The following is a 288,358-nucleotide window of genomic DNA, read 5'->3' on the forward strand; positions in this document are numbered from 1 at the left end:
TGTTTAGGTAATAATTGAATGAAGGATATTGATCATGGGTGTTTAGATTTGGTATAGCACCACAGTGCCTTCTGTCAATAGGTGCACAAAGCCTGAAAACTTAATTAAGTTAATGATGAGCAAACAGGATGGTGATAATTTTTGGTTAACTAACGATTCTCCACAATAAATAAACAAATAAATAAATTGCCCAATTGAAGTAAGCTGTGACAACATTTCAATTTCATTCATTTAAAGTTGCACATATTTTTTTTTTTCCACATTTAAAAAGGTTCACTTCAACAGAAATCAATTGTAATTTTGAAACATATTGTACATCTAAAATCACGACTACTTACTTGAGATGAAGACTCCAGTCATATCAGTAACTTTATAAAAGCTATTTTATTCCACATGGAGAGGGTCCCCTCACGGAAACTGTAATGTTAGGATCACATGATCTGCCAAATACTACTCGCTTAATCTCAGTAACCACCCTGTTATTGGACACTTTCACTTAGGGATTTAATTAGTCATGGCTGTCTGTGAATAGTGAATTTCTACTATGACATCAGTAACTGAAAACTACTGTGTTTCAATTATGCTGCATCTCCGCAATTAGGCAGTTGAGCTAATGTGTAATTTTATCATACACAAGCTTGTAATTGCAAATGTTAAAATGTATCACCTAACAAGCTATGCACTATAGCTACAGTATTTATATGTCATAAGATAGCATTGTGAGAGGAACAGGGTGAAAAGTATGTATTTATGAACTGGTAATGTGCCATTTTACTCGTGATTTGTGTGGAAGCGAATAAAAGTAATAGTTGTTGTAGCGCAAATACTCATTACATCAGGAGGAACAGAATTTTTTTTATTTATAATTTTTTTTGCAGAAATGTAGGTATAAGAACATGATTCTAAATGGCCAGGTTTGGGACGTAAGGAGACCTATCTTGGTCATGTGCCAGAGGATATAGGATATTCAAAAGCTTTGGATTAATTTATTGATGTTTTTCTACACTGATGCTTTGTTTTACAGAAAATATGCTATATTTTACCATCCCAACATGATGCTAAATTTATGTTTCCCAGCTCAAAGTGGTTAGAAATTAAAGTAAGAGGAAAAAAGCTAAATTTGTGTATGTTTACACAAACATCCAATTGAGCAGTCCTCCGAGCTGAACTGTCACACCGTTTCCAGCAGGAATTTAACGAGTAAATGTTGGTAGTAGATTTAATTAGCCACCATGGGGATGTTTCATTGTTTGTGGTGGAAAATTCAAACCATTGTCAGCTTGACACTGATGAATACTAAATTCTGCACACATTGCACAGGTTTTACCCTCAAGACTAGAGCTGCTGCCTGTCAATATGCGCTAATATTAATAAGTGGCCATTATAAAGGGGTTTAAACATTTGGTAAATTTGGTTCTAAAGGTGAAGTAATTTCTGTACCACTATAGAATCAACAAAAAGGAAATGCAAAAAAATAACCATTTTCAAACAGGCTTCCAGAACACCTTCTCTGGCGTTGGTTGGACAAACAGATAGTCCCACCTCAAACTCACACCACTGATTAAGACAGTATTGTTGTTTAGGGGCTAGTTGGGATGTTCATACAATGTTTTAATAGCACCACAGAGCCACAATGTTTACACTTTTGGGGAAAAATCAGCCTACAGATGGCTTACTTATAGTTGTCTATGCATATTAAGCTGGGATAGGAGAATGTATTTTAACACAACCATAACCCAAAAAGTTACATACTTCATTTGTAAGTACCAACATCAACTTGATCCTAAAGTCCTATTTACACTTCTGCTTCGAACCTATGATGTAGGCTCCGCGTATTGGCCAACATTGTGGTTTGCATTTATAGTTCTGCGTTGGTGTGTTTGCGTCATTTGGTTAGTACGCAGCCAACATGCTAGAGCATCTGGGTCGTAACCACAATATACTTTGAGGGGGACTAGTCCCCCCATTAATCAGATTGTAAAACAGTTATAGGATGGGCAAGGAGGCGGCGAGAACCGGCTTGTCAACATAAATAATAATTTAATAAGAAACTTAAAGCACAACATAAACAAACACACATGCGGACATGCCCGTAATTCTCTCATACTCGAACAATCGTCACCGGCCGCCTTTATCCCTTGCGCACCTCATCAGGCCGATTGGGACCGGGCGCGCGATATCCCTTGGGATATCTCTTCTGTTCATTACAAATGATAAAATTCTGAATGTTTGATGTTGCTTAAGGTAAAATTATTATGTTTAAATTGTGAACATGATCATGAAATGCGTCTAATCCAATCAGGGTTCGCCATATTCAATGCTCGCGCTGAAACGGAAAGAAGAGGGAGTGCGAGTTTGCTCGAGTTTTCATTGAATGAAAAGACATTCATTATCAAACATTCAGAATTTAATAATTTGTAATGAACAGAAGAGATATCTCAAGGAATACACATGTTGGGAACATACATCCCTATATTTCTGTAAGGTAAGCTGACTATGATCAAGGCCGTAACCACCTTAGCCACTGAGGGGGACACATGGACCCCCCATGGTTAATTGTTATATTATTATATTTGGTATCCATCAATCCTGAATATGTGGTTACATCCTTGATTATGATACTCTACCAGACAATGTAGCCTTGATTTAGTAGATTTAGAGGATAGTTAGAAAAACTTGCTCACTGGTCCCCGGACACGCTGTCGTCCTGCCCTCAACCGCTTCTCCACCCTCTGGGGGACAAAAGCTCGCTCCTCCCCTTCTTGGCGGATGGCAGCAGTTCCTCCGGCTCTTGGCGGCCGGCAGCGACCCCCTCCGTCCTCAGGCAGACAACTGTGGCTGCTCCTCTGGCGGACAGCAGCAGCGAGGACTCCACGATAGCGATCCATCCATCCATCCTCCCAGATTTAGGCACCACTCTAACAGTTAAAGGATGGGCAAGGAGGAGGCGGGAACCAGCTGAACATAAAGTCAACATAAACAAACAAACACACACACATGCAGAGTGGCCACGTGCTTTCTCTGTCGCTCGCTCTCTCTCGAACTGGCATCTCCGGCTCCCCTTTATCTTGCTCTCCCACTGATCATCTGATTCAGCGCCAGCCTTGCACCCTCACAGCCCTGCCACGCCCTCCTCCTCATCTCAGGCAGTAAATCATTTTGTTTATTTTCTTTTTGCTAGCCTGCTGACACAATCGTGTAATTTTACAGATACGTCATTGATGAAAAGAAATTCTAATTATATTAATCTTTTATTTAAGACAGCACAAAAAAGAAAGTAAATATGACTGAAACAGGCAAATTGCTAGCAATGCAGACACAGTGTTTGTCTTGTGCTGTGTGAACTTTAAAAATACATGTATCTTTTAAAACAAAAAAATTATAAAATGTTGGGCCTTTATCGCATTTCAAGCCATTAATCAGAAAATTATTGTATACAGCACCTTTACTATATTAAAGGACCAAAGAGGATTTGTGACCTCAACACCCATGACCCCCTATCCCCAAAATGGTTTGATCCCCCTAATGTTCAAGACATGGTTACAGCCTTGTAGAGCAATGAGAGAAAATGTCTTCAGTTCTGAAGGCAATGTAATTTGTGGATTTGAAAGTAGGCTATTTATTGAATTACTGTAGCATTAAAATGAGTTAATCAAAGTATGTTGTATTAAGGGAGGACAAATATTTATTATACATGTCGAAAAATAAATCAGTCATATTCTTTATCCTTACTTAATAATAAATTAATATTTTGGCTTCCTTTGGCACTCAGTGCTGAATAAATAAATACATATATAAATAAATAAAAAATTTAGAAATCACTTGACCAACATACAATGGGTGTCATTTTAAAGTTTATATGCTGGACCTTACAATGTATTTTTTAATCAACTCTTAACAGGTGCTTTTGATAGCTGAGAAATTAGAATGGTTCCTTTTTCATAACTTATGAAATACAATTATCTTACTGAACACAATGTCAAACATACGGTCTAAACATTATACAAAGTTCTTCAAGCAGAATACAACAAATATTGTGTCACTAACATACCAAATATATTTAAGCAATAAGACATGAGAGGCCATGCTATCTTGTGAATATAGTCACGGCTGAAGGGCGTTGTTAGGGCTGCAACCTGTAACATTCACCTTGTCTCGTTTTGCCCTTACCTCTTCTTTGCCCATTTTGTCCCTTTTGGTCTTCCGTAAGTTTTACTTTCATCCCTTATTTAACTCCACAGTCCCCTGGTTAGCGTTCATGTTCTCTGTTATTAGTTTCACCTGCACCCGCCCCCTCTGCTCTCGCGCTCGCTCACAATCATCAGAGTATTAGTTTCACCGCACTCGTTCTAATCACTAGATTATTATTCTCACCTGCACTGTTCGTTTTCCCCTATATATACGCTGCCCTTTCGCTTCACTCTTGTTGGTTATTGTTTAGTTTTACCCCTTCGCTTTGCCAGCTCTAGTGTACCCTAGCTTCCCCTGTCTTTTCCTCTCGCTTGTCTCGTCTCGTTTGATATACTCTGATTCCCCGGCTTCGACCCAACGCTCCCCTCGACTACTCTTCTGTGGATTTGCCCCTTTGATATACTCCGATTCCCCGGCTTCGACCTTGCGCTCCCCTTGACTACTCTTCACTGGATTTGCCCTTTTTGTACTGTTGCCTGCTCTGTTTAATAAAGCAGTTTTACTCCGACATTGTGACTGTCTCGTCTTGTGTGTGCATTACAGAATAACCAACCCTATACAGAACAGTCACAATGGATCCCCCAGTGGATTTTCGCAGCTCACTAGAGCGGATTTTCATGGCACGTTCTGCACGAGGATCTACGGTTGGGAGACATGACCAAGCGCTCACGGCCCAGGGGCAGCAGGTACGTACTATTTCCGATTCATTTCACCCTGTTCTACCTGTGTCTGTCCCTGATCCCATTGATGCTCTCAACGCATCCGCGAGCGCCGTAAGCTTTCCACCCCCGGAGAGGTTTGATGGCTCTTCGGACGCTTGCCAAGGGTTTTTTATGCAGGGCAGCGGTTGTAGAACTATAAACCTTGCCCGTAACATTATGGACCCAGCGGCCCAACTCTTGGTTTTGCATCAGGTGAGTCAACCCTTGCAGGCTTATGTGGTAGATTTTGTGCCCTGGCTAACCAGGTGAACTTTGATGAGGTAGCTCTGAAAGACATTTTTCAATGTGGACTGAATGAGCCAACCTCGTCGTTCATGCCTGGTGGTCGCTGCTCCCTCGACCTGGCTCAATTTATTGACCTCGCCCTACTGTTCGCTGGTTCCTCATTTACTGTGGGGGAGGCAGACACTGAACCAGAGTTCCACGCCACGGCCCCAGTCTCGAAGCCTGGCACGGCCGCAGTCTCGAAGCCTGGCACGGCCGCAGTCTCGAAGCCTGGCACGGCCGCAGTCTCGAAGCCTGGCACGGCCGCAGTCTCGAAGCCTGGCACGGCCGCAGTCTCGAAGCCTGCCATGGCCCCAGTCTCGAAGCCTGGCACGGCCGCAGTCTCGAAGCCTGCCACGGCCCCAGTCTCGAAGCAGGCCACGGCCAGCGAGCCGGCGCCCATGCCTACCAAGGCCAGCGAGCCAGCGCCCACGCCTGCCACGGTCAGCGAGCCAGCGCCTGTAACCTTGACCGTCCCCATGGCCATGCTCCCTGTTGGCCGAAGGAGACAGAGAAGGAAGTGGGCACCTTCTCCCCAGTCCACAGAGGTTCCCTCAGAGTCTTCCACGGCTCTGCCGAGCTCTGTTCCGCCCTCAGGGTCTTCCACGGCTCTGCCGGCCTCTGCTCCGCCCTCAGAGTCTTCCACGGCTCTGCCAGCCTCTGCTCCGCCCTCAGAGTCTTCCACGGCTCTGTTGGGCTCTGCTCCGCCCTCAGAGTCTTCCACGGCTCTGCCAGCCTCTGCTCGGCCCTCAGAGACTTCCATGGCTTTGCCAGCCTCTGCTTGCCCCTCAGAGTCCTCCAGGGCTCCGCCTCTCGAGCCTCCCAGGGCCCCGCCTCTCGAGCCTCCCAGGGCCCCTCCTCTCGAGCCTCCCAGGGCTCTACCCCTCAAGCCTCCCAGGGCCCCGCCTCTCGAGCCTCCCAGGGCTCTACCCCTCGAGCCTCCCAGGGCCCCGCCTCTCGAGCCTCCCTTGGCTCCTCCTCTTGAGCCTCCCAGGGCTCTGCCTCTCAAGTCTCTCGAGCCTCCCAGGGCTCCGTTTCTCGAGCCTCCCAGGGCCCCGCCTCTCAAGCCTCTCGAGCCTCTCAGGGCTCGGCCTCTCGAGCCTCCTAGGGCTCCTCCTCCTCTCGAGCCTCCCAGGGCTCCGCCTCTCAAGCCTCTCGAGCCTCTCAGGGCTCCGTCTCTCGAGTCTTTCAGGGCTCCTCCCCCTCTCAAGCCTCTCAGGGCTTCGTCTCTCGAGTCTTTCGGGGCTCCTCCTCCGCTCAAGCCTCTCAGGGCTTCGTCTCTCGAGTCTTCCAGGGCTGCTCCTCCTCTCGAGCCTCTCAGGGCTCCCCCTCCAGAGCCTCCTACGGCTCCCCCTCCAGAGCCTCCTATGGCTCCACCTCCCGAGCCTCCTACGGCTCTGCTCCCAGAGACTCCAGAGCTTTCTAGGGCTCCGCCTCTCGAGCCTCCTACGGCCCCGCCTCTCGGGCCTCCTACGGCTCCGCCTCCAGAGCCTCCTATGGCTCTGCTCCCAGTGACTCCAGAGCCTTCCAGGCCTCCGCCTCTAGAGCCTCCCACGGCGCCACCGTCATTGGCTCCAGCTCCTGAGCCTTCCAGGCCCCCGCCTCTCGAGCCTCCTACGGCCCCGCCTCTCGGGCCTCCTACGGCTCCACCTCCAGAGCCTCCTTCGGCTCTGCTCCCAGTGACTCCAGAGCCTTCCAGGCCTCCGCCTCTAGAGCCTCCCACGGCGCCACCGTCATTGGCTCCAGCTCCTGAGCCTTCCAGGTCCCCGCCTCTAGAGCCTCCTACGGTGCCGCCTCCATCGGCTCCGCCGCCAGAGCCTTCCAGGTCTCCACCTATAGAGCCTCCTGCGGCACCACCTCCCTCTGCCCTGTCTCTTGGGCCCCCTATGGCACCGCCTCCTGAGCCCCCCGAGCCTTCCTCGACGCCGCCTCCTCAGTCTCTCTGTGCCCCGCCTGCCGAGTCTCCCACGGCTCTGCCTTCCAGGACTCCGTCTCCCAAGTCCTCCACTGCCCCGCCTTTCACGGCTCCGCCCCCGGAAACCCTTCCTCACTTGGTTCTGCCAGCTCCCCCAGTAACCATTCCTCTTCCCGGACTTCCTGACCCTTTTCCTGTCCTGTGGCCTTTTTCCTGGCCTCCTGACCCTCTTCCTGTCCTGTGGCCTCTTCCCTGGCCTCCTGACCCTGTCCGGTGGCCTCCTGACCCTGTCCTGGCCCTGTTGCCTCATCCCTGGCCTCCTGACCCTATTCCTGTCCCGTGGCCACCTCCCAGGTCTCCTAGTCTAGTCCCTGTCCTGTGGTCACCTTCCAGGCCCCCGGACCCAGTCCCTGTCCTACAGTCGCCTTCCAGGCCCCCTGACCCAGTCTCTGCCCTATGGCTGCCCCCAGATCTCCCGGCCACCCGCCTTTCCGATATGTTCCCCCAGACCTTGCCTTCATTTCCCTTTGTGCCCTCGTGGACCTTCTTATTGCCCCTTGTTGCCCTGGACTGCCCTCATTTTGTTTTGGGGTTTTTGTGGGTTTTCTGTTCTGGGGTTGTGTTCGTTGGGATTGTCTGGTATCCGATCCCTTGAGGGGGGGCTATGTAATATTCACCTTGTCTCGTTTTGCCCTTTCCTCTTCTTTGCCCATTTTGTCCCTTTTGGTCTTCCGTAAGTTTTACTTTCGTCCCTTATTTAACTCCACAGTCCCCTGGTTAGCGTTCATATTCTCTGTTATTAGTTTCACCTGCACCCGTCCCCTCTAGCTCTCGCGCTCGCTCACAATCATCAGAGTATTAGTTTCACCCGCATTCGTTCTAATCACTAGATTATTAGTCTCACCTGCACTGTTCGTTTTCCCCTATATATACGCTGCCCTTTCGCTTCACTCTTGTTGGTTATTGTTTAGTTTACCCCTTCGCTTTGCCAGCTCTAGTGTTCCCCTAGCTTTCCCTGTCTTTTCCTCTCGCTTGTCTCGTCTCGTTTGATATACTCTGATTCCCCGGCTTCGACCCAACGCTCCCCTCGACTACTCTTCTGTGGATTTGCCCCTTTGATATACTCCGATTCCCCGGCTTCGACCTCGCGCTCCCCTTGACTACTCTTCACTGGATTTGCCCTTTTTGTACTGTTGCCTGCTCTGTTTAATAAAGCAGTTTTACTCCGACATTGTGACTGTCTCGTCTTGTGTGTGCGTTAAACAATCCCTTCATCTGTGACTATATTCACAATATGGCTCAACCTCCATTGCTTTATTGCTTTTATAAAACGGTTACCACATAATAAAAATATTAAGGACACAAATTTTCATAGAAAATGTATATTTTGTAAGAAAAATCATTAATGCCATCCTTTTGCTACAAAATTTAGTCTCTGGCAGTAAACAGCAAATGGAATGTTGCTAGGCAACAATAATAACTGACAGCTATGGGTGCAGCGGAGTGATGCAAATAAAAGCTCCACGAAGAGGACAGAGCTGTGCTTTATCATGAACAAAGCACGGTTGTTGACCAATCAGCATCCAGGACCAGATTTATCAGCTTTATAAATATACATTAAAAGCCCTGGGAAAGACGCAAAAAAAGTTTAAGTTCTAAACATGTATTTTTGTCGTGTTTCTGCTTATAACTTGAAACATAAACAGATATACTGTAAAACATCAGACTCTCCCGAAAAATTCCATGACATTGATCACTGATTATTTGATACAGTGCATAGATCTTAAAATTATCCTGGAGAAATTGCACCGCTACCTCCGATTTCTTTTTTTATCATGCTGGGGGACGGTCTCTGGTTACAAATCAGACAAATCACAGCTGTTGTGGTCTGCGTTAATGTGACGCATTGTTACATTTTTGGAGAGGTGCACATCAGTATAGGCTACACATAGTCTATGGCGTAGGTTCGATGCAGAAGTATAGCTAAATCAGCCTTATGTCCCAGTAATTTGCAGTATGGTCTTACTTCTATTACTCAGATTTGCAGCATCTTTACCAACCCGGTTTTCTTTGCACCTAAGAATTAGTCATCTTGGTGAAATCTGATTAGTTACACTGACAATACGGTGATGTGGAAATTACTTTCATGTGCATATAATTAAAGAATAATCGATATGATGGATGCGATGAAGACTGGAGCTATTTATTGTGGCTGAGCAGAGGCCACGCGGGGCGTCTTTGCCTGGCATCTCCCTCATAATGAGCATTTAATTTGTCTAAAAGACAAAAACATCGGTGTGGGGTCAGAGAGGCCGAGCTGTGGCTCTACGTTCTCTCTCTCTCTATTTCTCTCTCTCGCTGTGTCTGCAGGCCCGCCCCAAGCTTGTTCCAGCCTGTGACTTAATTACCTGAAAATAAATTGGCTCATGAGTATATGTGAGCTGCACTTCAAGACGAGACCTCCTCGCACTCCATGTCTTAATGCTCTCATTATCTTAAGGGATTTGAATTCTAGACAGAACCGTGGAGGGAAGAGAGAGAGATTGAACCTCTGCTTCCTGGTGGCTTCTGAGCAGCTTCAAAGATTTTACGGTCAAATAATTAACTGACCTTAGATTCACATGTTGAAGGTCTTTGTTAATAATGGTGAGCCACTTTATGAGACTGTATGAGAAAGAAAATGTAAAAAAAAATTCTGTTGCCAAGAGTGAGAGATGGGCTTCAAAGAAGTGTTAATATAAATAAATTACTTAAAAGAGTATTTTACTGGCCTAGGGGCCAAGCAAGATGAACACAATAACTCCAACAGATGAATATGTAGCTAAGTTACGTTAAAGTTATTTAAAGCTCTGATAGAAACTGTTTAGAACTGAAAGCATAATTACCCAAAAGGAATTTTTCAAACCAAAAAAAATCTGCAATAATCATGGGAGTATTCTTGAAAGTGCAAACATTTACATGTCCATGTTTTAGATGAATGTGTAGCAGAACCTGGAAGATAAAGTTACTACTGGAAAAAAAAAAAACCTTCCTGCCTTAAGGCCGGTTAATACTTATGCGTCGAAAGTATTAGCATAGTGGCCTATATGCGGTGGTTTGCATTTATAATTCTGTGTTGGTGAGAAAATGCCTTAATTTCTGAAATTATTATACAGTATATTTCATAAATAAACAAATGCAATGTAATTTGTGGATTCAAAAGTATTTATTAAGTTACTATAGCATTAAAAACTAGAACATCACAGTTTGTGAACATGATTTAGGCACATATTATTAACTATACATGTCTGCCATGCAGAGAGAAATGAAATCCGGAATATAATGTATGCTTGCTCTTGAGTCGCTTAAATTAATATTTTGGCATACTTTCGATGCTCCGTGCTGAAAAAACGAATCTTTAAATGAATTAATATCTACTCACTTGACCAACACAAAATGGGTGTCGTTTTAAAGCTCAGAAATTGGATATTACAATTCAGGCAATATAACCTACTTTTTTTAGGTCCTTTTTATAATTTGAGAACAATTAAATACAAAAAATGTGTTCTGTTTTATAACTTGAAATCTTGAGAAGTTTGATAATTTACTGTTAACCATTCTGTCAAACATAGCTTTACGTTCCATGAGCACTGATGGTGTGACAGCATCAGCACTGTTTGTATCACTCCGCTTGTGTTCATGCCGTTCTAAATTAACGTGTAAGTGTAGTGCATATGTGTTAGGAGTTACTGTCTTTATTTTTGAAATGACATATGTTAGCCAACAGGTGGTGGCAAAAGATAATTTTTATGTGTAATATGAGCCAGTTGGTGACGTAAAATGAAGTTAGTCATTGTTTTCATAGAACAGCACTCTTATTTGTGTGATATTACTTATATATATATATATATATATACATCATATACCAATCATGCCAGGTGGAAAGATAAACACTTTGAAACCACTGGAAAGATGTCTGATAATAATGCTGCATGCCAGTACGTCGGCATACAGTCGCCGAACCTAGGGCAAACTATCGGAAACATCATGCCAACTTCACATGTGATGATGTTGCTATACAGTATATACACTACCGGTCAAAAGTTTTGAAACACTTGTTCTTTATTAAATTTTCTTTTTTTTTCACATTTTAGAATAATAGTAATTTCATCAAAACTATGGAATAACATAAACGGAACTATGGGAATTATGTTGTGACTAAACAAAATCCAAAATAAATCAAAACTGTGTTATACTTTAGCATTGATAACAAGTAGTCACCCTTTGCCTAGAATTTGCAGACATGTACCCTTGACATTTCCTCAACCAACTTCTTGAGGTATCACCCTGGGATGCTTTTTAAACAGCGTTGAAGGAGTTCCCTTCTATGTTGGGCACTTATTGGCTGCTTTTCTTTATCATTTGGGCCAAGTCATCAATGTCACTTAAAAAACAAATAAAAAGCATTAAAGATAAAATTTAAGCATTAAGATCATGAGAAACATTTCTATGGGCTGAAATATGTGCCACCAGAAACTGAATTTGAACCATTTATATTTGAATTTGAATGGCTAAACTTGAATAATTGCATTGAAAAACTGAATTTGAATCACATAATTTGAAATTGTATTGTTTAATTAAAATTGAATTTATTCAAAAACTGAATCTTAATTGTATCATTTGAAATTGAATTTATTCGTTTGGAACTGAAGTCCAATAAAATTTGATCCTCACTGAAAATTAAACTCTCTATATATCTTCACATTCACTTCTCACAATTCAGATTCAGTTCTCAAATTCAATTTCAAGTTACTGAGACAGACATCCGGGTAGTTGGAGGATGAAGGAAGAGCAATCGAGCGCAGATCGATAGATAGCGTTCATTGGCGCACAGGACTCCTCTTGGGCCAATCAGCACCAATGTTTTGGAGCACAGTACGTTACCCGCCATGAAACTATGGAATTACGATTGTGTCAGTAATAAAGTGTGTAACTTTATAAAACTGAACGTAACTTTATAAAACTGAACGTAACTTTTTCAGAAACTATCAAAAATATTCCATTACAAAAGAAGAAAAACACAATTAAAATGAAAAAAATGAACTCAGTCGCACAAATTTAACAGGCTCTTCAAATATGCTTCATTTTTTGTTAATGTTTTTCAAAGATTCGTTTTCGCAAATCGTGGATTCTGAATACATTGCCACAGATTTCGCTTATGCTTCGCAGTTTTTCGTTTGCTATTTTGAGACAAACCTCTCGTGGGGGTGGGCTTAACAGTGATCTACTCTGATTGGATAGTGAGCTTTTGATGGACAGGTGCTCTCTGACCCGGATGGACAGACGTCACTCAGTGGCGCGCATATTGGAAAGCTCTCGTGGTGATTTGTAGTTATGCAATACGTCGTGCTTTGTTGTATTACTTACTAACAATATGTTAATAATATTTGACCTATAATGATATAATTTAATATTATATGAGACCTTCGATCGTCTAATAATCGTCTTCGATCAGTCTGTAAAGATGAGCTCTCAGGAGAGACACGGAGCGGCATCATCTTCCTCCTCCTCTTGTCCTTCAAGGCAGCTTGAAGTAAGTTCGTGTTACTGAAGTAACCAATAACATCGATAAAAGTTTTATTCATGTAACGTTACAGTGTGCAACAGCTCTGGCTTTATTTTGCAAATTTATTGTTGTATTGTAAATGCATGCTAAATAAAATGTTGCTGTTTTGTCATTGTCATGACTGCAAAACTGAAACCTGGCCATATCTTGGTCCACTGTTTGACTCTGCCCCGACTGCTGAATTCTTTGTCAGAATTGGTTGCAAAGTGGACCAGACTTTATGTTGATAGTGAAAAGTCTGGCACGACTAATTCAAGTCCATGCATACTGTGCTGATGACGAAATTTGTGTCACAATTGTGTGATACTTACAAGCATAATCTATGAATATACTGTATATCTGTCAGCTTCTTTTCTATCAGGATCTATTACATGAGAGAATCCCTTAAGGATTGTTGAACCTTTATTGTTTCATTGTAGGAAGTTATAATCAAGCACTAAACTAACTCAATTCTTAAAAAGTGTTCTGGGACATGCAATAAATATGAAGTACATAACAGTACACAACATTTAATGTTAGGCAGGTGGCCTCCAGTTTTGCCGCTCAACCCCAGAGGGTTTTTTTTTCTGTATTCATTTGTCAGTTCTTGCAGCAACACCAATACAAAATGTATCCTTGCAGTCTGGCAGCTAAATTAACTTGTGTTCCCACGGTGGTAATCAATAGCATGTGTCCCATAGACATAATAGTGATTAATTTTCTGTGAACTGTTCTAAACTTCACAGAGATTGTATTCGGAATTTTATGTAATAGCCCTCGGTAAATGTTGTTTACTGCCACCCTAACAAAATCTAATGGAGAAGGGAGAAACATCCCATTGTTAACCTTGAGAGCAGACCAGATTATAAAATATATGTGCAGGGTTATCCAATCTGTTGTTCTGTTGTTTTTACGATGATTTGTGTATGGAGCCATGTTGTGCCTTGCTTTCTAATTGTGAAATTATTGCTCAGGAAGATTGTCAGTTTTCCCAGATACTTAAATTGGTATTCAGCAAAAGAGCCTAAACTGTGTGACAGGAATATCTTGGAAATCTTGCAAGCCTGCATGTAGCATGATTTCCTTGACATATATCTCTAGCATCTGGAGTCAAAAGCTGTTGATAAATTTGACACAGCTGATGTGGAGACATATAATACTGTATGCCAAAGGCACTCAAACCCATTTTGCAGATATCAGTCTGTCCAGATCTTGTGCTTTTCTACAAAAGTAGCATACCTGTGTCACTACAGTTCCATAAGTATTATGGTGTAGTTAATTCTATTGTACTCTGTTCTACTTGCTTTGAGAAAACAGGAAGTTTGGGTGGGACAAATCAAGATCAGGAGATCAGAAGTTACAGAAATACTTATACCAGCCCATCTGGCTCCAACAATCATCCATGTGATTATATAATTAGCCAATCGTGTGGCAATAGTGCATAAAATCATGCAGATACAGGTCAGGAGCTTGATTTAATATTCAAATAATTCATCAATGTGATCTCAGTTAATTGGACCATGGCATGATTGTTGGTGCCAGATGGGCTAGTTTGAGTATTTCTGTATCTGCTCATCTCCTGGGATTTTCACACACAACAGTCTCTAAGTTTACTCAGAATAGTGCCAAAAACAAAAAATGCGCAGATGTGTACTGATGAATATAGAAATGCTTACATGTAACTGGACATTTCTTTTTTTTATTATATCAAAAATCTAAAAGGTGTGCATTATTTCTGACACCTACATGCACACTTTGGATTTGGTTGTATGACTGTAAAGGTGCGTACACACTGCCAGCGACATCGCGCGCGACAGCGACTCAATACCATTCATTTTCAATGCGAGCACAGCGACTTCCGGCGACACGAGCTGTCGCGACCGTTGGCGCTAGATGTGGGCGTGTCCAGCGACGCGACAAAGTTGAGAAAAGTTCAACTTTGGAGCGACTAACGGAAGCGACAGCCAATAGGAGAGACGACGGGAGAGCTCACGTGATCCTTCTCTCTCTCTCTCTCTCTCTCTCTCTCCTGCAGTAACGGAAAGATGGATGAAAGGCTAATTCTTGCTGTTAGAAATTTTCCAGTGCTCTATGATATGTCTCTTCCCACGTACAAGGACTTTTTAAAGAAAAATACTGCGTGGAAAGGTGTATCTGAGATCGCGGGGATTTTATGGACCCAGACAGACCGACATTTGCATTTTCGCCACAGATAAACAGCCACTCTGGCAAACAGCACGACTTGTTTCTCATTCATCTTTGATATAAAGCATTTTATGTACTGATCCCATTTATATTTAGTCTTTTCCCTCCAAAATGTTTGTTTTTAGTGGCAAGAAAAGAGATTCGCTGTCAACAGCAATGGAATGACATCCGTGAATGTCATTTATAAACGTTACTAGGCAACCAGTAGTGGGAACACCCACTAGCGACTTCACCGCCAGCCACTGGCGACCTGCAGCGATAAAGTCGCTGGCAGTGTGTGACTAGCTTTAGTCATTTGCTTCAAATGTTACTTCAGTTGTATACTCTATGTTAGGGAAATGTTTATAAATGTTTTGGATATGTATGTTCCAATGTTGCTTTATCTTTAGAGATGGTCCCTAAATCAAGAACACCCAACGTCAAGCCAATTTTATTGCATTATTTATTGATGTGGGGAGGTTTGGTCACTTGTTTCTGATTTCACAGCAGTATCATGGAAAATGAAACTACATGTAGATGTGCCAACAATGCCAATGTGGGATCAGTATATAACGGCACATTCAGCAACATGGAAAAGCAGATCAGGCTAGGTTCTGAACTCGCGACTACATTGGTACAGCTAGTAAAAACATGCATCAAACATCCACACCAACCATGCCTTTTTTTTTTTTTTTTTTAGATATGCAGCAAATAACATACAAATAAGTTTTAAATAATGCATAAACTAAAACTCTGCTAACTAAATTCAGCTGACAAAATACATGTGTTAATGGACTATGATAATGGCCTACTCGGAAAACACATGGTTTCCGAGAGCTGGAAAAATTACTCAAAACAGCCACAAGCAGCGTATTTATCAACCACAAATAATATAATATTGCGCAGCAGCCGTCGGAGTTGCATTGGAGTGAAATCACCTCCCATCTTCGAGTGATTGGCTAGAGGAGGAGCTGTCGATCAAGAACTAGTGGACCAATGGGGTTTCAAAAGGCCCTTTAGATGAAATTCTACTCACAAGTTTTGGAAAATCAAGTGCAGAACTTGGAAACAAAAGCAAAGAAAAATACAGCGTAAACATACAAAAAAATGAAAATATGAGCAAAATTGTCAGAGAGCACAAAAAACAGTAATATAACCAAGGCTATTTTAAATGTGTTTGTATATTTTTGATTCATGCTTGTTATTTTTTTTTTATCTGTGCTTTTCATTTAATTTTGTGCTTATTATTTAGTTTTTTAATCTGAGCTTCTTATGTTTTTATTCATGCTTATTATTTTTGAATCCATAACCGCAATACATTTGGCAGGATTTTGATCCCATAAGGATGAGCTACAACAGCAGAAGCACGTTGGACCCGAGTGATCGTAATAAAGTGCTCAGTGAGTATATATGACCTTAAAGCTAATAGACATGCACTAAAAGACTAAAAAAAAATTACAATTATTTAATGGGGTCTTTAAGACACACTGAATAACATATGTTGCAGTCAAACTTTTGGTGAAGTGTTACTGAACACATGAATTTGGATTATTGATGTAGGTTAATTAAAAGCCCAAAGTCTTATGCTGCACAGCGGCAGATTTACAGCTTTATTAGAATAATCTGAACATGAATCAGCCTTCTTCGTAAATAGACCTCCAAGCAGTTTTTCAAAGAAAACCCACTAACGGCCCAAAATGGCAAGCATTTGGCTGACAAATTTGTGCAGTTTTAGTCAAGAAAAAAGGCTCTTCTGTCCCAAACCTCCAATAACCACATTCAAACCCGTTCTTTGACTGGTACATCAGAGAAGCTTGCCTAACACTTAAAAGCTTAGGATAAGTGAAATGCCTGAGGCAGCAACATTTTTATTGCAGGCACTCCCTACAGATACAATACCCAGAGTGGTTGGCCAACTACAGTTGTTTAAAAATTACTAAATTATTTTCTTTATCCTCACGTTTTTTTTTTTCTACTCTGGTATAATGGGTATAAAAGGTAGATCTCCAATAAATATTTAAACGACCCTGATGAGAGCAATGTCAATCCATGATCGCATTCTTTCAAGAACTCATAATGTTCCTCCGTTCCTTCCACCATGATCCTTGGAGACCCTTAGAGGTTGCTGGTAAAAAGTGGCTCAGTGAAGTTTCAAGGTGAGGCCATTGTCAAAGCATCAGGTCTCTTATTAGTTTCTGAGCTAGGACACCTTATTTAGGTATTCTGTAGGGAACAAGCTTCTCCAGGAATTTTAATTAGTGTGACTTTAACAAAAGAGTGCAGATTCTGCCATCTGCCTACCATAACAAGAATTCCTTACTAATTAAAACACCTTAGCTGGCTATTAAAATATATTACGTAATGAGAATTAAGTATTTCACATCTGCAAATCTCATTGTGTCTTATTTTTGTATACACTACACCTTAAGGAAACAAAACAGATTAAGCACAAAAAGCAAAAACATTGACAACCCAGTCATATAGATTATGTATAAGTTGTGTATAAGAGACAAAGCTTTAACAATGAAGCGGCTAGTGAGAGAGCAGAGTGGGTAGGCAGCAGAATACCTGAGACAATACTGTAAGTAGATAGATGTTTTCTGACTTAGACGGTGGTAATGGGCCAACACAATCTACTATTAGATGTCAAAATGGAGGTTAAATGATCCAAATAGTATATAGCGGTACTTGTTTAAGAGTCTGGTTTGGTTTACCTGTGAGCTGACAGGTTTGACATGTTTGTATACAGTACCTAACATTTTTCTTCATTCAAGGCCAATAAAAATTGTGCAACAATTAATTGTAGGTTTTATTAACCAAAAAATGACCAGATACATATCCATGTGCAGTCTGTAGAACTATATCTCGCAAAGATGTAAGCACAACCATCTGAACACAAGCCTCACCTAAAGGTACTTTGTTACCGGGAAGTCACTTCCTTAACAGTACCTGACCCTCCACAAACTAGCCACTTGCTGCACTCTCTACCACCTCAGGGGAAAAAAATGGCAGAAAACATTTCCTTCAGAGTGAGATCTTCCTGTTGAGACATGAAAAAATCATGGAGAGAAATTGAAGGAAGGACAGAAAAACCAAGTATAAACTTTTTCTGTACATGACAATCAGCCATCGATTTAAATTTCTGAGGAGATTCAGAGCCATTTTTACAACAGCACAACAGGGTAACAGCACAAGTCATATATACATCAGGAAATTGCTTAAAAACATCATTTTTTTCTGTTGGAGAGAGAGAAGCTGTTACAATTGGAGGTGGTAGCACATCTCTCCAAACCCACCCTCCAGCTTAGTTGTTAGCCAATATAACAGCAATACCCTCCACTGGCAGTGAGGGTCGTACACCAATGACAACGACGTATGACAAACTGACCAAATCAGAAGTACAACAGGTTCAAACAAATATCAGAAAAATGTGTAATGTTTGTAATCACTGATGACGCAGCAAGAGCAGATTTTGGTTCAGACTTGGAATAGTTCAATTTTTCAGACCTGGACAGTATTTTTTCCAGTGACCTTTATTAAAACAATAGGCACATTGGTCACTTTGTCAACAGAACTCTTAGGCTTTTTCTCATCCTTCACCTTGCAGGCAAAAAAGAACAAGATTCTGCATGCTCTACAGAACTGTTAGTGTGACTCCAGTGATTTTTCCTAACCTCACCTCTCTGAGTCAAGACATACTCATTGGCAAGGACGGCTGCCTCTGTATTCGGAACCTTACGCTCGTTATAAAAACAGCTACATTGTCAGGTAAGGTGTTTTTAAATTGTTCCAGCAGGCAACAATTCATAAAGAACATCAAAATCATCTACCTATGAAGCAGAACACCAACAATAAAATGTAATCCTAAGATCTCTTTCAAACTCAGTAAAAGATGGCTGCATACCTTTTCATAAACTTTGAAATAGTTGTCTATAATCTTCAGTGACTAATTCAATCCTACATCCTTTCCCTTTCTATATATCTGGCTTTCCTTACCACTAAGAGTTGAGTAAGATGTTGAGCTTTCCCCAAAAACACACACAGCAAAAGTATTGTTCGTTCACTATCTTCCCACCCCATAAGGTCAGCTAGACATTCAAACAAAGTGAAAAAATGTCTAAATCCTCATTAAATTTGGCATGAGGTTAAGAGCACCTTTGGAGGTGGACTAATTGTTGGTGACTGTAAACTGCCAGTATCATATGCCACTTTACCTTCTCTAATCAGCGCAATCCTTTGAGCTTCCATATCCATTATATGAAACTCAGTTTCCTGATTTATCTTGCTCTTCTCCACTTCAAAGAGCATTAGCTCCCTCTGCTGTTCAAAAGTGAATAAAAAAGCACTTGGAGCGGAAGCAATTTTTTTCTTTTTGACCCCGAGCTCCAGAAGTACTCTGGAAGGGTCTGGCTGGGTTAGATGCAAAAACACCCAAAACAGTAAGAGCTGATTTAACAATAAGTCCCACACCCTCTTTGAAACGCCAATATACCAATTTCGAATTTTTCGAATGCTTCTTCCAATAACTGTTCTTTAGACAGCTTACTCAAGCCCTCCTCAGTGGGATGCTCAAAAAACTCATCTAACACAGTAGTAATCTTTAAATACCAAAAAAACTCTACAACACAGAAAAAGACACTAATATGAGACGACAAACGTGTCAGTTTTGACCATGCAACAAATTCAATGCATGATGGAGCCCAGGGATGGATTACCAACTGGGCCAGGGGCCCTTGACTGCCCTGTGCTTTAAGGTTGCGCGAATCAGTTTGGCAACCCAAACTCAACAACAAACTCAATACACTATCGGCAAAGGCAAAACACATTAAACACAATCCCAAATACCCTTACCAATTTAATAAATTGTAAGATAAGAGTGGAAAAATGCTTGTTTTTTGTTTTTTTGTCTCACTCTAACATTATACAATATCACATTCAAACACAGGTACACATCTATGACTCCCCCAATGCAATGAATATACGCTTATACACTGACCTGTCAAATTGTTCTACAAGTGGCTGAGCAGCAAAAAATGCAACAGGTGATTGTAATTACAAGTGCATCTGACACACACGAGTACCAAGTTCAAGTGAACCAATACAAATGAAACAGACACGTTAAATGACTATCACGTGAAACAAATGGACGCAAAGGCTATATTAATTCGTGAACAATCAAAAATATATATTCTTTTCTTTCTTGTTGCAACAAGAAAGGGAGACTAAACCAATAAATACATTTTGGTTAAGAATCTTTTACAAGATTCTAGAGGTTTTTAGACAGGAAAACATGAAATACAAAAAAGTATCCAAACAGCAATTTCAAATTAGGCCTGTTAGGATATGGTGTATCTTCTCCTCTATCCTTTTGATCATCGGTGGTGCCCATGATTGAACGAATGAGGAACACTTAAATAGACCACATCCTATTAGGATCAGGTGTTTCCCATCTTCTCTGACACCTGTGGAGATTGACAGCGCATAGAACAATACAGAAAGGGAAAGAAATACAAAACCACACAGACAGGACTGTAACAAGGGCACAATACCCGTTACTCTCTTTAGATTATAGGTATGGGGAAGCTAAAAACTTGTAATCTTCTTCTCCAGGTGAAAGCAGGTGGAGAATCAATGTACAATCACCCTGAAAATGACAGGCTACTGCCGCCCATCAATGACATGAAGTTGAAGGAGATTGGTTTGGTTCCTACCACAGATCTCTAATGAGCTTTACACTTGTCTTCTATGGGAAGGACCCATCGCAAATATTAATTTATTTTTAAGAGGGATCAGGGGGCTTGCTCAGTCTCAAAACTGTTAAATATGAAAAGGTAATTTGTTAATAATGAATTTGTCACAGAGCTCAAGATAGTTTTATGTGGGCTGTCACGATAAGAAAAGTAGGGTGTGTAACAGTATAGCAATTACAATGAGGCTCAATGACACAGGTATAACTCTTAACAGAGTGGAGCAGATTAAACCGTTACATATTAGGATGTCTTTGCAAGAAAGAGGCTCACGCCTGCATTGAATGTAAAAACTCAATGTGCGATAGATTCAATGGTAGGAGACATTAAATATCCTGAGAGTACAAATTAGAGCATAAAGCCTACAGAAAGCTCCCAATGGACTCTCTGAAGTGGTTCTTATCTTCATAGTACCTACTGTTCCTCTGTTCAACTGGAGCCATCTGTTCTGACAACAAAGCCAAACATTTAAACATCTAAACCTTTTGAGTACACATTGTGATAACCCATCACTTCAATGACTCAACGAGAAATACGTATGTAAAATGCAGTTTGACTTTGTTTAAGCAGACTGACCGCACTGTGAATTTGGCAAAAGTGGGTTGTAAGTTCTTCAGCTGAAATCAATCTGTTTTTACTGAAATTCAAACCACTGACCTTAGTGGCTGAAGCTGAAAGTACTGTTGAATGTATGTGCTGGAAACGTTGTTGAATGTTGTTGAAAGTATGGGAATGTGTGAGCTCCAGTTTCCATGTGAAATTGCATGAAGATGTTGCATGTTGCAAGTTTCACACCTTCCATTAACCATTAGTTTACCAATCTGTTCTCTCATCCTTCAAGAAAAGTCACAAATGGCGACCAGCTTCACCTGTTCTCCTTCTTACATCTGTATCTGGTATAGCACTTTCAAATGGCAACCACTATCAATATGTATTCAAATGAGGTCAGAATACATATTGGCTTATTTCAGCCAAGGCCTCTAATGTAATGTCAGGAAGATGGAGAGAACAATGCAGCCTCAATAGGAGGTTGGGAATTTTAAGAGGGTGGCTTACAATATGAAATATATCCCTGAGGATCTCACAGCTCAGAGGAGGAAAATTACAGCTATAAGCCCCAACCTGTTTTGGATCTCAATGATCCAGAGAGAGGGAAAGCAACCTGTTTGGCTGTAATTGTGAGTTGTATGGACTTTGCACTATGGCTCAGTTGCACTTAATGAACTCTGAAGCATATTTTTGTGTACGTGTATGTTGAACAATGAGCTACAATGAAATTGTTTTCTGCTGTAGCATGACTACAGATGTATCTATGCTTGGCTCAGTTGCACTTAATGAACTGTGTGCATGTTGGTGTGTATATGTGTGTATATATACAACCAGATTAGTGAGGGTGCAAAGATATGTACAGCCAGTGTTAAGTAGTCCAGATCATTCTCGGAAGGGAGGCGGCCTCACTCCTGGGGACATGCGAACCTTGCCGTTGATGCCATAGCTGCTCTGCTATTATTAACTCCCAACATGCATCTGGGCAAATATTCATGGAGATCAATGTCATCACAAAGACATAGCAGGCGAGAGAACATGCCAGGAATGATTCATCCTTAGCTTGGGAAATGGTGCCAATGTTTAGGCCCTGTTAGCTCATGCTAGCTTAGACACAGCCTGAGAAGACCATGGACAACAGCTCGAGAGAATTTTCAATAGCCTCTATCTAGATAGTCATCTGCTCTTAGGCCTGATGTCCAGTCTTGTTAATTATCACGCAATGCTTACAGTTCTACACCACACTCATTTTGAGACCTTTAAATATATTATTATTTCAAGCATAATAAGCTATTTTTGCATAATATCATCTGTAAATATAGCAGCAAAACAAAAATCTAGATTTTTTTTGCCTGCCCAAGGCAGCTAAGGTGCTCTGTGTGGTTGCCAAGGAATTGATATGAGGTTGCTAAGGTACCCTGAGGGTTTTTTAACATACTGCTGTGTGGTTGCTAGGGTGCCACGAGTAGTTGCTAGGGCATTGCTGGGTTGTTGCTATGTTTTTCTAGGTGGTTTCTTACCGACCAAGGCCAAAACAACCAACCCTTAAGTCTCCATGATATTCTGGACCCTAAAAATGACTTGGGTTCTTCATTCACTGTAAATCTTTGGGATTTTTCACCCATTATATCATCAAGCAGGTGACAATCATAAGTCCAATCACTTATAAAAGTAATAGAACACCTCTCCTCAACAAACCACACCATTTTTATCATTCACTTCCGTAGCGCAAACGGTGCAAGCAAGTTACGCTCCTTAGTTATGATATTTAAATGTAAAATATAACTATGAGACAGGTGAATTTTGCAATTTAAGTAATTCAGTGTATTATGTTTTATTAAAATCATTCAATGTAAGCTGCTTGCAAGTATGCTGACACCATTTTTGGAAAACTTCCCAAAAAAACTATTTACTATGCACCAATTGCGGCTTAATTTAAAATTCAAATGTATTTATTTTCCCCATTTGCTAGGGCTCTGAGATAGAGCCAAAATAAACTGTGGGTGCTAGCTGAAACACTTTGCACCAAACAGATTTCAGATCATTATTTGTTAATTTTTTTATCTTTTGAATGGGTTTTGAAGGGAGTTTAAATCAAAAACCTGTTATATTTAATTCCTGGAAGAAAAAAGTGCCCTGAGCTTTGTCCATCAATAAAGCTTCTACTGCATACAAAGTTTGATGCTTCATATACTGTCCTCTATTTAGAGTAGTGGTTCTCAACTAGTTTTGCTTCAGGAACATCAAGTTGCAAGCCAACAAAGTACCAAAAATAGCTTATTATTCATAAGTGAACAAAAATGTCAATGAACTCAAACATGGAAATGTATAAAAATTACTATGCACTGTATAGACCCAACAATATGCCATGTTATTAACAATAAGTCACTGCACAAAGCAACTGTGGTTGGCACAAACCATGTTTTTACTGTTGCATATAAAGTCAATAAACAACTTTTATTTTGCTATCATATCTATAGACGAATATATATAATTGCATTTTATTATTTGCATTTAACATAGATTTTCCACCAGTTGAAAACCATTGCTTTGGAGAGCAGATCAGAGAGCAGAGAAGCTCCTTTTATGTGGACAGTGTGGGAACGTGCTTGTTTTTGCAGATGACACATTCCAAATCCCTTCATATTCTTGAACCACTGTGAGCTTTGCATATGAATCAGATCCATGCTGTTAGTGAACATTTATATCTGACACAGTGTAATAGGTGCCTTTTCTCTTAATCATCTATTCGTCTGTTTCTGCATTATGCTGTCCTTTGTATTGTCTAGGGTTCAGCGTTTACATGTGGCTCGCTTGAAAAAAGTGTGAAAATTGTACTGCAAATTGAACCATCAAACATCACGGAAAAGAAGAAAATACGATGAAAGAAAAGTCTATGCCTGATAACCCCTTTGAAAACACTGTCAATCGCATTAGGAAGAAACGTTTTATTTAAGAATCCATTGGCTTTATGCGGTTACAATTCACTCTCCAAAGGTTGAGCTCAGGTTCAGGGGATGTATCTAGTGAGGCTTTCCATGCCCTATTGATTCATAAGAAAGAGGAAGTGGACTCATCAAAGCATCGAGAATCCTTTTGAAGGTTTGTTGATCAGTTTCTGCTTAACCTCTACTACACCGGACAGCACTCAAAAAAAGATAAAAGGAGATCTTGATCATTTCTGTCTTCATTGAAAGAAGGTGAACCGGAGAGGTTGTACAGCTCTTCTTTAGGGAATTTATATACTAACAAATAAACTTATAAGTTAAATAAATAAAATAAGCTCTCAAAACTAACACATGACATCCAACACTAAACCACATGCAAATAATAAAGATTGGATAATATTTGCATGCTAAGCTTCCATTGTTTCCATTTCATTTTTATAAAATTAAGGGACATTAAAGGGGTCTTGAGAGGAGGAATACATATTCCTTGATCTTTTGACATATAAGTGGTCATTTTACTATAAAAACATATTGTAAGTTTCAGAACTGAAAACTTCCTCCTTTATAGAATTATTTTATTTTATTTTTTTAAACAAGCTACAATAAGATTCGTAGGAGATTCATCTACACCAAAGTGGACTTACACAGGACACCTTCATGTGCCTATTTGGATTTAAATAATTTTCTACATAAACATTCACTAGATTAACTGCTTTGCTCATGCATCTCGCACCACTTTTAAAGGATTTTTTTTAGTTAAGTTATACTGTAACTCTAAAAAGTTTAAACCTATTCTGTTTCATCTTACATCTTGTTTGCTGTCTTGCTGTTGTGCTGTTTTGAAGGTGTCCTGGACAGTTTTGCACCCATTTGTGCTATTTATAATTGTTGCACTTTTTTAAACATGCACTAGATGGACATCTTTGATCGTATTGATGCATTTCCGCACAACTCCGGCGATGTGCACTGCATTTTAAGAGCTGTACAAGTGCAACTTTTAAAAAAGCATCTCATTCTGCTGTGCCACTGACTGGGAGAAACACATGCCATTCTGTATGTCAACATACACGGAGGATTCATGATGTCTGTCTGGTGAAGACCAATGTCTCAGCGTGAATTGCTTGTAAACCAGTCACAATATAATTCAAGCTTTGCAAAGGAACTGTTATTGAAAGATGGGGCAGTTAAAATTTGATCATTGGACCGCAAAACCGTAGGTAACCATCTCCATTCACAAATTGTCGATTGTCATGACTTTGATTTATTAATAGTTTAACCCATAAATATAGTTTCATAATGTTGTGTGGAGTTTGTTCATTTACTTCGGATTGAGTTTCAAATACTCAAATCACAACAGTGGGCGTTTACATTGAAGTCTTAAAGGGGCAGACAGGTTCAAACCGAGTGTTTCAGACAGAGGGCCAGAGACAGGGTGGAAAAATTTTATATATATTATATATAGACTATATTATGATTGTTTAGGTGCAAATTTACTAACATGATCAGTAAACCCAGGGAAGAAAATCATTTATATATATATATATATATATATATAAAAAAGAGTCATGTGTCATGACCCCAATAAAAAAAACTCACCCTCGCACCAAAAACTCCAAGCATGTGAGCAATTGTGCATATTTGCAAACTTCATTGTTCAAGTAATTTACAAAAACTAATGACGTCAAACTTGGTGCAATGCGTTTTGACAGGCAGTATTTGAATGTACGCGAGAGTGGAAATGGTGATTTTTAGTGAATAAACACTGGTATGGACTACTTTTATGGTACTTGTATGGTCCTTTTTGTCTTTTTTGGTTCTCTGCAGCACCAGTAAATCAGTAAATACTAAATAGTTGTAATATGAACTATAAGTATTACACCCTAATGTAGTGGTCTTGATTATACATATACTAATAGCATGCTCTTGATTGAGATATTTATTTAAATGTAACTGGAATAATCCCATCCGAGGATTAATATTTGATGGATTTATTTTGTCAAGGCTTTATTTAGTCTTTGCCAGTACATAAAAATGAAAATAACTAGACATTTTATGCCACAAAAGAGGTTTACACTGAGTTTCAATGCAGCCTCTGACTAAAAAGGCAATTGAATATTTCAGGAAGCTAAATATGTAAGACGATAGACTGTTCATCATTTTGTCTATGCTGGGGTGTTTCTGGGATATGAAGATGTATCTATGACCCGTAATGCTCAAACAAACGGATGTTAAATATAGAATTGTAAATGACTGCATGGAGAAAAACAGCTTTTTAAATAATTCATTGATATATTTCAAGCTCCTCATTCCAACAGACAGAATGAATCCCGTTTCCTTACAGATTTAGGGGTGGGTGAGACAAAAGATGATGGTTACATGCTAATGCCTGTGCCATTTTTGGGTTTTACTGCATAATGGAAATAAGGTCTTTGATATTTGACAAAAAATTTTTACTTCATTAAAAGTTTTTGTAAAAAAAAAAAAAAGAAGTATGTTAATAAGAATGCTTTTTTTGTTAAAATACATTCTCCAATTCCAGCTAAATATGCAGAACCAACTATAGAGCAAGGAAGCCATTCAGTGTCTTTTTGAGCATCCAGACCAACCAAAAACAGAAACACTGGCTCAACAACTGAAACACAGAGTTTGGGGCGGGACTCTCTGTTTGTACAACCAATTGCAGATAGGGGTTAGTGAAAATTTATATTTTAGTGTGTCATTCTAATGCAATCTTAATTTTGTAGAAACGTCTTAACCCATCTTACAGCCTGTATAATAACACATATCCATAAAAAACATGAATTCATTGTCAACAAGGTGTCAGTTATGTTTCAAAGTTTTGATTTAGCAGCCTAAGAACAGTTCGCTCCCTCACTTTTTAAAGCAAGCTGAATATGAATTAGATATGTAGGGCTTTTTTGGAGGTAATTCAGGTCAGCTCCGTGGGCGAGTGTCTCCAGGCAGCTGTAGGTACAGTCTGTTCGGCACAAAGATCTTAATACCATGCTGCTCTGCTTCCCTAACCACTGCATCTCAGTTCCACACCAGAGTGCACCACAGGTATGTCCACTTTATGTACGAATTTCCACCTTTAGTGAAAAAGGAAGAATGAGGTGAACATCTGCCCTGTCCATGTCCAACTTTGGTAATGAATCCAGACTCCCTATGGCTGCCTGAGCAGATCTTAATAGGCAACCGGGGGGCTGCATACAGAGGTCGAGCGGAGCGAGGTGGGAATTACGCAGGATCACACCCTCTGGAGACAGACTTGCCCCCTTCTGATTCAGCATTCACTACCTGCGTAGTTCTGACTCAATTATAGACATCTACACAGGCTGAACACCTGCTGGTCTGTCGTTTAACTAGCTACATCCCGATCAGATGATCATGAGGAGTTATCTGTTTGTGGACAGGTTAATGTTCTCCACTACTCAATTTATGGAATAAAAGGCACTGTATCAATCAGCAACACATGGGTTTATAGGGATACGTCACCCTGAAATGAAAATGATCTCATCATTTACTCACCCTCATGTTGTTCCAAAACCAATGAATGACTTGAAAGAAATTACTTTTTTTTCTTCGATGGAACACAAAAAGAGACATTAGAGGCAGTATGACAGCCTCAGTCACCATTCATTTTTATTGTACGGAAAAAAGATGCAATGAAAGTGAATGGTGACTGAAACTAAAACGAGCAACACATTTGAATGACAGCACAAATTGTCTTCCTATCAGTAAAGCCTATATTTGTCTGTATTTTCCAGTCTGATCTCATGAAATGTATTTGAAAATGGCAGCATTTTTGCAACAAAACTAAATGACTGCAGTTTCCCTATAAAACATCCAACAGGGGGTGCCAAATGCAAGTGAAATTATCAGACTAGGTTTTTAAAGTGAATATTAGATGCATGTGTTAATGAAAAAAAACATACCTCCATAACCTAAATTTGTTTCCTAAACCTAACCAAAAGTGTCCTAAAAGAAAAATGAGAGATGAACAAAACTGACATCCTTACCCTTAACCAATGGCTAAAATAAACCAATAGTGTTATAAAAAGCAATTTGACACGAAAAGCACATTTACTGAAGCAACCACATCATTTCATGCTGCGTCTATGGCACATATGCTTCACTTTCATTTTGAGCGTCCTTGGCTGGGTTCGAGGTACTGTCTCATGTTTTAATAAGTGTGCAAATGTAGGTGGGTCTTTAATACAAGTGTTAAAATTATTAAAATTATTGCTTTCAAATGATGTGTTAAAGTGTTTTGATATAACAACATAGCAGTGTGTGAGTAATAGAGCAAAAAATACATGTTTATAAATACATTAACAGCCATAATACTCGTGATTTGTGAGAAAGTAAATAAAGAAGTTGTAGCAGTGCCTCTAGTGTTAAGTTCACCAGGAAACTGCAGCAAAACATAGAAACGGGCACGTAAAACTCAGTTTGCAAAAATATAGTAATGTTCATTCTATGAGACTAGGTTGGTATTTCCAAGTTATGACGTGTACATTAGCCTGAGAGAGCACATGCACTTCTTTGGGGAAGCCATATGTTACTCATAATTTAAAGTACTACTTCATTTACTTGAAAAGTTGTTGGTTACACTACAAGCTACACAACTATCGATATACTGTACAATATATGATATAAGCAAAGGGTTCACCAAATATTGATTAATTTCAAACAATTTTTTGTGGACATTTGAAAATATGCAACTTAAAATACTTTAACCCAAGCTGAATTTAAGAAGCTAGAGCTCAGAACATATATATCACTGACCCTGCCAAGTTAAAATGTCTTTATATAAGTAAAAGTAACATATCTACTTGCCAACACTGATGAAAAAGCATGCTTGCCCACATTTGGACGCACACTAAAAATAAACCACTATGTATAGGAGACACCCTTGTAAAGCAGCAGGTCTACTCCATGGATGACATCATAACTCTGACATCGGATCCTCTTATGACAATAGAACCGCTGTAGCACCACTACACATTGAAAATAATTACTAGTGCACTGTACTATTCACAATGTGTATTGCTTGTATGTTAAATTTCCAGCCTTTACCATGTATCATTTTAAGTTAATAAGCAGGATGTAGTAGAGCAATTTTGAGCTCTCTGTCATCTCACAGGATGTGTCTAGTCTGACTCATCCAATGAATCAGCGCTAGTTGCTACGTTTCTACACTGCAGGGGCTGTTTCATTAGAGCTGGCCATCATACCAGTCTCACGTTCTCCCCCCAAAGTATCTCAGTAGTCACCATATGGACCACATGAAACCCAGAGCCATGCAGTAAACAGTAGCATACTAACTACTTTGTACACCACATGCCGAATGCCCTTCCAAAATAGCTGAATGCCCCCCCCCACCAACCCCCACAAAATGGTAACGTAATAAAAGTAAACAAGCTAATGGAAACGAGAGGTGATTAAAAACAATCCCTATGAGAGATTACAAGTTAATTACACACATACACCACCTCAGGCTAAGAAAATATGTCCCCTTCACCTTCATCTGTACCAGGGAATGTAACCGTTCTGTGCTGGTTAATGCAAAACATCAGCTGATATCTTTATATGAGCAGATGCAGGTGGTGCAGGCAGGATTGATATGTCAGACAGAGAGCAGGGAGAGGTGTCTAATCAGTTTTGTGGCAGGCCCTGATCAATAAACAGCAGCGCTTGTTTGCGATGAGGAATGAGCCCAAGTATAATAGAGACAGTACGGAAGGATTCGTTTTCTGTCAAAAACAATGCAAAACATTGCACAAGCTGAGTGTAGGGGAAACATTTAAAAGTCTTTTTAAAGGACTAATTCACCAAAAATTCTAAGTCTGTCATTATTTTCTTACCTTCATGTCATTCCAAGCCTGTATGACTTTCTTTCTTATGTGAAACGCAAAATTAAAAGTTTAATGAACATTTTGTTGCATCCTTTTTTATACAATGGCAGCTGAAAGGGACACAATGGACATCAAGATTTTACTGAAAATATACTTAAATCTCAGGTTTCATAAACAGATTTCAAATTTCAAATGATAAATGGGGAAATCAATGATAACAATAGCCACAATCACACATGAAATCTGGTAAACCTGGATCCAAAACCAAACTTACACAGAAACACACGCCCCTGTTTAAGGAGACGTATGACATCTGCAAACAAACACGGACGTATGGGAGCTGCCATTGTTATTGCTACTCAGTTCTGAGTCATCCAACATCCAAGACTGTGGTCCACTTAAAATTTGTATGCCCTTCCCTCTCTAACTTCCCTCCATCTCATGGACCCTGACGCCATTGCTTACTTTGCACGAGCGCCCACTACTGGTGGAACCCGTGCAATGGGTTTAACTGGAACACCCTAAGCCCTTGATAACTTGGAGCACATTGAAGGCTGATGTATTTTGTGGAATTATTTCGTGATTTTTGCACCTCTTGAAGACAGCGTTTTCAGAGATTAATGCAATCACAGATTCAGGAAAAGTTTAGTTGTAATTTCAGAGGCTTCTGTATGATTCTTAAAAAAAAATACAAAAATAATTGGAATTGGAATTAATTGTTAGAAAGGATTAATCAAGTTGTACAAAAATGGTAACATTACAATGAACACATGGGCTATGGCTTTGTAGCAATCCGTCAGTTTAAGGTATTTTACAAGTATTATGCTGTTTAATCTCAGTATAACTTTTCTAAATTTAAGTTAATTTACCTAACATTACTTTCATCATTCAATAGAGTTGTTTGGGGGTGGGGAAGTTTTAGCATGATGTTTGCTGTAATGTCACAATCAAGTTGCATTATGGAGCTGCCCGAAGCGTACATCTTAGTAGGCTCACTCCTTCGGTCAAAATCGAGGGATTTAGTGTCTGTCTACTTTAACTTGCATCGCCCACTTAACGAAGTGCAACAGACAACAGACAGCCTCTTTAAGTGTAAATAAAAATAGTGCAAGTACAGCCCTTTAGTTTGCGAGTAAATCACTTGTATGTGTGACCAAATTTTGCATAATGCCTCTAAAATATGTCTGTTATTAGCCACTGGCTAGTAAATGTTCAGATTTCTCTCGCCAGTGATTGAGATGTGTAGCGGTGAAGACCTTGAGCACAGAGATCCATTTACTGATTAAAAAGCTGGCATTTAAGAAGCTGTATTCAGCCTCATATTTTACTTCGTCAAGTCATTTTTATTTGTATAGTGCCGTTCACAACATACATCGTTTCAAAGCAGCTTTACAGGAAATCATGCAATCACAAAAAAATGAAACCGTAATATCTATAAAATAATTGTGTAGTTTGGCTAAATATGATTGTAAATTGTGAATAGAAAATTAATAATTAAATAATATTTGTATTAAGAACCCCTGTGAGAAGGGGACCTGGGTAGTTCAGCGAGTATTGATGCTGACTACCACCCCTGGAGTCATGAGTTTGAATCCAGGGTCAGAGTGACTCCAGCCAGGTCTCCTAAGCAACCAAATTGGCCTGGTTGCTAGAGTCACATTTATTTATGAACTGTAAGATTAATGACTAATGGCTTTGAAGTCCATCCTGGATTAACTGCAGAAGTTCACATAGATGCAATTGTCCTTTGTTAGTTGGCAGATGAAGGCTTTTGTTGGCAATTAAATGAGTCAAGTCATGTCAAGTCAATTTTATTTGTATAGTGCCTTTCACAACACACATCTTTTCAAAGCAGCTTTACAGAAGATCAGGCATTAACAGATGATAAAACTGTAATGTCTATAATGTTGATGAATCATCATTGTGTAATTACATAAAATACAATTGTTAATTGTGTTTAAAAATAAGTAATTAAATAATAATTGTATTAATAATCCCAGTGAGTAATCTGATGTTGTCTGTGGCAAGGAACACAAAACTCCATAAGATGTTGATTAATGGAGAAAAATAACATTGGGAGAAACCAGACTCACTGTGGAGGCCAGTTCCCCTCTGACTAACATCATGAATATAATGTAAATATTACTTATGTATAGTTAAAGTCATGGTTTAAAATTATTAAAGTAAGTGTTAAGGGTCAGTGTTTAAACAAAAATTTTGTAGGAGCTGTAAGATTAATGACTAATGTCTTTGAAGTCCATCCTGGATTAACTGCAGAAGTTCACATAGATGCAATTGTCCTTGCTAATTGGCTGATGAAGGCTTTTGTTGGCAATTGATAGTCTATGTATTCCATTTAAAGAGTGTAGTCCATCAATAGACAAAGGTGATGCAGACAGAGATCAATGAGGTGCATCACAGTTCAACCTGTTGGACATTTCGTTGAGGTTCGGTGGGGTCCATCCTAAATCCAATGTTCAAGCAGTGGCATATGAAGTATCCGATGTCCACTAAATCCAACTTAATTCTCCAGCCTATTCAAGAGAATGTCATGATCTATTGTGTCGAAGGCAGCACTAAGATCAAAAAACACTAAATGAGAAGAGCAGCCGTGATCAGATGATAACAGCAAGTCATTTGTAACTCTGATAAGTGCAGTCTCTGTATTGTGTTGGGGCCTAAATCCTGACTGTTCATATATACCATTTCTCTGTAGAAATGAACATAGTTGGGAGAACACTACCGTTTCTAGTATTTTCAACATAAATGGTAGATTTAAAATCAGTCTGTAATTAGCCAATTCTCTAGGCTCAAGCTGTGGCTTCTTAATAAGCGGTTTGATAACTGCCATTTTAAAGTTTCTTGGGACATATCCCAATGATAGTGAGGAGTTAATAATAATAATAAGAGGTTCTGAGATAACAGGGAATACCTATTTTAAGAGCTCAGTTGGTATTGGATCTAACAAACATGTTGTGTCTTTTAATTTTTTTCTAAGTTTTGTTAGCTCTTCATGACCTATGACAGTGCTTGAAGTTGCTTGTGAGGAAAATGATGAGACACTGTTTTCTGAGGTGCTGTGACATTTGATTGCATAATTCCAATTTTTATATCTGATTAATTCAATTTTATCATTAAAGAAATTCATGAAGTCATTCCTAGTGTGCTGTGATGGAATATCTGGTTCAGCCAATGCTTTATTCCTAACAAATTTAGCCACAGTACTGAATAAACACTTAGGATTGTTGTGGTTATTTTCTATGAGTTTGCTAAAATATGCTGATCTGTAGCTACAGACACTATCCTTCCCTGCATCACAAAATACCTCTAATTTTGTATTATTCCATTGCACTCCATTTACAGAGCTGCTCTCTTGAGAGCATGAGTGTGATCATTGCACCATGGTGCGGGGCATTTTTCTTTAATTTTCTTTAATTGAAGGGGCGACACTATCAAGGGTGCTAGAGAAGACTATTTATATTTTATGTTATTACATCAAGTTCTTCTAGACTTTTTGGTTTACTGAGTATGGGAGTCAATTCTGGAACATTATTAGTGAAGCTGTCATTAGTGGTCAAAAGAAAAGTTCTACCTGACGATGGTGTGGTGTAGATTGAGAGACATTAGCTGATCGCAGCAAACAAGAGATGAGGTAATGATCTGAGATGTCATCTATTTGCGGTAGAATATCTATAGTATCAACATCAACTCCATATGACAGAATTAAATCTATTGTATGATTATGGTGATGAGTTTGTCTTGTTACATTTTGTCTGACTCCAAGAGATTTGAGAATATCGATAAATGCTAATCCCAATGTGTCAATTTCATTATCTATGTGAATGTTGAAGTCACCAACAGTTTAAGGTCTATCTACATTATCTACTATATCTGATAGAAAATTAGCAAATTCACCAAGGAATACAGAGTATGCCACGGGTGATTTATAAACTGTAGCAAGGGCAAAAGATGACTTATTGGATTTATATCTGATGGTGTCACATTAAGCATTATTAGTTCAAAAGACTTAAACTTATATCCTGTCCTCTTAGTAATAACAAAAACTTCACTGTAAATTGTAGCAACACCTCCTCCTCGACCTTTCAGACAAGGCTCATGTTTATAACAATAACCTAGATTCTTTTAAACTAATATATTAGTCTGGTTTAAGCCAGGTTTCAGTCAAACAGAGTACATCCAAATTGTGATCTGGATGTATGAGTGGTGGTGGCGTAGTGGGCTAAAGTACATAACTGTTAATCAGAAGGTCGCTGGTTCGATCCCCACGGCCACCACCATTGTGTCCTTGAGCAAGGCACTGCTCTGGGGGATTGTCCCTGTAGTAACTGCACTGTAAGTCGCTTTGGATAAAAGCATCTGCCAAATGCATAAATGTAAATGATCAGTAATAATTTCATTACAGAAATTATTAGAAAGAGTAGAAAGAGGTCTAAAAATCAGAGAATAACGACCCGGCACCACCCTCCGCTCTGCCACATTCCTCCCTCATTCTCTCAGGCTGGGGAGCCCCTGGCATGACATACATCCCCCCCCAATTTCCGCTCCGTCTGCCGGCAGGTCATCCCCATCTACCTGGATGAGGGAGGGGACAAGGAGAGGGAAACAAAAAAATGCGGTCCTTACACGGCATAATGGCGATGTACCAAATTAAAACACTAATATTTAAAAAGAGAGGGAAAAAATAAATACATTTACTCACCGGTTCTCTGATATGCCGTAGCTTGGTCCTCGGCCACTCCTCCACCCTCTAGCGGACGACAGCCGTGCCTCCCTAGGAGGATCGGAGACAGTCCTCCGGCCCCTGGCGGACGGAAAACCCCGCCGCGTTCCTGTGGATAGAAGGGGTCTCTCCAGCCCTTGGCAGCGGTCGGTAAACAGTGACAACAGCTTGTATCATTACCAATTTATCATATAAATTAATAGAATGTGAAATTTTAACTTTTTTAGAAATCAAAAATATGATTGAAATTATAAAAAGTCAAATATGAAATAAAATTTACAATCTTGCATACTTTATCGTCGGCATCTTAATAAATACTTTATATATGAAGATGCCCCCTTCTCGATTTCCTTTAATATATTTTTTCTGTTTTCAGTTGCATTATGCCTACATGTCGTCAAAATTATTTTGAGTAAAAACTACATTTCACTAGCCAAATCTTTCACCAACTTATCCGTAGAGGGTTGAAGTAAATTTCTGCGTTGAGGCATTACATTATTTGCCAGTTATGTCTATAGGTATCTGGGCTTCCAGAGCCTTTCAAGTGTCAAAAGCTCCCAGAAAATATGCACACATATGACCTGGCAAACATGAATAACCCATCTAAAATTATACTAAGGTCAGTTTAAGTTATTCCACCACCAAAGCGTGAAAATATAGGTCTGGCTTTGCGGGCTTGTGGACAAGCACACAACAGCACCACTGCAGAAAAACGTCCTAGGGAAAAGTAAATGTAAACGATGAGAGAACTAATGCTTTAAACAAAAAATTTGTGACAAAGAATCCAATTAAACATTGCTTTTCTGTTGATTATTGAACATACAGGAAAAATCTTCATTAGCTGAAGTCTAAACCTTGAACATTAGACTCTGTGCTGCCCATTCCACTGTTTACCAGGATGGAGGTGTCACACAATAGTGACTGCACTTGACTAAACAAAGGGAATCCTTAATGTTTTTTCAACTGTCAAGAACAAGCAAAAGAGAAGCCGTGGGGGAAGAGAGACAAAAGCATCTGTTGTTGGTATGCTTGCATGCTCAAGGTACTAGAGGACTCCACGGCACTCAAATCACCACAACCCAAGTCTGCGTGCACCTGAGTTTGTTGGATTATATTCCATCGATCAAGAGCTTGTACCGAGTACACAGAAAAGATGTTTCCGACACATTTCAGACTTTATAGATATTTTTTAAGTGAATTTAATAAAAGACTGTCCAATAGGAAAACTGTTCTTACATTTTTAATCTTTGATTATTTCTTGATTGTTTTTGGCTTCTTTCTGGTTTCTCCTGAGTAAAGCCACATTCATTTCACATGTGTCTCTTGTAAAGTTGTTAACAATGTCTCACTCTGTGCTCAGATTTGCCAAGATACCAAAGTCTGCTCAAAAGTCAGATATGTCAATATGTCAAGTTAAGTTTTTCTTATTAAAACTTTCCAGGATCAAATTATATGAGCTATGATATAAATATAAATTGTATAGCTCTAGACTCTTAATTAATGCCAACTATTGTCACATTTGTGTCTGTTTTGTTTTTATTTGTCTTAAGAAAAATAATTTAAAAAAAATATATCATCCGATACAAAGTTGATACTTGAATGAAACATTCCAGATAACTCCAGTCTCATGAGCCATGAAAGAACAACCTCTGAGAAATACAATTTCCCTTTGGGTATGCCAGGTAAAAGGGAACAAATTAAGCATTATTCCAACAAAGTCAAGCAGAAGACCAATTAGGGGGTCAGCTAAATGTCATGAAACGTAGGCCTGACTTTGCGGCTTTCTGTCCTGATGTCATTAACATGCCAATCAGCTTGGCCAATTGCTCACGGATATCCAATCAATCAAACTGATTGGTTGTGTCACAAACTGCCTGCAGTCCAGACCTGTTACTGTAACTTAATCGACAAGGTCTTTAGTTAACATTACCGTAATCCTAATGTCTTTGTGTGGTAAAGCAGACCGGCAAAGCAAAGCATGAATTAGGCATATTTTAACAGTCTTAAGAGCCCATTAAGTGTGGGAGAATCTATAATTGTACTGTTTATATATGTGGGAAACTGCATGGACCTGGCAATACAATATTACATGAATACAGTATCTGTGTGTGATATAAGTTATAGTATGTTATTTATTGTGCAATATATTGTGATTCTTCATGTTTAGTGTATTGTGATATGCAATCTTTTATGCACTCATTTCTCATTCACCTTCACTGGTCTTTGGTGCTTTGTGCAACATGAGCTGAAATAAATTTTTTCTCCCCCCAAAAGTTTGTGTTTGTAATGAATGAGGCTGATATCCCTTCAGCCGAACACCAGAGAGAGCCCTCTCCTGAATACTGACACTATATCATTTCTTCTATGGTGACTTCCTGTTTGTACTATATAAATAGCCATGCTACTCCATTGTGACTTTCCAAAGTATTACCAGTTTCACTGCCTTACAAAGCGTTATTCTCATTGCCTGATTATTGCCTACTTGTTATGACCATTGTGCCTGCTTTCTGGATTTCCGATAATGGATTACTATTTTCTTTGATTGCCTGGTTGGACTGATTACCTGTGTATCGACTACTTTGCCTGCTTCAACGATTACGTCTCTGCCTTGTGTCTTGGATTAGTTTGCTGATTATAATAAACTTCTTGCATATGGATTCTACATTCGCCTCCATGTCGAGTCCCATACAGTATTTATAAATATATTTTTTAAATGGTAACTTAAAAATATAGATTATTGGTGTTAAAATATCTTAATACTTAGAAATAAATATATATATTTTTCCCCACCACTAACAAAGACATTGCTTGGGCAGTATATGCCCCACAATAAATGGCCAAGCCAAATATCTGCCATCCCAAAGGGAAGTAAATGTTCTTATATATTTATCCTCTTCTCAGGGAAATCTCTGGATTGCTTTGGCCCAAATAGTAGAGTCAAGAGAATCTTCAAACACTTACCTATGCAACACAAAGAAAGACAACAATACATTTGTAATAATATGCCACACACAAGACCATTTTCAGATTTCTGTGACCCCTACGAATTCGTAATGCATCTATGTAGAAAAAGAGAGAAGTGTTAACAAAGGTTTATCTGAATAAAAATGGCAACATCACAGCATGTCAGCTGTTGTATTGCTATCACCTCTCACTTTAACTATTACAGACTGAGGTATAAATGGAGCCTTACAGATGTCATACATCATCTTAAGAATAAGACATACAACAGCATATATGTTTGTGTTTATTTGTAGCAGTGTGTGAGGTCATTTCCATGATTCCTGTGGGTGAGTTAGTTAAAAGATAACAGCAGTCTAACCAGGCTTCTGAGGGGTTATTTAAAATATATACAGTATATATATATATATATATATATATATATATATATATATATATATATTCAGAACAACAAATATATAAGGGTGTATATATATATATATATATATATATATATATATATATATATATATATATATATATTATATATTTATTTTTACATTTATACAGTGTCTTAAATATATGCTGCTCCTGCATGAGACTATAGTCAAATATATCTGTCTATTCTTTATGCTTACTTAGAAAAACAATTTAAAAACAGCACAGACAGGTGCAAAAACATATTCGTTGTGAATGGCCCCTTAGGTAGCATCCTAACCGAGGCCACATTCATGCTAATTCATTTTAAAACTCGTTTTTAGTTTTGTTAAGGCTATTATTTGTCAATGTAAGCCATTTGCCAAAAGTCTCTGTTTATGATGAAGGAAAATGCAATCCCAGTGTGGACAAGAAACATAGCAAAATCAATGTGTTTTCACTGTAAACAAGGCCTGCAACTGGACCTCAAAAGTAATTTGCATAGCCAGGAACTCCATTTATCATACAAATAGCACTCCTCTTCTGAAGTACACATTTGCTGTTAGCATGTTGCTAAGCTAATAACATGATACTCTAATTAGCATAAAAATAAATAGTGTACAAATTGTACATTTGTAATAAGATATTTTATTATTATAAACTCTTTTATTAAAACTATATTGAACAAAATATAAGTATATTGAAACACCTGTACACCTACTTATTCATGCAATTATCTAATCAGCCAAACGTGTGGCAGCATTGCAATGCATAAAATCATGCAGATGTTGGTCAGGAGCTTCAGTTAATGTTCACATCAGCCATCAGAATGGTGGAAAAATGTGATCTCAGTGATTTCGACCATGGCATGATTGTTGGTGCCATACGGGCTGGTTTGAGTATTTCTGTAACTACTGAGAGAGAAGTCAGTGGATAGTGGCCAGACTGGTTCAAGCTAACAGAAAGGCTACGGTAAATCAGAAAAACCCTCTGTTCAATTTTAGGATGCACAACATGTCGAAACTTGAGGCAGATGGTCTACAACAGCAGAAGACCACGTCTGGCACTTTATTAGGACCATAGTGTTCCAAATAAAGTATTAAATGAGTGTATGTAGCTACACATTTGATACTGCCTAATAATTTCTCCAAAACAAGGCTTAGCATCGGAAAAACGAATATGACATCTAAAATGCAGTCTATGTAAGCATCTCACTAGGTTTTGGAACAGAGCCCCTATATCATGGAAGACTAAATGACTGTTTCATAATCACAGTTGAGATGGTCTAGATTAGAACATGAAGGACATAAACAGACATTGAACAGCTCTCTGTACATCAGAGTGCTCTGAATGTAATGCCAAAGCTGCTAATGAGCTTGTTAGCTTTCATTTAGTTTTACATATTTTGTGTAAGCTGCACTTGCTGGAAGTTTCTCTCTCTGTATTCGCTCACCAAAGCGTAACTCCCATTGATCCAGCACCAAACCCATCATTGCTAAAAGGGGACGTGAAGTGTGCCTATGGCTGTCATCTTCCACACTGGCTGTCTATCTCCCCTGATGGGCCTCATAGACATATCAATATTTTACCAGCCTCTTTCACTGACTCAGCGATCGTGTTTTAATATGTGGTTGATTCTCATCAGACATCAGCAGCTGTGTTGATAGCCGATTTCTCACAATAAAAGATTTGTCTTAGCATAGATATGTGCATGAATTTCAGGAATTAATCTGTTGGGGGGGGTCATAAAAGTAAAATTTTGCATTATGAATGAGTCAGTGGATGCTCACTTTTTAACAGAGGATTACAAATATGGAGCATGTGCACTTGTCCCATGAGCTTATGCATATTCAGAAGAGAATTAACATTTTAGGATTGGTTTTTAGTTTTGTTTTAGGTAGTTACAGTGGCCATTTTGTTCCATTTGTCATGAGAATTGTTTGAAATGTTGTAGCTATACAGTAGCTGTTGAGTAGAGTAGAGAGGTCATGTGAAAACAATTTAGCGTACTATTTGAAACGTTTATTGTAGAATAATGCCAACTGTTTCACTTACTATAAAACATTTATTTTTTATTATAATATATATGGTTTATACTGCAAATTATTCAGGAAATTTTAAGCTAGTATTCTATTCTCAACATTTTCTCATGTCACACACACAGGAACACAAATAGATAGCTGCAGAGACACTGATCCATCCAACCCAGCCAATCAAACCCACTGCCTCCGCATTTCCTACAAAGAAGCTGGCCTCCGGAGGCAAAGTCCTTCTAGATGGGCAGTTTGACATATCAATCAAACGGCAACTGTGGCCTCAATGTGCCTGTGATGTTTCCTCCATAGAGCTCAAGGGAGAGAAAAAACTGCAGTGGTGTCACTTTGCTCAGAATGTTAAAGATTTTTTTCCGCATTATGATGTTTGCCAGCATCCTCCTGGTGAAGCTGCGGGATTCATGTTTGTCTACGGCAGAGCATAAAGATTCTACAATCTGTGAAATGGTATGCCTTCCAGAGGACAACTTCTGATGTATCTGTAAAACCTTTTAGATGAATTTGCAAAATAAGACCAGAGTGTGATAAACATGACAGACTGAGCTCTGTTATCTTACATGTTTGTTAAATTACTTCACTCTTTTGCTGAGCTGTTTACTGACAGTAAAAACATATGTATGTTGCTGAATGCATTCTCAAGTCCTTGAGAGTGGCGTTACTTCAGAATACATACTCTTTTATGACTCTCAACCACCACATGGCATTTCAAACAATAATATTCCTAAATATGATGTCATGATTAGAGGAAAGGTCAGTCGTGTCAAATGCAGGATAATCCACATTCCTAATACACAAATGGTAAATGGTCTGCACTTATATAGTGCCTTTTTAACCTTAACAGTATTCAAAGTGCTTTACACTGTGACACATTCACCCATTCACACACACATTCACACACACCAATGACAGCAGAGCTGCCATGCAAGGCACTAGCCTGCCATTGGGAGCAACTTGGGGTTCAGTGTCTTGCCCAAGGACACTACGGCATGTGGAGTTGTGTGGGCCAGGATTTGAACTGCCAATCATGTGATTAGTGGCCGACCCGCTCTACCAACTGAGCCACAGCTGCCAAACAGCTGTGGTTGCAAATTGGGGTGCATTCCTTTTTTACATAAACCAAGACTTGTTTACAAGGTGTTACAATGAGTTTAGTTTGAGGCTCTTACTGTAGTAATAAGTTATCTAGATATTCATGTTCAGAACTCTGAAAACTTTGTTTTATGTATTTAATTTATTTGGACATACAGAATAAATATCACAAAATATACACACATTTCCATTGATTCTACAAAAACCATCAAGGACATTTTTCTCCATATGCCAGTCAAATGGTTTCTTCCTGTCTAAGTGGGAAGTTCTTGGCCAGGATAAGATGAAAAGTAGGTTTTATGCCAAATGTCAAAAGACTGCAGGGCCCTTTGCTTTACACTCTAGGTGTAGTACACCAACATTTATTACACCAGGATTTATGTAATACACAGCTATGCTAATGCAAATGTTTGGAGCATTACAATGACTGGTGGTCAGTACATTTGAAATACGATAGCTTAAAAAAGGGCATGACTGCGTGGACAGCGGCAGAACATTTATCCTCCAAAATACCCATGGCTTAATTTGTTTCTGAAGTGATTATGACTTCGCTATTGGCTAATTAGGAACTCTCATTAAAATTCCCTGTGATTGCTTGTAACGCATTAAGCCGCACTGATTGAATATGAGATCCTAGATGACAGCTCGCAGCAGTCGCAATGCATCTGAAAGTAACCTTCCCGTCAGCATGCAAATTCCACCATCGCTGTTCCACTGAACAAAGCGTGACTGTGTGAATGTGCTTTTTATGTCTCAACAACAGTGCAGAGAGCAAGAATTGTTGCAGTAATAGATCACTCTGTGGCCAGTATAATTCTGAATGGTTTGTGCATTGTTTGAATTACTATGTGCAGGTTTATGGAAAGAACAGAGCAGTATGATGTTAGGAAACTAATATATACATGGGGTTATAAAGTGTGTAACGTTTGTCAAATTATATTAGCAGTGGTGGCTCAGCGGTTAAGGCTCTGGGTTACTGATCAGAAGGTATATTTTATTAGTGACCATAAAATGTTTTTTCCGAAATCCTAAAACTTTGGGCCTGGGTAGCTCAGCAAGTAAATACACTGACTACCACCCCTGAAATCGTGAGTTTGAATCCAGGGGGTGCTGAATGACTCCAGCCAGGCTTCCAAAACAAATAATTGGCCTGATTGCTAGGGTGGGTTGTATCGAGTGACACAGGATGCTCAGACTAAAGCATTATACAGCCCAATTGTTAATATCCCAGAACGGTCGCAAAATGTTAATCCAGACAATTTATTATAATCTGATGGCGGGTCATTTAGGGCAGAAAAAGACACTGAACCGACAAATGGCCGGGTATTCGCGGGGATGTTTGCAGGTGTTGCGCGGCATGCCGTGAATGTCAGCTGGTGAATTTGCGCTTTTCACAAAAAAAATTTAAAGCAGCTTTACAAAAAATCATGCTTAAACAGAAAACGAAACTGTAATATCTATAAAGTCATCATTGTGTAGTTTGATTAAATATTATTGTAAATTGTGTATAAAAATAAATAATTAAATAATAATTGTATTAATAACCCCAGTGAGCAAGCTGAAGGCGATTGTGGCAAGGTACACAAAACTCCAAAATATGTTGATTAATGGAGAAAAATAACCTTGGGAGAAACCAGAATCACTGTGGGGGCCAGTTACCCTCTGGCTGAACAGTATAAATATAATGCCAATATTTGTTATTTGTGTGCACTGCAAATCATAGTTTAAAATTAGTAAACTAAGTATGTGTTAAGGGCCAGAGTCAGATTCTTCATAAGTCCAATATTACTTGGGAAATAAACCCCTAACTTCAATTTGACTTAATTTTCATACATGCAGCCGACTATCATTTAATGCATTTATGAAAACATTGACTCATTAAGCTTAGGTTACAAATTTGTGAATTTATTCATTTCTGTTATTGCTGCAGTTTTGCCAGCTAACAAAGAGTGCACTTTAAAATGTCAGAGAGCTCCAGGGGAGATGTCCCAAGGCCAGCATTTACAGATTGAGTAAAGCTTTTTGCTTAAGCGCACACTCATGAGGTATAAATCTGAGCATGCAGCACAAATGAATACATATATGCTGTTGCTGGTAAGTAATCAGTTGTAAAAAAAAAAAAAGGTTACATTGTAAGCAGAGCAGAGAGAGAGAGAGAGAGATGTAAGTGCTCACTATAGAGAAAGAGAGGGAGAGAGAGAGACAAGTGCGCAGACGGTTTGTCTGATTCAGCTTGGCTGGAGACCGGGCCAGACTGTCTTGCTTGTATCTCATCTATCACTGACTGTTTCCAGAGTTGCTGTCCTTTCTCACCTTAGAGAAAGAGAATTCAATCTTTCCTTGCCTTCTGTTCATCTCCAAAAAAGCATTTATTTGGATCTCTTGAGGGAACTTTGACCTGCCAGTGATGGGAACTGTCGAAAAGCCAATGACCAAGAGATGCAGAGCCTCCTACATGTATTCTGAGTTCAATTTGTAAGGCAGAGTAAAGCCCAGGAGAGCTGCTCCCAGGGTCCAATGAGAAGCACTAGTGAAGGCGAGAGAGTAATTATGTTTAGTTCCTAATTTGTTATGGGTTGGACAGCAAATACGTGCACTTATACAACTATATCTAATGATTGCTGAATGTGATCTGATTCATTCACAATTTACCTCCTTCAGTCCTCTGTCTGTGAAAAGGGTCATTTATGCTTCCATGTTTATGGACAACATACAAGGGCATCATTTGAATTAAAGGAATATTCCGGGTTCAATTCAGTTCTTTGGAATGCTCTCGGGAAGCTATTTCCAGTCATGAAGTGCAGCTCCTATCTTTTTGAATGGGGGAACACCGAAATCTCAAAAACGGTTGGTCAAGATTAAGATCAAAGAACATATTTCAACTCAGCAGTCAAATCTGACAACACTGGAATCAAAAATTGTGCTTCTTTACCCTTAGATTATGCTAAAAAGGTTGTATATCTAATGTGAATGCATATTCTTGAATTGATTGACAGGTAATTACTGTATCTAAATGGTGATTAGCTCATTTACCTGTAAGGCAAGACCGTTAGATCTTCTATTTTAATAGAAATCTCAATTGACAGCATATGTGGCATAATATTGATTACCACACAAAAAAAAAGAAATTCTTAAAAAAAAAAGCTCAAATTGAGGTTGCAGTAAGGCAATTACAATGGAAGTAAATGAGGCCAATTTCTGGAGGGTTTTAAGGCAAAAGTGTGAAGCTTATAATTGTTCAAAATCTCTAACATAAATTCTTGTTAAAACTCATAAATTATTGAGTTCTTTAAATCTTAAATTTTATGGTTGTTTTAGGGTTTTAGAATTAATGTCATGGCAACAAAGTTGTAAAATTTGATATAACTTACACAAAATAGGTTAGCAGGTGATTTTATCACACTAAAATAATGTTAACGTGGACATTATTTACGTCTTCAGTGAACCAGTGAACATTTTAATGTTTACGGATTGGCCCTGTTCACTTTGATTGTAAGTTCCTCAATGTATCCCACATTTTGTCTTAAATCTTAAAATATATATATATATATTTTTTGTGGTCATCAACATTATGCCACAAATGCTATCGATTGAGCCTAACTTTTATTGAACCCAGAAAATTCCTTTAACGTTTGTGTCATTAAACAGCCAACACTTATGTGAACAGAAGATCTATCTTCAATGAAGTATCTACAAAACAAGTTCAACAAGGTTATTTTTCATAGAGAGGCTGTGTACATTTCCTGTTTTTGTGACACTATGACTAGATATAACTAGTGATGTCCAGTTTGTGAACAAATCGTTCTTTTGAACCGGTTCTATTTAGTGAACAAGTTGAACTAGTTCACCAAATCTGACTGAATCGTTTGAAACAGTTTACGTCTCAAGTCAACACTGATCCATACTTTAACTTAACCTGTCTCTCACATGTGCCTGACACTACAAATCGAAATTAGCTGATAACCAGGAGTAATATGATCCTAGAACTGGTGAAATCTGCTTTTGCCAACTATTCTTTGTTCAAATAGTAAACTAGTTCACAAATTGGACTGAACGCTCAGGTTGCAACAGCTCTCGAGTCAACAGTACAATGAGTTGCTCATAACAGTTTTTGAGTCAACAGTACACTGAACTGAGAATCGCCTCTTTTGGAGGTGTCCGATATACTGAGAACCGATGTGCTGCTGACATTGAGCATGTATGTAATTAAGGGGAGAAATGTATGTTTCAGGTTCATTTTGCTGAACACTGTGTAACAAATAAAAAATACTGGAAATATGTTTTATCAACGTAAGAAGATGATCCAGTCTACAGCTCTCAAGTCAGCTGTACATTGAGTCGATCACAGTAGTTTGCGAGTCACCGGTACACTGATCTGAGGACAGCAGCTCTTGAGTCAACAGTACATTGAGTCGATCACAGCAGTTCTTGAGTCAACAGTACACAGATCTGAGAACAGCAGTTCTCGAGTCAACTGTACACTGATCCGAGGACAGCAGTTCTTGAGTCAATAGTACATTGATCTGAGAACACCAGTTCTCGAGTCAACAGTACACTGGTCCGAGGACAGCAGTTCTCGAGTCACCAGTACACTGATCCAAGGACAGCAGCTCTTGAGTCAACAGAACATTGAGTCATTCGTAGCAGTTCTCGAGTCAACAGTACACTGATCCGAGGACAGCAGCTCTTGAGTCAACAGTACATTGAGTCATTCGCAGCAGTTCTCGAGTCAACAGTACACTGATCCGAGGACAGCAGCTCTTGAATCAACAGTACATTGAGTCATTCGCAGCAGTTCTTGAGTCAGCAGTATACAGATCTGAGAACACCAGTTCTCGTGTCACCAATACACTGATCCGAGGACAGCAGCTCTCGTATCAACAGTACACTGAGTCGATTACAGCAGAAAGAACCTATTCGTGGAAAAGAATCAGACTTCCCATCACTAGTTATTACTTGGGTCAGATATGAATTATGAATATTAAATTCTGACCTTGACTCCGCTTTGAATTTGATGATTACGCAAAGCTTCAAGAGGAAGAAAAGCTTCATGTTTGGTCTTATAAATGTAATACATAGTGATTTTATTTTTGTCTATTTTTTTTTTTTTTTTGAGAATGTGAGTGGAATGCAGTTCCATGTTTAGTATTTCAGGTCTATTGTCTGTGCATACCATACACCACCAATGCTTTCACAGTCTCTTTGTGTTAGTGTTAATATGTATTCTGAACTGTGAAAGACAAACATCTATTCTCTGGAGGACAAAAGACAAAAAATTGCAGAAACTTGCACTTGATACTTTGAATTCCTTATCACACATGTGCTGCGACCACCCCACTTCCAAGACAAAGGCTAAACAGGCTTGGGAACTGAGAGACCTTTGCACATTAATGTTCCACAGGGACAAACTGCAGTTTAAGGAGGTCCGACCCCGAATCCAAACCCAATCTTTGTGGAAGAGTTCACATTTCCTTACTTGAGAGCCTGGAAAATGAAGTGCTTACTTCAACACTGCCCCCAAGTGGTGTTTTAAATACTGATACAAACAAGAAAGCACAAGCCCCCCTATCCTAAATTTATAATTACACATTCTGATCAGATATCACAGGCATAAACATGATGCAAAGACTGCAATGGTCTAATAGCAGAGGAACAGTTTGACTGAAGGTTATAAATCCTCTGACGAATGTTTCAAGCACCGTGAGTCATGATCGCATCACCTCTGTCCTTTCTTGCTCAGGTAAAGTATATCTCTAAAGGTGACAGTACAGAGGAGGTATTAAAGGATCAACTCGAAGTGTTTATCACAGGCAGCATCTGTGTGGTGAGTTAGATAAAGGAAAGGGTTACGACCAAGCAGGCACTATACTACCACTATACTACCTAAGTGGCAAAGGAAGTGACTGGTCTCAGTTTGTTTTAACCCCCACATTAGACTGACTTGTAGTCTTGCTCAGCCAGACCTTTGACTAAACAACAAAAATGAAAATGATTTTATAATTTATTCACACATATTGTGTTCCAAACCGCTACTTTCTTATGAGGAACAGAAAAGGAGATGTTAGGCACCATACTGAGTGTCAGTCACCATTCACTTTCAAAGAACAAAAGGGAACATAAGGCAACAACCATCTTTTGTCAATTACAAAAGATTGTGACAGAGGCAAACATTCTGCCTAACATCTCACTTTGTGTTCCATGGAAGAAAGTAAGTCATACGTGTTGGGAAAACATGTTAATGATGATAGAATTGATATTTTTGGTTAAACTGTCCCTTTATGGGATTATTTTTTAGTTTTTTGCAACCAGAAGAGACCTTCTGACTGACATATAAAGCAATCAACCACAGTTTGTATTGTTTTTAGGTGTAATTTAGGTAAGGGTTTATATAAATTGGATTATACTACAATAATTGGAAATGTGTATATATATATATATATATATATATATATATATATATATATAAAATATAATATAATATAATATAAATAATGATGCAGGAGTCTCTGCGACAGGTTGTACAGAAAACATAGTAGAAATACAAAATAAAAAATACAGTTGAAATTATAAATTTACATAAACTTTAGCCAAATACATTTAAACTCTGTTTTTCACAATTCATGACATTCAATCATAGAAAAGAAGGATCACTTCTTTATTTTAAGAATGTGAAATGTCAGAATAATAGTACAGATTATTATCTATTTCAGCTTTTTTTTCCTTTCATCATATTCCCAGAGGGTCAAAAATTTACATACAATTAGTTAGTATTTGGTAGCATTCCCTTTTGTGTAGCCTTCCACAAGCTTCTCATAATAAGATGCTGGAATTGTGGCCCATTCCTCCAGACAGAACTGGTGTAACTGAGTCAGGTTTTTAGGCCTCCTTGCTCACACATGTTTTTTCAGTTCTGCCCACAAATTTTCTATCGGATTGAGGTCAGGGCTTTGCGATGGCCACTCCAATACCTTGACTTTGTTGTCCTTAGGACATTTTGCCAAAACTTTGGAGGTATGCTTGGGTTCACTGTACATTTGGAAGACCCATTTGAGACCAAGCTTTAACCTCATGGCTGATGTCTTGAGATGTCTCTTCAGTATATCCACATCATTTTCCTTCCTCATGATGCCATCTATTTTATGAAGTGCACCAGTCCCTCCTGCAGCAAAGCACCCCCACAATATGATGCTGCCACCCTCATGCTTCACAGTTGGGATGGTGTTCTTCTGCTTGCAAGCTTCACCCTTTTTCCCTTCAAAAATAACAATGGTATTTGTGGCCAAAAAACTAAATTTTTGTTTCATCAGACCAGAGGAAATTTCTCCAGAAAGTAAGATCTTTGTGCCCATGTGCACTTGCAAACTGTAATCTGGCTTTTTTATGGTGGTTTTGGAGCAGTGGCTTCTTCCTTACTGAGAAGCCTTGCAAATTATGCCAATATAGGACTCGTTTTACTGTGGATATAGATACTTGTCTACCTGTTTCCTCCAGCATCTTCACAAGGTCCTTTGCTGTTTTCTGGGATTGATTTGCACTTTTCGCACCAAACTATGTTAATCTCTGATGGCTGCATGATCCCATGGTGTTTATACTTGTGTACTATTGTTTGTACAGATGAACATGGTACCTACAGGCATTTGGAAATTGCTCCCAAGGATGAACCAGACTTCCACAATTTATTTTCTAATTTGGCTGATTTCTTTTGATTTCCCCATGATGTCAAGCAAAGAGGCACTGAGTTTGATGGTAGGCCTTAAAATACATCCATAGGTACACCTCCAATTCAGCACACTTCCTATCAGAAGCTAATTGTCTAGTTGTCTAAAGGGTTGATAAAATTTTCTGGAATTTTACAAGCTGCTTAAAGGCACAGTTAATTTAGTATATGTGAACTTCATAAACAGACTTTCAATGAACAGACAGTGTGGTCTGTGGGTGTTCCATTGGAGTGCTGTCTGAGGCTGAGTCTATCGGCCTGGGACCATCTGCAGTGAACGTGCTGGATGTTAAATACATCTTCACATTCGTAGACACACATACAAAGATCAATAAGTTGTCTATTCTTTGTGTAAATGCCTTGTGATTCGGTAATGAGAGAGGTCAATGAAAAATGTGAAGGTATTAGTCTATAAGTGACAGCTGGGGAGGCTGACCTGCTATGGCGACATGTGAAGCTCTAATCGGTAGCTACAGCTTTCTTTGTGGTGCAGAGCCAAGCCACAGAGTGGGGCTAAATAATTTAACAGGTGCAATATGTTCAGGCTGGTAAATTCTCTAAAATGGCTGCCTTGTCCCAGAGTCATCAAATGTTGGTGAAAATGTTGAACTATCACTCTTTTATCTGCCACAATGTTCTACAATCATTTTCGATGGTCCGTTACTTTTACAATAATTGCAAAAAAAACCAAAAAGAATCTGTAAAATATACCTGTGTGTATATATATATATATATAACAGTTCCTGAATACTGTAATTCAGTAATTTTTTCTTGTTTTCCAGTAACAATATCCAAATATCCTGAAAACAAGATAAATTTACTTGGGTAGCAAAATCAACTTGTTTTCAAATAATTTATCCTGAATAATTGGATTACTTCACCCAAAAATTTTAATTCTGTCATAATTTGCTCATCCTCGTGTTTTTTTTTTAATGAAGTCATATGACTTTCTGTTCTTCGAGGAACACAAATATGTAATGCACTATATTAATCTCAGCTGCCATTCACTTTCATTGTGAGTGAATACACATGACTTGTATTACACATAGCTAACTGATATTGCCAATATATGCATGCTATATAGCATGGCACCCAGCTGAGCCTGGTTCCTCCCAAGGTATTTTTTTCCTTCATTAACATATTATTGAGTTTTGAGTTCTTTGCTAGTTGCCTTTGGCTTGCTCTATGGGGACCTAAAGACAAATAACTTTTAATGATTTTCAGTTACGTTTTTCAATTAATCTGCTAAATGAGGTCTTTAAGACATTCAGCATAATTTTCTGTAAAGCTGCCTTTAAATGATGTGTAATGTGAAAAGCGTAATGCAAATAAAAAGACTTTACTACATCTTTTTCCATACAATTGAAATGAATGTTGACTGAGGCAATCATGCTGCCTAACATCTCCTTTTGTGTTCCATGAAAAAAAGATTCCTTTAAGTTTTTTCTCTTCATTAATGAGGAGTCAGAAAAATACTTAATTCAAAATATATTATCTGAACCATATTACCTAACACATTTTTGCTTCTTTATTCATTTATATGTTTTTTTTTCCTGGAAAACAAGACAAAACACGCAAGCAGCCTCTCCGGTGAGGCGCAGGATGATGTAAGCCACCTTCATTCTCTCAGTCGGGAAAGCAGAGGGCTGTGAAGTGAAGAACACGGCACATTGGGCAAAAAGGCGAGACAGGATCCCTCAACTGTTAATGGAGCTGGAGGGAGGATGCATGCCTCTGTGCACCGAGGGGCATGGGGAGCCGACGAAGCCGATGGGGGAGTGTCCTGAGGTGAGCCGGGATCAGAAGATGGCCAGAGCTGTTGAACCACTGCGGTGAGTCCCGCAAGCTGCGATGCGGGTAATCTGTTACCGGTGCAATCTCAGCAGGGCTTCTTGCTGTGAGTGGGTGGAGTGTAGAAATCATTTCTCTGCTGGGTCCATGTGCAGTTGGATTATTCTGTCAGGGTGGGTGAGAGAGACAGGACCCAAGAGCAGAGGAAATGGTTCAATAGGATTTATTAACACACATTTCCTTTTCAAAAACAAAGCAAAGCCCAGGCAAGTTTCTCCCAAGACACATGAGACCAAGGAATCATCCTCCAAAGGGACTGGGTGATGATACAGGTGAAGGTGAAGGCGAAGGCACACTTGAAGGTGACCACACCTCTAGAGACAGGCAACCAACAGACACACAAGCAATCTCCAACTAAACAAGAGAGCACGATTATCATTTGACAGCAAACATCAAACATCACGTTGGTCACCTTGAAACAACCCACAACAGAATAACAATGATCCAATCTCGGACATGACTTAATTTAAATAATTTTAATAAATAAGTGGGAAAACAAACAAACTGGTGCCGCTCGCAGCTGAAGGTTGTAATGATCAGCGTTCCCATGGAAACAATCAGGGTTCCCAGGGAAATACTGATTCAGCATGCTAGCACCACCTGAAACACATAAGGGCAAACTGTAAACACGCTTTGACAAAAACAGACAGGGAACGATGATGTCATGGTCCTCGTCAGACAAAACCTATTCTTACAGGTTGGCAGGACCAGGACCATGACATCACAGGAGAGCACATGGCGGTAGCATGCACATAGTGTTCCCAAACAACCGGACCCGGACTCACACATTTACATTTATGAATTTGGCAGATGCTTTTATCCAAAGCGACTTACAGTGCACTTATTACAGGGACAATCCCCCTGGAGCAATCTGGAGTTAAATGGTGGTGGCTGTGGGGCTTGAACCAGCATCCTTCTGATTACCAGATTACCAGTTATGTGCTCAGACCACTACACCACCACCATCACACAAATGGGGTACACAAAACGCAGGTCGAAACTGTTACAGTCCCATCAGGCAGAACCCCAACCTGACAAAGTGACCGGACTGTGACAACTTCTGCGTTCTAAATAATAATATTTTTAACTGCATTTGTGATTAAAATTCTAACAATTATTTTATTATTATTTAAAGGCCCTATAAAGCTCACATTTACAATTGATTACACACCAGTCGAGTTAACAGTACCCTAACCTCCGACACACAGTATGCATGCAACAGATCCACAAATGCAAACAGGAATGTATTTAAAATGTTTGTGTGGCCTGTTGAACTCTGCAGTGCATTAATTTGGGCAGAATTACACAGGTAATTCTCTACAAGCTTCTGTTAGATGAAATGTGTCTATTTTGTGTCACACATAATTCATGAATGTTGTTCATTGACCTTTCAAGTGCCCACCTTGACATTCAAGAAAGCATATAATTTACAGGAGACATGAAATGTAAATTAGTGTAATAATATATTACAGAAGAATTTATATTTGAATAGACTCCATTTTGTCTGAAAGTGACTACCCCCAATCAAATCTCGAACATTTCCATCACTGAATGTTATCCATCTTTTACCATTTTTTAAGATGTTTTATTGTTTTCCAGCTTTTCATCAAAGCTGGGTTTCCATGACAACAAAGTGGAATGTCATGCTGAATTTCACCTTCCCTGTCTCACCTCATATGGTGTTCTCAACACACAGATATGGATGGCACGGCTGTCATACAGATGCCTGATTTTACCCAGTCAGCTGCTGGGAGCTGACCTTGGGAGGGTGGCCCTTCGAGTTTTGGAAGCAGCTGCTTAATTCACATACTGGTGAAGCCCCAAATGGTGGATGCCATAATTGCACTCAGGTGAAACCAATGGAGAAACAGTGAGAGACCCAAAGGTTATCATGCAAATTGAAAGGCCAGTGACAGCTCGCAATATTTGCCCTACATGACAAAAATGTCATGTACTTCTATCAAAAGGGTGACCAGGAGGAAACTGACGAGAGCAGAGTAGCCTCTAGGTGTCACGTCCAAACTGACGAATCTCAAATGAGCACATTAAACGACTAAATTCCTCAAAATTTAAGCTGTTATTCATCAGGGACTCACAATCAAAACTGTAGGCCCATTTCTCAAGAGCAGTCACTGCATTTTGCCAAGAGAAAATCTCATGAACGGTAGATGTTATCTCTTCTTGTCACTCCAAATTGGCAGAGAAGATGACAAATGTCCTATAGATAAAAATACGTTTGGGCTCTATTTTTACCGTGAAGTGTATCGTAAAAACCTGTCAGTCCTCCAGACAAAGGTACTTGGGGCGATTAAGTGACAAAAGCAGGCAGGACTGTCAGTGGTGACGGTTGTATTATTCACCTTGACTAATGCGTTTGAATAGGAAGAGGATAGTAAGTTATATATCAAACCAACCATAATCCAACCGGGCCACTATAATCCATCCTCTCAAAAAGTGATGGACAAGTTCATTTTGGCACTCTAGAGACAGAGTCCCTCCACTGAGTAAATTTGGCCATCGCGCTGGAATACGTGGTCTCATGCATAAGAGGGGAAGAGAAACGCTTTTGACACACCTAACATCAATTGTTAGAGCAGAGGGGGAAAACAAATCTGACGGTTTGGAGACATCACTAGGACAGCGGAAAGAATAAACCACTTCACTTTTGTGCTGCATTGCAAAAAGTAAGTGACTACCTGGAAATAGGGACATTATTTGGGATGTCAAGAGCTGACAAAACAAACTTCAAAGAGGTGAATATATTTTACAGCAGTGGTTCTTAACTGCTATGTTGATAGTACAAAAACAATGGTAAATGCAAAAAATATATATATTGCAACTTCCACATATTTTTGAATAGCAAAAAAAAAAAAAATAGGTCTTAACTTTTAAAAGGGAGAAAACACTCCCCACATTTTGTTGTTGACGTCAAAAGTTGTATGATTAGTCTGACTGATCTCACTGTGATTTCAGCAACAGTAGGTCAAAAGTTGGTCATTGCTGTACGAAATTCTAATCACTTCCCCCAGTGGCCGAAGCTGGAAGTGTTGTTGTACGTATGGGCATGCGCAAGCTCCAGTTTCCAGTGAAATTTCCACAGAGTGGTACCAAACGCAAGTTGTGTTTTTAGCTGTAAATAATGTAATACAGTCAACAGGAATGCATATTTTATTAACTCTCTCTCTCTTTCCTAGCGTTTGTCCCAGGTAGGTGCAGGGTCCTCTTTGTGATAGTCTGAATATATATTTGATTTGGCACAAGTTTTACACTGGATGCCATTCCTGACGCAACCCCCAGTGGCCTGGGGGACTCTCACTCACACATATACGGCACTTTATAGTCTCCAATTCACGTAACCTATTTTATTAACTCAACCCCCTAATTTAAACCTCAACCTTAAACCCTACTATAAGTGGAGTGAATATGTATCTTTAGATCGAAAATGCAACCTCTGAGTAATGCTCAACATTGTTTATGTAAACACGATTACATCATGGTAGAGCCTAGCCAAATTATCTTCCCTCATCCTTTAAAACTGTAATATTAAAAAATGTAATTTAAAAATGTGATGTAAAGTACAGTTTTGTTTACTTTTATAGATTGTATGATTACTTTTTACTTTTGTACAGACAATTTTAATACTGTCTGATTGCCCCTTGATGCCCAATATAAATTTTGTGTCCTGAAGCAAAACCAATTTTCCCTATAATCTTCCCTATAATAAAAGAGTATAATTTTCTTCTAATCCAAAATGATTTAGTGAAAACCTGACATTAGTTAGTGTGTAACACACTTTAGTTAATTTTGGTGGAAGTCTCTGAAGGGAATTAGCAAAACATTGTCAAGGATAAAAATGAATATATTCCATTATAATGGTTTTTGTAAAATGTCTACTTTGTCACTGACCATCAGAACCAATTACATTTAGGAAAGGGGCATGTGATCCCTTTGCATCAATCTATTCAAACTATCTCAAGAATGGTAAATAATATCACACCAACAACAACCTTGACCTGTCATTAAATACGTCATTTTTGTAATCACAGACAAAAAAAATATTTTTACATTTTCTGAAGAAGGGTGTTGTGGTTGCTTAAGTCAAAAGAGCTCATCTCTAAGTCTCTGGTCCCTATATAACTAAGATCCTCCTTCAATATAAGTGAGCTTATTGTTTGCCCATTTTATCATTCACCAGGTGAAAAACAGACAAAAAAGTAGTAGCTCATCTCTAACAAGCCACACAATTTCAACATTTCAAAGCCCTCAGACATAAAAGCCCTAAATCACACATGAAACAGACACTCCATCCATGACTAGAAACCACAAAGGCCGCCGACTTAAGTTCAGCTCAAGATCACTAGTTCGCAGGAATATATTTCTGTCAGTAAAAATAAAACAAGGGGAATGGATGATGTGTTTCGTGGCCCTATGGGTTCCCTGCACGCTGTTAGGATTAATTAGGCTGAATAAACCCTATGGATTATCTTTGCTTCGGGGTACTGGCACCAGGCCTGCCACTCTGACAGGTCATTATTGTTCATCAAGCTGGGACCAACTGTGGAGAGAACCGCAGCAGCGAGGCCTTTGAATCACATCTCGCTCTCTCTAACCACATTTTACAAGACAGTGGTGTTCTGAATGTCCTCTCGCCTGCAACGTAGGGCTCTCCGCAGGATGCCTGATCGCTACACCTCTCCTCAGGTGCCACTTAAAGAAGGAAGCCTGACAAAAGTAAGTGATGTTGGAAATGAAACATTGAAACTTGAATTTAATTTACATTAATGGCCGATTCCCCTGGATGCAGATTAAGCCAAGGCTGGAATTGAATGTGTGCTGTCAGCAGGGTTGGGAGTAACTGAATACATGTAACGGGATTACGTGCTTAAAATACAAAATATAAGTAACTGTATTCCATTACAGTTACAATTTAAATAATTGGTAATAGAATACAGTTACATTCAAAAAGTATTTTGATTACTGAAGAGATTACTTTGCATTTTTTTGTCATTTGTTTCATTTAATATTTAGTCCATTCAGATGGAAAACATTTATACATATAAATGATGTGATCAAAAGTGTATTTGAACAGCAGTGAAATACTTTCTTATGATGTGTTACATTCATACGAGCAGACAGAGAAGTACGTTTGAAGTAAGTGTATATTGTGTATATTGTCAGTTTTATGCTAAGCTAAAATGCTATTTCTAGCCATTTTACATGCACATGCTACCAGCCACGATCATATTTTTTTATCAAGAAAATTCACATTGGAACATAATTATTTTTTTCTAGTAAGACCTTTGATATTAGGGCAAAAAATATATATTCTTGATAATAATTTTTTTGGTTTCCTGCAAAAATATAAAAAAATCCAATATCAATTAGATTCACATTGTTTTAGAAACAACACTGCATAACATTTCAGAGGTTTGTCAGAGAATTTATTTTTAACATGTGTATTTTGTCTTACTGTACTGGAGTTTTTATAGTCAAAACAAGTGAAAAAATATACAGTGCTGAAAAAGTAATCCAAAGTATTTATAATACGTTACTGACCTTGAGTAATCTAATGGTATATGTTACAAATGACATTTTACTGCATGTATTCTGTAATCTGTAGTGGAATACATTTAAAAAGTAACCCTCACAACCCTTGCTGTCAGTGGATAAACTCATCTTGAAATACTCAGGAGACACATTTATTGTAGAGTTTGGCTTTAAGGAATAGTTTACCCAGAAATTAAACAGTTCTTTACTCACCCTCATATTGTTCCAAACCCATTGACTTATCTCTTTAAAAAAAAATAGCTGATGTGTTCCGTATAATGAAAGTGAATGAGGAATGGGGCTGTCAAGCTCCAAAATGACAAAAAAGCAATATAATACCACAACAAAAGTGGACATTTGTGCTATATTACTTTGTGCCATAAGTCTTTTGTTTCATTTTTTAGGTTGACTATTCTTACTTTCAAACTAGGCTTCAAAGATGTCAATATTGTATACCACATCGCAAGAGTGCTTTTCATCAAAGCTGCAAAGCAACCCATCTGTGGAACAGAAAGTGTTACCTATGAGAGATTTCTATCAGTGACAAATCATTAAAAAAACCTTCAACTCTGGTTTGATATCAACTTCTTGTTGATGTATATCATGCAGATAAAATCTGCCACTTCACATGGGTCTGAAGATACAGTGCAAAAAAAGACCAAAGATAATAAATACTCAGATACACAGAAAATCAATAGGACTTGTGTGGGGGTTGATATTAACAATTGACAATGTCATAGAGCTGCTCGCTGTGCTGAACAGAGATGATCAGGATACATGAAGGCAGATGGTATTGATTTGTTCTCCTGTTTAAACAAATCTCTGTAATGCAATTCCGAGGGTAACTGACAACCAAGGGAAAGCTATTATTTCTCAATATTGCAAAACAAATTGTAATTAGAGGATGGGGCCACAGACGTTTGAGAAACGGCGTTTGCACATAACACTCCGAATCGATCAGCGCATTTTCACTTGACCCCCTCATAAACGGCTCAGATTAATACGGTTTAGATTATGAACCATCATTGTGCGGAGTGTTTGATTGGCAGTCTTCGCTGAGAGGGGCTGCAGATCTCCAGAAATGAAAAGAGCTTAACCCAAAGACTGCTTTCAGGGGCTGCTCACCTCTATAACGCACACCTCCACTGCTCATGGCCTGGTTAGCAGAGACTTTAATAATAAAACAGTGGAGAGTGGGATTTATGAACAGGTCATTTTGAGTGCACCGGAAAAGTGCTCTCAATCACACAATACCTAGAGATGATTAACGATGACCTGCTTGATCTCTGAGAAATCCATGATGAAGTCATCTCAAACGACACTCTCATATTCATGGCTAATTTGTGTGCGTGGCCTGCCAATCAATCTGCTAGTAATGTTAATAAACATCTTTTTTTAGTAACTCTAAACTTATGTAATTTCCAAGAAAAAAATGGTTAGCCACTTATCAACACAGTATTTAAATGTTACAGTTAAAGGTGAAATTTAATAAAAACATTGTATATAAAATTTCTCCGATCCCACAATATTTTGCAGTGACAAATTGGATTTTCCTGAAAAATATACACACTCCGCATGTACTTTAAAAATTCTATTAATTTGGACTAAAACAATAATTAATCTTTTTCAAATGTCATGTAAACGCATTAATCCGACTGAAATTGTATCAGTTTGATTTTTTCAAAGTCAGACTAACAGACCTAATGCGACTGTAGCTCTGCTTCATCCATATACACATTACTTGGACTACTTTCGCACTCTGCATTGAGCGCTCGCTCCGCAAGACAGATGACACACAACATGTGTTTAATCAGGCATATTTGAAATATTCGATTGCACATTTTGTCATGTATACTTCTTACTATGCATAAAACCTGCCGTAGCTTGATTTATATTTGCGCATGTTAAAGTACTGACATTGCCACTATAGACAAAAAGCTTTATTTTTATTTTTTTACCAGCCCGATCAGCCCAAAAAAAACGACATTGGCTCAGCCAACTGCATCCATTTAGGGCAGGACTAGCTTTTTGATGGCAGATGGAGGGAGTGTTCAGGACGACTGATTGTTAACAATAAGAACACATTTTTTTGTATTCTGTCTGATGTTGTTTATGGCCCATAAATTACACACTTCATCTTTAAAAAATTGTTGATCCTGATGCAAAATATGAAAAGGTCAAACTCTTAATCTTACCACACAGGATCATCTCTCTCGGCATTGCAGTTTTAATTGTTTTTGATTTAAGGATTCAATCTCAGAACCATTGGCCTGTGCACATAATACATTTGAAATTAACTTTGCCGACAGAGGACATGTGAAGGATTATTTCAATTTAAGCAATTACCGTTTGGCTATTAGTTGACTATATACAGTGCCTCAGAGTTTACTTGCTATATTGATTTCCAAGTTAATGTTCACTTGAGGGAAATCCCAAAATGCCTTGATAATCTGCAGGCAAAATTCTCTTTGACTGAGCTTGTAGCTCCATCTGAACCATGTAACAGCAGTTTTACTGTATTTACAGCTATTTAGACAGTACAAAAGACCCAATACAATAAGTGACTGCAATGTTGTGGATAAATTGTAGATGTTGGCCTGAATACTCATTAGCTAGAACTAGGGACTGGAGCCATTGGTTTTGCGTCAGGGTCCATATTTTACATCGGACATCAATGGGCGACCCAATACAAAGCTAAATGTAACCTAGATTTAATGTGTTGTATTGCCACCGGTCCTGGGTCGTATTTTATTTAATGACCCAGGACTACGATTAGGGCATGTCAAGCAACCTGTCCACATTGGCATAGGACTGATTTGCCTTGCTTCTACTAAATGAAGATGTTTGTTTTGATGCACAGCCTTTGACGTCAACAGCAAAAGATATGAGACGCATTTCTTCTCCCTTCTAAAAGTGGACATGCCTATATATTTTGCTCTTCTAATGAATGATTGTATCATTCATTGCATTTTATTACTTGCATGTATCATTTGTAAACCACTGTACTAGAGGAACCCTTTTTTATTATTAGTCTGACACTGAGGTCAAATGTCAGATGTAATTTCAATCCCATCCTGGGAGATAAATTTAACGTTGTCAATTCAATTAAAATTGTACTCTTTATCTGTTTCAAATTCCCCCTGCTCTTCCAGAGGCTTCCTCTGCCAACGTGAGGTGTAATTGTTTTTAAACAGTTACCTCACATAAGGGTCTTACATACATAGAGACACTCACACAAAGTCATTCGCTTTCATTGGTATGCTAGATGCAATCTCACCAGCATCCTTTTTAGTAAACCACCCACCTGCTTAAGGAGAATGATGAGACATTAGGAGACATGTTCTGTTCAATAATTCATGTTATTAATAATGAAAGCTACAGACATATCAGTGGATGAGAAATATCGTTACAACTCAATAATTTTATGAGGCTGTAAAATATTGCCATCTTCTGCCATATTTGTTTCCTTGACACATTTTCTCTCTGTGTTGAAATTAGTTGGTACGATAAATTGATGAAAGGAAATCTAGTCTAACCAAACCAGACGATTAAACGAAAAAAAAAAAAAAACACTGCATCCTGTGATTATTCCCTGGCTAACTTTAGCTTCATACTTCATCTTTGTCCATGCCAATCAAACGACTCAACACAACGACTTTTGATCTGGTATTTTGAGCGCAATGTCAACAAACTCTAAGCCAACAATGACCAAGTTTTCCCAGTGTGTCACTCAGAAAACAACCCTGTACATCCCCTTTCTGCTACAAATATAGATCCATATGAACAAAAACCCATTTGAGATTCTGCTAACAACAAAAAACACCACAGGATGTCAAACAGCACATAAGATTCACAAGCTGACTAAAATTCAGTTTCGAAGACCAACTTTCAGCTGGGTACGAATCCCAGCACAGTGATGATGGTCTTGTTTGGCATTCAGTGAATGAGGAGAGACATATTAGGCACAAAGAGTCTCTGAGGGAGCCGTTCTTACACATACTGATCACTGTCCACCCCAACGGCCCTGAAAGATCCAAACCTATGATTTACACATCTCTTTTGGATCGTCTGTGCAGCTTTTTACAACCATAAATTCTTTACAGTAACACAAATACGTCCTGCAGGAATAAGGAAGGTTCCTTCAAATAAAATAAGTTGAAGATTCTGCTGAGGTTTCAGACAGCACAAAAAACAAATGAGATGAAGACCAGTTCTAGCCTTCGTTTTGTCAAAGCTAAGCTTAACCTGAGCTACTCTTTAATATGTAGCATTTTGAGGGTACAGCAGAAATGAACAGAATTTATTCTTGTAAATCACAAACACTTTGAGCTAAATTCACATCACACGTAATGTAGGCCAACATCAAGTTATTATTTATAACTTGTTGCAAAGACTGCAGGTCGCTTTAGCTTTTTTCAGTATTTACATATCTAAGCCTTTATGTGATAAGGAGAAAAGAAAAGAAAGTGCATGTACAGTTGCCCCAAAAAGTTTTTGGACATAGACGTTCTCAGGTAAAGCAATGGAGAGGATTTGAATATGTGTCTGTACATTATGTACCAAATATCAAACCAAGAGGAATATAGAGATAAAGAAATATAGCACAAATACAATGTTTAAGTAAAACATTACAATTTGTTTTGGTTAAACATTTTACATTTATGCATTTGGCAGACGCTTTTATCCAAAGCGACTTACAGTGCACTTATTACAGGGACAATCCCCCCGGAGCAACCTGGAGTTAAGTGTCTTGCTCAAGGACACAATTTTGGTGGCTGTGGGGTTAGAACCAATGACCTTCTGATTAACCTGTGACCTTCTGATTAACACCCCTGTGCTTTAGCCACTACGCCACCACCACTCAGTCCATTTTCAATCAATAGACTTTTTTTAAAAAAGTCCTGATCGCTACGTAGTTAGGTCTAGCATCATTTGTTTGCAGATGCCACTTGCTTTGATATAAATGCAATGACATGAATATAATTATAAGCCTGACTTAAATGTCCAAACACTTTATGTGGCCACTACACACTCACTGAGCCCTTTATTAGGAACACCTGTACACCTACTTATTCACACGATAATCTAATCAGTCAATCGTATGGCAGCAGTGCAATGCATAACATCATGCAGATAAGGTTCAGGAGCTTCAGTTAATGTTTATATTAACCATCAGAATAACAACATAGCCTGGTCTAATGAATCTTGATTTCTAATGAGGCACACAGATGGTAGGGTCAGAATTTGGGGCCAACAGCATGAATCCATGGACCCAACCTTCCTTGTGTCAACAGTCCAGGCTGGTGGTGGTGGTGGTGGTCAGTCATTCATTGCATGAGTTCCACAGCCTATTTGAGTACTGTTGCTGACCGTGTGCATCCCTTCATGGCCACAATTTACCCATCTTTTAATGGCTACTTCCAGCATGATAAATGCACCATGTCACAAAGCAAGTAATCTCAAACTGGTTTCATGAACATGACAGTGAGTTCACTGTTCTTCAGAGGCCTTCCCAGAATCAAATAGAACACCTTCGAGATGTGGTAGAACAGGGTATTTGCAGCATGGATGTTCAGCTGATAAATCTGCAGAAATTGCATGATGCAATCATGTCAACATGGACCAGAATCTCCAAGGAATGTTTCCAATATCTTGTGGAATCTGTGCTACGAAGAATTGAGGATGTTTTCAGAGTTTTTGTATTGTATTCATATTAAAGTGCTGAATGAGTGTATACAAACCATGTTCAAAATGGATTTTAGTATAAAGCAGTCATCTAATTCAAATATGCATTCAGCATACAAATATTAAATAAAATTAACTTTAGTGTGATGCTATGATGTCTCAAAATTACTTATGGTAATTCACTGCATTTTCCAAACAGAAGAGACCACTAAAGATTGTTTTTCTACATCTAACAAGGACTAGAGCTCATTGGTGTAGTGTCTCAGGTTAGATTGAAATTGTGACCTTGATGACACTTATCAAAGGCATTAAACATCAATTATTCAAATAAATTACTTCACTTCAGCTCCAAATGTTACTCATTCGGACAACTCCATGAAAGTTTTAAGAGTTGCATGCATGAAATATTTACAATGAAACCTTCACTCATTCCATAATGAATAAGCACACCTAGGCATTGACAAATGTAATTTTAGAGCACAAAGAGAGAATATGTCCTTCACGCGACGCTCAAAAACCGATTGAGTGACATCAAAGAAAGGTATGTCACACAATCATATTTTGTACATTGATATTTACATCTGCACATGATTTTCTGAATTAAGTTCCATAATCTGGTTAAGCAAGATTTTTCATTGGTTGTTTGGACATGTCAAGATATTGTATAAAGGAACAATTGATGTTTTTTACATGAAAGCATGATTCCAGCTAATACAGGCATATGCCAGCTGTCTTATTTAGATTTCTGCAAACATGGATGGATGGATGGTAAAGATAGATAGATGGATATATAGATGGATGGTTCAGGGTGAATAAAGTTTAAATATGTAAAGTTATAAATCATTAATCTTTTCGATCTGGGTTCAAGCAAGACTTGCTGTCTATTTATAGATGCACAGCTGTCACATTTTACCCCTGCTGCCTCTCTAGCGCATTACATCATTGCAATTCACCTTTCCTTTCACAACATACTGATCCCAGCACTAAGTTGACGTGACCCTTTCCGTAGGGAAGGGCCACAGCCATTTTGCACATTTTGAAGACCATAAGAGCGGACAAGAGTCATCATTCATAATGTTTGTTCAGCTCCTGCTGAAACAGTCAGTGTACTTTAGTCTCAGAGATGACAGCTTTTACCTGGGCTCCTAAATTGTGTGGATGGATGCCCCAGCTGCCCCATGTCCTCTCTTGTTGTCATGGTTATTCACAAACACCAGGAACTTGTCAAAAGTCATCATTACCCAGTAACTTCTAGTCCTGGAAAATAAAAATCTATATTTTATCAGTTGCTGTAAAAATCATAAAAAGCCATGTGAACGAAAATAAAAAATTTATTCCTTTGTGATGTGAATCTACATTTATCTTAGTGAGGCAAGACTTGCTGAAAGTGATGGTTCACCCAAATAAAATAATGTTATCATTCACTCACCCTAATGTTGTTCAGTCTTTCTTTCGTGGAACACAAAAGGAGATGTTTGGCAGAATGTTAGCCTTAGTCACGATTGACTTTCATTGCATTAACTTTTTTTTTCTTATCTTTTGTGTTCCCAGGAAAACTAAACTAATAAGGGTTTGAAACTATAAAGATTAAGTAAATTATGATATAATTTTTGGTGAACTACCTTCATGGTTAGTGAAATGACTGGCAGATAGGAATGTTGTTCCAGGACCAACAAAGGATGTTTATCCAGGAACGTGCATTACTTCGCTAAATCACACCATGTGCCTGTAATAGTCCAGATCCAATGACCAAGAACGGGATTTCAAAGGTAGATTTCTAATTCTTAGACAAGTGCATGGGACAACTTATTTAAGGCAAGGGATTGAGCATAGCATGTCACACATCAGAATATTTCAATTAAAGTGCAATAGGACCACATTTATGTATATTTATTTATGCATAACCTCAAGTGCCAATCATCTAAATGCAGATCTCTGAAAAACAAAACATGCCTCTTTTTCATTTGAGGTCTGGAGCCCTTTGATAACCACAAAGCATGGAGGTTCTGCTGTAGGTATAGATACGCATTGATGTCCTTTGGTGTGTCCTGGTAGGCAGTGTTGTGCTTTGGGCTCATGGTAATGAACCGATGCGGCTCCTGCAGGTGAAGATCCACGCAGACGTTGTCATCAATCACATGTGTGTGTCGGGCAAAGGGGAGGAGAAGCACTCGACCTGCGGCTCGTACTTCAATGCCACCCGTGAGGAGTTCCCATCTGTGAGGCAGTCTGCTGATGACTTCAATGATGACAAATGCACCAGCAGCAGTTGAAATATTGAGAATTACCATGACATTTATCAGGTATAATTTCAAAAGTGATGAAAAAGCCCTTGTTGGGAATGCCATTGGACACAGATGGAAACAGATTGTTTTTTTTGTTTTTTCCTCAGGCAAAGCAGTGGAGAGTATTTGAATATTGGCTAAGGCTCATAGAACCCATCAAAATGTTTCCATATGCATGTTACAGTTTAGTTGGTTTTGCCCTGATGATAATGCTTCAGATGGTAGTGGCATGGCATTGAATGAATACCTTATTCATGAACCGTGGTATTTACATGGTACCAAATGTTACGCGTCCAAAAAACATGGTATTGCAATAGTATATGTGCAAAAACATACCATGGTACCATGACCAAAAACAAAACAAAACATGAAAACATAATTAGCACACCTATATTTGTGGTTGGTGTGGCTGGAGAAAAAGCAAGGGAATGTATTTATTTATTTCTATGCCTTGTTGACGGTAATCATTTGGACCTCACATTTGAAAACCAGAATCACTGGGTGACTGAGCAAGACAAGGCATGAAACATAATGATGAAATTATTATTTGAGGAATGTTCCAGGATCAATAAGTTGAGGTCTACATAAAGCATTTGTCTCTTTTTATTTTTTACCATACCACAAAAAAAAATAAAAATAAAAAAAAAATAACTCATCTCTCGTTTTTAAAGACAGAAAGAAAAAAAACAACAGCCCATGTTTAGTAAGGCACTTACAATTGAAGTGAACGGGCCAGTCAACAAAACATTACAATATACACTTTGTTTCTCTTTCAAAAGTAGCCACTTTACATGTAAACAAGACTGCAGTGTAATAAAACCGAGTAATAAAAAGGTTAGTAAATTGTTACTAACTTTGTTGGTGTATAAGTTATAGCCAATATTACAACTCTGCTGTCATGACAACACGTTGCCCTCCCAAGGGTACCAATTGACATTAAAACAGTTGGGTATTTTGATTGACTGTTGTCTTATATCAGCAGAAGAATATTAACTTTTCTAAAAAATAACTACTATTTCATCCAACTTATTAAACATATTATCTGTTATTTTGTACACTAAATAAAAGTATTAGTTTGTATTTTTTTTATATTCTTGTAGCAAAATTGTATTTGCACAAGCAGAGGTAGGCCTATCTTAAAAGCTACCCAGGCTCCTAGTTGATGTGGAGTACTTAGTTAAGTCTTTAAGATTGCTCATGGATAAGAAATGTTCTTCTTTTTTTAGATATCATGATGGATTTTTGTGTTCCTGCCGTGAACCAGGACAAATATAAAAAACATATTTTTTATCTATTGTCAATGCCATACATTGTGCAATTGTCTTTTTCTGCTTTCCCAATAATAATAAAAAAAGTTCAACTTGACTTTATACAGCAAATAATATACTCTGTTATGGAATCATTTATGTAAGTGCTTTAAAAAATATATACCAGTAAAAAAAATTTGGTCTTTAATCTCTCCATATGCTTGCATTGTGTACCATTGTAAAACTCTCTCTCTATACACACACACACACACACACATATATATATATATATATTAAGGGATCATGAATCAAATGTTTCTTGACCTTTTGACATGGTCATTGTAACATAAAATCATACTGCAAGTTTCAGAACTCAAAACTTCATCCTCACTGCAAAAAGAGTGTTGAAACCAAGGTGCCAAAATTACTAATTTTCAATGTCACAATGTGGTATACATTTGCATCTGACCGCCTCCATAACACATCAATGCCTACCTTACTGTATCACTTTTTTGGCCCACCCAGTAGCAGTGAGCAGTAAGATGGTAGCAGTGAGCAGTAAGATGGTCAGGAGAGCAGGTCAGTCAAAAACAGAAAGCCAATCATTACAGTGAGCATGGACTGTCAAGTCTTAAAGGAGAAGCGGCACCAAAACACAGTTTCTGACAGTCGGAATGAGGGTGGAAAATGATCATGTTTCACAAATGAATGACCGTTTTGTGTGTGTGCAAAATGTTTTACTAATATTATAAATTAACCTCAAGGAACACATTAAAATAATCTTTAGGTAAGTTTAACACATTTCATATGAAAATTCCATCAAATTGAATTGAGTTATCTTCAACTAAATTAAATACTAAACATTTTAAGTTTTATTTAATTTGGTTAAAAATAATACAATTCAATTTAATGGGCATTTCTTATAAAATGTAAATGCGTAAATCCTGAAAATAGGCAAAAATGAATAAATAAACATTTTAGTGTTTTAACCAATGAAACTGAGCCTAACCAGGCCCAGAGAACTGAAGTTAGTAGGCCAGGTTCACATGGAGAAAGGGGTCCTGAGTGCAGTTCAGTAAAATGGGAAATACTGTTTAAAACATTACAAATTTAAATTCAGTTCTGAAAATAAATATTAATGTTATTAAATGCATTTATTAAATACTCTGATTATTTTTTGATTATGAAGAAAAGGAACATCTTTCACAGTGACTTCCCAAATTGCGGTTGCTTAATTTTTCTTTTAAGTCTAAGAACCAGTAATCCAGACTTAAGTGCAGTGAACAAAGAACAGCTAATCTTCGAGTCGGGCCAGCACCAGTCACAGACATTTTTGGGGGGTATTCTTTGCCTCTGCTCTCTGCTGTATTGATAGCACCATCTGTTGCTGTTATGCTGGAAGAGGAGTTGGCTGACTGATAGCTCTTTCTAAATTTACTCTCCTTCACATCAAAGGTACATGTTGTGCATGCACAAAAATACTGGTACCATTAAACATCGGGATCCGATGTATTGCTCCATGAGTGCACAGACAACACATATTTACATTACAATATTAAATATAAAAGTCTAAATAAACCAATCACCTTTTTATTTTACTGAAAATCATAATAATGTCCTACATATAAAACAATATTAAAGTCCTAGATGACACAGTCTTCTTCAGCACAGCAGGACTCAACAGTCAGTTTGCAATAAATCTGAGGAAAAGAAATGAGAATATTAATAACAATAACAAGATATGTGTGAAAATAAATCTATTTTATGTTAAAGGACTGTGGTAAAGCAGAAAAATATTGCTTGACATTTTGAAGCAGTTCTGTTCACCATATCATCTATTGGTCATAGATTTCCATATCATCTAACATATCAATTGGTCATAGATTTGTAATGTAAATTTACACACAAAGTTTGGAGTTATAAGATGACCATGTGAAAATAACTATTTTAAGGATATTTTAAAGGATATGAAGTGTTCCTGTAGGCTCATGACTGAGGTAATATGATGCAACATCATCTTAAATAGAAATCAGAGGTACATTTTTACTGGAACAAGAGCAAGGGATTAGATTTCAATACATGATCAGTACAACTCAAACAGCATAAATATACAATACAATAAAAAAGTATGTGAAATACTGGCATAAAATGTATCATTTTATCTACCAGTTTAGTGTTTCTTTCCTCCTTTCTTTGGATCGGCAGAATCCTGTTTAGGTTTTGCAGAATGGGCAAATTGCTGGAGTTTGATTTAAGGCTCAGAAGTGATAAAAATACAGACAACTACCTTACAAACCTACAACATGGACTAAAAAGAGCTTTGATTTGTCTAAAGTAAAGCTTTTACATTTATACAGTTGTGGCCAAAAATATTAGCACCCTTGGAAAATTCAAGCAAAGTTTATCCTTTTGATCTTTCATAAACAAAAATAAAAAAAATCATTAATTGAAGTCAAATTCAGAGGTCCATGTTGGTGGACTCTCCTCTTCTGTTCACCCCACATGTTTTCTATGGGGTTCAGGTCAGGGGACTGGGATGGCCTTGGCAGAACCTTGATTTTGTGGTCAGTGAAATGGGGATTTTTTTGTGAAGCTCAACAATCTTTTGCCGCACATTAGAACTATATTCTTTGGTCTTACCCACTGTGATTGATGATTAAGAGAATGTGGACTGTGTGTTATCTCATATGTATAATCCTGTGAAACAGGAAGTCCTGGCTGAACAATATAATGTTCCTGTCACCCAGGTGCACTAAAAAATTTTTAATTCTGTATGAATGGGAATATACTTCAGATATATTTTACTCAAAATAATTTCTAGGGGTTCCAATAATTGTGGCCAATGTGTTTTGGAGAAAAACATATTTATTTAATAATGAGATATTTCCCCTTTTAATCATTTTACTTCAATTAAAAGTTATATTTTTGTAATTTTTTTAATTGAAAGATCAAAAGGATAAACAATGCAGTTTTTTTTTTAACACCCTTCTTTGCTCATATTTACCAAGGGTGCCAATGTTTTTGGCCACCACTGTATAAATGTAAAAGTCTACCAGCGAGCTAATGCTAAAAACAAGCCAAGGATACCACCACAAGAGGTTTGTCGTTGAGTATGAATTCATTGGTTTCCTTCAAGGCTTTCTCTGCACTTCTCTCACTCGGGAGCCCAATGAAGGCCTGACCTTTCATCCTCCCCTCTCTCATCAAAACAATATCAAACCTGTCAGTACCAAATACATTTAAACATCAGCACATGTTCATGAAGTTCTCTCCTTTATTCAGCACTCCTAAGAAACATTGGAGTGGTGTTTGCTTTTCATTGGCTTTGATTTTGTTTGCCGGAGTTGAGGCCCCAGACAAGGGCCTGAGGCACGAGAAGGTGCTTACATGTTTCTTTCCTCCTCTAAGGAGATGTCGATTTTACACAGGATCTGTAGATACATTTCAGATCCTGTATAAAAGATTGAGTAGGGTTATGTAGTTGGACTAAATTAAGAAATACTCTATTCTAAGCCAGACGGTGAAGCAAATATTACATAATCATATGAAATGCAATTTTTTTCCTCCCCTTTTCTCCCCAATTTGGATTGCCCAATTCCCAATGCGCTCTAAATCCTTGTGGTGCCATAGTGACTCGCCTCAATCCAGGTGGCGGAGGACGGATCTCCGTTGCCTCCACGTCTGAGATCGTCAATCCACACATCTTATCATGTGGCTTGTTAAGCGCATTACAACAGAAACGTAGTGCATTTGGTGGCCCATGCTATTTTCAGCAGCATCCACGCACAACTCACCATGTGCCCCACCGAGAGCAGGAACCACACATTATAGCGACCACGAGGAAGTTACCCCATGTGCCTCCACCCTCCCTAGCAACAGGGCCAATTTGGTTGCTTAGGAGACCTGGCTGGAGTCACTCAGCACGCCCTGGATTTGTGCTGAGTGACTCCAGGGGTGGTAGTCAGCGTCAATACTCGCTGAGCTACCCAGGCCTCCCTAGGCTGTATCAGTTTCAAAATAAACTGACAGCCACCCAAAGGTCACTGTTTTCAAATGTATTTTTCCTTTTCTTTTTAAATTTTGAGTGAATGTTGTGTAAAGTAAGCATTCATTTAAATAATTATTGTGTACATCTTAGCTGATATCATTCAATTGCATTGAAAGACAGATAGACAGTCATAGTTTAATAAGGCAGGTACATTTTCGTCAATTTGCTTTGTAATACAGTTGAAGTCAGAAGTTTACATATACCTTAGCCAAACACATTTAAACTCACAATTTCACACTTCCTGACATTTAATCATAGAAAACATTCCCTGTCTTAGGTCAGTTAGGATCACTATTTTAAGAATGTGAAATGTCAGAATAATAGTAAAAGAATTATTTATTTCAGCTTTTAGTTCTTTCATCACATTCCCAGTGGGTCAGATGCTTGCATACACTTTGTTAGCATTTTGTATCGTTGCCTTTAAATTGTTTAACTTGGGTCAAATATTTTGGGTAGCCATCCACAAGCGTCTCACAACAAGTTGCTGGAAATTTGACCCATTCCTCCTGACAGAACTGGTGTAACTGAATCAGGTTGGTTTTCCTCCATGCTCGCAGATGCTTTTCAGTTCTGCCCACAAATTTTCAATCAGATTGAGGTCAGGGCTTTGTGATGGCCACTTCAATACCTTGACTTTGTTGTCCTTAAGCCATTTTGCCACAACTTTGAAGGTATGCTTGGGATCACTGTTCATTTGGAAGACCCATTTCTGACCGAGCTTTAACTTCCTGGCTGATGTCTTGAGATGTTGCTTCAATATATCCACATAATTTTCCTTCCTCATGATGCCATCTATATTGTGAAGTGCACCAGTCCCTCCTGCAACAAAGCACCTCCACAACATGATGCTGCCACCCCCATGCTTCACGGTTTGGATGGTGTTCACAGCCTTCTTCAGCTTGCAAGCCTCACCCTTTTTCCTCCGAAAATAACGATGGTCATTATGGCCAAACATAATTTTTTTTGTTTCATTAGACTAGAAGTCATTTCTCCAAAAATGAAGATCTTTGTCCCCATGTGCACTTGCAAACTGTAGTATGAATTTTTTATGGTGGTTTTGGAGCAGTGGTTTCTTCCTTGCTGTTGCAGCCTTTCAGGGTATGTTGATATAGGACTCGTTTTACTGTGGATATAGATACTTCTCTACCTGCTTCCTCCAGCATCTTCACAAAGTCCTTGCTGTTGTTCTGGGATTGATTTTCACTTTTTGCACCAAACTACATTCTTCTCTAGACGACAGAATGTGTCTCCTTCCTGAGCGGTATGATGGCTGTGTGGTCCCATGGTGTTTATACTTGTGTACTATAGTTTGTACAGATGAGCGTGGTACCTTCAGCCATTTGGAAATTGCTCCCAAGGATGAACCAGACTTGTGGAGGTCCACAAATCATTTTCTGAGGTCTTGACTGATTTTTTTGATTTTCCCATGATGTCAAAGCATAGAGGCAGTGAGTTAGAAGGAAGGTCTTAAAATACATTTCTTTTTTTTTTATAAGTACACGTTAAAGAAAATGTAAAAACGAAAGAAAAAAAAAGTCTGTTTTGAGAGACTAATCAAGTACTCAAAACTACGACCCGAAAGCAATGACCTAAAATAAATATTGTATGTAATCATAGAAAACATCTGAAAAATGCAAACAGTCGAATGACGACTGCCTTGTATTAAATAGTAATTTCTTTAAAGATCAACAGTATGCTTGCGACTACTCAAAGGCAAACATTAGTAGAGCTACTCTATTAAATCTGATGTGCGATGCACTCCTACAAAGAAGAAAATTGAGTGTTTGCATGCACGATTTGAGAGTCTTTCACCATCTGTGGGAGTCTGCCACTTTGTAGCTCTATTCTAAAGATGAAATCTGAGGGAATGTCCTCATCTTCCTCCTTGTCTTCCTCCTGTCTGGGAAGCTGAGCATGAGAGTAGATTTTTCCAAATCCTTCTGGAGCATCCTGAGTGGAAGCCTCCATCTTTTCCATGTCTAGGAATAAGTCGCAGAAACACAATTAGAACATGATTCAAACTACCATGGTGCTCAATTAAAAAAAGAAAAAAGACTTTAAAACCAACGCTGTAATTATCAGTGCTAAGCAGCGGATTGTTTTAGCAAATGAATGCGGGATTAATTCCATTCCAAACCAAAATTACATAAATTATTATTAAATAGAAAATCCATGTCTGTGAAAAAAAAAAATCTGTCAAGTGTATTAAAGGGATAGTTCACCCAAAATGTAAAATTATGTCATCATTATTTTTACAGTATACAGTCAGGTCCATAAATATTGGGACATCGACACAATTCTAATCTTTTTGGCTCTATACACCACCACAATGGATTTAAAATGAAGCGAACAAGATGTGCTTTAACTGCAGACTTTCAGCTTTAATTTGAGGGTATTTACATCCAAATCAGGTGAACGGTGTAGGAATTACAACAGTTTGTATATGTGCCTCCCACTTTTTAAGGGACCAAAAGTAATGGGACAGATTAACAATCATAAATCAAACTTTCACTTTTTAATACTTGGTTGCAAATCCTTTGCAGTCAATTACAGCCTGAAGTCTGGAACGCATAGACATCACCAGACGCTGGGTTTCATCCCTGGTGATGCTCTGCCAGGCCTCTACTGCAACTGTCTTCAGTTCCCTTCAGTTTTGTCTTCAGCAAGTGAAATGCATGCTCAATCGGATTCAGGTCAGGTGATTGACTTGGCCATTGCATAACATTCCACTTCTTTCCCTTAAAAAACCCTTTGGTTGCTTTCGCAGTATGCTTCGGGTCATTGTCCATCTGTACTGTGAAGCGCCGTCCAATGAGTTCTGAAGCATTTGGCTGAATATGAGCAGATAATATTGCCCGAAACACTTCAGAATTCATCCTGCTGCTTTTGTCAGCAGTCACATCATCAATAAATACAAGAGAACCAGTTCCACTGGCAGCCATACATGCCCACGCCATGACACTACCACCACCATGCTTCACTGATGAGGTGGTATGCTTTGGATCATGAGCAGATCCTTTCCTTCTCCATACTCTTCTCTTCCCATCACTCTGGTACAAGTTGATCTTTGTCTCATCTGTCCATAGGATGTTGTTCCAGAACTGTGAAGGCTTTTTTAGATGTTGTTTGGCAAACTCTAATCTGGCCTTCCTGTTTTTGAGGCTCACCAATGGTTTACATCTTGTGGTGAACCCTCTGTATTCACTCTGGTGAAGTCTTCTCTTGATTGTTGACTTTGACACACGTACACCTACCTCCTGGAGAGTGTTCTTGATCTGGCCAACTGTTGTGAAGGGTGTTTTCTTCACCAGGGAAAGAATTCTTCGGTCATCCACCACAATTGTTTTCCGTGGTCTTCTGGGTCTTTTGGTGTTGCTGAGCTCACCGGTGCGTTCTTCTTTTTAAGAATGTTCCAAACAGTTGATTTGGCCACACCTAATGTTTTTGCTATCTCTCTGATGGGTTTGTTTTGATTTTTCAGCCTAATGATGGCTTGCTTCACTGATAGTGACAGCTCTTTGGATCTCATATTGAGAGTTGACAGCAACAGATTCCAAATACAAATAGCACACTTGAAATGAACTCTGGACCTTTTATCTGCTCCTTGTAAATGGGATAATGAGGGAATAACACACACCTGGCCATGGAACAGCTGAGCAGCCAATTGTCCCATTACTTTTGGTCCCTTAAAAAATGGGAGGCAATTCATACGCCGTTCACCTGATTTGGATGTAAATACCCTCAAATTAAAGCTGAAAGTCTGCAGTTAAAGCACATCTTGTTCGTTTCATTTCAAATCCATTGTGGTGGTGTATAGAGCCAAAAAGATTAGAATTGTGTCGATGTCCCAATATTTATGGACCTGACTGTATTAACGGTGATAAAAAAAAACAAAAACAAAAGACTGGTTTGGTCACTTTTTTCTATAAAATATTTCCATACAGCTTTCAAGCTTCAAAGAAGGATGGAACAGCACCATAAATGTGGTCTATAAAACTCATGTACTATAGTCCAAGCCTTAAGAGATAAGCTTATCAGTGAATAATGACTTAAATTTGAGTCTGTTTCTCATACAAACTATTGTATGGCTTCGAAAGTCTTGGAATATAGCACACAAATAATGTGGACCACTTTTATGATACTTTTATGGTACTTTTCCATCTTTTTCGAAGTTTGAAAGCTGCATTCATAGTAATTTCCTGTAAAAGAGCATGGAAACTAGTCTTCAAATGTTCTCCTTTTGTGTTCTACAGAAGAAAGTAAGTCATATGGGTTTAGAATGACTTGAGGGTGAGTAAATGATGACAGAACATTCATTTTCGAGTAAACCATTCCTTTAATCTCTTATGGTAACGCCAGCATGTTTGAGTGGGGTCCATGGGGTTCCTTTCAGGCTCTTTCATGGCACAGGTGGAGATGTCACCTGGCAGTTGGCAGTAAGCCGTAACCAAACACATCTAAGGAATTATGGGAAGCAGCGAGGCTACACAAATCCTCTGGAAACTTGTCTGACAGATCTAGTGTCGAATGTGTACTAGAGCAGCAAGTCAGTGCTGATAACTTCCCCTTCAAGAAGTGGATTCCTTTGGCATGTCTCGCCTCATCATTTAAACGTATTGTTTATCAGTTGAAAGCAAGGATAATGAAATGAACAACCTGCCTTCAGCTTTTTATTTAGAGAGTTCAGAAAGCTGTTTGTTTTTGAAAGCATTTTCATCTCAGTTTTTTAATGGAAAAACAAACAGATAAGGTAAACAACAGAGTGGGGATCTCAATTTGAGCTCAAAAGTATGACACTTTTTTGGCATTATCAAACCTGTATGCTATTACTTTTTTCAGCAGAATGCAAAGGTAGATTTTTTTTGAAGAATTGTTACACTTTTTATTGCTCTTACTATACCAAGAATTTGCATCCAGAATTAAAAAAAAAATGGTGCATCTCATTCAATTATTACAGATGTGAAAACCAATGCCATTATGGCATCAATGACGCACACCATTTTTCTAAATGAATGCAGATATGAGCTAGACACAAGCTTCAGCGGAGATAGGTCAGTGAATAATGACTTAAATTTCAGTTTGTCCCTCACACAAAGCTATTGTATGGTTTATACTGAATACAGTAATATACAGTACACGAGTCACTTTTATGGTGCTTTTAAGGTGTTTTTGGAGCTTGACAGCCCCTGGTGACTATGCAGTGTCATTGTATGGTAAGTGTTGCACAACGGTTCTAACTGTTGTGTTGCACAGAGAAATAACACTTTAGAAGGGTGATTAAATAACAACATTTTCTGTGAACTATTTCCTCAATAACTGAACACACATCGAATAAGTGTTAGCTCTGTTTTTTTTTTTTGCTTGACAGTCGCACCTCTGATTCCCAAATAAACTTACAGGGTTATCCTGACTCAGGTGAGGGTCTCGGAATCTCACAGCGAGAGCAGCTTGGTTTGCTGACAGCCCGATACATTAAATCTTCTCTCCAGCTGAGTCACTATTCTCAGGGCTAATTGCTGTGTTAAGTGAGCAGGTCCGTTCAGGATGGCTGAGTGAACTCGGGGGCTCGAGTAGCAGGGGGAATTGAAGACACAGTCTTACCTTCAGTCACATCTGTGGATTGTGGCTCCTGATTCTCTCCAAGCCACTCGAGAATAGCGACCACCTCAGCCGATAGATGGAACTCAATCTTTCTCAAATGGCTTGAATACGTCCTCTGGCTGCAGAACTGGGCCTGACACACTGATAGATATAAAGTATTACGTGTTATTAACGTTTAAGTGTTATTATTGTTAACATAAAACTAAAACAAATACATTTTTTGTTAAAAAAAAAAAAAAAAGAATGAAATTGAACAATGGTTTGCTTATTTAAATGATATCAGTTAAAGAATTAGAGGAATAGTTCACCCAAAAATTAAAAACTCAAAAAGCACACAAAAGCAGCATAAAAGTAATCCATATGACTCCAGTGGTATAATATATGTCATTTGAAGAGACGCAATCGCTGTGGGTGAGAAATAGATCATTATTTAAAATATTTTTTTACTATAAATCTCTACCTTTACTTTTTACTTTCAGAATATGAAAGTGAAAATGGAGGTGTGTAGTAAAAAATTTAAAAAATGTATATGTATCTCACCACACTTGTCATATAACTTCTAAAGATATCAATTTAACCAATGCAGTCTTATGGATTACTTTTATGCAGCTTTTGTCATTTTTGGATTTTAAAAGATCTGGTCACCATTTCACGTACATTGTATGCAATTACTGATCTGAAATATACACTTAATCTTAAATTGTGTTCTGCAGAAGAAAAAAGTCATACACATCTGGGATGGGATGAGTGTGAGTAAATCTCCAATAACCCTGAATCGTTTTCAACATCAAGCTAAATACCAAGCTAGACACCTGAATACCACACCTGTATGTGTTTAAAAAAAATTTCTTTTTTAACCATTGGCATAATTAGGGAGATGGTCCTCGAGCTGTTACTCTTCTGAGAAGATTTTCCACTAGAAGTTGGAATATGGCTGTGGGGATTTGCTCCCAATTAGACACAAGAGCATCAGTTATGTCAGGTACTGATGTGGGCTGATGGGAACTGGCATTCCAGTTCATCCCATAAGTGTTCAACGGTGTTCAGGTCTGGGTTTTGTGCAGGCCAGTCAAGTTCTTTCATAGAAGACTTAGTAAACCATTTTTTTATGAACCTCACTTTGTACATTGTTTTGTACACCCCATTATACTAAACCTGTTTGCCCAAGCAGTTTGCATGGCTTTATGCTTGATTTAAGGCGCCTGTTAGTAATGCGTGTAGTTGAAATGGTCAGAATCAATTATCTGAAGACGGTACCCACATTCTTTGGGCCATAAATTGTATCAACAAATCTCTTTGTATATTTTAGACATCAGAACTGTATGTCTGTCTCAGGTAGACAAAGGGTAGTCTTTGAAAGTGTAAGGCGCAGTTTAATTTAATTTAAAGATAAAGAAGCCTCTAGTTGATTGAAAGAGAGCTGAGAGTCTTTACCTGAGGGAGTCTGGGTTGGGAATAAACAGGAGATCCTTTAGTTTAGGTTTCTTTCTCCTTAGAAGTCTTTGCTCTCAGCGGTCTTTTGCATGGCTGGTTAACAAGGCCCATCAGTCTGATCATCCTTTGTGGAAAATAGACAGAAGAAGTGAGAAGCTATTAAACATGTATGGCTTTTGAACGGAAGGAAAAACACTGGAATGAAAAAGACACACAGAATACTTGAATGCTTTACAGCCTTCAGCTGCTGCCATACTGAGACAAACAATCTGTCAATGAGAAAATGTGTCAATACTGGTGGTGCTTCCACAGTTACAAAATACAGTATAACCACTGATATGCTATTTTTAGATTTTGAAAAAGACATTGCATTTACATTTCAGGCATTTAGCAGACACTCTTACCCAAAGTATTTGTTAGTGATGGTCTGTCTGCAATACTAATATAACAGTAATATCATGGGGATGATGTGGAATATTGGGTAAAGATCTAGGCTAGTGACAAAAACATTGTAAGTTTAAACTCGGCAAGGTCTGAAACATAAACTATTCCATTGCATTCTTGACCAAGATACTTAACCCCATGTTACTTCAGGGCAACTGGCTCTGTATTGTAAGTCACTTTGGACGAAAGCATCATCTAAACTTAATTTTTTTGAAAAAAATGTTTAGTGGTGCTTGCCTGTGCAAAAATTACCACCACAATATTGGGATCTGCAGGGTGGTTGCCAGATTGTTGCTATGTTGTTGCTAGGGAGTTGTTAAGTGGTTACTTTCTGGCTATTGATTCATTTCTATGTTATCTTGGTCTCTACATATGGCTCAAGTGATCCCTTCTTCAAAGTGAGTCTATGGAATTTTTTGTCCGGTGTATCATAACCCAAGTGAAAAGCATTTATCCAAAGTGCAACTGCTAGGTAAACCCCTCTTCAACATGACACATGGTTACAAACAGTGCAGAAATTACACAAGTGAAATACTCATTGTTTTTTTTCCTCCCCTTTTCTCCCCATTTTGGAATGCCTAATACCCAATCAAGCTCTAAGTTCTCATGGTGGCAAAGTGACTCGTCACAATCTGGGTGGCGGAGGACAAATCAAAAGTTGCCTCCACGTCTGAGATAGTCAATCTGCACATTTTATGACGTGGCTTGTTGAGCACGTTACCACGGAGACGTAGCACGTGTGGAGGCCCACGCTATTCTCCGCGGCATCCACGCACAACTCACCATGCACCCCATCGAGAGAACCACACATTATAGCTACAACAAGGAGGTTACCCCATGTGACTCTACCCTACCTAGCAACCGGGCCAATTTGGTTAGTTGCTTAGGAGACCTGGCTGGAGTCACTTAGCATGCCTTGGATTTGAATTCGTGACTCTAGGGGTGGTAGTCAGCGTCAATGCTCGCTGAGCTACCCAGGACCCCTTAATACTCATTGTTAAGGACTTAAACAAAACCTACCCCCTAGTATGAACAATAGTAATAGTGATGGTTTCCTTAAAAAGTTATGAAAGGAATATGCCGGGTGCAATACAAGTTAAGCTCAATCGACAGAATTTGTTTCATAATTTTTATAATCACGAAAAATGTATTTATTTACTGTTTCAAAAGTATAGCCACAAGACATAAACAATATGTCAACTGAGCTTATCTTGTCTTGAACCTGGAATATTCTTAAAAAAAAAAATTGTAAATAAAACAGAAGGGTGCAAATCAGCTAACATTCTTTGTCCTCATCATCTCCACTCTCATATTCAGATTCTTCCACACTGCCCATCGCCCCCTCCTCCTGCTCTGGGAGTGGAGGGGGGTTAGTGGGGGCAAGGGCGGCAGAGGGCCTCAGAGCATCTCAACTGAAACGTTGCAGATGATTGTGTTACTCCCTCTCAGTGGACCCAACCCTCCATTGCACAACTTTATAGCTCATCAATATAAGCAGACCACTTATATAGACAGGGCTCGCTAAAAAGCTTTTAATTCACTTTTAAATCAGCCGATGTGATTCACATTACACATTCGTCACAAATTGCAGTGATTCTTTAGACATGCTGATTCTGTTCCGAGTTGCTTGAAGTGAGCCCTGCTGAAATCTCAATGCAATGACATTCAAAAAGTAAACATTTGCAAAACTGTATGATCCCACATACCATTGGGGAAGGAGCCATCACTGGGACAAACAGGCTGAGCAGGTTCATCTTATTCAAGTGACGATCCTGTGGAGGAATGTGGAGAAAAGATTCAGATTACTTGATTGTGTGTGTATGTATATGTGTTGTTCCCATACACCTGCTCCTGCGTATTCCTCAGACACAAACATTAATTGTGACCCTGGCTCCATATGTAACCCAGATTGCTGTGTGGGAATATATTATGATCATTTAAAGCCTCACTGATGGTGTTAGAACTGAGCTTTGAGCAGATTTAATACCATTCAGCAGCACAGACACCACCAGCCTATCTGACAGAAGTCTAATGCCACCAAAAGGCAGACTAGTGAATTACATCCTCCCTATGGCGTTTTTAAAAACAGTGCACTATCCTAGCTTAAGGGAAAATGATAAATACAGCCCTCAATCCCTCCCACATGATCATCATATTAATACCATCATAATAATTCCATCCAAATACTGTGGTTTGATGTTTAGAGTCTGGACTTGATTCAAAAATCACATTAGTGTCATTCTAAGAGCAAAATCTGTTTTTATAACATATTTTTACTTATTTTACCTGAGATGAACTAAACAAAACACTGACTTTAGTATCATGCAAGCAAACAATTAAGAGAAAAAGAGAGAGATACTGATACCTAAGAGTTAAGCATACTGATATGCATGTTTACACATTCTCAATGTGAGCTAATAAATAAAATAATAGAAAAACATAAGAAAAGAATCTTTGAAGCCTCAACTCACTTGAACGTAGAACTTGGGCACACTCAAAAGTGTGTGTGTAATATTTGTCAAAATTCCACTTGAAGGAGGAGGGTATAAATATTTCAGCATCGGATTTGTTTGAAGTTTCAACCTGTGTGAGAAAAAAAAAAAAAAGCAAACATGGAACAGTGCCAGTCATTGGACTCGGAGAGGGGAGACAGGGAGCAAACATTTCCAAAAATGCTACCCCTGACTAAATGCATCAAAAATAATGGCGAAGCATAAACATAAGAGCGAGGTTCACAAATCTGGCAGCATTTCGGAAATGCCCACGCCAGCAAAACACATCAGTGTTCAAGGATGGGAGAGCAGCTACCGTTTAGTAAAAACTAGTTAACTGCACTACAAGTACCAAAAAAAGTAGCCAAATACACCGAAGTTCTTCAGGTGTGCAATATCTTCATAATTACATTTCATTCAAGTTATGTCATTTCTAGCCATTAATGAGAATGAGAAAGATGAGATATTTTTAGGACCATCTCTAAATTTAAACTTTAGTAGCAAAATGGCAACAGTAGTAAGTTTGATTCAATTCTGTGAATCAGTTCAGCCTGTCTGCTTCACATAATTGATCTGTTGGCACCATCATTTGAAAGTTATTTTTAAAATGGTCACTAAAATGAACCAAAAATGTTCAGTGAAGTCTGAGGGTGGTCTTTTTCATATATTCACATATTTTCAAATGTAAAATAGGTTCCATATTTTTGTGTATTAGTTTATATGTTGGTACATATTAATGAAAATTAGTAATTCTTCCTTATTCCTTATGGTGTGGACACCATGCCTTGAACATTTTGAACTAGATTTTGAATCTAATTGGCTACAGTAACTGATCAAAAGATGGTTTACCAGTTTAATCACCCTTTTAAGTCATTTCAGGACAAAAACAGAAATATCAAAATATATACACTTATAATATTGTCAAAAGGCTGAAAAACAGCCCGATCTTAATTTAAGTCTGGCACGGACGCTATAAAATAAAGATTCAACATATTATGCACCGTATGTTGCTTTGACTTCCCTTACATGATGAACGCTTTGAGTGTCAAAACTAATGCAAGTTTAATTTGATTGCACTTTCTGTCACTTAAATGGTCTGTTCTTCATTCGAAGCATCACGCTTCTGAACAACACGCATATCAAGCGGCTGCGGTTTGTGCACGAGCAGCTTCGAGCAGAATTAAATATATAAAAATGTGTCACGGCTCTGCACGTTAAGTGAAGGTGAGGTGCAGGCTCCTCGTGCAAAATTATATCTTAGCCCACGGTCTCTTTATCAAAGGCCACCTGGTGCTACCACATGGCAAGAGCAGACAGGCTGTCCCTGCAGAACAGACACTTAGTGACATGGGCCTATAATTGGACATGAGACGGATGGTGACAGCCACTCTCTCCAACTTCCTCTCTCTCTTACCAGGGCCTGAACTACTGACACAAGGTGCAGGATGCCAACAGAGGGTGTTAGCCTGTCTCAAATCTCCAGTGACATTATAAACACAGTGACACACTAGGAATGTCATTGATCACGCATGTTTAGTAAGTCTATGTGCTTATCGAAAATGCACATCACATCCACCCCAGATTAGCAGCTATGCTGTTGTCCACCAGAGGAATGTTATGTTGCTGTTAATCCTTCTTTTACTTTCCAAATTGGGTACCAGCACAACTAAAACATTAAGACAAAATGTTAAGCGTGTACAATCATATTACACACATTACATAAATGTGGTTAATTTAGTTTTTATCAAAATCAATCCTTGCGGTTAAAATGTATATGAATGTATAAGAAAAAGTGTATATCTTGGGTCTTGTGACTGGTCATCAGTTCTTTACAATTTTCCATAGTAGTCTATAAAATTATACTGTTTAAGATTATAAAAACTGCATTGATAACAAGTCAAGTCAATTTTATTTGTATAGCGCCTTTCACAACACACATCGTTTCAAAGCAGCTTTACAGAATATCAGCATTAACAGATGATAAAACTGTAATGTCTATAAAGTCGATTAATCATCGTTGTACGATTTTTAATAGTGTTTAAAAATAATTAAATGATAATTGTATTAATAACCCCAGTGAGCAAGCTGTAGGCGACTGTGGCAAGGAACACAAAACTCCATAAGATGTTGATTAATGGAGAAAAATAACCTTGGGAGAAACCAGACTCACTGTGGGGGCCAGTTCCCCTCTGGCTAACATTATGAATGTAATGTAAATATTAATTATGTATAGGTAAAATCATGGTTTAAAATTATTAAACTAAGTGTTAAGGGTCAGTGATTAAACATACAGTGTTTGAACTGTAAGATTAATGACCAAAGTCTTTGAAGTCCATCTTCATTAATTGCAGAAGTTCACATACATGCAATTGTCCTTGTTAATTGGCTGATGAAGGCTTTTGTTGGCAATAGTTAGTCTAAGCATTTCATTTCAAGATCGTAGTCCATAAATAGACTGAGGTGATGCAGTTTGGAGTTGGCATCATTTCATCCTCTGAAGTCCGTCATAATAGATTGAAGTGATGTTTGGCTGGCACCGGCTGCATTTAGTCATCATCACTCAGAGACATGCAGCAGTGGAGTCCAACATGAAGCAGGAATGGTGCTGGATCCAGCCGGTTCTGGTGACCTCAGGATAGGAGTCCCGAGGTTGAGACAGGGAAACAAATAAAAAGATGTAAGCGTAGATGCCATTTAATTTATTGCAGAGTTAGAGATCATGCTCAATGTTTCTGGTTTCTGGTTCCGGCGGACCCAATTAAAGCTGCCTAATTGTGGGTTGGAGGATAAATTAGGTGTATGCCTGGCTAAATAGATGAGTCTTTAGTCTAGACTTAAACTGAGAGAGTATGTCTGCATCTCGAACAGTGTTTGGGAGACTATTCCATACTTTAGGAGCCAAATATTAAAAGGATCTTCCTCCTTTAGTGGATTTTGATATTCTAGGAACTATTAATAGGCCAGAATTTTGTGATCGTAATGAACGTGATGGAATATAGTGTGGTAGAAGATCACTTAAGTACTGCAGAGCTAGTCCATTCAAAGCTTTGTACGTAGTTAACAGAATTTTAAAATCAATACGGAATTTAACAGGTAGCCAATGTAACGATGATAAAATGGGGCAAATATGATCATATTTCTTGGTTCTCGTCAGCACTCTGGCTGCTGCATTTTGAACCAATTGAAGTTTATTTATTGATCTTGCTGGACATCCTCCCAGTAATGCATTACAATAATCTAGTCTTGAGGTCATGAACGCATGAATTATTTTTTCGGCATCAGCAACCGAGAGCATATGCCTTAATTTAGCAATATTTCTTAGGTGGAAGAATGCTGTTCTACAAACATTTGTAATTTGATTTTCAAAGGACAGTTTGGTATCAAATAAAACACCTAAGTTCTTCGCTGTTGAAGATGATGTAACAGTACATCTAGAGTCAAATTATATTTTAGTGGCTTATTTTTAGAATTTTTTGGTCCAATAATTAGAACCTCTGTTTTGTCAGAATTGAGTAGAAAGAAATTTCTGGCCATCCAATCTTTTATTTCATTAATACACTCTGCTAGTTTTGAGAACATAATTCTCTAGCCTATTCAAGAGAATGTCGTGATCTATCGTGTTGAATGCAGCACTAAGATCTAAAAGCACTAGAAGAGAAATGCAGATGATAAGAGCAAGTCATTTGTAACTCTGATAAGTGCAGTCTCTGTACTGTGATGAGGCCTAAATCCTGATTGAAATTCTTCATATATACTATTTCTCTGTAGAAATGAACATATTTGGGAGGATACTACCTTTTCTAGTATTTCTGACATAAACGGGAGATTTGAAAATCGGTCTATAATTAGCAAGTTCTCCAGGATTAAGTTGTGGCTTCTTAATTAGCAGTTTGATAATTGCCATTTTAAAGTTTCTTGGGACATGTCCTAAGCATAGCGAGGAGTTAATGATATTAAGAAGAGATTCTGATATTACAGGAGATACCTCTTTTAAGAGCTTAATTGGTATAGGATCTAACAAACAAGTTGTGGATTTTGATGTTTAGATAAGTTTTGTTAGTTCTTCATGACCTATGATAGCGAAGAATTGAAGTTGCACATGAGGGAAATTATTCGACACTGTTTTCTGAGGTGCTATGACAGATGATTGCATAATTCCAATTTTATTTCTGATTATTTCAATTTTATCTGTAAAGAAATTCATGAAGTCATTGTTCTTGAGCTGTGACGTAATATCTGGTTCGGCTTTATTCATAACCAATTTAGCCACAGTACTGAATAAATATCTAGGATTGTTGTGGTTATTTTCTATGAGTTTACTAAAATATGCTGACCTGGCAGCTTTGAGTGCGTGTTTGTAGCTACAGACACTATCCTTCCATGCACCCTGAAATACTTCTAATTTTGTATTTTTCCACATGCGCTCCATTTTCCAAGCTGCTCTCTTGAGAGCATGAGTGTGATCATTGTACCATGGTGCAGGGCTTATTTCTTTAATTTTCTTTAATCGAAGTGGGGCGACAACATCAAGGGTGCTAGAGAAGACTGCATTTAAATTTTTTGTTATTTCATCAAGTTCTTCTGGGCTTTGGGGTTTATTGAATATATGATATAGGTCTGGAAGAGTATTAGTGAAGCTATCTTTAGTGGTCGAAAGAATAGTTCTACCTGAACGATAGCGTGGTGTAGATTGAGTAACATTAGCTGATTGCAGTATGCAAGAGACGAGGTAATGATCCGAGATGTCATCGCTCTGCTGCAGAATTTCTATATTATCAACATCAACTTCATATGAAAGAATTAAATCTAGCGTATGATTATGGTGATGAGTTGGTCCTGTTACATTTTGTCTGACTCCAAGAGAGTTGAGAATATCGATAAATGCTAATCCCAAAGTATCATTTTCATTATCTATGTGAATGTTGAAGTCACCAACAATTAAGGCTCTATCTACAGTAACTACAAGATCTGATAAAAAATTTGCAAATTCACTAAGGAAATCTGAATAAGGCCCGGGTGATCTATACACTGTAGCAAGGGTAAAGGACGACAGAGAATTTTTATTTATATTTGTATTTGACGGTGTCACCTTAAGCATTATTAGTTCAAAAGACTTACATTTATATCCTGTCCTCTGAGTAACACCACAAACTTCACTGTAAATTGTAGCAACACCTCCTCCTCGACCCTTCAGACGAGGCTCATGTTTATAACAATAACCTGGGGGAGTAGATTCATTTAAACTAATATATTCATCCGGTTTAAGCCAGGTTTCAGTCAAACAGAGCGCATCCAATCTATGAGCTGTAATAATTTCATTGACAATTAGTGCTTTGGTAGAAAGAGATCTAATGTTTAGTAGCCCTATTTTTATATGATGTACATTTTTAATTTGTTTGTTTTGTTCAAGTTTGACCTTAATCAAATTTTTTCTAAATGATTTACTGAGGGTATTGTGTTTCGTAGTTCGTGGAACAGACACAGTCTCTATGAGATATCTAGGTGATACAGTCTCTATGTGTTGTAGTTTATGTGACCTGTGTGACATCTCAAGGCAGCTAGCAGACGTTCGGATTAACCAGTTTGTCTGCTTCCTGACCTGGGCCCCATTTAGTCAATTAATATCACTATTAAGTCTATGAGCCAAATTACTAGAGAGGAGAGCGGCACCTTCCCTGGAGGGATGGAGTCCGTCTCTCTTTAGCAGGTCAGGTCTACCCCAAAAACTCTTCCAATTGTCTATAAATCCTATTTTATTCTGCAGACACCACTCAGACATCCAGCCATTCAGTGACACTAATCTACTATAAACCTCGTCACCACGACGAGCAGGGAGGGGACCAGAGCATATTACAGTGTCTGACATCGTTTTTGCAAATTTGCACACCTCTTTAACATTATCTTTAGTGATCTCCGACTGGCGAAGCCGGACATCACTAGTGCCGACATGGATAACAATTTTAGAAAATCTACGTTTAGCATTAGCCAGCACTTGTAAATTTGATTTGATGTCAGATGCTCTGGCCCCCGAAATGCAATTAACAATAGTGGCTGGAGTCTCTATTTCCACGTTCCTTACAATAGAATCACCGATAACAAGGGCTCTTTCAGCATGATTCTCAGTGGGTGTATCACTGAATGGGGAGAATTTATTGGAAACCCTAACAGGAGCGGGAGAGTGGTGTCTCTTTGCTGAACGAGTATGCCGCAGAGACGTCACCCAAATGCCCTGCTGCAGGGGCTCTATAACCGAACCGTGTGTGTTGCTCTCTGCCCGCATCCGAAACAGTATCTAACGGCTTCTCTTTCTCACTGATCTTTACTAGCGTTTGGAACTCATTAACCTTCTCCGTCAGCCTGACTAATTCCTTACATTTATCACAAGTGAATCCCTCACTGCTGACGGAGGAGGCTATTTTAAACATGTGACATGCAATGCATGAACAAATAACATGAGCCGATGCCATGACTTACTGCAAATTGTTCGTTGTTCCTGAGCAGTGAGGGTTTTGAGATTGATTTGAATCCCTCACAAAATTGTTTGTTGTTGGTGGTGGTTGCTCTTGATAAGCGGTGCTTTGAGATCGATGCAATAATCTGTGTACCGCAGAGGAGAAAAAATGGGTGCACACTGAAAAAATGCACGCAGTTTAACCGCGATAAAAATAGAACGCGGATACAGGTGGAATATGCGCGCAGTTGAATCCCGATAAGAGAATAATACGGGAAGACCCGATGCGTGCTTAAAAATGGCAGATGTTTAAGGATTGAAGGCTACAAACACAGACTCTAGCTAGGTGTCAGCAGCAACCGGTAAAATACACGCAGATGAAACGGGAGAAAAAGCGGAAGAATCTGAAACGCGGTAAAATGACAAAGGATATAAATATGAACGATGACTATAACGTTGAATGTATGAGAATAAGCAGTGCTAAGCAGGCCACAAACAAACTCTCGTGCAGCATGCGTGCATGCTGTGCCGTCAGAAACAGGAAGTCCAATAATAACAATTATAGAAGAATTGGGAAAATGTTGTTCCAAAAGGTTTTTGAATCTCAACTAGCCATAAACACTTCAGTCAGGATCACTTCCATCAAATGAAAACTAACATGAATACTTCATCCATTGAATGGATGGTGCGAGGAGAGAAGCGAATAAACTCCCCAGGGGTAACAGAACAGATTCAGCATATTTATATTACATTGTACAATTTTCACCTTTCTCACAGTTTAACGTGGTACAATTGATAATTTCAGCCTGATCAAATGAAATTTATGTGACAATGGCAACATTTTTGCAAACCAAAATTACATTTGTCTGCAGTTTCTCTGTGAAATTTCCAGCGGGGGGCACCAAACGTGAGTGAAATGATTCTAATAAAGCTATAGTTCACCCAAAAATGAAAATTATCTAATTTACTCACCCTCTTGCCAACCCAGATGTGTAAGACTTTCTTCTGCTGAACACGAACCAAGATTTTATAAGAATATCTCAGCTCTGTTAGTTTTTTCAATGCAAGTGAATGGGTGCCAAAAATGTTATGCTACAAAAAGCACATTAAGGAAGCATAAAAGTAATCCATATGACTTCAGTTGTTAAATCCATATCTTCAGAAGTGATATGATGGGTTTGGGTGAGAAACTGATCAATGTTTAAGTCTGTTGCTGACTTATGAGATTTTGGTAACCACTCACATGCATAGTATGGAACAAAACAGCTGAGAAATTCTTCTAAAAATCTTAATTTGTGTTCTGCTGAAGAAAGTCACACACATTGAGGATTGAGAAAATATTAGATGGATGTTTTAATGAGTAAAACTAAAACTTTAGCCTAAACCTAACAAATAGTGTCCTAAAAGATAAATGAGAAGTAAACAAAATAGACATGCTTAACCTTAGCCAATGCCTAAATCTAACTGACATGAAATGCACATTTACTGAAGCAACCACATCATTTTGTGCCACTTCTATGGCACATTCATTTCACTTTCACTCTGAACATCCTTGGCTGGGCTCTAGGCTGGGTCTCAGAGTCCAAAGTCCAACTCTCCATCAGGTGAGCTAGAGTGGAAGCTAATTATGTTGGGATAAGTTTGTAAATGTAGGTGGGTTTGTAATACTAGCATTAAAATGTATTGTTTTTCAAATGATGTGTTAGAGTAATAGTGTTTTGATATCATAACATAGCAGGGTGTGAGTAATAGAGCGAAACATATGTGTTTATAAAAGTCAAACAGCCATAGTACACATGACTAAAACTCACAATTGTTGTGGCTCCTCATGTTCATTTCACCAGGAAACTACAGCAAAACATAGAAAGTGGCACGTAAAACACAAGTTTGCAAAAATGTAGTTATAGTAGCATTAATTAAAGACTGCGACTAAAATGGTTGCAAATGCGACCAAAAATAATTGATTGCGACAATAATTTTAAATCTGGTCGTCATTGGAAACAGTCGGGTTGTGTGTGTTCGTATGCGGTTTCGTCAGATATCATCTTATGAGTTATTGAATGCATCTTTAGAGTGCACACTAGTGTGTCTTGTGCCGCTTTTCACCCGTTCTTTTTCTGACGAGCTCGCAGCACCGCATGCAACAACAAACCCAGCGCGAGAGATTCATGAACAAATGACACTTTTGAACCTGGTCTTTTTCATGAATCGCCCGAAAAGAACAGGGTTTGAACTCAGGAGCTCAGGTTAGCAGTTTGAATCAGATTCACCACTGGGAATGCAGATATTTCAAAATAGGATTCCCATACATAGTTTGGGCTTCTTTATAATTAAAAGTCCCATATTGTGTACCACTTTTTTTCTTCTGGTAATTATTGATTGGGATTAGAGAAGGACAATAAACTGCATCTGGGATTTCATTCAATTTGTACTCTGGTAGTCTCTGTGTATGACCCAACCTAGAATAGATTAGATATACACTTGGTAAAACTCCAATTATAACAAGTTGGTAAATCAAGAACAAGTTGAAAATTGAAGCTAGACTTACATTTAATAGTCAGTCTGGAATTACACAAAGCACAGAATAACAGGACAAATGTTGAGATAACTAAATACATGCTGTCATTCAAGAAGTGCAGCTGGGGATTGAGGAGGGTGTTAAGTGTAGCTTGCATCCATGCAATGGAAAGCCAGCTAAGAGAATAAATGGAGGACTGGAGACTGAATTGTATAGGTAGATGACATGATCAGCTGAGCATCAGCTGTTTGCAAGCTTGACTGACATGACAAGCCTGAACTAACGCTATGCTTGATTTCTGTTCAAGTATAGAAATGGAGTTAGCCAATCAGAGCCTTGTCTAGACAGCGTAGCCAATCACAGCAAAGTCTAGACAGCTCATACTGGAAGAGGGAAGAGGGAAGAGTGGCTACAGCGATAGCCGAAAGTCTATTATTATTGATGTTGCCATATACCTGTCAGACAGGGTTGGGTCTTTAAATACAGTGACAGTATCTTGATCCCTTGCAAGCTCAACCACTAGCGTGTGACCAAGTATTGATAAAGTACTGATGAGTACTGATAAACTATGCTTAGTGCCTAAAGGACAAAAGTAAGAGCATCCAGGTACCAGCAGATGTTAAAGCCTGATCTTAAAGGAATATTCCAGGTTTAAAACAAGTTAAGCTATATTAACAGCATTTGTAGCATGTTGATTAGCACAAAAATAATTTCGACTTGTCCCTCAGCAAAAAATCGAGGTTACAGAATTACAGAAAGTATGGAACTTCCAAATCAGCACAAACACCTGTAGGTGAACAGCATGGTTATTTTAGCTTACCTTAGAGGCTGAGGTCTCACTGCTAAAAGCTGCAATTGCCATATGTTTCTGCAGAGGAAAATACACAGTTCACTGCACAGTTTACCCACAGCAATTTACAACTTTCTTAATAGTAAACCTTACAACTTACTAAAGGGCCCTTCTCTGAAAGGACTCTGATGGAAGAGGCACCAAAATATTTAAGGAGATCCTCTTCCACATCCTGGTTGATTTCTCTGGTTAGATGTCGTATGATGAGGTTTTTTCTTTTCTTAGTTTGAACCTTGGTCTTGTCCAGGTCAGACATGATTCTAAACACAAAGAGAAATTAGGTCAAATGATCAGTAACTCTATCCACTCTTAAGTGATTGAAAGTGAGTCTGGGCCTCTAAGGTGAGTGGAGGGTAAAAAAAAAACACATCTCTTTTCATTCTAGTTCAATGAGCCAAAACAAAGACTTGTTGCTGTAGAAAGTAAAGGAGAGCTAAATACTGAAAGTAATTTTATTTTTATTAATGAGTTGAATGATTATACAAATATACTGTGTGCATTATTTTACCAATGCAACTTTGCATAACTCGTTTATATTTGCCAATACTGAAAATACCAAATATGCAAATGCATGTTGAAAATAAACAAAAGAGACAAAGACAAAAACTTTAAAAACAGATTATGGATTACTAAATCTCACAAAGATATATCAGAGACAAATTTCACCCCCACATCAAAGAACAAAATAAACAAATAATATATTGCATAAATATAATATGAACCTGTTTATGAACATTTATTTATTTGCATTGTAAAAATTATTTTCATAATAAAGCACATATCCCCCTTACATACTATAATACAGTAGTGAAAATCATTGTCCAGACAAAAAGTTAATAAATTCTGCATATACAGAATTGTGTGTGTGTGTGTGTGTGTGTGTATATATATATATATATATATATATATATATCACACAAACACAATTATTTTGTGAAAACTAATACAACACGTCTGTCTGGACTGAATTTAAATTCACACAACCAGCCTGCTCTGTCTTAAAGAGGTCTATTCCAACTATTTTATTTGAATTTAAGTAACGCACTTAATAGTGAACTAGTAAGTGAACCGTGCAAAGATCAGCGAATTAATTGCACACTTAAGTTTGGAAACTACTGATTTTGTACTGAGGCTAACCTGCTTACCCATTAACAACAACATCAACTGCTTACAAACAACAAGTGGACGGAGCAGCGCGAGAACTTAAAATGTAAATAAAACAACAACACGTGAGGAAATATGGCGTGTAAATAACTATAAACGATAATAAAGATAATATATGGCACATATGATAAGGTAAGAAAGATATGAGACACGCATGCCATTCAAACTCTTTTTTTGTGGGCGTATTTAAGAGGGCTTTCGAAAATGTTTTACCTGATTGGTCCGATTTTAGCTTTTCGCTTCAGCAGTTGGTGCAGCATACGTCAATCACAAATGGTCCAAACTAACAACGCCTACAAAATACAAGGTATTTTTTGACCAGCAGATGACGCTGCAGTGCTGGAAACAAAAAATAACGTTCAGTGAAGCCGTGTCCAGTTTTGTTGGCACAAACCATTTTCCCACAAATATGTGTATATATATATATATATATATATATATATATATATATATATATATATATATATATATATATGTATGTATGTATATATATATATATATCATATATATATATATATATATATATATATATATATATATATATATATATATATATATATATATATATATATATATATACATATATATATAAGATGTAGTAGTATAATAATATATTTATATATATATATATATATATATATATATATATATATATATATATATATATATATATATATATATATATATATATATATATATTAGTTGTAGTAGTATATGTATCTGGGGAGCTTTCATTAGCTTTGCAATAAACCAGAATTTATTGTGCCAATGTTGCTCAGAAGTCGTGACTCTCTTGGCCTTTCTCCTTAATACCCAGTCTGTGGAGTTCAGACAAACGTGTGAGTGTGCCTGGCATATGACCAAGCCAAATGTTGGCCTCTCCTTCCTCTTTCTCAGTCATACTAGCCCTTTGTTTCACAAGTCCCAATTTTAATGTGACAGCCCGCAAAAAAGATTTTTGAATGCATTTTCAATAAACTCCATGAACAATTGATGTATTCTATGTTAGCAACATTATGTTTAAACATTCATTTAAGTTTGTTTAGGTGGCCAATTAGTTCCTTGCATAAATGGACTACAAGCAAACATCTTTTGTCACCATTGCCTTTGAACAAAGCATTAATAAATGTTTAAATCTCATGTGGTACATTCCTAGTTGAATTTCAGTCTGTAAGCATGTCATTTCAACCTTATTTTAGGTATGGGTGCATTTTTGTTGAAACCCCATTTTAATACTGGTGACAGCTTTTATGAGCTCTTTTAAATCATGCTTTGAGTACAATCATTGAGGGGTGACCCTAGTTTATGGGCAAACTTTATTTGGAGATCATCCTCACCATTGTCAGGCAGTCTCCAAATTCCAGTGCAAATTAAGTCTTTTCATTGTGGACAGCATGGGCATTCCTTACAGGGGGAAACAATGCCCCCTTTCAGTGTGGCCTGCTCTAAAATTTCACAGGTGAAGGGAGGAGCGGAAGGTATCCCTGACCAAACAGCCAGAGCCTGGAGAGAGCAGGGAAGTGGGCTGCTCTTACCACCATGTCAGCTGGCCCGGCTAGTGACAGAAATGTGTCAAAAAGGAAAGGCCTGTGCCCTATCAGCATTGCCGTGTGAAGCATAAATCAGATTCCATGCTGACTACCCACAGTCAGACTTTACTGACTGTCTAGAAGCCTGACGTTGATTGTTTGGTGACAAATGTTAATACAGTGTAATTTTTTTAATCCAATTTAAAGGGATATTTCACCCAAAAATGAAAATTGTCTTACCATTTACTCACGCTCATGCCATCCCAGACATGTATTACTTTTTTCTTCTGCTGAACACAAACAAATATTTTTGGAAGAATATTTTCAGCTCTGTAGGTCCATACAATACAAGTGAATGGGTACTAAAACTTTGATGCTCCAAAAGCATATAAAGGTAGCAGAAAAGTAATCCATATGACTCCAGTGAGAGGTGTGGGTGAGCAACAGATCAATATTTAAGTCAATTTTTTACTATAAATTCTCCTTCCTGCCCAGTGAATGGCGTTATGCACAGATAATGTGAAAGTAAAAGTAATGGGGAGATTAATTGTAAAGTAGTCTTATGAATTACTTGTAAACTGCCTTTACATTTAAACTATTCACTTTGCATTGTATGGATCAACAGAGCTGAGAAATTCTTCTAAAAATCTTTGTTTGTGTTCTGTCGAAGAAAGAAATTCACACACATTTGGGATGGCAGGAGGGTGAGTAAATTATGAGAGAATTTTCATCTTTGGGTGAACTATTCCTTTAAATTTGTAATGAAACTGACACCGTTCGTGGTTCTGCAAACAAATCATAAATTAATGGTCTAGGGTTCTTTTGATTCAAAATCACCCTGCAGTTTTACCATATTATATTGAATTCAGGTATTTTACAATCAGTCTGGCTTACAATTTGGCTCACAAATTGTCTCCTCAATTCAGGAGGTTCTATTTCAATTCAAAATTGTATTTTTAAATGCTGAAATCTAGAGCAGTGTTTTGAATTCCCAAAATGCATCCAATAATATATAAAATAGACAAATAACAAAACCACACTTGTATTATTATTTGAATGATTGTCGTTGTTGTAAGCTAAATAAGAGATATATGTAAAAACAAAAAAATGTTTTTTCTTTGTTTCAGTAATTATGGTTGACAAAAAGGTTAAAAATCCTACTTAATAATATCAGTACATCTGCAATTGGATGACCTAAGAAATCAGGGAAATGTGTTTTGTTTTGGGCTTCTGTATTTGAACATCCGGGGTTAAGCTTTACAAACTGATGCTCTGCGATGTCCCTTAGGAGTGCAAAGCAAGCCTGCGCTATTTGCCAGTAACAAACATTATTTTGGGTGAGGGAGGGTGAGAGATCAGTGTAACAGGCCTGTCTGCAGTAAAAGTGCTTTCTGGATCAACACAAGTGGAGACACCACATTCCTTGAGCTGTAATTTATATGACAGCTCTAAAACAAGCCTTCTGTCCTTGCTGTAGGCAAAGCATTCTTATTTTCAAATGTTCTAAAACAGTCAGAGCCTTATTTCTAAAGTAAATAAACAAATAATCAATCCCATATTTCTTGTTTTATGCTCTTTTTGGGAATGCTTGATTTTAGCTATTTTAAAAACTTAATTGTATGAATTATCTATTAATGAGAGAATATCATACACCTAATATTTTGTAGGTCCCCCTAGTGCCGCCAAAACAGCGCCATCCCGATATTATATATGGGGATGGAGATATATGTTATGCAGGTTGGCGCTGTTTTGGCAGCACGAGGGGGACCTACACAATATTAGGTAGGTAGTTTTAATGTTGTAGCTGATTGATATATATATATATATATATATATATATATATATATATATATATATATATATATATATATATATATATATTGTGTGTGTGTGTGTGTGTGTGTGTGTGTGTGTGTGTGTGTGTGTGTGTGTGTGTGTGTGTGTGTTGTTACTAAATGAATACCATACTGACTGTAAGTACCATATTATTTACACAGTACTCCAAGACACTTAAAAAAAGCCACTATGGTTCTACAGTAGTACGTCAAAATGTTATAGTTTTTACAATTTTTTGGTACTTTTTGTTAGAGGCCGCTTCTTTTAATTTGTTTATTTTAAGCAGATGATTATAAACTTTTATATCCACAGAAAAAGGACCTCTGAGAAATTTTTGAAAAATAAATAAATAAATAAATAAAGATGATGTTCTGCACTGACAACACTTAAGACACTTGTTGCCTTCAGCAGATGTAAAGCAGAACTTTTTATATTGCTTTTTTTATTTCTGCAATCAAGGTGATTCCACACAAGCCTTGTGTCTTGGACGTCTTTTCTATGTTCCTTAAGATAATGAAACTACTAATAAACTTTAAATCGCTTTTTTTTTTTTTTTTTATCTGATATAACGTTTTGTCACATACTGAGTCGTTGTGTCCAGGTAATGCAATACATCCCATCTATGATGTATTGCATTACCTCGTCTCACCATAATTTCCTTGAAATGTAAAAAATAAATATATAAAAACTTGCTTTGACATATGACATGAGAGAGGTTTTGACAGAGAAGACATTGCATCCTCTTTGTGGAATAACATTTTCATCTTATGTTCATCTTTTCCTCGTTTCTCTTTAAATCACACTGACAGCTGCTTCCCTTTGCTCTTTCTCTCTTCAAAAGTTAAAGGAAGTGAAATCAGAAAAAATCCTCAGAAATGACTTCCAACAATTGTATTCTGGATGGAAGCCATATACTGTCTAAGAACTCCTCAGGTCGTTGGGTATAAGCATGCATCATGAAACCAGGTGAGATCTAAAACCATAACTACATCAGACTCTCTGTCTGTCTGCCTCACCACTCCCACATCACACCCTCTTTCCTCATCTCCACCTAACTTTCTTTCTCCATCGTTCTCTCCAACAGGCCTGCAGCAGCTGCCTTTGTAAAAACTACATGCTCTCAACACATATCTTCTAATTGCTTACACTTTGGGAGTATTTGTTCAGTCTCACCCAAGTCATAATTACAATGGTTGAAACAGTCTGCCAGCAGAGCGGATTAGAGTTATCACTTCTTTAATTAATCCCAGGACACTAGAAAATCAGGTCCATATGAGGGTGATATCATCACAAATTAGATTCCTGAGCAAAATGCCAGATGTGTACCCAGCACAATAGGAACAAGCTTGCTTGGCTCTCTTTTTCCATTGTACTTTATTTTTTTTTTTTCATAAATCCTCTGTTTTTGATATTTATGGCAAAACACACATATGACAATGAGGCTTGTGACAGAAAGTGAGCCAGACAGCATTTTATTATGTTTTGAAAGATGATTGTTATGTAAAAGGACACAAATTATAAGGATACATAATAATCACATAATCTTTGATCCAGATTTTCTTTGGCTGGCAGGTTATACAGAATTATTACAGTGATATAAGATGCTATCTGTTCTCCAGTGATTTTAGAAAATAACTGTGCTCTTGTGTTTTTAGACAGTAAACATTTGCCTGTGATATCAGACTATACCTATGCTCCAGTGATATCAGACAGAAACTGTGCTTCAATAAATTCAGGTAGTATCTGTGCTCCAGTGATTTCAGACAATAAATATATTCTTGATTTCAGAAAGTAACTTTGCTGAGTAATTTCAGTCAGTAACTATGCTCCAGTTATTTCAGTCAGTGTCTGTGCTCTGGTGTTTTTAGACAGTAAACATATGCTGGTGATTTCAGACTATACCTATGCTCCAGTGATTTCAGGCAGTAAAAAAAAATGTGTGATGAGGACGAGGGCTGGCCAGGCCGTGAGGACTCATGCCTGGCCCTGAATCAGGCTAATCAGCCGGGAGGGGGATTAAGACGATCCAGAGGTGCCAGTTCGACAGAGAGAGAGAGACACATGCGGCTGCTGTGTGTGTGCGTGTGTGCTGCGTCTATGTGTTTTATGTTTTTTAAGTTGAGTTTATGTCTTTAAAGATTAAGTTGACTGTTCCACCTCCACCTTGCCCATCCTTTACCCGTTTCACTGTGCTACAGTGATTTCAGTCAGTAACTGTGCTGAGTGATTTCATACAGTACATGTGCTCCAGTGATTTCAGACAGTAACTGTGCTCCAGTGATTTCAGACAGTAACTGTGCTCCAGTGAATTCAGATGGTGTCTGTGCTAGTGATATCCGGTTTGTGAGCAAATCTACCTTTTGAACTGGTTCTTTTTATTGAACTGGATGAACCATTTCACCAAATCAGACTGAATTGTCTGAAACAGTTTGCGGCTCTGTTCCCTGATGGAGGGAACGAGATGTTATGTCCCTCCTGCCACAACACTGAATCAACCGCTGAAATGGTCTTTGGCTCGACTCCTCAGTGAGATACCTGATGTGTGTTTGCAGCGTCACTCCTTTTATACCCGTATGTCCGGGGGAGTGGCATGCAAATTCCACACGGCAATTTCCATTGGCGTTTTCTCAAGATCAGTGATGTCTGGGCTCGGCAGGAGCGACCCCTAGTGTCAACTCATCGACACAACGTCTCGTTCCCTCCATCAGGGAAAGGAGGTTACTTTAGTAACCGAGACGATTTCTGACATCAACTGTGCTGAGTGATTTCAGATAGTACCTAAAGTCCAGTGATTTCAGACAGTAATTGTGTCCCAGTGATTTCAAACTATAACTGTGTTCCAGTGAATTCAAAGAGTAACTAGATAATTGATTTCAGACAGTAACTGTGCTGAGTGATTTCAGACATATCCAGCTATTTCAAACAGTTACTGTGTTCCAGTGATTTCAGACAGTAACTGTGCTCCAGTGATTTCAGATGGTGTCTGTGCTAGTGATATCCGGTTTGTGAGCAAATCGTCCTTTTGAACTGGTTCTTTTTATTGAACTGGATGAACCATTTCACCAAATCAGTCTGAATTGTCTGAAACAGTTTGCGGCTCGAGTCAACACTGATCCACAATTTACTCAATCAAATCTCACTTTCAGACGTTCCTGACAGTCACTCCCACTCAAAATGAGCCCAAATCCCAGAGTATATAATCCTATGATGCTAGTTTTTGCCAACTCTTCTTACACTCATCGCTCCAGTTACTCCAACAGTACACTGAACTGAGAACTGTCTCTTTCGGATGTGTCCGAACAACTGATGAGTCACCAGTACACCAAACTGAGGACAGTATCTCGAGCTGCTGCCTGAAACTGAGCATGCGTAAGCATGGAGTGTGTGGGACGAAATTAAAGCTCCTTATGTACAGAGCAGCATATAAGGATAATAACACATAAAACATTCTGGAAATATGTTGTGTCATAATTGTCATAGTTTTATCGACGATTATCTGGTTTTAAAAATTCACATTAACATCACATTGACAGTCGACAGCTCACGAGCCAGTATAAAATGAACTGAGAAATGTCTCTTTCGGATGTGTCTGAAGAATCGATGAGTCACCAGCACACTGAACTGAAGAAACAGTTCGGACTCTGAGTCTCGGACATGTCCGCTTAGAACCGATGAGCTGCTGATAACGAGCATGCATGAACCAATGACTTGAATGAGGGGGAAAATTTGTATTCAAAATTCAAAATTCAAGTTTCTGTGAAAAGTTGTGTTAATTAAGAAGACTTTTATACTTTATATACTTTAGACACGTAACTTAAACATCCGTGTTTGCACATTGTTGCCCTTTTTGGGTGCTTTAGTTGAAAAACTTTAATCAGGAACTGTATCCAAGATTAATATTATTATTATTTAATTTAATAAAATGTAAATCAGCTATATGTGTATATTTTGTGTATTTTCATCTGTCGGGATAATAGCATTATGTATTAGTGACGTCATTGCGTGATGATGTAAACGAACCGGTTCAATGAAACGAACTGTCCAGTTTGCGGAAAAGAATCGACTTCCCATCTCTAATCTGTGCCACAGTGATTTCAGACAGTAACAGTGCTGAGTGGTTTTAAACAGTAACTAGTGTCTTTAGACAGTAACTTTGCTGAAAGATTTCAGACTATATATGTTCCTGGTGATTTCAGACAGTACCTGTGCTCCAGTGATTTCAGGATACAACTGTGCTCCAGTGATTTCAAAAAGAAGTTGTGGTCCAGTGATTTCAGAAAGCAGCTTTTCTATGGTGATTTCAGACAGTAACTGTGCTCCAATGATTTCAGACAGAAACTGTGCTCCAATGATTTCAGACAGTACCTGTGCTCCAGTGATTTCAGACAGTAACTGTGCTCCAGTGATTTCAGACAGTAACTGTGCTCCAGTGATTTCAAAAAGCACTTGTGCTCCAGTGATTTCAGACAGTAACTGTGCTCCAGTGATTTCAGACAGTAACTGTGCTCCAGTGATTTCAGACAGTAACTGTGCTCCAGTGATTTCAGACAGTACCTGTGCTCCAGTGATTTCAGACAGTAACTGTGCTCCAGTGATTTCAGACAGTAACTGTGCTCCAGTGATTTCAGACAGTACCTGTGCTCCAGTGATTTCAGACAGTAACTGTGCTCCAGTGATTTCAGACAGTAACTGTGCTCCAGTGATTTCAGACAGTAACTGTGCTCCAGTGATTTCAGACAGTAACTGTGCTCCAGTGATTTCAAAAAGCACTTGTGCTCCAGTGATTTCAGACAGTAACTGTGCTCCAGTGATTTCAAAAAGCACTTGTGCTCCAGTGATTTCAGACAGTAACTGTGCTCCAGTGATTTCAAAAAGCACTTGTGCTCCAGTGATTTCAAAAAGCACTTGATTTCCAGTGATTTCAGAGACAGTAATCAGACAATAGTGCTCCAGTGTTTTCAGAAAGTACCTGTGCTCCAGTGTTTTTTGTCAGGAACAGTGCTCCAGTAACAACCCCCCCACACCCTTCTTGGAAAATTATCAATTATCAAAATTCAAACCAGTTTGAATGGCATGCTGGGAAAAAGTAAGGTCTTTCAAAAACCTCTGAAAATTTAACAAGTGAAACCTTGAGAAAAGGACAGTGGAATAATTTTTAATGGATAAATTTAATGACAATTGTATTTTAGTCTTTATATGTTTAATTTTCTTTTCTATTTAATAGACATTTATAAGAATCAGAAAGATGAACCAGCTCAAATTTGCTCTCCAAATCTTTGCTTTAGCCATGTTCTTTACCATAAATTATGGAGACTGTAAGTCCTGATAAGTATAATTCTCTTGATGACAGGATCTTTGAACTTTGTTGCTTTGACAGAGTACAGTATATCACAGAAATGTTTTGAACGATCAGCCAGGCTTAAAACGAACCCATCCAAAAAAAAATTAAAGCTCTTCCCTCATGTGCACATTGCTTGATGTGTTACATTTTCTGACCTCATTGAGACTTTCACATTCTCATGTTTCAATGACCCTTTGTAGAGAATATGAGTTGGGTTTTACCGGGTGTTAAAGGAATGTGAGGCAGGGTGCTTCCCTTTTCAGAAAAATGGGAGATAAACTAATCAAATAGTGTCTTTAGGGCTGAGAGGAGCAAGTATTCTGGCCATGAGAACTTTGCTATTTTTGTTTTGTAATATGATTGTGTGTGCTTACAGACTAAAAAACATTGTACATAATTTAAATGGAAAATGGAATGGCAAATTCAGTTGAAATTCCACAACAAAGAAGGGCCTTATTAGAGTTGCTTGCTATGGCACTTATCAACTATTGCTATATTGCCCAAAAAAAGGGATTTCAACAAAACCCTTTCCCAGAGTATTAAACTCTGGCACATAATATGTCCCGCAACATTTGTGGTTTAGACATGAATGATACCCCAAACCATGTTAAGAAGAGGTGTGCCATTACTTTTCTAAGCATTAAGACTTATATTAAGACTAATCATTCATTAAGACTAAAAACTCTATATTGAATGGGGGGACACAAGCCATATCCAGGGACCAGAAAAACAGAGATTTGGGGTCTGCTCTTTGGAGTTGTAGGCAAGTAAGCAATCACCTAGAAACCACAACACCCTAGCAACTGCATAGCAACAAGTTAAAAATCTCTCAAAAACCTAAGCAACGGCATAGCAATGTTTTGGCAGCCAACCACAACATGCTAGAATCACTCAAATATTCTTTAGAAAAGGAATAAAGTTAGTTGGTTTTTGGATTTCAAGATCTGACAAGGTTAAGCTGTTAACAAGCAAGTAAAACACTTCAATGCCAAACCCTAACCACAGCTGATTGCTATAGTTACGTCATTCCTTGCCCAACTTAGAAGTCCAAAAGACTTCAAGGTGACCACAATGTTCATGCATGCGGAGAACATACTATTTTGGCTCTGGAGTCATGCTAATCAGAGATTTGCTGAGTGGTCTCATACTGTATATTTTCTATCCATCTGTGTTTCCTGCACCTCGCCCAATCCATCGGCCCTACAGGCAGCTCTAACCCAGTCAGCAATTATCTAAGTGATGCTGCGCCCCACCTACAGAGCACCATTGACCACATTGCCATGAACACGTTCACCATAACCACTATAGAGGTCTCCTCCTCGCTTGGCTATGGCCCTCTGTGGCTCTGCCATCAGTGAGCGCTTTGATGTTGCACATATTATTATTTTTTTTTTGGCAGACAACCTTGGAGTCATCAATGTGGACATGTTCCTTTGCAGGAGAGGGTGGTGAGAGATGTAAAAATCGTGACATGGCACATCACAGCTTTTATAAACTAGTTTCAATATATACATTTGTACTGCCCTGACAACTAAGCCATATACAGTACCAATGCAGTTCTCCAGTAATCAAAATCTATTTCTAAAAATATAAGATTATATTCTTTAGTGTGACTACTGCTTAAACATAACGACAGAGCAATTGATATCTCCTAAGGAAACAAGCTACTGTAGATCTTTATAGTAAATATATGTATAGTTTAGAGACATACTTAAAGGTGAAGTATGTATTTTCTATCGCAGCTTAATATCAATAGATTTCACCAAACTGAGGCGCAAAAGTAATGAAGGTTTTCAAACAGGTTTTCTAAACAATCCCCCATTCTCCATTGGACAAAATCAGTTTGAAAATGTATGCACAGTCCCATTTGCAGCTGTATCTTGGAATACATCACAGAGCAAGTGAGCAAGCAATTCTGGAAACTGAGTTTGTTTGCATTGAGTAGAAATGTAGCAATATTCCTGTCTTATTTAGTGTTCTATATGTTTTATTTAGCTGTGGTTAAAACATATAGCCATCATAAAGGTATATACTGCACTAAAGAACACCCCTAAGGGACTTCTTGAAGCATCTGCATCGTGTAAAAGCTTTTCCACTTGAAACTGACAAGCATAGACATGCCGGTGGTTCAAGTCTTTTGAAAGATAAGGGTCTGCCTTCTCACCTTTAAACTAGCATACAGTCATTACAGGTGATGAAAATGTGGTAAAGTTATGTTTTCTGGAGTTACTCCCCCAGCATTTGAAGGTGCTGAAAAGTTGTGATTACATCAATATAGACATATTCTTCCATGAGGGGTGTGTTTGGAAGAGGGATGTGAAAATTATCTTTCCATTTTTGGCCTTTTTTACACTCCAAACCACTCATTACCTCCACAGTGAAATGGAAATGAAAAGGGTCATGTCTGGGGTTTGTCGAGATGCATACTGTATTACATGGCTTAAAATCTCAGTATGAAAAAGTCTTATCGTAATCTCATGAAAGGGCATAACATAAGGAAAAACATAGCCAGGACTTTACAAAATTCTTCTCTGAAGCGCTAAACATTTTATTAAATGTATAAACTTTGATGAACTTACAACACACAATACACATGTTCATATCACTTTGGTTAGAAAACTTTAGATGCGATGTAAATGTGCACGTGGTTCGTACCAGTACAAATCCAGCACATATGGGTGGACACATTTGTTCCTCTAATTACTAGTTTTTTAGGACTCAAAGTTGATCTAACATTTCCCTTTGTCACTAATAACTGACTACAATATCCAACATAAATATGGAGCTACTTACAGAAGTGTGCATTTATAGTCTGCCAGGGATAATGGTTTTGGCTAGGAAACTGGAGCCCTGGTGTATTAGATGTTTTGCTGTACATAGCTACCAAATAAATATATAAATACCTGCACATGAAATATAGATTTGAATTGGAATTATCTTATTATGTGACAAGACAGAGACAGAGACTAATAAAGTTTGAAATCAGTTGCCTTAGACAGTGTTCAATTATACTGGTTAGTGTTCATTACACATTACAAGATATTTGATTGCAGAATGCCACGATTAGCCAATCAATCAATCAATCAATCAATCAATCAATCAATCAATCAATCAATCAATCAATCAACTATTCCAGAGTGTTGTGCAATAAATCACTATATGTAACACTTTAGAATAAGGTTCCATTTGTTAACTTTAATTAATCCATTAAGTATCATGAACGTACAATAAGAGATATACCTGTATTTTTCAGCATTTATTCATCTTTTTTATTGCTAGTTGATCAAAAGACAATTGTTAATTGTTAGCTCATGTTAGTTCATAGTGCATTAAATAATGTTAATAAGTTTGATTTAAAAATGTATTACTCTATGTTAATTAACAAAATACTAACACTTTAGGTAACAATAACATTTAAGGTAACACTTTACAATAAGGTCCCATTTGTTAACATTATTTACAACAAGATAAGTAATGTACTAATAATGAACAATACTTTTACAACATTTATTAATGTTAGTTATATATAAATATTAACATTAGTTAATGCACTATTAACTAAAAATCAACAATTGTATTTTAATGAATGAGTTTTAACAAAGATTAATTTATGCTGTAAAAATATATTGTTCGTTGTTATTTCATGATACCTAATGCATTAACTAATGTTAACAAGTGGAACATTATAGTTAAGTGTAACCTATACTAATTAAATGTTAATAAAATATTATATTATATTAAAATATTAATATTATAGTATATTATAATATCACACAATACACTAGATGAACTATTTATGCTACTCATGATGCTAGAAATTTTTCTGGTCCCAAGATATTGCTAGGGTCCCTCCGTCACTATAATTGATCACTAATTATAGTACATTAAAAACTGAAGCATGCTGAATCCTGCAACTTACAGTGCACCTGCAGTAAAAGTCGACTAATCTCTTTCTCTCTCTCTCTCTCTCTCTCTCTCTCTCTCTCTCTCTCTCTCTCTAAATCAAGGAGCTGGCTGGGGCTGGAAGTGGCCTGCAGAGGGTGGGGCATACTGTAGCTGTGATGTCATAGGCATAGATCAGCCTTATAGAAGAGGAAGAGAGGAGAGAGAGGAGGGGGTGGCAGTGCAGGTCTGAACAGGGCTGGGGCTGGGGCTGGGGCTGGCACAGAGACTTCTGTTAGGGCAACAGCATTTAACTTTGCTTGAACCAACAATCCTAACCATGCTCCCCAAAATAGAGACCACAATATCTGTCTCCTGCTGCTATACTGTCTCTGGTAGCTTTCTAAATCTAACCAGAAAATCATCTAATGTCACCTTGCTATAAATCTCTGTCTCTCGCAAGTGTTTGTAATTAAGGAAGTCTTGCGGCGTGCAATCGTGGAAACGGATATTACGGATAAAAGGATATTCATTTAAGAGGCCATAGTTACAACCACCCAGTAATCTGTGTGTGAGATTTGGTTTCATTTTAGTGACTCTAAGAGAGGAAAGATGTCATTACAGTGCTGCCTTCACTTCCCTCATATATAATTCTGAGCATGTATTATTATCTATATAATGTTTTTTATTTATTTATTTTTTTTAATTTAAGCTGTTGTCTGTAGTTACCACAGATCTGGCCTTTGTTTCACAACCAAGAATGTGTTGAAGACTACCTTTTTTGAAGACTTTCAAATTTACTAGTTCCACTGTGAGACATTTTTGAGAGCCCTCGAAAAAGATTGGTCACTGATAAAATATTTTCTTTAATATAAGGACATTTTTGTAATATATATATATATATATATTATTTTTGTATTTTTTTAACTATATAAAAACATAATAGTGTAATTACGGCTTTAAGTTCTAACTGCTGAAGCTAGTCAGCCAAACCATGACACCTTCATTAGATGCACTAACCAGTAACTGCATCCGCAGGTCGTCTGTGCCTGGGTAAATAACCCCTGGTGTGTTAAAGAGCATTGTTGAATCAGTATGGGGTGCCTGGTGTGTTTGATCAGATGTTTCAATGAGCTGTTTTTTTACTCTCCAGATGCTGCCAAAATCTTCAGTCCAGCTGAGTTGATCAAGAATGGAAATACCATTAGCTGTGACCACAGTTGGAGCGGTCAAATACATTTAGAGTTGTTATGTTATGCATGGAGAGCTTCATACACACTTGTCTAAATGTATGTTTCTCATAAAATTATTATTATTATTTTTTTTAATCTAAATGCTTGGCTAACTTAGCTCAGAAGCTCAAATATACAACACTTCTATTTGTGTTATTTCATAGTTTTGATGACTTTATACTATATTATTCTAAAATGTGGAGAATAGCATTAATATAGAATGAGTGTTTTTAACTTATTGTTAAAGAATGACATTTGACAGTAACAGCTGCAGACAGAGTGACTGACTGAAAGAGAGAGATTAGATCCAAAAATAGCAGAAGAAAACTTTAGATACTGTCTTGCAAATGACATGTTCGCATGTAAGCACACACATCTTTGTCCAAGTTTTATATTTTGCCTTTGAAGAAGGTTTTCACTTAATAAGTGAAATCAGAAATCAGAAATAAGTTATTGATTATATATAATCCTGTAAAAAAATTAATGTGAATAGAAAGAGGACTTCAGGGCCCTTCTATCTATGAGAGTTTTCTGGCTATGAGCTTTATGAGCCAGACTCCCTCATCATATGACTTCTTAATCAATGAGCTGTAATTATATTAAGCAAACAACAGACATCATGCAGCTTTCTGTTCAGATAATAAGACTATTACATTTGACAGCATCAGAGAGCATAAAATAATTGGCTCAAGCATGCCAACTAAACAGCATGCCAGATTCTTGTATAACCATAAAAAAATGACCCTTGGCAAATAAAAAGAAATCAGCCTGAAGATATAACGGCATGAGTGATTATATAGACAGTTTGTTGACTGAACAAGCTCTATCTATCTATCTATCTATCTATCTATCTATCTATCTATCTATCTATCTATCTATCTATCTATCTATCTATCTATCTATCTATCTATCTATCTATCTATCTATCTGTCTGTCTGTCTGTCTGTCTGTCTGTCTGTCTGTCTGTCTGTCTGTCTCTCTGTCTGCCTGTCTGTCAGCTTTTCTTTGCATTTTTTAAATGGCATGTTCAGGGTAGCAATTTTCTTTTTTTAGTGTTTGGTAACGGAGAAGTTTATGTAATAACCCTCAGAGTGCTTTCTTAGTTTTGTTGAAGTACAGTGACCTATCAACATAAACTGTTGATCTTTTACACTTATGTTTCTACTGCTTATAAAGGCATTCCCAGGGAATGTAAATGTGCAAACATTAGCCAGATGGGTGGACAATATGTGGTCCTCCTAAATGTTTACTGAGGAAGTTCTTCAAATCAACAATCAGAGACAGGCAAACTTTTTAAATAAAGTAGTGTGTAAGAATGCTCAAGAGCCTTGTTCCTTGTCTGTTTAAATTTTTAAATAGTTGAAAAGTTATGGCATTTTATTCTAAAATGTGTGAGAACGCAATGGAGAGTGTAAAAGAGAGATGAGGAGAGAAAAGCCTAGTTGACAAGCTGATAAGCTGTGGTCTTAGAGACATTTATAGGGGAGTAAATTATCTGATCTTTCATCAATATGATGTCTCTTTTGACCATTCCAGAGGGTGATGCCAAGGCCCTGGCAACCTGATGCTGGCAGACCTTATCTCTGCCAAGATCATATTTCATCTTACAAAGAGGCCTGAAAAATTGAGCTTTCATGATCTTCTCTGCATTGGTCACTTTTGGGGACTGTGAATGCCCTTTTCTCCTGCAGTGGTACACTACCCATCTGCAGGACTTTCCCTGGGACCTCCTGTCCTATGACACTGGATGCTTTAATGCTCACCTCACCCTTCCTGTGGTCCATCTGGGATCATTTGGCTTGACCTCCAAGGACTGACTCACTGGTTCTTTTTTCAGTTCTCACTCATTATACATCCTTGGTGTTCCTTGATTCAACAAGAATCCAGGAGTCTTGTTGAATCAAGAGATATGTAAAACCTGATCTGGTTCTGCATAACTGAATACCAGCTGCTCTTTGAATATGGTGGGATTCAATACTGTAGCATGTGTACTTAATCAGGTTTAGAGTGTAGCCAATGCATACCTTTTTGTGGCTCTGATCTAAGGGCGTAGCTACGTCCAATTTTAGAGTTTTTCTAAAGGTTACATGAGTTCAAGAGGCAGCAGAAAGCACAGTTAACACACTTTTTTAATTCAGGGTCCTTGTTTAACCTTCTAAGATGAATGAGCTACAAAAATTTGATTCCCTATGAACTATGGAGATGCAAACCAGTTGACAACAAATATAAATGTCATCACAATGAGGCAATTCCCAGTGCATCTCCACCTGCAGTGTGTTCACACAATACAACATGGACCACCCACAAAGGTCAACCCATTAACTTTGGGTAACATATGCAGAACTCCTAACTCAGCAAAAAAGAAACGTCCTTTCACTTTCAAAAGAATTTTATTTTCAGCAGATAACATGTATAAATATTTGTTTGAACATGAAATGATTCAACAACTAAGACATAAACTGAACAAGTTTCACAGACATGTGACTAACAGAAATGGAATAATATGTCCCTGAATAAAGGGGGCTGCAAAATCAAAAGTAACAGTTTGGTGAGGCCACCAGCTGCATTAAGTACTGCAGTGCATCTCCTCCTTATGGACCAGATTTGCCAGTTCTTGCTGTGAGATGTTACCCCACACTTCCACCAAGGCACTTGCTAGTTCCGGGGGGGGAAAGGCCCTATCCCTCACCCTCTGATCCAACAGGTCTCTCAGCCTATTGAGGACAATCTGAGCACTGATGGAGGGATTGTGCGTTCCTGGTGTAACTTGAGAAGTTATTGTTTCTATCCTATGGGATATTCGGATGTACCGATCCTGTGCAGTTGTTGTTACATGTGGTCCGCCACTTTTTTTTGTATAGTTTACTTAAATGACATAAACAGATCTAAATAAAAATCTATCACAATGAAAACATTTATTCATAGTGCTGTGTATCCCCCAGTCTTGAGTCTTGATGATATTTTACAGTATATGTACTGAAGCAATGGACTTTATACCTCCCAAGGTACAGAATGCTTGTCCAGACAAAATGGCATTCCACAGTATGTCTGAATGAACATAGACATTTCTAAACATAGCTCACCCTCAACTTTGCACTTTGTTTAGTGTTAGACTGAAGTTTGACCTCTAAAACCATGAACAATAAACTAAAGCTATTGAATGTAGAGGTGAATCATGGGTTCAGTTGGCTCTTAAAAGGACCACAGATAACATTTGCATCTTTAAAGAAATGGCTCAAACACTTGAGAGGACCATAAAACAGGAAGAACTAGTCCCTGGAAAAGACGGTGCTGGATGGCAGTATATGCTGCTCTAAATTTTTTACATATCTGTATGCATTAATACTGTATGCCCTCACAGATGTGTGAGTTACCCATGCAATGGGCACTGACACACCCATGGCCCATACAAACAATGGCTTTTGGACCTGATGCTGATAACAGCTTGGATGGTCCTTTTCGTCTTTGGCCCGGAGAACATGATGTTTTAGGCTGTGTTTTACAAAATCTATTTGAAATGTGGACTCATCGGACCAAAAAACATGGTTCCACTATTCTACTTAACATCTAAGTTGAGACCATGCTCAAAGAAGTCGGCAGCACTTCTGGATTGTGTTCTGGACTATGCTTTGCATAGTAAAGTCTTAACTTGCATCTGTGGATGCAACGATGATTTGATTTGAAATACATAAAAAAACAATGAAATTCACTGGGTAAAACATTATGTTATGTGTAGTTATAATGTTTTCAATTTAACAAAGTGTGAATAGAATTGACAAATCACTCCTTTTTGTTTTTATTATCATTTTACATACTGTCTCAAAATACTGTCAAAATTGGGGTTATATATTTACTCAAATGAAGTTAACAGAAGTCGGCCCTTTGGGTCAACGTGTATTCAACAGATGTAGGCGCTCTGAAAATCAAAGCAATCTTAGACCAGCATTCATTTTGGTTCCCACCAGGGTAAACCACAGTGAAAATAACTGGCTTACAATCCCAGAATGCACCCAATGACAGTCCGTCGTCTGTCTACAAAGTTTTACCTCAGGTAGTCTTCTCAAATTGAGTATTTTTTATATTGTTTCTCATAAGTTTAGTTTGAGGGAATGTGTTCTGTGGGAGTCTTTTATTAAAGACAGAGCACAGGTTGTATGTTGAGTGACTAAGCTCTCAGCCCGCTCTGGCCCTGACTGAACACAGAAAGAGCTCTTTATAATCTCTCAGGCTCTGTATGTTTAGACCCTGATGGACAGAAGCTAGTGGCTGGTTAGTGTGTATCTGTGAAAAGATCTCCCCTTACAATTCCAGTTAAGGTCAACTGCTCATGCAGGAGGAAAGTAATGTTGGTCAAATCCAAATGACCACTGTTTCAGGATTGTGTAACCATTACTGTCCACGAGAGCCGTGTAAACTGGTTGGTAAGTTGTCATTTAACATACAGTGTGGTCCAATGTCTTAAGGCGTGGTCACATATACATTTCTATGGTGTAATTCCATGAGCAAAGATGGCGTTGAGCAGCGTGTGAAACCAGCAAAAATAGAATTGTGATGCAGCCTCTTTTTAATACTGCACTTTACACTATGTGAGACTTAAGTTAAAAAGCAACTCTCAGCTAAAATGATATCCTTATCCACTGTGAATATTCAGTGTAGCTGTGTATAAAGCACTACCCACACAAAGGTCACTGCCAAACCAAGCAACTTCCCATCGATCAACACAGCAAATTCTCCTGTCAAAGTTCACCAAATTTCTGGTGGGTTCAGGTCATGTCAGAAAGATCGAATTTATGAGTTAAGATCACATGAACACCACCACAAAGTCATAATTTTGAGTGGGAAACTACATTTCCCATCTTTAAATGTGGTCGCATAGAAATGATAAAATAGGTAAATGACATGCCTAATGCATGGCTTTGAGCTTTAGTTTGTTTCATTTGTGCTAAAAATGCTTTCTCCCTATGCTAGTATGTGAAAAGAGAGAAAAAAAAAATATGAACTTGCAAAATGGGTCTGTTTTTTTCGACTAAATTCACTTTAATGCACATTGCATTGTATTTATTATTTCCAGTCTTGTAAATACGAACTTCCCAGGAGGACTTGAACGCACCATTGAACTCCGCTTTGAGTCCATCAGAAGTCCATTGCACGAAATTCACGATCGTGCGGATTCCCATAGAGATGACTGTATTTCACCATGCAAAGGTACGAGTGACTGTGCCTCAAGACCATGTTAAACATATATTTTTTTATTATTATTTAAACCTGAAAATACTTTTTTTTATTTTGAAAATAAGAATTTTGACAAATTTAAAACAAAGAAAAGTTATGGCCTGCCTAATGCATGCTTCATTAAAACAAATGGGCACACATCAAAAACAATGAAATTAAAAAAATCATGTAATTTTTTTCTCTGACGTTGTTATGCTGATAATATCCTTTTTAATGAAAAGTTTTTTTGTTTTTTTAAATCAGAATAGAATGCAAAGCATTTTCAATGGTAGTTTCAGACATATGCAGTTTGGGTGTTGAAATTATGCAACATATTATTTCTAGGTTTGGCTTTTTCTATGTGGTATGGTCTTTCCACAAACTGTTTATTATTCACATCCTAATATTGCTCAGTTTCAGACCTCTATAAAATAGTGAAGAATGTTTTATAATTTAGCTGGCTGGTATACTGTACTTTAAGGTAATAAGATATAGACCTGCTGGTGCACAGCCTTGAATCTGAACCAGTATGATTTTACTGTCATGGAGAGATGCAACAGCCTTACTTATCCAAGTCATGTATCAGATGATGGACAGGAATTGTGCAAATGTGTTAATGAGAACTTATTCTGCATACATCTTGACACATGTTCTTGGCAATGAGGAGTACTTTTTTGTATGTATTTATTAATTTATGGAATTATGATAGCTTTGTGATTATGCACCCTGACCAAATTAGTGCATTGGATAATGAATATACAGTGGAGTCCACACTGTAAGTCTGAGACCACAAGTGAAAATGCCTCTATTTGTATTCTTTTCTAATTTAACAGATTTTTCTCTTTGGAAAGAATAAATAAATGAAACATTAATTATGAATTTCAGAATTTCCTAGTATTTATGTCCCCCTGTTTGCTATAAACTTTAAACTCTGTTTTGACCCCACTGTAACAAGAATGTTAATTTGTTATATCTGAGTCATGTTACTGTCAGAAGAAGTTTTGACATTTGATCTCTGACAGCATCAATCAATAGAGAAAAGTGAATGACAACCACCACCGAGTGTATAAATGCACTTCCTCATAATCAATTAAAGTCTAAAATTTCAGCACAAGTTTTTCATTTATTGTTTAATTAATAAACATTTTAATATATTGTTTCAATCATGGCAAATAATTTTTCATAATATCAGATATTTGTACGCATGATCATATCAATGTCAATAATCTTATCTCAGAATCTTGACAATCTGTGCATGTTTCTGCAGACAGTTCACAGAGATCTCAGGACAGTACCAACCTGTCCTGAGGTGATGACATAATGCTTTTTATTTTATGAATGACCTTACTAATTTGCATTAATCATTTTACTGATTTGGTATCACAGACAAATGTCACAGATAGCCACTCATTCATTGTATCTTCTTTTTATTTAGTCATATTTCTTTTAAGTATTCTTCAATTCAAAATGAAAATTCAGTTTACTCACCCTCATGTTGTTTTACAATTTTCAATAATTTGTTACTGTTTTCATTTGACTCTGCCACCATTAGTCATTATGTGATTAACTGGCAATGCAGCATTCAAACTGAGACTGGATGGATCATATTGGAGAACATAACTGTATGTCAGTCTTCCTGTCAATTAAACTCAGTTTCTCAGTTTCTCCCTAACACAGGAGGTTCCACATGCACTCTTGCAGGACAGAAGTCTGCAAAACATTAGAAAGCGTTCCTGTTGTAATTTCCTTTTCTTTCTTCATTTTTCCCTGTTCATTGACATTCAAAGCCTATACGTTTTGAACTTCACAAGGATTTCACAGTAAACATGGAAATTGACTGAGAATGAACACATTTGACTTACTGCAACGTAAAATGTGATAACCTGCGATTTGTTATTTTAAGAAGATATTTCTACATGATAATCCTACATTAGGGTTAACCTAGCGTATTCAGATAAATTCAGTGTTGTCAAATATTTGTTTTACTTGAATAAAACTTTCGTTAATTTAGATGTTAACATATGTTCATATATTAGGTGTTAGCTAAGTAAATGCTCCAACGTACAGTATGTTATATTATGATTGACAGTAGTTCATGCACTTTAAAATATGAACATACCCTATATGAAACTGAAGTTCTTTGGCATTCCTATGTGAATATACATTAATGATCTGTACAGCATGTTAATGTTTGTAAGTGTTAAATAGTTCACCCAAATATTCTCTCATCATTTACCCACCATCATGCCATCCCGGATGTGTGACTTTCTTTTTTCGCAGAACACAGACGAAGATTTTGAGAATAATATCATAGCTCTGTAGGTCCACACAATGCAAATTAATTGTAACCAGGGGTTTTTCTTGCCAAACTACCTGAAAAAGACTGAACTTGGAAGACATGAGAACGTAAAACGCATCTTTGCGAGTTTTGAGATGTGCTGTTATATGTAGATTCAGTTACCTCTTAACTATTGTCTTTTCTTTTTCTTTTTTTTTGGAGATGGGTGATGATGTCAAACAAGTCCTCAAGAACATTAGAAAGAAAAATATTTTCCCAAAATCTCCACTTTCACTTTTACTTCAAATTCATCTTTAGTTTTTTGGCAATTCACATTCCTTGTCCATATCACCACCTACTGGTCGGGATGGCCAAAGGTGGAGATTTATAGAAAAAAAAGGACTTTAATGTTGCTATCTGTTTCTCACCAACATCTAATATATCTCTTCGGAAAACATGGATTAAACCACTGGAGTCGTATGGATTCCTTTTATTCTGCATTTATGTGGTTTCTGAATATTCAAAGTTCTGATCCCCATTTACTTGCATTTTATGGACCTACATAGCTGAGATATTCAGCCTAAAAATCTTTGTTTGTGTTATGCAGGAAAAAAGAAAGTCATACACATCTCTTGGTCTCTCTCTCTCTCTCTCTCTCTCTCTCTCTCTCTCTCTCTCTCTTTCTCAGTCTACTCCAGGGAGATTTATCCCGGCTTTCATGGGGGGACGCGCAAGAGGGCGATCAAAAGAGGCTTTGGAAAACTGATGGGTGGATCCCTAGCCAGCTTTCAAGACCAGTGATTTGCTAATCGGGGTATGTTACCCTTGTCATTTTCTTGTAATCCAGGGTCTGGGTCCAGCCCTCTTGACGGTGAGGCGATCGAGCGCTCCGCGTCTCATTTTGATTAAAGCCCGAATCCCTTCAGTCCGAACGCTGGGCGCAAGGAAAGGAGGATCGAAGGGGGCCTGGCGAAACCAAATACATCTCACCTATGGCTGTTTAGAGCACATCGGGCACATTTGGGATTGTAAAAGGGACACCATTTAAAGCTAAACAGAGGTTTGTGCACATTTTTGGGTGCCCGACCATGGAGAGGCCAAGGTGGTCCCCAATGTGGAAAACGAAAAGGTGGCTTTTGGATTCCACTATTACCACATTCATCACAGTTTCATACCTCGTCCTGGTTCTGCAGGCTCCAAATGTCAGAGCAGGTAAGGAAAGATAGACTTCCAAACTTTTATATGAAGTTTTAGGGACCGTCAATAAAGAAGAGCATCCACTACGTTGCGCCTCCTGAATTTTGTGCATTTGATTTTTCGCGACAGGTGATCACAGATCGGCACCCCATGCTGGCTGTGTGTGAGCTACTGGTTGGAATATTACTATCATTGTTGTCGCTTAAAATCAAGAACATAATAATTCTTAAAGAAGAAAGTAGTGAGTGGAGTTCATTGAAATGAAAGTCAATAGAGATTCCACCAAAAGATTTCATGAGTGTTTAATACTTTTAATTATGTAAATTTGGAAATGTATGAAATAAAGGACATTTCTTTACTAATATACTCATCTATTTTTATAGAAAGATACTCATTTTATTGCAAAATACTCAGAATGTTGATTACAAAGCCATTGTTTTAGCCTGTAGGCTACAAGTAGTCTATAGGCATTTTTAGATGAGTACATTAGTAAAACTATAGATTTTACTCACAACTCAGTTTGTCCTCTCAACAATTTGCATATGCCAAACTATTCTACAGATAGTATTTTATTTCATTTGTTTATATTTCCTGGTCTTATCCAATTTTGGGAGGGTGGAGAGGAGGAATGTGTCAAGAGAGTGTCATGGAGAAACAGTTTAGGATTTACTCTGGGAAAAAAAGCTCTTTGTTTGAACCTGTGGTCCGTTAGGTGTATGTGGACATGGTTAGCAGGGTGGAATTCCTTAGGGTTTTACATTCATGCCTCACATTTAGGAAAAGAAAATGAAGTATCTGCTTGATATGTGCAATTCCAGGAATAAGATTTTTGTCTTCAAATAAGGCAAACAAATAAGGAGGTTATCTGTAATTCCAGTATTAATTTGTGTTTTGTTCTTATTTTTTGTCTGCATGAAATTGAAGATTAGTTATTACAGCTTACAGTCTTTGATTATTATAAAAATGTGATTTATGTTGATTGAGAGCTGGGAGGTCCAATTTGCAATGGGCGTGACATCACACAAGAACAAGGACCAAAACAAAAGATTTGATTGTGAATACATACAACAGCCAAGTCTTTGAGAAGTTCTGAAGAAAAGCGTCAAAACTTTGGTTACACTAATATGGAGAATGCACATGATGGAATGACATTACTGTTTGAGGCAATTATTGCTTCGGCAAAGTTTCGTCATTACATATCTTTCAATTTCAAACTTTTTAGTCATTAAGTTTTTGTAGAAAAGGTATGCGTTTTACATACTATTACTAGAGACTGTGCATAGCCAATGTATTATAATGAATTGCAATAAATACTGGTAGAAGGCTTCAACCACTGGTAAATAAAGCACCATTTCCCCATTCACCCCAGGTCCCACTGAAGCCCAGAGGGGTCTCTTTCAACATGGTGCTTATTTTTCTCCCTTTGGACTTGCATTTCTTCCTAAAAGTACTTACTAGATTTCCCCTGCATCATGGTGGGAATGTTTCTGTACTAAGTGCTGTGCAGTTATTTGATGACTGTCCTCTCTGCTCATCCCTATTATTTTGGAGGCTTCAAAGGGCCCAGAGTCATCTAGGGGCCCCCAGCCTGGCCTCATGATAGGTCTTACTCACTCTTACAGGAACAAAGGTCCCTGTTGAATTTAATGAAGTATTTATATTGCTGCAGAGTGTGAACTTGAAGTATGAAATGACTTAACAGAGTACAATATTGTTGACTTTATTTTATACCCATTGCTACATTTCTTCAGTGTTGGCTTTACAATTAAAGCCACTTGGATAGTAGATTTGTTATTAGGTTTTGCCTTTCTTGTTCCTGTAGAGCCTGTATTTCATCAGCTAAACATTTTGTTTAATAACCCCCTATTAAATCTGATAATAAATGTTATGTTTTAATATCATTTGACATCTGAAGCGACGCTTTACATCGCTTGCGGTTTGTGACTTGTGAATGCATTTCTGCTGGGTGCCCTCTTGAGCTGGCAGTGTACTGACACGTTTCTTCAGACCCTGGGGCTGAGGAACCTCAGATGTACATTCCTTCAGACAATGCACACATTTAAGAAATATTTTGCTACTCTAATGGTAGACTGCCCTGAACAGGTCTTATAATTCACCAAAAAATGTACATTTGGTTGTTCCAACCCCAAATTACTTTCTTTCTTGCGAGGGAAATAAAAGGAGGTGTTATCGTCAGTCACCATTCACTTTAATTACATCTCTTTTTTTCCATACAATGAAAGTGAATGGTGACGGATGCTGTCATTCTGTCTAACATCGTATCCATGCTATTCTACTATTCTATGGTGAGTCAAAACTATGCACGTGTGTTTCTATATTGCTTAAATCCATTTTCAGTCCATCCAATGTAAAACTTTTGATGTTTTATAATTAAATACAGTTTGAACTGTAATAAAGTGAGTATTAAGACTTGAATATGAAGTGAACTGCTGGTTTATTCTGCATTTTTGGAAAACATATGGTTGAAAGGGGTTATTGTTCTTTGATGTTTCTTTACAGTGGTGTAAGGGGGGAAAAGATGGGGAATTATTTTTGTGTGCTTAAATTCCACCAGTACAGTTGCCTCACTGAGAGCCTTTTGCATAATGCAGTCTTGTTCAAGCGGCAAGCATGTGTCAAAGAGTACAGAGAGAGGGGGGAGAGTGGCAAGAGAGAGAGGTAGAGAGAGATATAGAGGATGAGAGGGCCGGGGGGTGTGGGGGGATTCTGGCTGAATTCATTACAAGAGTCTCAAGGATCACCAGGTAAAAAGGTCTACAGCATTTTCTGTATCAGTTCACACTTTAAAAACACACACACACACACACACACACACACACACACACACACACACACACACACACACACACACACACACACACACACACACACACAACTAATGTAAAGCCTTGCATTAAACTTTCATTTCTTACTGCTTTGAGAGGTTCTCATTACTTTCTTGTGAGGTTGGTGTGTCAGTCATTTTTTTATCAATACATTTATACCTTCCTTCTAACACACCCAGCATTTTCATAATGAAATGATATATGCAAATGTTAGACACTCTGTCCTTCCTGTAGGCCCCTCCCACTTTTAGTTCAGTAATAAAGATGGTGGGTATTTAATCCAGTCAAGTTAGTACCTCCCTCCACATTTACACTAAATCTTTAATCATCCCTCTCTCTCTTACACACACACACCCCTGTCTAATAAAAAGAACGATAGAGTGAAATAGACTGGGGTGTGTGTTTGTACAGCAGTCTGGTTAAAATCACACTAGCCCATCTGCTGTACTCTCCTAATGAAAACATATTCTCAGTTGGTTTTTGAAAGGATTTAGGAGTATTGACACTTTTCTTTGACACTTGCATGGCAAAAGGGCCAAGCCCAGGCTACAGGACCACATCTGGAATACATGAGGCCTGGAGTTATGCAGAAAGACAGTTGCATTCAGAAAAAGCATCTTAGTTGAAACACACATCACGCAAATGTTGAGATCCCTACAACAACAATTCTCCACAATGTTTTTTGTTGTCTTGGAGTAGTTTGAGATGTCTCAAGTTTGTATAATCAGTGCAAAACTGACAATGAAGCCCTCAGATGTGTAATGAATTGTACACAGTGAATTAAGTGACTATAGGTTGAAAGTGTTGCTCATGAATTTGGTCTGTACTTACTGACATTTTAACCACTGCCCCCAGTGGCCAAAGCGTGAAGTGTTGTTGAACATTTGGACTTTCTCCACTTTCTCTGTGAAATGTCCACAGAGTGGCGCCAAAAGCGAGTTCTATTTTTAGTTGCAAATAATTTTTATTATCAACAGGCATGCTTATTTTACTAACTCAAACCTCTAACCCAAACCCCATCCTTAAACCATCAGTGGAGTAAGAATTACATTTTAGAGAGAAAATGTAACTTCTGAATTGTGCTCACCATTGTTTATGTGAACACATTTACTTTCTGGTTTCTGTGGGACCAGAACCCAATTCTTAGAGTTTGGTTGTGCAACATGCTATCAGTAACTCTAGAAGGAAAGGTGATCATGGTTGAACTGATGCAAAAAAGATGGGGGATGGCCCTTTTCAGTAATTTGGCAGAATGTGGTTGATTTCAGGAAACATGAACATTCGGAAGCAACCTGTCAATTTACTCTGAGATTAATATCTAGCTTATTACAGTTTTACTCACAAATAACAATGCATTAGGTAGACTTATTTTTCCAAATCAACTTACAGTACATTTACACTGTACATTTTATCTGTCAATACCTTCCCTGGGAATCAAACCAATAACATTATCATTGCTTGCACCATGCTCTCTGCCAGTAGAGCTACAGGACCTTCGACATGAAGGATGTGAAATATTGATTTAAATTATTTTATTGTGAGAAGAAAGGGAAAAAGAGACATGTTGGAAATGGTTTGCCTCAGCCATAGAACAACGATCAGTTATGCATTTTAGCGGTCATCATTCAAATATATTTGGTGTAATTGACCAATCCAAATAAAGCATTTCACATAGCCTTGTAAGAGAGATAGTGGGGATTATTCACTCTGTGAGCATGCAGGTCACTCGACACAAAGAGCCGACAGAAGAATGGAGTCTCAGCTGTGCTTTTCAGAGATTTCAATGAGGTGGTAAATGTGTTCTTTGCACGGGGAATGCCCCAGCATTTTTATTGCAGCATTTTTAACCTCAGAGATAAGCCCAGCCCTTTGTGACTTAGCATGCCTTTATTGTTTGAAGTGATGCTTATTCTTTTTTTTTTTTTGTGGTAGATGCCAAAGATAAAATCTTCCTTGCAGACACATGTCGCACTTTTGCCTGTAGAATCTGGATAACACATGGCAGACATACTATACATGTGCCACACATGTACTAGTGGCTGACGAACTAATGCAGTTACAATGAATCATGGAGAAACTTTGGTTCTTTATTTCCACTTCTATAGGACTAAATGGACACATAGTGCATTATACAACAGCAAGTGCCAGTCCTTGAATATGGTTGGCCAAGCAGCGTTCACTTCACTATATGTATCACTCCACTTGTCTGTGTTCATGGCTTTCAAATAATAATGGGGATTTTAATTAGTCCCATTGATTCGAGTCTTTTGAATCCATTCATCAAAAACGTTTTTTTCAGATTCATTCATTTATTTACTGTCATTCCTTCAAATTATATTTTTACATCAGTAGGTGGCGACAAATGAGTATCTTTTATGTTATGAGTGAGTCTTTAAATCATTGACTACTGATTCGAAAAAAATGAAAGTGAATGAGAACAATTTGTTTATTTTAACACATTAATTCAGTGTGATTAATTATATAAAAAATTATGCATTAAAACAATCAATGCAATTAATCATGTCCCTGGACCGGAATAAGGAATTTCCTACCATTGGAGCAATTCATGCTTGCTGTACCACCTGTTTTCTCCAGGGGGTAGTAAGCGAAACTCCAGCTGAATTGGCAATGCACAGTTTATACAGAGAACAAACCACACTCACCGACCATAGACAGCACAACATGAGGACTATTCTATTAAAATTAATGGGAGAAATTGGATCTCCCAATGGTCAATGGAAGTAGAAAGCAAGTCCTGCCTTACAGGTAAAAAGCCCAATCACCCCTTACTACCCCCTGGAGAAAACAGGTGGTACAGCAAGCATGAATTGCTCAAATGGTAGGAAATTCCTTATTCCGGTCCAGGGACATGATTAATTGCATTGATTTTTTGAACACATTATGTTTTATATAATTAATCACACTGATTTAATGTGTTAAAGTAAACAAATTGTTCTCATTCACTTCCATTCTTTCAGCAGGTGAGCAAAATAGTTTTTTTTTTCCGAATCAGTAGTCAATGATTTAGATACAGATATCGCCTGTCAATCAACTCAAAAACGCATGCATGCACATTAGCTATTCAAGCCAAGAAATTTTATTTTTATTTATTTTTCTTTACCTCAGATTAAGCTTAAATTTCAAATTAAATTTGAAATACGTTCTTCGATCGTAATCTTGACAAACCATTGGAGATTTTGGTCTTTACCTATTCAAGTAGATAGGAGCTACCTTTGCCGCTTGTTTACCGGATGGATCCGGATTATCTTTCCTCTTGTTGTCATTTCAGTCTTGAAGCAAATTTAAACAGATCATTGAATTTCAGATTTTGGCCTAAAACTTTAATTTCTTTGTCATTCTTAGGTTCCACGGCAGAGTGTTACCTTGAAGGAATGTTCCGGGTTCAATACAAGTTAAGCTTAACCGAAAGCATTTGTGGCATAATGTTGATTTCTACAAAAAATTATTTCGACTCGTTCCTCCTTTTCTATAAAAAAGCAAAAATCAAGGTTCCAGTGAGACACTTACAATGGAAGTGAATGGAGGCCAATTTTGTAACATTAAATTACTCACATTTTCAAAAGTATGACCACAAGACAAAAAGGATATAAGATGATTTTTGTGTGATAAAATCACTTACAAACCTTTTCTGTGTAAAGATATAACATTTTACGACTTTGTTTCCATGACGATGACATGTCAAGAAACCCTAAAACGACTGTAAAAATGACAATATAAACAACTTTACAGCTCAAATAATACACTAGTTTTAACAGAAGAATTAATGCAAGTGCTTTTATAAAATTATAAGCTTCACATTTCTCTTTAAACCCTCCAAAGATTGGCCACGGTCACTTTCATTGTAAGTGTCTCACTGTAACCTTGTTTCAAACATTTGCACCAAATCAAAAGCTCATTTGGATGTGAAAATAACGAGCGGCAAATTTGTGGATAGTTTTGATTGTTTTGTATGGACGAGTAATCAACATTATGCTACAATTGCTGTCGATTTAGCTTAACTTGTATTGAATCGGGAACATTCCTTTAATTTGGGCCAAAAAATAATGTTAGAATTCAGATATAATGTTAAGAATTTTGATACCCGTTCTCTGGTTGTCATTAGATTTAGGACTAGGCTTGCATGGTTAGAAAAATAGTTCCTTATGGTTTGTGAGTTAAACTGTACAGCGCAAGTGCCCATAACTCTCATGAAACTTACCAACCACAACCTGTTTTATATGAACAGCTGTGGATACTTCGTTATGGTGATCTTTGATGGAGATTTGTCTTGTCAAATGAAACCAGCAGATGTATTTAAACATACTCCAGCCTGAGTGAATTTGTATGCCACTTTTATCCTTAGACTAAGTGTTTGAAGGTAAAATGTGGCCAGGGCATGAGCTTTTTTCTGATTTGATTTTAGATTTGTGCTTATATGACATTACAAGAATACAGTATATACAGGATATTGTCTTAAGTAAGTTTTTTGAATCTTAATAAGTTGATTACATTTTTTTTATTTTATAAGTTCAAATGATTAAAATGATAAAATTCTCGATTGACTAAAGGTTCAAGTTGATCAATGTCAGAATCGGAAGCATGTAAATGCAGTCTTGCTACTTAACCCTTAATCTTCTCCTGCAAGAAACTTGAAGAAATGCAGTATTTCGCCTTATTTAAAGCCTTCTTTTCTACCCCATACAGCAGAACCTGTGGATGTCCTACAAGTATTGCAATTTCCAACTGTCCCAGAAGGAGTACAGAAAACCTCAGGATTTTGCACAAACCGAAGAGCATCACAGCCAGACACTGCCTATACAGTAGGCAAAAATGCCCAGATCATTGCCCCAACCAAGCAGCTTTTCCCAGGTAAGCCGAACCCCATGAACATCCCTCCAAATCCAGCCTACCTTTAGCTGCATTTAAATGTGCCCTTTGTTGCGGTTACCAAGGCTTTTGACAGGAGATGCTATCCCTGATTGTGGAGGGCCATTTTTCACTCAGACTCTTGTATTGTTAAGCTGCAGGAGAACTTGGCTGAAATCTCCTGACCACAGCATGGCTTGTCTGCTTAGGTGCATAAGAAATGAATGGAATCCTTGAAAGAATAGTTCACCCTAAAGATAATTTACTCACCCTCATGACGTTCCAAATCTGTATGACTTTTTTTCCTCTGTGGAACACAAAAGGAAACATTTTACAGAATGTCCAAGCAGCTCTTTTCCTTATAAGGACAGAAAACTGTTTTTTAAACACAATACAATTTGGTATGTGTAATTAGAATGTGTGATTCAAATGTTGCAGCTGATGCAGATGGTTTTTATACAGTGGAAAGCAGATGCATGTTTAGTTTATGACTTGTTTATAAACTCATATATATGGTTTTTATTCAACATTTCTTGCATCTCCCCTTTTAAACTGGAAACAAAGGATTACATCTGCTAAATTGCCTTAAAGGCAAATATATTTCTAATTTTGTGCTTATTAATGAACTATCCATAAATGCCAAACAATGCATGCAATAATAAGGGATTCCTAAAATAATGCTAAGAGTAAAATAGACATAAAGCCAAAAATGTTTTGCTTGTCAAGTCAACAAGCAATTAGCTAGAAAGAATTTAAACCTAATGAGCTCTTCAGTGAACTTTTTACCTTTCTGTGTTGTTTTGTAGATGGTGTGTTCCCCAATGACTTTTCCATCCTAACCACCATCAAGCCCAAAGCTGGGATCCAGTCCTTCCTTTTGTCCATCTACAATGAGAAAGGCATCCAGCAACTAGGTGTCGAGGTGGGCCGCTCCCCTGTCTTCCTGTATGAAGATCAGATGGGCAAACCTGCCCCAGAGGATTACCCCTTGTTCCGCTCCCTCAACCTGGCTGACGGAAAGTAAGTTAGGCCTGATGGCTGCAGACTAAGTGTGGAGTATTTTTTTTGTCCTATTTAGATCCAACCTCAGAGAGATAGACTGACTCCAAATAGGGTCAGACAGAAGTCAGTCATCATCCTATTACAGCTGGAAATAATGTCTTGCCAGACAATGTTTTTGTACCCATAGTCAGCTTAGTCCACCAACTAGTCAATTTTGGAAATGTGTGTTTTTGGACATCCCTGGCAGATATACAGTATACTCATATATTGGAAACTTTTATCCTCCTGAGACCCGAGCGTGACCGCTATGTGCATTTTCCATTTCCCATTTTGATTTGTAACTAGTAGCACCAACAATTTTATCAAATTGTTGAATATGTTTCCAGGAATGCTGGTTATTCATGTTTTTAAGACATTACAGACATTCCGAAATTAGAATAATTCATTATAATTCAAAGTAAAGTCCAGCGTCATCCAGTCAATGCCATCCATGTTAAAATAAAATTATACATTATAAATTCTGAATCTATTTACTGATTTCCATTGTCCCGTGTCTGACAAACATGTTGAGTGGTCCAAACATCATCTGCAGCCTGAAACTGAACTTTTGGTCTGATTTTAGGAGTGAATGTATATGAGCTGTATATGAGCTGTAGGATACTCCCTATTTAGTGAATTACTTAACCTCCAGAGTGCTGTCTGCCTGCACTGGTCTCAGAACAATTCGAAATGCACATTATTTTCATCCTAACGCCATATAAGGTCAAGGTCAATTTATTTATATAGCACATTTAAGAACACTAGTGTATACCAAAGTGCTGTACATATGCAAATGAAACAATAACAGGACACTAATTAGACTAATTTGAAAAAAAAAAAAGCACAAAACAAGAAATTACCCATATAGTCCACAATAAACATTCATGTAAAAGCCAAGGAATACAGATACGTCTTCAGGCGTGATTTAAAAACAGGAATGGAAGGGGCAGACCTAACCTCCAGAGGTATACTGTTCCATAGTCTAGGGCCAGCAACTGAAAAAGCACGATCCCCTTTACATTTTTGGCAAGAGCGAGGTATTTGCAGGAGAAATTTGTCCGAAGATCTGAGGCTTCTAAGGGATTGTTGATAGCTCAGAAGTTCTGACAGATAAGAAAGCCTAAGGAAACAATGTGCTAAAGTACACATAAGTGTACATTGTGTTTAGCAGCGTGGGGTTTCGCGATAAATCGGTCAAATTAAAAATAAATGGCACATCGGGTGAAACTAGAGACTCAAATCGTTTGATTTAAACTCGTTTCAATGTAAAACCTTTTGTTATGTTATGTTGCCGTTTCTCACAAAGACAAGCACCACTGTGATCAGCACCATGTTCTTAGGTCACATGACTCTGCGTCGAAAATGTAACCCTTTACTGACAGAACAGAGTCTTTTGAACTGAGATCAGTCAGTTTAAATAAATTTAAATCATGTGTTGCTGATTGCTAAGCTAAAATACAACATCCACACATGTGGACACGGGGTTGCACAAGGTTATACACGCACTGTATATCACTGGTTTCCTCACTAAAATGACCATTTGAGAGTCATTTCAGTTTACAAGAGCTGACAAGTACACAAATTAGAAACTCAACTGACTTTTGAGGTGTTATATATAGTTTATTTTGCAGGCGAGCCAGAGAGAACCCACTCTGACTTTGGATTGATGAACTGAAGCAGAGAGGGCCACAGGTGATCTGACCTCAGCCATTAACCTTCAGGGTTCTGTTATTTTAGAAAGATGGAAAATTGGATCCATTAGGGGAGATGTTTGACCTCTGAAATTAACCTCCTGGATTATGTCATCTAGTCGAGTTTCCACTTAGGTGCTCATACTCAGCGAGGAGATACATGATAAGCTTGCATAAGTAATTGTATAAGCATAAACAATTGCAAAGGATCTCTTGAATCTCCAAACTTTTTGTTTAAAACCCAGTTTCATTTAGATTTTTCTAGCAATTGACTCCTTATTGGCCTGAAGCAGTATATATGTTCACAACCATTTTTCTCTGAAATAAACTGACAGTGAGCAATGTAATTCAATAGACATATATTTTGGGGTCTTCAGAGTCTTTATTGTAAAAATCAGTGAATCATAAGCTTTTTGAATTATTCTTTAGGGCAGCCGTCAGCTCAAACAGTTCAGTGAGGTGTTTTGCTCCAAAAACCAGCAATATTTTCTGTGTAGGATTTTAGAGCTTATGTTTCTGGCAGGGATTTAAGATTAAATAGACCTAGATTGGGCTAATTCTGCCATTCCAACTCTCTCATGCAGGAAGAATTACTGTGACATGTGGATTTGTAGTCGTTTTTATAGTTAAAGTGGTTAGCTATCACCATTTTAATGTAACTTTGAGGCCATGTACAATATTAAACAAATAGACAGGGGACTTGGATGCCAACTGCACTGAAAATAATAATAATAATAATAATAATAATAATAATAATAATAATAATAATAATAATAATTGTCAGATTAAAATTTGCTTCATGTCTAAATTAACTCTTTTTTGTTTTATTATTATTTACTTTCTATGTCTTTATTTTTTTGCCATTGAATTAACCTGAATATATTCGGTTACACCAACAAAACATATTTTAAGATTAAATTAGATTAAGTAAAAATAGATCTTTAAGGTAACGATTTCAGGTTACGACTTTTTACAGTGCATGTAGTATTACAATCAGACAAAGCATGCCGTCTGTTCCTGACATACTTGAGACATGGAAAGATTCATTACACTGCTGTATAACCTTAGGGAAAATGGGTTATTTCTGTTCTGAATGGGTCTATGACTCTAAATGAATGCACTTGGCAAGTCTTATAATATTCACAGTATGTTTTAGTTACCTAAAGGCATGAATGGTTTTACACCACACAACTATGAATGATTTTTATAAACAGCAAGGTCTGTTCCAGTTAAACGCTGCCAAACACTTAAACACACAAGCTAAAATAGAGGTTTTCCCTTCTAATGAAGTGGATTATAGGAAATTGATCACCCTCGTGGGTGCCATTGATATGCCTTTGAACAGCCTAACCAACAGTTTCCATCCCCAACTTAATGTTTTGACTATACAGTTCTCTGTCTCACCTTCCTGACACACACTTTCTACAATGTTCACAGTGTCTGTCATGCCAAATAACTCACAGGGGGATTTGGTTTGGGGTTTAATGAGTTTAATCCAGTGTTAAACATGGCCAAAGTTTGAAGGTTGGAATGTGGTTCAATCAGGCCTGGAATGTTATAGAAAGGAAAGCAAATTCTAAGGTTTTAAGTAAGGCACGTGTGGAGAATATGAGGGGTGAATAAATTACGACAGAATTTTCCATTTTGTGAACTGTCTCTTTAAAGGCTAAAGGGACAGTTCACCCAAATTGGAAAATTCTGTCATAATTTATTCACCCCCTCAAGATCTCAAAAAGTCTTACTTTCCATGTTTCATCCGTGGGAAACAAAATGAGATGCTATAGGTAGAGGAAAAGCGTTAGCCTTTCCAGAGAAGACAGAAAGTCAGATAGGTTTGGAAAAACATGAGGATAAGTAAATGTGGTTTCAATAATCAACTTATACTTCCTATCACAGGTGGCATCGTGTAGGCATCAGTGTTGAGAAGAAAACTGTGACTATCGTTGTTGACTGTAAAAAGAAGTTGACCAAGCCTTTGGGGAGAAGTGACCAAGCTGGTATTGACACCAATGGTATAACCGTTTTCGGCACCAGAAGCCTGGACGAGGAAAATTTTGAGGTAAAGCTGATTTCTCATTATACTAGTGCACATCAATTTAGAATCAAGTTTAAATTGTGCTGTAGTTGATGTCTGTAACATTATGAATAACGACATCTGTCTATATGAAAATAGGAGAGTAAATCAAAGCTTTTAAAGGAGTTTACAGTCCAGCTTTGGAGATTTCTGCATGCAGCAATCTGTTTATTTAATCACAAATAAATCTAGCGTGGGGCATTAAAGGATAAATTCACCCAGAAATAAAACAAATTCTCTGATAATTTTCTCACCCTCATGCCATCCAAGATGTATATGACTTTCTTTCTTCTACTGAACACAAACCAAGAATTTGCCAAACTAATTTACCACCTCTGTTGATCCATACAATGCAGGTGAATGGGTCCCAAAATTGTTAAGCTCCAAAAACAAATAAAGGCAGCATAAACGTAATCCATTTGACTCAAGTGGTTCAGAAGCGATTTGATTAGTGTGGGTGAGAAACAGATAAATATTTAAATTCTTTTTGACTATCAATCTCCACTTTCACTTTCACTTTCACATGCTTCTTCTTTTGTTTTTGTCAATTCACATTCTTCATGCACCTACTGGGCAGGGAGGAGAATTTATAGTAAAAAAGAACTTAAATATTGTTCTGTTTCTCACCCGCACATATCATTTCATTCTGAAAATATGTATTTATTGATTACTTTTATGCTGCCTTTATATGCTTTTTGGACCTTCAAAATTCCGGCCACTATTCACTTGAATTGTGTGGACCTACAGAGATGAAATACTGTATTCTTCAAAAAATCTTTGATTGTGTTCAGTAGAAGAAATATGGGATGGCATGAGGGTAGAGGTCTACAATGGCCTTAAAATGAAACCCGACCCATACCCGAGACCGTGTGGCACGACACTACCGGCCCGAATGATACCATCAGATTTTAAACCCGAGCTGAACCCGAAATCGCTTGCTATCTAATTTCTTCTCTTAGCAAGTACTGTTGCAATAGGCTATATTTTATGTAAGCATATAGGCAACATTCGTAACTGTACTGAAACAGTAAACATACACAGTTTTAACAAGGCACAGCAGCCCCTTAGTACACTAGAGCAGAAGGGAAAAAAAAAAAAACATTGACTTAACATTTATTTGCTGAAACTTCTCTTGGTGCAGAACAATCTGGAATAATATGAAACAATGCAACAGTCCCCTCTATGCAGCCTGAACTTGTTTCGAGTGTTGAATCTTTGTGGCGACTGCACTAAAAACAATCTAGACACAGTGCAAATAATGAAACAGAGTGCAGGTGTCTCAACATGCGTTTTTGAAAATGTGAAGTTCTTTTTAACTTGACATGGTGTTTAAAATATGCCTGTCCTGTGCGAAACGCTCAAGAATTAGCGAGATGCAGTGCAAATGTCAAAGACATTCGTCCAGCATGTGTCTGAACAATGGGAAAACAGAACAGATGCGCACAAAAACACGTTCAGTGTGAACGGAACCTAACTCGTCCGTTTGCCCGTGTCTGTGAGTGAGAGCGAGTGCACTAAACAAGTTTGGTAAGCCTGTTTATTTTTACATTAATTACAAACCTGAATCTGATTCGAACCTGAAGTCCTACTTGAAAAACTGACCTGGGTTCTCGGGTCCCGTCGGGTCCGTGTCGGGATGCAGACCTCTACATGAAAAATTATAAGAGAACTTTCATTTTTGGGTGACTTCCTTTAACTAAAATAAGTGTTCAAAGAACACAAGAGAGATTTTCACAAATGCCACAAAAATGAGTTTGTGGCTTGTTGTGTTTGCTATCAGCTAACAGCCTTTTACATCAGCATCCTATTCATTGCTTTACCTTTTGTCACTCCAAGAGGAAGATCATTATTTAAATTTGTTCTCCATGACAACCTGTTGTCACCATTTGTTTATGTAACATGATGGTATGCAGGGTCAGTGATCTGGTAATAGCCACTTAAAAGGATAATTCACCCAAAAGTGACAATTATGTCATCATGAACTCACCGTTATGTTAGTCCAAACCTGTATGACATTCTATCTTCCGTGGAACACAAAAGAAGATATTACAGTTCACTTTTGTTGTATAATGTTTGAATATCATTAAAGTGAATGGTGAAAAGGCTCCTTTTGTGTTCCAAAGAAGAAAGAATGTCATACAGGGTTGGAACAACATGAGTGTGAGTAAGATGACTGACTTCATTTTTGGGTGAACTATCCTTTTTTAAAACAAGTCCTTTTTGAATCAAGTATAAATATTTCTGCAATGGCAAAAGTGGATATTTGTCTTTCTGCTTGTGGGCTAACTCAGGATCACACAGACAAGCCTTGTGTAGCTGTGTACCTTTAAGCGGTTGGGTTTTCCCCTCACTTCCTGTTATAAAGGCTTCTTTCAACTTGGAATTAAAGCTACTCAAAGCCAAAGGAGACCTCTTCATTCACAGACTGCTCACAGCCTTACTTGTATCTGTTGGCGTCTTTCAACACGACTGGCTCACAAATGGTCAATGTTGAAATTATAATGCCTTTTGACTTTAATAGACTATCTAAATCTCTTTACAATATTTGTAAAACTTTAAAGTAAACCCTAAATTGATTAAAGGAATAGTTCACCCCAACTATTATACAGATATTTGACAGAATGTTAGCCGTAATAACCATTAACTTTCATTGTATGGAAAAAGGTCATATGGGTTTGGAACAACATGAGGATGAGTAAATGATGATGACATTTTCATTGTGGGTGAATTATGCCTTTAATTGGTGCTACTTGTTCAAATACTTGCACATGTTACAGTATAACATATTATAACATCAAAGTATTAGTAATTATGTATTCATGAACACCATTGTTTTTTGTGCAGTTTTGCTATCCATGTAATTTAGCTATTTTATTCACACCCTCTATCTTTGTTTTACTTATGTGAGTGTTTGCTCTATTATGCTCTCTTAAAAGTCACAATTAAAGCAGTTTGGAATGTGCAGGGTCAAAATGAGTTAAAGTTGTAAATAATGGCATACAATGACCCAACTGACAGGTGATATTGAATGCATTGCTTCTTGGTATGGAGGGAGCCAGCTGAGGTCTGTGGTGTGTGTTTGTTTGTGCGAGAGAGTGTTTATTTTTTATTCATTTTATTACTGACATGGCTTTAAATTCAAAGTCATTTTTTTACAGGGACTTGTTGTCACCTTGGCGATTTGACTTGTCTGATTGGCTGCCCTTTGCTGCCCAGTCTATAGTACCTGATTCTTCAAGGGCAGTTTCAATGCCTCACTATTTTTTACAGAAAGGGATGCTGACAGAGCTTGTCAGGCATTTCAAACATCTATTATGGCTATGATCTTCAAATGGTATTTAATGCACCTGTTTGTTGACATTCATCTGCCATTATGCCAGTAGTATATACATGCACAAGGCTTGTCTGTGTGATCCAGACTATAATGCATATTTTACAGTATGCAACAACTTACAATAAGGTTTTATAACATAACATATTATATACATTAGGTATCATAAGCAAAAAATTAAAAATAATAATAATTATGGAATATTGATGGAGCAATATAATTTATGTTATAATTAATATCAATTACATTTGGCATTTCATTGCATCTGAAGTATTCTATAAACGAATGAATCTCCATTGTGATTGGATCAGTCATCATTAATTTATTATATTAATAATACATATGTAATAAATATTATAGTGCTCATTTGTTAGTTCATGTTAGTTCATAATGCATTAACTAATTAACATATTATATATATTTTAATGTTAAAAATGCATTAGTTCATGTAGAAATTAACATTGACCAAGGTTAATAAATGCTGTAGAGGTATTGTTCATATTTAACTATTGTGGGTAACTATGTTACCATACATAAATGTATTGTAAAGTGTTAACATTTTTTGTTTGTTACTAAACTTCCTGTTAATATTTGCTGTTCCCTCTGCTTAGAAAGGATAACAGATATCAATACAATATTAGTCATTTAAATAGAGGTGGTCTGAAATACATTGTGTCTGCAGTGTTTGTAAGTTTTAATCTAGACAGACTCTTCATTTTTCACCCCTTTGCTCTTTAAATCAGCATATTTATAAAAAGCTGTGAGAGGTATGCCCAGTATTTGGATTTGACATGTCAGTTGGGGATTGTATGGTTTTAAACACAGAGTTCTCTGTGTGAGAGCATGAAAAACTGTGTCTGTTCCCATTGCATGGCTACTTCAGAAGTGTATTCTGGGAAATATGGTGGAAATACCTGGTTAAACCCATAGGAGTGACATGGGTCCTGGCCCTGGATGAATCAACACTTTGTAAGGCATGTAAAGAAGCTTTTTCTTTTTGTGGAATCTAAATTAATTTGAAAGTGTACAATGTACTATGCTAGCAGGATTATTGCCCCCCCAAATAGAAGGATATAGATATAAAAAAGCAATTGTAATAGAGTTACATTTTCTATTGCACTTAGTGTTACATTTCTCTATCTACTTTGAATGAATAAGAAGCTTTCTTTGGCCCAGAGGGCTTCCTCATATCTATGGACCCGCTATTCCCTTGCAAAGTCAATGAAAAGTGTGTTTGCCAGTTGCTAATAACCATTTTGCCTGATAAAGCCCCCCAAAAATGTACTGGACAGTCATGTATAGTTGTTCTCCCTGACTGAACTAGCTTAAGATCAGAATGTGAGATACTGTAAAAGCCAAATAAAATTTGCTTGGTTTGTTGGAGTATCCCAACCAGCCAAATATAGCAACATTGGCTCAACCAATGGTATCGCTTTGTGACAGAGTAGTCTGTATTTCGACCAATGAAAGGTCTGTGTTTTGAACAGCGTTCAGAATACATCTGTGGAAACTATTATTTTTTGCAATTCTGTTTGAGGCCACTAGAGGCACATTACACTTTAAGAACGGCTTTACGACAGAATCATATATATTTATTTGTTTTGGTTCTGTTTTTAGGAAGAACTCTTACATAGATTGTTATGTTGGTCACTTTTTTCAATGCTTTGTCAGTGGAATGCAAACATTTTTTTTTTTTAAATCACTTTAATCAACTGTACAACCTACTGAAGAAACCGTATGTCTATCCTCAACAGCCTACTGGTCATTCCACGTCAAAAATCAAGATGGCGCTGCTGTGAATAAGGTCTATAAGCTTTGAACGACAGTTTGAGAAACACATATTATCAGATCTCTTAATTGCTACATTGTCCGAGAAGTGAGGAAATTGTGCTGACCTCAGCTAATAGTGTTGGGTGTGTTGCGTGGCCAATCAGCTTGCGGCTCTAGGCTTGGGTACTTCAAAGGTCACTGCTTCTTTTGTTTCAGACTTTTTGTACACCACCATCGACTCTGTAATTAGAGTCATTAAGTACAATTAAATGACCAAAGTAAATGACCAAATTCTCTCGTGTTGTAAAGCTAAGATGTTATGGTACTTAATGGCAGCGTTCATACTGTGCTATGCCACTATTTGAACAGTTTACAGTATGCTTACACTGGGGTCTGTGTTTGAAATAATTTTTAACACACTGAGCTTTCAAGACAAACTACCTTTTTAGAACAAGGCTGCAATGTTTTCAAATGATTAGTGGGTCATTAGCAAAGAAACTATTGAGTGATGACCTTGGGTTGTTTTGTTAAAAGGTGTTGTAAGACAGGAAATTGTATATCCTTTCTTATATGCTAAAATGCGAACTTTCCTGACCCATGAATTATAAAAAAGTACATGTTTTTATAGTACAATTGTTTGTCTTCTTTATGTTATTTATGTATACATTTTGGTTGGTTTAAACATATTTTTTAATACTTTTTATTTATTTGATTTTATTTGTGTATTTTTTTCCTTCACCTGTTTTTGTCTTTATTCATACATTTTTTGATCTTGTTGAACATTTATATAGAAAAAATCAACAGTTTTAGCACCATTTGCAGACAGTCCCTTACCACACCCTCCAGAGTATTAGCATGTTTTAGCACAATGTGTGGACATTTCAGATGGTCCCTTACCCACCTTAGGAAAATGTTCCAATTTATATAAATTTTTTTTTTTTAAGTCCTCGTGGTGGCATAGTGGCTCACCTTAATCCGGGTGGCAGAGGACAAATTTCAGTTCCCTCTGTGTCTGAGACGTCAATCCATGCATCTTATCACGTGGCTTGTTGAGAACGTTACCGCGAAGACCTAGCTTTGCACTATTCTCCGTGGCATCCACACACAACTCACCATGTGCCCCACCGAGAGCGAGAACCACATTATAGTGACAACGAGGAGGTTAACCCAACGTGACTACCCATCCTAGCAACCGGGCCAAATGGTTGATTCGGAAGCCTGATTGGGGTCACTCAGTACGCCCTGGATTCCAACTTGTTACTCTAGGTGTGATAGTCAGCGTCTTTACTAGCTGAGCTACCCAGGCCCCCAACTTATTTCAGTGTTAAATTAGCGATCTGGAATGATTTCACCATGATGCCACCTGACCAGCTTAAAAACAGGACAAATTGAATCAGTACGGGATGCATAATCTTATCTTAAAATACGGGACGATCCCGTATTTTATAGGGCGGGTGGCAACCCTAGTTGTAAGCCTACATTACTGTGTATCTTTGTATAGCTTTTCCCTGTAACATGTGACCTAGGTTACACAGGTCTATTGCCATGTCCCAAATTACACACTATACACTTACAGAATACACTAAGCCCTCATCCATGTAGTGTATACATTTTCAAAGTGTAGTATCGTCCCAAATGGAACAATTTTACTACATGGAAGCATTCACCATTTAACAGCTGATGGAAGTGACATTTCAAATGCACATGATTGCCACTGTTTAACACTTATATCTAAAATAAGGAACATATTTCACAGCATGGGTGATGGTAAGACATTCAACTCACTGCCGCTTTCACTGAAGTTTCAGTGTAGTTGACAAACTCTTGTTTTTGTGTTCATTTGTGCTCATTGTGTTCAATGAGTTGTTTACAATTGTTTTGTCAGCCCTAGCAACTCCGCCCCTTCTGCTATGCAATGCCAGCCAGGGGTGCTGAGCAGGGGCATGGTCAGATGGGTGGCATGGGGTGGCATCTGCCACCCTAAAAATAGCTTTGCCACCCCAACTCGGATCCCACTAGCATCCTGGAGAGCGTGCACAACAGCTCAACCCGTACGTGTCATGCATGTTCTATAACAACATTCCACCCTCTCCCTAAGTGTCCAACCTTCCACACTCCGTTTTGACGGCTGAAGCAGTGCATTCATTATCTGTGTACTCATAGTACACTTCTATTTGTTGCATTATCAGTGTAAACATACTACTCGCACTACTTACACTCCAAAACGAATAGTGAATAGTGCAGATGTGTGCAAATTTGAGCTAGATGGATATATATATATATATATATATATATGTATTATTATTGCGTACTGTTAGTCGAGCACCAGGCTTTGTGTATAGACTTGCTGCTGTCATGTGTATCCTAATCGGAATAATCTCTACAGGGTGCAAGGAGTTGTTAAAGTTACACAGGTGACGCATGAGGTAATCGGTGTCACTTTAATTCAGCCATTGGCTTGATCTCACTTTTTTGCTCTCCGTTTTGGCACCAGTCTGCATTGCCAAGCCTGATGTTTGGGTCCTGGCTTTCATGTTCTGGTAAATGTTTGGAACATGTAGCTTGGAATAACATTATTGCAGATGAGCGATTAACAGAATAATATTTATTGTGTTTGTTATTGACTATAGTTGGGCAGGGACATAAGCTTTTGGAAGTTAGACCAGAAATGTGTGAGATTGTTTTCAAATATCAGACAATGATGTATGAAAGATGGTATTCAATTTTAATAAGTAGGTAAAGCATCCTCTATTTTACTGTTGGCACACCTTTGTGTTTATATAGTATATGACAGAGTTTACAGTGAGCAGTGTAACACACACACACACACACACACACACACACACACACACACACACACACACACACACACACACACACACACACACACACAGGCCTACTAACAAGTCCTAGCCTGCAGTTTTTCCCTATGGTTACCTTGCTGCTAAGTCTCATAGTCACTCTGAGGTGTGAAGTTTTCAGATGTGACCATCTGTCTCGTATACGTGTTGAAGGGTATTTACACTTGGTCTTTTCATGATCAGATAGCTAGCCGATCAATAAAAACACATAAAGCGACCAAGCGTAAGTACCCCCTACCCTCCTAATAGACATGTGCCCCTAAAAATGCTTAAAATGAATCACTGAAATCAAAACCTCATATACTAAACGTCATAACACTACATTCCAGAAGTTTGACCAGGTTGTTGCTCATATTGGCTGAATGACTACTAGTGGAACTAATTTAATAATAACAAGTAACCATAAACTTTTAAACTAAAAAAAAAAAAAAAAAAAAAAAAAAAAAAAGGCATGTGTTCCTTTTATTGAAATTGCATGTTTAATGTGCTGTTGACAGTAAGGTTTTATGAACTGTTGCTTATCCATTTTTAAGCAGACTGAATAGATTTTATATGAGAGAAAACTTCCTGTGTAGGTTCCTGCAACCAGGTGTTTCATGATGAAGCATGTTTTATTTACCTGCTTATAAAACAGCAATTTCCTGAGCCGTCTGACCGGTGTTTCCTTGTTGTTAAAGTCAGGATTGTTTGTCCTTTGTTGTTTTGCTGCATTGCCATCCCAACATTGCATGCATTTCCAGCAGTAGAGAGTGGAGTTTCTTTAAGTTGTTGATTTAAGGGCTGTTTGTGCAAAATCTCATTTTAAATGCATCTTTTTTTGACCAGCCATGTCTGTGGTCACTTTCTGCTACATTCTTTAAAGTTAAGGGTTAATTTATTACTAAAGTACATGTGTCACGTTATTATTACATTATGTACACTGGAGTCCAGATGTCTGAGATCACTAGTGAAAATGCCATTTAATTTATTATTATTATTATTTTCATTACAAATTATATTATCATCACAACAGTTGAATGATAAGTTTAATTGGAAAAAAATATATAATAATAATTTTAGAATTCCGTAGTATTTGGTGTGTCGCCCTTTTGCTTAAATGCTTAAATGCATACCTTGGGTCTTTAGTGCCCCAGGACTGTTTTATGATTATTTCATATCTATTTAAGTTTACTATCACAGAATATCTATTTCTGTTTTATAACAAGACAGATGAGTGTCATATTCATAGAAATAACTACTATATTATGTAGATTTTCTGCACAGTGGTGGTGAATTATCAGTATCCCGTATGCATGTACACATACATATTATTCATGTTATTTGTTACTCAAGGTGGCAGAGTTGTTTCAGTGTTTCACTTGACTTACATTTTGCATTGCTATTTGCAGAAGAAGCAAAATGGAAGTAAACTATAGCAAGTAGAACACATGAACAGTATGACATGTTTATTGACATTTGGGTGAACTGCTGACATTCTGTAAGTTGTTCATCTATTTAGACTCAATAAGTGCTTTAGAAAATACATATGTATTACTAATGTGTGGCTTATGTGTTAAGTGTAGCTCAATATGCTTTTGAATGTTTAGTCTCATAAATTCTCAGCGTGGAAGTAATGAATCCCTCTTCTATCATCCCTTTGATATATGAAAAAGTATACACCAAAATATTATAGAATATATTCTATTCTATTGTTTTTTAACTGTCTTAAAAATGCTTTGAAAATGTTTACACTATCTGGGCATTTTTCACAACAAATCAACTATTTGTTGTCCATTCGCTTAAGACTCAAGGTATGTAATAATGTTTGGAAAATTGCCAATGCATTGGAAGGTTAATGACAGCATGGAAGCTTACAGTACATGGGATTAGTACGGTGGCCCAAGGGTGCACAGCACAACAAAATTCAAAGCAAATAAAAGCTGAAAATTCAACAGAAAAGCCACAGCACAACAGAAATTAGCCACAACACAACACAATTTAGCACAATGAAATTAAGCCACAGCAAAATGAATATAGAATAAAATCACGATCTCACCTGCATCGAGTCAGAACTGCCACACAACTTAAAAAAAGTGTTTGAAAAAATATACTTTTCATGTTAATTGTCTTGTGTTGTGGCTTAATTTCATAGCGTTGTGGCTTATTTCTGTTGTGTTTTCAACTTTACTAATGGGCCACCATAGATGTACTGTACAGTATGTGTGTCTTTGTAGCAATAGAGGTATTTTACATACTAGGCACATGCATCTCATGGATCTTTCTGTCTTTCAGGGTGATATCCAGCAACTGCTGATTGTGGCTGATCCTAAAGCAGCCTACGACTACTGTGAACACTACAGCCCAGACTGTGACGTCCCCCACAAGGACACACTGCAAGCACAGGAACCCGAGGAGGAGGTCAGTATACAGAACAGACCATAAGCCTTTCTGCACTGACCAGCAATGGAAGGGCCAAAAGGGTCCCTGATGATTAAATGTTCCTGGACGGCTGACGTATTTTTGAGAAGAATTCATAAATGCACAATTTCTGTTGGTACATTTTGTGCATAGTAGCCAAAGAGGACATATTCACAGTTTAACATACAGTATACATAGAATAAGCATGAGCTATGAAAATGTTTCAGCATATGCAAATTTAGTAACAGCTGGATGAATAATTAAAAGAAATATCCCCTTTCAAAAATGTAGCATGGTAACTATATTTTCTGTGAAAATACTATTTTTACAGTTAATGTTACTACTATATCTCTATATGTCTTCTTCTAACAAGGTAATAGGATTTTTGATGAAAGTTGTAGCTAACAAGTAGTAACAGTAATGGGCTGTTCACACGGACAACGTTTTTGCATCCGCACTATTATTCTATTGTTTTTCTATTTAAACAAGCACTATATGGCCATCTTTGACTTTTACACTGCGTCTTGCTGTGTTTTTTTAGCTTTGTATTTTTTCAGAAGCCTTGTCAAGTTAAAAATAACTTCAACTGTTAAAAACTGGTCTTGAAACACCTGAATTATATTTGTGGCACTGCATCTAGTTTTTTTTAACTCAAGGATACATTCAGACAAACACCACATGCAGGTCATTTTAACCTATTATATCCTGCAAAAACAGGGAGAGTCTCACTCTTTTATCCTCAATGTGAGCTTTAATAGCTCTCTCTCTCTCTCTCTCTCTCTTGTCCTGATGCACCATGTGTGTAGCTGAGATGCTCTACTCATAAATTACCCTGGCTAATGGGGTCCTATTCAAAGCTGAGTAATCAGCAGCCATGGAAGAAGGCCATATAAACTTTTATGGTATCTGAATTATTTTTTTTTTTTTGTTTTTATTTATTATTGTTTTTTTTTTTTTACAATGATATCGTTATCTTTAGAAGTTTGTTATATATGAAAAACCCATCTTAAGTTCCCTAGGTTCTCTAGTACTCGACATATGAAGTTTAATAGGAAATGGGACTTTAAATGTGGGATATCTAATAGACTAGTGTTCTTTCTATAGATGTGAACCTTTAATATGCCTCTGCTTTAAAAGGCAGGCTGTAATTTACACTCAAATAAAGCAGGAAAAAAACCAGTTCCATGACGAAAACGGCCGACATATGGCTGCTATATCTGCTTCGTGGTAGTCCCTGATCTTATGGGACATTTTATAGGGCTATAAACATCCACCTGTGTATCACGTGCTATACTTTAAAGTAATTAATGCAATATGTGCATATTTCTCACACAGTTTGTCAATCTTTTAACACAATTTTTTTAGTTGTTTATAATTGCTGTTTTTTTTAATAACATTGAAAGCACCATCATAAAGGGGTCATGACATGAAGAATACAATTTTCCTTTTGACATAAAAGAGGTAATTGTACTATAAAAACACGCTGTAAGTTTCAGAACTCAAAACTTTCTCCTCACTGCTAAAAGAGCATTTGTTGAAACTAAGTTGCCAAAATGACTAATTTTCTACTTCCTCCGCATTGTGATGTCACACTGTGGTAGACATTTGCATCTGACCACCTTCATTACAAAACATCAATGCCTTCTTTACCTTTAATCACTTTCATAGCCTGCCCAGTAGTGGTGAGCAATGAGATGGCAAGTAGAGAGAGCAGGTCAATCTAAAGCTGAGAGCCAATCATTACAGTGGGCGTGTACTGTCAAGTCTTAAAGGATAAACAGCACCAAAACCAAGTGTTTTTGACAGAGGGTCAGCATGAGGTGGAAAATTATTATGTTTTACAAATATATGGCAGGATTTTGTGCAAAAAACTGTACTAATATTATAAGTGAACGTTAAGGAATGTATTAAAATAATAGAAAAAGGCATGTCATGACCCCTTTATAGCAATAGTTCACCCACATTTATTCACTCATCCTCATGTTTTTAAAAAAAAAATTGTATTGCCAGTATGACTTTCTCTCTTCCATGGAACACAGAAGAAGATAATAGCCTCAGTCACCATTCACTTTCCCATACAATGAAAGTGAATGGTGACTGAGGCTTTCAGTCTCTAATACGTATTCTGTCTAACATTTCCTTTTGTGTTCCATAAATGGTTTAAGATCTACATGAGAGTGAGTAAATGAATGCAACATTTAAATGTACTTATAAAATAAACATTTAAACTAACACTTTAAGAAGTAGATATGCTATTTTGCTGTAATGTGGCAAGAAATGCTGTGTGTGTAAGATAAACTTGTGTTCAGGAGGCTTTAACTTATTCAGCTGTAGGCCTACTCTCTAAAATCAGCTGTGTTTAACATAACAGTATGTAATACACCCAAAGGGTAGATTACATTTTACAAGTAACAAACGTAGTATATTGTTTGAATATGCTATGCTAACCTTTATGTTGTCCTCTCCCTGTGCGCAGTACACAACTGCTGTTGAATATGGTGATTTATATGATTATTATGATGGAGCGACCCCTACAGCAACAGAATCTGAATATTCTGAGCCACAGGTAAATACAGGAAACATGTGAGGCATTTGTGATGTCATGTGGTGTCTAGCTGTCAATCATGGGATCCACTGGCTCTTCTCCTTTTCTTGTTCTATATATGTTGTCTGTCCATGTTTTGTCATCTCTGGATGTCTATTCCATGTTTATAAGATCATAATAATTTGTGTGTTTACTGGGCATAACAAAGAGAGCCCTTTAGATACTGTAAACTCGTCATATCATGGATGGCGTTTTTTAAATGTAGCTTGCTTGGTAAGAAGGATAACTTGGATTTTATGTTCTTTGAAGCAAATTTGAAGTTTAGTCAAAAGGTAAAAGTTTTGACACACTTACTCATTCTTTTCTACATTCAAGAATAATAGTAATGTCATAAAATCTGTGTGATAATAGTAGTTAAGAACCTCATACTTGGTCATATTTCATACGAATTTGTCTACAAAACGTATTTTAAGTTTAAGCCTGAAGATAAAAGTGTTTTTAGTGTGTCCAAATTTTTGAGCTTTTTGTTATCAGAGCCACATATCTGAATACTCAAACCTGCTCGCTAACAGACTAACCATTCCCTGGTTTATACCAAGTTATCCTAAAGCTAATCCATCTAATTAAGTAAGCCACGTTTAAAGAATATGACTTTGGTCTTATTAGTCTTCTTGGATGTTTTGATCTCTTGTGTTTTTTTCCCTTCACCACAACCTCTTTCCAGAGAGTGAAACGTAGTGTCTCCATGAAAACGAAGAGGACGAGAAAGTCCCCTAAATTTGTTCCCAAAACCTTTAAGTACCAGTACCCAAAACAGACAGCAGCAGCTGAAAAGTTAGCTCCTAAGAAGAAGAGATATGGATACCTGCCTACACCATCACCAAGAAAAGCCATTCTAGGGGTAATAGTGCAAGCGTAGTTCAGATCAGAACACATCAAGATCTCTCTTTCGGCTAGAGAAATCTCTGATGATAGTCTGACCGTGCCGCCCGCCCACTATACTCCTCTAGACTGAACAGAGCCTGTCCCAGCGGTTCCAGCCTGTAACGCTTATGGAGTGCTTGTAGTGTGCTAATTCCTCCTTTCTTATCTTCTCCCTCTTTTCTTCTCACTATAAAACTGCTATAGATTAACAATGTAGATGGGGAGTACTATACAGACAGTGAAACTGACTACGGGACAGTAGATGCTTCCAAAACTCGGTCTCCTTTTGCAACCACTGGACAAGACCAGGTAATTTTGTCATTTTCTTTTAAACCTGTGTGATAGTCGGGTAATGGTCACTAGAAATATGGGCTACTACTGGGACAGAAAGAGGAAAATTCGAGGAACTCAAACTGTATGACAAGGAAGTATTTGATTTGAAATGACAAATACAAAACAATTCACAGCAATTGTTCTGTGTTTTTGGACTCGGGGACTGTCACTACAAGGGAACTGTTGAATGGCAAGTTTATATAACAATATAAAGCTGAAATTGTGCATAAAACCATGTTTTAAAATTAGCTGCCACTGCCTCTGATGAAGTTCTGGGCTTAATTCTTTGAAAATGTCTAGAATTTCAGATGGACATTTCTCAATGGATTGCCTTGACATTGGTTTTCATCTTTCTGTTTTGAGGTCAATGATAGTTAAGGCTGCATTTAAGGACTATGAAAAATGAACTACACATGAAAGAAATCTATCAGAGCATTGACTTTGTTGTTAAATAAAAACCACATAATAAGAACCACAACTATCTGTCAGTCAAGACATTTTTCATCTTCAGATATGCAGCTTGAATGCAATTGTTTTTAAGCTAATAATTAATTTAATTAAAGCAAATTTGTTAAAAGATCACAGGCCCTATTTTAAGAGCTAAGTGCAGCTCTGTACCATAAGTCATACAAGCAAATTCACTGGGCATGGCTATGAAGTTTTGGTATTTTCGTGCAAGTATGCGCTAAATCTAGGCGCAAGTGGGTTTGGCCAAATTACATATGCATTGCGCAAATGGGCTGGGTCAAGTGCAATTTGCACTTCTCCAGCACCATCTGCATCTATTATATAGTCCATTCCCTATCAAGCACCAGTGATATAAACAAAGACAGCACATCCATAAGAAGTTGGTAGTGTGGACTGTATGCAATGAATTAGAAGAGTAGAAAAACAGTATGGGTTACATTATATTGTGTATTATCTGCATCTTTGTTAAATGGGACATGCTCCTTTTATACGCATGGAAAATGTGGTTCAGGATATGGATGTTAAATTATAAAGAACATAAGTATTATTAATAATTTTCTTCAACTGAAACACAGTTAATGGCTAGAATTAACAGTGTTTGTATTGGTCGATTTTGATTTTGATCGGAACGATTTGATTACACAAAATAATTAACAAAAAAATATTTCTAAATTCAAACTACAGTTCAAACAAAACAAAAATATAATCAAAATAACTAGGTGGTCAAAAAAATCATACCAAATAGAAATATTGTACTCTACGACAACAGGTTGAAAAATACCAATATAAACACCCATGCACCCACAGTTTGCGTGCGTACACCCTCATATAGCACAAACACTCCCATCCATGGCCACTTGCGCTTTGCCCTGGTACCAAAATTGCGCTTAGAATTAGCGTTTTCAAGAAAATTGGATAAGACGTTGCGCAACGGTTGTAGCATACAGTGCGCTTAGCGCACTCACGAAAATAGAGCCCCTACACTATTAACAATCTGTTGTTGCATGGTCCATTTTGTAGTCTTAACCATCATTGACAGATTACATGCACAATTAAAAACAGTTCCCTCAGCAAGTGACACAAAGCAGGCTGATGTAAAGAGGTCACATGCTAAATGTGGCCATTTTTGACCTCTGAATGAAAATTCACAGCATTTGTCCCGGCTTTAGTCTGGTTGAATAGTTCTTGCACTATTTGTTGCAACAGAACTATACTTAATACAACTAAACTCTTTCACAGCCTTTACATGTGTTTGAAGGGTGGTTCTTTGTTTATATTGGATGTATTGAGACTGCAGACTTAAATAAGTCTGAATGTTTTTTTTTCTTACATACAACACTGTAAGCACTGTCTATACATCCGATATGCTTTAAAGTAAATATGAATTTGGTAAAAAAGAAGGAAAACTGTTATATATTTTGTTGTCATGCTTTTGTATCTTATTGTAATTTTGTTGTCTTGGCTGTAACAAATTCAGAATTTAGAAATAGCCCCTCGAATCAACATCCATTGCACATTTTTGTTCAATTTAAATATACAGTATAACTTTAATATAACTGTAATATAAAGTTACTGTATCCTGCATTTGAGCGCATTACTGCTGCATTAATTATTGCATTTATACAAATTGTAGTACTTAAAATAAATACTTCTGTCTTGTTTTTCACCTCTAAACTTAATTCCACTCTAACATTAAGTTTACTGTGGAAAAAAGACAAGAATATGCTTAAGCTTGTACATTTTAATTGTATGTTTAAATATAATAATGATTTTTTAATTATTAACACTTTATCTGTCCCTCTTCTAATAATATGAAATAATATCACCAAAATTTGACAAGTTCATATGAGAAACTTTTATACAATTTGCTAGAAACATCAAATTATTTTAAATAGTTGATTTTTACACCTCAAATTACACATTTTACACAGATGATCAGTACATATGTCTTCAGAAGGCAACTGTTCTTGCCACTGTTGACACTTTGATGGATCAACTATGTTCTATAATAAGTGCATATAACTCATTACTTCTATCCATTATTGTGTCCTGTACACTTTACAGTTTTATGATTTAATTTAGTGCCATCAATTTTAATCACACTAGACCCCCTGAGACCAATCAATCAAAATCTCTTCATCCACCCCAAAACTTGCCAAATTGAATGGGACAAAGAAGTGTTACCTTGCTGCTGTAAATAATCGATGTGCTATTCTTAAAAAAATGCTGAATTAAATTTGCCCCTGCTTTGCATTACAACATGAATATAGTAGTATTTGCTTTAACTGCTTAAACTAACATCCATCTTCCCTCCATTGCTCAAACTTCCTTGCACCCCGCCCCTCCTGCCGCATTGCTTGGGTATAATAAGGCTGTGGAAGAGGAAGTTCTCAGTGAATATGTCACTGAGACCAACCAGGCTGATCTGGATCCGACTGTTGCCCCGGAGGCTGTACTGCCCAGCGGCACCGCCGACCCTGTTGGAGTTGATGCGTATGACTTTAAGGAGTATGATCTTAAGGAATATGACATGACGGGGCTTGATAAAGATCAGTATGAGTATGGGGCGTACGATGAGTTTGGCAATGTGGCTCCAAATCCAACGGCCACGTATGAGAACAGTTTTGGGCCAGGGGTTGCCGCTGAAACCGACATAGCCGAGACTGAAGTGGAGTCAGATGTAAGTATGGACCCTTCCCCCCCTCTTCAGTGGTATTGGACGGTGATGTCCAGTGCGATGACTCTTGGATATGGGAATCTAACATGCATCCATGGCTTTGTAGTGCATCACTTTGCATGGGGGTCCATTTTTGTAGCCAATCAAATTGTTTGTTCTGTTCTGTTCAATGGGTTGGGTTATGTTACAGGAATAGTTCACCAAAAATTAACAATTCGTCATCATTTATTCAACATCATGTTGTTCCAAACCATAAGATTTTCTTTCTTCCATGGAACACAAAAGGAGAAATGAGCAAAATGTCCAAGCCAGGGACTGTAAAGCTCCACAAAGGACAAAAAAGCCCCATAAAATATCAAAAATGTAGTTTATAAGGCGTGCCCATTATATTCCAAGTCTTGTGAAGCCATGAATTAGCTTTTTGACTGAAATTTGAGTGAAAAATACGGAAAAAGAAATATAAATCCTGACCGGGTGATCAGGACCCCGACGCAGAGTGGAAGGGTCTTGTATCACTCTGGTAGGGTTTATTTTGGATAATGACCATCTGACTGTTTACCCTGCTTATTACAAAACAACCTGCTAATAAATCAATAAATGGACATGAAAAATCCATTTAAAGTTATTTATTTTATTAACATACTTGTAGATACAGTATATTATATAACACAATTTTGGGTGAACTATCCCTTAGCCTCTCTCTGTCATTGGCATGTTTTGAAACATAGAGACATGTGCATCTCTTCATTTTGCCTGTGTTGGTTTCCTCTCCCTCCCATCTCTATTCACATCAGATCAAATTGATCTTTCTACAACTAACCCAAACTGACATTCACAACCCACTTACAAACATACATATATTTACACACACACTCATGTTAGGGAGTCTTCCATGATGAAGATATGAACTCCCTGACTGTCCCAGCACCTTCTACCATGTTGCCCCGGGACACATTAGTTACCCCATACCACAGACCCAGCTGTCTGCACAGACACACCCTTCTCCACCTCCTTTCCCGAGAAGAGATGTCATGTACTCGTTTAGCTCACACTTCCCTTCCACCAAACACTTAAAGTGCACCAGTACCTGTCTTATCACCCACCTAAGCATAGTTTCAAGGGTTTGCTGATCACAAAACTGTCCATATCAACCACAGAACACACCTCATGCACTCAGCACTAACATGGTAATTTGCCTGTTGAATCTTTTCGCCTTTCCTATCAATCAATCGGTCAGTCAGTCAGTCAATCAGTCAGTCTTTCTTTCTTTCTTTGCTCACCTCTATTTGCAGGTGGGTGGAGGTGCACGTCTGGGGCAGAAAGGAGAGAAGGGAGAGCCTGCAGTGATTGAGCCGGTGAGTTTCAGACAAATTTTGGACAACCCGCACTATCAATACCATAGATGAAAGACTCCACAAAATCTTCGTTGGAGTTTGTGGCCCTATTTTAAGATCACTAAGTACAGAGCTATGCCATAAGTCGTAAGAACTAAGTCAATTGGCATGGCCATGAAGTTTTGGTATTTTCATGCAAGCTTGCACTAAGTCTAGGCACAAGTGGGTTTGGTGCAATTTCCAGTCAAGTGCAGTTTAATTCAGAGGTTCTTCTCCGTCTGCATCCTGTTACAGTCCGTTTCAAGCACCAGTGATATAAACAAAGACAGCACATTCATAAGGACTTGGTTGTGTAAATGGACTGTATGCAATGAATTAGGAGAATAGAAATATGGACATTATTTTGTGCAATAACTGTGTCCTTGTTAAATGGGACACAAATTTTATACGCATGGAAAATGTGTTTCAAAATATGGATGTAAGCTCGGTTTAATTACAGAGAATTTAGTTTCATAAAAAGGCTATTTTCAGAGACATAATTTGATGATGTTCCACCATATTTTCAGAGTTTGGACATTAATTGTAGTACTACCTGCTGGTAATTAATTTGGACTTTGCACTGAAAGCAGGCATGTTATTAAAACGTCTTAGCGCAATTACATATTTCTCAGGAAAATAGCTAATTGCATTTTGTGCCACTTCATTAGCATACAATGCACCCACAGTTTGCACAGCTACACCTACACCTACGGTTAGCGCAAACACTCCCAACCATGTCCATTTGAGCTTTACTGCTGGCACGAACATTGCGCTTAGAACTAGCGCTCTGGGTTGCAGTGCTTACGAAATAGAGCCCTGTGTCTGTTAGCTTTGAGGTCAAAATGTTAGAAAATTAACTTTTTTATGTGCATTTAAATATCTATTATATGGGAAAATAGGCCCAAAACATTGATTGTTCATCTTGACAACTTTGACTAAAAAGTGTCCTCTAAATATTCTGTAGAATGAGAATCCTGTCGAATTTTAAATATTGCCCATTGTTATGTCTGACTCAAACGTCATATTTCAGTAGGAAATGCGTCAGCACAGCAAAGAAAACTGCTCTCGTCAAGCTATTTTATTGAGTGTTTAGTTTATTACAGCAGGAACCTTTCAGATTAGCCTTAGGCTACGTCAACACTAATATTTATTTTTTTGTTAGAAAACACATTAATTTCACTAAGTTTATGCATCTAATTCAAACAAGAATTGCATATTTCTACACCCAAAGATGGAGTGTTCCGAAAATGCTCTCAATTACCACATACTTTGCAAAACAAAGTCCTTCTATTCCATTTTTTTATTGTGATTTGTTGTTTTTTTGACAGGGAATGTTGATTGAGGGACCTGCAGGTCTACCTGGCCCTGCTGTGAGTTACTAAAAATTTTTACCTGCATCCGTTAATACTGCATCCTGCAATATTTCAAACATTTCCCATTCAGAGTTTTTTAATAGTTCTGTTTTACGTGTTTAATTTGGGTAATTGTGTTTCAATGTCCTCTCATTTGCCTTCAACTTCTTCTCTATATTTGTATTTCCTTTGTGTATTTAGGGTCTTCCAGGCCCTTCAGGTTTACAAGGCCCCCCTGGTTCGGCTGGAGATCCTGGTGACAGGGTAAGAATTTGTTCTTGTCTCTGAACACTACAGAGTCTGCTGGAGGAAGTGTATTTTCAGGACATTAACACAGTTTTGTCAAGGCCTCCATCTTTCTCACTGGTGGCTCTAGTTTTACAAGAGATTTTATTTGTCGTGCACATAAATCTGTACTAAGGTGCTGATAAAGATGCATAAAGTCTAAGGTTAAAAGTAACATGACAAATTAAATTGTGATGAAAGATTATATGAGAGGCAGATTGTCTACCATAAGGCTTAAGAAAAACTGTGTTGTGTTCTTGAGACAAAGCAATACAAAAGGCATAGGAATACAGTCTGGCTGTAGTAAATGGCAAAACCTCATGAAGATGTATCTGTAAACAATACATAATGATCATTTATTCCAAGCAGGGTCATGACAGATTCCTGACCCTAAGGGCACATTTTCACCCTCCCTTGACACTTTTAGTTTTAAACCACTACCCAGAGCTGTTTTATTTAGAAATGCCGATTAAAGGAAATTTAATTTTAAAATTAGATTAAAATTAGTTGCTGAATGTTATCGGGATATCCATCAATCACACATCAATCAAATAAAACATGTTTTCCTGTAGTTCAGCATGGTGCTAACAATGTCAAGGATTTTGGATCGATTCCCAGGAAGTACACATAATGAGAACATGAATGGACTGTAAATCGATTAAGATAAAAAGCAAAAAACACTCAAAGTTTGACTTTACTGTATGATATTTCATGATATACCAAAGTTTGAGAAAATTGCATGATATACCTCTCAATGGGATCTTTATTACAAGCAATTCTTAATTTGGTACATTTCTGATTAGCAACACAACACTAAACCTAAAGTCGTCTATTTATGTATGCACAATACACTGATGGCTTACGTAACAGCCTTGAACTGTTTGAGGATAATTATCATTATAAATTCTCACACCAGCTCCAAAATCTGTCTGGCAGTCTGATGTTAGGTTTGTATTGTGGATATTGCACACCCTTGTAAACACAGTCTAACTGAGAAGCGCACACACAAGAATGCTAATGATGCTAATACGAATGATGAAACTAACTTACAAACTCACACAATATTCGCTGTAGAACTACTGTGCTGTTAGTTTTAAACATGAATAAAGGATGCATACAATAGAGGACTATTAAACTAGAATTGGCAGAATATCAAAAACATGAAAAGGGATGTCAAGTTATGCTAGCTACAGACTTGAGCACCTCCTGCTAATGCTATTGCCCATTACGTAAGGTCTTTACACCTCTGAATTGACATTAAATACCTTAATCAATGTTTGCTAAGGTTATTTAACAGCTGGCCACAATTATATCAAAGGTGAAACGTTGTGATGGTTTGTAGTAAAAGGTCACAGTAAAGACAGTATATTCAGTCTCTCTCTCTCTCTCTCTCTCTCTCTCTCTCTCTCTCTCTCTCTCTCTCTCTCTCTGTTGTGCCTCTGTCTCTCTGACACGCTTTGATCCCCCTTCCTCTCTCATACCTCTCTTGGCATTACCTGGGTGTTGTCAAGTCAAGAAGTGTCAAGTTACTGATTTATCCTTCTCTCTCTATGTTCCTGCCTCCTCAGGGTCCTCCGGGCCGCTCTGGTCTTCCCGGAGCAGATGGTGTGCCAGGCCCCCCTGGTACTATGCTGATGCTTCCAGTAAGACCCACTAAAACCTCCAAATATTTGCATTCCAAATTCCCCAACACCGTACAACAGTTTCAAGCATGCAACTTGTAATAATATTGTACAGGTATATGGAAATAGCGATTGTTGTGTAGTTGTTTTCAAACAGAATGAAACATCAAAATCTGGAAAATCCTAATGAAATATCGAGAGATTCTCAATAAAAATGTCAAAAATCAAAATGATTAAAATACAAAATGGTCATCATATATGAAAATGATGTTATATTACTTATATTATATTAGAGAAATTATTGTGTAGTTGTAGATTTAAAAAGTTTGAAAACCGTCGAAATCACTATTGAAATATTCATAATGCTGCTTTTCCTATTTGAACTTAATATATGGCATAATATAGTATAGTATAGTGTAATATTAAGCATATTAATATAATGAAAATGCATAATGATGATACATATATGAAAATCATGATTCCATACTTTAGAACATTGTTGTGTTGTTGTTTACAAAACTATTGAAAACCTGCAAAATGACTGAAATCTAATTCCTCAATCAATATTCATAATGCAGCTTTTCTTATTTGACATATTTAGTAATATAGTAGTGTAGTACATAGCATTGATGTAATAGTATACTCAGTGTTGGGTTACTATTGGTAATCCACTACAATTACTAATTACTTCTCTAAAAATGCAATCAGATCGCTATACTGATTACTTGTAATCATATTACTAATTACTTTACTTTTATAGTAAAATAGTTACTTTCTAAATCACTTTTCAAAGAAAAGTTTTTGGTTTTCCTCTCATATTCAAAATCTCTATATTTCCTTGTTATTCATTATTCCACACCCTTCAGCTGTCACAGAAATGCTTACAGACATACATATTAATTCATATTTTAAATGTATTATACGTTTAAGCACAAGTAATGTACTTAAAAGTAATTATTTTAAATGAAAGTCAGTAACTGTAATCTGATTACAAGAATTCAAAATGTAATTTGTTGCATTACTTTTTCCTAAGTAGTATAGTATAGTATAGTATAGTATAGTATAGTATCAGATTTAGGCATGGGCGACAAGGGTAGCCGCCCAAGCGGCATCTTGCTGGGGGCAGCACGGACCCCTCCTTTAGCACACAGTATAGTATAAATTCTTAAGTGTTGCTAAATCAAAATAATAGTGATGAATATACTCTGTGTGTGTTTGACAGTTCCGTTTTGGTGGTGATGGTGAAAAGGGTCCAGTTGTATCGGCTCAGGAAGCCCAGGCTCAGGCCATCCTCTCTCAGGCCAGGGTGAGTACATAAGAGCGGGGCAAAGCAAGCAGAAGTAAAGGGCCAAATGGCCCCTGACATTTACCCAGCTGTTTACCAAGGTGGGAGGCAGGGGACTCTTTACTGTAGAAAAGAGGTGGGGCAACAGGTCAAAGGGTGGGGAAGGGATTTGGTCCGACCTTGTTTGAGCTAAAACAAGAGTGAAACAGGGCAGCACAGGCTTCTTTGACTGTTAAAGGGAGACTGTTAAAAATACTAGCAAGGTTCACGACCTGCAGGAGGGCAACCAAGACAGGTGTTGCTGATTAGTGTGAGGGCTCAGATCTGTCCTTGACAAATATGGATACTGCCCCACCTCCTCTGGGTTCACATAAAACGAGTGGATGTCAGCTAGCTAGTAAAAGCTCAGCCAGTAAAAGTGAGAGATTAAAACATTTTTGAAGTCAAAAGTATGTTGGAAGATTTTGCAGTGGTTTTGATTCTTTGGTTTCTGTCCACAGCTTGCCATGAGAGGTCCACCTGGTCCAATGGGTCTCACCGGAAGGTCTGGCCCAGTAGTGAGTTTCAGTTACCCCATGACCTCTAAGAAAGTCTCACCCACTCAAATCTGTGAATGACCTGTTCACCGACTTTGCCCAGACTGAAAATCTGTGCAGTACAATTTTATGTACTGATTCAAAGTTCATCATTACCAGATCACAAACACCATCATATATAGGGTCCAAAAGTGCTTCTATGTTATTTGTTTCTAATTTAATAGAGTTCTTTCATAAAAAAAGTTATCATCCACTTAATTTAAGAGACATTTTTAATTGAAGAATGTATATGAATAAGCATCTTGTACGCTTCAATGGAAGCAAGACAACCATTTTTGTACAGAAGAGTTAACATGGTCAATGTCACAAATTTGCTAATTTGATTAGTGACCTAGAAAGAGTGCATACATATTTCTTCTTCTTATTTTTTTTTCTCAAAAAATAAATAAGTAATACATTTAACGTACTACTTAATCAATGAGTGATGAGACCAAGTAACTAGACTAATGATCAAAGTCTGTCTACTAGTCTGTTAGTTGGTCTCGAGCAGACCTGTTCATACATGATCAGTCAGTCAGCTCAAGCATAAACCACTTCAGGCAGGAATTATTTTGCTCAGATATGACAAAACTAATAGCGAAAATACATAAAATGAACATTCGAGACAAGAAAACCACAGCCATGTCATAACATACTTACCCTACATGATTGACCAAGCATGAAACAAGCAGGTATAGTAAAAGGGAGACTTTTGAAATCATAATACTTGTCTCTGAAAAGAACACAGCAAACTGTTTAATGGCTACTTGTGAATACTTAGAAGTGTCATTTAAAAGCAGACAGATCAGAGTCCTTGAATTACCAAATGATTCCTTGTATAACTCTTTACTGTAGGGCATACATTTAGAAATATAAAAGCAAACTCAAACTCTCAAATTATCTTTTTATTTAACTAAGTATTATGTGTGTCTGAGAGAGTAGCAATTTTAGAATAAACTGTTTATTTCTTACGTTTTCAGCCATCACATGGTGATTCTAAAGATACATTAGCAGAATTCTTCAGGTCATAAAATAACTACTTCTTAAAACAATTCTGAGCTGTTATGTCAACCATATAATCTTCATTCATTTTATATAAGGCCTATTTGATTCTCTGGGAGAGAAACAACAATAACTGTATTTGTTGAGAAATATTGCCACCTTCTGCTTGTTTGAGTATAGTGCGGACAGTTCTTATTTTCTCTACTAGTTTGGTATAATGTTTGTCTAACATTTCTTTCTCTGGTGTCAATCACATTCAGGGTCTTCCAGGACCTGCTGGACTGAAGGGAGAATGTGGAGACCAGGGTCCTCAGGTAATATGGTTAACCGCTTTACATCTTACCACTGCCTTTATTCTACAGTACATCTTGTTGACATAAATAACCAAATATGTTTTCACCACAGGGTCCGAGGGGTATCCAAGGTCCACCGGGGCAACTGGGAAAACCTGGCAAGAGGGTAAGGTTTTTATTTATTTATGTATTTATTTAATTAGGCACTAAATCGTGGGACACAAAAACAAGTCTTATGTTTCTCTTTAAAGGGATAGTTCAACCAAAATGTAAATTATGTTATCAGTTACGCACCCTCATGTTGTTCCAAACCTATATTACCTTTTTTCCTCAATAGAACATAAAAGGAAATGTTTAGTGACGTTCAGTCATATTCCCTTTTTTTAAATGGAAAACAGATTCAATGAATGTGAATGGTGACTGAGGCTATCAGTCCATAACGTTCTGCCTAACATCTATTTTTGTGTTCCACGGGATAAAAAAGACATACGTGTTGGAACAACATGATGGTGAGCAAATGATGACATAGTTTTAATTTTGGGTGAACTATAAGGATACTCTTTTATCCAAGGACAAACCATTCCAGCACTTTTTGATCTGGTCAAAATTAAATTCGACTAAAAACTTGCATGCTTTATCTGTTTATTTATTCATGTTTGACCTCTCTGTGACAGGGGCGTGCTGGAGCTGATGGTGCCCGTGGAATGCCTGGAGAATCAGGATCAAAGGTACACTGAAAATTTTCTTACCTACATTATTTTTAGACTAACTTCTAACTACTAGAATCTATTTATTATGCATCTTATGCACTATACATCATATACTCTATATACTTTCTGTATGCTAAATGCTTTAATGTGTTACCTGGTCTTCTTCATAGGGTGACAGAGGTTTTGATGGGCTTCCTGGGCTGCCTGGTGAGAAGGGACACAGGGTGAGTAATGTCATTGGACATACACAACCAAAGCGAACCCTTTAGAACCATGCCATTGTAGCAGAAATTGGATTGAGAAAATGAGCATTGCCATCTAGAGATGGTTTGTAAGCAATCAATTTATAATAATTATAACAATCTTTTCTTCCGACCTTGATCTGTCACTGCTTTTGCCAGGATATTCAGCAATAACACCAAAACACTGGACAGTTTATGTCTACCCAAATTGAGTCTTGATTCTTCTATTTTACCATTACTATATACCTACAATAATGCTAAATGATAATATCAAATTATAACAGAGGCTATATATGTTTTAAATGATTAAAACTACAGTTTTTAAATCCTTAACCAAGAAAGGCACATTAAAGGGACAGTTCACCCCAAAAATGAAAATACTCTCTTTTCTCACCCTCATGCCATCCCAGATGTGTATTACTTTTTTTCTTCTGCTGAAAACAAATGAAGAATATTTCAGCTCTGTAGGTCCATACAATGCAAGTGAATGGTGGCCAGAACTTTGAAGCTCTAAAAAGCACATAAAGGCAGAATAAAAGTAATCCTTAGGACTCCAGTGGTTAAATTAATATCTTCAGAAGTGATATGATAGGTGTGGATAAGAAACAGATCAATATTGAAGTCCTTTTTTTAGTGTAAATTCTCCTCCTGCCCTGTAGGTAGCAGTATGTACAGGAATATAAATCACCAAAAACAAAAGAAGAATGTGAAAGTGAAAACTGATAGTTGAAAATGACTTAAATATGAATATGTTTCTCACCCACACCTATCATATCACTTCTGAAGATGTGGATTTAACCGCTGGAGTTGTACAGATTACTTTTATGCTGCCTTTATATGCTTTTTTGAGCTTTAACATTTTGGTTAACATTCACTTGGAATTTATGGACCTACAGAGCTGAAATATTCTTTTAAAAATCTTAATATGTGTTCAGGAGAAGAAAGAATGTCATACACATCTGGGTTGGCATGAGGGTGAGTAAATGATGAAAGAATACATATTTTTATCTGAATTATCCCTTTAAGACATACAGTAAAATCACACACAATAGCTCATCTAAGCAATACTGCATTTTATCCCAAAATAAAAATAGATCTTTAGTTTATAGGTAGAAAAAGAGGTAGGTATACATTTTTTGATTGGTGTTTTGGTTTATTCTGCCTGAATAAAATTGAATTGAAACAAAATTGTATATTTCTTTACGATGACTTAAACAGTTATGTTCTTATGTCTCCTCCCTGTTTAATGTAATTCATTTACTCAGTTACAATATGTCTTAAAGTATACACAATTTGTTCTGTCATTGTAATAAATTGGAGCCCTGGCTTTTGCATTTTTCCTAATATAGTCGGTTACTGAACACAAATCATTTATCTGTAAATGCCATGATTTTTTTAGTAAAGGTCATAACCATTCATCATAATTTAGAGACTGAGATTCAGAGAAACAAGCTGCCATTGTTTGTTTTCAACAAAAAATATTTGGTACCCTAAGTGCAAATTGATAACAAGGAAACGTTGTAGATTATGCAAATGTTGTAGATTATGCTTTTCACTGTACTGCACAAATGCATGATAAATATATAATGAGTAGGTCCACTCAGATTCTGTGCTCTTTTTTCTTTTCTTTTCTTTTTTTGTTTATATGCTGATTTTTTATGGAAAATCGGACGAATGGGTTTAAATATGAAGCAAAAAAAAAAAAAAGAGTTAGGTTGAGCTGAGAATTTTGCACTCTTATTACTAGCTGGTAGAATTCCAAAATATGAAATAGTTCCCACTTTATATTAGTTGTCTTTAACTACTATATACTAACATTTAAAATACACATAATGCAATGTATTTATTGAGTAGTTGCATGTTGGTCTGCAAAATGTTCAAAAAAGTCACATTTGCTGCTACTGAGTTTGAGGTACTGTACAGGTAGGTTTAAGAGTAGGTGTAGATTTCATGCAGGCCTGGAAATAAACCCTAATTTGAAGCAGTATGAGGTGAAATGTTGGGCCTTGTAAACAGAGAATGGTGTTATTACTGTGGTAGCCCTGTGGCAGGGTATTTCATTGCCTCTCATGTCAACACAGGTGATAATTATGGGACCTAACATGGCTTCCTAGATGACTAGCAAACAAAAGTCAATAGAAGATTATTCTGCTATTGGAGATTATAATGCCTGCCTCTTTCTCTAACAGGGTGAGAATGGTCATTCTGGGCCCCCTGGACCTCCCGGAGAAGACGGACCAAGAGTAAGTGCTTTCTAAAACATCCGAAGAACAAGAGTGTCCTTCTTGTCTATAGAATAACTTTATTCTCTTGACCTCTTCACAGGGAGAAGATGGAGAGATTGGACCAAGAGGATTGGCGGGTGAGAGTGTAAGTGTTTTTAATGGTTTTAATGGTTTTAATTCCAGTGTGTCACTGGGGTGATTCATCTTTAAATTCAGCTGAGAGTATTTACACTATGTAATCATAACCTTCTCATCTAGGGGCCTCGAGGTCTGCTCGGTCCTAGAGGACCTCCTGGACCACCTGGACAGCCTGTAAGTGATTTTTCCATTTTAAATTTTGTAGATCCGATGCGGATTGCTCGCTTCTAATCTGTGACTATTGATTTCTGCAGGGCATTGCTGGTGTTGATGGCCCACAGGGTCCCAAAGGAAACATGGTGAGAGACACTGTAGCTCTTATCCGCCAAAACACAAACAAAACAGTGATTAGCAGAGGTACAGTATTGTTAAAACGTTTATTGAAATATAAATGAGAACGTGTTGTGACTGCTCAGATAAACTCAACAGCATATGCCATGAGAGAGAAAATTAGCATGTATACATGGACAATCCTATACTGGTTATGCTTAATAAGCAGGCAACTTTTAAGGACATAAGCGGTTTTCCTTTATCGGGTATGGTCATTAACATTTTAAGGCAAAAATAATCGTCACACATTATTTATTTATTTATTTTTGTTTGTTTTTATCCGTTTTTTGCGCAACTGTTGTATGCATACCTTTGTATGTTTGACATCAAAATGTCTGATCTTTTGAATAAGCTGATTTTTGGTAGTTATCAGCATATTGGTTTGCATGTAAATTCACTCTCTTTTGAAATTGAGCTATACAGATCACAGACAATACATTTTGGAACTAAGCACTCTCTGGTTAACATTGGTGTGGACACCGTGTCTATCAGAAGAGGACAGTTTAGCCTTAAGCTATAATGTTTTTTTGACATAGTGGCAAATCGAATATGTAGAGTTTGTTTTGTGCTGCCACTAGCGATAATATTGACTCATATAGTTGTTGTTCTTACATTATAACATCATATTCACATCACCAAAACAGTGTGAACAATCTCGATATCGATTCTTAAATCTCAAGATCGATCTATTACTCTATGCACTACCCTCCACTACACTGAGAGGCTATGTTTTTTTTGTTCACAAATGTTGCACTATGTGACTAAAATGTATATATTTGGCAACACGCTGGTAAATGTTTACATTTCACTCTCCAGTATTTGTGTAGTATATTGGTGAAATATTCAGCAGTGAGATCCTTTCACTGCATGTTGAGAGTAAATGTTGTTCCGTGTAATGTGTGTCCAAAGACGAGATCCATGTTTGTCATTGAATAATGTCTCTTTTAAGACCCTTTCTGTTCTATACAGTCAGTTGTTGATCATAAACAACAACAAAAAAATAAACATTTAATTCTAATCAGGTGTAGCACAGATGAAATAATGCCATTCGACTCCTCTCTTGTTAGTATGCGCTCATTTACAGACGTTCTTTGTTAAAGAGACAGTATCGGTTTAGCGTGTATTCAACAAATCAATGAAAATAATTGAAAATAGTACAAATTATGCAATTAAACAATACATATGTAACAAAAATTCAATATGAAATATACTGTAATATGTTATTTATTGATTGAATACATGGGCAAAATGTGACCAAAATTATGAGAAGCTTATAAAATATCCTTAGTAAAATGTATTTTTTCGTAATGTATCTAGTTAGAAAGTCCTCTGTATAATTAACATCATTAACTGTGAGAGAATGTATTTAATATGTAAGCAAAAGGGACATTATAACTTAAATATACCCACATGAATCGATATAGAAATGTATCGATAAACGAATCGAATCGAGAGCTTGTGAATCGGAATTGAATTGAATCGGGAAATCTATATCAATACCCAGCCCTAGGATCTGATTAAGGGAAGGTTGACACATACCATCTCTCTTTGTTGTTTAGGGACCTCAGGGAGAACCAGGCCCCCCGGGACAGCAGGGGATCCCAGGAACACAGGTGAGTCTTAGTGGTTTTACATCAGTATGAATGGTTGCCTTTGGATCAAGCAATCATATCATGTACATTGTGATGTCCTCTATATTGTGTGTATATAAGAAATTAAATTGGGATTAAGGGAAAGGATTGTACAGTGGCCCCAAGATGTATTTTCAGACATCTGGACAATTAAGTCACAATTGTATGTATGAATGTCATTGCTACATAACAAAATATCAAACAGTTGCATCTGCAAACAATTTATGCCAGACGTTTTCTCAGAACTAACTTGACTTTCTCAAACATTTTTGCAATAACTTTTAACCAGCTGGTCCCAATGTCATTCTTAGTGGATGTATGTCAGTCAGTTCCCCTCAAGTTCATACAAGTGTTTAGCAGAGTAACCACAGGTGTAGTTTATCTCATTAACTATGGACAAGTCAAGTTTGGCAATCTGAAAGTTTCAAAATGTTTTAGTATACCTTTTGTTTTAAAGAACTTCATTGTTAAATTTTTTTAGCTAGACAAGCATGCCTGTTCTCTCGTTCTTTAAAATTAATGTCAATTGTTTTGATGTTTTATTAGCTAATAAAGTGGCATTCATAATTGTACAAAAACTTTTTGGTGCCACTGTATGTTAATTGTCACAAAGCTTATAGTTCCATAATGTTTCATTCTTGGCTTGCGTGATTTCTGGACTTCAAGACATCTATTCAAAAAGGGGCTTCCTGGGTTGTTATCCAGCCTAATTAATTTAACCATTGTTTTTTGGTAATTTCTCCTCCGCACTGTTCTTAGGTCACTCATTTCCAAACGGCTCTCTTTTTCTCAGCGGGCAAAGTGAAATTATCTGAAATATTTCTACTGGGCTCACAGGAAGTAGGCAGCTGAATGCTACCCATTCATAACGCCCCACCTGCAGCGGTCAAATCAGAGCAGTGAGCTCAAATTTCCCTAGAGTGAACTCCTGGTCGGCACACACAGATACATACACACAGAGTCAGCCACTGTAAACACACATAGTAAACATATGTGTATGCACACACACTCAAACACACTATACAAACACAAGTGACCCTGCTAACACTCACAAAGGGACAATACAATAAGTCCATTATTGGGTATAAGTCAGTAGGGCTCCTCTCTACCACATGTTTGCCCCTCTATCCCGCCATCCTGCTGCCATGGCAACAAAGCCTGAGGTTGTCTGTCTATTTATTTTTTTGTTGTACAGGGTCTTCCAGGTCCACAGGGCCCCATCGGACCACCTGGAGAAAAAGTAAGATATTCATAGTTTTCACACGTTTATTTTAAGTTTTCTTACTGCTATTTGCAACACCTTAAAACAGACGGAGAGCAGAAGGAAAGATTATCTAATATCATATGGTGATATAAACCACTAGATCAAAATTTTAGGCATAGTTGCCTTCAATGCTCTGATTGACATTTTTTTATTTATTGGTGCTTTTTCTATTTTGGTACTTGCATTGTTGCAGGGGTTGATTTTCATCAAAACGCACAGATTTGTTTGTTGTTTTTTCTGTTTGTTAAATGAAGTTCCCATTAAATCTGACTTTTTACCTGGACATCATCATTTATTTTTGGTGCTTTTCAAATACCTTAATGTATAGATTTTTACTGTTTTAGGCTTGTCCCAGACCCAGACGTTCAATATTAATCTGCAAAATTCATTATAAAGTACATATTATTACAAGTTTAAAACAGAGAGTAAAATAAACATAAACCATTTAAATATTTATTGTGTGAAGATTTTGTTATTTTGTTTTGTATTTTATTTTTGTGTTTTTAATTGTTTTGCCCCTAATAATTTTTTTAAGTTAGTTAAATTGATACGAGACAATGTTGAGATATTTGTTGAGTATTTTTTTGAGGTGTCATTTCCATTCATGATATCATTTTGTCAAATTACACAAACAATTTTATAATATTATTTCAATTGTGTGTATTTAGGATCAATAAAATGTTAGCTATGAAATGAGCCTAAGCAAGCCAAAGCCTATTTTATTTAAAACATTTAAAAAATGTCATTTCCATCACCATCATTTCCACCATAGAATTCTGTTAAACAATACAGAATTTGAGTCGTGACAAATAAATAATAGACAAATAGTAGACAAATAAATAAATAAATAAATAAAGTGGAAAAAATTATTTAACAAGACTTTACTTTTTTAGAAGCCCAAAGTGCTAAAAGTGCCCAAAGTTGAGGAAACACCCTTATATATTGTGGCCCAACTATTACTGTCGGTTCTTAATGATTAATTACTTGTGATGGTATTTTTCCAAATTAGTCATTTGATTTGGATAAATGTATCTGCTAAATGGGAAAAAAAAGGTAAATGAAACTGCGGTTATAGATGTTACTCAGAATGCCAACAGAGCATTTCTTTTCTATTTGTAGCATTCATTTTTTTGTCTACTTTATCATAAGAAGCCGATTAATGATTCAGTGCATGTTATTTCCTTTTTGGCCTTCTGTGGTATTATAGTTTCGTTTTTATCCAATCAAAGTTATCCTGCTATGTCTCTTTTTACAGGGTCCTTACGGAAGGTCCGGCTTGCCTGGATTGCCTGGTGCTGATGGTCCTCCTGTATGTATATGTTCTCACCTCTATTTTTCACTTTTATGTACTGATATATGATGTCTCAGTTTCCTGCATGCTTGTAGGCCAGACTACTCTTAGTTTGCAACACTTCCTTAATTAAAACACTTCTAAATAAAGAAAAAGAAAACATTTTGTTTGCTGGCTTGCTCCACTTTAGTTTTATTGAGTAAAGAACCATCATAGCAGAGGATGAAGTATGTTCATGAAAGCTCTCATCCATTCAGAAAAGAAAAGAATGAACAGATGTGTACCACTATTTTAAGGCATGTCCTCCAGTTATGCTAGTAACATACTGTACTCACACCTGTCACATACCTTCTGCTAAATCTGCCTTTATTCCACAGGGACATCCTGGAAAGGAGGGTCCACCTGGAGAGAAAGGAGCTTTGGTAAGCAAACTTTTAGTATTATCTTTTCTTGTATGAAAAATCACAAATGAGATCTCTTTAATATCTCAGTGTTTTTTGCTAGAAAGCATTCAAATAGCTATAAACCTGTTGCTACATCAATACGACCACAGATTTTCTTCACAAACAACATTTCATAATATTTCAATGTCGTCATGTTCAGGGCCAGCCCGGTCCCCAGGGCCCCATCGGCTATCCTGGCCCTCGCGGTGTGAAGGTAAAGCATTTTTTGTGTTTGATGGAGATTTATTGGTGAGCACTGACATTGTGATCCGTGCCTGATCGCATGCTCTCTGTCTTATAGGGTGCTGATGGCGTTCGTGGTCTGAAGGGAGGCAAAGGAGAGAAGGTGCGCATAGATCCACATCTCAACTAGGCACAGAACATTAGCTGTATAATTCATTGCTGTAATGGCACCTCACAGGTCAAAGTGGTGGCTAAATATTCATAAAAAGAGTCTAAAAGCTGCTACACTGCTGTACACACACTCACTTTATATTCTCTCCACTTGTACATCACATCATATCAAGCGCTGTTTAATCATGCAGAAAGAGTGAGTGATCATAACACTTCTACCTGACTCAAAATCACTCCATCACTTTTTGAGGATGTCCACATGCATGCTGTTTTTTTAAGTGCAGCTTCTTAAAAACTATCCAAATATTAAAATTAATCCTAATTAGAGTTGGCTGTCAGGTACTCCTAAAGTATCTATCTATCTATCTATCTATCTATCTATCTATCTATCTATCTATCTATCTATCTATCTATCTATCTATCTATCTATCTATCTATCTATCTATCTATCTATCTATCTATCTATCTATCTGTCTGTCTGTCTGTCTGTCTGTCTGTAACCCCAATCCTGATATACTTACTGTACAGTACTTTCTTCCATGGAACACAAAAGGAGATGTTAGGTAGAATGTTAGACTTGGTCACCATTTACTTCTATTTTATGGAAGACAAATACAATGAAAGTGAATGGAGACTGAGGCTAACAATCTACCTAAATCTCCTTTTGTGTTGCATAGAGGAAAGTATTTTTTTTAAATGCATTTACCTTTAATTCATTTCATAATATAGTAACTTAAATACAAAACAAAAGACATGGAGAGATTTAAATATTTTTAGGAAACTGCAATACTGCATTATCGCCAGCAGGTGGACGTCTAGTAAAATTCAGGAATCACAAAGCTGCTGTGTTTGTATGCAGAAACTATAGCTTCATCACTTGGTTTTCCCTTAAATGTTCCAGTTAATTTAACCCTTTTCTCTCTTTATAAATTTCAGGGTGAGGACGGTTTCCCAGGTTTCAAGGGAGACATGGGTATCAAAGGCGACAGGGTAAATAAACACCATCCAGACACACTGGCTTCCAGCCCATGCTAATTTTACCCCATAGATCAAAGCTAACAGGCAGCACTGACTGGCTGATTTTCTGTGTATGTTTAGGGTGAGCTTGGATTGGCCGGACCGAGAGGTGAGGATGGACCAGAGGGCCCGAAGGGTCGTTCAGGCCCAAATGGTGAATCTGGTCCATTGGGATCTGCTGGAGAAAAGGTGAATTTCCAATTCATTACGGTTTACTGTGATTAGTTTATTAATGAGTACTTATTTTCCTCCATGGAACACAATGTTAGACAGCATGTTAGTCTCAGTCGCCATTCACTGTTACTACGAATGTGAATGGTGACTGAGACTGCCATTCTGCATCATTACATCTCCTTTAGTGTTCCACAGAAGAAAAATTGTGAAGTTTGCAAAGACATGAAGATGAGTAAACAATGACATAATTTTCATTTTTTGTGTGAACTAGTCCTTTAATACCAAATAAGATTTTTTTCTAAAGACATTCTTGCACTAATGAACTTGGCTTGTTTTCCTCCAGGGAAAACTCGGGGTTCCAGGATTGCCTGGTTATCCAGGACGTCAAGGGCCAAAGGTACGCACTCAAAATGAACCTGACACCTGTACCTGCATCATTGTTGTTACACTTATGAGCTAAACAGCAACTCAGCTCATTACCATGAACTAATTCCCTTCTGTGAATGAATTATGCATGCTGCACTAAGGAAGGCATTATTTTATTACAAGCAACTCATGCCAGAATTGTTCCCTCTGCTCTTGGGGATGCTGGTCACGCAGGCTATGAGGAAAATTTTGAGCACAGCTGCCTGTGTCAGACCTCAGCAGCTTTTATCAACAACAGCATCAGCTTCAGCACCAGCAGCCCAAAATCCGACCCTAGAGTGGCCTTGAGGATCACAGACCTTCTAATACAGCAAACAGTGGCTGTATTACAGACAGCTAAATTCATTTGGGTTTGGCAATGTAGGACAGCAAGTTCGAGATTGCTTAAAAGTTAGTGCATTGCTCGGTAAATCTATATATTGGTGCAAGTCAATGTGTATTGTAAAGGAAAAGTTCCCTCGAAATTATAACTCACTTATGCTGTCTCAAACTCGTATGACTTTCTGTCCTCTGCAGAACACAAACAAAGATATTTTGATGGAGATATGATGTAAATATATCCATACAATGCAAGTTTTTTTCAACGTAAATCTTGACATCTGCAGTCTCCTTGGTGCAATCATGATTTGCAGCTCGATTACACTTCCTCGCGCTTGATCCCAGTGTACGACACTGGCTTGCGTTATTTTTTTCCCACTCGTGTTCCAGCAGGTCCTGCCTCCTGCATTCAAATTGGCTAATGAGAGCTTCTTACAAGCTGTCTGCGATTGGACAAATGAGAAGTCTTTCATGCAAGCTGTGTCCCAATACGCATGTTACACTATGCACTTACATTATACACTATTCACTCAGCCGTGTAGTGTATATGAATTGTCAAAGTGTAGTGTCATCCCAAATGGAATACTTAAAGAGTTTGTTTTTTACTACACAGAAGCATTCGCCATTTAAGTTGTTACAGAAGTGATGTTTCAAACGTATGCAATGTGTTGCCGCTAGCTTTAGCGTGTTAGCCAACCTCAGTTCAACACCTGTATCTCAAAAAACGTACATATTCACACAGTGTGTTGTGAAGGTAAAGCATTCAAATTACATTTGTAAGGTGTTGCCTTCACTGACGTTTTGCTAGTTGCAACATTCTCCATTATTTACAATAATTTTTTATTAATTAATAATTGTCCAACAGTTCACACTCCGTTTTGACGATTGAAGAAGTGCATCATCAGGGTACTATAGTGTAGAAGTGTGCAGTTTGGGATGCACATTTAGCCTTAGTTAGCATAGTAAACAATGGGACATCACAGCATACAGTATTAGTGGTAGAAAACAAACTAAGCTCTAAGTTGAGTTCTAACTTTCAGTGGTTATCATTGCAAGATGTCTTTCCCCCGTAGAATATGAATATAGCCAAATTCACTTTAAAGTCAAGTCAGTCAACTCGGTGGGCATCTTGGTAATGCTCTCTAGCAGCTATTTTCTATGCATACAAGCGGCATGAAAGTAATGCTCCTATCTACTTGATTGGAGAAAGACAGAAATATCCAAAATGGTTATTCAAGATGACAATCAAATAACATTTGTATTATAAATTGTGCTTCTTTATCTAATTTCTCCAGAAAACGTATAGACTACGAAGCACAATTGAAACATTTGAAAACATTGCCCTGTTTGTTTTTAGCGTCCCAATCTGGCTTACATTGCAACATTAGATCAACCAATCGTGTGAGTTTGGGGTGGAATTATCTCTTTGTCTGACCAATGGCAGATTTAGCACATGGCAGTGTTTGGGAAACATTGTGCTGCTACTAGTGGCACGAACAATAACACTCTTTACCCTTAAGACTTATCTTGAATTTGCTGAAATGGGATGGAATAAAGCATAGTCTGAGATCAAGGTGCTGACTAAGGGGTAGATTTACAGTCCCATAAACCCACTTTTATTTAGCAGGATTAATGAACGACAGACAAGTGATGTGATTACAAGCACTTTGACACACCATCATCTCTCCACCAGTGCGGAATGGATTCACACAGTCTGCCAACTTTCAAATTATCATGAAGTGCACTTTTGAAGACCAGCCATCACAGTCTGAGTGGTTACTGACTTCTGAAGTGGCATTTTTTTATGGAGTGTTATTGCATATTTGTCAGTGTCTCACCTTTTAGTGTTTCATAACATAATTTGTGGTAAATCAAAGCGGATTTCTGCAGTGCCCAACACTGAGGTCTTTCTTAAAAATAAATGTGTAAAACAGTCTATTGATTTCTTTCTTGAATGCTTACAATGCTGCCAGGACTGAGAATCGTGGGTAAGCTGCTTTTAATTCACTGTGTTTAGAATGAGCGAGAGAGAGAAAGACAGGAAGTGATTGAGCCGATTAAGTCTCATTATTGGGGACTCTTTATCGTACGTCGGTTTGTTTGTTTCTCTGACAAAGTGTGTTTGTTTACATTCAACATGTGTCTGTTGTTTCAGTTGATTGTATTGTCCGCCGCTCTCTGTAGAAATCGTTGTATTTCTATGCTGAAAAACAATCCCTTCCTGAAGCTCTCTTGTGATTAGTCCTGTGCAAACAAAACAAGGGAAGCTGATAATCGAGAACCACTTTGTATATCTTAGCATATATCATACGCATTTAGATGCCTATTTCTCCGCTTTTGAATTATTCTAGTAAAGAAATTGCCAACAATTGGTGCAAAAAGTCTCACAGCTATTTTAAATGCTAGAAGTGTAGCAAAGCCAAAGATGGTAATGCTAACAGACTGTAATGGCATTAATTCTGTTAGAATCAGGACTTTTTGTGTTCATCCCTCATCAGTATGCAAGTCATGTTGCCTTCCCTGCCTTCCTGAAGTCATTTTTATTTTATTTCCAGGGTTCGAACGGTTTCCCCGGATTCCCAGGAGCCAACGGCGAGAAAGGAGCCAGGGTAAGATGCATTCTTACAACCTGCTTTGTGTGAAGTGCACACCTCATTGTAATAAACACTTTGGAAAAAAAGGCTGATTGATTGCTTTCATGAAAGGATTTGTATGATGACGTTTTACAAAAACACCTACACAAATCAATAAGTGACAACAAAAGATGCTGAAGTGCTTGTGTTTACTGTGATTCAACAGTGATCACCCGCCTGGAAAAATATTCACATTCAGAAAGTAAAGTGGGTAAAAGTATATTTTAGGTTAAATGTAATTGCGAATGGGAGTCTAAATTTACAGTTTTACTCAGGTTTAGGTTTACCTCTATATTTACGCTTACATTTACCTTTCATTTTGCACTCACCTTTTTTTTTCAACCTTTTCGCTTACATTTACTGTAGAGGCTGTTGAGTCTCTACGTTTATGCTAAGCTTTACCATTACAATTACCTTTACGCTTCTATGTGCACTTAGCTTTACGTTTACCATTACATTTACCTTTACGCTTAAACTTTTATCTTATGTTTTGGCTTATCTTGACATTAACTGTAATATTTATATTTACTTTTAAATTTACTCTTACCTACATTTGTATTTACTTTTATGTTTACATTGACCAGCTAACATAAAGCTAAGCATAAGAGTAACTGTAAATGTATGTGGAAAGGTAAATGTAAACGTGAAAATAATTATAAAAAGTATATCTAAATATTATTATGAACATGTCGAGGGTTTGATATGTACATGCTCAGGAATGGTTATATACATGTGGATCAGTTTGTTACATTTATATTTACCTTTAACTTTGCAGTTACCTTGATGTTTGTTTACATTAATACACATTTTTATATTTAACTTTACACTTATATTAACATTACCATTTTTGATTAGCTTTACATTTACATTTTCTTTTACACTTAGATTTATCTTTATGCTTAGGCTTACTTTTCCATTTACATTTACCTTTTAATGTACACTGTCTTCATTTTTACATGTACCCTTACACATAGACTATACTTTATGTTTTGGCTAACCTTTCCATTCACTGTTAAATTACATTTAACTTTACATTTACACATAAACTTATATTTAAGTTTTATATTTACCTTCACATTTACATTTACATTTTAGGCTAAGACTTTTTTATATTAGGCAGAAGTATTTATGACTGCAAGTCACAACAGATGGAAATTACCAAATAATTACAACACGTTTACTCAAATTGTGGATCTCGTACAGACATAAAAAAAAATTAGAAAAAACAAACATTATTGCTCTGCATACGTTGTGTTCCTCAAACCTGTATGTTGCTTAGAACAGTTACAACATGCTGACTACAACTATGGAAAATGAATCAAATGTTTCCCTCAAGAGAGTCTGATCAATTAATTCTGTGGAAATTACGTACTCAAGCAAAAATAAACCTTACTTTGGTTCAATATTGTTAATGGGAAACATGAAACCATATACATGAGAACAGCTGTGCCTTAAGCATTTTTGATTTTATGATTATTCATAATAAAATATAAAGTTAGCTGCTATTTTTCCAAGTGTTTAAAACTTGCCTCTGTGCAAGGATCAAAATGTGTGTTTGTGTGTGTTTGTGTGCTGCTAATACACCTACACCTCATCTGAAACAAATATCTCTGTGGCTCCCAGAAATCCTAAGGGAAGATATCTAATGCTTGTTTTCCCCCATACACACTCATTTTGGCAAAAAGAACTCCAACAACTACAGCAATTGGATTTTCTGTGTGTCACTATTGAATTCACCCTTAATATTTACCACACTAATTTTTCTTCTTTCTTTTTGAAGGGTGTGGCAGGGAAACTTGGTCCAAGAGGGCAAAGAGGTCCAACGGTATGTAATTATTCTATACTTTCTCCAATCAGTTTTAATATTCAATACAGAAATACATATTGATTCTGAAGTATGTGGATACACAAACACTACACCTTAAAATTGAATTTCCAAACCATCAACATACTAGCCATTAAGTCCTCCCGAAAAGCTTCCAGTCTTCTGGGAAGCTTAATGAATTTTGAATTTGCTAAATTTACAGGGTCCCCGTGGTGCTCGCGGTGCCAGAGGACCAACAGGAAAACCAGGACCTAAGGTACTACTCTCTTCATAACGATAACCTCCCCATGGTTTATTTTTGTCACTCACTTCCTTTAAACAGTCCTTATGTTCTTTTAATTTACCTCACAGGGCACATCGGGCAGTGACGGTCCACCTGGTCCACCTGGTGAGAGAGTAAGTGCCACCCAGAACACACTGCAGCAGAAAATATTCATGTTGCATAATACTATCTACAGTGAGGCAATGAAGAGCTTGAAGTGCTCTGAGAAGGGTTCTTTTGCCAGAGTATTAGCTCAGCTTGTGGGTGTATTCCAGATAAGAGGATTTCCCACCTGTGTTTTTGTCTGGAAACTATTATAGCTTTATGAAGAGTTCTTGAGCATTAGACCTCTGGAAGGCTGTTGTCCATCACTAACATCAGAGCAATATCTGATGTTTTGTGTTTTCTGCTGTGAAATCCTGTTCTCTGTTCTTTCTCTATTTTTCATTGTTTTTCTCTTTTATTAGGGCCCAAGCACTGAACGTGCGGTGACCCTATTGTTCTTCTAAGGATTATTATCGCCCAAGCACTAAAAGTGCAGAGACCCTATTGTTTTTCTAAGGATTATTAGGGCCCAAGCACTGAAAGTGCAGAGGATCTATTGTTCTTCAAAGGATTATCATTATTATTATGATACTTTTTAAGGTTTTCGGTACTTAGCATGCTTAAAATTTCACGTCATTTTGCACACACATCAGAGTCATTGGCCATTAGGGCTGGGCAATTGTTCACCCATGGGTGTGTAGGGGGGGGGGGAGCCCCCTTTAAAATGGGTGTGTAAGACTTTAGCTCCCCCATTTTCACCTACAGTCACCAAAGGTACATATATAGTTCTCATCAAGTCAGACAAATTTCATAATTATAGTCATTAAGTCAGCCCAACAGGAAGTTGGCCATTTTGGACTTTTTGAATATTGCAGTCTCAGAACTTTTAAATACTCCCCCTAAGTGATTCATGAGACTATCACCACATTTAGACAACATTATGCCAAGATTGACATTGAAGATGATACATTGCAAACAGATTTTGATATATCGAAAGGTGATGCCATGGCAAGGCATTCAATTAATGGTGAAAAATTGGAAGCAGGAAGTGTCTCATATCTTCTGTGAGCAATGTGTGATTTTGATCAATATTTAGATGTATGCTTAGCCTTGGGGTCTAATCACATGGATTTGACTATTTTTGTTCACGGTCATAGTGCCACCACCTGGCAGCAGGAAGTGTGGATCTTACAACAGACTTTAAATTAGTCCTCTTATATGTACTCAAATTGCTTCAAAATTGTTTAGAATAATGTCAAATGCCAACTGCCAATGTCGACCTTTTATTGTTTTCCAAAAGCCTCTGGTTGGAAATGGACCAGTTGTGCTTGGGCCCATCATCGCTGCTTGGAGCTATATTTTATTCTGTTTTTCAGTCTGAATTTGAAGGATGTTGAATGCCTGTTGACGGCGCCTCCATTGCACTTTCAATATAGTTTCATTAGTGCTTTGTTATTGTGTGTGTATATTAATGTTGCTTCCTCTTTATGGCTTTTACCAAGACTATCAGACAATATGCGGTATGTTGCCTCAGGTCAGCTAGACATTCACCTCTATTCGCGTGTATTGTACATGGTGCATTATTTTTTACATACCTGATATTGTAGTTTTGTGATCTTGTATGATTTATTACTTATTCACATAATTCTTAACTTATTTGCATGTTAGAGTAAATCAGCTAAAAGAGTGGACTTTTGACCATGTCTATTTTTTCACTGTCTTTTCCAGGGACCTCAAGGGCCCCAGGGTCCAGTTGGTTTCCCAGGACCAAAGGGCCCTCCTGTAAGTCCCTCTTTGTGCTATTTTTTGTCCTTTTTTTACATACTGTGGGATTAAGAAAATGTCATGTATGCTGTATGCCATGTCAAATATAGAAAATATCTATCTTTATGTGTAGGGACCACCTGGAAAGGATGGGCTGCCTGGTCACCCTGGCCAGCGAGGAGAGACGGTGAGTGCTTAAGACCACTCCCGCACCTGGAACTGTTGCCAAGCCTAGCTGTACCTGAATAATAGGAGAATGCTCAGGCGTGTTCAGAGAACCCAACCAGGGGTCAAGTGAACATCAGTACTCTCTGTGTTATTTGTAAACCCAATGGAGGTTTGGAGGTTCTGTTCAATCCAGAAAGATGATGTACTAATAATTCTGCAACAGCGCCAGTTGTTTAGGAGAGCAATAAACTTAGTGGCACACCCGTGGCCACATACCGCCCTAGAAATGTTGTCAAAAAAGCTATAGTTTACTTAATGGTCCTTCAAAAGATGGATGGATGGAAGGAAGGGTGGGGAAGTGGGTGGGTGGATGAATGGATGGATGGAAGGAAGGGTGAGTGAGTGAGTGAGTGAGTGAGTGAGTGAGTGAGTGAGTGAGTGAGTGAGTGAGTGAGTGAGGGATGGATGGATGGATGGATATAGCTGGGCCACTTTCACATGTAGAAATAAATCAAATATGTATTTGATTTTTTCAATGTGCCCTCAGTGTGAACAGCAAGGTTGGATTTAATGTGAGGATTTTATGATCATCTGTCTAACTCATCTATCTAACTCAACATTTGTCATTTGCACACTTATAGGTCTGATATGGTTTCAAACTTTTAATTTCGAGTCATATCTTTGCTAGTTAACACATTCTGTTCCTTATTAAGGAAAGAAAATCAAATTATAGGCTTCAACAGTTGGGTTCAATGATTCATTTGCTTTGATTGTAGTGGCTAATTATAATTTTAACTACAGTATATCTATAATAGTGCTTGGAAATTGAAGGTGTTAATTTATATGTTAATAGTTGACTGTTGACTGTAGTTAACACAGTTAATGAATAGCAAAGCAGTTTGTTTGTGTCAATCATTCTTTTTTGTAGGGTTATTTGAAATGTCATCTTCTGTCTGCTGTTTTTATCTTCCTATTTTCATGGAAAACCATTCTATGCTGAATATTGATATTGATGTAGCAATCATTCCTTTCTCTAAATAGTTTGAATAGGTGTTTTGTTTCTCAGACATTCATTGCTGCTATTTTATCCGCAGGGTTTCCAAGGGAAAACTGGCCCACCAGGACCAGGAGGTGTTGTCGGACCCCAGGTAGGCTTTTACATTTTATTTTTTCATTATTTGTGCAATATTTGTTAACGTTTTCTTTGAGATAAAGAGAGAGAAATTTAGCTCACTGTGCTCACACATTTGTCCGACAGGGTCCAACAGGAGAGACTGGCCCCATTGGTGAGAGAGGACATCCCGGACCCCCTGGTCCTCCCGGAGAACAAGGTCTCCCAGGTGCTGGTGGAAAAGAAGGTGCAAAGGTGAATGAATGTCAAATATTACATTCATTGTTAACAAAATTGATATATGGAATCCAAGGATGCAGAGCCATAGCCACCATAGACATTGGAGGGTTTGCCCCCATATATTCCGATTTTATTTTTACCTTTGGCCCTGTCAAAATGCTCTGTAGAAAAGCTACATAACCCTGCTGAAAAAATGAAACAAAAAAAACATCTTAGCTGGTGTTTGCTGGTCTCTTGGTTGGTTTTAAAGGGGGTTTGGATGCTTTTCAGACTAGGAGACCAGTTTAAACCTCTGCACTGCAAAGTGGCATAGGCTGGTTTAAGCAGATGTTTCTGCAGGGAAATGAGACATATTAGGGAAATGAGCCTCCAAAGTCAAACAGCACAAAATAGTCAACAAAGGTATCTGTTTTTCTTTTCTTTTTTGGAGAAAAAGAGACACCAATTAGTTCACCATTAGCCCAATCTATCTACTGTAGGTGTATCCAAGTGTTTAAGAGCTATAACTTCAGTGCTGTGGAGAATGGCTGTATTTGCTCTCTAAATAGAATGTAAATTGTTAATAGACTGAACTGAATTTCACTGTTCACCCACCCTTCCTATCTCAGTTTTAATTTTTTGTCTCTCCTGTATGGAGACACTTTAATCAGATTGATCTGTCCACTTCAGACTGGCTGTCAGACTTGAGTGAACACCCTGGAGGTTGTGTGCACTGCCGCAGACTGAGCGATCAGACTTTCTGCAGTCATTCTCCTGATCTCACTCATTTGTTTCCTCTTCTTACAAGCTGCATATTAATCTTTCATAATTTAAACTACTTAGTGGTCTCGAACAAAATGCAGCCTATACAGTATACTGGTTTATAAGACATGGAGGTCAAGTGGAGGTTGTCTTCCAAAGGGGAAAAAAGCTGTGCTAAGCTTTTTAGCAATTGAAATTCTCAAACTTCACTCTTTAATTTCTCAAGCATCCTTAGTAACAGGCCAATCTGATTGCAGTTTACTGTTCTAAGGCCCCACAATACATATTTGGTACTTTTAGAATTTTTAGGCTTGCTGCATCAATTTCTCATAGTCTTTTTGTCAATTTAGATCTGTTTTAAAGTTTACTCAAAAATAAAAATTCCCATTAATGCATTATTTCTTTCTCATCTCTTTATCATATCATTAGCTTCAGATTAGAAATAAAGACTTAACAATTTAGTTTTTACATTGTCTTTTCATTGTAACTTAAGTGGAATAAAATATTCTTAAATATCATTGCCAACTGTCTGTCCTCAGGGAGATCCAGGTCCTCAGGGCAGTTCTGGAAAAGATGGACCTCCAGGATTGAGAGGGTTCCCTGGAGAGAGAGGTCTACCAGGAGTGACGGTAAGATCATGTTCCAAAGAATAAGTCACACCAATTAATCCTCCTAATTTTAGAGGGAGACAGAGAGTTACACAGCTGTGCCAGCTCATTACAGCCAGAATTGGACTCCAGTGCACTCTACGAGGACTTTAATAGGAGGTAAAACCTCTGAAAAAGCAAACTTTGCATTGCTTTATCCAGAAACACATAACACTGATTTGCCTGCAGCTCACATTTAACTGTCCCTTTGTTTTTATACCTTTTGAAGCACCCTTTTTATGTATTATCTAGGCAGCGGATTATTTAATTGGAAATACTCCCAATTAGATTTTGGAAGACAAGGTTGTTTGTTCATCATTATTGTCTGATCTCAAGGTCAGTGGCAGAGGCTGGCTCTCCATATGCCACCTGATTGTTTTCTACTGGCACGATTTCTTTTTTCTGGTAGCAAGGCTACAGTCATTACTGAGACCACCCTGTGTGTCTGCCCTTTAGAGAGGCAATCTAAAACTTTCTCTCACACACACAACACAAGAGCACCCCAATGAACCCTGACACTCACGCACACACAGATGCACCTACAAGGACATTCATGGAACGTATACATCTCCAGCCTATATTCCCAGAAGGTGTGTGCTGTAAATCGGACATGCGTCAAAACTAAATAAAAAAAACCCATCTAAAATGTGACTCTATTCCATTTATAGTTTCCATATAACGAATATGCCTTGTATAATTCATAAAATTATTTCTTCTTCTTATATTTATTATTATTATTATTATTATTATATTTAATTATTTAATTTAATTTTTCATCTTACAAGATAAAGCTGATTATGTGTTGTCAACTGTGGATTGCTCTACCTCATCATCCATATTGTCAAGCAAACAATAAAGCTAAAAAAATATAAAAAATAAAGATTATGTTTGAATCAGAAATAATCAACAACAGTATGAGTCTTCAAGTAATTAGATTTTTTATTGCGCCTTTCACAGCACACATTGTTTCAATGCAGCTGTACAGAAAATCATGCATTAACAGAAAATGAAACCGTAATATCTATAAAGTCTTAAAGTCATCGCTGTGTAGTTTGATTAAATACAATTACGAAGTGTGTATAAAAACAAGTAATTAAATAATAATTGAATTTAGAAACCCAGTGAGCAAGCCAAAGGCAACTGTGGCAAGGAACACAAAAGTCTGTAAAACTTTGGTTAATGGAGTAAAATAACTGTGGCAGGGCGGAGGACGGGACCAGGTGTGTAGTATCACGACCCGGCCCCGCCCTCTGCCCTGCCACATTAACCTTGGGAGAAAACAGGCTCACTGTGGGGGCCAGCATGAATATAATGACAATATTACTTATTTATGTGCAGTACAAGTCATGGTTTAAAATAATTAAACTATGTAAGTGTTAAGGGTCAATATTTAAACAAAGATTTTGTATGAACTGTAAGATTAATGACAAATGTCTTTGAAGTCCATCCTGGATTAACTGCAGAAATTCATATAGATGTAATTGTCCTTTGTTAGTTGGCTGATGAAGGCTTTTGTTGGCAATTCATTGATAGTCTATTTATTCCATTTTAAAAAAGTATAAATGTAGTCAATCATTAGACAAATGTGAGGCATGCCGAGGTCAGTGAGGTGCTTTGCAGTTCAACCGGCAATTAGTTTTGGTGAGGTCTATCCTAAATCCAAATTTCAGGCAATGGAATATGAATTATCCCATGTCTTATGGTTGGAGTTGGCATCAGATCATCCTCTGAGGTCCATCATAATAGACTGAAGTGATGTTTGGCTGGCACCGGCTACATTTTGTCATCATCACTCAGAGACATGTAGCAGTGGAGTCCAATACCAAGCAGGACTATAGATGGATCCGGCCGGTTCTGGTGACCTCGGGATAGGAGTCCCAAGGATGAGACATGGAATCAAATAGAATCATATTAGCATAGATACCATTAAATTGTTCGCAGAATTATAGACAATGATCAGTATTTCAGGTTCTGGCAGACCTAACTAAAGCAGCCTAATTGTGTGGTGAAGAATAAATTAGGTGTATGACTGGCTAATCTTTAGTCTAGACTTAACGTCAGTGAGTGTGTCTGCATCCCAAACAGTGTTAGAGAGACTATTCCATAGTTTAGGAGCCAAATATGAAAAGGTTCTACCTCCTTTTGTGGATTTTGATATTCTAGGGTCTAGAGGCCAGAGTTTTGCGATCGTAGTGAACGTGATGGAATATAGCGTGGTAGAAGGTCACTTAAGTACTGCGGAGCTAGTCCATTCAAAGCTTTGTTCATAGTTTACAGAATTAAAAAATTAATATAAAATTTAACAGGTAACCAATGTAACGGCAATAAATTGGGGCTAATATGATCACATTTCTTGGTTCTAGTCAGCATTCTGGCTGCTGCATTTTGATCCTACTGAAGTTTATTTATTGAACTTGCTGAACATCCTCCCAGTAATGCATTACAATAAGCTAGGCTTGAGTTCATGCCAAATTAGTTTTTCTGCATTAGCAACAGAGCATGTGTTGTAACTTTGCAATAGTTCTTAGGTGGAAGAATACTGTTCTACAAACATTGGAAATTTGATTTTCAAATTACATATTGGTATGAAATATAACACCTAATTATTCGCTATTGAAGACAATGTAACAGTACATCCATCAAGAGTCAAATTATATTTTAGCTGCTTATTTCTAGAGGTTTTTGATCCAATAGTACCTCTGTTTTGTCGGAATTGAGTAGAAGGGAATTTCTGGCCATCCAATCTTTGATTTCATTGATGCACTCTGCTAATTTGGAGAATTGTGAAATTTCGTCAGGTTTCAAAAAAATATATAGTTGGGTATTGTCGGCATAACAGTGGAGACTTATTTCATGATTCCTGATTATATCTGATAATAATATAGGGAAGCATATATAAGGAGAAATGCAGAGGCCCTAAAACTGATCCCTGTGGTACTCCATACTTGTTTTATTTGACAGTTCCTCATTTACATAGGCAAAGTGGTAGCGGTAAGCTAAATAGGACCTAAACCATGCTAATGCAAGTCCACATATGCCAAAATAATTATCTAGCCTATTCAAGAGTACATTGTGATCTATCTTGTCGAAGGCACCACTAAGATCTAAAAACACTAGAAGAGAAATGTATAATTAGATCTTGCATATGATTATGGCGCTAGATTTAATTCTGTCATATGGAGCTGATTTTGATACTATAGAAATTCGAGCGATGACATCTCAGATCATTTCCTCGTCTCTTGTATGCTGTGATCAGCTAATATTTCTCAATCTGCACCATGCTATTATTCAGGTAGAACTATGTTTTCAACCACTAAAGATAGCTTCACTATCTTCCAGATCTATCTCATACACTCAGTAAGCCCCAATGTGACTTCTTAAAGGATTAGTTCACCCAAAAATTATAATTCTCTCAAGATTTACTCACCTTTAAACCATCCAAGATGTGTATGTATTTCCTTCTTCAGCAGAACTGAAATGAAGATTTTTATAAGCACATTTCAGCTCTGTTTGTCTATACAAAACAAAAAATGAGAGAATGGTTGCCGTGAGGCTGCTGGCAGTGTGGCGGTCCAAAAGGCATTTTGGACCTTCAAACTGCCAGCAGCGCCAAGACACCTATTCGCTTTCATTGTATGTAAATTTATAAATATATACTATTGTTAGGTCATGTTAGTTCATAATGCATTAACTAATGTTACTACATGGGTCTCTGGAATACTTGATTCTGATTGGTCAATGGCACCATCTAGCGGTTAATATTTATAAGTAACAACTGCACATCCGAGAATTAAGACATATCAGACTGGTCATCCGGGAATTGCGAGTCATCTTTCTTACATCTCATATCACTCTGTAATCTCTACAATTAAGCTAATAAAAAAATAATAAAATAAACTCAATGTTTCATGTACATTTATTTATTTGTTTGGCAAGTAGTCTTGTAAGACTACCATCATGTGTTCAGTGATTTCTTTCTTCTCACATAATTTCAACGCAAATCAATATTTCATGTCCATTTATTTATTTATTTGGTTAGTAGCCATGTAATAAGCAGAATAATGAACAGTCAGCTGGTTGTTATCGCAAAAGAAACCCCTTCAGGGTGATACAACACAAGTTTTATTTTGCGATAACAACCGGCTGACTGTACATTATCCCATACTAAATGTGTACAACTTATAATTTAAAAAATGTAATAGAATGTGTAGAATTTCAAATTCATTTTCAAAGCTAAAAGTTCAAGTTCAATGCCCAAACACACACAGAGACTCACACACACACCACACACACACACACACACACACACACACACACACACACACACACACACACACACACACACACAAGTTGGTGCAGCTATCCGACTCTCCATAGACATAATTATTTTTATATTGTACAAACTATAGATTCTATCCCCTAACCCTATAAACATAACCCTCACAATAAAACTTTCTGCATTTACATAAAAAAAACACACACACACATTGTTTTATATGTTTTTTAAGTGATTTTAATTATGGGAACACTAGAAATGTCCTCATAAACCACATTTATAGCATAACACCATTGTAATTACCAGTTTATTTAATTACCTAAAAAAAGTAAACCACTCAAACACACATAACCTCTTGTCAGGTCTTTGATTTTTACTGTGCCCCAGTTGACAACTGTGCTGTGAGAGGTAATGAGGCCAATAAATATCAATCTGGTAGAGACAGGACCAGCAGACAGTCAGAGTTTTGTGGTTTTCACTTTTACGGAGTAGATTAATGAAACCCACATTCAGAATAGAACAAACCTGCTGTCAGTCTGCACCATAATAAGTTCAAAGATCAGTTTAGAAGCAATAGATCTGTACTGTCTGTATGCTATTTATGTAGTCAGTCCCTCACTCACTTACTCACTCAGTCACTCACTCATTTATTAATTAATTAATTCACTCACTCTTGCTCAGCACATTTTAAACAAAACACTCCCATTGATGTCAGTGAATCTTCTCTCAGACTTTCATGGGTTAAGACTGAGCTTATAGACCACCATATCTCTCATATTTTTCATGGAATTACAGTTGTACAGAATAGAAGTTAATATGAGTGAATTAGAGAAAGGATCCTCTCAGGATTTTCTCTTTCCAAGTGTTAAATGTCATCTCTGAAGCTGAAAATTTCCAAGAAATAGAGTAATTATGATCCTGGACTTAGAGATAGATCACCCAAAAATGAAAAAAATCTTTCAACATTTACTCACCCTTCTGTCATTCCAAACTTATATGACTTTCTTTCATCTGTGAAACACAAATGGAAATATTTTGCAGAGTGTTTACACTGTTCTTTTCCAGAATATGTATGTGTAGACAAACAAGAAAGTACCATGAATGTCCATGCTACTCATGTGTAATATTCCAATTCTTCTGAAGCCATTTGATAGATTTGGTGTGTCTCAATCGGTTAAGAGACATGCAAGAACTAATAACGTGGCAAGTCTTTACCTGACAATTTTGAGTATATGCAAGTAAGAACACTTTCAAGGTAGAGTTCTTTTCCATCAAGGTCTAGTAATATTTACCTGAGCTACATGCCCAGTGTGCTTAAGTTGTGCAATGTTATCTGCATTACTTGTGAGCTACAAGTAGATTAGTTTGCTCATGAAACAGGATTCAAGTCTGGATAGTGCAATAATACCTACATGTTTTTATTTGTTTCCGACCATGAATAGATGACACATTGGATAATGCTGAAGATAATATACTCAATGTTGGCACAGTGGTATGAACCTGCTTATTCCGCCGTTATTTACAATTTTTTCTTTCTCTTTTGCTCTCCGTAGGGTCCACCTGGTTTGAAAGGAGCAGAGGGCCCTCAGGGTCCCCCGGCCCCGTTGTAAGTACTCTGTGCCTATGATTTTTCATCCTTTAAGGCAAAAAGTGCATTCTCCCAAAAGCAACATGCAATATTTAGTAGTCTGAGAGGGTTGAGGGAGTGGTCAGAAAAATCTAATGCTCCAAAACACCATTAAGGATTTAAAAAGTGTGTACTTCACAGATGAGCACACACAAACCAAGAAGATTGCACATTTGATTCATACTTGCATTAAATAGATACCAAAGAGATACTGAACTGGGCTTTTTTGCACAGTTGGTTCAATCTCCCCCACAGAGCCTGCAGTGGCATGAAATAACACTAGAGGGCATCATTTTGGCCACCAATACAAGATAAATTCAGTCGTAATTACCTTCTCTTCACATTTTACACCATAGCTGTTTCATTAGATTCCATGTGACGACCAAGTCGTCAAGATCTTCTTGAATTAAAACCACATTCTTTTCTTCACCAATTCATTTCTATTGAGAAAAAATAGATAAGTATTGTCACCCTGTAATTGCTATTTTTCGGACTAGACAGCGCAGTGCAAGATTAGAATAGACGGAGGAAAAGTCATTGAAGATTTTTCAATTCAGCTGTGACAGTCTGATAAAGGATACATTTGCATTTGTATGATGATGCAGAGTTTTAGAAATGAAACCACATTTATATGGAGAGATAAGGTGAAGTTTATGTTTGCCCACTAGTAAGAGGCATCACTCCCGTATTTGATACACAGAAAGTTTTACTAGAACTGTGTCACAGTGTTGTTCTGATCCTTTGATTCTATCTTTCACCATAGCTTGCTATAGTTTGTTGGACAAATGAGCATCACAGTCAAAAAGATAAATCAGATACATGCAGGTTTTTTTGGGCCATTTCAATATAATAAACCCATATTTGAAGAACCTCAGAGCTACACTTTGCCATGATCTGATTAGTGGATATTTCTAATGCAAGCATCACTTTACTATTACTCATATTTTGTGTTAGGGATTTGAACAAAGCCTCAACACTAAGTATTAAACTTCAGCATGCAAATTGTCCCAAACAATGGTATCTGCATGATACCTTAAATTGTGCATCTTTGTTGAGGAACTGAATAGACTTTTTGTGATTGGAGTGGAATTTTGCATGGTGGACTTTTCTAAGTGAGCGGCATGGAATTTTGCCTGGTGGACAATAAAATGTGCAAAACAATTCTCACATTTCCACATTGGAAAATTGGGCAAAAAAATTCCATAGATTCATATTTGAAAAATGGTCAGAAAAATCCCATAGATTCACATTGGAATAATTAGCACAAATCCCATTGATTAGCTTTGATAAAATGTTTGGAAAATCCCATAGACTGAAATTGAAAAATTTGTGAAAATCTAAACTTCACATTGTATAAATGGCTGAAAAATCCCATAGATTCACATTGAAAAAGGGACCCAAGCTACTGTATATCTAGGGACCAGAACCAAACAGAGTCTGGATAGTCTATACAACCTAGCAACCACCCAGAATGCCCTGGCAACCACTTACAACAGGCTAGCATCTGGTGACTATTGCATGAGCAAGCACCAAAATCTAGTTTCTCAGCATGCTACTGTATTACACCAGCCGAGAGACTCGTCATGTCCAGCTTTTCAGGAGTAATTGTACATGGCTGAATAATATTAAGCAGGTTCAGTATCTACTGTATACAGTCTACAGAGTTTGGTCTAGCTTCCTATGCTTCTGCAGTAGACTTATGAAGCAGATGATAAAACATGTCTGAATTGTTTGGTTGTTTTTGGAGTCAGAGCTAAATTGCTTAATTGAGCGCAAGAGGTTTAGTTGGTGCTTTGGAGTACTTTTATACATGACTAATGAGTGAGGTGCGCCAGACATTTAGAAGCATAATGATATGGCATATCCCTCAGTAAATCAGGCCTGTCTAGAATGTGTATAGTATACTGTATGAACAGTGAGTAAGTTATTATCATATTCATAAAATAAACCACAACAAGGTGATCAGGACTTGTGTCACCCTGAAGGGCTTCATTTTGCAAAATGATTGGCTGACTGTACATTATCCCCCCATTACACTTTTTCTTAGCAAATTAATTAATTAACATTAGATTAAAATGTATTTGAGTTTAAATGATCTTATTATAATATTATGTGAGAATAGACCACATAGTGATACAAGAGTCATGAAACTAGCACAGCTACTGTATGTACAGTAGGAAATCAGTTGCCTAGATCAACAATTAATGATATTGTTTTGCCAATCAGAATCAATTATTTAAGATTTTGACTTCTTTTTGTTTTCTGTGTGGTGGTCATAGGGTTCCCCTGGTGAGAGAGGAGCTGCAGGACCTGCTGGACCCATCGGCCTGTCTGGACGCACTGGACCTCAGGGACCCCCAGGACCTGCCGGAGAGAAGGGTGCACCGGTAACTGAGCTGACCAGATATAAAGATGATCAATTTGTGTTTCTCAAATTATTACTAGTGGTGCTTGTTTATGATTATTATTATAGCTATATATAGGATTAATTTTTCCAAACCCCTAATCTTAAGCATTACATTTAGAAACTCTTCCAGCACTGTTTTATGGTGTGGCTAGGAATGTTACTTCAAATCAGAGATCTAAGAGATCAGACTCTCAGACTTAAAGAAGGGACCCAAGCCATATTTTTGGACTAGAATATTAAGACTTTAGGGTGGGATCTTTTTGACTTGGGTCAGTAAGTTACCACCTAGTAACCACCCAGAGGATTCAAGCATCACTCTAGCAACACCCAGAACACCCTAGAAACCACATATCAACGCACCACAAACCACTTAGAACACCCTAGCAACCGCAAATGCAATGCTAACCCAGAACACACTAACATTATGGTAGCAAGTTTTGCACAAGCAAGCACCATTAACATTTCCTTCAGAAGTCAAAATATATCTTGCTATGTATGTTCTATCTTTGTGTCTTTGTTCAGGGAGAGAGAGGCCCTTCAGGTCCAGCCGGTCGTGATGGGGTCCAAGGTCCAGTAGGTTTGCCGGGTCCAGCAGGACCTCAGGGACCACCTGGAGAAGACGGTGACAAGGTTAATTCTTGTTTATTTTGCATTAATAAGTAGGGACATTAGGGGAGGGATCACATTACATTACAAAAACAATTTATACATTAATACAATGCCTCTCTTGATGTGTCAAGTTCCCACAACCAATATACTATAAGGTGCCGTCACAGAACTTTACTGTAACTGATTTTAATTCATTAAAATGCAGCTCCCAGACATACTAAATGGAAGAAAGTTTTGAATCAACACAAAATATAGACAAGGCTTCTAAAACCAAAGTAACAGGCTTACTCTCAATTAATATTCAAAAATGTATTTCCTAAATCTGTTTTTTTTTTTTTTTCAGTTAAAATACCTAAACATCCCTAAAGCAAGATTTTAAAAAATAAAAATTATTTTTAAATAATAAGACTTCTTTTCATAGAAAATATTGTATCTTGAATTAAGTTTATTGTTTTTACCTCATTGGCAAAAACACTGACTGAGCACTTTATTAGGAACACATAACACCTACATATGTATGAGATTATCTAATCAGCCAATCGTGTGGCAGCAGTGCAATGCATAAAATCATGCCGGTATGGGTAGGAGCTTCAGTTAATGTTCACATCAACCATCAGAATGAGGAAAAGTGTGATCTCAGTTATTTCAACCGTGGTATGAGTGTTGATGTCAGACGGGCTGGTTTGAGTATTTCTGTAACTGCTGATCTCCTGGGATTTTCATGCACAACAGTCTATAGAAGTTACTCAAAATGATGCCAAAAACAAAAAAAACATCCAGTGAGCTGCAGTTCTGCAGACAAAAATGCCTTATTGATGAGAGAGGTCAACAGAGAATGGCCAGACTGGTTCGAGGTAACAGAAAGGCTACTGTAACTCAGAAAACCACTCTGTACAGTTGCAATGAGCAGAAGAGCATCTCAGAATGCACAACACATCAAACCTTGAGGCGGATGGGCTACAGCAACAGAAGACCACATCGGGTTCCTCTTCTGTCAGCCAAGATCAGAAAGCTGAGGCTGCAGTGGGCACAGGCTCACCAAAACTGGTCAGTTGAAGACTGGAAAAACAATTGACCCAAAATGCCTTGTGTCAACAGTCCAGGCTGGTGGCAGTGGTGTAATGGTTTGGGGAATGTTTTTTTGGCACAATATGCCACAGCCTATTTGAGTATTGTCACTGACCATGTACATCCTTTCATGGCCACAATTTACACATCTACACAGGCTACTTTCAGCATGATAATGGACCATGTCACAAAGCAAAGGTTGTCTCAAACTGGTTTGATGAACATGAGAATGAGTTTACTGTTATTCAGTGGCGTTCCCTGTCACTAGATCTAAATCCAATAAAACACCTTTGGGATGTGGCAGAACTGGAGATTTGCAGCATAAATGTGCAGCTGACAAATCTGACAAAGATGCAATCATGTCATCATGGACCAGAATCTCTCCAGAAATTAGAAAAGGAATGTTTCTAATATCTTGTGGAATCCATGCCACAAAGAATTGAGGCTGTTTTGAGAGTAAATGGAGGCCCTACCCAGTATTAGTGTTCCTAATAAAGTACTCAGTGAGTGTATATTTTTCTTTTTTTAAGCACAAACCACACAAAATGTGGCTTCATTTTTAGACTTTAGGCTTTAAACAAGACAATTTGCCAGCTAAATTCAAGCATGTTCACTTAAAACGAGTCTCAATATCTTATACGGTTTTGCTTCTTAAGTAAATTGGTCTTGATTTAAGGATGTTTTTTACTGGAAGACAAAAATACTTTTTTTTTTTTTGTAGTTTACAGGCTATAACCAAATATCCTCCGCTATCATCCTAGTATATTGCACATTTCTTCCCAGAATTCCTTATCCACAGACACATGGTGGACAGAAAAGATCAGTTATCATTCTTCATTATCACAAACACACACTACCAAACCATCTGAAATGCACGCCTACCTCTCCGTCGCTCTCCCCTGTTGCAGATCCATCATCATCAGCAAAGGCAGCCTATAATCAAATTAGCGCAGGAACATAAACGTTGTCTCTCCATCAGTATCGTCTAAGAAGGTTCATGGGGTTACGTGCAAAGAATATGTAGCAGCGATGCTTTATCCGTCCATCTCGGCTTTTTCAGAAACAATATTAATCATTTCATTTACAGTAAATCTCCACGCAGGTCAACGGCAATGTCATATTTTGTACTGCCCAGAAAAAAAGTTCACTTTGAAATTGAATCTCTTTCTGTTAGAATCACCAGTGTGTGATGCATGCTTTAGAAACACAATATATTATTTAAAAAATGCATGACATTGCATGACTGATTTTGAAACTAATTTCCAGGGAGAAGTGGGTGAACCAGGCCAGAAGGGAAGCAAAGGTGACAAGGGTGAACAGGTGAGTAAATGTGGGCTGTTTCATACCTAGAGTTGGGAATCAAAAATCTGTTCTTTTTCAAAATGGATTCCATTAAAAAAGAAAATACTGTTACCAAATGATTTTCACGACATCCGGTTCTGTCAATGGTTTTTGAACATCTACGTTCTTTCGCCAATGTGGACAAAACACAAAAATATTACCCCTAAAACCACTACAGCTCTGTGTTAACATTAATAACTGTCCTTTTTCTCATCAATCTGTTCTCTTTGTTGTCACTAGGGTCCTCCAGGTCCACCTGGTCTTCAGGGAACTACAGGAGCACCTGGTCCTGCTGTACGTCTTGACTGCTCAACCAAACTACCTCATCCATTTTCAATGCAGTGAAAAATACACTGAGACTAACTAACTCATTACCTTTCTCAGGGTGCGGATGGAGAAACAGGTCCTCGAGGGCAGCAGGGTATGTTTGGACAGAAGGGAGATGAAGGATCCAGGGGTTTCCCTGGCCCTCCTGGTCCCATTGGTCTGCAGGTGAGCCCCAAAGTGCCAAACAACCTCGATATGAGTTCACTTGTTTAATTTGTGTATTCCTGTGTCCTGAGTCTGTTAACCCAACTGATACGGCACAGACAACATTGGCCAGTGGCCTTGGGCAGTAGATGGACTGGGAGTTGTTTGAGATGTGCATTGATTTCTCTTTGATTCCCCTCTGCTGTAATCGCCATGTGAATCAATCCAGTCTCACTACAGACATGCACAGTGCTTTGCATGAACAGTTTGAATATCAGTTGGCTTGTAGTATAATAACTGCCTATATAATTATACTATTAATTAGCTGGCTAATCATAGAGCACAGAAAAAGAAGCGATAAAGATTAAACAAAAATAGCAGTCAAAAGCAGAGAGAGTATTTGCTCAGAATTCCTCTAAACGTACAGGTATATGAGATATGAACATACATTCCTCCTTGCTTTGATTTCATTGATATGAGCATGTAGTACTAAAGCTTTATTGTCCCTTCAAGGACAAAATAATATTGTAAATGTAATCACATCAACAAACAATGCATGCAGTCAAAGGGAAAATAATACACTTGAAAATACAATAAACCAGATAAAAAAATATGATGCACTTGGCTTCCCATGCCTTAGATACAAGTTATAACATTAGAGCTTTTCAAGCATGAATGAATCTCACAAAACAGTTTTGCAAAAATATTAAATAAAAAAATAAATCAAAATGATCCAAAAATAGGCTTACTTTTTTTTCTATATACTGTATTCTGTACTGCTATATACCATGATATACTGTATAAATACTTTACACTTATTTGAAATAATATATAATTGTTTTTGTTTTGTCGCACAGTAAACGTGAAATTTGACCAGGACATGTTGCCAAAGCCAAAGTTTAATCTTTGCAGGTTCAGCCATTTGTTCTAAATGATCAACAAACATGTATGGTCCTGAACATAGAAGCACTATATGCCCCATATAAGCACTATATTCTGAATACAAACTGTATGAAGATTAATCTGAAACACTCAGAGACATTTTAAGACTGTTCGTAATTATAGAGCAAACCAGCAGTTTTTAAAAGCCCTGACGCAAAGCACCGCAGCAGTCATGTCATGTTTGAGTGATAAACACACTGTATTTGTAGAAGATTTAAATGGATCATCTCATCTCCCCCTTTCCATTTGATGATATTACAATCTGAAGCCTCAAGATTCTGCCATTCCTCTATCCATCAATTAGCTGATTTCTTTATAGAGGAGTCATCGCAGTAATGGAGTTACATCGACTGCTTCTGTAGTCCTCTCATGCCACCAAATCTCTGAGCTATTTGATTCAATTGAGTTTTAATTGGGCATAATGTGCTTCCATTTGGATTTTATTAATTGCATTTAGTGACCTGGTCCAATAAACATTAGGGCATTGCACACACACTCTTTGGGCTGTAATGAGTGTTTATGCTAATGGTCTCTGACTAAGGGCTTCTGCCCTGATGAGACCTTTCACCAGCATGAGAATCAGCCGGTGAGAGCATCCGGAAATGTGCCAAGTCTGGGGGGGCACGTGGGTACTGGACGAGTAAATATCAGACAAAATTAGACTTTAGATGTCCTCACTCCTAACAGGTGATGGCTAACGATGAACAACCAGCTACCAAGTTCACTAATGGGTGAAGCAATTAGGGAGTAAATATCAAGGATCAAACACGCATGATACCAAGGTCACATGGTTAGCTTATTTATTTGAAATCTCTGAAGACTTACAGTAGTGTTTTAGACTTTCAAAAACATAGAGTTATGCTTCCCTGGTGACTCTCTGTAAAGGTTGTATCCCCCTTTCTGCTGGGTAAAACTTTTAACTGGCCCTTAATTAAGCTGAAAAAGAGCATGATTTTTTAAATAGTCCCTTAGTGAACAGCAGCATCCAATGAAAAGTAAGTTAAAGAAGTATTTTTCTCAATAATGAAAATTCCATCATTATATATTCACCCAAATGTCATTCAAAACCCACGACTTTGCTTTTTTCATGGAATAAAAAAGGAGAAATGTTGAAGAATGCACTGGCCACTCTTCTACATACAGTATAATGAAACTCAAACAATCGAGCACAAAAATGCACCATAAAAAGTTTCATAAAAGTAGTTAACGTGACCAGTGTGCTACATTTCAAGTCTTCCAATGGCATACAATAGCTTTGTGTGATGAAGAGGCATACATTTAGCTGTCCAATCCCACTTCACTATCATGTTATGAAAACAGCAACCTGTACATTCTTCTGCATTTTTTCATTTCTGTTTCACAAAGGAAAAAGTATTATGGGTGATTTAATGATGACAGTTTTTAATTTTATTTTTGTCTAAACTATCCCTTTAAGGGTATTCAGCTCACTGCTGGCTGTCCTCAGGCATTCTTTGAATGGGAGGAAATCTATGTGGGAAATGTGCATATGAGTCTCTTTGCTGAGTAAAATAGATTTTAATTTGTGCTTAGTGTTGAAAATTCTCTACATTTTTCATCGCTCCTTATTTGCAGGCTATGAAAACAATGCCATGTTCACACTGAACCTGAGATAAAAATCTGTCAATAGACACTTGCTGCTCTCTTAAATTTCAAGATGACAGTCACTGGAACTCGATAAACACCCTCTTACTTTGCCTCTGCCTCTTCCATTTGTCATATGGCCCTTTTGCCTTTCTCTGCCAATTCTGAGCATTATTTCTGTCCTCCAGTAACTGCGTGTGGGCCAGATCATTTCCCTTTGGCATCTGAAGGTCCATTTTGGTGCCTCACAGCAACAATGTGTCTTTGCCTATTTCTACATTATTGACATCAGTGTATCTATAAGTCTGTATGCATGGACATGCTTTGCTAAGGATATAAATACATATAGTACAAGAATATGCATATGCATTTTCGCAGGGTCTTCCTGGACCATCTGGTGAGAAAGGAGAAAATGGAGATGTTGGGCCTATGGTAAGATGTTTTAACCGATTACTTTAGTTTTTTTAAGGACACCATGAATTAAAATGTGTGTTTTGAGGCTTTTAGTCTGTCTTTTAATTTTTGGCAATCTATATGAACTACGTAAACCAAACTTTTAGCATATATGCACATTAAAAATGTACAGTCTTTCACGTCAGGGAAACAAAATAAAATATAGATTTTTATACCAATAACTAGCAATAGCAATCAAATTATTATTCATGGCAATGATGTAAACTAAAAGCTATTTTAGCTAGTTTTGTTTTTTGTTTTGGATGGTTTTGTTTTGTCTTAGACCAAAATGAAGGCCTCAAACACCTAAATTGCATTTGAGTTGATCAGTTTCAACTGATCAATAACTATTGATGAAATCTCATCCCTCTTTCTCTCTACATTCTTCTCTCAATAGGGTCCCCCTGGACCACCTGGTCCCAGAGGCCCTCAGGGTCCCTCTGGTTCTGATGTAAGAGCATCTTACAACAAAGAACATTTATCCCATCAGCAAATTAAACTACTTGCATAGCTTTGTTTAACTAAGTGGCTTCAGCAGTAATGGTTTTCCTGTATGCCTCTTAACAAATTGACTTTTATTGAAGGGTCCACAAGGTCCTCCTGGAGGAATAGGAGGAATGGGATCAGTTGGTGAAAAGGTAAGAGTATTCCCAGCTTTGTGTTTGTTCCAAGCCCCAAAAATGATGCCACATACAGATACTCCACCAGATTACTGTCCTATTAGTCACTGTATTCCCTTTCCTACTGCTCTGTTACAGATTTCATCCATTGTACTTGTTATCGTTTTGTCTGAATTAGTGTAACATCACGATTAATGCCCACTTTACTGCAGTTCTGACAATACTCCTCTATTTCACTGCTAGTTGACATACCCACAGGACATTAATGTTTAATGCTCTGGCTAGCTGTGGAGATGAATCTAAAATATGTCAGGTCACTGTTATGTGACATCCATAAGAAGTTAGAAGTTCCACTTCAGCCTTGCTAAAGCCTAGCCTAGCTATCTGCTTTATTAAAATATTACTCTGCCTATAGGACAGAAAAATCTCAATTGATTCCCCTATACAACAGTTAGATGGAGATGTCTCCTGCTTCTTAGTCTCACATGTCTCTCGTCTTGTGTTTTAGAAGAGATCTCAACAATTTCAAACAGTGCTCAAATATGTCAAGTCTGCGATCAAAAGTCAGAGATTAACTTAACTTAAACGAAGGACCAAATGATGCAATATACATTTATTGTACAGTATAGCTCAATTATTCTAAAAAATGAATTTAGTAAGAAACATCTTACTTACATGAAACATCACTGAGGACTCAATTAAATAATACAACGTTCTGTATTTTCTGTATTGTATAGTTACAATCCTGACATCATTGTATTGTGCCAAAACTTTTAATCAGTAATATCCTTCACAGGGTGAGCAAGGAGAATCTGGCAATCCTGGACCTCCTGGAGAGCCTGGACCTGGGGTAAGTTAAGTTCTCCAGGCAGATTTCTTCTGAGGAAATAACTCACTGTAATCTTTTCTGGCTTTATTGATTGTCTCAAATTAAGTGGCCACTCTAAGTGGGTCTCTAACATGCAGGCATGATTGCTATAAAGATCTTTCTAATCCTCATAGGAAAGAACAGCTTTACACAGTGACATTCATAATAGAATATTTATGCTCACACTGTTGTCAGTTGTCTTTAAATGGGTCGCATCATGAGAATCACATTTTTCAATGTGCTATAAAAACATGTCAGATGTTGTCAGAAACCAGAACACATTGTATTTAAACACAAACACCCACATTTAGAAATCAGCAATGCTCTGTTATGGTGAATTCATTAGGAGGTAGTTGGATATATACAGTCCTATTATTCCTAAAGACCAAAATATCTTTTAGAGTAACATTTGGGAAATACCACCAAACCTTGTACAATTCTGCACATTTAAAAAAAAAAAGATAGCAACTTTAGGAATGAATGGCTGAAGTTTATTTTTATCAAGGTCCTTGATCATTTCAGGTCAACTTTAACTGTTTGTGTGGCACATTGATGTGCAGATCTATCATCACAATGTAATTCAGGCTTAGCAAAGGATAGAAAATGGTCATGAGAAACAAAATGATGTAAACAAACTTGACCTCAGAATAAAAGCAAAATAGTCTAATAAATGACTTCTACCCTCCTTACCCACCAGTGGGTCCAAAGGGGGCACAATGTCATGAAAAGTTAAATTGTTCATGTCCAAATACACAAGTTAGGCTTATGTGATATCGTTTGAAAGATTAGAAGCTTAGTAGTCACATCTGCATCTATGTATCATTTATACAACAAAATAAAGCCTGAATTTTTTGTCACAAATCAGGACCACCTAGAGGTCATGTGGTAGAAATACATATGAAAAAATAGCACGTAAATAGAATGAGAGCATTCTCTTGATATGATTTGTCTAAGGAATTAGACCCTAAATAGCTCAACTTTATATCTGCTTTTACCTTAGGCAGTTTTCTAAAAAAAAAAAAAAAAGTTTCACAGTTTTAGCAGGAATGACTGAAAATAAATAATTTTTTAAACAACATAAAACAAACATGCAAAACAAAATGCTCACGGGGAGAGGAACCAAAGAAACCAGAAAAAGATATAAAAAGGCACCAACAGGAAACAGGAACAAACAAACCAACTGGGATGAGGGCACAATATATAGAGGCAAAGCACATGAGGAACAGGTGAAAGCAGTTAACATGATAAGGACTAGACAAGAGGGTGAGGCCAGAGAGAATGAGGAGGCGGGTTCAGGAGAGAGCATGGCAAACACACAGCCACAGCCAATTGCTCCTACACACAACAACACACACAGACAGAAAATAGACAGGGAGCACAGAGCAAACAGAGCGGGATCATGACAAAATTTGCCATTTTTTTACTTGTCTGTGAGCTTTCTTGTGTGAATAATTCTGTGTTGTATCTTAGATATCCAGAACAGAATATGCGGTCTAGCAGGAAAAGCATGCTTAACAAATCATTGGAAATATATGTTATCGACGTTTGATGTTAAAATGTTATACATTTTCGCAAAGTGGAGGCTCTCATGTTTCCAATGGCACCTAGATTGAGTTTGTAGTCTACTCACAGGCCAAGATATTCAATGAAACAGTGGGGTTGGTGCTTGAACTGAAAATTAGACTGAATGTCTATTGACAAGCACTTCTGTGAGGGCTAAAATTAGTTAGAGTGCCACCTTCATTTCAGATTGGCATTTTGTGATGGAAGGCAATAGAGGAAAGATTGTTTTTTTCTAGTATTTGCTGCTATCCAGTGGACTATAATAAATGTTTTTGGAGGGAGATAGAGTGAACAGAACCCGAATTACATGTTTTTTTTTATTATTATTCTATTCACCATAAGATTATAAACATGTACAATATTATTTATGAATAATTGGAGTGGTTTTTTTTTTTTCATTGAAGAGGGGGACAAATTTTTGGCAATTAGTCCACAGTATGAGTAAATAGTTACCTGTTAAATTTGAGTCTGAAAAATTGCAGGCGGCAGCCAGAAAATGCACCAGAGTTGAAGAGGTTAAAACGGCTTTGACCCTTTACCCTTATCGGCCCTTTATACGGTTCCACATAATATTTTGTCAATTTTCTATAATATGTTGATGCATTGTCTGCTACATTTGGCAATACAGATGGAAATTCAGCCAATCATAAGGCCAGCATATCAATACTGACATGAAAAGCTGATTAACTCTTTTGAATTTGCACATCAGAATGTAAAGCATGACTGCATTCATTGTTCTCAAGGTGTTTCTGTCCATAAGGCCCCCGAGGGCTCTGTTCATCTTTGTACTCTTTCATCTTTGTGATCTATGCTGCAGGGCCCAAAAGGGGAGAGAGGAGAGAAGGGTGAATCTGGTCCCCCTGGATCCGCTGGACCTGCAGGTCCCAAAGGACCGCCAGGAGATGATGGACCTAAGGGTAACCCTGTAAGTGTCCTCATGGGCACAGTTGGAATGAGCCCCAATGTTATTAAGCATTTATATACTGTAAAGTGTCATGGCCATAACATTACAGCAGTGAGGCGAGAAGGGAGGTCAAATTAATATATGTAACTTTTTTATCATTCTTTAATGATCTCCTAGAGCCAATGAGCCTAGCTGGAACAGGAAATGGTATTTTAGATGGATTATGCTAATGAGATATGAGATTTCCTGCATGAATTAACTTGTCCAAGATGAATACGAGAATTCACAATACAATATTGTGCCACAGAATGCTATGGCTGATCAATTTAATTTAGTAACATTTATTAAAGATATTAAATATGTATTGGAATTCAGTGTTTAAGTTATTGACGTGTCATTTTTGATCTGTTTCTGTAGGGCCCTGTTGGTTTTCCTGGAGACCCAGGACCACCTGGAGAGCCAGGTGTTGCTGTAAGTCTCAAAATTCATCAATCAAATTCTTGTAAATAAGTTTTAGAATGAAACATTATTTGAGGTCCATGTCTTTGTCATTGATTTTGTATGATTTATATTGTCATTTACATTGTGAATAGACAGTAAGGTATTCTGGTGTTTTCTTCATTTCTCCATTTCAACATTTCTGCAAATATTTCTCTAATAACATCCATCATATCAGGGAATAGATGGAGGCCCTGGAGAAAAAGGAGAAGATGGAGAGTCTGGTCAAGCTGTGAGTATTGACAATATTTAGGTGTAATACCTTTCTGCTATATATATATATATATACATGTAAGTTTCCTAATTATGAAAGGAGCTACTCACACTGGGAGTTGACTGATCTATATAAAAGTTACTTTTTCAATTGTTGTTTGACTTCCTTTGTGATTTCCTGCTTTCTATATACTATTATATTTAATTCAGCCAATAATTTCCCTAGATGGAATGAATTGAATTAAATGGGAAACTGGTTCCTTCCTTTGAGGAAGTATATCTACAGTATAAATATGTTAATAAACTATGATTTAATATTAGGAAGTCAAGCAGAATTGCCCGAGCCCACAGTGGCAGCCGGAAAATTGTAGTCCTTATTAAAATGTATTATTGTAATTTGGTGTTGCCAGTGGATGGAAATTATATAATTTACCCAAAATATAATCTGTGTATTTGATTCACCAGCTTTACAGGTTTAAATGTCTAGTATAATAATTTTGAGTTTTTAATTGCAAGGCCCATTTATAAGCTACAGTTAAGTTTAATGAGGGGAGGATTGTTTTGTGCAACACTTTTACAGTAATGCATACATATTCCTTTTTTCCAATTAGAAGTTTATCATTTTAGAATCAATCAATCTCTCATCTGAATAATTTTGCTGAATAAATAAGTTGGAGCGTGTTTTTGAAACTCTGGAGTCTCTTGATTGCATTCAGTTTTATTTATTACATTTTAAATTTTTTGCTAAATTGATTTAAGTCTGCAAGAGGAAAGAAAAGTTTAGTTATAAATTTAAAGTCTATTATCTACCATCTGCTAGTTTAACGAGGGTCTATTTGTTTTATGTTTTGCTTTTATTCCGTGTCTTTCTTCCTTACTGTTTTAGGGGCCTCCTGGTCCATCTGGAGAAGCTGGCCCACCAGGACCACCTGGCAAGAGAGTAAGTCTTTATTATCTCTCTATTTTAAGCAGGGGCAGTTTAGAAAATTGATTCCATCTGTTTTTGGGCCATCTCTGGCATGGATAACAAGCCATTGTCCTTTGAGTCACAAGTTAATGATGCACCATAACATTGGCGATATTTTACTTATTGAGCTTTGATTATAATTATATTCATCAAAGGACTTAACTTTTATTGGCCCATCTAGATTTTGTTTAAAAATACATTTGCAATTAAAACTTTGCTTACATGCTGTATTGCTCATTTGTAAGTTATATATGACGAAAGCGTCTGCTAACTAAATAAATGTAAATATCTTTCTAAGAGTTTCTCCGCAAAGAGTCTTGCTATGGGATTGTGTATATGTTGTGTGGTGGTGGCGTAGTTGGTTAAAGCACATAACTGGTCATCAGAAGGTTGCTGGTTTCGATCCCCACAGCCACCACCATTGTGTCCTTGAGCAAGACACTTAACTCCAGGTTGCTCCGGGGGTATTGTCCCTGTACTAAGTGCACTGTAAGTCGCTTGGATAAAAGCGTCTGCCAAATGCATAAATGTAAATGTAATGTTGAGTATTAAAGGTTCCATCAATTTCAGTTCATTTGTATATCTCTAAAGTTGTACATAAAATGAGAGAGTATTTTAGATGCTTTCAGTATGCTGAAATTATATGTTTTAGTGTACATCCTACCATAAACGTAAAATTAGGTGTAAAAAATAAGTACAAATGCCTTCAAATATGAATATTATCACCCTGTATAAGTACAAGTAAAATAAAACTTCTGTCGATATTAACTGAGCCATTAAATGAAGATTGTGACATGTGCGAAATAGGTCACCATCACTTGCATTTTTGTTTAGAGATGCATCCTCATTAGCACAGATGTTTGGTTGTTTTTCGTCCAGGGTCGTACTGCTCAACAGCAAACTGCAAAACAAAGTCCTTCACAAGATGATGAATAGCGCATACTTAATCATCAGTCTGAAATGGTAAACACAGTTTAAATGGAGACGGCGCCAGAACTCATTTCTTCCACTGTAGTCCTACATCTCTCTCAGGATGAGAGAGAAAAATCAGTCCAGACACCTTATTGATCTCGGTCCGTTTGAGTGACAATGATGAGGGGGGATAGCAGTGTAAAGGATGTTACAGAGGAAGGGGAAATATAAATGTCACATTCGGGATGAGAGCCCAAGCCTCCGTCTGCCACATCAAGAGTAATTTGTTCTGCTGAAAGACACCTCGCCTTGCGGAAATAGTGTTGTTTCACCAGTCAGGAAAATAAATGCATCATTTTTACCAAACAGAGGGAAACTTAAGTAAACTTTCTCAATTTATATTGTGTTGAGGTGCGTTCAGGCCCACGGCACTCTATTGAACTGGGTAGCAAAATATTGTTATTTCTCCTTGTTTTGTCGCAATGTAATTTCTCTTCTTTTATCAGTTTTCTTTGTGCTGAACTTTTACAGATCCTTTGTGTTTCAGTTTTAGTCATATTTCGGGAAGGCAGTGATTTTCAAACGGGGAATCCGTACCCCAAAGGACATTTAAAGGGGTAGTGTGTAATGTTTTCGGAGTTGAAATACTTTCTCCTATCCTAGTTTGAAATGCAAAGACTGCTATAAGCATGCCATTGGTAGGTTAATTTCTGCCCAAAAGTGTAAAAACTGTGGCTCTTTTGCATTATCAAATATGTCTCTGTTTATTTGAGCATCCTGACCAGCCTGATACAGCAACATTGGCTTGATCAATGGTATGTGTTTGGGGCAGGACTATGTGTTATTTTTGCAGTTCTATTTGACACTTTGCTACATATCACATCATTCCTCCATAGAGCTTTTGGGCATCTCTTTTCGCATACAAATACATTATTCATGCAAACTGTAAAGAAAACACCACCCAATTTCCCAATATGTTTGATGGCACCCTCCCAGGAAAAATGCTATCATGCTATCAACATATGCAGATATCAATTACTGTGGCTAGACAAACTGCCATTTCATCTGCAAAGTTGTTTTAATCCTCAAAGAGAAAGACAGTTATGGGAAGACTGATCTCGGCTAGTATTGTGGTTTTACCACTCCTCCATCAATTATTCTGACTGGAGCTTGTTTTGCATCAAAGAGAGACGTTCTGCTTTCTCAGCAATTTGTTGGCTGAAGTTTGGAAATGTCCTAACTTATTTTCTAACTTTTTATTTCTTATTTCTTATTGGACTTGTTAGAAATACTTTTAACTTATCTTGATAATTACTGAATATGTTTTTTTTCCTTTTTTCCTGTGTGAATATTTAAACTTTAGATAATTGATTTCTTACTGCTCTCCATTACCTTTCCCTGTGAGACACACTAGACAAGCTAAAAGCCAGCTTCAGATTATTATTATGTTTTATATTTTCAGTAGGTTGAAGACCAGATAGACCAGCTTAAACTAGCTAAAACCAGAAAACCATCTTAGTTGGTTTAAGAGGTTTTATTTGATAGGGTTATTTGTATTTGTAAACATTACCCATAAGCACTGGTCTTAGCTGGTCTCTCAGACTGATCAAGCTGATATGTTAGCTAGAGGAGTTTGGGCACATTCAGCTGGTCTGGCTGGAAGACCTGCTGGCTTGACAAGGTTAAACCAGAAAAACCAACAAACCAGCTTAGGCTGGTTTAAGTTGTTTTTAACCATCTAAAACCAGCAAATGATTTTAGGCTTGTTTAATTATTTTATTCCACATGGTTTCTTGCATTTGAGAACAGTAACCACAAGCATCCTGTGAAAAAATAAACAGATTTTCTGGTCTTAGCTGGTTTCCCAGCCATAAACAGGCTAATCTGTTAGCTTGTTTAAGAGGAGTTTGGGCACTTTCAGCAGGAAGACCAGCTGGTGTGACCAGGTTAAACCAGTTAAAACCACCAAGCCATTTTCTGCTGATTTAAGCTGTTTTTGTCAGCAGGGTGAAGACCAGCTTTGCCAGGCTGGGAGACAAGCTAGACCATTTTAAACCAGTTAATACCAGGTTTGGCTGTTTTAAGCTGTTTTATTCAGCATGTATACATTTAAAACAAACAAGTAATTGAGAACAGTACAAACAACAGAATCAGTGTGTCCCTAAACAGAAGACCTTCAAGAAATGCAAGCGAATCCATTCGACCATTAATAGCCATCAAGAAAGATCCCCCAAGTACTAATATGATGTCTCTCCGTGACCCTTTCCACATTTGTTTCATAGCCCAGCAGAGACAAATGCTCAAATGCAACGTCCTTTTCTTTGTCCGCAGGGACCCCCGGGAGCTGCTGGAGCTGAAGGCAGGCAAGGAGAGAAGGGCGCCAAGGTAACATCATTCCAAATCAATTTATCCCAGGCACATACTGCAGCCTCCACTGCCATAATTAAAGCACAGGCAGCAAGGGAAGAAAGCACATGTCTGACAGAGTGACTGTCTGTTTATACATATGGAAAGCTCTGTCACAGTGGCAATTTAGGGATTGGGATTGAGAGTGTAATTTGGGTTTTAATTATAAGATTATGTTAGACAAAGCACATGCAAAATTTGGACACTTAAATCACACTTAAAATTGTATTACTTCCATTGCATCAGATTACAAAATATCAAACCAAGTGGCATATGCACACAAATGGTACCAGAACTAACCTCACTTTTTTGTAATTACATTTAAACAACTGGTCCCAAGGTGATTTAGTGGATGTGTTAAGTGCACATAGATGCCCTAACAGAATAACCACAGGTGAAGTTTATCTATGGACGTGTTCCACTAAGTTTGACAAACAAAAAATTGTCAGAATGCTTTGTGTCTTCGTTTTGATGTGATTGTTTTGTCATTTAAAGCCTGCACAACTTCTTTTTGTGAAATTCTCTGCTTGAAAAGTGTGCTTAAAAACATAAACCACGTTTGATATTTTGTTGTATCTAATGTGCTAGCATTCCTACATTTTAAAGTGTGGATTGGTTTCCCAATATTATATAATAATATTATTTCAAATTTGATTTGATTCATTTATAATAAATCTATCTTTAGGGTGAGGCAGGAGCAGAGGGTCCTCCAGGTAAAACTGGACCCGTTGGCCCTCAAGGTCCCGCTGGAAAGCCTGGTCCTGAAGGACTTCGAGGAATTCCTGGCCCAGTGGTGGGTCCCTATTTCACGCATCATCTCATTTAACAATTTCATCATTATAGCCTACTCTTAAGCAAGATATAAGAGACAAGATGCCTTGAGGTCATGTAGCCATGATTACATTCAGAATAAAGCACAGCCTCATATTCCTTATTGCTTCTATAAAACGGTTACTACATAAAGAATATGTTTTTATTCAAACGGGATGCATTTTTGATAAAATGTTATTTTATTATATTATTTTTAAGCAAATTCCTTCGACTAAAATATATAGTTTCTAAACTGAGGTTAAAAGTTGGCCTTTATGGGTGCTGTACAGTGATAAACACATCATAGTGGTTACTGTATCGTGAATTTAAGCATGGCTGGAAATCTGTATTGACCAATCAGCTTCCAGAGCCTGAACTATACATTTTATAAACATATAAGTAGCCTAAAAACAAACACACACACACACACACACACACACACACACACACACACACACACACACACACACACACACACACACACACACATAGGAACACCTACTGTACATAACTCACAGAAAGAAAATCACCTCTCTTTGCTTGTGCAATCTGTATCTTATTCTTGTCTATTTGCAAACATGTTTCACAGTATATGGGCTATTAATCATTGTCCAGCACACAGTAAATCGATGGCGGACCATAAGCAAAACAGGGTGCAATAATGGCTGATGTAATTGGATGTATTTTTACAGGGTGAACAAGGACTTCCTGGTGCTCCTGGACAAGATGGCCCACCTGGACCAATGGTAAGAAGAAAGATCCCAATCCCCTTGCTCGGTCTTTCTCTCTTTTCTACGTGTGTGCGTGCAACTTGAATTCTCATTGTTGGCTCTCTGATATTTAGGGACCTCCTGGTCTCCCTGGCCTGAAAGGAGACCCCGGCTCTAAGGGTGAGAAGGTGAGTGGCATTCTATTTCTTTTCCTGTCATTGTTATTAATGCGTTTTTTTACACTTCAAAGAGGCTGAAGGTCAAAGCTAAAGACTGATACTGGGTGACTCTGTGGAAACCGGGGCAAAAGTTTCAAAGCTGGGGGGAAAGTTGCAACATAATCTACAGTCTACACAATAATTTTTTAACACAAACCTTTTTATTTTAAGCCCTTTTATAAATGTATGAAACCTCTTTGAAGTAATTACAGAATATTTAATTTGATCTTAATCTTTAATTTAAAAGAAATCTAAAAGATTTATTGTTTTATGTTTTATTAAATAAGAACATTCTATTCTGTCTGGAATTTTGTATCATCCAGTACACTAATATTTATTCTAGACTTTCCTCTTGCAATTTGAGGTAAAATCATTATTTATTTTAGATAGTTTAGTAGCCATGAAAATGTATTTTAGTTTAGTTTCAGTTTTTCTTATTAGTTTACTTCTTTATATATATATAGTATATTAACAGTGTCTTTGTTACAGTGTAATTACACAAGTAACTACTGCTTATTACTAATTAACAACATATACTTACTCTTGGTTTAGGGTTAGTAATTATGCACAATTGACTGTTATTACTATAGTAATGTCTGTAACAAGGACACTGTAAATAAAACATTTTTTTTACTATAATAATTTCAGTTTACAAATATGGTATATTAAGCTGTTTTTAGCTTTAACATATACCATATACATTTATACAGTATTGTGCAAAAATTGTAGGCACTATTTTCTTTTTTAAATAATGCCATAAATAGTTTTCTTATATTAATTAACATCATACAAATTCAAGTAAACATAAAAAAGCTCAGTCAGCATTCGGTGTGAACACCATTGCCTTCAAAACAGCATTAATTCTCCTAGGTACACCTGGATAGTTTTCTTTTTTTTTTTGAGTTGTTGGCAGATAGGATATTCCAAGCTTCTTGGAGAATTCACCACAGTTCTATTTAGTCTATCTATTTAGTCTCAAATGCTTCTGTCTCTTCATGTAATCCCAGACTGACTCATTGTTCAGTGGGGGCCATGCCATCTGTTACAGGGCTCCCTGTTCTTCTATTCTATTATATTTGCAAAAGGAATGTTTGGGAGTCTAACATGTATATTTCCTATTGACACAATAAAGCTGAAGATTTAAATAACCATCATAAGCCAAATGTTTTTGTGAAACATCTTATGTGCCTAATATTTTTGCACAGTACTGAGTATATATACATTCAGTTAATGTAAATGAAAATGAATGGTGTGCTCTGTACATACTGTATATAAGTTTACGATCATCTACACTGATCCACTGATCTGAGACATTTGTTATCATGTGCGTTCTTCTTCCAGGGTCACCCAGGTCTAATTGGTCTCATCGGACCCCCCGGTGAGCAGGGAGAGAAGGGAGATCGGGGTTTGCCTGGTCCTCAGGGTCTTTCCGGCGGTAAGGGAGATAATGTAAGTCGCTAATGATTTATTTGTCCCTTCCACCTCACCACACAACATATGCCATACCTCCAACCGGCAAGGATTCTCTCTGACCATAGAGGCCTTTGAATGCTTGCAAATTACAGTAATGACAGCCTGAAACAATAACGTCTGCACTTATTGCATCTGTGTACATCATCGTAATCGTGTTATAGATGAAACTTCCATAAAAGGCAGAGATCAGTGAGCCAGCAGTAATTTTATTATGCTTGAAGTTCCCATCAAACACCAGCAATTAAACATTTTCAAGGTAGCGGTTTCACAGTCAAGCTGCGAAGTGCACCACAATACAGTACAATCAAATGCAAACAGGGCCCAAAATTAGCCTTTTCTTTCAATTACAGGGGAATTGATAACATTTACTGGCTATACAATTTTGTACCATCATGAAATTGTATTCTGCTGCATGTTCATTGAAAAAATATCTTTGTGTCTGTCACAGTGTGAACCACTTTTGTTGTCTTTCTGTGTCCAAATATAGTATTTATTTGTATGAATTTAGTACTCATTCCTCTTGTAATAAACAATACATATCCTTTGATACTAAACTTATTAATTACTAATTTATAATATAATTTATGGAATTGCAAAAAAATAGAAAAACACTCTTACATAGACACTGACTACCACCCCTGGAGTCGCGAGTTCGAATCCGGGGTGTGCTGAGTGGCTCGAGCCAGGTCTCCTTAGCAACCAAATTGGCCCGGTTGCTAGGGAGGGTAGAGTCACATGGGGTAAACTCCACGTGGTCGCGATTAGAGGTTCTCATTCTCAATGCGGGACGTGGTAAGTTGTGCGTGGATCGCGGAGAGTAGCATGAGCCTCCACATGCTGGGAGTCTCTGCGGTTTCATGCACAACAAGCCACATGATAAGATAACACGATAAGTGGATTCACTCTCTCAGAAGCGGAGGCAACTGAGACTTGTCCTCCGCCACCCGGATTGAGGTGAGTAACTGCACCACCACGAGGACCTACTAAATAGTAGGAATTGGGCATTCCAAATTGGGGAGAAAAGTGGATACAAATAATAATTATAATAATAATAATAACAATAACAAAAATAATAATACAAATTTGCATTTTGGCTTTTTTAATTTCATTTTTGTACTATTTATAAGAGAGAGCTTAAGGCATAATAAAGAGGAGTGGGCTTAACTCCAAAAAATGTATGAGGTACAGGGGGTGGAATGAGGTCCCGGGTCACTAAAGACCTGAGGTATGCATTTAAGGGTTAAAGACTTTCTTTAAATAAACCTTTAGTAATTGAGCAAGTAGACAATTCAAAATTTGCCTTTGCCCTCTGCAGCACTCTTGTGCTGTGATTTTAAGCAATACAACTTTAATCACACTGAAATTAAGCTTATTAAAATTGTAATTTACCCTTCTGTGGGTTTAAAAAACAAAGGAGAAAACGATCTCATCTTATTAAAGTTTCCCACTGGGCAGATTGTCAATCTGATGCTGCATTTAGTAACAGAGGCTGCAGTTCTCCCAACAGAACAACTCCAAAAGTTCTTGACTATAATAAAGTGGAATGATCAGTCTGTAACACTTCAGTGGTATATACAATTAGCAAGAGTCATTTTCGTCTCTGTGACCAAAGCATTGTCCTTTTTTGGCAGACAAATCCTAAAGAGAATATCAAACGCTTGTTCTCACTTCTTCACAGAGTTGTTAGAAGTTCTGTGAATCCACAGTTTCACAACTCAATCAAGTCTGCTGTCTGTTCTAACCTCTATGTTCTCTTTGAACTGCAGGGTATTAGTGGTGCTTCTGGTCCCCTTGGTCCACCTGGTCCTCCTGGATTGCCTGTGAGTCTTTTTGTCTTTTTGTCTGAAAAAGGTGCAAACTGATCCCATTACTGTTACAACCAATAAAGGCATAAACCATATGTTCTTTGGAATGAGAACTATTAGATATTTGAGACAAACAATTATCTTATGTAAAATTAACATACAAAAAGTAACCAGTTTTACACATGAAATGTTTGCACTGCAACCCCAAAATCGTGATTTTGGCCTGATTGGTCAAAATATGGATCCAACAAGTGATGCCTTTTTTTTTATTATTATTATTATTAACTTATTTGAATGAACAAAACTATAATATGTTGCTTTATTTTTATTTAGTTTTTTTATTCACACATATTTTTCATAGAATCAATTAAGTCACTTTTCACTGAATGCTTTTTCTTTTTTCCTTAGGGTCCACAAGGGCCAAAGGGAGCCAAAGGTTCAACTGTAAGTACCACTTTATCACTAATCAGTTTGTTGAGCAACTGAGTTCTGTTGTCTGGTCAGGATCTCATGGTTTTTAAATCATCTTCCTGCAGGGTCCCGCAGGTCAGAAGGGAGACACCGGCTCGATTGGACCTCCTGGTCCTGCTGTGAGTATCTAACTTTTGTTACAAGGTGCACTGGAAGAACTTTATTTCAAAAGATGCTGGAGGCTCTTGTAGAATGCAGACTCTGAATCCTTGTTTTCTGGGTCTGTAGGGTCCACCTGGCGAGATCATCCAGCCTCTGCCCTTCCAGATGCCCAAGAAGTCCCGTCGTTCTGTTGACATGCAAGCAGATGAAGGCATGCTGGACTATGGAGAGGGCATGGAGGACATCTTCAGCTCCTTGAATAATCTCAAACAGGATATTGAGCGCATGAAGTACCCCATGGGCACGCAGATCAACCCGGCAAGAAGCTGTAAAGACCTGCAGCTTGCTCACCCAGAGTTCCCAGACGGTAAGTGAAGGAAATAGGGGAGGAAGACAGTCCAGATTCAGGGATATTATAGTTTAAAATTTTTAATTAATTAATTTTCAATTTGCACTTTTATTTTGTTTAGTTTTTTGTTGACTGTTATTTTAGTTCACATCCTAAACAGACCTGATGCGATAACATGCCAGCAACAAGCCATTGTTTGAACTGAATGTGAAACTGCTGCACAATGTGACACAATTGCATCATATCGAAACATATTTTAATATGAAATGTAAATGTGGAGGGAGATTTTGGACCAATGAGATTTCATACTCGGTGGGGCTACCCCACATAAACATAACAAGCAATCGTCAAAATCTTTGTTTGTCATGGTCGTGGCTGGATAGGACAAAAACGTTGAAGAGGTCACAAGATTTATCACGTGTCTATTATTTTTTAAATATTTTCATGTATTTTAGTAAAAAAAATAAAAAATAAGTTTAGTGTCAGTTTTCAAGTTATTCTTTTATTTTTATTTAATGTACTAGGGATGTCGCGATTATACGGTTTCACTATTAACCACGAATGTCACATTTAATTTACAAGATTAAAAACCGAGGAATGTTTATTTACACGTGTCAAAAATATTATATATATATATATAACATGCGACAAAGAGTTTTTCGATGTAGTCCTAAAACCGAAAATTTCTACACGTGAACCTCAAAATATAAAATCGAATGGATTTCAATGGAAGACTCATATCCACCAAAAAGGCAGCTTAAACCAGCCGACTCCAGTGGTTAAATATATGGTTAAATAAAATTACTATTACAATTTGAAAAAAATGAACTAAAAAGAAACTATTTCAAAGAGTTCTCATCAAACAATCCTCCACATGCAGCAATGACAGCTTTGCAGATCCTTTGTCTTTTCTTTACTGTTGTACATGAAACTTGTGTTGAGCGGGTAGAATTCAATGAAGCTGTCAGCTGAGGACATGTCAGGCGTCTATTTCTCAAACTAGAGACCCTGATGTACTTATCCTCTTGTTAAGTTGTGCATCCTCCACATCTCTCTGTCCTTGTTAGAGCCAGTTGTCCTTTGTCTTTGAAGACTGTAGTGTACACCTTTGTATGAAATCTTCAGTTTTTTGGCAATTTCAAGCATTGTATAGCCTTCACAAAATGCCGCCAATATGTGCCAAAGGGGGCCGCGATATGCAGAAAAGGACACCGACACCGACACCACCACCCAACATCCCTCCATCGCTCAACAACTTTTGGGCCAGTTTCTATGTAAAATCTAGGGCCGATTTCTCTTCCCAGTCTGCCCCTGCGTCCATTAACACATTCAATAATGAAATGGATTGATTGCCTCAGTGTTTTTACATAATAAGAAAATGTGTAAATAATAGTAAAAACCAGTTAACAACAGAGGGTAATGTATAAAGACAGACTTGTCAAAAATTGTCAAAACTAATTGTCAAAATTTTTTTTAATTTAGTTTATGTTTTAGACAGTCTAGAACCAGGGCTACTGTATTCTAGTTTAGATTTATTTGATTTTATTTTACATTTTGTAGTTTTGTTTTTCCTTTGTTTTAGTTTAGTTCACATTTGATACGAGCCATATGCGATAAGATTCCTGTGGCAAGCAATTTGTCTGTCCAACTGTGCAATGCGGCACAATTACAGCCAAGCAGAAAATATTTGATGTTTATTGTGTATTAATAAGGAGTGAGATTTTGGACTAATGAGATTTCACAGTGTACGGGGCTACCACAAGCAATGCAACATGAATAGAAACTAAGCGATCAGAAAAATGTCCTGTTGCTTATTACTTATCGTGGCATGTCTGGTTAGGACAAACTCTGATTAACATGAACATCTTGGTTACTGTTGTAACCTCTGGGAACGATACGTTGTGTTGATGTAGTAACACAAGGGGTCGCACTTGGGAGCCCCAAACACCTCTGATCTTTGAGAAAAGGTGAATTGGAATTGGCGAGTGGAATTTGCATACCACTCCCCCAGACATACGGGTATAAAAGAAGCTTGCTCGCAACCACTCATTCAGGTTTTGTGTTAGTTAATGATTTTTTTATTGTGTTTAAGTATTTAGGTTTTTATGTTTAATATTTTTTATTTATTTAGTGTTTTATTATTATTATTATTATTTTAGGTTTTACTTGTATATAATGTAATTACAATGTTTTCAGTTGTTTTTGTTTTAGTTAAAAAAAAAAAAACACTTTCCAGAACAGATAAATCTAAAAAACAAACAGGGTTTTCTGGTTTCTCTGTGGATATTGGCAGTGCTTGGAAAATTCCAAGCTTGTCACTCTGGAGAATTCAAATAATAGCAGCAGTAGAAGGCTGATTGGGAAGATGTTTAGCATTCTGCAGACTCCAGCGGGAGCTAACCTCTCCCTTCCAAATCATGGCTTACAAAATGCCAGCACTTACGCTGACCTTTCAGAGTGGGTTTTTACCGCAGTCGCATTAGGCTGCTGTTTTATTTACACAAGGTATCGCCATCGCTGCTGTCTACAAAACATGTTGTTTAGCTGCCAAAATGAATAAAAATCCAGACAGAACACAGAGCTGAGGGAATATCTTCACATGTTATCATAATGACAGTAGTAATGCCTGATTTGCTGAGTCTTATATCTGTGGATTTTCAAGACCTCTAGAGCATCTTCAAAAATGTTTTTTTCTTCTCAGGTGAATACTACATCGATCCCAACCAAGGATGCTCCGGGGACTCCTTCAAAGTGTACTGCAACTTCACAGCAGGAGGCGAAACATGCATCTTCCCAGATAAAAAGTCAAATGGAGTAAGTGCATTATGAAACCCCCCTATGGAAGAACTAGCCAATAACAGTCAGACAGGACCACAGAATCTCACCTCTGTCACATACAGGACAACACATACAAAGGGTTTACAGTCACTTTAAAGTTTTAAAGTTTTCTTAGTGTAATTGTTGGCTAATGGAGGTGTAAAACATGCACGGGTCATATTTCACCCCAAAATCAAAAGAAAAAAGTAGGACATAATACTTTGTATTAGGGCTGCAACTAATGATTATTTTGATAATTATTCATCTTTGATTATTCCGGCGATTAATCGGATAAAAGATATATTTTATTTCCTGTATTTTTTTTAAATATCCTTTTTTATTTAAAAAACAGAAATGATAAATGGTGTAAGGATTTGGGTCTGAATTCATGATTCTATACTTTCACAAAACTTTGAACAAAGCCTGAATCATGAAAAGTTAAGCTTGAATTTATTAATATTATTATTATTACTTTCAGTACATATGCAAAACAGTTCCTTTCATTACTTGTAAAACTTTTGTAGAACAAAAAGTACTGTTCATTAAAGAGTAAAATGATAATCATAATTATGTTAGACACCTATACTTGTACTCTGTCGCTGATCACTTACATTTAAAGTGTTTTAAAATGGTATTATCGCTGATTACATTTTTCTAAACTGTTCTTTTCAAAAATATGTGTATGTTTATCCAGTAAAATATTGTTTTCCAGGTTAGTAATTTACTGGTGAAATCAGGCATTACATTTGGCATTATCTGGACAATCAAATATCAGGACCCTTAGCATTATTATACATTATATGCAGCATTATATACAGTTTAATATAGTACAATCATCTGTAAATGCAGTGCAGATTCAATCTCATGCTGAAAAGTCTCATCCCGGTGCTCACTGTATACATGCGCTCACATGATGAGAAACAATCTAAAACACTTTTAACCGCACACTTTGACCTCTGAGACATCAGCGTGACATCTATTTAAAGCTGCACAATTGATGACATTGAAACTGAAAGCACGGTATGATATTGCAGTTTAATCAAAGTGATTGCGCTACCTTTCTCCATTGTGATTGGTTTGATTGATGCGGATGTGCGTGATAGTTTGCTCTGTGAAGTTTAACAGAGACTCACTTGTTATGAAAACAAACAGTTTTGAGAAATATGCAGAAATACAAGCTTTATTTTGAATTCATAACATGCATACATTATAAAACAGGAAATAGCATTAAAATGTAAGTCATGTACTGGAGAGAAACAACTCTTAAGCATGTCAAACCGCATACGCACTCAGTCAACACTAGTGGTGGGCCGTGCATTAAAAGTCTAGGCCTTCAGTGTGATTCATGCCATTAAGAAAACACAGTTTCACAATGAATAAGACTCCCTATGCCTTTGGGCATCATACATTATGTCGCAGCTAACTAGTAATACCAATTTACATTTTAAAATACATCCACGCCCGAAAGCCAAAACTTGAAACAACAATTAATGCTCAAGCAAGCCTAATTTTAACTGCAGCATGACTGTTTTGTGCAATGAACGTCTCCCAAACAGACATCCAAAAATCATAATTTTTCATATGAATCTACAAATATAAGTCTATAATACCTGGAAAAATCTATAATAATATTTGCAATTTAAATGTTGCTTGCAATAAATTTCATTTTGTCAGGGTACACTGTTATGCTGCGTTCCATTCAAGTTGGATGTGGGATATTCTGATTTGATATCTTCGACCATTAATGCATTCCATTCCCTGATATTCGGAACTGCAGCGCCCCCGTTAGATTAGCAGCGGTTTGACTCTCATTAGAGATGTCTCCTAGCAACCCAACTGATAAACAATGCTGCAGCGCTAGCATTTGTGCTTCAGGTGTACGATTATCAAAAGAGATTATAATGTTTTATACACCCGTTGCCTTGATAATTTCTGCACAAGCCTACAAGTTATTAATTCTGACTTCAAGATGCATTCCAGTGCACTTTTCCTTGTAGGAAGTTGTAAAATCTGCCTTTCCGAGTTGGAATGCAGCATTACTTTTCAAAACTTGATCCGACACTGAATGCTCCAGCAGCCTAATTTACAACTCCTGATGTTGCTATAACAATGCAATAAGCACTTACCAATTTACTTGAAGTGAAATTCAGTCCTCCTTTCATGATTAATAAATTAAGCAATCACACAGTCATGCAGAACATCTCAGGTTTGTAAATCCATAAGGATCTCTTTCTCAATGGTGAATTACGTCAATTAAAGCGTGATTGCGTCACTCAAGGCCAGCTAGAAGGCCTCGACCGGGACATATCCTACCCTAGATAACACCCACCAAGAACAAATAAATAAATCTGATTGGCTGATGAATCTGACAATTTGAATTTAGTTGCCCATTCATTTGCACTGTTGAGGGATTCTGTGGAAATTCTGAAGGGGTGGAGCTTAAACTCATGTGCTGCTTCGGCTAACAAGCTTGGCTTTGGGCATGTGATTTGTGAAACAGTTGTTACGCTTTGCTTGTAAGCATCAAGGAATAAACTGACTGGATAAACTTTTAGTTTTTCTCTATTTGTTTTTAGATTAATTAAGAGTGGAAAGCGATTAAAAATGCATTGGCAAAAAGGTGATTGAGAATGAAATGATGAAAAATATTTATTTATTTGGCTTTGCTGGCCCTGAGAATTTGCTACTGGTCAACACACCTGATGCAGCAACCGCTCCACATTATACCGCATGCTTATTATGATCTTCTTTGAGGGGTTTATAAAGTGCTCTAGTGCACTGCGCATCTTGGGGGGATTTTTTTTCCACTTCAGTTTGTCTCCGTTATTTTCAAATAAGTTTCATCATGCAACACATTTTTCATGTCACTGACAGAGCTTCTCCATGCTCACGTCTTATATCCAACTAATCGATAATAAAATGTATTGTCGATGATTTCCATTATCGTAATAATCGGTTTTATCGATTAGTTGTTGCAGCCCTACTTTGTATAAAGAAAAGTAAGCCTTTTTTAGGACCATTAAGATTTCTTTGCATTGTGATATTATTTTTATGATAATGAAGCACATTTCCTCCCCAGTTCTCAGAAATAGGAAATTGTAATTCTCAATGGTGAGACTCTCTAGTTTTTTATTACTGTTATAGATTAATGAAAATCATCTTGTCTGGACAAAAATTTTTTTCATTAAAATCGGCATAAATTAAAGGCAGTATAATACATATTATTTTGTGTAAATGATGTATGAATATTTTACAATTTGAATAATACATAATTATTTTTTGTGTTATTGTCGCTTAATAAGAATGAGATTGTCACAATGCAAAAAATCTTAATTGTACTAAGAATAGGCTTTAATTTATTTATGCAAAATAAGTTTTGGTATGATTATAGTACATTTTAAATAATTTTAAATATAAATTAAATTAAGAAAAAAGATGAAAATATTCGAATCAGGTCAAATTGCAGTGAACATCTCTCTAAAGTTCAATATCACATTAAAATAATTTGTATTTTCAATGAGAAGCCGTTTAATTTAATTTTAATTGTTGGGCCAGATGCTGTGCAAAATTGCAGGGTTTCATTATATCATTTTTTGCTAAAGTAAATTTGCTGTTCATCTAAAACTATATGCACTATTCTGGTCATTTGTTATTCTGTTTTTCACGTCTCTTTCTGCCGTCCTATAGGTGAGGATATCTTCATGGCCCAAAGAGTCTCCTGGCTCCTGGTTTAGTGAATTTAAACGTGGCAAAATGGTAAGTGCACTTTCTCGACCGTCTTTCATCTTCTTCTCTTCGCTCCTTTATGAAAAACATCATCTTGTCCTTCGAAACTAAAAGGAGCTGAGTGGTCGGCTTCGTCTTTTCCCTTTTTTCTTTACTCAGCCATTGGACAGACACCAATAAGAGTTTGGCTTTTAACAGATGCTGTCACTGCAGCCTGGGATCCATCAGCAACACACCCACGAACATTCATACAAAACACATCCACAGTCTTGCACATATGTATTGTATAAACACACCGCATTTATATTTGATGCAGACTAAAGTCATGTAGGTGTAACAGGAGCCAGCTGATAGATAGCTGTGTAATGTGTATAAACCTCACTCTCCTGACCTCTCCTGTAGCCTTTAGCCTCCTTGTTAGGACACCCACCTCCCATGCCGGAGGCACCGGTTCGAGTCCTGTACGGAGCGGATATTTACTCACCCTCATGCCATTCCAAACCCATATACTATGATTGTATTTCTCTGTAAAACACAAAAATAGATGTTTGTGAAGAATCATTATGCAGCTCTTCTATACAGTTCATAGCGACCAGTGGCTGTCAAACTCCAAAAAGGACAAATAACACCAGAAAAACTTTGTGTGAAAAAGCTCAATTAAAAATCATTGTAATGCACGGCCTATTGGATGGCTTATTTGTTTGATTCGTTACATTACATACATTATTTGTTTCATTTCTCTGCATCTCAAAACTCACCTTTTATTTTTACCCCAAGCTTTCGTACGTGGACGCAGAGGGCAACTCAATAAACATGGTCCAGATGACGTTCCTCAAACTACTGACAGCCTCTGCCAGGCAAAACTTGACCTACAACTGCCACCAGTCGGTAGCCTGGCACGACGCCACTACAGACAGCTATGACAGGGCACTACGCTTCCTTGGCTCCAACGATGAGGAGATGTCTTATGACAACAACCCCTTCATCAAGGCCCTGTCAGACAACTGTTCGGTAAGACCTCTATCAAACGATCTATACAAATAAAATAATAATAGAAATTGGTGTTTTTTAACTATGGTTATATTTGGCCTTGTAGACTTTCAGAAATTATAACATTTAGTTAAATTATAACAGTTCATTTTATAATGGCAACATCACAAATCTCAGATTTCATCTAAAGCATGCTTTCATCACTATCGTCTCTTTTGGCTCTTTGGTAATTATTTACACTAACATGAAAGTCTAAGTCAAGATAAAACAATGCGTTTTGTATATTAAAAGTATTTGGAAATGTGACCTTCACTGCAAAAAAAAATGTTCTTAGTATTTTTGTCTTGAGCTCCAGTAGAAATATCTAAACATGTTTAAAAACAAGATTAATTTACCTAAAGCAAAAGCAAAAAAGATATTAAGCCTCGTTTTCAGAGAAATCTAACAAAATGTATTGAGGTATTGACACCTCCTGAGACCTGATTGTGACTGCTGTGTGCATTTTCCATCCTCTTTTTGATTTGTAACTAGTAGCACCTAATAAAATGCAAAAATAATTAAAACATTTTGATCAAATATTTTTCCCAAAAATAATTATGTCCACACATGTGGACAGTGGGGCTAAGTTGTGAATTTTTACTTAAAACCAAACTATAGAAAGTTTACAAACATAAATAATTCTGATTCAAAATAATGGCCAGCATCATCCAATCACTGCCAACTATGTTAAAATAAAATTTTGCATGAAACTTCTGAATCTATGTACTGATTATCATTGTCCTATGTCTTCCAAGCATGTTGAGTGGCCTAAACATCATGCAGCCTGAAACATTTGGTTGGATTATAGGAGTGAATGCACTTAACTGCATATGAAAGCTATAGGATGTTCTCTTGCTCCCTAATTAGGGAATGACTTAACCTCCAGTGTGCTGTTTGTCTGCACTGGTCTCAGAACAGTTTGAAATGCACCTTATTTTTATCCAAACTCCATGTACAGCCTCTGAAAGCAACATTTTCCAGCTTTTGAATGTATCCATTGATTCTGAAAATGATAATGCACAGTGAATATAGAATATTTTTAAGGAAAATGAGCCTTTAGTCCACATACGTGTTCGTGTTTAACAGTGTGCCTTTTCGCAATAAAGCGATGAAATTTTATAAATGGCTTATCGGATGAAACTAGAGACTCAAACAAGTTTCCGTGTAAAAACGTAATGAGATTTCTTACTAGATGCAGTTCTGTTGCCATTTCTCCCAATGACAAACTCAGCTGATATCGGCGCCATTTTAATAGAGCTATTTTTCCTGGTAAACAAGACAAAACCATTTTTATTTTATTTTTATTTTTTTGGAGTGTTCATGTATCAACGTTTCTAATAAAAATCAACCTCTGGGCCATGAAAGTGCCTGTAGTTGAAAAATCACCCAAATATTCAAACGAGTTCTGATGATCTTTTTCTCATCCTACAGGTGCGGAAAGGCTATGGAAAGACTGTTCTGGAGATAAACACTCCCAAAATCGATCAGGTTCCAATCGTCGATGTGATGTTCACTGATTTTGGAGATCCCAACCAGAAGTTTGGATTTGAAGTTGGTCCAGTCTGCTTCCTTGGCTAAAAAACAAAACAGACAATAACGTGGCAGGGTAGGACGGGTTAGCGCACGCGTTCCTGCCACATGCAAGCTTTGAATAGAAAAAATGGGGTTGTGAACACGTCTTGCCATGTATGTATGTATGTATTGCCCAGGAAAATACTTGTTGCCCTTGTGGGGCAAGAATCACGTGACATGAAACTTGTTATGGAATGAAAGGTGAAGGACAACGTCAAGCCAAGGCAAACGGTAAACCTGGGAGGTCCACAAGTTGGATAGAGGAAGGGAAGACCTCTTATCCGGATTAGCAGTACAAAAAAAAAAAAAAAAGACGACAACAATGGTGCTTGTTCAAACTACAAAAAAAGAGGTGCTATGAGAGAGGATGTATTTTGATAAAACTGTAATTATTATTTTGTACATTATTGTTATTTCTAAATCCACTTTCCAAACTTCATGTGTATCACAATTGGATCTGGCTCTTAAATTCAAATTCCTCACAAACATTTATAAGTTATAGAACTGAATAAATAAAAAATTATATAATTATATTTTGTGGATGAATTCTGTGTACTTGTTATCAAGCAAATAAAAGACAGCATTCAAACAGTTCCCTATTATTAATTGTAATGTAAGTCCTTTGTATATATATATTGACCATCCTGAAGTTCTGGTTACTCACAGTTCACCCACTGGACACCCCGGCAAACATGAGAGGAAGATTCATCAGCACATGCAAAGCAACGTTTCACTAATGTGCTTGATTTAAGTAATCGTGCCATTCATTCACTTTAATTTAATTGTTTGTTATTTGATTGTTTTTAGTTTTTATTTTTCAGTTGTAGTTCGGTCGTATACCTCAATCTATCTTGAAAACCATTCCGATGCAAGGATGGTGTGCCCTGTATATACCTTGGTAATACAGTTAAGTTTATATATTTTGGGTGGGGATTTTTTTAATGGGAAAAATACATATCTGTTAGGCCTCTTTTTGTTCGAAACCTTTTGTGAATGCAATGATAAGGCCTTTCCGATGACCCATTTTTGTAACTAAAGTGAGAAATTTATTTGATGTGCTTTTTATGGTTCATTTCATTATTAAAAACTGGATTCCAACCAACCACGAAACAGCATCTGCTTTTCTTGTCTGTTCAGTTACCTTGTCTCTCATTAATGTGTGGTTTTATGGTGCACTAGGTTTAAATTATATTTGATGTATTTCCTTCAATCTACACCCTGAATTTCAAAGACACCAGATCCATTTAAATGCCAGTAAATGAGCTGCAATATCCAAAAAATATGTTGCTTAAAATAATTGTTTGCCGACTCATGCATAACGTTAAATTAATTACTTCCTCGTATCATTTATCATGCACTACATCTCATTAGAAGGTGCCTGGCATGTCTTAGGATGAGAACATCGTGTTTACCAGGGAAAAACTTTCGTATTCATTTCTGGTCCCTCTGGTTCATTTCCTAATAGAGCAATGGAGGCTAAAGAATTTGGATGTGACCATACCTACCCATGGAGTCTCATTAGGCACTGTGTTTAATATGAAAGACTCTTTTGTTGTCATAATAAGACCTCTCTCTATTCTCCATTTGATGTCTGCACATCCACAGGAGTTAGATTAACAATGAATTCTCAGAATTATTATTGGACATCTCTATTCACGCTTTCAGAGAAATGCCAATTTGATATGTTTCTCTATAGGCAAAAACTTTTGAGTTTTGCCATTTCACCATGCCCCTTTGTGGAAGGCATTCTCTGCTTAGCATTTTAAAAGTTTCACAGGATTGGACTGTCACTAGATAGAGTCCAATTAAGCCAGTATTTCGGTGTTCCTCTCTCTCTCTCTCTCTCTCGCTCTCCGTTTCTTTTTTCTGTCTTTAAGTACTATACATAAGAAGCCTTCAAACTACTTCATGTTTCTCACAAGTTTTTGTGTTGTATTCAGTGACCGTGACATGAAAAATAGGCATTATGCAAAGGAAATAAAAGGGAGAATTGTTTTAATTGGACAGATGCAGTTCTCAAGATGTCTTGAAGGCTTGCTAAATCAAAGAGCGGTAATAACCTCTTTATAGTTCAAATGAAAGCAAAATAGCTGTCCCACAATCTGTCCAATCCACAAACCTAAAGATGATGTTCTTGCGAGAATGTTTTTGTTCATATACAGCACAGAGGAAGGCAAAGCAAATGTTCATGTATAAGCTTAAAAATTCAGTCTCTTACTGGAGCATTGAGGAGGCTGTTCTGTATGTTTTTGTATCTACTGGATATGAAAAGTGCATCCCAAGCAGCTAGCCAAGACAGCTTTAGAAAAGAACATCACAAAGCATAAAAAACTTTTATCTAAAATCTAGAAGAAAACTAAAGATCCCTGAATTTCTAGTCTAAAGCTTACGAACACGACAAAGCAAAGTCAGAAATTGATGTTCACAGTCTCTTTTAAAACTTTTCAAAGCTAACGTTTGGAAACCCTCCCCTGAGATCTGCCCGAGCTCCAATGCCTGATTGACACATGTATCATCCAATGACAAGATGATGTGGTTGCAAACCCCGCCCAATCCTCAGCTGCATTGCTCGGCTTGGCGCAAGAATATTTGAGGATATGGTTTGTTTTTTCTGTTCTAACTGACAAACCGTAAGAGATGTCTTAGTCTGAGTTTTCTGTGAGTAATTACCTGAGCTGTCCAACAATGTCCAATTAATTATCGGCATGCAATGTCTTGCACCATCATTTGAGAAGAAAAAACACCCACACATTTCCTCTCTTCAGGAGTCATATGGGACCTATATCTCTCTTCTCCATCTCCTCAAAGTAAGATGAACAAAGATCAAACAGAGACTGCCCAATGGCATTAACTTAGCACAGAGAGATGCCATGCAACTGCCAGTCCCTAATTCCCTCAAAAGGAATACCAAGCCACAACTCATGAAACAGCCACCCATTTTTAAGAAATAAAGAGCAAGCGAGTTTCAATTGCTGTCAATCAAGGCAATCCTCAAAGCGAAAAGACGGATTAGTATTAGATTTTCTGAATAGCTAAACTTAAAAGGTCACCATGCTCTAAAATGACTCTGAAACTAACCTGTAGGAAAATACTAATTATGATGTTGTTTATCATTTTCAGGTCATTTCAGATCCACGTGATGCAATTGGTTTATGTGGAACACAAAATGAGAATTCTGAAAAATCTTTTTGTATTTTTTTGTTCCATATAACAACAGTTCACTGTGTCAAGCTAAAGAAAATAAATGAAAAAAAAAAAGTATCATAAAACTTGATTTGAATAATTACTTAAAGGGACAGTTCAGTGAGATACTATTCAATGAATCATTGAAAATAAGGTCTGTGATATTCATTAAAACATCTCCTTTTGTTTTCTGCATAAGAAAGAAAGTCATACAGGTTTGGAACAAAATTAGTGTAAGTAAATAACAACATAATCTTCACTGATGGCTAAACTATTCATTTGAGGTCAAATATAGCATAACTGGGATTTTTTACAACTGTTGCAATGAGGATATGAAGCTATATGCAGGCAATTAAATCTGGCTATTAGGAAAATGAAAAGGGGAGAGGTATTGTGAAAGGAACACTGATTATTATGTGAAGTACAGCAGGTGGTGTGAGGATTGTGCTACCATTTACAGAAATGAGCATTTAACGCCTGGTGGGCAGGTGTAATTGTACACATAACCTTCAGGAGTTAATTGCCACTGACATCACTTCACTGCTGAGAGACAACATCTCTCTCTGCCTAATGAGGTTTGGGCTCTATTAATGATACATATTACATACAGAGGCCTGATATTTGAATGTAACAATTACTTTTTTATGTTTAGGATTCCTTTACACTCCAGGGTGCCTTAAGTCCAAGGCAATTTCCCAGACATCCCAGATCTGAGAAGAGATTGATTGAAAATAAATTAAAACAGTACTGCTATAGCACATACAATTCTTATCAGTAAAGTGAATTTGCCTCTATGCTATTTTCATGAAAACTATTATGATTATTTATTGTAAAATAAATGAATTTTATGTCTAATTAGATTAGATTAGATTAGATTAGATTAGATTAGATTAGATTAGATTAGATTAGAAGAATTAGATGGAATAGTTCACTCAAATCTCATTTTCACTTCTGCATATTCAAATGTGGTGCATTGTGATTGATTTAGTGGCATTTGGCATCATGGACATCAAACCTAGCATGACTCATCATGACAGTGAATATCAGCATACAATATATCAAATAAACTTTGGTCTGTTCCTCACACAAAGTTATTGTATGGCTTCAGAAAATGTGGAGTATAACGCACTAGTCATATTGACTACTTTTATGGTACTTTAAATACCAAAAAAATATATACTTTTGGAGCTTGACAGTGTCCGTCACCATTCGCTTTCATTGTATGGAAAATATCAGCATGAAAATTCTACCTATTTGCTCCTGTTGAGTTCAACTGAAGAAAGAATATCAAATGGGATTGAGATTACGTGAGTAAATTATGATTTTTTTTTTTTTTTAATTTGGGGGTTAATTAGTCCTTAAACTGCATAATTATCAGTTTATATGAAATCCTTTGAGATTTGAATTGAAACACGTGATGTGCTGAAAGCATAGATACTTTCAGTGTAAATGAGAACGATTGATCTGAACATCAATAACGTCCACGTTCTGATGACTCTGTTGTGACATCCAGATCAAACCACAACTCGTCTGCTATTTATTGATCTTCTGATTTTAACCTGTCCTAGTTCAGGGTCAGGGCAGCTGATGACCGAGTCAGAGTGAGAGGGGTTATCAGACCAGCCAATGGCTTTCATTTAGTGGGGAAAGACTTGCAAATCTCGTCTGGACAGTGAATGAGTTTAAAGGGTGGAAAGTGTTGTTCATTATGGCAGAGGCATCAACTAATGACCCGTTGCATGCCTGAGCTGCACACAAGTGTCATTAAGTTCCAAAGACATCACCTGATCTTTGAACCGTGCTGTAATTAAGGCTTATGTTTGCATCTGAGAGTGTGTGATGCCTATGTTTGTGCCTACAAGACCTGGAGAGAGCTTATTTTTATCGATGTCTGTGCAGAGTCTTGTCTGCACAAACTCTCAACTGAACTATCTTGACTACTCAATTACACTGAGTTAAAACCAAATAAAAAGACGCTGGCACTCTGATGTGAAGCTCGCAGAAAGTGAGCACTCATCACATGTTTGTCTTTCAGCACGCACCCACAGACTTCAAGGGTAAAGCTTAGACAAGAGGCGAGCTGATCAGAGAAAGAAGAAAAGTGATGCTGAACAGGGCCCGAGGCGCTCGGCAAGGTCTCCCTCTCTCAGAGACCTGAGAGACTGTCAACACGAAGCCCCACTGGGGCCACCCAACAAAGCTTTCCATCTATCCTCTTCAAAGACACCACAGCATTTAAATAAGTTCAATCAGGTCCTGCTGCCATGCACTGTATCATGATGCAGCCGAGCATCGAGGCAAATTAAGCTCAAGCCCACAGGCTCTTCCACCTCGATGCTCATGGCTCTCAGAAGACGGTCAGCAGCAGAATCAGAACAGGTCGAGAACTAGGTGTGCAAAGGACAGATGAACAGATTGCAATCACAAAGCACGAAAGCTTATCACTTGACAGCTATGATCAGAAGAGGGGGAACTGACAGCCGATGTAAAAGGATTGTGAATACAAAGTGTGTCTTATCATAGAATATTATGTAAAATGTTTTATGGATGTTTCAAGGATGTCCTCTTGGGGTGACTTTTACGTTCACATCTCTGCATTTGGCAGCCCCTTTTATCCAAAATGATTTGCCGTGGATTCAAGGATCACCAGTTGGTATGTTCCCTGGGAACATTTGTTGTTGTTTTTTTTTTACTTAGCAATAAGTTCTATTTTTCAGATGTTTTGGGGGCCATATTATAGTTTGGATCCTATTTGTGTGAAAATCATCCAATATTTCACAAGGTGGTTAAGAGCCTAGAGAGCAAATTCTGGGCCTTATCCTGTAGTCAAATACAAAACATACACTGCAAAAAATGATTTTCTTGACAAGTATTTTTGTCTTGTATTCCTGTCAAATTATCTAAACTTTCTTAAAACACGATTTATTTACTTGTCAAGCAAAATGGGATAAGATATTAAGTCTTGTTTTAAGATAAACCTGACTAAATTTAGTGAACTTTAGACTCAAAACAAGAAAAAAATCTGCCAATGTGGTAAGCAAAATAAACTTAATTTAAAAGGAAAACAAGTTTATTTTGCTTATCCCATTGGCAGATTTTTTTCTTGTTTTGAGTCTAAAGTTCACTAAATTTAGTTAGATTTATCTTAAAACAAGACTTAATATCTTATCCCATTTTGCTTGACAAGTAAATAAATCGTGTTTTAAGAAAGTTTAGATAATTTGACAGGAATACAAGACAAAAATACTTGTCTAGAAAATCATTTTTTGCAGTGTAAAGATACATTATTGTACCAATATCAAAGGTCTTATGATGAATCAGTGGCTAATTTTAGGTTTAGATTCATTAAGATAAGATACGTGTAAAACAAAGGCACCAAAAGACCTCTGTGCGATTTGGAGAAGGCATTGCATTGTTTTGAAGTCATTCAGCCAGAATCCTGCTGTTATTTGACACTATAAAGAGAGAGAGAGAGAGAGAGAGAGAGAGAGAGAGAGAGAGAGAGAGAGAGAGAGAGAGAGAGAGCGTCGTGCTCCAGAGATCAGCCTGAATCTTTGGCCAAGCCTGCTTCTATCCAAGTGCCAGTGAAATTGATTGGCTGAATTATTGATGACTGTGAAATGCTGTGTTTAGATGGCTTAGTAATTACTGCTGTCTGTATTAAGAATTAAACATGTCTCTGCTCAGTGTCATTAGCCAAGATTGTTTTTTGAAAGTTGATTACTTTAAAGCACAGTGCGGCAAGCAACTGTAATTTCTCTGATTGTAAGTTTAGGAATACTATTTAGAGTCAACATGAAACAGAATTCTTAATCCGTTTAACTTTCATAATATTAAGTATTTTACAACACACTGTCATAATTAAATTATTCCTGCAGCACCGAAATGTCAGCCTGTGAGAGTATGTTAAACCTAGAGTTGCCAACTGTCCCTTAATAGCCAGAACATCCTGTATATTGGGCAGAATTTGACTGTTGTAAAGCAGTTGTCATCTAGGGACTCATTATGTTTCAGTTCTCACTGACAATGTGGAGGTCCTTTGGTTAAGAGACTTACAGTAAATTGGTATTGTTCAATTAATTTAAAATCGTTTCTCAATCTCATTTCCAGGAAATAGGAAACTAGATTGACCTCAGTTATAATACAGGAATGGAATATTTGGAATTAAATATTTGGAAATGTGCAATGCACTGTATGGTGAGTTTTTCTGTTGATTCATATGCAGCTCGGTTCTCAGTACCCTCGTGCAACCCCGCGCCTCATGCAAGAACTTACTATTTTGGATTCACTATATGCAAAACATAATTTCAATGAATCTGAATACTGTTCACAAGTCTCCAGACTGTCATTTAAAGGGTTAACTTCTGCCGCACCGAGTCATGTGACAACAGCATGCCATCGATTTCCTTGAAGCACTCCTACGGACACAGCGCCTACAAAAGTGTCTCTGGTAAGAAATATCTTTACGTTTTTTTCATTGAAACCTGTTTGGTTGTAAAGATTAATATCTCTAGTTTCATTTGATATGCTGCTTTAAACTCTGATAAACATGATGTCCACATATGTGGACACTTGCACCACATTTCCAAAAAAAAAAACATGTTAGTTATTTTGAATAACTTTCAACTCTAGCACATCTGTGGGTAATTTATTTTCATTTCAGTATACAATTTGTTATGTTTAATTTTGTTATCTCTGTGCAATATGATTCTATTCATTAACATTAGTAAATGCATTCCTGTATATATACTGTTCATTTTCATATTGAGAATAAATGGGTTCATTCAAAAGCTGAACATTTTTGCTTTCAGATGCTTTATATGGAGTTAAGATGAAAATAAGGTGCATTTTGAACTGTTCTGAGACCAGTGCGGACAGACAGCACACTGGAGGTTAAGTCATTCACTAAATAGTGAGCAAGGGAGCATCCTATAGCTGCCAATGTTGCTAAGTGCATTCAATCCTAAAATCCAAACAAAAGTTCAGTTTCAGGCTGCAGATGATGTTTGTCCACTCAACATTTTTGGCAGATATGGGAGAATGGTAATCAGTACATCGATTCAGAATTTAACATGGTTGGAATGGATGATACTGGCAATTAATTTGAATAAGAATTATTTATTATTTATTCAGCTTTACAGAAAATCTGCTGTAATGTCTGTAACATCTCAAAAACATAAATAACCAGCACTCCTGGAAACATAATAAACAATTTGATTTAAAAAATCTGACTTTCACATTTTAATCAAAATTTCACATTTTAGTCACGTTGTCCATATAAGTGGACATTAATTTTTAGGAAAACTATTTGCTCCACACATTCTTTATCTTATTTATTTATGTTTTGCTTGTTTATTAAGAGCTACTTGTTACAAATGAAATAGGGATATGGAAAATGCACACACTGCAGTCATGTTTGGGTCTCAGGAGGATATGCATACATAAAGGGATTAAAGGGAAAGAAGGCGAGAACCGGCTTGACAATATAAATAATAGTTTAATGAAGAACTGAACCAAAACACACAAACACACACAGGTGTAGGGCAGCTGCCTGTAAATCTCTCTCTCTCTCTGTCGCACTGCTGTCTCCAGTCAGCCCTTATCCCTCTCATGCTAATCAGCCCAATTAGGGTCCGGGTGTGCGGAATCACGACCCGGCCCCTCCCTCCACCCTGCCACAGCATACTTAAAGGGTTAGTTCACCCAAAAATAAAAAAACATTATTTCCATTTACTCACTGTCATACCATCCCATATATGTACGACTTTCTTTCTCCTGCAGAACACAAACAAAGATTTTAAGAAAAATATCTCAGATCTGTAGGTCCATACAATGCAAGTGAACGGTGATCAGACCTTTGAAGTTCCAAAAAGGAGAAAAAGACAGCATAAACATAATCCATCAGACTCCAATGTTTTAATCAATATATTCTGAAGTGATTCAGTTGATATTGGGTGAGAACAGACCCAAATATAACTCTTTTTCCACTGTACATCTTGACAGCAGATTTCTTGGCAATCATGATTTGCTTGATTATACTTCCTATAGCGGCATCTAGTGTTCTACGCATAGGTAAAGCACTAAGAAGTGTAATCGAGGTTGAAATCATGATTGTGCATAGAGACTGCAATGGCAAAATGTACAGTGAAAAAGAAGTTATATTTCGGTCTGTTCTTAGCCAAAACCAAATCGCTTGATTTGCTTCAGAAGACATTGATTAAACCACTGGACGTGTATGGATTACTTTTATGCTGACTTTAACTCTTTTTTGAAGCTTCATAAGCCTGGCTACCATTCACTTGCATTATATGGACCTACTGAGTAAATGATTATAGAATTTTCCTTTTTTGGTGAAATAATGAGGCTAATGTTAAATTTACAGTGCTTTATATTAACTAATTGCACACATTCTCTGTTTTGAAATATTATTGGCTGCTAAAATGTATAAGTAAAATCGTCAATATAAAAGCTCCTTCAATATAAAGGCTGAACGTTTTAACCACACCACACGCAAGATTAAATTACTGCATGAAAATAGAACATAAACATTATTTTATAAAAATAATAATAATAATAATAATGATTATTATTATTAGTAGTAGTAGTATTAGCAGTAGAAGTGGTAGTAGTAGTAGATTTGTGCAAAAATATATTTCCATAAAAATTCACAGGCTCTAAGACACTTTCACAAATTAGACAAAAATACAGCAAAGACATTCAATGTGAAGGTGGTGTGAATCCTGCCTGACTGTAGTTCTGTTACCCTGTTCACATTAAACAGATCAGATAGGGCTGATGACTACACATCCCATACACAGTTGCATCAAAGCAGGCAACAACATGAGGAAAAAATTAAAAAGTTATGGATCCAAATGTCACGATCCCGCTCACCTGCACTGCGTTTCGTGTCACCCGCACCGTGTTTCGCGTCGTCTGCACCGTGTTTCGTGTTCTCCGTCCCGTGTCCTCTGTTTCACCCGTCACTAGTCACTTTCCACTTCACGCTCCCTGTCATGTCTTCCGTGTTGTCCGCCCGTGTTTCACTGTCTCTGTGAAAACTACACTTCCCTCCTTCCCGTTGCTTCCGGCCCTGTCTGAGTGTTATTGTCCGCACCTGTTTGTCATTTTGTCATCACCGTGTCTCGTTATTTAAACCCCGCTGTTTTCCCTTCCCATTGTCGTGCGTTATCGTTTCGTCCCTCGTGGAGTTGTGTATGTATGCTACTCTTTGTCTCACGCTCGTGTTCTCTGCCCGTTGTTTCCTGTCCTTAGGAGGTTACCCTGCTCCTCGTGTTTTCCCTACCCGGTAACCCGTTCCTGTCGTCCCAGCCCTTCGTGGATGTTCCCCTACCTGTGTTCCACCAGTTTGTTAGTTTAGGTTTTTCCCCATCGTGGGCCTTTATTTTTGTCCAGTGTTTAGTTTTCTTTTGTGCCAACAATAAAAGCCGCATTTGGATCCACACCCCAGTCTGCCTTGTCTCTTGACCCGCACCTACATCATTACAGAACGCACGACCAATATGGATCCAGCGGTGATTCGGGCCAACTACCGGCTGCTCAGCCTCAAACAAGAGGACCGCCCTGTCGAAGACCACATCAGCGACTTCCTCGCGCTGGCGAAGCTCACTGATTTCCCGGACTCAGCCCTGGTGGTCTTCTTCAGGGACACTTTACATGGCTCACTCAGAGAACGGTTACCACCGGCAACGCCTGGGTGGACCCTCCACCGACTTCCTGGAGGCAACCTTACTGGTCTGCGGCTCACCCTACACCGTGGTCTTCGCTAAGGAGGACTCCACCTCTCCTCCCACTGTGGTGGCTCCCCAGTCGCCCTTGGCGCTTCCTGTCGCGCCAGCCCCACCTGTTAGCGAGCCCGTCCCCACGCCAGTCGCCTTCCTCGAGCCAGCGCGGCCCACTGCGTCTGCTCGAGGAGGGAGAGAAGACGGTCTCCGCCTCCCGGTCCACGCATGTCACGGTGAGCGAGCTAGAGCCCACGCATGTCACCGTGAGCGAGCCCGAGGCCTCGCCACCCACGGTAACCGAGCCTGAACCCGAAGCCTCAAACGTCTATGAGCCAGTGCCGCAAGCCTCAAACGTCTATGAGCCAGTGCCGCAAGCCTCAAACGTCTATGAGCCAGTGCCGCAAGCCTCGACCGTCCCTGAGCCAGCGCCTGTAGCCTCGACCGTCCCTGAGCCAGCGCCTGTAGCCTCGACCGTCCCTGAGCCAGCGCCTGTAGCCTCGACCGTCCCTGAGCCAGCGCCTGTAGCCTCGACCGTCCCTGAGCCAGCGCCTGTAGCCTCGACCGTCCCTGAGCCAGCGCCTGTAGCCTCGACCGTCCCTGAGCCAGCGCCTGTAGCCTCGACCGTCCCTGAGCCAGCGCCAGTAGCCATGACCGTCCCTGAGCCAGTGCCAGTAGCCATGACCGTCCAAGAGCCAGTGCCAGTAGCCATGACCGTCCAAGAGCCAATGCCAGTAGCCCCGACCGTCCAAGAGCCAGAGCCAGTAGCCGTGACCGTCCAAGAGCCTGCGCCAGCAGCCATGACCGTCCAAGAGTCAGTGCCAGTGCCTATGGTCGTGACCGTCCAAGAGCCGGCGCCTCTCGAGCCCCCCAGGGCTCCACCTCCCAAGTCTCTCAAGTCCCTCGAGCCTTCCAGGGCCTCCGGCCTCTCCAAGCCTCCTCGAGCTCGAGCCTTCCAGCTCCGAGCTTCCAGGCTCCCTCAAGCCTCTCCGGAGCCTTCCAGGGCTCCAGGTCTCTCCAAGCCTCCCGAGGCTTTCCAGAGCTCCGCCCTCCGAGCTTCCCAGAGCTCCACCTCTTAAGCCTCTCGAGCCTTCCAGGGCTCCGCCTCTCAAGCCTCTCGAGCCTTCCATGGCTCCGCCCCTCAAGCCTCTCGAGCCTTCCAGGGCTCCGTCTCTCAAGCCTCCCGAGCTTTCCAGAGCTCCGCCCTCCGAGCTTCCCAGAGCTCCACCTCTTAAGCCTCTCGAGCCTTCCATGGCTCCGCCCCTCAAGCCTCTCGAGCCTTCCAGGGCTCCGTCTCTCAAGCCTCCCGAGCTTTCCAGAGCTCCGCCCTCCGAGCTTCCCAGAGCTCCACCTCTTAAGCCTCTCGAGCCTTCCAGGGCTCCGCCTCTCAAGCCTCTCGAGCCTTCCAGGGCTCCGCCTCTCGAGCCTTCCAGGGCTCCGCCTCTCAAGCCTCTCGAGCCTTCCAGGGCTCCGCCCCTCAGGCCTCTCGAGCCTTCCATGGCTCCGCCCCTCAAGTCTCTCGAGCCTTCCATGGCTCCGCCCCTCAAGCCTCTCGAGCCTTCCATGGCTCCGCCCCTCAAGCCTCTCGAGCCTTCCAGGGCTCCGCCCCCCAAGCCTCTCGAGCCTTCCAGGGCTCCGCCCCTCAAGCCTCTCGAGCCTTCCAGGGCTCCGCCCCTCAAGCCTCTCGAGCGTCCCAGGGCTCCGCCCTACAAGCCTCTCGAGCCTTCCACGGCTCTGCCTTCCGGGCCTCCTCCAGAGCCTCCTACGGCTCCGCCTCCCGAGCCTTCTGCGGCTCCGCCTCCAGAGCCTCCCGCGGCTCCGTCCCCAGAGCCTTCCTGGGCTCCGTCTCCTGTGCCACCCTCAGCTCCACCACCTAGGCCTTCCTCTGCTCCGTCTTCTGAGCCTTCTCCGCCAACGCCTTCCTCGGCTCCACCTCCAGAGCCATCCAGGCCTCCACCTCTAGAACCTCCTTCGGCTCCGCCTCCTGAGCCTCCCTCAGCTCCGCCTTCAGAGCCCTCTACGCCATCGCCTCCCCCGGCTCCACCTTCCGAGCCTTCCTCGGCTCCGTCTCCCGAGCCTTCCACGGCGCCGCCTCCCAAGCTTTCTACCACTCCGCCCCCAGGGTCTCCTGCGTCCCTGCCTATGCCTCCTGCGGCGCCGCCACCCAAGTCTTCGACTGCCCCGCCTCAGAGGTCCTCCTTGGCTCCACCTCACGCGGCTCCGCCAGCTTCCCCAGTGGCCTCATCTCCCAGGTCCCCTGAACCGGCCATAGGTCCACAACCACCTCCCAGGCCCTGCTCCTCGGTCCCTGTCTTGTGGCCTCCACCCAGGACCCCTGCTCCCGCCCTGAGTCCTTTCTCCCGGCCTCCGGGCCCAGTCCCTGTCCAGTGGCCACCTCCTAGGCCCCCCGACCCGGTCCCTGTCCTTGCCAAATGGCCAGCTCCCGGGCCACCCCAACCGGCCTCCTTTCTGCGGCCACCTGAATCTATCCCTACCCGGTGGTTGTCCACCAGATCACCTGACCCTGGACCCTTGACACACCCCCATAGACTGCCTGTCTTGCCCTCTGTGCCCCCCGGACTTCCTACCTGCCCAGTGTACCCCCCTGGTCAGTCTGTCTACCCTCTCGGCCTCCCTGGTCTGCCTGCCTCCCGTGGACTGCCTAATCGCCCCCCTGGCCTGTCTCAGCACCCCTTGCACCCCCGTGAACTGTCTTTGTGCCCCTTGTTCTTCCCCTGGTCTGTCTGTTTTCCCCCCCAGTCTATCCCCTCTCCTTGTTTCTTCACTCTTTTTTTATTGTTTCTTTTCCTTTTGTTTAGACCGTCTGGAATCCGGTCCTTTTGAGGGGGGGTTATGTCACGATCCCGCTCACCTGCACTGCGTTTCGTGTCACCCGCACCGTGTTTCGCGTCGTCTGCACCGTGTTTCGTGTTCTCCGTCCCGTGTCCTCTGTTTCACCCGTCACTAGTCACTTTCCACTTCACGCTCCCTGTCATGTCTTCCGTGTTGTCCGCCCGTGTTTCACTGTCTCTGTGAAAACTACACTTCCCTCCTTCCCGTTGCTTCCGGCCCTGTCTGAGTGTTATTGTCCGCACCTGTTTGTCATTTTGTCATCACCGTGTCTCGTTATTTAAACCCCGCTGTTTTCCCTTCCCATTGTCGTGCGTTATCGTTTCGTCCCTCGTGGAGTTGTGTATGTATGCTACTCTTTGTCTCACGCTCGTGTTCTCTGCCCGTTGTTTCCTGTCCTTAGGAGGTTACCCTGCTCCTCGTGTTTTCCCTACCCGGTAACCCGTTCCTGTCGTCCCAGCCCTTCGTGGATGTTCCCCTACCTGTGTTCCACCAGTTTGTTAGTTTAGGTTTTTCCCCATCGTGGGCCTTTATTTTTGTCCAGTGTTTAGTTTTCTTTTGTGCCAACAATAAAAGCCGCATTTGGATCCACACCCCAGTCTGCCTTGTCTCTTGACCCGCACCTACATCATTACACCAAAACATAAAAGTTATGAATGAATTGCTCTCACGGCCTTGATTTAAACATAACACGGTGTGTTCACTGCAAACAAGTGATTCAACATAAATATATCTCTCCAATTATAATCAACAAAGCTGTTTCTCTTGCATGTTTGCGGTGTAGCATACACTTCTTTGATTATAAAGTGAACACTAAAGTCACATAAGAACATACATTTGAGTGTGTTATAAGACAGGACAGCCAACAAAGTCTCATGACAACTCGTTTGTAAAAAGTCATTAGAGATGGCGAAATCATAATATACAGTACGACTTGACTCAACCTATGAATGCCCCAATGCCTGCTTGCAGTGTACACACACAGTGTAACAGTCTTGAGAGGGTGAATGGAGTATTTTCTTTAATAAACCCCAAAGGCAAAAGACAAGGCACATTTATATCTAATAGTAAGTGGTGGCAAAGATGGTGTGACAGGCTTATTGCCTCAGACTTCAAACCGTTTACGCAACATGTTTCTTTGAGATTTTTTGCTGGAGCACACTAAAGCCCTTATCAGCAACATCATCAATTAATTGTTGAATCAAATGCAGGGGCGCACTGCAAATGGCATCCCGGGAGCCAACACAAAACAAAAACAGTTCAATAAAATGAAGAGGCAGACAGCAGGGTAGATGTCTGTCTCTCATTGAACCTGCACTCACACAGAGCTGCTTTTTTTTTTTACAAAGAACAAATGGCAATTACAGAGCTTCTGCACACTTTCATACATGCAGTATTTATACTGTACACAGTTCTTATTCTAAACACATATTATTACATAACAACCAGAGATGTATTTGTTTCCATTATTCACACTTGGCAACTGTTTTTTTAATAACAGGTATACCGATAAATATAACCATTTAGTGGGTTTCTAAAGAAAATCACCCAACTGGGAGTTCAAAAGAAACAATAGTGTTCAAGTTACTTGGTTTGTTAGTTTTAGCTGGCTTAAGATGGCTTAGCTGGTCTCCCAGCATGGCCAAGCTGCTTTTCAGCTGGTCTAGTTGGTCTCCCAGCCTCACCTGATGACAACTACCAAGAACCCCTCAAACAGACCAGTCTGTTTGGCTGTAACAGTTTTCATTTGCTGCCATTTGTTTATTTGTTTTGGGGAACCCTGTCTTGGCCAACCACAGCAAGCAGAACACTGAGGTGCCTTTGTGACTAGTGTTTAAAGCGATCTGTCAATGAAAGCTCCTATGGTTTAAAGACTCACACCTTGAGTATATTTTAAGTCAATAAGACCTTGTTATTTCCCATATGAGGAAAGTTGTTTTACACTTTGACAAAGCTGACAACTCAGAAAGTAAAAGATTTATATGGATTTGATATAACTCCCCAGACTACAGTCACTCCGTTTAGCATATCTCATTAAATATTTCAAGCTGAAATCGGATTTGGTCTAATATGAATTAGCGTCTTACATGGTGGCATGTCATAGCACAAAGAGTTACAGAACTCACATTTATGAATGCATGCAAAATGATTTTCTGTGGATAATTAGATTTAGCTTTAAAGTGGACATTTCTTGTGAATTTAAGTTTCTGAGTGTTGAAAATGTTGAAGAGAGTTTGTATAATAAACTTTTTATAAAACAGAAAACATGAAATAACAATTGACCCTATTTACTTTCTTTATCAACACAGCCTTATGGCAACATTTAATAATTCACACGATACAGCAAAATTATAATATATCGTATGGCTTTGCTCATACTAAAATATATATATTTATCTGTGAACAAATTTGGTACCTCATTCCACATTTATATATGCAATACAAATGACTGATATGTCAATTACTTGTAATACGCTCCCCTCCTTCCAAACCCCAAAGTTTTCTTTCTTCTGTCGTACACAAAAGTTATTTTCCTATAAAATGTGTGGTTAGTTTTAAGGTTTAGGAAGGGTATAGAACAGGGGTGGGGCAACTATTTTGGTAAAGCATCCACATCAGGCTTTAAGTAGTGCATGGGGGCCACATTGTATTCATTTTGAGATTCAATATTCTGCATTGATTTGGTTTTTGAAACTTTTAAGCCCAGAAATAGTTGTGTTCTCAATTTTCTGAAGTGTATCTGTGACTAATGGGACTATTCTGCAATTGCCAAAAGTATTGTATAGCTCTACAAATGTACATACTTTTCTATCAGGCATCAAAAAACTGAATAAAGGATGAGCTTATAAATGTATTTTAACATTTCTACCTCCCTGTTCATTTATTATTAAATTTAACAATCTCTACATCAGGGGTCTGTTTTAATAAAATAAAAAAGAGCTTTATAGAACTTTTAATGTTAAAGCAGGCGAATTTACTTAAATTATCTAAAACATTGCCCGTTTACATGCTAAAAGGGTCATGATGCAGGTCTCCTCAATGGTTTGATTTCAGCACACAACTGAATAACACCGGCTGCATGACTAAGATAAATGATTACTGCAAGAGTTACATTAACATACAGGTGCGAAGGGACTTCAACATTTCTAAATTGCACAAATCAAAAAATACACATATATATATTCGTCTCTGGCTTGCTTTTGCTCGCACGTCAATGATGCAAAGATCTAATTTTATATTTATTTAAATCACTGAGAAGGTTTACCTGCAAACGTAGTAGCACCAAACATCACAAGCAGCCTCAAGTATGGACACAGAGTAGCCGTATAACACTTTTCATTGAGCAGAATATTGCACTACAGATCGCTAAATTGGTTCAAAGGGGAAAGCAAGAGATATAAAAAGTGCACTCTCGTGCATGGTTGCCAGATTGCACAAAATAAGTATAACATTAGGCAGAATATTTCCAATTTGTACAAGTATAAATCTCAAACTGGCAGCCCTGAGCATGTTAAATGCTTGTGGAGATACGTTAGTTCCCAATGCAAGTTAACGGAAATATCCAATGGAAAATAAAAACGCTTTTACGATAAATGAGCTGCGGACCACATTAAACCATGTGGAGGGCCTAATCCGGCCCACGGGCCGTATGTTGCCCATGTCTGGTATAGATTATATGCTCAGGTAAAAACTTTGTAAAAATTGTCATATACGTAATATTACTTGGTTTGTTTATAGTTATCTATGGAAGAAAAAGTCATATGTTTTGAAGAAGCCAACCGGGGCATTGTTTCCCAAAAGCATTGTAAGCCTAAGTAGAATGAAGAATCCAACATACAATTCATCTAAGTTTTGCGGCCCATTTCCCAAAAGCATCGTAACTTAATTAGTACTTCAAAATGCTCATAGATTTATGAGTGCTCTGGAGTAATCGTACAGCGCTAAGAGCATCATGAATACACAGATTATGCAGGACAAATGCAAAATTACACTTTATACCATTTAAATACCAATAGCTACACTTTATGCTAATACTTTAATATCAGGATGTATGTGTTTTATTTATTTGTATTGTAAAAGACAAGTCTAATAATAAAGATAATATAGAAATGCATAGGCAAAATTAGATAGTCTAAATGGATGAATAGATTAATTAGCAAAACAATAAGTTATTTGTTTGGGCTAGTTGGACAACTTTGTAACAACAAAGTGGTGGCATGATTGATGCCGACAATTGTATATATTAATATTAGAGAGAGAAGAAAATAGTCATTAACTTGCGGCTGTGCATGAAAATCGTCCATACCTATTTGCTCTGAATCCTACATTTACATTTACTAGTTTGGCAGATGCTTTTATCCTCGTCTCCTCTTACTCTGTGAACCCAAATGCTATCTTGCAGCACTACAAGCTGTGTAGCACAGGACATGCAGCATTGCTGTCACCGTTATCACTTTTGGGAGTAAAGAGCTGACCTCCGCTTTATTGGTGAATGTCCCGATTAAGCACTTCTTCCAAATGTCTAATTATTTAGCAATCTGCAAAAACTCGGTGAACTACGTAATATTCAGTGAATGCTTTTTATTAGCAGGATCATACACAGATCCTCCATGGTCTTAACTAATTCTATAAAACTAAAGCTTTTATATCAAGAGGAATTTGTGAAAATAAAAAAATCACAAATTCACACAAAAAAATTATAGTAAAAACTATTTGTAAATATGCACAGGTAAATTACAAATGATTGTAAAGTTACACACAAATGTTATGAAGTTACAATGATGAACATCACTATACAGTCACATTTCAGAACTGTCACATGGACAGAAACACTCTTAAGTAGCACTTAAAGCACGTCTTCGTTTGGGAAATGCCTTTAAAAAATTACGAACATTTGTAAAATTGCTTGTAGAAAATGCTCTTAAACGCTAAGATCGACCGTTATTGGGAAACGCAGCCCAGAATGATTTCGCAATCTCATAATATTGTCCTAAATGCACATTCCTGGTCATACATTTTACCAAGAAATATATTTTGTCTTTGTAATCTTTGATCAAAATGTAATAACTTGCTCTACCTCTGAAATGACTTTCCTTTTCGGGTGATGTCACCAAGGTCTCTAATTTTTTAAAACTCTCACTTCAACCATTTGGCACCATTCCGATAAGTAATGCCAAATTTGTACAATCCAATCAATTCCCAATGGATAAATTCAAGTTCTGTACAATATTTTTATTGTTTGAATATCCGATTGCACTTTGAAATATGTCAATTTATGGAAGTAAAAGGGGTTACAAAACTTGAAAAGTGCAGTATTTTTCCAAACCTTTAGAGTTAGAAATAATTCAACTAAACTATATTCAATTAAAAATTGACTGAAGTTGACATAGGGCCATACCTGACAAGACATCTATGGAAATAGCTCCCCCTATCATCTCTCTCTCTCTCTCTCTCTCTCTCTCTCTCTCTCTCTCTCTCTCTCTCTCTCTCTCTCTCTCTCTCTCTCTCTATCTATCTATCTGTCTAATTGGAAATCTTTTCTTTGACCAGCTTTAAAAATATCCCACAGCAGTCTAGTAGTCTACAATCTGGCTGGAGAATAACTTCAATAAAATCCAATCAATTCTACTCAACAAAATTTGCTTCATGATGTTTCTTTAGTTTTACTGTCAGAGTCCAATACAAACAGTCCTGTCCAGCATTAAGTGTCCAGACCTGAAGTCACAATCCAGTCATACACCGTGAGTCCTTCTTGACAATCTGACTCGAGTAGAAGGTTAAACACTGTATAAGCATGCCTTGTGCAATTTAACATGATGTCAGGAGGGCTTAGTGGATGTTCTGAACTTACACAAACTTTCCTTTAGTTCCTTTGAGCCCAGAGGGAGGGAGAATGAAAGGATAACTTTTTTTTAAAATAGGACTTCTGAAAAATGAGCAAGAGTCTAAGAAAATTCCAAAGTTTTCTTGATTCCATTGGGGGCGAGACAATGGGGAACAGACGAAAGGAGTAGGAAGGAAATTTGGAACAAAGGGATTCTCAACCAAAAGGCGATACTTTAAGAGAAACAGGATGCCTCGGTCTGATGGGCCGTAAGACAGAGCAATCCTACAGGCATTTTCATTGGAGCAGGGATCTGTGAAGCAGGCATACAGGAGTGCCTATAGAATTCAACATGGGGTGTGAGGAAGATCAACCTGTCTCCATCATCCCTGCAGACAGACAATGATGTAAGGAAGCTTTTGGATGCATTGCGCCATGCATGGGGTTTAAATTAACGCACCCTGGAGAGTCGTTCCTCTCTGATGCGCTCCACCAACACTTTGTTTAAACTAATCAGCACAGGATAATGACGGGAATGATTGAGATGTGCATTAAGGGACAGTCTGACCAAACCTGTACTGGAATAAACTGTCGTTATTCATTTTCTGCAAAGGTCAGAGAGATAAGGAAAAAGAGAACAGTTGAGACAATGGAAATCAGTTTAACAGTTCACTGGCTGCATCCCAATTCACAAACTAACTGCTCTAGTGATGGGAAAGTAAATACTGAGTCTCCCACATGAGCAAAACAAGATGTTAGAGTACTTGCATTTATTTTTATGAGATTGTTTTGATAATTGTATTCTCTCGACAGACATAGTTTCTGATCTCACAGTGAAATCTGAAACAGGTTGACTTCTCTTGATCAGAAATTGGTCTATGCGTAGCTCTGCCCTCTGTGGCCAAAGTGGTAAGTGTTGTTGGGTATATGGGCACGTGTGAGCTCCTTTTACCAGGTAAAATGTCCACGAAGGGGAGCCAAAAGCGAGATGGGAAGCGAGTTGTTTTCAGTTGTACAGACTGTAATACAGTGAGGATGAATTTATATTTTATAAACTGTAACCCCAACCAAAAACCCAAAACCCATATCTAACCATTAGTGGAGTAAAAATGTAATGCAAGAGGGGAAAATGCAACCTCCGAATAGCGCTCATCAATGATTATGCAAATGTTATTACTTCCTGCTTTTAACACTAGACTCGAATCAAACAGGAAGTCTACATGCTGTTTCCAAGAGTTCTGGTACCTAAAGTTAGGATCGGCCACATTATGCCAACTCATCAACAAGCACCATCTCTTATCCGACATGCTCCAGCATGTTTTTCTGCCCTTGTAGCATGACCGGAATGGCGTTGTAGGATGTGGGAAACCAGGGTTCAGATCTCATGTTGAAACCAGAGAGTAATCACATTTGCAGAATCCATGGCAAGTGCGATTTCGAAGTTACATTACATTTTTACTCCACTGAGGGTTTGGGGGTACAGTTTATAAAATAAGCATTACTCTTCACTGTTTTACTGCAAGTACAGCTGAAAACAACTCGCTTTTGGTGCCCCTCCATGGAAATTTCACCACAAAATTGGAGCTCACACGTGCATACGCCCAACAACACCACTGGGGGCAGTATTTCACATTTTGGTAAGCATAGACCGATTTTATCTGAATAATCTGAATAATATGCCTGTGCATAAATGTAACACAGTCAAATTGGATCTGTGAATATATGTAGCAGTTGTAATTTAGGAAGCGGGTCACTCTGATGGGATCATCAAATTTGGGGGGTCCTCTGCATCAAAACGTTTCAAGAAAACCCTGATTTGGGACACAATCCTAATGTTCTATAATATATAGTAAATATAGTATTGGAAATTGTAGGAAACTCTTAGAGAAGACCAGGAGACTCTGGAAAAGCTTCAGCAGGATTCTTTAATGTAGAAGTTGGAGAATCAGTCTACATGTCTATAAGAAGGTGCTGTCTCATGCTGCAGTCAACAAGTCTAACTTAGTGAGGCATACATTGTATTTTATAGGTATTATGTGGGCAGTCTTCCAGGTGGTAACAAAGTATTCAGGTGAACCTTAAACAAAGAATATGGTTTAACCTGCCACAGACTGGGGTTTCTCCAGCCCTAATCCAAATCAGCTTAACCATATCACTTAGACGACTTAATTTTCATAGAAATAGGGAAGGATCCACATCTATGGAATTGCATTTACATTTGACTCAGACATTGATTGAATAATAAACAATGGACACCAATTCACAGAATGGGGCTGCAGGGCACCTAGAGCCATCACAAACAAAAGATGATAGCCTTAGTTAGCATGAGAAACAAGTTTTCATTCACATACACTCTTCTTCAAGTTGACAAACAGGATGCAGCCATATGTAGACGATCCCACAGAATCATGAGAGCAAATACCTTGAAAGCCCAATAAAATGTGCATCAATTTATTTTTTCATGTGATGTTATATGAAAGACAGTAGGCCAACTGATTTTATAGTAACACTTAAAATTGCAATCACACAGTCCCCCCTTTGAGTGTTTATAAAAACTCTCACATAATGCAAATTTAAACCTTCAAAAATCCATTCTATTGCAGATGATTGTTAACATAAGCCCCATCTTCTATTGTTGTTACCTTAGATATTTACGGGCACATATTGCTTATTCTTTGTCCCAGAGTCGGGTGAATGTAAAATAATTTATGGATGATAGTTCTTTTCAAACCGTAACTGCTAAACATTTACAACCACGGGTGGTAGCAGGATGCATGCACTACAGAACACTGAAAATGAAAAAAAGTGGATGCACTAAAGTTAATGGAGCAAGAATAGTCATGCAGTCTTGTGTAGAATGTCCTCTTAACAGTCAATGTAGATGAATCGCTCAAGAGATGTGTCTTTGTGTCCCTCTTGATAACGTTACATGGATGTTTGTGGCCTTAGTCAACACCAGGGCGATGATAACAACATTGTGGCATATACACATACCTGGAACACAAGAAAAGCAAAGAAGCAGGAAATCAGCAGTATTTGTGTATATACATGTCTATGTAAGACTTCAGTTGATCGTCTAGTGTGTGTTTTCACATCTAGACTTCACTGAGCTGATCATATAGTTTTTACCTTGTAACGAAATTTGACACCTATGGACCAGTGAGGTGGGGATCAAATACTAAAAGGCTAAAGCCTATGAGGAAGTCTTCACCACAGGTTTGGCCCCATTGGACTTTGGTTAGTCCTAGGCACCTCACTGGTCCGTGTGTCCTAGTCTGTCCCTGTGGGTGGTTTGTGTTCTATTGCCTCTGCAGTATGTTAATGAGCTAGCAGGTGAATATATTCTAAAGCTACACACTGCATCAGATAGGTTTAAAAGAATTGTTACCAGCTGGAACATAATAATCACTGTAATAATAACGGAAACCTTTATTTATTGATTTATTTTGTCCAGACAGTATATATTGCCTGAACAACCAGATGAAATTGGTCAAGTCACTTCTCAAACCACCTCCTGAGGTGGTCTCAAATGCATATTTACACTTCTTACAGTTTATTCATGATTGGAAAGTTTCAATAAAAATACATGTAAATACACCAATTAATACAAATAATTGTCATATGCAACTATTATTAATATGCATTGGAGATGTTAATCTTGTGGAGGTTTTGTGGATGCATTTAACGCAGTAGTTCTGTAGTAATTTGAACAGTCAGTTAATATTATGTTGTTTTGCAGAATTCAGGGCAGTTATTGGAGAATGACTCAGCCAGGGAAAAATAATGCTTCTAGTTTGTGCTGCATTAGGGTTCTCTTCTGACTGAAGGCTACAGTAATTTGACATCAAAGTCATCTAAAACCATGATTAACATTTATAAATAAGGACTGAGGGATATAAATAATGATTGGCTGCACTTTAATGCTAGAAGCACATGACAAACACTAACCTTGTGTACACAACATGGATCATTGTAATGAACCTGTGGCTAAAATCGTGCCTTTGTCAGAGCAATTAGAGCTTTTCTGTGAGAACAACAACAACAACAACAACAACAAAAACATTAACACAGCAAACAAAGTGCTCAGGCCAAATTTTCAAACAAATGAAAGCCATCATCAGGTGTTGCCGGGCAACTAAACTCTTGAGTAAAGCAATAATGAACAAGAAAAAGGAGATACCATGCCAAGTCAGATGCAAAGGAGAGAAAGAGGTAGAGAGAGAAAGAGGGCAAGTTGGGCAAGTGAGATTAATGTGATAGTGTGGGAAGCTCAGGTGCTTGCTGGGCACTTAAAACACTTCGATAACTCCTTCACTGTCTGCTCATTAACACTGGACTAAAGAAGACCACACACACAAACATCTACTTTCTCTAACACAGGTTCTAAACACTACTAGCTTACTGCTTACTGGATTACAGTATGTACGTTATGTTGCCAGCAATCTTTTTTACAAATAGAATGTGAACCAGTACACATTTTGAAATTACAAATTTAAATCAACATTTTGTTAAATTTTGTCCATATGACCTCATCACATTGCATTGTTTGGCCAAATAATTCGTGCCAAGTTATCATCTAGAAAATAAATATATTATGCCACTTTTCACAAGATGTAATTTAAATATTTGTTGTTCCCAGAATGTGTCTGTGAAGTTTCAGCTCAAAATACTCTACAGATCATTTATTATACCATGTTGAAAATGACAGTTTTTGGGTGGGAATAAAAACGAGCTGTTTTTGTATGTGTGTTTTAAATGCAAATAAGCTGGAGCTCCCCGCCCCTTATCCAGAATAGGGCGGAGTTTTGGCATCTCTGCTTTGGCTAACTAGACATCATAGGCAATATGACTGACAGCGAAAATAGTGATGTTCAGCCCTATATGTTTGAACCGGAGTCAGACACTGATGAGGGAGAGACTCCATCAGAAGTAACAACTTTGAGAATAAACAAGGATGTTTCCGAATTGTTATTTGATCAATGTATTTATATGTTGTAGAGTTTTTTCAGCAGTATTTCAACAATGGATGAGCAACACACACACAAACACTTTTACAACATTCGTTATGCCCTATAACGAAACAACACAAACAAACAAACATGTCATTCGGCAGTGTCCGTCAGTCTTGGCATCACTTTGTACAGAGTCTGCAAACGGCTTGTTCTGAGACAGAGCTTATGATTAATGGGGATTAAAAAAAGGACTGGGTGGATTTGTATCATTATAAGGTGGTTGTGTACACACTGCCTACACACATTTATATTCAAACACCATGTAGAAGTTAATTTTGCATGATATGTCCCCTTTAAGAATAAAGTATTAAAATCTCCCATTGACTTATGTTAATAGAATGGTGATGATGTCACAATGAATTGTTATTGTTCTTTCTTTCTTAACACTATTATTTTGAAACCTTCCAAGCACTGGTAATTTCAGTAAATACAAACCTTGTTTTATAATGGTATCAGTTTACTTGGAAAAGGTCATAAATAAATATGGGGGGAAATACAACTAGCTGAATGGCGAGGAGAAGACAAGCAGGAGGTGAATTCGTAAGTAACAATGCCGTCTCTTAGTCGTTAGAAAAAGTAAACAATTTTATGGAGTCCTCTGATAAACGTATGAATTATGCAAGGGAAATCTGAAAGGGCAAATTACAATAAGTTTTACATAAACATGTTGAGAAAGATTCAACAAAAGCTCATTTTCAAACACTTGACTTTGTTTTCTCACAGAATGCTGTGTGTGTGCAAATAAAACCGAGATGAGAATTTCTCCAATTTACCATCTACAAACAAGAGCATCCACCAGCGATGAACTCAAATTGTTTGCTGAGCATAATTTGCCTGCAAAGAGGATTTGCTGTGTGTCGACAAAATCATCTGACAACCATTGCCATCTGCGGCAGAGACGTTTGATTATGTCAACTTTTTATTATTTTGTTAACTAGAATAACAACAACCTTTGATAACAGGATTCAGCTGATAATATCAGCCTGAAAGCAAATCAAGAACTTTCCTCATGGAAACCATCATTTTGTAACTCTTTTAGTACTCATTATTAATAGTTGGTGTTTTGGGCTGTTCTCTTAACAAAGCTGCCAATTTTTATAGAAAGCTTTCACTCATAAAAATCCTGCCAGATTAAGAGTCCAGATTAAGGTCTATTTGTGCTTTTGGCTGTATTATTAACTGATGGGTCTAACATTTGCACACAAAAAAAAGCGAGTTGTTAGCGAGTTGGTTAAAAAAGTAGTAGTAGTTAGCTGAACAATTTATGGCCTGATCTTAAAAGAATATCCACTGAAGTGTTACTGTATATTGTGGCAATATTGCCTGGAGGCTGTTGTGGTGAACAACCAGCTTCTGCCTCATTTAGTTCAACTGTTTACTTAATGGACATTCCTTAAACAGATTCTGGATTCTCGGGAAGATTGTTGGTATTGTTTGTTTTCAACAATAAAGCAAATTCCAAACAAAAGAATGAGACCACAAGTAGTTAAGCGTGCTTCTATTTAGCATATTTCTTATTTAACCTCATGTGACCCACGTCCACATAAGTGGATGCTGTATTTTGGCTTTTCTATATGCAAGGCATAATTTAAATGAATAAAAACTGATTGAATACTGTTCACAAGTCACAAGTCATTTAAAGGGTTAAATTCTGCTGCAGCGAGTCATGTGACAACAGCATGCCGTCAATTTCCTTTAAGTGCTCCTACGGACACAGCCCCAACAAAAGTGCCTCTGGTAAGAAATATCTTTAAGTTTTTACATTGAAACCTATTTGGTTGTAAAGAGTAATGTCTCTAGTTTCATTTGATATGCTGCTTTAAAAAATCTGTTAGTTTTTTGCATGTTAACACGCTGATAAACATGATGTCCACATATGTGGACACTGGCACTGAATTTCAACAAAAGTAGAAAAACAAGTTAGTTATTTTGAATACCTTTTAACTCTAATGTTTAATTTTGATATCTCTGTGCAATACAATTCTATTAATTAACATTAGTAAATGCATTCTTTTGTATTTACTGTGCATTTTCACTTTAAAAATAAATGGGTTCATTCAAAAGCTGAAAATACTGCTTTCAGAGGTTTTATATGTGTAGGACCAGTGCAGACAGACAGCACACTGGAGGTTAAGACATTCACTAAATAGTGAGCAAGGGAGCATCCAATAGCTTTCAATGCAGCTAAGTGCAAAGTTCAGTTTCAGGCTGCAGAGAAAGTTTGGACCACTCAACATGTTTGGCAGACATGGGAGAATGTTAATCAGTACATAAATTCAGAATTGTATGATGCTACATTTTATTTTAACATGGTTGGCAGTGATTGGATGCAGCTGAACATTATTTTGAATTATAACAATTTTTTATTCAGCTTTACAGAAAATCAGCTGTAATGTCTGTAACATCTCAAAAACATGAATAACCAGCACTCCTGGAAAAATCATAAACAATTTGATGAAAAAAAAAATCTGTATTATTTAAATTTTCACAACGTATTCTTGCTGTCCACATATGTGGACATACAGTTTTAGGAAAACTATTTATTTTTTATTTTTTATTTTGCTTATTTAGTAAGTGCTACTAGTTACAAATCAAAAAGGGAAATGGAAAATGCACACTGCAGTCATGCTCGGATCTCAAGAGGGTAATAATAACCAACATCAAATTATACTATCAGCATAGCATTTTGAATAATAAGTTTAATTTAAAAATGTATTTAAGATTAATAGTGTATATTTAAAAGAGTTAAATGTGCTACTTTGGAAAAATGACTTAGATATAGTGACGAATCTTACATATATGTCACATCATATCTTAGTTTAACGTTTGTTCAAATTTTTTTCCAGGTTTAAATGAAAACATTTCTAATTTTTCAATGTGGTCTCAGACTTTAGAACCCCAGTCTGTAGCCTACATATGCAACTGCAAATGGAACAGGTTCCAGCTCACACTTCTCATGTTGCATTGAAACAATGTGTGGTTTATGGTTGCAGTGGTTTCATAAACCCAAACGTTGGTCAACAAGTTAACGTTTGGCACAAAAGAACCGGACTGAATCATCAAATGATGTCACATCCGTTGTGAAGGTCTCATTCTCATGTGCATTGACAGTCTTGGGCGCTCTCGCGCACTGTTTGCTGAATCCTCATGCGCGTGCGGTCGTAACTTTGGGCAGTGCGCGCTCAGTATTGGCTGCACGAGGGAAGCTCGCGCGGCGAAGCAGCAGGGTAATGAATGTGGATTTATCCGCCCTGTTCGGTTCGGGCATCATCTGCCAGCAGCTACGCCGACGGTTCTCACGCCGAGGAGGTGATATTAACGCAAGAAAACTGCGATAGTGAGCCGTGACAGCATGATTGTTCTGTTCGGTGCATTAAATCCCCTGCTTTTCCTGATTGTCTTCGGACTGTATCCATCATCAGTAAGTTCATGGTGATTAGTTCCAGTCATATAGATGTAAATTTGCATTTCTTTGTTCTTGTTATATAGTGATAATAAACAGCGTATTATGAATAAATGAAATGAAATATGCATAATAAGTTGTCTGCTACTGCCTCCAGTGAGTTTGTTTTGACTATAATTTAATTTGGTTTTCAAAGACTTGATACCGCAGTGTTATATCGTTATGTCATATCACGTATGTTATGCATTACAAACGTGTTGCAGGGAAATAAATATGCCACAGCACTTAAGATGCACTGATAATAAAGTTTGGTTTAGGGATTTTATATTGCCATTTAACAGCATGCAACATCGTTTGTGCTACTGGATGTTTAAATGTTTTGCTAGAAATGCATTAGTGACTTGTAGAGGCAAAAAGTGATATATGCAGCAAATATTCATCGGAATATGATATGTGTGGTTTTTTTCTAACATCGTCACCAACGTTTAAATAGTTAATATGCATATGACGCAGCAGCACTTATGTTATTATACCGCCAGTTTTTATAATTGTGTATTGCTAAATTCTGGTCCATTGCCGTCCACAGTAAATTTAAATAAACAAATACAATTCTACTTCGGAAGTTGTTCAATGCTTCTATACAGCAGTGTGAAAAAAGAAACTGTCAATATTTCAATTTAGAGAGACTCGATGTATTAATGGAAAAAATACAACGTGACAAATGTAACAAGTGCTAAAATGTGTTCAGTGATGCGCTTTAGATGTTTAGTGGGGTGTCAACTTCACGGAGGTAGTTTTGTCGTAGGCGGAGAGGAGCTGTCCACTCTGCCGTGGTGCTGAAGTGAACTAATTACACAGAGACATGCATGCACTGTCTGCATGAACTAAACAGTGAATTGCTTTTGACTGAACAGATGGTTTTTCCATTGGAAAACATAGTGCTTCTGTGCCGTGCACCTTTTTGACTTTACCAGACCAGTTATAAAGCTTGCTATCAATATTGCCGTGCACATATTAACTATGTATACTTACAAGCAGCTCCTCTAAATCATTTCTTGTAGTTCATTGGTATTACTATGTAAATACTGTGTAATTAATATGCAATTACTATGTAACAGGACCACTGATGTCAAGTGGGATTGTTGTTTGTTTAGATATGAAGTCTTCAAATTTACCGAAGACAAAAAATAAACTAAAATCTCCTTAGACCCCCAGCAGGAGGGCTGTTTGGATTCTTTTTTGCTCTATAAATGTGAATGGATGGCAGCTTGATGGGCTTCTAATTACATTGTTGTTGCTTATGGGATGAGTGATTCATGATGATTAATCTGACAGGTCTGAAATCCTATTTTTATGGGGACAAATTGCATTACACACCTAGGGGACACAGCTCTGTGGGTGGTATTCCAGAAACCATAAAACCTATTTGTTTCAATAAATATTGTCTTAGTTAATTGGGAGGCAGAATAGTGTGTTTGCAGGTGTCTTTTGTGTGCGCAAGTTACTAAGGTCATCCGGTGATCTTTGGTTCTTTATGTTTCTTAACTTGCATCGTGAATATCTAAACATTTTAGACAGATGTATTGCTGAGAGTTAATACACATGACGGATCAAGCAAAGTCACTTTTATCTTTGTATGCCTCAGTCTCTCTATAAGACTTCTTTATAAGAAGTACTCAGATATTGAGATATGATCTAAAGGTCAGAGCACTGATACACTGCCAATTTCTCTGATTTTTCTCTTTCTTTTTATCTTATAAAACCAGATTTGCTGTTCTAGTTTGTCTGTAGGTACTCGCACATCAATATGATGGAGCATACTAAAAATGAGTGATGCATAAAATGTTGTATCATGAGCACAGGTAACCATTGCAGTAACAAACTGCAAGAACTGTATACAGTAGTTGCATGCAGAAGGAAGGCAGGAATGAGGGAAGGAAGGTAGGAAGAGATACCATTCAATTAATCTTTTGTTCTCATGCATTAACACAGCAAATCACTAACCTCAGTGCCACCAGCAAGAGGTTAAGAATTCTTACAGTGGTAATAAATAATACAAGCAGCAGATGAAAGCCTTGTAATTCTCAAACAGGTGTTGTTTATATCAGTGCTTGATGCAAAGCATGACAGCACCATATACTGATAAGAATGGAACAGTATAGGAATGCTTTCTCTGCTGTTAAGTACAAATATCAGATGAAAACCCCAGCATTTACTAGTATGTGAGCAGCCTCATAAACAAACAGATGTGGACACACATCAGGCTTTTAAACTTTGTTCAGGCATTAATTATTTAAAATGTCTCATAACAGACACAGTCAAAAACAAAGGGATTTCCATTAGGACAGAAATGTGTCTATTTAAAAGATAATTATATTCAATGTACTCCTCTATGTCCTGTAATTGCTTTATATGCTTTATTATCAGGTCTCACTTTCTCTCTTGTTGGCATGATTTGTTTTTGCCATCAAAAATACTGTAAAATGGAAGTGGCCACGTTATACTCATTGTGACCGTTAAAGAATCCGTCATTAAAAACTGAAAGCCATTGGTGAAATACAGCTGATGTTGCTTGTATGCAAGGTATACATATAATCTTTACTTAAAACATATAGCATTTGCATAAATAACTCTATTACAGAATATATTGCTGTCTTTACATATTAGTTTAAGTTAGCATGTGTGCCCATATGTGATTGTGCAGCAGGGACAAAATGTCAGAGACCACTACTGAAAATGTTTCTATTTTGCATTGTTCTATTTTAATATAATTTTTTTATTAAATATAATTGAAATACAAGATTTTAATTTTAATATAGTATTACTTTTTCTAACATTTTGTATTACAAATTATACTATCAGCTTGTTACCGATTTGAGTGAAAAACACAAATCTCTGATTTTCTTAGTTTTTGGCATGTCCCCCTGTTGCTTCAATTCCCGAGCTTGCATGAGCTCCACAACTTTGTGCAAAACCTGATGATCCTTGTTATCAACATGATTTGAAAATTTTCTAAAGAGCATCTTCCTGGCTTCATTGGAAGCTAGAATATCTGACTATACCTTTTGTAAATAGGTTATCATGGTCAACAATTTTCTTCCATTTGATTAACTACCTAGAAATAGTGCATAATCTTATTATTTATATATTTTCATTGTAATAAAAACTGAGAAAAATAAGAGAAAAAAAAATTATTTCAATGTGGTCACATATTTAAATTCTGGACATTTACATTTATGCATTTGGCAGACGCTTTTATCCAAAGCGACTTACAGTGCACTTATTACAACCTGGAGTTAAGTGCCTTGCTCAATGACACAATGGTGGTGGCCGTGGGGTTAGAACCTGTGACCTTCTGATGAACAGCCCTGTGCTTTAGCCACTACGCCACCACTCCATAACCCCACTCTCTCTGTGTCACTCTTTGTCTTTCTCTCTACTGTATATATATATATATATTTACATACAACAATTAGTTCCGGTCCTCGAATCTGATTGGACGAGAGACATTCCAGGAGAACTGATGGCCGCACACCATCAGCACTCGGACGCTTCACTGTGTGTATCACTCCACTTGTGTTCGCGCCTTTCTAAACTAAAATTTAAGAGCAGTGCAGATGTGTTAAGAGCCATCGGTCTCTATACATTTAATACATTAGATTTAATATAGGATAGGCTATATTACATATATATATATATATATATATATATATATATATATATATATATATATATATATATATATATATATATATATATATATATAATATATGCTTTAAACTAAGAACTTCAGCATTAAGGCTCATCACAGCTGAGAGGCACAACAGACTGATTGATTACATAAACTCAAGGTGCTTACCTCTTAGCGGACATATCACATTGGAGAGGACAAAATGGCAGAGGAGATTGCGGTGTCTATAGTGAATGATTCTTGTGCAACGGCTACTGCGAAATAGGGAGGAATACCCCAGCTTGGATGGCTATTTTACCACTGAGAAAAAAGGATGCATTTCACCAAAATAACATTATCTTTAGAAAGCTGACTAACAGACTACAGCATCATCGCACATGCTCCATCTCTCTCTCTTTATCTGTCTCTCTCTCTCTCTCTCTCTCTCTATTTCTCACACAAACACAAGCACACACACACATCCTTGTTTCTCAAATAACTTGTTAGAAATAGCCCAAGCCGTTGCAAACGAAGGCTTGAACACATTGCAGATTCTGTTCTGTTGCGTTAGAAAGTAGTTCCATGTACAAATTCATTGCACTGTTGTATATAAGCAATATCACATGCACAATCATGCTATATGGCCCTATCAGCATTGCTGTGATTACCTACGGCACTCAGTCTGCAGCCTTGTGCCTGCGGCCAAATCACAGTAGTGCTGATGTAGGGACAAATCACTGTTGCTCATTTTATATTGCTTAAATATATATATATATATATATATTTATATATGGGCAGAAAAGTCAGAGAAATTCAGTGTGAGAAAAGAATAGAGGATGGAAGGCGGTAGTGAATTCAGTGTGTGTGAATGTGTGAGTGTGTGAGTTTGTGTGCATGTATGACATGGGATGCCTTTATCCTCATATGGGAAGCTTATCAGTTTGTCCTCTCAGGAGAATTCGCAAAAACCTTGCAATCCACTACCTTTTCTTTCTCCAGTCCAATGCTTTCTTCCTGTAAAGCTTTTTTGTTTGTTTTTCAAGCCCTGTTTTGTTTTGCTCTTCGTGGCTCTGTCGAGCACACAATTATGTCTCACATATCAACTCACAGTCTTGACTGTACAAATTATATATCAAAGCCTGGGAATTGGATTAGCTACAGCACAACTGGGTTAGAATGCGAGAACATAGGCATTACACTGACTGATAGAGACACACCCACCTTCATGATGTCACGGATCCTCAGGTCCAGCATTAGACAGATTTCCAATAGATAAAAGTGGCTGTATAGTGTGGCCTCCTTGACTTTTCAGTCCAGCTAAGCGATTTACTTCATTCATCATTCAAGAAACTGCTGTCTGGGGGGCAATGGCAGGTCTGCTTGACTGTTATGGCTCTGAAAAGCATGTGTTTAACTGTTAGTAAGGCCTTCACATCTTTCATATAAAAGATAACACTGGGTTTTAGTATTCCTGCGGTAGCCTTCTTGTTAATGGTGATCTCAAGGCTGCGCAAGAGAAAGGATTTATAAATGCCGTTCCTTTGAATTTGCTCAGGGGATGATATGCTCGCATCAAAAAAAATTCTGTCTATATCAAACAGTCAGAAAGGTAAATGTGAGTGTAATACTGATAAGTTAGAGTGCATGTAAGTCAGGTCTGGCCTACATTGTGGGGACCAAATGTCTCCTCAGTTACAGTAAAACTTGAAATCAGCTACATTGTGGGAACTAGCCAATATTCTCACAAGGAAAATGTCTTTAAAACATATTTAATAATGTATTTCAGGGATAATTCACCCAAAAATGCAAAAAAAATAAATAAAATAAAATGTGAATTTCTCTCTTGTGTAAAGCACAAAAATATGTATCTAGCAGAATGCCCAAGCTGCTCTATCCCTAGTCAATTTTCACTTTCCTTGTATGGAAAAGAATAACAATAAAAGTGAATAGTGACCAGGGACAGAGGAGCTTGGACACATTTTTCTAACCATATCCTGAGAAGAAAGAAATTGTTGAGCAAATGAAGACAGAATTTTAATTTGGGGGGTTAACCATCCCTTTAATGAAAATGAAAAAAAAAAAAAAAACGTAAAGATCTAAACTAATCTTCTGTGATGATTAGTGAGAGGGTTAGGAGATAGAAAATATAATTAGCTCAGTGTAAACATAGATGTAAATGGTAAGTGCTATCCATGACAGTAAAACAAATGTATTTATGTATGTGTGTGTGTGTGTGTGTGTGTGTGTGTGTGTGTGTGTGTGTGTGTGTGTGTGAGCGTGTATTTATCACTTTGTGGGGACCAAATGTCCCCATAAGGATAGTAAAACCCGAAATTTTTGACCTTGTGGGGACATTTTGTCGGTCCCCATGAGGAAAACAGCTTATAAATCATACTAAATTATGTTTTTTGAAAATGTAAAAATGCAGAAAGTTTTCTGTGAGGGTTAGGTTTAGGGGTAGGGTTAGGTTTAGGGGATAGAATATAAAGTTTGTACAGTATAAAAACCATTATGTCTATGGAAAGTCCCCATAAAACATGGATACACAACTGTGTGTGTGTGTGTGTGTGTGTGTGTGTGTGTGTGTGTGTGTGTGTGTGTGTGTGTGTGTGTGTGTGTGTGTGTGTGTGTGTGTGTGTGTGTATGTGTGAGCGTGTATTTATCACTTTGTGGGGACCAAATGTCCCCATAAGGATAGTAAAACCCGAAATTTTTGACCTTGTGGGGACATTTTGTTGGTCCCCATGAGGAAAACAGCTTATAAATCATTCTAAATTATGTTTTTTGAAAATGTAAAAATGCAGAAAGTTTTCTGTGAGGGTTAGGTTTAAGGGTAGGGTTAGGTTTAGGGGATAGAATATAAAGTTTGTACAGTATAAAAACCATTATATCTATGGAAAGTCCCCATAAAACATGGAAACACAACATATGTGTGTGTGTGTGTGTGTGTGTGTGTGTGTGTGTGTGTGTGTGTGTGTGTGTGTGTGTGTGTGTGTGTGTGTGTGTGTGTGTGTGTGTGTGTGTGTGTGTGTGTGTGTGTGTGTGTGTGTGTGCAGACGATTGGACCAAAGGAGGGATGGCAGGTGTACAGTTCGGCTCAGGATGCGGATGGACGATGTATCTGCACTGTGGTCGCACCAGAACAAAACCTCTGCTCCAGGGATGCCAAGAGCAGACAGCTCCGACAGCTGCTGGAGAAGGTCTCATGCATAAACACATTTTATTTGTCTCCTTCTGTCTTCTTCTGAAGGGTTTCTAAAAAACTGTTATTGGACGACATATATATATATATACATTTCAAGAAACCAAGCTTGCAAAGTAGCAAGAGTACTGAGTACTGTTAATGCTTCAGGCAAGTTAAGGTTTACCTAACTTACACACTTTCTTTCGTGGAACACAAAAGGAGGAATATTGAAGAATATACTGGGCACTCTTTTCCATGTTAAGCTCAATCGACAGCATTTGTGGCATAATGTTGATTACCACAACAATTAATTTAGACTTTTATTTACAGTGAGGCACTTACAATGGAAGTGAATGGGGGCAATCCATAAACAAAATACTCACTGTTCCAAAAGTATAGCCACAAGATGTAAAAAATAGGCATGTCGACATAATTTTAGTGTGAAAACATCGCTTAATAACCTTTTCTGTGTAAGGTTAAATGCAATTTGTACATGTTTGTTGCCATGATGATGTTATGCCATAAACCCTAAAACCCTAAACTGACAGTAAAAGTGAAGATTTAAACAGCTTTTCAGATCCAATAATACTCAAGATTAGAATTAAACATATGTCCTTTTTTTATTTTAAGCTTCTCACTGTAAGTCCCCCACTGTTACCTTGATTTTTGCCTTTTTTAAAGAAAAGGAGGGACGAGTCGAAATTATAGTTTTGTGGTAATCAACATTATGCCAGAAATGCTGTCGATTGAGCTTAACCCAGAACACAGACTATTCCTTTAAAGGCTATGGGTTTGTCAAGTACCAAAATAACAAAAATAAAAGTGAAAGTACCAAAAAGTATATTAATTACAGTTTCCTTAATTGCTAGCTCTTAAATCAAACCTGTCAACACTGATGTTAATGACATTTGGTCACAATTTCCAAGAACACAAAAGAAACATAAAAGGCGATAAATAGTGTTGACAAATAATGTTTGTTGCCTATTTTACTCTTGTAGTTCATTTCAGAGCTTTGGTGGAGGGAAGATTATGAGTGATTGACGGCATGAACTGGGATGAAACTCATTGATCTCTGCCTGCATCACCTTGGTCTAAAGATGGACTACATTTAAAAAAAAATTAAATGGAATAAATAGACTATCAATTAATTGCCAACAAAAGCCTTCATCAGCCAATTAACAAGGACAATTGCATCTGTGTGAACATATTAAATTAATCCAGGATGGACTTCAAAGACATTAGTCATTAATCTTACAGTTCATACAAAATCATTGTTTAATCACTGACCCTTAACACTTACTTAGTTTAATAATTTTAAACCATGACTTGAACTATACATAATTAACATTGGCATTATATTCATGATGTTAGTCAGAGGGGAACTGGCCCCCACAGTGAGTTGGTTTCTCCCAAGGTTATTTTACTCCATTAACCAACATCTTCTGGAGTTTTGTGTTCCTTGCCTTCGGCTTACACGCTGGGTTTCTAAATACAATTATTATTTAATTATTTAATACATTATTTGTATACAGAATTTACAATCATATATAATCAAACTACACAATTATGACTCTAAGACTTTATAGACATTACAGTTTCATTTTCTGTTAAATTATGATTTTCTGTAAAGCTGTTGTGAAAAGTGCTATACATATTAAAATGACTTGACTTGACCTTAAATTTAGGTGTGTTTCTCACACAAAGCTTATTGCTTCAGAAGTCCTGGAATAGAGCACACAAATCATGTGGGGCACTTTAAATGAAAAAAAACTGTTAGCATATAATAGAGCTGGCCGTTATTTTAAACATACATGATACATTTGCAATGATTTTGTTGGCGATATAAAATTAAACAACATTGTGAACATCTCTATGACCTTAATGGGCTTTTTATTTGGCCATTTAAATGTATAGGTTACCCAAAATTTAATCAAAATTTTCATAATTTTCTCTATGTTTGCTCTCTTCCGTGGAACACAAAAGTTGAAATTGTTTTGAATTTCCTGGCCAATCTTTTCCATAAAATTAAAGCACCATAAAAGTATCTTTAATCTCTGTATATTTCTCTCTTGCCTTCTTTTTATTCTGTCAAAAACACACACACACACACACACACACACACACACACACAGCCACCATTTGTCTTGAATATATTGTGTGGCCAACTAATGTACTGTTTAGCCTGAGGGACTCAGAAGCTACTGTAGCCCACCACTAATACTGTGACATATTACGCACACACTCGTTCCTTCTCTTCCTCTTTTCCATTCTCTCCATCACACAATGTATATTTTTCCCTCCCCCCATTTGTTTTAGCCCCTTTTATCAGTCTCATTCCCACTTACACATACACACACATACAGTATACACACTCCAGTGCAATTGCAAATGGGTACTTCCACTGCGTTAGTGAGAGACTGATTTGTTGAAGGTTATTAATACTTGATTTTATGATAAATGATACATGCCTCAATCCAGCGGGAGCCCGACTGCTGTTAATATTGATATGTACACTTATTAACGCCTCCGTTTCCCCTATAGCCTCAAAGAAACTGCAAGTCTACCGAGAACACCTCTCATTCATGATTCATGGATTTCTACTTCTCTCTTGCCCCTGTCAAGGAAGCTAATCAGAATGTTTGACGGGAATAAACACCATGAGATTGGAGTGACCGCTCGGTTGTAGTCTGATCAGACCCTTTAAAAAATTAATTAAGTCGGTTTATCCATAGGGTCTGAAAACAGTGATGTGCTATCATATATCTTCCATTATCTCTTACTCAGACCTGCTGAGATTAAAGGGATAGATCACTAAAATACATTTTAAGTTGAAAAGTCATCATCTACTCACCCTCATGTCATTAAAATACATCTGACTTTATTTTCTGTATAATACAAAAAGGAAATATCTAGCATAATTGTGGCTAGAACTTTAAAAGTCTAAAAAGCAAATAAATGCAGCATAAAAGTAATCCATAGACCTCCAGTGTTTTAATCCATATCTTCAGAAGCCATATGAAAAGTGTGGGTGAGAAACAGATACATTTTTAAGTCATTTTTTACTCTAAATTCTCGTCCCTGCCCAGTTGGTAGCGATACACACAAAGAACGTGAATTGCCAAAAACAAAAGAAGAATGTGAAAGTGAAAGCTTTTTGTTTGTAAAAAAATACTTTATTATGTATCAGTTTCTCAACCAAAGCAATCATATCGCTGCTGAAGACATGGATTTAACCACTGGATAAGTGCGGATTACTTTTATGCTGCATTTATATGCTTATTGGAACTTCAAAGTTCTGGCCACCATTCACTTTGGACCTACAGAGCTGAGATGTTCTTCTAAAAATCTTTGTTTGTGTTCTTAAGAAGGAAGAAAGTCATACACATCTGGGAGGAAATGAGAGTTAATAATTGGAGGATTTGCATTTTTGAGTGAACTATCCCTTTAAGGAAATCAACCTACGAACGGCTTAATTATAGTTGTCTCTGCACATTAACATGGAATAAAAAAACAGTATTTTAACATCAAAACAATAACACACATTACCTTTAAGCTTCCTTACATGTGGTTTTGTGACGCAGGTGCAGAACATGTCTCAGTCCATTGAAGTTCTGAACCTACGGACACAGCGAGATTTCCAGTATGTCATGAAAATGGAAAATCAAATGAAAGGATTACGGACCAAGTTCCGGCAGATCGAAGAGGATAGAAAAACAATAATGGTTAGAAACTTTAAGGTATGTTTTTTACCTATATGAAGTTGCAAAGATCTTCTGATGGAAATGCATACATCAGCATCCAGCTTGTAACATTATAAATGTTAAATGTCAAAGGTTTAATAACAGAATTTCTCAAAATACTGTATACTGTCATACTGTAAATGGAATATTAGGTTTAACACAGCTAATATGTGTAAATCGTAATAGCATCAGTGTTCATGGATGGGCTTGGCTGTACTTGAGAAGGTCAATTTTATAATGATGTCCTCACAAATCTAACAAAGCATGTAAAGAGCCCATTTGTGAGGACATTTGAAGCAGTCTTCAATATTTGAAAGGCATCACCTCTGTATAAAAAATGCTGCATCTGTGAGATGTCCTCACAAATATAGTGAAACCAACCCTTTTGTGTGTGCGTGCGTGTGTGCTCGTGTGTGTGTGTGTGTGTGTGTGTGCGTGTGTGCGTGTGTGTGTTTGTGTGTGTCAATAGGAGCTGAAGGACCGTATGGATGAACTCCAGCCATTGATTCCTGTGTTAGAGCAGTACAAAACAGATTCTAAGCTCATCTCTCAGTTCAAAGAGGAAATTAGGAATCTGTCTGCTGTACTGACGGGTATCCAGGAGGAACTGGGAGCTTATGATTATGAGCAGCTCTACCAGAGAGTTCTCAGTCTGGACAGCCGTCTACGCAACTGCATGAGCAAACTCAGTAAGTGCCATCGACAGCACTAATCACAGTTGTTAAAAATTACATTTTTATCATGAGGAATTATCACACTTTTTACATGAACAGTACAAATAACCTGACAACCTGGTGATGTCTGATCATTTTGTCAATTGACATAAATTAAAGGGGCATATTCCAAAATGTTTAGGATTTTGATTGAATCTTAGAATTAAACAGGTTGTTAATGCAACTTTCCCTTTAAGACTTATGTATGCAAATGAGCTCTGTTATGTTTGGCTAACCTCATATGTAATGAGTAACCATGCCCCTGCCCAGCTGAATAATAAATACTGCTATACACAGAAAAGGTGCTGATATATAAATGTGGACGGTCATATGTTAGAGTATGTTAGTGAACATTAGAGTATTTTACATACTGAACATAGATATTATTTTATATCAAAGGAGAAAGGAACATGCTGTTTTCTATATGGCCTCCTAAAGGCAGAATGTGCATAAATTTTTTAGTCAGATTTATATTCCATATGGTTAAGTTTAGTCTAGTCTGTAAAATATTTCCAAAGTGATTCTTAATTTAAAACAAAAACATATCTAATTTAACCATTTAACCAAAAGTTAAGTAACAGATTTACCCCTGACTCCAGTTTCTCCTTATCTGATTATCTGTTATCTTGTCACTATCTTGAATTTTTCAGTCAGACTTTACAATAAGGATATATTTGTTAACATTAGTAAATGCATTAGGTATCATGAAATAAAGATGAACAAAATAATGTACAGCATTCATTAATCTTGGTAAAATGTTAATTTATGACAATTCAATTGTTCATTGTTAGTTCATGTTAGTATATATAGCAACTAACTTTAATGTATACTACTTTTAATTTTACATTTAACATTAACCAAGATTAACAAGTGTTGTAAATGAATTGTTCATAGTTAGTTCAGGTTATATAACGTTAACAAATGCAGCTTATTGTAAAGTGTTACAGATTATTCTTTGTACACATCAAGCAAAACAATTAAATAACAATGTATTTAACCTTCATCAAATAGCACCTGTTATTCTTAAGATGTGCTAAAAACCATACAGTATTAATAAGCTGGTTAGGCAAATTCAACAGATGTTACAATACATTTTTAATATATCTAATAATTGCATCCTGTTGTGGGGGTTGGATGCACTAAGCTAGTACATCATTAAGAGTTCTGTTTTTTCTATTTTTTTCATATGCACAGAAGGCCACATTCTTAAGAAGTGATGAAACTGCTTTTAGGAATGTAATAGTTTAAAAAATGGAGGATGAAATTCATTGTTTGTTTATTTTCAGCATGTGGGAAATTAATGAAAATCACAGGCCCTGAGACAATAAAGACATCTGGGACTCGGTTTGGCGCATGGATGACCGACCCACTAGCATCTTCGAGAAACAACAGGGTGAGTTGAGTAGGGGTGGAACTGCTTGCGTTTTTCATCTGCCTGATGAATGCTCTGCCATATATCTGATTAATTTTCCTCCTTACCAGAATTAGTAACATCCTGTTTGCAACTCAAGTGAAATAATTTATTTTGCAGCTCATCAACATAGTAGGGATCGGCATTTTGGTCATTTTGTCTACTCGAGTTCTGGAAATGATTACTCGAGTACTTTTCGAGATGTCTTTGGCTGCTGCATTGCATTTCATTGTTGTTTCAGTGTCTCGAATATTCTTTATTATAGGTTGTTATAACATAGTCTGCTACAAAAGTAAAAAAAAAAATGGAAATTCGCCTGGAGAGTGTGTGCTTCTCCCGAGTGTTAAGCACTGTCTCTGCCCTGAACAGAATGTCACGGTTCGCTGTGTTGGTGTGATAATTAAGACCACAAGGCATCGGAGAAAATCATGACATAATCAATCTTACAATTCAAAATAAGGCCCCTCTTTGACAAGTTTGTGTATAGTTATCACTAAATTTCTAATTTTGTGTAAAGTCTTGTCATGATTGATCATTATTGATCATTATTTTCAAGATCAATCATTGAATCACTTCCAAGTACTCGAGTGACTATCGCTACTACATACTTTAATCTATATTTGTCATTTTGCTTCAGGTTTGGTATATGGACACGTACACCAACAGCAAGGTGGTACGAGAGTACAAAAACATAGCAGACTTTGTATCTGGCTTGGAATCGCGAACCTATTACCTTCCCTTTAAATGGGCTGGAACCAACCATGTGGTGTACAACGGCTCCTTATACTACAATAAGGAACAGAGCAACATCATCGTCAAATACAGCTTTGAAAGCGGACGGGTTCTTGCCCAGCGTGCCCTGGAATATGCTGGCTTCCACAACGTCTACCCCTACACTTGGGGGGGCTTCTCAGACATTGACTTAATGGCTGATGAGCTGGGTTTGTGGGCCGTTTATGCTACCAATCAAAACGCTGGAAACGTTGTCATTTCTCAGTTAGAACCTCAGACACTGGAAGTTCTCCAGACGTGGAACACGGAATACTCAAAAAGAAACGCAGGTGAGTCATTCATGATCTGTGGAACGCTCTACATCACCAATTCCCACCTGACCGGAGCAAAGGTGTATTATTCCTACAACACAAAGACCTCCACTTACGAGTACATAGACATCCCATTCCACAACCAGTACTTTCACATCTCCATGCTTGATTACAACGCTCGAGAAAGAGCACTTTATGCCTGGAACAATGGGCACCAAGTCATATTCAATGTAACGCTTTTCCACGTCATCAAAACCGAAGATGAATAAAAATGGACTTTAAGGTTAAGCAAAGAAGAAAGTACAATGCAGTTTAACTTTATGCTGTTATTTTCTACTCATTCATGTTTTTTTTTGTTTGTTTTTTCCAAAAGCAAATGAGACATATTACCTTTAACATAAATTTGCCACAGACTGCAGTTTGAAATGAGCATCTGTGACACACGCAGAATGACTTGGATGATGAATAACATTATAAACTGAATGATTTTGAAGTTCTTTTAATCATCTGCTCTAGAGTTGGGCGGTATGACAGAAATATGTCAACCAGTACAGATTCTGCTATACCATTTATATTGCAGTATAAACAGAGCGCAATTTTAAATGTTCAAAACCAAGCAGAAAACTATAGCCAACTCTTCAAAGCTCTGACTGACGTTTCCAATGCAGACAGTTCCACACTTGTACATTTTCATTTGAAAATGCATTCATTTCGCTATGTTTACACCTCTCATCCACACTAAAACAGCATTTTTTTCTTAAGCGAAAATGGAGACTTTTTAAAACGCTCTCCATTACCACATACTTTGGAAAATGATGCAGACAGAGTTTTCATACTTAAATGGATTAGTGTGGACGTGGCCATAGTGTAATTGTTGGTTGTTTACGGCTGCCAAAACTTGGTTCAATGTTATAAAATTAAACTGATGTGCCACTGTGCAAATGTCGCCTATTATACAACAGCTTCAAGCATGGTTCAGCTCATGAAGCTGTTTTTGAACGATGCCAGACTTTTTTTATTAATTTGTCCAATTTGCACAAGGTTATATATTGGTTTGCGGATATCATAATTAAGTTATTGAGATTTCCATCACTAAGATTATCAAACAGGACACAATACTACATATGTAATATTTGAAAAACTTTGGGGTTGCATTTCCAGCAAAAAAGAATATTTTGTGATATACTGTATATACATACTCTTACCATGACATGAAGTTCCTCATACAATGATATAAGATTTTGGTCATACCGCCCACCTCTAATCTGCTCACAATTTAGCTGCTCGGAAAATCTGGCCTTACTTGCAATATTTCGCTACAAGAGCCACAGACGGATTGCTCTACTGCATGAATTTTTTGTCATTTGTTATTTGTTATGTGGTCTTTGTATATCAAAATTGAAAATCCTATTTTCTAATATTCCTTAGTTGTGTGGTGACTTTAATTTTGCAGACATGCCTGGTAAACTTCTGTTGTGTCAAATTTATTTGTACAAACTGTAGAGATCTGAATATGAACCTATGTAAACGACTGTAACATTCATTGTCACTGTGAGAGGAAATATTTTATATTAAATCTAGAACAAAACAATAAATCAACTCGAATGAAGCCGTGATTCTACATCCATAAATGTAAACAACAGACAAAGCGGTAGAACAGAAAAGGGCTGCATGTGACACGGGGCAATTTGAGCAGGATTCGGCCCGAAATTACAGAGGATATAATGAGGTAATTTGCTGATGATTGTGACCCGTCTGCAGTCGCATTCACATTCATTTACGAGGAACCTTTCTCACTTCATGACTTTGAATGCTGTCCATTGGCATTTTCAATCAAGATCAAGGGCATAGGAGCTAGGGGGATGATTCGAAGTCCTCTCAGCAATTTCCTCTCCCTTCATGTCGGTGTCAAGCCTCCCTGACTGCTGGGGCACTGGGAATTTAAACGCACTTGTACCACCATCAATTTAGCGCTGGGAATACATCACCCACAGGGATTTAGTTCACTGCTGTTTCCTCCTATCAGTGTTAGTGCATTTTAAATGAATATTTGTAATACTGATATCCTGCTTCCAGAAAGTGTCAAATTGCATTGCTTTTTAGTTTCAAGTATTGCTTTCTGGGAGATTTGTTATTTATTTATTATTAATTTTTGAGTAATTACAAAGTTCATTTAAAGTCATTTTAACGGGATAGTTCACTCAAATATTAAAATTATGTAATTTACTCACCCTCATGTTGTTCCAAACAACAATAATATAATATAAAACTATTTTTTTTAGTTTTTTTGTGGAACACAAAAGGAGATGTTTGGCAGAATGTTAGAAAAATGTGATGAAAGATGCAATTAAAGTGAATGGTCACTGAGGCCAACCTCTCATTTTGTGTAGAATAAATACCTTAATTTGTGTTTGGAACAACAGGAGAGTGAGTAAATGATGATATAATTTTCTTTTTTAGGTGAATTATGCCTTTATGTAATTTCCATCTAATAATTTCTCCTTATCTTCTGTATTCTTACAAAACTACAAAACATTAGTACTCTATATTTTAAGCCAAAAAACACTATATTTGATCCCTTATGTGGAAACCACTAGACATCCCATGGGTCTTTGTTGCAATGGATGATGGTGAGGACTGTATCACAAATGCATAAAGCAATTGGCTCACCAGAAGACCAATATCTATGAATGAATATGAACTTTCAGAATGCTACTTTATTAACAAACAAATAAATCCTATATAGTCTGATACATTTAAATCCCCAGCAATAAACTAACAGTGCCTGTTATAGTGGAAAAATGCATTTTTGGGCTGTAGTTTCTCATTAAGGCTCAATTTAAATTCCAAATATGACAAACTCATTTTTACTTTTTCTGTAACATACTGGGGAAAACAAACAATCAAACAAAAAACATGCCAGTTGTGGAATCACAATTTCTTTATATCAATCAAACGAGATGTTTATAGAGGTTTGGTTTCTGGAGGGTTAGTCTGCCAACAATTTCAATTACACTTGAATCAAGTGAAGAGTAACTGATTCTTACACAAAATTAAACTTTGGGTCTCAATAAAAATCAGTAGCACATAATAACCAAGATTTTTTTGATGTAATGGAATCATACTTGAAATCTATTCTCCGTCTAGGTCATTTAGTAGTGCAATCTCTTCTCTGACTAGTCCTAAAATGAAGGCTGAGTGAAAAAAATGTCATAAGGGAGGGAACAAAATGAAAAACAAAAAAAATCACATTTCAGTGAATTTTAGAAGCTTGTTTTTATTTTATTGATTTTTCTCACGTAGACTGAAAATGTTGAGTCAAAAATAATGGAAAAAAATCTAACACCAGTCTGGCTTCTCTCTCATAAAGGAAGACATCTGTCTCCAACAATGAACTAAGACATCTGTCTTTAACTGATAGCATCTGTCCTTTATGCCGAATTGGTGTCTGTTTTTTTAAGGAAGATCATTACTTATGTGATTATGCAAAAGAACATGAATGTTGCAGCAGCATATTTGAGTCTCACGCTTGGGAGTCTCAGATCTCAACAAGAAAGACATCAACTTCTTGAAGCACTGCTGTTTCGAGAAAGCATCTACTGCGTCCCTCTGAACCACCAATCAAAAAGCAAATTAGGCTCAGTTGTTGACGTTTTATGTCTTAAATGTTTTTATTATTTGTTTTTTTTTATAAACAGCAGGCTTATTTCCAACAAAGAGAGCTAGATCAGAAAACATATCTGGTGGTAAAATGTCTTATTGATTAAAATAATTCCCTTTTGTTCTGAAATTAAACAATTCCTAATAACAGCTACAGTGGTTTTAAAGATCTAAATATCATAATCTGCAATTTTCATCATCGACTATTCAGTCAGTTGTTTGAACGACTTGTTGACTAGTTGGCGTTAAGGATAATAATGTATAATTAGGCTCCAATATATTCAGGGTTGGGGAGTAACGAAATACATGTAACAGGAATAAATATTTAAAATACAAAATATATATATATAAGTAACTGTATTCCAAGCAGTGTCAGATAGAATCAGCAAAAGAGTTTAATCTCTCCACAGCACCTAAAAAATATGGGAATATTACTCACAGAGGAGGATTTCATGTCCGACAGAGATAGTCTTGAAATGTATTGATGATGCAGTGCTTTACTGTAACAACAGCAATTAAAAAGACTAAACCTAGAGCATTAAAAAGACAAAACTTCTAACAGAGGGTTTTACTATGCTGAGTTATTCATTGTTAAGCACAGTAAGTTATCATGCAAAAATGCTCTCTATGAAGTTGTGTCTCTCATTAAAACCCACCACTAAAATATAAATGTTATTAGTCAACCACCCCGACACATCCCTACAGTGTACAGAGTGTACAGTGGGTGTTAAAATTCAATTTAGACCTGGAAATAAAGTTTTAGGAATATCTTACTTGAGATTCAGCACTATTTCTCTGTCACTAATCAACAATGTTGTGTAAGTTACTTGTAATTTACTACAAATTACTAATTTCTTCCTTAAACAAGTAATCACATTAATCCATCCATCCATCCATCCATCGTCAACCGCTTATCCTGTGTACAGGGTCGCGGGGTAATCACATTAATAATTAATTTAATTTTAAGTTACTTTCTAAAACACTTTTCCTCTCAATGAATTCAAAATAATGTCTCATTTTCCTCCTTGTTCATTGTTGTACATAACTCAGCACCTCACATTTCTCCCTCACATTACTCATTATATTATATACCTCTCTCATTACAGGTCTATAATTCATCATAATTCTACATAAATAAAATTATTTCAAAAACATATGTAATGACTAATAATTTACTTAAAAGTAATAAAATGAATTAAAAGTCAGTAACTGTAATCTGAGTACAAGAATTTAAAAGGTAATGTGTTACACTACTTTTCTGTCATAAAAATAATTCGATTGCAGTAACTTTGTAATCACATTACACCCAACACTGCTAATCAGATAAGCAAATTTATGACATTGACCAAATTGTCTCCAGATGAAAACTCTTTTTTTTCACTCTTTGTAAAATCTTTCACTCAAATTGTTATGCTGATTAACTCATTTGTATACACCCCACTGTACAATAATTAAAGATGTGCTTTTGTCACAAAAGCCTAACTCCCTAAAGCTCTAAATAGAACACTTAACACTTTCTGTGAAATTAAAAGGCAACTTAATTTGGCCATATGATATGTTCTGCAATATGAATGTAGAGCAGCATTTACTGCACAAGCTTTGATTATTTCCTTAAACAAACCTAGCATTCTGACTTTCCCTATTTGCATCTCGTCACCCGCTTAAACATCTTGGTTACTGTCGTAACCTCCATTCCCTGATCAAGGGAATGAGATGTTGTTTCGATGTAGTGACACTAGGGGTCACTCTTGAGCACCCCGAGCACCTCTATTCTTATGAGAAAAGGCCAATGAAAATTGGTGAGTGGCTTTTTCAGTGGCTACTACAGCGTTTTGGCAAGAGGGACACAACGTCTCATTCTCTCATCAGGGAACGGAGGTTATGACAGTGACCAAGGGTCCCTATAGAAAAACGCCACAACAGCTGAACCGTGTTACGTGAACTGCTGATGCAGGTGCAAGCAAGCTGCTGTGTGCATAATAGTGCAGGTGCATCAGTCTGCACGTAACCTCCCCAAATACCCCAAAAAGACATCATGTAGTTCCCACCATCCCTGAGGGGGGAAGCGATGTAACTAGCATGGGAGCAGGCTGTGGCAGTCTATGTTTTCTCTCCTTAGAGTATTAGATCTGGCTGGGGCCATCTAATGCTATTATACACATCGGGGAAGGTGTTCTTTTCCTTTCCTATTTTTTCAGGGGGAAAATACCCTGCAGAAACCGCATCCTGCCCAAAAGGAGAGGTCAACATGTGGCAATACGACATGTGGGCTTACCAGCCGCACATGAATGGTGCGCGGTGGTAGGTCCTACCCCGAAGGGGAGGAACTCTACAAACACGGCAGCCGGGGGCAGAGAGGGCTCTGCCCAAGGGAGACACAGGTCTGACTACAGGGAGACCATACCGCAAAAAATATATCACAGGGGTTTACCTGAGTAATTGGCACCTGTGGAGCACCTATCCCAGTACAGGGCATATTAGTACCCTTAGTGGGTCTAGCTGAAAACTCCTCCAGGGCACGGCCTGGGCCTGGTATGCCAGAGCGATGGCATCCACAATCCAGTGGGCAAGGCTCTGTTTTGAGACAGTGTTCACATTCTGCTGTCTGCCGAAGCAGACAAAGAGCTGCTCAGAGCATCTAAAGCTCTGTGTGTGATCCAAGTATGTGTGCAAAGCATGCACTGGACACAGCAATGACAGGGTTGGGTCTGCCTCCTCCCGGGGCAGCGATTGCAAGCTCACCACCTCATCCCTGAAGGGATTTTTGCGCACATAGCCCGGCCGGGGGCTCAGGATCATATGAGAATCTGCTGGACCAAACTCCAGGCAAGTGTCGCTGACAGAAAATGCTTGCAGGTCACCAACCCTCTTGATGGAGGTGAGTGCAATCAAGAGGGCCATGTTCAAAGAGAGGGCTTTCTGCTCGACTGACTCAAGAATAAATATAATTGATTAGCGGCTCAAAGTTGGCTTCCCGAAGGCCCAGGAGGACCATGGAGAGATCCAATGAGGGGAAGAGCTGTGGCCTGGGAGGATTCATCCTCTGGGTGCCTCTGAGGAACCTGATGATCAGGTTGTGCTTCCCTAGGGACTGCGTCATGGTGGGGGTCTTCAGGGGCGAAATCTGCACTCGTCGTGCAGAAGGAGAGAAAGCCGCTGGAAACAGCATACGATTCTTAAGAGGTGAATGGAACAGCAGTAGTATTGAGTTTGCTTGTACAACCGCTCGGCTCCGAAGAAAAAATCTGAATGAGAGAGGGCATTCCTCCTCCTTTTATACCCGAATGTCCTGGGGAGTGGCATGCAAATTCCTCTCGCCAATTCTCATTGGCCATTTTTCAAAAGAATAGAGGTGTTCGGGGCTCTCAAAAGCGACCCCTAGTGTCACTACATCGACACAACATCGAGTGAATGACAGAATGGGAACTAAAGGTGAGACTAATTCAAATTACATACTGAAATGAGTTTTAAAAAAGCTACTACTGATTTCCATATCAATCACACTAACCTGTTATTTCTTTGTTTATGTTCCTGTAGAAATGTGTCTGTGTGTGCGTATATGTGATTCATTTCACACAAATCCCCAGTGTTGTATTATTGGTATTCTTTATGATTCCTCCACTGCCAGTGTTATGTTACGAAATGTAAAGTGTTATGGTTTCCCCCCTGACAAAGGCACATCAAATCTCTGTGAACAATCTTTGAAATGGAGAAAGGTAAGTGCCTGAGGGAAAGGTTCCCTAGTGCCATGAATTTCAATAAAGACACAGGAAAGGCACGGTACAATCTCCAACAGTCCATTTATGACTAATCAGGTCAGATCACATAGAAAGTAATGCCGTCAGATTAATATTCTTGCCCGCAATGTCCAATTACCTCCCATACCATGAAATATTCCAATTATTATTATCCTTATCATTGAGTTTTCTTATCTGTCTTAACGTACCGTCAGTGTTTCTCACCCTTGAGGTTTTGCCAGTGATTAGAATGTGAGATTGCTGTCTTGTGAAAACGGCACATTGACATCATCACGAGGTGGCACACAGGTCATTTGTGGTCATTCATGGGTGAAGCAGCAAGCATAAAATCAATATTTTACTCCTCAAGTGCACTGCGTGCATACAAAGATATTTTCATAACTGAAAAGTGGCACAAACAAAGGTGCAGACAAATCAGTCTCTCGATCAAGTGACAATAGTGTCAGCTCAATGAACCCGTTCCTCAAGGGGGTGACATTTATGAAGATCATTTTAAAAGTTTCTCTTCTTTCTTGTCACACATGAAAGCATGAAAGTATATTTTATGTTTGCAGAGTTAAGAGAGTGGGCATAACCATATTTGATAAATACTGATTGAATACATGAATGAATACTGTATCACAGGTAAAGTATCTCACACTCTTATTTCAATGCTCACTTGAGTTGTATGCTCAAGTGGTTCTTAACTGGTTTTGCTTCAGGATTCTATATTTTACTTTGCATATCAAGTGGCGACTCAACACAATGTCTAGTCGCATAGCGAGACCTATGACTGCAGCATGGGTCTGGGTTCTATAGCCGCTTCAATTGGCTAAGAACCACCCATTTAGACAGGAAAAGCCATTTAACTGACATATAAAGCGACTAATCAGTTGATTTTGTCATTTTGTCAAATGTGTAGGGAGTCTAAGTACAGCACAGAAAACCTTATTATAGAGAATTTTACAGACATAACTAAGTAAACAAAGCAGAAAATGCAGCTCTGCTCATGGATATCTGATTTACTTTATGCTACGTGCCTCAAACAAAACTCTAAATATCTTTAAAATATTGAATGTCATTAACATGGCAAACTTCGGCAAAGTCTTTGATTATTTCATCCTTAAAAGTGCTCATTCCATTAACAGGGAAACCTGTGAACACAATTCGGCTTCAAGGTAGACTGATGAAACGTCCTGTGTCCTGCGTCTAATCGCTGAAGTTCAATCGAAACCGCCAATCAGATTTTCACTGACTTGATCGAGAAAGTGTTTTCCAGTTTTGTGTGCTATAACAAGAGCTGTGTCCAAAATCGCCCCTATCCACTATAACAATAGTGCACTATATTGGATGACGACCATTTTGTATCAGTGTCCAAATTCGTTTACATCTCGTTCCCTACATTTGTTCACTCATTCTTACCCACAATGCATTCTGATTTCGAGTGAACAGCTGATTTACTCTCGCCGATGCTATCTTGCTCATAATCCAATGCGGGGAGGACTGACATGTAGAGAGAGAGAGAGAGAGAGTGCGTGAGAGACAGAGTGCAAGTGGGTGAGCGAGAGACACCAGTTTAATTTAATTCCTGCAATATTATGTTTTATCTCACGCTGGCTGTTTTGCTTTTTGACATATCAAAACATGATTGAAAATAACATATTAAAACATAGCAATCCAAAATCACACAGATAAGTTGAGCAATTTATTATTTATTAATATAAATTAAAATGTTATATGTGTAATAGTGGCCAGCATATAGATAGCTGTGCAATGTGTATAAACCTCACTCTCATGAAATCAAGAATGACTATGATACTAGTGACTGACTCTAAGGGCTGTAGCTTCTAGCCTCCTTTTTAGCACCCCCGCTTCCCATTCCGGAGACACCAGTTCGAGTCCCGTATGGAGCGGGTAGAACAGTAGCATCACAATGGTGCCATGACCCGGATGGAAGTGAGGTTTAGGGGGGTGAGTGTAATGGTGGCCAGCTGATAGATAGCCTTGCAATGTGTATAAACCTCACTCTCCTGACATCTAGAGGGGCACCAATGACTGATGCTAGGGGCTTTAGCCTTTAGCCTACTTGTTAGAACACCCGCCTCCCACGCCGGATACGCCAGTTCGAGTCCTGTACGGAGAGGGCAGAACAGGAGCTTTTAAATGCTAATTGATTTCTTTCATCACTAATTAACTGAGGCAATATAATTGTTAATCTGGAATACGCTCCATTTATATGTCAGCATCTGAATTCACTCACTCATTTCGTTCACTCCTTGCCTGATATAGTGCACTCACAGACATCCACTATATAGGAAATAGTGAATGAGTAAACAAGTGAGCCATTTTAGATGCAGCTAAAGTTTTTTAGAAAGTTTTTGAAACTCTCCCAGAAAGCTATCTCCAGTTGTGACAGTGCAGCACATATTTACTCTAATGGGGGAACTTTGAAATCTCAAAAACGGTTGGTCAAGATTACGAGTTACAGCAGTAACTTCAGATAATACTGGAATCATAAATTGTGCTTGTTTACTTCAGATTATACAAATAATAATAATCATTTTCCCAGCTTTTTCTCAAGTTGATTGACAGGCAATGTCTGCATCTCAAAGGTGATTGGCTCTTTTAACTGTTAGACGGGACTTCCGTTGTACATCCATTGACCGTTGGGTGTTCCAATTTCTCCCATTAATTTTAATAGAAGTGGGCTGTCTATGCTAAATAGTCTCTGACTATAAGCATCAGACTAAGGTTAGGGCATGGATTGTGTGCAGTCCATGGGTGTGCAGTCTGAGGCTAAGTCTATGCAATGCCTAACCTGGATTGCATTTCCTTTTTTAACTGTAGTTTTGTTCATGTTTTTCGAGAACGAGGGCATGTCACACAATGCTACCAAGTGACAAATATATTTGTGCTAAAATACCATAGAGTTTGATTGGACTTTGACGTCAACAAGAAAAGACATGGGAAGAGTTTACTTCACCCTTTTTAAGATTATTTAATTTGCCATTCTAAATGCATGACTATATGGTTAAATGTAGAGGCCTTTAACCCTTTTCGTTCATTACCCACCAGTTGAGGAACCACTGGTATATCTGATTCATCCTGCTCTCAGTCATTCACATGGCAAATTCTCAAGGACTTCATTAACATAACTATGTAAATAATGTTCATTTAGCATGGATTATATGTCCAATAATAAGACTATTTTTCTTATATAGTATTATTAGATATGCATTCAAGCCATAATGTAAGTTATGCATCTCATTAAACCAGTGAGCTGAAATAGTGTAGTGTAATTTGGGTCTTTGCTCTGCTGGACTCCAACAGGAAGAAAATGAAACTGATTACATTTTATTCCCAGCATTAAAAGTGAATCCACAAACATTGACACATTGGCCTTATAAATCTTAGTTCCCCTTCTGTCGCTCTCTCCACGTTGTGTCAGAGAAGCGACACTAGGGGTCTCTCTTGAGCGCCGATATTCACCTCTGAACTATGAAAAAAGGCCAATGAGAGTTGGCAACCAGTATTTGCATGTCCTGCCCCCGGACATACGGGTATTTAAGCGGCGCAAATAAGGGAGTTCATTCAGAAAATTTCTTCGGAGCCGATGGTCATGTCTGCAACTGCTGCATACTACACACCGAGTTCCTGTCATCCCTCTGCTGCATAACTGTTGGATTCCATGGCGCACAACAGCGGCTTTCTCCTGTTTGCACGGCTGTGCATTCCTGCCCCTGGGCGCATCGACAGTGCAGATTTAAAAACTCTCACGAGTTTTTTATCGTTCTTATTTAGGGTAACGATAAGGAATCCTGATGGCTTAAATGGGGCATTGGGGAAGGGTACTTGCAGCCTGATACAGTTGGTCGTCCTGCACGTAAGAATACCTGCTCGCTCCTGTATCAGCAGTTCACGTACCACGGCTCAGCCGTGGAGCTTTTATAAGTGGACCCCTAGTGTCGCTTCTCCGACACAACGTGGAGAGAGCGACAGAAGGGAATGTCTAGGTTACGTATGTAACCTCCGTTCCCTGATGGAGGGAACGAGGCGTTGTGTCTCCCCTGCCACGTCGCTGAGCCGAGCCACTGTTGTGGCCGGACCATTTCGGCTCCTCAGAAAAATCCTGAATGAACTCCCGTATTTGCGCGCTTAAATACCCGTATGTCCGGGGCGGGACATGCAAATACTGGTTGCCAACTCTCATTGGCCTTTTTCATAGTTCAGAGGTGAATATCGGCGCTCAAGAGAGACCCCTAGTGTCGCTCTCTGACACAACGTCTCGTTCCCTCCATCAGGGAACGGAGGTTACATACGTAACCTAGATGTTTTGCTACTTGTTTTGAAGGTGTTTTTGAAGAGCAGCCTTCCATGTTAGGTTTAAGCTTTTTAAAGTTTCTGTTTGTTTGTTTGTAATGATTCCTCTACTCTGAGTGTTTGTCAGGGCTTCTGAATACATATTATTTTAAAAAATCTGCCTGAATGACTGGTCAGCTAATAGCAAAACTAAGTGCTAAGCATGTCAGTATTTTCAGACTGAGAAGCACTATAAATGCAAATTGAGGGAACAATGTATCACATTCGCATCAAAAGGCGGACAGAGCGCTGCTCTTAATTGGAAAATTAATAGATTCCACATGATCAGTTCCAATCAAACAGACAGTTTGATCAAGTGTTCTTTCAAATAATGGTGACATTTCTACAGATAAAATGGACTTGCGATAAAGCAATGACCACAAACACTTTGGGGTTGTTCAAATAGGAGTTTGTTTAAATCTCTAACCCTACATATGAATGATACTTAGGAAGCTTAACCTGTTCATCGAATAGCCTATAGAAATCACTGAAACTATGCACATAGTGCATGCAGCAGGTGAATGTGATGTTGGCCTGTGACAGAGTTAACTCTACATATACGCATGGGCTGGTACTGGACAGGACAACAGATTGCACCCGGACTACAAAGTTTTAGCTGTTTCACTTTTTTTAAAAGGGCTCTTGGTAAATTATTCTTAGTGGACAGAACATGAGACATCACAGTGAAATTACTTGATTCCAAATAGATTCAGGCAAGTCCAAAGCGAAAGGATATTGAAGATTTTATTTGCTTGGCAGCGAAGGTCAAATAAAACAACAAAAGCTCTAAACTCCAAGAATACCATCAGTGTTCGCCTTTAGCCCTTATCTTGTTCCAACAGGGAGAACAAACATATGTGTTTGTGTGCATACCAAGGACTTGTGTGTGTGTGTGTGTGTGTGTGTGTGTGTGTGTGTGTGTGTGTGTGTATGTGTGTGAGCGTGTATTTATCACTTTGTGGGGACCAAATGTCCCCATAAGGATAGTAAAACCCGAAATTTTTGACCTTGTGGGGACATTTTGTCGGTCCCCATGAGGAAAACAGCTTATAAATCATACTAAATTATGTTTTTTGAAAATGTAAAAATGCAGAAAGTTTTCTGTGAGGGTTAGGTTTAGGGGTAGGGTTAGGTTTAGGGGATAGAATATAAAGTTTGTACAGTATAAAAACCATTATGTCTATGGAAAGTCCCCATAAAACATGGAAACACAACGTGTGTGAGCGTGTATTTATCACTTTGTGTGTGTGTGTGTGTGTGTGTGTGTGTGTGTGTGTGTGTGTGTGTGTGTGTGTGTGTGTACAAACTTCACTTTTTGTTTGTTCAATGCCCACATTTCTCTGTTAACTTGTGTGGTGGGCAACGTAACGTTCACACCCAGTAAGTTGGTCTGTTTTTATCTAAAAAAGTGTCCATCAGTTGGAGGCAAAGCAGATAGCACACATGTTTTATAGATGTTGAAGCTTGTTGCTCGTTGTGAATATATACAACCTTGTCTCATCGAATCACATTACAATTCTGTCAGACCTAAACTTGTGGTGATGTCTGATCTTCCTGCTAAAACTACGCTTATGCTTACATTACCTTTTTTTATTGGCTTGTTGTCCGCATCGCAGCAGTTTCTGGTGAAATAAACACTTGAGGCGTACAATAATGACTTTTATTCCCTTTCACACAAGTCACATATATAACGGCAGATTATCAGTTCATTAATGATTACTTTTCGCCCTGTTCCTCAAACAATGCTGGACATGACTTGCAAGGCGATACATTTAAACATTTGCAATGCCTAACCAACTACATTTACAAGCTTGTATGAGTGTGATCATATCGCACGGTAGCTCAACTGACAGAGCATTACACTTGTGAACAACAATTGTGTTTTTAATGTCACATTTGCTTTTCCTGACACAAACAGTTAAATTAAGGTTTAATATTGAGGATAGGGAGGTTGGATTTGTTGATTTAAAAATAAGAGCATTGACCTTCAAAACCGCATCTGTTTTAATGTCACATTTAATTTTTATGATTCTGTTGGTAAGTTTAGGTTTAAGTCCAGTTTAGGTAATCTGTTTTGGAGAACATTTACCTCACTTTTAGCACCAGACAGTTGACATTTCACCCCAGAACTCACACGATACATCTAAGGAACTGTGGTATATCATTCTGCAAACATTTTCATGAGATACAGGTTTGAATCTGGCCTGCGCACTGTCCTTGTCCCATTCCTCTCTTTTTCCTGCCTCATCTCTACTGTCAGTCAAATATTGCAATGAACCCCACAGTATAATAAAAAAGTATCAAATAAATCCTGTAAACCAGCACCCAGAATGCACAGTACTAGAGAGGACTCCAAATAAACATCAATAATCTGAACTTGTTGTTTTCAGTCTCCTTGGAAATTAATTACTAGAGTCACTCACCTGTTCCTGTTTTTTGTTTTAGTTTTTTCATTAGCAAAAAGTCTGTATGGCATGGAAATTGTTACTCAGCTCTGTAATTAGTTTCCCTCTATGAGCAGACTTTAAACAAATTAACTTTTTGTTCCACAGCAAAAAGAACATGTGAATGTGTCACAGACCACATGGTTCAGCGCTCTCCTTTCTTTGTAAACATCATGTAATCTTGCTCCTCGACTGAGAGAAACAGCCTGTGACATAATAGATGGGTGGCAGAGATGAAAGATGGTAATTCATATAAGATCCTTTTAAAGTCTGATGCACCACGTTGCATTTCAAGGACTAGACGCTCATTCTCTGTTAAAGATTAATACATCTATTTTCAGAGTCTATTCTGAATCTGCATGAGCAAAAGAAAAGCAGTATGAAAAGGAATGTGGTGGCAGGGCACACATGTTTTATCTGCTTTGTGTTCATAATTTTTGTTCTTATCAGATAGTCTGTCAGGATTGCAGTGTTCAGAGAAAAGGTCTGGGGTCTGGCCTGACCTAAAGCGCTAGTGCCATGGTAACCGCCAGCTAGTGGGTGATGAAGGGCTTACCAAAAGCTACAGGCAAGTCTTTCTTGAAACAAAACATAAAAAACGGCATCTGTGGGATTCAAGCTGTCAGGCCATCCACTTTAATGTACCACACTGCTTTGCCTGTCCTTTCCCCCTTTTTTTGTCACATTGTGGTAATATTGCAAATGTAACACCCTTTATCATTTACAATTGCTTTATTAATATGCCAAACTCATATCAAATGTCAAGAAGTGGACTAAAGTCTGGTCTACTCCTGCTGAAAAGACCAGCATTGCTTGTAGCCATCTTATGCAGTGTTTTGGGTGCAGTTCCCCCAGCATTGGATGCTAGCTTAAACAGCTTCATCAAAAAGGACATGCTGGTCAACCATCTTCACCAGGTAGGTTTTACCAGTGAAAACCAGCCCTTACCAGCATAACCCGCCTAGACCAGGATAGGAACTGAATGCTGGTTAAGTTGGTCTTTTTTAGCAGGGACTTTACACTTTTTTGTATTTTTTTTATTTTTTTTGCCGAATGCCAAATTACTAATGTGCTCTATGTCCTCATAGTGGCATTGTGACTCACCTCAATCCGGGTGGCAGAGGACGAATCTCAGTTGCCTCCGTGCCTGAGACCGTCAATACGCAGATCTTATCAAGTAGCTTGTTGCGGCATCCATGCACAACTCACCATGTGCCACACCGAGAGCGAGAACCACACCCTATAGTGACCATGAGGAGGTTAACCCATGTGACTCCCTAGCAACTGGGCCAATTTTGTAGCTTAGGAGACCTGGCTGGAGTCACTCAGCACATCCAGGATTTGAACTCGTGACTCCAGGGGTTGTAGTCAGTATCAATACTCGCTGAGCTACCCAGGCCCTGACTTTACACTTTTTTGTAAACTTGATCCTTTTTATGAAATTTAAGATACAGTAATAGTCTAAAAATCATCCACTGACTGTTAAATCGATAGTTCACTAAAAATGAAAATTCAGCACAGAGTTGGCTGTTCCCCACCTTCACAGAGCTAAGAGAATCTGGAGCTCATCCAGAAACGTAATATGCCAGGAGCACTGATGTACTGTGACGTCGCAAGTGTGGAGGAGCTATAGGTCTCTATTGCTTTGAATGAGAGGGATTCTGCCATGCTCATAATAGGAGCTTGACTGTCATGGTTGACCAGGCTGGAACAAGCAATGACTTCATATGAAAACTGACTGAGCCTCAGAAAATAGGCCACGAAAAGTAATAGAATATGATGCATTCAGCCCTCGCTATTCAAAAGTCTGAATGAAGCCAGGCTTGTAAACTCAATGAGTATATCAAGCATGCAGACAACTGACTGCTAAGATCTCTGGTTTCCTTATTAAATAAGTTATTGTAGCAGGCCAGGGTGGACTGGCCATAGGGAGGCCCTTGTAGCAGACCCTATTTTGGCACATTACTGAAAGTTTTAGGTAAAGGGGAAAAGGTTAAAAACAAGATTTTTCACTGTTAAGGAATAAATAAAAATAGTGACTCTACTAACTTCATTTTTCAGTAGCGCAACAGTAATTTAGCTGTTTACATATTCGTTTACCAGTTACGTTCTACTTTTACAAGTAGCATGAAACTGCGTTGCGTTTTGTTTTCACAGTGTTAATGCCTTTGCACACCAAATGCAAATTTAACATTTTGAATAGAAATAATGGATCCCTATGAAGCCAATTCACACCTGGAGTGAACATTCAAGTGCTGATAAAGTGAGCTTTTTTATGGTGAGTGTGACGATTTTGTTGACTAATAAAATATGATCTTTGGATCACGTGTCAGGAACTGCAGCAGTTAAAGCAGTTTTAACCACTGACATTTAATGCTGAAGTAACTCAAGGAAGAGATCCTGAACCAGCAGTGAGAATGTGTATTTTGTTTGCATCAAATCCTTAAAAACTCTTCACATGTAAATGATAATGCTGAATCACTCAATGCCTTGCATCCCTTTTAAAAAAATCTCTGCTATTATGTGAACTGTCTTCATAATGTATTCCATATTGCTGCATTTTTTTTTTTTTTTTTTTGCATTTAATGTTACGTGAGTTCTCTTATATATATATATATATATAATATGTATTGTAGCATCTTTGCATTTGTATCACTTTTTAATAAACAACTTTACAGTTCTTTAGAGTTTTCCTTTGCAAAATATTAATAATATTAAAACATTTGCTGTGACTTGCAGTGCACTCTGTATATGGCTTTGTACCAAAGTGCCTTTGTGTATCACAAATGTGGTGGTGTCTCTACAAAATGATGTAACTGTTATTGTGAACTGCTTTGATGACTATATAAAAAGCTCTAAAACAAAAAAACATTTAGCCTTAAAGATAAGTATAAGTGATTCAATTACATCCTCATGTCCTTGTAATTCATCCAGCCCCTTTCTCTCCTTTAAACAAGACTACCAAACTGAACGAACAACATTCCTCTTCCTCTCCTTCAGTCAGTCAACAGATCCTTATCCTTGCTCGTTCATGAATGAGATGACTGAATTATTCGTCCAGTGAAGGGGTTCAGTGAAGGGGCATATTCGTTCAGTGAGTCAAACCAATAACATGCTCATTCACTGTCTGAACACGAATGCTGAAGACGCCCTAAATAGGATCTATCAACACCTATGGTGTCAAGCTTAAAATTCTGTTGTGACAACTGCAGCAGGTTAGCTGCAATGAGATTACTACTATACTTTAGATGCTAATGGCATTTCCATCACACATAACTGCCCATTATACCAAACAAGAGAAATCTCCCATTGTGCAAGCATTATGCCATTGTACCTAACACTTGTACTAGCAAACGTAAAATTTGTTAAACCTAATATTATCTCAGCTAAATCACTATTTGTGGGTGTGCCATTTTGTATAAAACTTTGGTTTTAATTCTGAATACTTTACTATCAGCAGAAATGCTATAGTTGTCACTAACAAAGCTTATGATAGAGATTGATAAACTGTCTACTTTAGCATGTGAGTAGCATGTCTGATGTAAACGCTATTGGCCAAAAACTGCCCCCAGCTGTCACCCACCCGTTTTATCTTACGGTGACTAAAACACTTCTGGCAATAAATCTGAGTGCCACCAAACACCAAAAGTGCTCTACACATTTCAAAGCACTGGATGCCTCAGTGCAGAGAGCAAATGCTCGCTTTGCATGCAAATGTAGTTGCAAAGAGGAAGGTGGGGCGTCCGGAGAGCAACGCAGGTTTTTCCATTGCTCAGCACGCTCACATACATAAGACCATCAAATGGCACAAATGCCTGTGAGCACTCATATGTGAAAGAGTGAAGCCAGAGTGTGGAATGATAGGAGAGATTCAGAGGTTTAAAAACAAGGTGTGCAGGCAGAGTAATTGGGTAATAAATCACTCGAACTCTGGCTGATGCAAGTTACTGAAATGATAAGGACGTAGATTTTGAAACAGTGCATGGAGTAGAGGCAGCAAACGAATTATAAAGATATAACAGACTTTCAACTTGAGAATTTTAGATTTCTGTCAAAAATGTACAAAAAAGAAAGGATGTCAGTTTGTGTCTTTATCCTCTAGAAATGTAGACGTGCCATTTTGGCTAGTTTAGAGCCTGGGGGAGGGTGGTTCGATATTTCACAAGTTCACATACCCATATAATCGCTGAGTGAAAAAGGTAAGCAGATTTGGCTTGCTCTCCACAAGGAGGGGATCGAAGGGGAAACTCAATTCGAGTTTGAATTCCCCTACTTTAGAAAACTGAATCATATTAAAATTATGATTAAAATGTGACATACTGTGTACACTGATGAGTCAAAACATTATGACCACTCACAGGTGAAGTGAATAACATTGATCACATCCTAACAAGGCCACATGTCAAGGTCTGGGTAGATTAGATGGTAAGCAAACAATCAGTTATCATAGTCAATGTGTTGAATGCAGGACAAATGGTCAAGAGTAAAGACCTGAACCACTTTGACCAAAGCCAAATTGTTATGGCCAAATGGCAGGGACAGAGCATCTCTGAAACGGCAAGGCTTGTGGAGTGATCCTGGTCAGCAGTGGTGAGTACCTACCAACAGCAGTCCGAGGAGGGACAAACCGCACACCTGCGACAGGGTGTTTGGCTCCCAAGGATCATCGATGCGCAAGGCAACGAAGGCTATCCTGTCTGGTCTGAACTGACAAAAGGTCTACTCTGGCACAAATCACAGAACATTTTAATGATGGTTACGGGAGGAATGTGTCAAAACACACAGCGAATCGCACCCTGCTGAGTATGGGGCTGCGTAGCCGCAGACTGGTCAGAGTCTGTCCACCATCGAAAGCGCCTACAATGGGCATGTGAGTGACAGAACCAGACCACCAGCCCAACTGGTCCGACAAGTCCCATTTTCTTTTACATCACGTGGATGGCCATGTACGTATGCATCATTTACCTGGGGAAGTGAAGGCCCCAGGATGCACTGTGGGAAGGCAACAAGCCAGTGGAGGGAGTGTGATGGGAAACCCTGGGTCCAGCCATTCATGTGGATGACAGTATGACACATACCACCTACCTAAACATCATTGCAGTCCAGGTACACCCCTTTATGATGCATTGTTCAGGAATGATTTGAGGAACATGATGAAGAGTTCAAATTGTTTCCCAAAATGTCCTTGATCTCAATCCAATTGAGCATATGTTCAGAAGGTCGCAGGTTCGATCCCTACAGCCACCACCATTGTGTCCTTGAGCAAGGCACTTAACTCCAGGTTGCTCCGGGGGTATTGTCCCTGTAATAAGTGCACTGTAAGTCGCTTGGATAAAAGCGTCTGCCAAATGCATAAATGTAAATATGTGGGATCCGATCCACGGTGGCTCCACTTTGCAACTTACAGGACTTGAAGGATCTCCTGCTACTGTCAGATACCACAGGACACCTTCAATGGTCTTGTAGTGTCCATGCCTCAGCGTGTCAGTATTGTTTTGGCGGCATGAGGAGGACCAACAGCATATAAGACAGATGGGCGTAACGTTTTGGCTCATCGGTGTATGTATAATGAAATATTATGAATAAAGATGGAGTTTGAGTTTGGATGTTCAAAACATGCTGGCAGAATCGTCACCTGAGTGAGGTAAGCAGAGATTTATATAGCCTTTGTAAACAAGTTTTAAACAAACTAAAGCCAATAACTCAATTTCCTTCTACAAACCCATTTTAAAGTGCTGTGATATACACCTCTTGATACTGTTTCTATTTTTTAACTCCAAGAATAGAGATTTTTTTTGTATATCTTTGAGAAAAAGAAGTTGAGCACCATTGAGAGCAACAGGGGCGGGTCTACGTGGTGGCCGGGGGGGGAATTCGATTGGCCACCCCAGGTGCCCCCCATAAGATGTCTTGTGATTGGTACATTTTACGGCCAATCAGTTTATAGACTCTACTGAAGTTCGTGATTCAAAGAAGTTTTTTTTTTTATTAAATATACATAACAATTTTCTCAAATAACTACTGTTATCCTTCAACAACACAAACAAACAAGGTACATCAACAAATCTCTGAATATAACCTCAATTGTTCAGCCATAGGTTGAGCATAGCTAGTACAAAGAACAGAAAACACACTATGAACAAACCAATAATTAAATAGAAAAAAAAAACAAAAATAAATAAAATGAAAAAATAAATAAAAAGGGACTTTTTAAATTAATTTAAACGTATCCAAAAGAGAAATCAGTTTAAGGGCTTTCTGATTTTTAACAAATTTTAAAGATTTGCACAAGAGTTTAACCTCATTCATCCAGTGATTAAAGTTGGGTTTAGATTTAAACCATCTGCATTTATGAATGAAAAACTTTCCAAAACATAACAAGAAATTAATAACAAAATCACAATCTTTGTTTTCCAGACAAACACCAAACCTAATTAACTTCCACGTGAGAGGTGGGAGTTCAACCCTCCTAGACCTTAACCAGTTCTGCACCTCACTCCAAAAGGGTTGCACCAGATCACAATCAAAGAAGACATGCTCTAGATTTTCAATATTTGTTTCACAAAAAACACAATTATTCACATCAAAATTACATTTCAATCTTAAAAATTCTTAGGATAAATAGTAGGATAAATCTCATTTAAAATTTTGAAGTTCACCTCCTTAGCTTTAGGTGGGAGAGGAAAAGACAAATAATTTTTCCCAATTTTTTTTTATTTCAACCGTATCAAAATCTTTAAGCACGTATTCCCGTCTAATTGGATTTGGGTAATAAGCCTGTAAAAAAAATTCTAATGACTCTATTTGTACATTTTTTATCACAAAAATCATAACCTTCTAAGGAGAGCTGTCTCAGTACTGGGGAAATTTTGGAGTACAACATGTCTTCTTTAACCATTAATCTTAACGGAATTGGTATAGCTCTAATCATTCTATTAAACATATTAACGGTACACTGTACTTGGAATTACTCACAAAACTCTCTATACAGTAACACATTTCCATTATCATCCAAGAAATGGGCAATAGCCCAAATCCCTTTAGATATCCATTCTTCAAGATATACAGATTTTCTGCCAAATTTTATATATCTACTATTCCAAACTGGAGTGTTGTGAGGAGTGAAGTTATGTTTGAACAATAGTTTCCAATAGAGCAGCACTTGCTGGAAGGCTGAAAGTTTAACTGGTAACGAGGTGCTCTCAAAGTCACAACATAACAGAAAGTGTATTCCCCCCAGTTTGTTAAAGATAGCATTGGGGACAATAAACCAAAAGGAGTGGCTATTTTGAATGAAGGATTTTAACCATTTCAATTTCAAAACAGCATTTATAATGTCGATAGCATTCACCCCACCGTCTTCATATTTTTTAATCATGTCCTCCTTTCTAATGTACTGACACTTATTTCTCCAAATAAATTAAAAATTCACCTTATTTATTAATGTAATCATTCGTGTTGATATGGGCAAGGAGAAGGCTGGATAGATGAGTCTGGACAAACTATCCATTTTAGATAAAAGAACCCTTCCAAAAATTGTAAGATCCCTCTGCAGCCATCTATTCAATATGGACTTACATTTATCTATGTTATTCAACACATTTTTATTCTCCATAACCTCTTTATCTTTAGAAATAATAATCCCCAAATATTTAAATTCCCTTTTAATTTGTATATTAGGTAATGACTGCAAAGGAAACTCATGCAGTGTTAACATTACACATTTGTTTAGGTTTAAATGTAGCCCCGAAGCTTTAGAAAACTGGTTAATAGAATGTAAAGCTCATGGAATTTGATATTCATTCTTTAGAAACAATGTTGTATCGTCAGCAAACTGGCTTATAAGTACATGTCTATCCAACACTGAAATACCTTCAATACCATTATTTTAAATCAATATAGATAATAACTCTGCAACCATTATAAATAATAATGGTGAGCTTGCCAGTCACCACCGAAACAGAAGAATCCAGCTGTTTTAGTTGAGGTCTGCCTTCTTTCTTTTTCAACTGTTTTCCTCTCTTTCTGCTACTGTTTTTATTGTTTCTAAACTAAAGACTGTTCTTTAATATATTAGCAGAGCACAATGTAATGGTTCCATATTTTATTTTTAAACTGTGGTGTTTTCATTTGAACTGTTACAGTGCTAAAACTTTAACTCTGTGTTACTCAGCTTTTTTGTAAATTAATCTGAAAGAAATGTTGAATGAAACACTATGATGTTTTGGCCAAACCATTTGAATTATTACAGTGGGGGTAATTTTTTTTTAAATTATTATTATTATTTGAAAGAGATTGTGAATAAAACTACTGTATATTGTAATGGCCAAACTAATTAAAAGAAAATAGTTGACATCGTTTCTGCTTCGGGGTTTTTAAAATTGCTCATTATTAAAATTGCTTTTATTTTATAAACTTGTTAGTTTTCTGAAAACACTAAAAAATTTCTCTTTCAAATTTAACTTACTGCATATATACAGGGATGACAAAAAAACTAAATTAATCAAAAATGTGCTTTATTACTACAGTTGTTTACAAGTAATTTTATTCAAGTTAAAAAATATAAAATAAAGTTAAAAACAATCAATAGGATTTACGTAATATACTGTAGAATTTAGCTTTTTTTTTTGGTCACTGGCAGCCACCCCATTTGGAGGCAGTGCCCCAGCATGGCCCCCCCACTGAAAATGCTCTAGACACGCCCCTGGAGAGCAAGGGTGTGAGATGACAAAACATAGGCCTACTGTGGCATTGTCAGTAACAGTGTTGGGTGTACTCTGATAAAAGAGTAATTAGAAACTGGAATCTAATAGAATTTCAGTAGTGTAGTGTAACCCACTACATATAAAAATATAAGTATTCCGATTACAGTTACTGACTTTTAATTAGGTTAAGTAGGTAAACGTGAGTTACACATTTCTAAAATATAATTATTAATATAGACTTTAAAACATTAATTATTTTTATTATAATAATTTATCTGTGTTGCTGTGACAGCGAAAAGGTGTATGCCCCTAATAAGTATCTCTAAACTTGCAGATCTGAGTGACTTGCATACAACAATGAACAAGGAGGAAATATACATTTTTTTTTAATTCGTTGAGCAAAAAAAAATTCTGTGAAGGGTAAGAAAGTAATTCATTAGTTAATTAGTTACTTTACAGAGTGAAGTAATTAGTAATGTGATTACTTTTCTAATTACATAATCAGCAGTAAACTGATTACAATTGTATGAAAGTAATCAGACATTTGTAGAGGGCTACTTTTTGTGTAACTTACCCAACACTGATTAATAAACACTCCATAAATGCTATTCGACACAAAATGCAAACTCACAACGGATAAAGAATTCAAAGTTTATAACTTGTTTTATTTTTAAGGATGTCTATTCATACTCCAGATATTCCATACAGCTACTGCTAGGGTTTTTGTGTATTTCCTTATGATGTCATGTAAAGTTTTTTTTTTTTTTTTACTTTACTATTTTCCGTGAGGTTCATTTATAATGTTAGTAAAAAATATTTGCACACAAAAAAACAAAAAAGTCATAATGTAGTATTTAATGACTTTTCACAGTTTCTCTTTACTTTTTTTTTGGTTCATTTCCCTTTTAAGATTCAATATACATACCCACTGTGTTATGATTGGCTAACATCTTTGAAGCACAAACGGCCCTGGCCAACACTCGTGGAACTGTATTTTCCAAGAATAAAAGAATAAAAATGTGCTATGGTCCTGATCATGGTTTATTTTGCAAAAAAAAACAGCTGACTACAACATATCAGTCAAACAGACAGATGAAAGTATTAAATTTGTTACTCACCAGCATTACTGTCGTGTCGATATAGTTGGCACTGCTCCATCTTTCAATATAATTAACAACTTACAACTAAAATACCCAAAGGCAGCACCAGAATAATACATAAAATGTTAAAACAGATATATCCAGGGCTGAAAACAGAACAATTGGCAAGTAATGTATATATCTATAATATTATTTATTACTGTTAATATATATTTTTTTCTTTAACTTTCAGAGAAAATGGTCCATCCACCTAGTGAGTGACATAAAATGCTTCATTACATTATTCAGACTGATTAAACAACACAGATAGCACATGCACATCTCAGAGATGTCTGTTTTAAAGCTCTATCTGGAAAGCATCACATATTAATTAACATCTGCCAAACATCTTAAAAAGATCAGGTTTACAAACATTCTAAAAATAGAATGTCATATTGACATCCGAAACATACTTCAAGTAATAGTTCACTTAAAAATGAAAAATCTCTCATAATTTTCTCCGAAGAATTTGTAGTAAAAATTACTTAAATATTGATCTGTTTCTCACCCATACCTATTAAATTAAATTCTGAAGACATTGATTTAACCACTGGAATCATATGGATTACTTTTGTGCTGACCTATGTGATTTTTGGAAGTGCACAATTTTGGTACCCATTCATTGGGTTGGACCAAAAGAGTTAAGGAATTCTTCTAAAAATTGTTGTTTGTGTTCTGCTGAAGAAAGTCATGCACATCCGGAATGGCATAAGGGTGAGTAAATGAGAGAATTTTCATTTTTGGGTGAAGTATTTGATCATCTGTGGATCAACTCGTACTGAAATTGCAGAAGAGCCAGATACCAACCGGTGATCTGCGCATTAATATCCTTCATGCGATGGAGCCACTGGAGCAGGGTGTGGTCCGAACAGAGGGTGAAAGCCCATCCCAAGAGGTAATATCAAAGGGTGAGGATTGCCCACTTGATGGCCAGACACTCCTTCTCAATGGTGCTGTACCTTGCCTCTCTCGCCGAGAGCTTATGACTGATGTATAGCTCTGGGCGCTCCTCCCCCTCGACCCGCTGGGACAACACAGCTCCCAAACCCTCTGTCTGACACGTCGGTCTGTAAAACAAAAGGGAGAGATAAATCAGGAGCATGTGTCAATGGTCCGCCACAAAGTGCAGCTTTCACCTACATAAAAGCTTGTTGGCACGGCTCCATCCACTGGACCCTTATAGTGAGATCAGTCAGCGGGCTGGTGACATCTGAATAATAAGGCACAAACATTCTATAGTTGCCGGCCAGCCTCATGAACTGTCTCACTTCCTTTTTGGTCTTGCATCTCTGGCAGGCCGCAATTGCTGCAGACTTATCAATTTGGGGACGCACCTGCCCTTGGCCCAAGTGGAATCCCAGATACCGTACCTCCACCTCTCCAATTGCGCACTTCTTGGGGTTTGCCGTGAGTCCTGCCCATTGCAACGACCTCAGAACTGCCCACAGATGCAGCATATGCCGCTGCCAATCATTACTGTATATAATTATGTCATCCAGATTGGCACGGAGTACACAGAGTGCAGTCTAAGGACTCGGTCCAGAAGGCACTGAAATGTAGTCAAGGCCCCAAACAAACCGAATGGAAGGGTCACGAATTGGTGTTAACCAAATGGTGTGGAGAAGGCGGATTTCTCCCCAAATATTGGTCTTCAGGGGATCTGCCAATATCCCTTTGTCAAATCCAGTGTTAAATAAAAATGATCCATGCCCAACTGATCGAGCAGTTTGTCAATACGAGGCATACATAGATAGATACCGCATTGACCTTTCTATAATCCACACAGAAACGGTCCGAGCCGTCACTCTTCGGAACCAAAACCACCAGGCTGGCCCAGTCACTGTGTGATTCTTCTATTACCCCCATATGAGAATGGCCTTTAATTGTTCCCGAGCCACTTTTGTTTGCACTCGGGTAGTCAGTAGGTACAGCTGCGTACCACTACCCCCATGGATGTTTTTATATGGTGTTTTATGAGGTTCGTATTACCGAGAAAGGGCAAGAACATGTCCTAGAATTCTCTTTGCAACCCGGCCATGTCTGTGACTTGCGATGGTGAAAGGTGGACTTCGTAAGTGACTGGATGTCTCATTTGGCATTTAGTTCCCCTCCAGCCTGAGATCCTCCCTTTCCAGTACCACTGTCACCAAAGCCACAGGGACAACCTCCCTCCATGGCTTTAACCCTCTAGGGTCGAAAAATCCATATGGATGTTTCCATCATTACAGCGGAAACAACATAATGTACTCCGTCATTTTGGCACATACAGATAATTGTAAGACATCATTAGAAACAATATAGGGTCTACTTTTATTTGTGTGCACTCACAATAACAACAAAACCTTGTGCTTTTGTGAAATAAAGAAAATAAAAAGGGGGAGCTTTCAGCAGTCTTTGTGTATGTGAGCATATTTCTGAAACACGTCACAAAAATGAACTGAAATACTTTTCAATAAAACAATTCAAAAACAAACAAAAATATAAAACAAATATTCTCCTTCAATGTAATATGTATGAAACAAAGCAATGTACTGTTTCTCCTGGCTCAGCTAATTATCCCTAATGTGATTACACCCAAAGGCAGAGGGCGTGATTCATATGATAATGTGCTGAGATGATCAATGCAATTGGTAAACGCCCCTGACTGAGCATTAAAGGTATGTACCCACACAGGTTGCATGCGGTGCAAACCAGTTCGATAAGGGGCAGCTTGTGGGATGTGAGGGAGCCAGACCACGGTCCCCACCTCCATCAGCGGGCACTGTGAGTTTGCAAGGCTACCCACAGCGCCAGCAAACCGGCCCAGACTCCACGCCCGTACCCCCAGTAATAGATCTGTCGACCTAGGAGTGAGAGTGGACAGGGGTGAACCAGCAGTCTGCACAGACTCCGCAGCCAGGGAGCTGGTTTCAGAGGGGGAACTCACCATCTCCAGGGAGGAGGGACTGGAAGGGAGGAAACAGAATGGGTAGAAGGAGGGGTCAGAGGGAGAGAGAGAGAGAGAGAGAGAGAGAGAGAGAGATGAATGGGGGGGGGGGGCTCGGCAAGTCCCTGGAAAGGCACCAAGTGGTCCTCCACCTGCTGGACACCAGTCAATGGCACTGGATCAACTCTGCAGTTCTCCTCGGCAAACGGCCGGTGAGTTGCCTCAGTGCCATCAGATCTATCACATCTCTGATGTCGCGACCCTCCTGGGCTAGGACCCACCTCCGGTAGGCATCGCAGAGCAGCTAAGCATACAAAAACAGGCGGATGAAATCCTCCAGCCTCAGAGAACGGAACTGCAGGTGGTGTTGTTCCAGTGAGATCTCGAACCACTGAAGTACTGTGCTTCTTCAGGTCCTCATAGGCCAGGCGAGAGTTGCTGGAAGCTGATCAGCAATGAGTTGTGACTCCCTGGACTTACATTAACCTGTTCAACCATTGCAACAGTTAATTCAGCAGAATATACAGACAGTTTATTAAGTAATTTCAGGCTTATTCGTGTTTAAAATGTAGGGACAAACACTCCTATTCCAACCTTTTGATTGTTTTGTTCATTAGAACCATCTGTAAACACCTGTAAGACTGAATAAAAGCAGTAAAGCAGTTACTTCACCTCCAGTATTATATCCTTCTTCCAACTTTTTCTTGGCCTCTGATAAACTCAGCTCAACAACAGGTTCTGGAACCTTCAAGCCAGTGGTGCCACTCTTCTAGCACAGCCTTCATGGAGAGTTGCTCTTTGTTTCCAACATCATAGTTCCTTTCAGCTGAGTTCAGTTTACGGGAAAAGAAAGCACAAGGATAAAGTTTTCAAGGGTTACCGTGGCATTGAGAGAGAACCGCCCCTATGCCGCAGTCTGAGGCATCCACTTCCACAATGAATGGTCGGTTAGGAACTGGGTGCTTGAGGATGGGGGTGGTCGTGTAACTTATCTTGAGAGTGTCGAATGCTTTTTGAGCAGAGTCACTCCATGGTAGCTTGGATGGTTTTCCTTTGAGCAATGATGTTAAAGGGGCAGAGATGAGACTGTAGTTATGGATAAACCTCCTGTAGAAGTTTGCAAAACCCAGGAAACATTGTAGCTCTTTAACAGTGTTGGGTCTTGGCCACTCTATGACTGCCAGGATCTTGGAATCATTCATCTCAACACCGTTATGACTGATAATATATCCTAAGAATATGGTATGGGTAACATTGAACTCACACTTCTCTGCTTTCACATAGAGTTGGTGTTTCAGGCGGGAGAGGACCATTTTAACGTCTTCGATGTGTTGAGGTTTATCTTGGGAGTATATGAGTATGTCGTCAATGTAGGCAATGACACGTCTGTTGTGGAGGTCTCTGAAGATCTCATCGATAAATGACTGGAACACAGCTGGTGCATTGGCTCCCTCTTGTGGTCGGCTGAACAATCATACTCATTCGTAACAATATGATTGTATAAATTCAGTAACTCTTTTATTCCTATCTCTGGTAAATTATTTAGCATGTTATAGCTAACCATATCTTTCCATAGTGGTGTATTACTTGAATTACTGATAGCAAACATTAATTCAAAAGAATAAAACTCATCATCCATTATGCTATCAGCAGGGTTGGGAGGGTTACATTTGAAATGTATTCCACTACAGATTACAGAATACATGCAGTAAAATGTCATTTGTAATGTATTCTGTTAGATTACTCAAGGTCAGTAACGTATTATAAATACTTTGGATTAATTCTTCAGCACTGGTAAATTTTTTCACTTGTTTTGACTATAAAAACTCTGCCAGTACAGTAAGACAAAATACACATGTTAAAAATAAATTTACTGAAAAACCTAAATATATTATGCATTGTTGTTTCTAAAACAATATAAATCAGATTGATCTTGTTTTAAGGATGTTTAGATATTTGTACAGGAAAACAAAACAAAAATTATTATCAAAATACGATTTTTATATCGTATAAAAATATAAATATCAAAAGGTATAAAATATAAATATCAAAGAAAAAAAGAAATTATGATCCAATATGAATTTTTTGATAAAAAAATATGATCGTGCGTGGTAACATATGCATGTAAAATGGCTAGAAATAGCATTTTAGCTTAGCATAAAGCTGAGAATTTACATAAGGTTTATTTCTATTTCTGCTGCTCCAAACTTCAAACTTACTTCTGCTCGTATGAATGTAACACATCATAAGAAAGTTTTTCACTGCTGTTCAAATACACTTTGGATCACATCATTTATATTTATAAATGTTTTCCATCGGAAAGGACTAAATATTAAATGAAACAAATGACAATAAAATACAAAGTAATCTCTTCAGTAATCAAAATATTGTATTACCTGTATTATACCTGTAACTGTATTCTAATTACCAATAATTTAAATTGTAACTGTCGTTGAATACAGTTACTTATATTTTGGTATTTTAAATACGTAATCCCGTTACATGTAGTCAGTTACTCCCCAACAATGTCTATCAGATTCTTATTTTTTCCTGCAAATATAATTGTGTGTATTTATTACTTCTTGTCTTCTTTTTAATAATTGACCATCTAAATTTTCAGAGCTGTGGACTGAGCGATCTATAATCAATATACTGATAAATGTATTCGTATTACTTTGTTGTCATTCAATGTATTACACCCTGCACAGCCAAGATGTTAAACCACTCCATGTTTGATTGCTCTGCTGCTCACCACTGGTGCTAAAAGAAATAAGTGAATGGCAGGGAGGAGTGAATACACCAGTCAACCCTCTGTAAAACAAATTACTGCTATGTTTTTGTGCTTATGTTCACAGGTAAAATGTCAAAATGTAAGTAATTACGGGGAGTCCGCCAAGGGGAAGGACGACTCAAAACATGTCCTGGAATTGGATGTTTGGACACAGGCCTGACTGTCAGACCCTGGAAGACTGACTCTTCAACTAGCACCAAATGAGCAAATACTGGATCTCTTGGCTGACCACTCAGAATCAACTCACAAAACTTCCTAAAAGAAAGATAAAATCAAGCTGAGGGGAAACACAAGAGTTAGATAGATCTCTTGTATTTTTCCATCCATGGTCTTTGAGTGAGCCTCGACTATATAGACTAGAAATGCAAAGTTTACCAAAGGATCCAGCAATTGTTGCTGCAGGGGTTATTAGACCTGTTACGTTTCATAAACGTAGTTATGTAGTTATGTTGTTTTGATGTAAATAATATATTGATAATTATTTTCTTATTACTTTGCTGTCATTCCATGTATTGACCTTACATTAACACACACACATTAAAAACATAAACAGGTTGTTTAAGATGAAAAAATTACGATGTCTTGTAACAAAAAGAGGTTGTAGATCTAAAAAAGAGGAGGATCACTTCAATCAGAAGGAGCATTGTATTGAAATTACCTTCAACTTCTTTGAAAATGCTCGAGACAAAGAAAAAGGGATATTGCATATGTCTGAGTGGATATGAAGATCTATGGGCCAAAAACTGTTTCAAGTAGGAAGGACTAGTAAAATAAACACATATTAAAATGAACTGAACCCAGTTAAATTGCCTTTTAAATTTAGGTTGCAACCAATTGAGCAATTCATACATGAAACAATGGTGAGTTGTAACTGGACACCTAAAAAAAACTACATAGAGAATGATATACAACATTAAGGTAAGATAAGTGTAAGAGGTGTTTTGCTAAACAATGTAATCATAATCAATAATAGGTAGAATCAACTGAGAAATTATTCTTTTTGTGACTTGACATGTAAAACATATAATTGAACGATAGCATGAACTAAGACAACTATGTTTTTTATATATATATATAATAAAATCAATATGAGGCTTAAATGAAAGTTTGGTGTCAATCTAGAGTCCAAGAAAATTGAACAAATCAACTTTATCAAGAGGTGAAACATCATCAAATTAATATGCAAATCAAGGGGATATGAAAGACTGTGTCGCATACAAAAGCACCATGCAGCAGGACATCTTCTTATTCAACATAAGTTTGTTGTTTTGAAACCAGTTTTGGACAAAGTTAAATTCAGACAGTAAAGAGTTCCAGATTTGTAATATATCAGAATTAATGTAATATATCAGAGGTGTAAATAACAGTATCATCACCACAAAGATTTTAACATTTGAGGTAGGTAATTAATAAAAACAGAAAAAAAGAAGTGGTCCCAAGGTGGAATCTTGTGGAATACCCTTTTCAGCAATTAAATAGTCAGACTGAGAACCCTGAAAGATGTCACACTGGAGTCTGTTATGAAGATATGCATTAAACCAGAGGAGATCAATTCAAATTGAGCTGTGAGTTGGCCTTTGTCAAAGGATAAAAAACCATCATTAGTGAATTTTAGAAAAGCAGTGGTGGTGGAAAAGTTAGGTCTAAAACCAGACTGGGATGGGGAAAATGTATTGAACAAATTGATGTACTGTGATAATTGATTAAAAATAAATTTCTCAAAGATTTTTGCAATAGTACAGATAATAGAAATTGGACAATAATTGTTCACATCGGATGGGTCTCCACCTTTGGAAAGAGGGGTAACTCTGGCACATTTCCATATGAGGGGAATTGAACATTTAGACAAAGACAATTAAATACATCTGCAAGGGGATACATTATTACACTAGCAGCAAGTTTAACAAATTTAGCTTCCAAACCATCACATCAGTACCAGTGCTACTACTTGCTTTTAACTCACATATAGCATGAAAATCATCAGATTTTACTGAAAGAAAATGAGCCATTAGAGGTTCTAAAGTTTGAGAAGCTAGCAGTACTATAGGAATTATAGTGTTGGGAATCACAGATAGAAGGGTGTGCTGATTAAAAGCATCGGAAATAAGTAAAGGATCAGAAATACTTTCATCATTAATTTGTATCTAATTTATGAAGCTTTTGTTAGTTTTATGAAAAATACGATTCAATTGATTCCAAAACTGTCTACGCTTATAAAATCCTGAGAAAAGCTATCCTTGTAATAGTTGGATTTTACGTTGCTTGTTTTAGTCTTAGATCTCAGATGTCTAAAGGTTTCCCAGTCAGCAGAATCTTTAGACAAATTATATTTGGCCCAGGCTTTATCCCTTTGTTTGAAAAGGTTAATATGAGCTGATCCAGGGTAAATGTCTACCTTTACCTCTAATTGTTTTAATGGGATATGTTTATTCAGAATTAAAGAAATTCCATGCATCATTAACAAAAGGAATTAGCTGTAATCTTTCCCTGTTGATATAAATGAAGTCTTGAATAAAACAATACACATTTATATTTTTACACTGTCTCAGTCTTATATATTTAGGAGAATAACTTATATAATATAACAGATTGATCACTTATACAATCAGACATAACACCAGATTTAGTTATCCTTTCAGGAGTAGTGACAACTATCCAATCCAACAAAGATGATGTCTGCTGATCCACACTAGTAGGTTCAGGTTTACACTACCAAATCAATTTATATCATTGGATCAGGAACAATCAAGCAAGTTATTGTTGAAGTCACCCAGGATAATCATTTCATTATGCTCCTCAAGAGAATAGTTGAAAAAATACACTTTGTGGAGTCAGTCAGAGCAGAAGGGGGCCTATAAATGTTACCAATAGTTGAATTTTTCTTAACATGAAGAGTAACATTAATAAAAAGACATTAAAAATGAACAGGCTCTATAATAGGAATGACACACTCAAAACAAGATTTGGAGAAACATATGTGGCCACCCACCTCCTCTAGAAGCCCTATCAGCTCTATACAGAACAAAATCATCCATTTTAATATTATCATATAAGAGATTTTACTATGCAGTCATGTTTCGGAAATAGTAGTAATATTGGGTTTATAAAAAATAACCCAGGCTTTGAGGAGATCAATTTTTGAAACAAGGCTCCTAATGTTAAGTTGAATAACCTTTAAACATTTAGCTATTATGCCTAGAGAAGTAATAAAACAACAGGTAAAAAACTGAGTTAAGAGAAAGGAGGTAATAGGGGTGAGGAGCAAGACCAACAGGTTGAACAAACAGCCAAACACCACACATATACACTCACACATACAAAGTGAAAACATAAGAGGTGAGTGACAGATTAACAAGAATAGAGCTAACAGTCACAGGTTCAGACATAACCAATTGAAGACATAAAGAGAGGGCTCTGCCTTTATAATATAAATTATATTCGAATGGACATAAAAATATACATGGCCTCATAAGTAAAGAAAAATTGAATAATGCAAATAGCAACAGAAAGAGGGTCATTACATAACATCAAGAAATAAAAGTTAACATTCAGTATTCCATGATTTTACAACAATGATCAGCTAATGACAATACGGCATTGCATCATTACAAAAGACTTGACTGAAACTGACGCCACCGGTGCCACAATTTACAGCAAACCTTGATTCACACACCATGCCATTATAAGGTAGCAGGCTAACCAAAATAAAGTTTGTATAAAGTTATTGTTTGCAAATAACAGAACAAAGAAGAATAGACTGAAGTTGCTAAAATAATATAGTCAATGGTCCAAAAACAGGAACTAAATAGCATCAGTCAAGCAAACAAAAATTGGAGGTTAGCATCCTACAGGATAATCTACTCACAACACTATTCTGGGGAGAAGAAGGAAAGGTTTCTGAAAAAGTCTCAGCTTCCTCAGGAGAGTGGAACAGTTTTGGCTTTCCCTCCACCATCACACTCACTGTACAAGGATACAGCAGAGAGTATTTGATATCCGTGGCACGGAGATTCTTTTTGACAGCATCAAACTGCCGATGTTTCTTGACCAGACCAGCACTGAAATTAGTTTAAGTATGGACACGAGCGCCCATATAGGTGAGCTCCTTTCTCTCCCTGGCCAGATGTAAAATCCTCACTTTCTCCTGGAAATGTAAAAACTTGACCAGGATGGGTCTAGGAGCACACCTAGAGCTGGAGCTGAAGGTGGAAGTGCGATGAGCCCTTTCTATAATGGCACAGTAGGAAAATTCTCCTTTCCAAGAAGTAGCGGACTCAGCTGGTTCAAGAAGGCAATCATGTCTCTTCCTTTAGTTTGTTCAGAAATGTTAATAAAATGAAGACTGGGTGACTGACTTCTGTTCTCAGTGTCATTAACATTTTCTTTTTTAAGTGTTTGCTCACGTTTTGTCAGGACATCAGTGTTATTAGAGCTCACCCTGTGTTTGAGCTCTGAGATTTGCTCACACAGTGAATGAAGATAAAGATCCCTGAATGTTGTTAAGACCAGTTTGGATGGTCACAATTTTTGAATCAAGATGAGCAGTCATTTCAACTTTGATCAGTTCAATGGTATCCCAGATTGTTTGTGGGGAAACCTCGGTCTGACCAATGGCGAGGAGCAAACAGTTATTATCTGCACGAGGAAAAATACTCTATCTAGTAATTTAGATAAGTCAATGAAAACAGTTTTAGCAGGCCCAAATTAGGAAAGCAGACTGAGACCTGCAGCAGAAGATCAAGCTATTGCGGCCATTTTTATTTTCAATATGGGAGAATGAAGATGTTCCACCTCTTGTTATTTGCATCCTTGTTGGCTTTCCATCAGTTAAACATACCAGTGAAATTTCTTCCATAAATTCCTCTACTATTTTGCATTATTGTCTATGTCTTTACTAACCCACGCTACATATAATAACTTAATTCGATATGTCACAGTCTCTTATAAAAATTATTATTTAACTCTCTACATTGATTATAGAAATTAAAAATTATACCATTTCCATTATTAATTTTCAAAATTATACCATTTCCATTATTCATTATGCATTTCCATTATTTCTATACTTAAGCATTCTATATCATTATAAACTCTATATACTCTTCTATATACAACATTTTCTTTGATAAATGTAGCACATCCTCCACCTCTTCCATTTTGTCTTTGTCTTTGTCTTTTTTTGCCATGTTTCCAGAACACAAAAAACATCTGGAAATTATCAATTTCTACTATGTACAGTATTTCTTAAATTGTTGCCCATTCGCTATCAGACTCCTGACATTTAAAAGAAGCAATAAGAAGGACATGACAATGCTGTATATAATTGCTTTGAGATGCATCAGGGACAGCAGTATTGCTTCCTTCATTTACAACTTCTTTTGATTTTAAAATATCATGGGCCTGTTCAGCTGATATTCCTAATAAGTTCAGTAATGTATTGGCACATCCAACCACTATTCTCATTTTGTCAGATTTCTTTTTTACTTGTGATGTGGCATTTATCACTGCACAAATAAATGCCACAAAATCAATTTTTCTTATCATAAGATTGTCTGCTGGCTCAATCCTTGAAGGGCATAACTCTCTCATTGATTTGTTTTGGCGAGAAGGTTCCGAATCAAATTCTTTCCCATTATGCACCTTTGTTTTTGTTTAAGATATACATTTTAATTTGTGCTGACTTCTGCATATGTCAAGTTCTGAGTTTTCTTTACCTTTTGTATTTCTCTAGCTTTTTGTTGTATTAGACAACCTGCATATACTGGACTATTTCCTTCTCTATAATTGCTGCATTTGATCTCTGTTCCCTCTTCACATTTCCCACAATCATGTTCTCCTCTGCATTTTGCACACCACACTTTCCCTTTGCAGACAGCTGCAGTATGTCCCATATGCTGAAATCTAAAGCAGCGCAGAGGCATTATGGTTATGTGAAGGACCCCTGAAATGACCTCTCTTTTTTTCAAACCTGTTTCAGAAAAGATTATCTTTCCATCTGCTAATGATTTAATTTTTGGAATCTTTCCTTTCTGATTCTCATCCTTACATAATCAATACCTTTCCATTACTAAGACAAGATACTGCTTTTCCAATCTCATCTCTTTCTCAGTTGCTTTTTGTAATTTCGATAATAATTCTGATTGCTTTATAAAAGTGATCATTACTTTGATTTCTCTTTCATCTGCCTCTTTTACTGATCCATATCTCGCATTCCTAGATTTTACTGCTCAAAGTCAGATCCATCACCCATGTGTTTTCTTTTTCCTTTTATTATAGCGCACTTCCTTAAAATCCATATATTGGTCATTATCCTTATCCGAAGTATCATCCCACGGCCCATTCGAAGCAGCTCCACCAAAAACAATCAAGAATAAAACCCTTCCCAAAACAGCTGCAAGGTCCTTGTCAATTACTGGTGTCTGCTGGCTCTTCCCACTATGAATATGTACCAGTTGAGGGACCTGAGGAACATCAGATGTTTTAACAAGATAACAGCAACCCCTTGTGGCAAATAAAAAAAACACCTCTCAACCATTAAATCAAATTTGTTTAAATACTAACAGGATGTGTGATGAAAGAGATAATTCCCTGTGTTTTTCCCTTGTTTTTGTAGTAAATCCCCATATACCTTCATATTTGAAGTTATTTGTCATTGAGCCACTTGCACAGTTGTAACACAGTCTTTATCAAACAAAGACACACTAAGCTTCACTGTAATTGTGTGCTCACTTTGCCCTTGAAAGTTGAAAAGGAACTTCCTGTCAGCCACCTTACTGTTCGCTGCCTGCAGTTGCCTAAGTGCCTTTGGCGATTCAAAGAGTCTCTTCATCTAAATTTCACATCTCAATGGCAGCTAGGTCAATTATTTTGGGGGATTGTCTGTAAGATTGAGCTATCACAGACGTGAAGAAGATGAGAAATAAAGGATGATTCAATCGTGATAGGGGAGCCAATAAAACCTCTACTATCTACTTCTATCTATCTATCTATCTATCTATCTATCTATCTATCTATCTATCTATTTATCTATCTATCTATCTATCTATCTATCTATCTATCTATCTATCTATCTATCTATCTATCTATCTATCTATCTGTCTGTCTGTCTGTCTGTCTGTCTGTCTGTCTGTCTGTCTGTCTGTCTGAACTTAATTCTTAGTTTTTAATTTAGTGTAGTATCAATAGAGGTCACTGTTTCTTTAGAATGGCTGCAGTGCACATTTGGTCATGGACACTGGTGTCTGGCACAGTTGATTTGAGTATTGGAATTAATTTATATAAAATATCCCTATGAAGTAATATTACTGAAATAATGTAAAAAAAAATTAAAATAAAAAAAAACACAT

The 288,358-nt window shown here is 37.8% G+C and overlaps 2 protein-coding genes and 1 pseudogene across 3 annotated transcripts; 2 read left to right on the forward strand and 1 right to left on the reverse strand.

Annotated features, from left to right (window-relative positions):
• Positions 1 to 67,702: 67,702 nt before the first annotated feature.
• On the reverse strand, positions 67,703 to 89,626 carry LOC127634120 (RNA-binding region-containing protein 3-like; annotated as a pseudogene).
• A 22,944-nt stretch (positions 89,627 to 112,570) lies between these two features.
• col11a1a (collagen, type XI, alpha 1a) lies at positions 112,571 to 210,582 on the forward strand. The gene is given in 67 exon segments (XM_052114183.1): positions 112,571 to 113,055; positions 120,591 to 120,755; positions 121,559 to 121,772; positions 125,381 to 125,543; positions 135,792 to 135,917; positions 138,394 to 138,483; positions 139,591 to 139,695; positions 142,559 to 142,867; positions 144,157 to 144,219; positions 145,566 to 145,607; positions 145,791 to 145,853; positions 147,443 to 147,517; positions 148,719 to 148,802; positions 149,282 to 149,338; positions 150,619 to 150,672; positions 150,764 to 150,817; positions 151,326 to 151,379; positions 151,532 to 151,585; positions 153,793 to 153,846; positions 153,929 to 153,973; positions 154,087 to 154,140; positions 154,221 to 154,265; positions 155,856 to 155,909; positions 157,123 to 157,167; positions 158,447 to 158,500; positions 158,860 to 158,904; positions 159,086 to 159,139; positions 159,227 to 159,271; positions 160,216 to 160,269; positions 160,378 to 160,485; positions 160,814 to 160,867; positions 163,770 to 163,823; positions 165,628 to 165,672; positions 165,875 to 165,928; positions 166,024 to 166,068; positions 167,708 to 167,761; positions 167,877 to 167,930; positions 169,006 to 169,059; positions 169,170 to 169,277; positions 170,543 to 170,632; positions 176,480 to 176,536; positions 178,833 to 178,940; positions 179,483 to 179,590; positions 181,904 to 181,957; positions 182,219 to 182,272; positions 182,363 to 182,470; positions 185,372 to 185,425; positions 185,844 to 185,897; positions 186,031 to 186,084; positions 186,863 to 186,916; positions 189,315 to 189,422; positions 189,819 to 189,872; positions 190,078 to 190,131; positions 190,999 to 191,052; positions 194,323 to 194,376; positions 195,083 to 195,190; positions 195,900 to 195,953; positions 196,052 to 196,105; positions 197,477 to 197,584; positions 199,375 to 199,428; positions 199,822 to 199,857; positions 199,950 to 200,003; positions 200,113 to 200,353; positions 203,037 to 203,149; positions 206,840 to 206,908; positions 207,656 to 207,889; positions 209,339 to 210,582. Coding segments are annotated over 67 exon segments (5,466 nt in total). The 5' UTR covers positions 112,571 to 112,931; the 3' UTR covers positions 209,486 to 210,582.
• Positions 210,583 to 237,317: 26,735 nt separating this feature from the next.
• LOC127634563 (noelin-3-like) lies at positions 237,318 to 252,829 on the forward strand. 2 transcript variants are annotated; one of them, XM_052114178.1, is made up of 6 exons: positions 237,318 to 237,508; positions 244,217 to 244,360; positions 247,926 to 248,081; positions 248,554 to 248,773; positions 250,084 to 250,190; positions 250,846 to 252,829. In XM_052114178.1, the coding sequence occupies exons 1-6, from the start codon at positions 237,440 to 237,442 to the stop codon at positions 251,518 to 251,520; spliced, it is 1,371 nt and encodes a 456-aa protein (XP_051970138.1). In that variant the 5' UTR covers positions 237,318 to 237,439; the 3' UTR covers positions 251,521 to 252,829. The 2 variants fall into 2 exon arrangements, with proteins under 2 accessions (XP_051970138.1, XP_051970139.1); XM_052114179.1 differs by having other exon boundaries at positions 248,557 to 248,773.
• Positions 252,830 to 288,358: the final 35,529 nt, after the last annotated feature.

This window comes from Xyrauchen texanus, chromosome 41 (assembly GCF_025860055.1).
Source record: "Xyrauchen texanus isolate HMW12.3.18 chromosome 41, RBS_HiC_50CHRs, whole genome shotgun sequence".
NCBI classification, from domain to species: domain Eukaryota; kingdom Metazoa; phylum Chordata; class Actinopteri; order Cypriniformes; family Catostomidae; genus Xyrauchen; species Xyrauchen texanus.

Bases quoted from the DNA above. Each gene is read 5' to 3' on its own strand.
- LOC127634563 (XM_052114178.1), top strand. From the start codon at position 237,440: ATGATTGTTCTGTTCGGTGCATTAAATCCCCTGCTTTTCCTGATTGTC. The intron at 248,082-248,553 runs GTATGTTTTTTA...GTGTGTCAATAG, and splicing joins TAATGGTTAGAAACTTTAAG to GAGCTGAAGGACCGTATGGA. The intron at 248,774-250,083 runs GTAAGTGCCATC...GTTTATTTTCAG, and splicing joins CAACTGCATGAGCAAACTCA to CATGTGGGAAATTAATGAAA.